Source organism: Dryobates pubescens, chromosome 3 (genome assembly GCF_014839835.1).
Source record: "Dryobates pubescens isolate bDryPub1 chromosome 3, bDryPub1.pri, whole genome shotgun sequence".
Lineage (NCBI taxonomy): Eukaryota > Metazoa > Chordata > Aves > Piciformes > Picidae > Dryobates > Dryobates pubescens.
In genome coordinates this window covers 23,087,773-23,347,346 of record NC_071614.1, presented here as the reverse complement: position 1 = coordinate 23,347,346, position 259,574 = coordinate 23,087,773, and the positions used below count along the sequence as shown (strand labels likewise).

At 51.6% G+C, this 259,574-nt stretch overlaps 9 protein-coding genes across 12 annotated transcripts; 7 read left to right on the top strand and 2 right to left on the bottom strand.

The window, feature by feature from the left end:
- Positions 1–7,614: 7,614 nt before the first annotated feature.
- KIF3C (kinesin family member 3C) lies at positions 7,615–20,209 on the bottom strand. The gene is made up of 8 exons (XM_009905094.2): positions 18,465–20,209; positions 15,270–15,371; positions 15,039–15,161; positions 14,818–14,936; positions 13,706–13,822; positions 13,340–13,448; positions 12,573–12,748; positions 7,615–11,612 (listed from the first exon to the last, which is right to left on the bottom strand). The coding sequence occupies exons 1-8, from the start codon at positions 19,875–19,877 to the stop codon at positions 11,519–11,521; spliced, it is 2,253 nt and encodes a 750-aa protein (XP_009903396.2). The 5' UTR covers positions 19,878–20,209; the 3' UTR covers positions 7,615–11,518.
- Positions 20,210–33,914: 13,705 nt separating this feature from the next.
- On the top strand, positions 33,915–83,709 carry RAB10 (RAB10, member RAS oncogene family). The gene is made up of 6 exons (XM_009905086.2): positions 33,915–34,164; positions 69,743–69,803; positions 73,752–73,890; positions 78,897–78,986; positions 80,310–80,411; positions 83,371–83,709. The coding sequence occupies exons 1-6, from the start codon at positions 34,038–34,040 to the stop codon at positions 83,452–83,454; spliced, it is 603 nt and encodes a 200-aa protein (XP_009903388.2). The 5' UTR covers positions 33,915–34,037; the 3' UTR covers positions 83,455–83,709.
- Positions 83,710–89,184: 5,475 nt separating this feature from the next.
- Positions 89,185–96,299, top strand: GAREM2 (GRB2 associated regulator of MAPK1 subtype 2). Of its 2 annotated transcripts, XM_054178302.1 has the most exons (6): positions 89,185–89,379; positions 90,646–90,786; positions 92,551–92,681; positions 93,336–94,451; positions 95,080–95,243; positions 95,413–96,299. In XM_054178302.1, exons 1-6 carry the CDS (start codon positions 89,268–89,270, stop codon positions 96,284–96,286), a joined length of 2,538 nt encoding a protein of 845 aa, XP_054034277.1. In that variant the 5' UTR covers positions 89,185–89,267; the 3' UTR covers positions 96,287–96,299. The 2 variants fall into 2 exon arrangements, with proteins under 2 accessions (XP_054034277.1, XP_054034284.1); XM_054178309.1 differs by lacking the exon at positions 90,646–90,786.
- A 1,295-nt stretch (positions 96,300–97,594) lies between these two features.
- On the bottom strand, positions 97,595–129,869 carry HADHA (hydroxyacyl-CoA dehydrogenase trifunctional multienzyme complex subunit alpha). Its single transcript, XM_054179788.1, has 20 exons — positions 129,742–129,869; positions 119,984–120,025; positions 119,790–119,860; positions 118,384–118,517; positions 117,051–117,189; positions 115,544–115,663; positions 115,280–115,382; positions 112,376–112,498; positions 110,847–110,965; positions 109,408–109,464; positions 108,054–108,163; positions 107,661–107,795; positions 106,353–106,524; positions 105,624–105,710; positions 102,481–102,621; positions 101,255–101,323; positions 100,703–100,898; positions 99,744–99,858; positions 99,115–99,260; positions 97,595–98,067 (listed from the first exon to the last, which is right to left on the bottom strand). The coding sequence occupies exons 1-20, from the start codon at positions 129,827–129,829 to the stop codon at positions 97,922–97,924; spliced, it is 2,313 nt and encodes a 770-aa protein (XP_054035763.1). The 5' UTR covers positions 129,830–129,869; the 3' UTR covers positions 97,595–97,921.
- A 102-nt stretch (positions 129,870–129,971) lies between these two features.
- On the top strand, positions 129,972–148,570 carry LOC104304357 (hydroxyacyl-CoA dehydrogenase trifunctional multienzyme complex subunit beta). 3 transcript variants are annotated; one of them, XM_054179787.1, is made up of 16 exons: positions 129,972–129,992; positions 131,882–131,964; positions 132,274–132,315; positions 135,225–135,321; positions 135,899–135,943; positions 136,317–136,416; positions 137,249–137,336; positions 138,969–139,156; positions 140,841–141,021; positions 143,403–143,524; positions 144,448–144,527; positions 144,616–144,663; positions 145,006–145,093; positions 146,050–146,124; positions 146,590–146,754; positions 148,100–148,570. In XM_054179787.1, exons 2-16 carry the CDS (start codon positions 131,898–131,900, stop codon positions 148,133–148,135), a joined length of 1,422 nt encoding a protein of 473 aa, XP_054035762.1. In that variant the 5' UTR covers positions 129,972–129,992; positions 131,882–131,897; the 3' UTR covers positions 148,136–148,570. The 3 variants fall into 3 exon arrangements, with proteins under 3 accessions (XP_054035762.1, XP_054035760.1, XP_054035759.1); XM_054179785.1 differs by lacking the exon at positions 129,972–129,992 and adding an exon at positions 130,140–130,196; XM_054179784.1 differs by lacking the exon at positions 129,972–129,992 and adding an exon at positions 130,399–130,528.
- An 18,836-nt stretch (positions 148,571–167,406) lies between these two features.
- Positions 167,407–174,773, top strand: LOC104308157 (interferon-induced very large GTPase 1-like). Its single transcript, XM_009909298.2, has one exon. The coding sequence runs from the start codon at positions 167,407–167,409 to the stop codon at positions 174,697–174,699; it is 7,293 nt and encodes a 2,430-aa protein (XP_009907600.2). The 3' UTR covers positions 174,700–174,773.
- A 2,916-nt stretch (positions 174,774–177,689) lies between these two features.
- Positions 177,690–185,332, top strand: LOC128899908 (trifunctional enzyme subunit beta, mitochondrial-like). Its single transcript, XM_054180160.1, has 8 exons — positions 177,690–177,698; positions 178,499–178,635; positions 178,742–178,800; positions 179,422–179,543; positions 181,799–181,878; positions 182,672–182,843; positions 183,310–183,474; positions 184,820–185,332. Exons 1-8 carry the CDS (start codon positions 177,690–177,692, stop codon positions 184,853–184,855), a joined length of 780 nt encoding a protein of 259 aa, XP_054036135.1. The 3' UTR covers positions 184,856–185,332.
- A 22,966-nt stretch (positions 185,333–208,298) lies between these two features.
- On the top strand, positions 208,299–215,685 carry LOC128899892 (interferon-induced very large GTPase 1-like). Its single transcript, XM_054179783.1, has one exon. It carries the CDS (start codon positions 208,299–208,301, stop codon positions 215,589–215,591), a length of 7,293 nt encoding a protein of 2,430 aa, XP_054035758.1. The 3' UTR covers positions 215,592–215,685.
- Positions 215,686–219,113: 3,428 nt separating this feature from the next.
- SELENOI (selenoprotein I) lies at positions 219,114–252,274 on the top strand. Its single transcript, XM_054179781.1, has 10 exons — positions 219,114–219,239; positions 237,606–237,674; positions 237,983–238,091; positions 240,687–240,761; positions 241,192–241,454; positions 243,919–244,027; positions 246,658–246,706; positions 247,962–248,142; positions 249,155–249,337; positions 252,051–252,274. Exons 1-10 carry the CDS (start codon positions 219,192–219,194, stop codon positions 252,165–252,167), a joined length of 1,203 nt encoding a protein of 400 aa, XP_054035756.1. The 5' UTR covers positions 219,114–219,191; the 3' UTR covers positions 252,168–252,274.
- Positions 252,275–259,574: the final 7,300 nt, after the last annotated feature.

Genomic DNA, 259,574 nt, shown 5'->3' with positions numbered 1-259,574 from the left:
AGTAAACTGCTCCAAATGGTTCCAGGATCTTACTGAAACTATCTGACAACATTTGCCTCTCCCTTTCCCAGTGCCCCAGTAAGGACTTGACACAGCTTCAGAAAGTTGAAACAATCAAACGGTTTAATTTATTAGAATGACAGACACAACAGATGCAGGATTGCCAGGGGTGAATGCACTGACTGCAAGTGATTGACCTCAGGTTAATAAATCCTGGGTAACAACTGACAAAGGTTCACAAACTTTTGCAATAGCTCCAACATGGAAAGGCAGCAGAAGTTAATCCATGTACTGCCTGTGCAGGTGGAGGAAAAGGAGCACAGCCCTGTTGACTCTCTTTCCCTCCCAGCTGTTGCTGCTGCTGGTGGTGCTGGTGCCCCTGCATACTGAGAGGTTCCTCCTGTGGGTTTATGCCTTAGCCCCAGCTGTCCCTACCTTCCAGGTGCTATTTAGCATGATCTGGGTGGAATGATGAGTAACCAAGTCATATATGTTCACCATGCACTCTCGTTTGGCTCAGGCACTCTGGCCTTCAAAATCTGAAGCTGGGTGCCTAGGCTGGCTTATCTGCACAAGGTTCTCTCCCTTAGCTATTTGTCAGGCCCTCTTTGGATCCTCATTTAACACAAACTCCTGCTGATTATAAATGACCTTGGGCTCAAAGCATACTAAATGGAATTGATTTAAATTGAATTACCTGTCCCATGGTAAGCCAGGCAGTTAGCCCACAGTGGGTTAGATGAGTGGGCAGTGAGTTGGGTTGAGAACTGGCTGAAGGACAGAGCTCAGATGTTTGTACTTAGTGGTGCAGAGTATAGTTAGAGGCCCATATCTTGCCGTGCTCCCAGTGGCTCAGGACTGGCTCCAGTCTTGTCCAACATCTTCATCAATGACCTGTATGGGGAGACAGAGTGGACCCTGAGCCAGTTTGCTGATGGTACCAAACTGGGAGGAGTGGCTGACATCCCATCAGGATGTGCTGACATTCAGTGAGGCCTGGACAGGCTGGAGAGTTGGGAGGAGGGGAACCTCATGAAGTTCAACGAGGACAAATATAGGGTCCTGCCCCTAGGGAAGAATAACCTTCTGCACCAGCACAGGTTAGGGGTTGGCCTGCTGGAAAGGAGCTCTTTGGAGAAGGACTTAGGAATGCTGGTGGATGAGCTGCCCATGAGTAAGCAATGCGCCCTTGTGGCCAAGAAGGCAAATGATCTCCTGGGGTGCATTCAGAAGAGTGTGACCAGAGGTCAAGGGAGGTTCTCCTCCCCTTCTACTCTGCCCTAGTGAGGCCACATGTGAAGTATTTGGTCCAGTTCTGGGCTCCCCAGTACACGAGAGACAGGGAAATACTGGAGAGGGTCCAAACCACTCTCAGACTCCCAAACCATCTTACAAGGGCTGGGAGAAGACCAAGCTATTGCTTTCAGAACTAGTATATATATGTTTTTTTAATGGTGATTCTGCAGTTATGACGTTTCTAATAATTCTTGGAGAGAGCTGGCAAAGATTAACCTTCCCTTTCTTGCTGGAGGGAAGTGCACTGGATGTGGGGCATTGGCATTGGAAGGAGGTGCTGGGAAAGATGAGTGATGTTACTGTGGTTTGGAATAATTTTTAATTGCAGAACACCTTGGTACAGGGAAATAGAAATTCAAACAACAGTCAGACTTCAAAATGACACACACTGAACTCAAACAGGAGCTGCTGGGAGTGCTGGGAAGCTGTTGATGCTGCAGGATCCCAGGATAACAGAATCCCAGCCTAGTGGCATTTAGAAGTGATCTCTGGAGATCATCTTTTGCAAGCTCCTTGTTACCTGCTACCTCTCTGTTCAGCCTGAATCAAAAACGTCACTGGAGGGGAATACAGAGAAATAGGGAAGAAGAGCCACTGGGGAGAGAAGAGTTAAATTCTCGGGTCTTCGCACAGCTGAAGTAGTACAGGCAAAAGTCCACAGGGTGTCCTCAGAGCATCAAGGAACAGCAAACCCCCCAAACCCTAACGCAGAAGCCCTTTCTGGAATCAAGGCTTCCTGTACAACTCTTTGTCTTTGGAAGTCCGTGCAATGTATTTATAGTGGCTGCAGGCATCTTCCTGCTGAGGGACTTTTACAAAGGCATGTAGCGACAGGATGAAGTGTAACGGCTTCAAACTGGAAGAAACTAGATTTAGAGTAGATATTAGGAAGAAATTCTTCCTCATCAGGGTTGTGAGGCACTAGAACAGCTTGCCCAGAGGACTTGTGGAGGCTCCAACCCTGGAGGAGTTCTAAGTCAGGTTAGATGGGGCCTTGAGAAACCTGTTCTAGTAGAAGGTGTCCCTGCCCATGGCAGGAGGGTTTGGAACTAGATGATCTTTAAGGTCCCTTCCAATCCAAATAATTCTGTGATTCTATGCTTCTATGATCTAAAGGGTGGGGGTCAAGAGAATAGGTGGTGTGCAGTGATATGACAAGGGGCAATGGGCACAAACTGGAACCCAAGAGGTTCCATCTGAAGAAGAAGTGAAAATTCTTTCTTATGAAGATGCCAGAGCATTGGATCAGGCTGCCCAGAGAGATTGTGGAGTGTCCTTCCCTGGAGAGATTTCAGACCTGCCTGGACATGATCCTGAGCATCCTGCTGTGTATGACCCTGCATTAGGAGGGGGTTGAACTAGATGATTCCAAGAGGTCCCTTCCAACCCCCAACATGCTGGGGTTCTGTGATCTCCAAGGCAATCTGAACGCTGAGACTTGGATCCAGATTTATTTAAGTTAAAAGTAGCTACTCTTCTTCTGTGTGCTCTGATCTTCACCACAACAAACGGTGCACCTATGTACATATAGCATATGTTTGTCTTTGCTACTTCAGATTCTGCCTCTTCCTTTGTACCAAGGATCCTTCACTTTGTACCATGCTTGTGGCTCTTGGGACACTCATTCTTGTACATTTCCACATTGTACCTGGACATGGCAGTCACAGAGGGGCAATGAGCCTCCACCGGTGTTTTTCTCCAAAGCAGGGGGATAGACATGTGACCCTTCTAAAGTTTTCACTTATATTTAACATTGAAAATATTGGCACAAAGAACCTTACAAATCTTAGGAATGTGTTTTAGATTTATGGCAGAAATTGTATTTACCCAGGGAAGACTCCTGGGGGACCTTATGTCTGCCTTTCAATACCTGAAGGGAACCTACAGGAAGGCTGGAGAGGGACTTTTCATAAGGGTGTCTAGTGATAGGACAAGAGGGAATGCTTTTAAGCTGAGGGAGAGTAGGTTTAGAGCAGATCTTAGGAAGAAGCTCTTCAGTACAGAGGTGGAGACACTGGAACAGGCTGCCCAGGGAGGTTGTGGATGCCCCCTCCCTGAAGGTGTTCAAAGCCTTGAGCAACCAAGTCTAGTTGAGAGGCATCCCTGCCTTTGGCAGGGAGGTTGGAGTAGATGATCTCTAAGGTCCCTTCCAACCTGAGCCACTCTGTGATAAAATATGATCAGTTTTTAACTGTCAGCAGATGGGACACAGCTCTTTAAAACCATATTTCTGTAACCTGGTTCAATAGTTTCAGAAACAGCTGCAGGGCTTTGTGTGGTCCTGAGGGCCTGCAGGGATGGTTGTTCCAAGGAAGCTGACAGACCTTGGATCTGAGCAAAGATTTTCCTCACTGCTAAAACCACTGAATGTTGTCATCAAAGAAACTGCAGTGGACCTTTGTAGAAAGACAAACCAACCTCAAAGAACAAGCAAAGAAGTGACAAAACAAAGCCAAGCTGAGTTGGAAAACACAGACACCCTTGGGTATTTTCTGCATTGCAAATGATATGAACTTGCATCATCAATATTCATGAAATGCAGTAGCTGATGGCATCCAAACACTGCATAAACCTTGGGCACACTCTCCAAATGCTTGTGCTTTCTTGCTGTTGCCTCTCTGTGGGACAGGAGAGAGAAACAAGGACAGAGGAAAAGTTCATGTTCCTGAAGCTGAACCAGCAGCTGCTCTCCTGGCTGACTCTCTGACACTGGGGTAGGGAAAATTAAACAGCCTGAGACTCCAACACCATTAACCAGACACTGCAGAATTTCACAGCATCATAGAATCATCTTGGTTGGAAAAGGCCTTTAAGATCATCAGGTCCAACCATTAACCCAGCACTGCCAGGTCACCACTAAACCATGTCCCTCAGCACCACATCCTTATTGCTTTTCAATTTCTTCAGGGATGGGGACTCCAATTTTTCCTCATGTTCAACCCAAACCTCCTGTGGCTCAGCATGAGGCCATTTCCTATTGTCCTATAATGTGTTACTTGAGAAAAGAGACCAACGCCCACCTCAGCCCAACCTCCTTTTGTGGAGTTATAGCGAGTGAAAACGCCTCCCCTGAGCCTCCTTTTCCCCAGGCTGAACAACCCCAGGTCCCTCAGCCACTCCTCACAAGATTTGTGCTCTAGACCTTCCCCAGCTTTGTTGCCCTCCTCTGGACACACTCCAGCACCACAATGTCCTTGGAGTGAGGGGCCCAAAACCAAACCCAGTATTTGAGATGTGGCCTCACCAGTGCTCACTACAGAGGGACGATCTCTGTGCTAGTCCTGCTGGCTACATGATTGCTGATCCACGCCAGGATACCATTTGCCTTCTTGACCACCTTGCAGATTTCCTTCTAATTTGAAAGGAAAGAGGACTGTTGGTGACTGGAGCATTTTTCCTGCCTGGAGTCACTTCCTTTCTCTTGGGACATATCATGTGCATTGCCAAAGCTGACACTTCAGAACACGTTTGGCAGTTACACTTTGGGTGGAAAAATCCTCTGCCCTTGTCTGTGCCTTTCATGGATGATTTCTGAACTCCTTTGGAACAAGAAGAGCTCCTGACTGCATGGTGATGCTTAGCATTTGACATTTCACACCTTTTATTCCCTTTGTATTACCTAGGGACGTTGCTCATTGATCTTCTGCCTCGGGTGGCAGCAAAGAGATACAACGAACATGGCAAATCCCAGCTTTCTCCCTTCCATATCTCATACCCCTCCATTTTTTCCAGCTGTGCCCTGGATTTGTCTGTCTTTCTAGGAGCCCAGACTGTACGTACAGTAATCATAGATCACAGAACCATAGAAAACTGCCCAGGGAGGTGGTTGGGGCCCCATCCCTGGAGATATTCAAAGTGCAGCTTGACAGGGTTTTGGGCTACCTGCTCTAGTTAAGGATGCCCCTGCTGACTGCAGGGGGGGTTGGACTAGATGACCTTTGGAGGCCTTTCAACCCAGACCATTCTGTAATTCTATGAAAACAGTACTGAAAGATATGGTCAGGGGTTATCCTATCAGTCTTTGCCCTCCAGCATGGTTAACTATCTCATAAATGGTTCTTGACAGCTGTCAGACTAATCTGCTCTTAGGATTTCCCAGTGGAAGCAGTTCTACGTAGAATGGTAGAACCATGGAATGCTTTGGGTTGGAAGGGACCTTTAAAGGACATCCAGTACAACCTCTGATGCAGTCAGCAGCTTATCAACAAGATAAGCTGCTCAGAACCCCATCCAACCCGACTTGGAATGGTTGTAAGGATGGCCCACCTACCACCTCTCTGGGCAACCTGCGGCAGTGTCTCACCATCCTCAGTGTGAAAAATTGTTAGTCTTGTCCCTAACTTTGTCCATGTCCTTATCCCTGTGCCCACAGGCACCCACAGGACAAATGTATGGACACACTGGGCAGCAGAAGGAGCCATGATGGCGGCTGTAAGCGATACCCAGCACCAGGTGCCAACTACCAGGACAGGTCAGAGTGCTGAAGAGAGCCTCAAAGCATGGGGATTCAGTGCCTTCACATTGTTTTCCTAGGGGAAGCTTAGGGAATGTATGACAGGAATTTTCCCATCTTCCAATGGCACAGGAAAGTGCAGCAGTACCTGGGAGATGACCAGTCCCTTCCCTTCTCAGTGTTGCTCCCTCTTCACAGTTTCAGCTACCAAGAATCCCATTTGCACTGGTAGTTTTGATTAACTTGAATGTCCATGGGTGCTCCCTTGATCTCTCTGTGGGTTGTTACTGTCCCCACTTCATCTCAATTCTTGCTTTTACTCCCAGGCTTTTTGCTCCTTTTTCTTCACCCTCCCTAAGCAGATGACTACCTGGCCACCCTCCCACCTTGCTTCAGCCTCCCTGTTTGCCATCCTCCTGTGCTCTTCAGACCTTGTTCAATAGGTGTCAATAAACCAGACTGTGCCAGGGCCTGTTCTTGGCATCAGTGTCCCTAAGTTTGCAGGAGAAAAGTGAACATGTAAAATGACATGGCCTCAAAATCAACTCACCCATTCTACAGGGGCCTCTCCATGCTCTTAGAGCTCACACATTATCTTTTCATAGAATTATAGAATCATTTTGGTTGAAAGAGACCCTTAAGATCATCAAGTCCAATTGCTAACCCAGTGCTGCCAGGTCACCACTAAACCATGTCTCTTAGCACCACATCTTTACACTTCTTCAGTCCCTCCAGGGATGGGGATTCCACCACTGCCCTGGGCAGCCTGTTCCAGAATTTGACAACCCTTTTGGGAAAGAAATTGTTCCTTGTGTCCAAACTAAACCTCCTCTGGCTCAGCTTGAGGCCATTTCCTCTTGTCCTGTAACTCCTTACTTGGGAAGAGACTCACACTCACCTCAGTTCAACCTCCTTTCAGGGAGTTGTAAAGACTGAGAAGGTCTCCCCTGAGCCTCCTTTTCTCCAGGCTAAACCCCAGTTTCCTCAGCCACTTCTCACAAGACTTATGCTCTAGACCCTTCACCAGCTTTGTTGCTCTTCTCTGGACCCACTCCAGCATCTCAAAGTCCTCCTTGGAGTGAGTGGCACCAAACTGAACCCAGTATTTGAGCTCATACCTAGCAAAACCAGCTTCTGCTGTTCAGACTTTGTGTCATTGAAGCTTCCTGTATATCACAGTGATTTTAGCACAGATGCTCTATCTTAGACAAAATGGGAGGAATCCATGGTGGTGGGCAGGCATTGGTACCCATTTGTGGGAGCAGCAAGAGCCCAAATCCTAGATCCTTGTCTCTCATCACCCCTAGCCCATGAAGCGCCCCCAGACCTGGCCGCACGATGCAGAGCTGCACTCATCGGCTGCGGCACGGCGGTGCCGTAGGCTCCCAGCTGGCTGTAGCTGAGGATGAAGGAGGCTGCAGACGCCCTTTCCAATGATGCTCATTCCTTTATTGATGTCATTGCCAGTTTTTGAAGGGTGCTGTCGCTTTCTGGTTGCTTCCAGCACTGGGTCAAAGCTACATTACAGCATATTGAAGAGGTGTCCATCCAAAGCCAGAGGGAGGGTGGGATTAATGACCTCTCTCCATACAGTATGTATAATATATATATATTTATAATATGTCCTGTATATTCATATGTATAGAGTGACAAGGATGGGCCACCACACAGTAAACTTTTGATTCCTAAATAGATCACCAGAGCAACAGGCACAAAAATTTGGTCCTAATCGAGGCCCTCATCTTGTCAATTAGCCTGAAAGAGACCCCAACCCCCCTCCACACCAAAAAAAAAAGAGCAGAAGTCCAAACTGTGAACCCCAAAATAACTAAACCACCCACCACCACCACCACAAAAAAAAATCCCCCAGCCCAGCCCTGTATTCCCCCTCCCCCCACCCTGGGATGTGCCCTCTGTACAGTCACTCGGGTGGATGGTCGATAGGTCTCTTGGCTACACGCACACACCCCACGCACGCCGCTGCACACGCTCCCACGTCAATACACACACACTGACACACCAACACCCAATGTCACAAACACAGCAGAGCTTGCTGCAGTGATGCAGGAAGGCTGGGCAAGGGCATGGAAACACAGAATGACTTTGGCTGGAAAAGACCTTTTAAGATCATCAAGTCCAACCACGATCTAGCTCTAGCAGTTCTGGTGCTAAACCACGGCCCTCAGCACCACGTCTTGCTGTCTTTTTAGCACCTCCAGGGATGGTGACTCAACCAGCTTCCTGCAGAGCCTGTTCCAGTGTTTGATAAACCTTTTAGTGAAGAAGTTTCTTCTAATATCCAACCAAACCTCCTCTGGTGCAACTTGAGGCTGCTTCCTCTTGTCCTGGTTACTTGGGAGGAGTCCTACCCTCACAACACTCCAACCTCCTTTTAGGAAGCTGTAGAGAGTGAAAAGGTCTCCCCTGAGCCTCCTTTTCTTCAGGCTATACAACCCCAGCTCCCTCAGCTGCTCCTCATAACAGTTGTGCTCTAGACCCTTCACCAACCTCATTGCCCTTCTCTGGACACAATTCAGGACCTCAACATCTTCCTTGTAGTGAGGGCCACAAAACCAAAGACAGTACTCAAGGTGCGGCCTCACTAGTGCCCAGTACAGGAGGACAATCACTCCCCTGGTCCTGCTGGCCACACCATTGCTCATCCAACCCAGGATGCTGTTGGCCTTCTTTGCCACCTGGGCACACACACTGGCTCATCTTCAGCTGGCTGTCAACCAACACACCCAGGCCTTTCTCTGCCGGGCAGTTTTACTACCGCTCTTCCTCAAGCCTGGAGCACTGCAGGGGGCTGTTGTGACCCAAGTGCAGGACACAGCACTTGGCCTTGTTGAAGCTCACCCCAAAGGCCTTGGGCCATTGATCCAGCCTGGCCAGGTCCCTCTGAAGATCAGCCCTGCCCTCCAGAAGATGAACACTCCCTCCCAAGAAGGACACACCACCACGGACTTGTCTGGTCTCAGCTCACATCACCATCATCTGCTCTTGACCTTCCTCAGGGTTTGTGCTAAGAAGGCTGAGAAGTTGCCACACTCATGGAGAGAGATGGAGATTGTCAGATCCATGCACACTGGAGATGTGATACAAGCAGCACTTGGATGTTGAAAGAGGCTCATCCCCTCCTGCACTGCTTGTTAACTTATCCTGTGCTCTGCTGGAAGGGCTTCCATGTGAAGCCTACCATGACCATGGTTCTGCTGGATCTGGACCTGTCCTTTGCTGTGACACAGGTAAGTACTAATGTGTGCTGTGGGAGGTGGGTGTGCAGCACATCTACCCTTCAACATGATGCTCCATGGCCTGGGACACGCCAGGGTGAATGAGAGGCCACCATCAGCTCATGAGCTTGCTTTCCCATGCTCTGGGTAGAGAACTGAGGTAAAAGAGACTGTCAGTGGTTCATCTTCTTGGAGCTTCATGAGCTGCTGATCCAGCCGAAGGTGAACTTGAGGCACAAGCTGCTGATACAGCTGAAGGTGAACTTGAGGCAATTAGAAGAGAAGGGAGGAAAATAAATTGCTGCAGGCAAGCCTGCAGACAGCTTCTGTCCTTTGAGGTCTGTGCTTCTCGACCCTGACTCCCAGATGCTAGCCTGAAAATGAGATAAAGAACTGCATCTCTCATCCACTGTGTCCCACTGGGACAGAGCCAACTTGCTGCAGGGGATGCTCATGGACAACCTGCTGCTGGTGGTACCTGCAGGTAGAAGCTCACAAGCTGCAGAAGGGACTCACCTCTCATTCCTACAATGTCCTTCCTCCTGCACCCTTCTCCCCAGGCTGAGCACAGACCAGACCTGACTGCTGCTTGATGCAGATGAGCTCAGTTCTGGGAGCAACCTACAGCTTCCAAAATTGCCTACAAGCCAGCTGCTGGGGTAGAGGAGAAGAGGGCAAAGATATCAGAGAGGACGAAGTTGTTATGAGGCACAGGTGGGTATGAGAAGATGGTGACAGAAGGTGATAATCAAGAACACGAGGCAGGATGATGTTACATAGGATAGGGAGATGACACCCTGTGGGACTTGTCAGTGGATTTGTCAGGTGATGGATGGGAAGGTCTGTGGATCCCCCAGCCCACCTACATGGAGCATGCTGACACCCTTGTTGGGTGGGACTTGCACTGCTCTATAGTAGACACACAACCCACGTCTCTGCTCCATGTCTGTTCTTCATTCAGTCTCTGTCCCTCACCCTGGGTCCTGTGTGCAGGAATCATCAGGGTGTGGGGTAGAAGCAATTCTCTTTGTCACCAGAAGACTGTTCCTACCTGCAGTCTTCTCAGATCTGCCTTCCCAGGGACTGGCCTCAGCGTATGTCGCTCTGAAGACCTGAACTCTCCCATGTGAACCTGGGGGTTGCTCCCTCATTTATTAGCATCTTGTCAAACAAAGTGGGATTTCCCTCACCTCCACCCATCTGGAAACCACAGCCATTGGCCTCGCACTGCCAGGGATGGTCTTCAACAAGAACCCATCTTCCCTAAGTCCAGCTACTGAAAGCTGAATCAATCAGGAACACCAAGCAATGTCCTGGCACCTACATGTGCTTCTGCCCAGGACAGGTTTCAGATCACCAGAGTGGCTCATGACTTGTCCCCTCTTACCCGTTTCACATTCATCCCTCCACAACCTATGCAATCACTGGGAAATTTCCCCCAGCTATGTAGTGACCTCCACATGGTATTACCCAGCTTGAAGGAGAGTGATGCTGACATCACTCCTCCAGGCAACACTATCTTCTCCAGCATTTCTTCAGTGCTTTTAGTTGCCAGGATGGTGGACACTCACCTCTGGTTTCACTTAAGTAGCATTGCTCCCCAGACTACGTGTATCTTTGGGAGGGGTGGGTGGAAGGAGATGGAGATTTCCACCTCCCGTTCTTGCTGTAAGGAGCTAAGCACCCACTTAGTCAGGGATGGGAGCAAGCTGAGTGTCAGGCAGTGGAACAGGACAAGGCTAGCCATCTCCAGAGCATGGCACAGGTGAACAAAGTCCTGGGAGCACCAGAACTGACTTGGTTTGGTTGCTCTGTAAGCCCTCTCTGTGGATGGAGCTGGCATTCCTGGAGGTACAGCCATGCCCAGAAGTCAATGAGATGTCATTGCTGCCACCACTGTTGAGGCAGGCTCAAGAGCCGCTCTGAGCCTCTCACAAGCCCAGTGAAAGGTGCTGCCACCATGATGGTCTCCAAATGCGAAGGTGGTCTCTCCATTTGAAGCCTCCAAATCCTTGTAGAAATCACCAAATTCCACAGGATCCACCAAAGAAAACACAGCACCGGAGTCCAGGGCTGCCTCACCTTCTGCTGAAGCCACCAGAGAGGGGCACAAGCCCTCCCCTGCCTGCTCTGTGGAGCACAATGGCAAGCAATAGGCTGGCGGTGCCCTACCACGGGAGCTTAGCATACCCAGGGAGCATCGACGTGGTGCCCGCTTCCAGCCTTGGATGTCCTCCAGTCCAAACGCAGCTCCTGACCCTGCGCATCAACAACTCCATAAATAAATACCTTAAATAAATAAAGTGACAGATCCAGGTTGGGGGGGAGGGGCGGGGGGAAGGCGGGCAGCTCCCCTCATCCCGGGGGCTGTCCGTCCGCGTCTCACAGGAACACAGGCGCACACAGAAGTAGCTGAAGACAAAGACGAACGGGGACTGGTGGAGGTGCTGCCAGCTGGGGCCCCTTCCCAGCCCTTGGCAGGGGCACAGTCCTTGCTGCTGAGTCAGTGAGGGGGATGAGGGGGTGCAGGACGTCACTCCTGAGCTGACATGGTGGCGGTGCGCGGGGAGCTGGCGGCGAGGGACACATGCGTGGTGGAGGAGGGCAGTGACCGCGGCGTCTGGCACCTGCACGGGGAGAAGAACGGAAACAAAAAGGGTTCCTTCTCCTTCCCCTGCCTTCCACTCCCCAAAATCCAGACATCTTCTCAGCCATTTGCTATGGTGGCAGCAGGAAAGGACAGCCAGCACGGGGCAGAACAATACCTCATGTCTTACCATCTGTGATATGTACATCACAGAATGGTTGGGGATGGACAAGACCTCCAAAGTCCATCTAGTCCAAGGCCCCTGCACTCAGCAGGGACATCTTCAGCTACAGCTGGCTACTCAGAGCTCCATCCAAGCTGACCTAGAATGTTCCCGGGGATGGCACATCAACCACTGCTCTGGGCATCCTGGGCCAGGGTCTCACCATGCTCAGCACAGTTTCTTTTTTCTATCCAGTCTGAATCTCCCCTCTTTTAGTTCAAAGCCATCACCCCTTGTCCTGACCCAGCAAGCTCTGCTAAAATGTCACAGAATCATGGAATCATTTTGGTTGGAAGAGATCACCAAGTCCAATTGTTAACCCAGCATTGCCAGCTCAGCATTCAATCATGTCCCTCAGTCTCTCTCAGTCTTTCTCCTCAGTCTCTTTGAGCACTGAAAGGCCACAATAAGGCCTTCTCTTCTCTGGGCTGGACAACCCCAACTCTCTCAGTCTGTCCTCAGAGCAGAGGTGTTCCAGCCCTTTGATCAATGCTGTGGCCTCCTCTGGACCCACTCCAGCAGGTACATGTCCTTCTTGAGTTGAGGACCCCAGAGCTGGACATCATCTTTCCTGTCCTGAGATGTACATGATGACATGACATCATCTCCCTGTTTTTACAGCCGTGCAACAGCTGTTCTCAAAGCTATATCCAAAAACTCATGGCCAGTTTCAGCCCCAAAAGGAACGGAAGGCTTGCAGCTCTGCTATGAGTCCTCCACCTGCCCCAAGTCCATGCCCCAACTCCCAACACGTATCTCCCACCTGCTGGCACTCACCAGGAGCGGGACTTCCTCACCCGGGATGACACTGGCCTCTCCAGGAAGCTGTCCAGGTGCATCAGCCTCTCCAGGTGGAGAGCCCGGGGGTCCTGCTCTGCTGTGTCCTTGCTCCGCTCAAACTCAAAGATGGCTGGAGGGGAGAGGTCCAGCTCCAAGAACATGATGTTCTCAGCCTGCAGAAGGACAGGACAAAGGCAAAATCAACACAAGGAGTCACCATATAGCAAAGCTTCATCAAGACCATGCTACTGAGAGAAGCTGACCACCATGCCAGGGAGCAGGACCCTCCTCTGGCTGCTGCAGCCACAGAGCAAGCTCCAGACTGGACCCCAGGCTTCCTGCTCTGCTCAGGTCTTCTGGTCCTTCCTGGGGCTGAGTCCAACAGAAAGGCTGAGTGGCCCTGTCCTTTGAATGGCAGGAGCTGCCAGAGCCAGTGAGCCAGCAGCTCAAGGATCAGCTAAGAGCATGGCTACTCATCCTACTAAGAATAGAATAGACCAGGTTGGAAGAGACCTTCAAGATCATCGCATCCAACCTATCAACTAATCCAACCCACCTAAGGGGATAAGGTGGGGATAAAACTGGGAGCTTGAAATGATGCATGCCAAATCATCTTGAGTTTGTTTACTCCATCTGCTCTCCCACTGTTCATCAGTCTGTCTGTCCATCCACCCACCCACCCATCCATTCATCCCCCCATCCATCCATCCCCTTTATCCAATGGGTTCTTGTCCTCTCAGCACCCACGGGTGCCCTGTACTTACTCGGTACCGAGGATGGGACCCCATGGCCATGGCCACGCGAGCATACTGGCTGATGGGTCTCTTGTATCCCACTGCAGAGGTAGGCCGCTTCTTCATTTGGCTGCTGCTTCTGAAAGGTAAATTAAGGAAGGACCATGTGCTGGAGAACATGAATACCTACTAAAACCAGTGACAAATGGAGCCTGTCTACAGTGGGCAAAGGGTAGCCTTTCCTCATGGGGCTTGGCTTGGAGAAGATTTCCACCTGCAGGCAGCCGCAAGCATCCCAAGGGCCCTGCCCCAGCCCTGAGGACATCCTTGCCCTGCTTGCTAAGTGAAGCTTTGTACCCACAGGTTGCCAGTGCTGGGTCAGGGTTGGGGACATACCCTCCAGTGGGCACCAATGGCTGGAACTTCCACTGGTCCTCCTCACCGTCGAAGTACAGGCGGTTCATGATTTTGTTCTTCTCTTCCGGTGGGATGAAGTTCTCGATGATCAAGTACCTGAGTGAGTGATGGGCACAGAGAAAGACAGAGTGGGAGCAGTGGGGTGGGAAGGAGATAGAATGGATGGAGTTAATGGGACAAATGACAGAAAACACATCAAAAAGGGAGAGGAAAGAGATGTCAGGAAGAAAGGGAGACCCAAGGAAGTGAGAAAACATCCAGAGGGTGGAAACATGATGGAAATGGGGAGGTTGAAGGAATAGATCCAGTGACAGAAAGGTGAGAGAGGAAGAGGATGGCAGGACACCAGAGAGAAGTGAAGACATTCAGCAGCTCCTCAAGCTTTCCTCCAGGCAGAAGCCCCCCCACCCTTCCTCTCCACCAATCTGCTCTCTCCAGAAGATTCATCTCTTACTGGGAGGCTCCTGGAGGAAACTGCCTCAGCTTGCATCAGGAGAGGTTTAGGTTGGAGATGAGGAACAATTTCTTCCCCAGAAGGATTGCCAAGACCTGGAATAGGTTATCCAGAGCAATGCTGGAGTCACTATCCCTGGAGAGGTTTACAAGCCATGCAGATGTGGTACTGATGGACATGGTTTATTGGTGACCTGGCAGTGCTGGGTTAACAGTTGGACTTGATGATCTTAAAGGTCTTTTCCAACCATAACAATTCCATGATTCTGTAATTCCAGAGGGAAAGCACTGCCCAGCTTTAGCAGGTGCCACCACTGACAGCTCTCATGGGCCTGGGACTCACCCCGTGTTCCCCCAAAGCTGCTGTGGCCAGAGAAGGCTCTCCAGGTGCCCTCAAGGGACACTTACCTCCAGCTCCCCCCACCACGTCACATAATTCAGCCACAGCCCACCCTGCTGTGAGCTGCGCACCACAACTCTGCTCTGCGCACTCCAACTCTGCTCTGCATACCTCAGCTCTGTTCTACACAGCCTTGTTGTTCTCCGTGTACCCCAACTCGGCTCTGAGCACCCCCCTTTTGCTCCAAATTCCCTGTGCAGCCTTGCCCAGGGATGGGGGACACTTGACCACCGCCTACTTCAGCTTCAGCTCCCGTGTCTGCTCGTTCTGTGCCTCCTCCAGGTCCTGCCGCACACGGATGTACTCGTCGTGCTGGTCCTGGATCTCCGCCTTCACAGCCTGCAGCTTGGCGTAGAGCTGGGGAAGAGGAGCAGGCCCTCAGCCCCATGGCTCGGGGGCTGTGGAGAGCCCTGGAGCTCTGGTGGCCAGAGGGACGGTTGTCTCCACCTGCCATCTCACCTTCTTCAGCTTCTTGGTTTTGATCTCCACCTCCTGCTGCAGGGAGGTATAAGTCTCACGCAGCTCCATGGTCTCCTCGTCCCGCAGCAACATCTCCTGCTGCATCTCCCGCTCCCGGCGTTTCTGCAGCGCAGGGAACAAAGCTCAGAGCTGGGAGGGGCAACCCCCCCAGTCCCACCCCGGGACACCTGCATCACCCATCTAAGCCAGGGGAGGCCCCCATGCCATTACCTGCTCAGCTATCTCCTGCCGCTTCAGCTCCAGCATCTTCTGCTGCTCGTTGGTGTGGTCCACGATGGTCCTGCCGCCGATAAGCAGCTTGCTCTCCATTGCCTAGGGGAAGGAAGAGCAGGGTTGGGGGGCGGAGCATGGCTCTGCCACTAACCACCTCTGCGGGGTTCACCCCAGGCCAGCCTCGCAGGGTGGTCGCTCCCATCCCTGATCCCTGCCCTGGGCACCCCATCCTCAGTCCTGCTTTTGCTGGGGTGGAGCTCTCGGTGTGGTACACAAAGAGGCCAGCTAAGGGGGTGGAGAGGAGGTGTGAGTGATGTGCCCCCTCCATGGGGATGTGGCAGAGGGCTGCTGGCACTTAGCCCAGACTGTTTCAGGTCTCGCTTCCTTCCGCACAGCTATGAGCTGCACATCATGCTGCGGATGTGCAGCAGCTGCCAGCAGTGGGGACCTGGACCTGGCCAAGACATGGTGAGCTGTGCCAAGCTGGGCAGGGGGCTTAGCTCCAAGCCCAGAGGGATGTGCCAGGGAGATGATGCAAGAAAACCACCCACAGCAGCACTTTCCATAGCTCAGTTGGACTCTAGGATGATGCATAGGCATCCTGATCCCTTCCTTCAATTCCCCCTCATCCCACCACATCCCATCCCATTTCACAGAATTGCAGAATGGTGGGGGCTGGAAGGGAACTCTGGAATTATCTAGCCCAGCCCCCCCTTATAAAGCAGGGTCACAGACAGCAGGTTGCCCACAATCACAATGCCAGGCAGGTTTGGAATCTGTCCAGAGGAGACTCCACAGCCTCTCTGGGCAGCCTGGTCCTGGGCTCTGGCACCGTCACAGTAAAGAAGTTTCTCCTCATCTTCAGATGGAGAACCTCCTGGGTTCCAGTCCTGCCTGCCCCTTGTCCTGTCACTGGGTGCCACTGGGCTGGTCCCATCCTCTCGTCCCTCATCCTTTAGATATTGATCAGCATTGAGAAGAAACCCCTCTCAGGCTGCTCTTCTCCAAGCTAAACAACCCCAGGTCTCTCAGCCCTTCCCTCTCAGATATGGTCCAGTTCCTTCAGCATCTTTGTTATCCTCTGCTGGACTCTCTCCAATAGTTCCTTGTCTCTCTTGAACTGGGGAGCTCACAATTAGACCCAGAATTCCAGATCTGGTGTCACCAGGGCAGAGCAGAAGTGGGAGGAACCTTCCTTGACCTGCTGGCCACACTCCTCTGAATGCACTTGAGGAGACCATTTGCCTTTGTGGCCATGAGGGCACATTGCTGGCTCATGGGCAACTTGTCCAACAGCACTCCCAGGTCCTTCTCAGCAAAGCTGCTTTCCAGCAGGTCATCCCCTAACCTGTACTGGTGCAGGGGGTTATTGCTCCCCAGGTGCAGGTCCCTAAGCTTGCCTCTGTTGAATTTCATGAGGTTCCGCTCTCCAGCCTGGTCAAGTCTCTACAGGCCCCTCATTCCTCGCATCTTCTCTTCCAAGTGCAGTTCTCAGCTGGTCCCTGTTGCAATCCATGCTGGCCTGTGCCCTCCCTGGTATGTCCTGCTCCAGCAGAGCTGGGAGAGACCAGAGTGGGTCTAGCTGGGTGTTGGGGTGTTGGTCAAGACATGGTACTGCCAGCCCTTCCAGTAGGGTCCAAGGATGAAAGGGTTTATCAGTGATGCTGTGTCACTGCAGCTGCCTTTGGCATGGGCACTATGAGGCTATTAAACACCTGAGCAGGACACAGGGCTCTTTCCACATTGGTGCCTCCTTGGCAGAGCTGCCCATGGGCACCAGAAGACCATCCAGTATACCCCAAAATGTCCTGCATGGCAGTGCCCAGTGTGGTAAGCATCATGGGAGGCTCTGTCCCTCTGTTGCTGGTACATGGTGGGTTTTCTCCCCTGGGGTGATGTCTTTCTTGTGTGACTCTGCCATATTCTCATGCCCAGAGGGTCTTGGTATGGGGAGCAGCTCCAAAGGCCACCAAAAGGGACGTAGCATCACCTTGCCTCTGGCCCTGCCTCATTACTCAGCAGTTACAGGACACGCCATGGCCCTGAGCCAGCCCCACTGCGCCGTGTCAGATGAGGAGACCTCCTGGGATGGCTGCCAGACACAACCTGCACTCCACCAGCTGCAGGGAGCCCACCTCTGTACTGAGCATCATAACTGCCAGGACATCCCCTGTGGGGCACCAGTCACACTAGCTGGTGACCAGAGTCCTGAACGCATCCTGGTGTGAGCCAAGGCAGGCCATGGCCTCTCTGCCAGTATCCAGGTATGGCCATGCACCCCTGGGCACGATCATGCACCCCTGGGTACAGTCACAAGTCCCTGGACACTGCCATGGGTCCTTGGGTACTGACATGCACCTCAGCCCACTGCCATGCACTCCTAGGCACTGCCATGCATCCCTAGGTACAACCAGTCATCCCTGGCTGCAACACACATAGGCCCTGGAGGACGGTATGAGAGCATCCCCCTGCTCAGCTCTGAAACCCCAGGCAGGGACCCACACCCCAGGCATGTCCCTTCCCCGAGGGCTCCATGCTAGGTCTCCAGCCTGGCCACTGTGGTGAGAGAGGGGCTGTGTCAAAGCATGACATGGAGGGTCAGGGTGTCATGGCTCCATCCTCAGCACAGTGACCATCATCCCAGCCCTGCAGCAGCAATGGCAGGGATTAATGAACCCCCAGCCTCACCAGGGATGGAGTGGGGCAGTGGGGCAGCCCCAGACCTCCAACATGGCCACCCAGGGCTGGACTGGGGCTGCCACAGACCCTCTTGTGCTCAGCCCCACATCCCTGAGCACTCTGGAGCATGCCAGAGCTGGCACATTCCCAGGGCCACAAGGGATGAACCTTCATCACTCCCTAACCTTGCCACAAGCTGCTTTGTTGTGTCAAGAGTCACGAGAGCTGAGCACAGCACACTTCTGCCAGCAGAGATCCACTCTCCCATGGCCCTTTCTACCCTGTGCCCCCATAAGCTGCCATACAAGGTCCCAATGCAGGTTCATGTCTGAAAGCAACCTCGACCTAGCACTGCACAGGAGCATGGGGCTGCTCTTGGACACCCCGCTCGGACATCTTGCTCAGGCACATTGCCGGGGCACCTCGCTTGGGACCCATGTGAGCACCCCACTCCAAGATGGAGACAAAGCAGGTCCCCCAGCACGGCTCGCAACGGCACATGGTGACACATACCTTGAATTTGGTGGCCAGCAGCTCTGTGGCCTCCTGTTCCTTCCGCAGATCTTCTATCATCTTCTCCTTCTCCTGCAGCAGCTTTTGCTTCTCCTCGCTCACCAGGTTATGGTCATCCTGGATTGCAGCTTTCTCCTCTTCCAACCTCTCCTTCTGCTCCTTCAAGTAATTCTCCATGTTCTTCTCCAGACCGTCCTCGTTGTCGTCATCCCCTTCGTTCTCTGTGGTGCCTTCTCCATCCACCATCTTCTTCCTCCGGCTGCTCCTTCTCCTCTTCTTCCCCAGCATGCCACGTTTCTCCAGCTGGGCTTTCAGGCGGACAATCTCCTCCTGAAACTCCCGCAGCAAGGTGTCCTTGGGGTCCTCGTTCACCCGGGGCTTGTTCTTGATGTTCTTGGCCCTGTTGGCAAACCTGAGGGTGGAGAGGCTCTCGTCGTAGCTGTGAGAGGCCGGGCCCAAGGTGGCCACCATGATTGTCTTGGCGTTGCCCCCAAGGGAGTCCTGCAGCAGGCGGGTCAGCTTGGAGTCCCGGTAGGGAATGTGTGTGCTCTTGCCATCCACAAGGGCGGAGATTACATTGCCCAAGGCGGAGAGGGAGAGGTTGATCTTGGATGCTTCCTTGGGGCGCTCTCCGTGGGTCCCCATTTTGCTCTGGCGCTCGCTGCCAGCCAGGTCCACCAGGTTGAGCTTGCCCACGCGGATGTGCTCCTCCCCGTCTGGCCCCGTCTCACTGCACTCGATGGTGATGAGGAAGATGGCATGGGAGCGGGAGCTGTGCTCGTTCATGTTGGTGCTGCCCACAGAGCGTGTCTGGCTCCCCAGGTTCATCACATGCTCAATCTCCTTGACGTTCTTGGTCACGAAGGAGGAGAGGTCCTTGATGTACACCCCTGTCTCGGGGTTCTCCTTCAGCTCCAGCTTCTTGCTCTGATCTTTGGCGAGGAGGTCCCTGATTTCCTCCTGGTAGATCTCCAGGTAGGAGGCCCTCACCAGGTACTGCTGGTTCTGTGAGCGGGAGATGTGGGTGAAGATGTGCTCGAAGGACATGGGGATGATGCCCCTCTTCTCCGGCTCCGTCCAAGCCCCCTGCATGGTGTAGGTCTTGCCCGTCCCGGTTTGGCCATAGGCAAAGATGGTCCCGTTGAAGCCCTGCAGCACGCAATCTATCAACGGCCGGACGGTCTCATCGTAGAGATCCGCCTGCTTGGAGCTGGCGTCGTAGACGGCGTCGAAGGTGAAGGTCTTGGGCAGCTCCCCGGGGACGGCGCGGGGGTTCCGGATGCTCACCTGCCCCAGCTTCACGTCCAGCTCCAGGACACGTTCGTAACCCGCCGCCTCCTCCTTCCTGCTCATGGGCCGGCACCGGGCCACCACCTTCAGCGCTTCGCAGCCGCTGCGGGACTTACCGGCCATGGCGGCGGCGGGCGGGGCCGGGCGGCGGCGGGGAGCGGCCCTAGGTAGGGGTTGGGGAGCTCAGCCGCGCCGCACCCGCAGCATCCCCCGGGCCGGGGCTGGGCCGGGGCTGGGCCGGCGGGAGCAGCCGGGCCGGAGGGTAAGCGGAGCAGCGGAGGGGCGGGGAAGGCTCAGCCGCGCCGCCCCCGCAGCATCCCCCGGGCCGGGGCTGGAGCCGGGACCGGGGCCGGGCGGGGCCGCAGCGTGCGGGGGTCCGGGGGTCGGCGGGGGGGCCCCGCCGGGCGCTCGCTCATGGCAGCCCGTGTGCGGGGCCGGGCAGGGCGGGGGCCGGGGCGGCGGGGGGGCCCGAGGGGGCCGGGCAGAGCGGCTGATTCGCTGCTCAGACGCACACGCACGGGCAGGGACACGGGCAGGAGGGTGCGCGGCCGCCCCGGCCCCCCGCCCGCCCCCCGCCCGGCACGCCGGGAGCTGTAGTCCGGCCTTTGTGTGGCGGAGCGGGCAGCGGGAGGGAGCTGGGGTGCGGGGCTGGGGTGCAGGATACAGTACCTAGGATTGGGATGCAGGAGCGGGATGTAGGATATGGAGTGCAGGATTGGGATGCAAGATACAGGGCTGAGAGGTAGGATGCGGGATACGGGCTGAGGGATGCCAATTCAGGATGCAGGATGGAGACTGGGATGCAGGACTGGGATGCAGGATGAAGGATGCAGGATACAGAATGCATGACTGGGATGCAGGCTGGGGTATGGGATGCAGGATACAGAATGAAAAAATGGGATGTGGGATGAAGGATGCAGAACTGAGATGCAGAACAGGATACAGAAACAGGATTGAGATGCAGGGACTGTGATGTGGGATGCAGAGTGTAGGATAGGATGCAGAACTGGGATGTGGAACACAAGGTACATGAGGTGGGATGCAGGGCAGAGGACTGGTATGTGTGATGGAGGCTACAGGATGTGGGTTGCAGGATAAAGGACTGGGACACAGGATGTAGTGTGAAGGTTACAGGATGAAGGATGCTGTGTGCAGGATGGAGAGCCAGGAGAGGGCAGGGTGAGGTGCCCAGCTGCAGCAGTCCAGCAGGGACAAAGGTCCTTCCTTGGGCCTGGCAGCCAGAGCAGGGATATCTTGCCACATCGCATCTCCTGGAGCATCACCCTTGCCAGCCACGCCTACGGTGCTTCAGAGTCACTGGGCTGCCCCAGGCTGTGCGAGCCCCTCTCTACAGCACACTCCAGCCCTGGTCCCCAGTCCTGTCCCTCTGGCAGCCCTGGCATGGCTGGAGCATCCCTGTATGGGCTCGCTTGCAGCCCAACAGGAATAATCTCCAGTGCTTTACAGGGGGAAAAGCAGCCCCAGCTTCAGGAGATTAAACATTCTGGTGGTTAATCAAGTCTCAGCAGCCACCCGTTCCCCGGAACCAGAGATTATCCCATAATTAATTAATTAGGGTATTTTGAGCTGAATTGCACCAGGGCTGCCTGGTGCAATTCAAGGCCTCCATCTCCAGAAGGAGCTTTAAGGGTGGGGGACAGTCCCCTCCCTGAAGGCTCAAGGGGACAGAGGTGACAAAGGAAGGCACGACTGGAGGGGGGATGGAAGGAGGATGCAGCAGGGATGGAGGGGAGATGAGAATGTGCGGGAGGACAATGGAGGAAGGGTGGAGAAGATGATGGGGAGGGTGGAGAGGAAGGAAGCTTCATGGAGAGCATGATGGAGGGGGAGTGGAAGGGGTGATGTGGCAGTGATGGAAGGAGGGTGATGCGGCAGTGATGGAGGGAGGATTGAAGGGGGTTGAAGGGGGATGGGAGAATGCATGGAGGGATGGAGGTCATGGTGGAAACAGGATGGAGATGATGGGGAGGGTGGAGGGATGTAGAGGATGACGGAGTGGGGGGTAGGAGGTATGAAGGAGCAATGCAGAGGATGGGGGGCGATGGAGAGAGGATGGAGAAGGGATGGAGGAGTGGTGGAGAGGGGGATGGAGGGAATGGAGGAGGGATGGAAAGGGCAATGAGGAGATGGAGGGAGTAGAGAACAGAAGGAGAGGATGATGGTGGGTATTATAGAGGGTGTGACTGCTGGAGACTAGGATGCCCTAGGACAAGGACAGGACAATGCAGGACTGGGGCTTATCCCACACCAGCTTTCAGAATGGGGCTGGGAAACACCATATCCCATGGATGTGTCAGAGGGTCCCACCAAGCTGTGATGCCCCTTCTCCCCATGGGTATTCAGGGCAGTTGTGTCCCTGGATCCATGCTCTTCCCAGCCTTGGCCTCTGTCAGTGCCTGGCACTGCTCCATGGGACTGTCACAGCCCCTCTGGATGACGCAGGGCAGGATGATGCAGGGGGCTGCACCAGGGCCGCCTCCCTTCTCCTGCTCTGTCCTAGTGAAGGGTCTGTCCGTGGAGTCCTGCAGATGCCCCACACCATGGACAAGGCTGTCAGATGGGGGTCAGACCCACCACAGGTCTGCCATCCCTTCACATCCTGGTTCCCTCCCCAGATCCCTTTGCCATGGGGCAGGGACTCCAGTGACGCCCAGCTCAGCCTGTGGCACTAGCCCAGCGTCCCCAAGGTGGATGGGGTCAAGGCCACCATAGCCTTGCTTTCCCTTCAGCCCCTCGACACGGTGCCCTTGCCCCAAATCTACCACAGGACTGGGCTGTCGTGACAAGTGGGGGTGACATGTAGAAAGGAGCACACAACATAAGGGCAAGGGGACATGCTCTGGCAGGGCAGCTAGACTCGATCTTTGGAGGTCCCTTCCAACCCCTAACATCCTGTGATCCTGGGACACAGAAGGACAGGGTGACATGGGAGAGGCTGAGAGGCAGGAACAGCGTGATGTGTCAGGATGGGGTGACCTGTAGGGACATGGAGACATAAGGATATGGTGACATGGAGCAACAGAACGACATGGAGGGACACGCAGGGCAGGGTGCCACGCAGGGCAGGGTGACATGTAGAGACGTTCCCTTACCCGCAGGTGTCAGCACTGCACCCGAAAGTGCTGCTGGTGGCCGGTGGCCTCTGACCTGGCCTCGGAGCTGACCTTTAGGGGTGGTGTCACCCCAGGGGTGGGGAGACCAAGGGGGCAGAAAACGCTCCTTTTGTCACTCATGAGCCAGCCCCAGGGTGCGTGGGCAGGGCCACTATGGGGCACCAAGCCACCCACCTCGCAGCTGCCCCCAGAGCAGCCGAGCAGAGATCTGAGCCCCTTGCCACCCCTCACTCTTAATTCTGTGGAGGACACACTGTGAATGAGGGTCACAGCATGGATCCCAGGGACCCCCAGCTTTATCCCCTCCATGTATGGGTAGCTGGGGTGAATGAGGGCACCCCAGGGCATCCCTGGCTGAGTATGGGTCCTGGAGGTGTGGCTGGTGGTGTCCCAGCACAGCCAGTGACATGGGACAGGGTGGAAGGGTGTCTGAGCACCCTCAGGGGTGAATTGCTGGGCCCTGAGTCACAGGGTGGGGTACAGGGTGAGTCCCGGGGAGGAGGGAGCTGCACCATGACTCATGGCCCAGCTGCCCCCCCCCAGCAGCTCCCTGGTCCTGAGCACCAGCCTGCTCTCACCCAGACCCCAGGGTTTGAGGTTCTCTATGCCCCCCCCGGGGATGCTGCCTCATCCCTTCTTGGCTGTGGGTGCAGCACTGGTGTCAGTGCCACGGCTGAGGTGGGGTTGAGCACCTCAGGGGTGACACTGAGACAGGGAACACTATCCAGGTGCCACACAAAAGGTGGGATGACATTTGAGGCCTGACCAGGCACTTGGCTCAGCCCCAAAATATTGCTGCTGTTGCAGTGGGGCTGAGGGTAGGGGGCTCCATCCTCCTGCATCCTCAGCTTCCCTGTTCCTCTGCATCCCATGCCCCATGGACACCCCAGGACAGTGCAGCCATCCCTTGAGCATTGTGACTGCTGTCAGGACAGTGCAAACACTGCTGAGGGGCCATATCCAGCCCTTGGAAATGAGGTTGGCTTTGGGTACCACAGCCACCTCTGGGACACTGTGGCCATTCCTGCGATGCCATGATCCCCTCCAGGACACCAAAGCCATCCCTAAGACATCACAGCCACCTCTGGGACACTGTGGAGAGCGCTGGGACACTACAGCCATCTCTGGGACACCACAGCTATATCTGCCACATCTTGGCATCATTGAGACACTGTGGAGAGACCCAGGACACTCTGCTACCCCTGGCCCTCCCTCATGCTGCCCCATCCTGGCCACTGGTGGTCTCTGTCACCCCCAGAGGTGCTGAGAAAAGGGATGGAGCTATGGCCTTGTGGGCTCCCCCCTGCTCCCATGGAAATGCAGCCAAACTCTGCTCCAGGGAGACGCTCTGCGCTGGGAAGAATGCCGGCAGATGCCGCAGGAGCCAATTCCCAGCCCTCGAGGGCGGCCGGGGGAGCGGAGGGAGGGCTGCGGCTCCGTGCGCCCCCCAGCTGAGGGGACACCTGGCGTCCCCTTCCTGGGGTAGCCCCCGTGGTGAGGCATCACCGTGGGGGTTCAGGGCTGCCCAGACTTGGCAAAGCTGTGAGCCAGAGTCATTAAGGAATTAATGGTGAGGAGGAGGGAAGCCTGGCCAAGCCAGGCAGGTTTCTGGCAGCACTTCTGACCAAGTCACTGAATCCCAGAATCTCGGCATGGTGGGGTAGGAAGGGACCTTTGGCGATCATCTAGTCCAATCCTTCTGCTAAAGCAGGGTGACCCAGAGTAGGTGGCCCAGGATCGTTTCCAGGCAGCTTTGGAATCTCTCCAGAGGAGACTTCACAATGTTCCTGACCAGCCTAGTCCAGGGCCCCAGCAGCCTCACAGGAAAGACTTTTTTCATCATGTTCACATGGAACCTCCTGGGTTGCAGTTTGTGTCCTTTGCCCCTTGTCCTGCACCACTGAAGAGTCTGGCCCATCCTCTTGCTCCCTGCCCTGTAGCTATTGATCAGCATTAAGAAGATTTCCTCTCAGGCTACTCTTCTCCAGGCTAAAGAGCAATACATCTGTCAACCTTTCCTCCTCAGAGAGGTGCTCCTGTCCCCTTGGCATCTTTGTAGCCTCTTCTGGGCTCTCTCCAGTAATTCCCTGTCTCTCTTGATCTGGGGAGCCCATAACAGGCCCCAGGACTCCAGAGGTGTCCTCTCTAAGGCAGAATAGAAGGGAAGGAGAACCTCCCTTAACCTGCTGGCCACATACTTCTGAATTCACCTGAGGAGACCATTTGCCTCACGGGTGACTTACTGTCCCCCAGCACTCCCAGGTCCTTCTCCACAGAGCTGCTTTCCAGCAGTTCAGCCCCTAGTCAGACCTGGTGCAGGGGCAGGACTCTACACTTCCCTTGTTGAACCTCAGGAGGTTTCCCTCTGCCCAGCTCTGCAGCCTCTCCAGGTCTCACTGACTGGCAGCACAGCCTTACAGGGTGTCAGCCACTCCTTCCATTTCTGTGTCACCAGCAACCTTTCAGGTTTTCTGGCTTTTTTGGTTTGTGACCTGAGCGTAAAGCAGCAAAGCCTGCCTGGGCATGGCACAGGAGGGCAGGGCAAGGGGAGGATCCACAGCCAGCTGGGAGGGCAGCAAAGGAATCTCTCTGGTGCAAGATCCACCCCACAGTGAAAGGAGGGGGAGCTGGACGGGCAAGTGCAGCTCATCCTAAGCCTGGATTTAGGATGGATCAGTTTGCCGGCAGCTGACTCCTCTATAATTAGATGGCAGCGGTGGTACCAGAGCCAGTTCTGGGCACAGAGCTCCAACATCTTCCCACCCATGGGCATGCTGTTAAAGGGAACTGCCCCCCTGCTGCCAGATGCTTAACAAAGTGAGATCAGAGACGAGCTGCATCTCCTGACCAGGAGAAATAAAAGCTACTGCAATGTGCTGCCTCTCCTGCAGGCCTTCGGGGCTGTCCTCAAGAAGAAGACTCTCTGATGTGGTCTCAGAGGATGAATCCTGTTGGGATGTGGGGATGGATGGCTGAGTGGTATCTTTTGCCACTTCACTGATCACCAGCCACACTAATGAGGAGTGGGAAGGAGCTGCAGCCCTGCCTGGATTCGGGGCCTTCAGGCTGGGAGCCTCCATGTCTCTCTTGCCCCTTGTCTGTGGACCTTGATGCAGGTCCCAGCTCTGCCCCAGCTCACAGAATCTGGGGATCACCTAATCCAATCCATAGAGCAGGGTCACCCACAGCAGGCTGCCTAAGACTGCCATGTCCAGGCACGTTTGGAATCTCTCTAGAAAAGGAGACACCACAACTGCTCTGGGCAGCCTGGTCCCAGGCTCTGGCACTCTTACAGGAAAGAATTTTCTCCTCAAGTTCAGGTGGAACCTCCTGGGTTCTGTTTTGTGCCCACTGACCCTTGTCCTGTCACTGGGCACCACTGAAAAGATCCTGGCCCCATCATCTTGAGATACTGAATATTGGTAAGCATTGAGAAGATTCCCTCTCAGTCTGTTCTTCTCCAGGCTAAACAGCCACTTCACTGATCACCAGCCATGCTAATGAGGAGTGGGACGGAGTCTTTCAGCCCTTTACAGTGACAGAGATGCTCTAGTCCCCCTGGCATCTATGTAGCCTCTGCAGGACTCTCTCCAGTAGCTCCCTGTCTCTCTTGATCTGAGGAGCCCAGAACTGGAACCAGGACTTCAGACTAGGTCAGAGTAGAGCAGGAAGAGAACTTTCCTCAGCCTGCTGGCCACACTGTCCTGAATGCACCCCAAGAGCCCACTGGCCTTCTTGTCCACAAGGGCATGTTTCTGGCTCGTGGGAAACTTGTCCACCAGCACTCCTAGGTCCTCCTGGGAAAACTCTATGGCTGCTTCCTGAGGTAGTGCTGCCCCAGGCTGTGCAGTCTCTTCTAACCTTATTGATTCTATGATTCTATGATTCCACTCATTACTCTTCCCATCTCTACCATCATCTTACAGGAGCTGAGAGGGGATGGCTGGCAACCACGTGGGAGGCTGCAGGCTTTTATCTGTGCTTTGGGCTTTCAACAGATGTGGTGTGAGCAATGTCTGTAAGGCAACTAGATCAGCATCATCGCTCAGGATTAAAGGATTTAATAATCTGCTGGCAAGATGTAATTGCAAAAGGCAGAGCTCTGCTTGCACAGCACTCAACAAATGCAGCCGGGCCTTCCCGTGCTCCCCCCACCCCCAAGATCCCTCCAAACCCACCCTTAAGCAGTATAAGTCCTTAGGGTGTAGAGGCAGGGCCCTTTTCCACAGCAGCATTCAGTGGTGGTGGTGGTGACAAGCTGGCTGTTGCTGTTGCCAGTCCCTTGTTCTGAGTGCTGCTCTGCTCCCTGGTGAAAACCCCTCGGGAAACAAGGCAGCGACTGGCTCTGCAAAGCACTGACAACAACAATGGGGAGCTTCTTCCCCTGCCCGTGGCAGCCTGGGATCATGATCCAGCATAAGCAAGTGGGGCTTCCACTAAAGGGAAGAAAGTTTTGGCAGCAGACAGAGAGGCTGGAACTCTTGGAGGGGGGTGGACATCCTGCAAGGGGGCAGAGGCATTGGAAGGAAGACCAAGGTGAGGTCCTAGTGAGGACATATCTTCAGTACTGGATCCAGTTCTGGGCTCTCCAGTTCAAGGGAGGCAAGGAACAACTGGAGAGAGTCCAGTAGAGGATACAAAGATTCTGGTGGGACTGGAGCATCTCTCTGAGAGGGAAAGACTGAGAGACCTGGGACTCAGCAGACTCAGAACAGCAGACTGAGAGGGGATCTTCTCAGTGCAGACCAACAAGAGGATGGGAAAGTCTCTTTTCAGTGGTGCCCAGTGACAGAACAAGGCTAACAGGCACAAAGTGGACATCAGGAGGTTCCATCTGAACATGAAGAGAAACTTCTTTCCTGTGAGGGTGCTGGAGTCCTGGAAAAAGCTGCCCAGAGCAGTTGTTGAGTCTCCTTCTCTGCAGAGATTTCAAACTGGCCTGGACATTGTGATCATGGGCAACCTGCTGTGGGGGACCCTGCTTTAGCAGGGAGGTTGGACTGGATGATCCCCAGAGTTCCCTTCCAACCCCCACCATGCTGGGATTCTGGAATTAAACCTGCAAGCACCTGTCAGACATCCACCCCATCAGACTGTGCAGAGCTGGACCGGGCAGTGACAAGGGCAGGAAGGTCCTCAGACATGCCCAAGTGGTCTGTTGCTGGCAGAGCCCCTGTGAGCAGTCCTCTCTGGCACTGCCTTGACAGCAGCTGAGCCGAGGTGACTGTGCAGAAATAAGAGCCATGTCCAGCACTCTGAGCCCTCTGCGTGACCTTTGCATCCTCCTGCACCTGGCAGTGCTGACCAAGTCCTTCTGCTCTTCATGGGGTGGTGTGAGCTGGAACAGAAAATGAGGGAAAGGCTCCTTGTTTCAGGGATGTGGAGCTGTCTTTCTTGAACCTCTTACTCTCTGGCTGTCCACTACAATCCTGCCTGAGAGGTGGGGTAAGAGGCAGGGATGTGTGATCCACTGTGGTGTCATTCTGGGGTGTATTAAAAGGGCTGTGGTTAGTAGGTCGAGAGAAATTCTCCTCCCCTTCTACTCTGCCCTGGTGAGGCTGCATCTGGAATATTGTGTCCAGTTCTGGGCCCCTCAGTTCAAGAAAGACCTCAGGGAACTGCTTGAAAGAGTCCAGTGCAGAGCCACAAAAATTATTAAGAGAATGGAACATCTTCTTTATGAGGAGAGACTGAGGGAGCTGGGGCTCTTTAGTGTGGAGAGGAGGAGACTAAGGATGACCTCATTCATGTTTATAAATATGTGAAGGGTGAGTGCCAAGAGGATGGAGCCAGGCTCTGCTCAGTGATGCCCAATGACAGCACAAGGGGCAATGGGTGGAAGCTGAGGCTTAGGGAGTTCCATGGAAACAGGAGGAGTTTGTTTTTTTCACTCTGGGGGTGATGGAACACTGGAACAGGCTGCCTGGGGAGGTTGTGGACTCTCCCTCTACGGAGATATTCAAGACCTACCTGGGTACGTTCCAGTGTGATCTGGAATAGGTGATCCTGCTCTGCAGGGGGGTTGGACTGGATGATCTCTCAAGGTCACTTCCAGCCCCTAACAGTCTGTGACTGCATGGTTCTGTGATTTTGTGAAAGCCTGATCCTTCCAACATCAGTGATAGGAGCCACTCCAAACATCAGCCTGTGACCTCTTGGAAGCAGCTTGGTCTGGCTGTGCAGGTCAGGAAGCCTGGTGAGACCCAAGCAAGCATCTGCAAAAGAGAAAAGCACCATGTTTACTTCCCTTTCTCAGGAATTCATCTTTCTGACAAAGCTTATTTCATGGATAGGGCTCTCCAGGGGTGTGGTGGGTTGAAGAAATTCACCCAGCCTCTGTGTATAGTTTGGTCTTTTGAGTTTTCCTGCTTCAATGACAACAGCAACATCAAAAACGCATCTGGGTGCTGCATGTGCCTACGTCAGAGGGGTGGCTGAAGTTCAGAGGTGCTGGTCTGGCCCAGGGTGCTCACAGCATGGTGGCAAGCTGTGGTCAATGCTGTGGTCACCACTGCTATGATAAATGGTGTTGTACAGCAGCAAGAGCAACTTCAACCCCCTTTCTTTTCCTCCTCAGACAATGCCTGGGCTATTTGGGCTACTGTCTTTATTCAAGTTTTGGGTTCCAGACATTCATGAAATTGTGAGAACTGCAGGTGACTGAGGGATGGGAGAGTCTATGCTAGAGGGCTCCATGGGAGCTCATCCAAGGTGAGGAACCAGAAATGGTGGAATCAGATCCTTCAAAGAAGGCTTGACCTGTGCCTGTGTCTGAGCAGCAGAGCCCCTTGTCCCTGCCTTGGCTCAGAGAAGAGCTGTAGAAAACAAAGCTGCTTGTTCACCACGGCCATAAGGCTGCTGGTACCTCCTGGGTGGCTGAGATCTGTCTCTTTGCACACCAACAGCTGGGATCTGCTCTGTGAGAAGATCTGAGTAACCAGCAAGCTTGGCATGTTGCTCCTTTCCCCAAGAAAACCTTCCCAAACTTAAATACCATTGCATAACTCCCTTGTGATTCACTTTTCTCCTCCTCATGGTGAGATCTGGAGGGCATGCATCTGTGGTGTGGTGTTGCAACTGTCATTGCTCAGCTGTTCCTGGGCTGTGACAGCTGGGGAGAGGCTGCTGGCTCTCCCCGTCCACCAAATTTGGTGATTATCCCTTGTGACCAGTGCCCTCTTGTTGTCAGGACAGAAGATTGTTGGGAGGATCTGGGCAGGCTGGTTTGATGGGCCAAGGTCAGTTGTATGAGGTTCAACAAGGCCAAGTGCCAGGCCCTGCACTTGAGTCACAACCCCATGCAACACTTGAGGCTTGGGCCAGAGTGGCTGGAAAGCTGCCTGGCAGAAAAGGACCTGGGGGTATTTGTTGACAGCCAAATGAAGATGAGCCAGCATGGGCCCAGGTAGCCAAGAAGGCCAACAGCATCCTGGCTTGGATCAGTAAAAGTGTGGCCACTGGGACCAGAGCAGTGATCATCCCCCTGTACTTGACACTGGTGAGGCTGCACCTTGAATCCTGTGTTCAGTTTTGGGCCCCTCACTCCAAGAAGGGCATTGAGGTGCTGGAGTGTGCAGAGTAGAACAACAAAGCTGGTGAAGGGTCTAGAGCACTAGTCTTGTGAGGAGAGGCTGAGGGAACTGGGGTTGTTTAGCCTGGAGAAAAGGAGGCTGAGGCGAGACCTTCTTACACTCTACAACTCCCTGAAAGGAGGATGGAGTGAGGTAGCTCTTGGTCTCTTCTCCCTAGGATCAAGTGATAGAACAAGAGAAAATAGCCTCAAGTTGTGCCAGAGCAGGTTTAGATTTGATATCATGAGCGAGTTCCTCCCCAAAAGGGAAGGGTGGTCATTCATTGGAACAGGCTGCCTAGGGAGGTGTTGGAGTCGCTGTCCCTGGAGGTGTTAAAAAATATGTAGACACCTCAGGACATGGTTTAATGACCATGGTGGTGATTGGTCAATGGTTGGACTCAATGATCCTAGAGGTCTTTACCAGCCAAAACAATTCTATCATTCTATGTGGTGGGGATAGCTCTGGGAGCTTTTCTAACTCCTCCTCAAAATCTCTGAACTTGTCAGCCCTGCAGTGATGGTCTTCTGACTGGGACTCACTAAGCAACCAAAAGCAAGGGTGTCCTTGTCCCTAGTGGCAATCTCCAGTGGGAACAGTTCCCTCAGGGGGTAACATACAACATCAGGGACAGTTTTAGATGTCAGATAAAAAATCATTGAATCACAGAATGCTTTAGGTTGGAAAAGACCTTTCCTTACCTGGAATGGTTCCAGGGATGGGGCTTCTACCACCTCTCTGGGCAGCCTGGGCTAGGGTCTCAGCACTCTGAGTGTTAACAATTTCTTCCTTCTCTCTAGCCTGAATCTCCCCTTTTGTAGATTAAAACTATCACCCCGTCCTGTCATAACAGGCCCTGATAAAAAGTGTCCCCATCTTTTGTGTTGGACCTCTCAAGTACTGAAAGGCCACAACAAGGTCTCCTTATAGCCTTCCCTTCTCCAGGTTGAACAACTCCAACTCTCTCAGCCTGTCCTCACAGCAGAGGGGCTCCAGACCTCAGATCATAGTTGTGGCCTCCTTTGGACAAGGTCTATGTCTCACCTGTGTTGAGGACTCCAAAGCAAGACACAGCACTGCAGGTGGGGTCTCACCAGAGCAGAGCTGAGGGGCAGAATCCCCTCCCTCAACCTCCTGCCCACACTGCTGGGAATGTATCCCAGGAGACAGTTGGCTTCTGGGCTGTGAGCACACGTTGCCAGCTTTTCACCCACACCACCCCTAAGTCCTTCTCTGCAAGGCTGCTCCCCATCCCTTCAGTCTGGACTGATACTGAGGTGTGTCCCAGTCCAGGACCAGGACTTTACACTTGGCCTTGTTGAAACCCCAGGAGGTTCTCGTGGTCCCACTTCTCCAGTTTGTCCTAGCCCCTCTCAATGGATCCCCTCCCTCAGGTGGGTCATCTCCACCACTCGCTTGGTGTCCTCTGCAAACTTGCTGAGGGTGCACTTGATCATACCGTCTGTGTCTTTGTCTTGTCTGCAGTGGCATATATGAGACTTTGTATTGCTTCCTCTCCAGGATCCTAGAGAAACTTCTTTGAAGCCCACTAACAAACTCTCTAGGACAAAGAATTGTTGTAAACCTTGGTACAGTAATGGCTATGTGCTGATAAACCTTTGGGGCGTGGCTGGAAGCCACTGGTTCCCAGGTCCCCAGTCTGTGCCTGTGGCAGCACCTTCACCACAGAGTCTCCCATGCATGCTTGTGTTTTTCCTCCTTATCTGCTCAGTTGTAGACAGGAAGCATTCCGGATGGTGCCTTTAAACTGATTTAGTGAAGCACTAAAAATAATCCTTCCCTGTGAAGCTGCAAGCTCCTGCCCTGTCTGCTGTGTCAGCTCCTGGAAGGAATCTGCTGCGAGAGGTGGAGGTTTCTGGAGAGTGAGGCTTGAATCCCACTGGCGCTGTGCAAGCAGGAGCTGGGGGTGGGGCCAGGATATCAAAATACAAAGAGAAAAACCTTGTCTGTGTTCAGTGCTAAACTGTACTCTGGGAGGGGCTGGGAGGGAGGAATACAGTACTAAAGCCTTTGAGGTAACTCATTCTGCAAACAGTGGGAAATCACTGATTGCAGAATACCTAATGATGTGAGTAAATTGCAATTGGCGCTGCGGGATGGGTTGAGTTTGAACGTGCGTGAATGCCGGCTTGTTTGGAAAGGGCTGTTCCCCCCCATGCTGAAGCAATGGGTTTCTAGAAGCCCCCTGTGATGAGGCATTTCAAGTGGCTCCAGCTCCACTTCGGCTTTAACAGGAGGGTTTGCTCCCCAGTCTGGTAGGAGAAGAGCTGTGACCGAACCCTCTTGAGCACCCAGGGAGTCACTGTGAATTACCTGCTGCTACCGGTTTCACCCAGCGCCTGCCGTGCAGCTGCCCAGGTCCATCGCATACACACCACGGGCAGCAGGTACCCGCGGTCCCCCTTTCAGCCCATGTTTGTCCGGGTCCCTGCTGGAGGCTGCCTAGGCTGTCCCCTGCACAGCGCCTGGGTCCAGCGGCTCAGAGGAGCTGCTGGGCTGCTGAGCTCAGGGCTCTGCTTCACCCTCGGTCCCCCAGCAGCAGTGCCACCGCAGTGGCCGTCCCCGAACCGGTTTTCAGCAGGCAGTCATCCGCTGTTGCGTTCTGCTTGCTGCTCCTCGCCTTCCCCGGGGGGGATCCAGGACCCAGGCCCTATGTGTCAGGCCTGGTGGCTGCAGTCTGGGGCGTGGGCAGCTCGGTAGAGGCTGCTGCATCCTGGGCCTGGGGAGGCTGCCGGCTGCAGTAGAGAATCTCTGGGGGCACTGGGAACCGCAGTGGGGCTAGCAGGGCCTAGGCAGTCGGGGGGAACACCACAGGAAAAGGAGAAAGCTCAGGGCAGGCGACGAGGACACTAGAGCAGCCGGCTCCCCCTCAACCCCGCCTACCGCCAGGGGGCAGCCTCCCCCCCGCCGTGATGTCACCCCTGTGGGAGATAAGATTGGCAGGTGTGCGCACCCAATGGGAGCCGAGGGAAGCGGGACTTCCGGCCGGCTGGCCCAAAGACGGGAGAGCCACCGCCCCTCCAGGCCTCGCCCCCACTGGCGCGCGGCCGCGCGCGCGGGTGACGTCACCGCGCCGGCGTTCTGCGGTGGGTGCGCGCGCGCGGTGATGTCAGGGCGTGCGCGCCCCCGCCCGGAGGCCTGCGCGGTTTAGCGAGCGGCGCGCGCAGCCTGCTCGGCAGCGCCTGTGAGGAGCCGCCGCCGTCCCGGGCAGCCGAGCCGGGCCGAGCCGGGCCGAGCCAAGCCAAGGGGTTATGAGGCCGGGCGCCGCCGCCTGTCCGTGAGGAGCAGCGGGCCCGTGGCGGCGCGGGGAGCGTGCAAAGCGCCGGGGCCGCCCCACGACAGGAAGCCATTTTGTGGGCCCCCTCCTCCTCCTCCTCCTCTTCCTTCTCTCCTCCTCCTCGTCCTCCTTCGCCGTCGCCCTCCCGAGCGGCGCGGCCGGTGTTAACGGCCGGGGTGGGCGGGCGGACCCGCGGCGGGGGCGCCCGGTGAACGAGGGCGGCGGGGGGGAGGCGAGCAGAGGGGGCCGGAGCGGGCGGCGGTGGCCGCCGCGCCTCCCCATGGCGAAGAAAACCTACGATCTGCTCTTCAAGCTGCTCCTCATCGGGGACTCGGGGGTCGGCAAGACCTGCGTGCTCTTCCGCTTCTCCGACGATGCCTTCAACACCACCTTCATCTCCACCATCGGTCAGTGCCTCCCCCTGTGTGTGTGTCCCCCCTCCCCGCTCCCCCGGGGATCTGGGCCGGCGGGCACACCCTCGCCTGGGCCACCTGAAAGGGGAGCCCCCATCTTCGATGGGATCCTGCAGCCCCCCCATGCCCGCGTGGGCTGCAGCCTTGCTCTCCGCCTCGCGGCTTTTGGTCGTGCTTGCTTGTGTCAGTCCCCGTGGGGTTCGAGTGTCCCCAGGGACCCCTGTCCCCACCCTTTGGCCTCCTTGCTTTCGCTGTGGACGTGAAACCCTGGGAAAGCCGGCCGCCCTGGTCACACCCCACACCTCTGCTGCAGGCAGGAACGGCTTGGTTGCTCTCCGCAGTTGGGTGCAGCAGCTCTCTCCGTGACCCTGAGCGACCCTCTCATTTCCGTTGGCAGCTTGTCCCCCCCACCCTCAGCCAGCTAACAGTGAGAGTCCACCTGGCTCCTTCCATCAGTGGTTCGTCTTCAGCTCCCTGCGCGGCTGAGGGTGGTGGGGTTGCCATCCCTGCACAGTGTTTTCCCCGCTATTGATGTGGCTTAGCAGAAATGATTACAGTCGTGGGTGGGGTCTCTCTTCTCGCCCAGCAAAGCTGTCTTCTCGTTTCTGAGTTAGCCGCCGGGCTTCGGGCAAAGCTGACTTTAGCCCTTCACTGGTGTGGAGCTCCTGACTACGGTAGTTTCTTTGCCATGGTGAAGGAGAGCTGTGTGCTTTCCTATGCTTTCCTCTTAATCTGCGCTGTGAGATAGGCCTTGTGCCTAACCTTCTTTCTCCCTAGGTTTGTCAGAGTTTTGTTTTTCTTCTCCACACCATCTTGGTTTGCAGATGAGGAGTTAGCAAGCTTCTAACCGTGGTAACTGGCAATTTAAGAGCATTCATGCCTGTGCTCTTTCTTACAGCACCCACTGGTGTAACGTGCAGATAGCTACCACACCTCTGGAAAAAAAGAAAGCACTTTTTTTTGTTGTTGTTTGTTGAGGGGTTTGAATAGTTTCTGGCTTTTTGTCCTTGATATAAATCCCTTAAATGCTCAGCTGTTCAGTGAATGTGGTAGAGAATTGAGTGTTGGTGTGAATCTTAATCCTGGATGTAAGTGCACCCCTGCGTACTTCCTCATCAGTGTCAAAACATCACCCTAAAAACTGCAGGGTTTAGAAATGCATGCAAAATGCGCATTTGAAATGTATGTACGTGAAAATACTCTCTGAAGCGAGCCTGGGGTCATTGAAAGTGAGTGAAAATCTGTTTGTCGGACAACCAGGTGTCAACACACCGTGCTTTTTATTGCCTAAAAGCTCTCTGGGCTTCAACTCAGGATTTTCCCTGATTGTTTTGGGGATGTCCGTGCGACAGTCACTTGATTTTTGTCCCTCACCGTTGCATACCTTGACTATTGAAGGCTGTATTTATTTTGCTGCTGTGGCTGTAGCGTAGTTCTGTGCTGCTTGGCACATCCTTCCCTGGATCACATGGTGGTTGGTGCTTTTTGACTTTGCTGGGAAGGTTCATTTCAATTCCCGGAGTTAAAAATAGTCTTAGTTAAGATGTCAGCGGGTATATGGTGGCTCTTGCTCCAGAGAGCTTGTGCTTTTAGTCATCAGCGATTTTTAGTGATTGGTAATTAGTGTTAACTCTTGGTCTAATGGCAGTTTTTGAGTGCTCAAGCAGAGTGTCATCAGGTGTAGGAGCAAGAGTGCATGTGTAGAGCTGGGAAGCGTTTCTGAGCGGTAGGTGTTTTGTTCTGGAGTGGGTCAGTTCTTTGTAGCGTGTGTACTCGAGAAGGCAAGCAAGTTTTCTTTCCTAAACTTGGAATGAAATGCTTCAGTATGGTAGCAGTGAGCTCCTCTTGATGACTGATTAGAGTCACAGAATTGTTTTGGTTGGAAGAGACCTTTGCGTCAAGTCCTGCTCTTAACCCGTCCCTGCCAGATCGCTGCTAAATCATGTGCCTCAGCACCACCTCTCTGCAGTTTTTCAGTCCCTCAAGATATGGGGACTCTACCACTTCTCTGGGCAGCCTCTTCCAGGTCTTGACAACCCTTTTGGAGAGGGAATTGTTCCTTGTGTCCAACCAAAACCACCTCAGGCACAACTTGAGGCTGTTTCCTCTCATCCTATCGCTTATTCTGTGTGGGAGAAGAGACTGACTCCCACCTTGCTCCAACCTCCTTTCAGGCAGTTGTAGAGAGTGAGGAGGTTTCCCTTGAGCCTCCTTTTCTCCAGGCTCAACAACCCCAGTTCCCTCAGCTGCTCCTCAAAAGGCTTGCGCTCTAGACCCTTCACCAACTTCGTTGCCCTTCTCTGGACATGCTCCAGCCCCTCTTGGAGTGAGTGGATTGGCTGATGTATCAGACTATGCTGGATTTGCATCTCCGTAGTGGAATGTAGCAGGTTTTGAGGTACAAACAGGTTTTTCATGTGGTGCTGAATTCTAGGTACTTAACTGCCAAAAGGTGGCTTCAATTTGTTTCCTTCGTTCTGTAACTGGCTGATGAGGGAACATGGTGGGGTAAGTGTCCTGTGCAACCAGTGTCAGCTGAAAGGGACATTCTGTGTTAGCACCTTCCAACAAGCATTCCTTCCATGAAGAAAAGATCCCAGAGTGGGTTAAAATACCTGTTCACATAGTTTTCTCTGTATTATTACAACAAAGCATAGCCTGGAACCCAGGAAGTTCTGTCTGAACAGAAGGGAAAACTTCTTTCCTGTGAGGCTGCTCAGAGAGGCTGTGGAGTCTCCCTTGGATGTATTCCAGACTCGCCTGGATGTGATCCTGGACAGCCTGCTGTGGGTGACCCTGCTTTAGAAGAGAGGTTGGGCTGGATGATCCCAAGAAATCCCGTCCAACCCCCCTCCATGCTGGGATTCTTGGATTCCATGAAAGTGATTGAGTAATTTCTCTGAAGATTCATTATCTCATGTTATCAAGAGGAGTTTAGGCTTTTTCAGATTTTTCCTGTCTGCAGTGATCGTGGCAGCAATGACAACCAGAGGATGTAAGTGAGATCCTGAAAAGGTGCTTTCCCTGGTGGTACCTGCTGTGATAAATCCCCCCAGCAGCAGCTGATTGTGAAGCTGAAAGAGGGGAGTTTCCAGGAAAACCTTAGGAGGAGTCCTTGACCTGCAGCAACAAGGAAACACTATTTCCAAAGCACTTGTGTACACAGTAGATGACATCAAAGGTGACTGGCTCACTGGATGGCTCTTTCTCCTTGTGTTTGTGCTTGGCAGCTTATTAGCTCTGATTCATGCACTTGTGTTTACAGTCCGCTCCACCAAGACCCTGAGATAGTCAAGCATATAGAATATGCAGTAGTACTGGTAGCTGTAGGTAAGAACTGGCTCAGTCTTTATAGGAATAAGATGGATCCCAAAGAATTACAGAATCATGACCTGGTTTGCATAGGAAGGGACTGTTAAAGGTCATCTAGTCAACCACCCTGCAGTTAGCAGTGACATCCTGAAGTAGATCAGGTTGCTTAGAGCTCTGTCCAGCCTCATCTGGAATGGTTCCAGGGATGGACATTTACCAGTGCTGTGGGCAACCCAGGCAAGGGTCTCAGCACTCTGCATGTTAACAGTTTCTTCCTTCTACCTTGTCAGAATCTCCCCTCTTTTAGTTTAAAATCTTCACCCCTTGTCCTGTCACAACAGGCCCTGCTAAGAAGTCTGTCCCTGTCTTACTGGCCTCTAAGTACTGAAAGCCACAGGAAGTTCTCCCCAGAGCCTGTTCCAGGCTGAGCAACTTCAGCTCTCTCAGCCTGTCCTCACAGCAGAGCAGTTTTAGCCCCTTGAACATGTTTGTGGTCTACTCTAGACCTGCTCCTTCAGGACCCCAGAGCTGAAACCAGCACTGCAGGTGGGGTCTGTCCAGTGTGGAGCAGAGGGGCAGAATCCCTTACCTTGACCTGTTGGCCATGCTGCTGGAGACGTATCCCAGGAGGCAGTTGGCTTCTGGGCTGTGAGTGCTCGTTGCCAGCTCAAGTCCACCTTTTCCCTCACCAAAAGAACACCAAACCTAACCTGTTTATGTAAAAGGCAAATAAGAAGAGTGTTAATCCTATAAACCAAAGACTTGTCTGCATACATAAGTAAAGATATTATAAGAACACATTTCTTTTTCACATTAGTAACTTACATTCACTTAGAGAAGACTTAGTCTATCCTACACTGGTTTAATAACTCTTCAGTAATCCTGTAGTGCAAAAATTATTTTTGTGACATCTTTTTTTTGGTGACTTTTCAGATCTGTTCTGCAATTGGGTCAGATCTGTTGGTGGCATCTGCTCCTCTGGGCAGTGGTGTTGCTTTCTGGTGCTCCTAAGCACTGAGTGCTGGAGAGTCCTCTTGAGTGGGCTGCTGCCTGGACTCTCCTCTCTTCAAATACTGCTAATTTCAAATTATTTTTTTTTTCTGCTGTCACTTATGCTACCAGCAGATTTTTCTTTGTTTTTAATGCTACAAATGGTAGTTAAGTAACTTCAGCCAGTGTATACTGGAGACCTTAATTTTCTTTGGTCTTTTGTCCTGACGGAGGACTTCCCCATGAAGAAGCAGCAAACGTGCCCTTGTGACTGAGAAGGCTAATGGTCTCCTAGGGTGGATTCTGAAGAGCTTGGCCAGCAGGTTGAAGGAGGCTTTTCTCATCCTCTCTAGTTTCTCCTAGTCCAGTTCTGGGCTCCCCAGATCAAGAGGGACAGAAAACTACTGGAGAGAGTCCAGAGGAGGCTACAAAGATGCTGAGGGGACAGGAGCATCCCACTGAGGAGAAGCTGAGAGTCCTGGGGCTGTTTAGGCTGGAGAAGAGCAGACTGAGGGGAGATCATCTCAGTCCTGGTCAACAGCTAAAGAGGATGGGGCCAGACTCTTTTCAGTGTAGCTGAGTGACCCAACAAAGGACAGTGGGTGCAAACTGGAACCCGGCAGGTTCCATCTGAAGCTTCTTTGCTGTGAGGGTGCCAGAGCCCTGGACTAGACTGCTCAGAGAGGTTGTGGAGTCTCCTCTGGAGAGATTCCAAACCAGTCTGGACATTGATCCTGGGTAACCTGCTGTGGGTGACCCTGCTTTTTCAGGAGGATTGGACTACATCTCCAGAAGTTGCTTCCAAGCCCCACCATGCTGGGATTCTGTATGTATTTAGTTGTTTTTATTGATGTTCAGACTGTCAAGTTGACAGCTTGAAGCGTTGACAAATGATCTCTGGGAGCACGTTTTGAGGCAGCTTGTCAGTGTCAGCAGTCAAAGCAAGCATTGGCCTTTGCTGCCTGAACATCAGCTGGTAGGGAGGGTCCTCCTCTTAAGGATGTCTGTCTGAAAATGTGAATTGAAGCCAGGTGTCTAATTGCTGCTGTTTGACTAACATGCAAATTGAGTCACAAAAATGTTTTCCCACGAAATCTGACTACTTCTAGTAAGTTTAGAGAACAAAGCCCTTGTAAGTGCTGTGAGACTCCCTCTAAGTGGTTCTGATGTAGGTGGAGCTCTGGTGGACTCTAACCCAACTTGGTTGTGTTCTTCCTTCTGATCATTCCTCACACTATGACTCTACAAGTCCAAAGGGGGAGAGAATAATTTTTGAGGTTTGATCACCCCCTATTTCAAGTGCCAAGTCTTGCACTTGGGTCACAAAAACCTCCTGCAATACTCTAGACTTGGGGAAGAGTGGCTGGAAAGTGCCTGGTGGAAATGGACCCGGGGATGTTGGTCAGAGGCCTGGTGAAGATGAGCTGGCATGTGTCCAGGTGGCCAAGAAGGCCAACAGCTTCCTGGCTTGGATTAGAAGTACTGCGGCCAGCAGGACCAGGGTAGGGATCTTCCCTATCTACTTGGCACTGGAAGGCCACACCTCAAAATACTGGGCAGTGAAGCTGCTGAGGGACTTAGAGCACATGTCTTGTGAGGAGCAGCTGAGAGACCTGAGGTTGTTTAGCCTGGAGAACAGAAGGCTCAGGAGAGACCACCTTGCTCTCTGCAGCTCCCTGAAAAGAGATTGTAGTGAGGTGGGTGTCTGTCTCTTTGCCCAAGGAACAAGCTGGAGGATAAGACGACAGCATAAGAAGAAGGGCCTCAAAGTTGTGCCAGGTAAGGTTTAGGTTGGATGTGAGGAACAATGTCTTCCCTAAAATGGTTTTCAAGCCCTGGAACAGGCTACCCAGTACTTGGAGGTACTTAAAAGCTGTATAGATATGTTGCTGAGGAAGGGGGTTTAGTGGCAGACTTGGCAGTGATGGGTTGGTGGTTGGACCTGATGATCTTAAAGGTCTTTGGCCTAAACAATTCTATGCTTCTATGATTCCTTTGGAATCAGTGCATATTGGTACAGTTAAGCAGTGAAACTTTTTTTAAAGTCCTCAGCAAAAATACTAAATGTAAGAAGCTTCTTCCTGCATCTTCTGAGAATGGAGTTGTTCAGCCTGGAGAAGGGAAAGCTTCGGGAAGATCTTGTTGCAGCTTCTCAGTACTTAAGCCTGTACCCAGCTTTCTGATAGGTCCATTTTTTGGCAGGGTCTATTGTGACAGTACAATGGATGATGGCTTTAAACTAAAAGAGGGGAAATTCAGACAGATAGGGGAAAAAAATTGTGCTGAAGGCGGTGAGACCTTGGCCCAGGTTGCCCAGAGAGGTGGTAGGTGGCCCATCCCTTGCAGCATTACAGCTCAGGTTGGACTGGTCTCTGAGCAACCTCTTCTAGTTGAAGATGTCCATGTGCACTGCAGAGATTTAGTCTCTATGACCTCTAAATGTCCCTTTCCACCCAGACCTTCTTATGATTCTATGACAGCCGAGATGTAAAACTTGCTGTTATAGGAGGTTTTGGAGCAGAAAATATCAACAGATTTAGAATGAAAGGGAAAAGTTGAAGTAGTGCCATTGGTGGCTGTTGGGCATGATGATCTGGATGCAGTTTGGAGCTTGGGAATCTCTCAGCTCTTGGTTGCTGGAGGTTGAGCCAGTATTTTGGTCATGGACTTACTGATGTGTGGTGTGATTGAGGGTGTTTGAGGTGCGTTCTTTAGGACCATGGAAAATGAGCAGCAGTTTTGCTCGTGCTGTGTGGATGAAGAGCTGAAGAACCAAGCTGGCTGGAAAGTTTTTCAACTGGCTATTTTTTTTAGCTGAGCTGGATCAGTTGCCTGATCTGGCTTCTCATGTTACCATATAAATCTGTACTGGCAGAGTGCACAGGGCATCTGAGGACATGGAAACATCAGACTAGGTGGCACCCATAGCCAAAAAGCACTTTTAGGGTTGCAGTTCCATGTTAACAACAACCACCGCTGCCTAGTGTTCTCTCTTCCCTGCCCCCAGTATGAAGCAAACTGTAATACTGGGCTTGCTCCTTTCCCTGCTCTGCTGCTGCCACTGCCTTGGGGCAAAACCAGTTGGTGAAGGATGAGAATGCTTCTGAACTCCTTACTCAGGCACATACCTGTGGGGTGGCAACACAGGACACGTAGGCTTTCTGCTCCTTTTGCTGCCTGTGCTTGCGGTGATGTTGCTATTTATGTTCAGCTGAAACTAATAGGCAGCTGTTACCTGAATGTGCTAAGTATGATGAGAAGATCTGGACATGAAAGGGAAGGAGTGTGTGGAGCTTGGCTGCTCCGGTTAAGCCAGTGTTGTGTCCAGGAGGAGACTGAACTGTCATTTCAGCAGTAAGTGGCAAAGATAAAGGGTGGATGAAGTCACTAATATTTCATAGGGTAAAGTGTGTCAGATTCCGAGTGCAGGCTTGTAGCTTCTTGTGACAAGCTGCCCATATAATCTGTGGTTTGCTCTTGGATTTACAAGACCAGAGGAAATGCCTGTTGAGGTGGGTAGAAAACTTGCTCAGCAACTACTAAGCTGGGATATAATTTTCTTTTTAAGAAACCAAGGACTATTTTTTTTTTTTTTTTAGCACCTTGTCAAATGCTAAACATGACTGAGGGGGGCAGAGAAGTCATTTCCCACTACTTACTGATGTGACAAGTGGTGTCCCTCAGGGGCCCATACTGGGACCGGTGCTGCTTGGTATCTTCATCAATGACATAAACAGTGGGATCAAGTTTGCAGATGACACTGTGCTGAGTGGAGCAGATTGCATACCCAGGGGACAGGATCCATGAAGAGCGACCTGGACAAGCTGGAGAAGTGGGACTGTGGGAAACTCTGAGGTTCAACAAGTTCAAGGTCCTGCACCTTGATTGGGAAAACCTCCAGCATCAATCCAGGCTGGGGGATGAAGGAATGGAGAGCAGAGGAGGACTTGGGGGTGCTGATGGGTGAAAAGCTGGACAGGAGACGGCAGTGTGCTCTCATAGCCCAGCAGCCAGCTGTCTACTGGGCTGCATCCAAAGCCGTGTGGCCAGCAGGTCAAGGGAAGGGATTCTGCCCCTCTGCTCTGGTCAGACCCCACCTGTGGCCAGCTCTTTTTTTTTTCTGCTGTGCTCAGCAGGTGTTGCCAGTGGTGTGGGGTTTTGTCCTGGCAGGCCTTGCTTGCTGTACCTGCCCTTGGCAGCCTCTGGGATCAGGATGTGGGCTGCTTCCACCAACTGGTGGGAACATTTCGCTCTTGTGCTCCTCCTTTCTGGAGCTGTGGAAAGGCAACATGTTCTGGCTTGTTAGCCAGTGGTGGAGGAGCTTCTGCAAGGAACCTTCTGTCGTCTTAGAGTTGAGAAATGCTTGGGAAAGGCATTGGATGGGAGCAGGGATTCTCCTGGAAGCAGCAAGTGGGTGCCTGTTCTGCTCTGTGACCATCTGATGACACATGAAGAAGGGTTTCAGCCCATGTCAATTTTTGTGCAACCCTTCTGGGAGGGTAACAAGGCTGTCAAATGCCCAGTGCTGTGGGAATTCCCTGTTGGGCCCAGGACACACTGGAAAAGGACCAGAGCCGCTGCTGCAAGGCTGCTTAACTGTTGTATTTCAGTACGACTTCACCGTATGGGTTTTTCTTCTCTGCGTGGGTTTAGCTGAAAGCCTTGTGTGGGTTTAACTAGAAGTCTCCACGTGGTTTTGTTCTTTTCTGTAGCTAAAACAACTCTGAGGCTTTCTCTCCTGCTGGGATCAGGGCTGTTTCCAACCTGGAGAAATACCTGGTTAGGTCTCGCATCTCCAAAATCTGACTTAATGCTCCTTGAGGGGTCTGCTTGCTTGATTGCTGTTGAGTATGGAATGCCTGCTCTGACATCCATACCTGTACAGCTTTTTCCTCAAGGATGCTTTCCAAACTGATGTTCTTTCATGTCTGGAGTAGTTCTACAGACACTAGATACACTGAAGCAACTGATGGACTAGGGGGAGTGGTGTGAACGGTCTCTTCCTGATAATGTGCTTTATTTATTGGGAGTTCTTTGGTATCACAATCTGACAGGGCTGTGATCCACATCATCCTTGGTGAAAGACTATCTTGGCCCAAGGTCTGAGCTTCAGAGCCCTTAAAAGATGTGGTTACAAAGATGGGTAGTACTGTGATAATTTCAGGTGTCCTTTGATTCACAAGGCCATCAGAAGGGTCGTCAAAGCTGGTCCTGTCAAGTTGTCTCATCTGTATCTCGTGAGATCAATTTTTTTGAGTCTCTTTCAGAGTAACATGCACTTGGTCCTGAATAAAAAGTTAATCTGCCATCTGAGATGTTTGTCTTAATTCAGTCTTGCTGGAATTTTATTATTCTAGAGGTGATTTTACATTTCACTTCAGTTGTTCACTTAGAAACTTCATGCAATCCACTGAAGGCTGATGTGCCACTTACAATCTCCTCTGCCCTGCTAACCACAGGCAATATTACCTGTACTTCCTCACCACCCACACTCACTGTAGGCTGACTTCACAGAATCCCCACACAGTGGGGGTTGGAAGGGATACCTAGGGATCATCTGGTCCAACACCCCCTGCAAAAGCAGGGTCACCCAGAGCAGGTTACCCAGGATTGTGACCAGATGGAGTTGGCATCTCTAGAGAAGGAGAATGCACAACCTCATGACAGCCTCTTCTGGGTCTCCAGCACCCTCACAGGAAATAATTTTCTCCTCATCCTCAGATGGAACCTCCTGGGTTCCACTTTGTGCCCATTGGCCCTTGTCCTGTCACTGGGCACCACTGGAAAGAGTCAGGCCCCATCTTCTTGCCCCTTCCCCTGCCCTTTAGCTATCGATTGGCATTGAGAAGACCTCTCAGTCTTCTCCAGGCTAAACAACTCCAGGTCCTTGTCTCCAGGTAAACCAGCCTTTCCTTGTCAGAGAGATGCCCCAGTCCCCATAGTATCTGTGGCCTTTGTTGAACTCTCTCCAGTAGTCCCTGTCACCTGCTGTAGGTGATTTTGTGTTATCAGAGGGGGTGGGGGTTGGACTAGATGATCTCCAGAGGTCCTTTCTAACCCCCACCCTTCTGGGATTCTGTGAGTAATAACTGTTTCTTGTGACACCATTTCTTAAATCACATGCTGGTGAATTTGGCTGCCAGTACTCTGCTCTCCAGACTAGGAGTTTATTGAATGGATTAGAATATGAAAGATGTGATGGCAAAGAATTAAATTACCCCTCAAACCTGGAATCCACTGACAGCAGAGATTACTGCTGCATAGGATCAATGCTACAGTGCTGTTTCTTGCTAGAGCTTCATTTCCTTTTCCCCCCCCCCACCTCCTTAGTACCTTCTGAATAAAAACCTTATTGTCTCTTTTTCCCTTGGTATGCATAAAACATCACTGAAATAGTTTCTTTGTTCCTTTTGTTTTGTTTGTGGCAGCTTTGGTTTAGCTGCTGGAATAACAAAATGAGAAAGCTTCTCTTTTCTGAAGAAGTTCCTGGTGGTTTGGAAACTCTGGATGGTCTCAGACCTCAGCAGCAGTGTTGGCCAGGCCAGGCTTCCACTCCAGGAGGCTTTGCTTTTTCTTTTCCCCCCTGTAAATTTGAAGTGTACTTTCACATTGCTTCTGAAACTCCTTCCCTGGAAGGAGCAAGGCAAGAGAGGTCCTGTGGGACCCTCACTGTTGATCTGTTTGCTTTGTGTGACCACCTCAAATCTTTCTGTGCAATGTGATGTCCTGAGTACTGACTCATAGACCTTGCTAGACAAAAGTTATATTAATGCTTGTAAATGAGATGAAGGCAGCTGGGGAGGAGGGGATGAGAAGGTTTCATAGCTGGTTCTGGCCTGAAAAGTGGCTGCTGCTGTCCGTGGCAGCTTATTTGCACCAAAGGGAGCCTCTGAACAAAAGTTCAGAGGCAAGTTGGTTCATCTGTGCAAGTTGGACATCTGCAAATCCATGGGCTCTGATGGGATACAGCCATGAGTGCTGAGGGAGCTGGCTGATGGTATTGCTAAGCCACTCTCCCATCTTGGAAAGGTCATGGAGAACAGGAGAGGTGCCTGAGGACTGGAGGAAAGCCAGTGTCACTTGAGCCTTCCAAAAGGGCAAGGAGGAGGATCCATAAAATCACAAGCCAGTCAGCCTCCCCTCCATCCCTGGAAAGGTGATTGAGCTGCTTATTTTGGAGGTCATCTCTAAGCATATGGAGGAAACAAAGATTACCAGGAGTAGTCAGCATGGATTCAACAAGGGGGAGTCGTGCTTCACCAGTCTGATAGCCTCCTTTTATGGTGTGACGGGCTGGGTAGATGAGGGAAGTGCAGTGTGTGTTGGCTGCCTTGACTTCAGCATGGTTTTTGACACTCTCTTCCATAACATCCTAGGGAAACTTAGGAAGTGTAGGCTGGATGAGTGGACAGTGAGGTGGATTGAGAACTGGCTGAAGGACTGAGATTGGCAGCACAGTCTAGTTGGAGGCCTGTAGCTTGCAGTGTTCCCTAGGGGTCAGGGCTGGGTCCAGTCTTGTTCAACATCTTCATCAGTGACCTAGACGAATGGGCAGGGTGAACTCTCAGCCAGTTTGCTGATGACCCAACACTGGGAGGAGTTGCTGGCACCCTGTCAGGCTGTGCTGCCATTCAGTGAGACATGGACAGGATGAAGAGCTGGGTGGAGGGGGGAATAGAATAGAATAGAATAAACCAGGTTGGAAGAGACCTTCAAGATCATCGTGTCCGACCTATCATCCAACACCACCCAACCAACTAAACCAAGCACCCTGTCAAGTCTCCTCCTGAACACCTCCAGTGATGGTGACTCCACCACCTCCTCCGGCAGCCCTTTCCAATGGGCAATCACTCTGTGTAAAACTTCCTCCTAACCTCCAGCCTAAACCTCCCCTGGTGCAGCCTGAGACTGTGTCCTCTTGTTCTGGTACTGGTTGCCTGGGAGAAGAGACCAACCTCTGCCTGTCTACAACCCCCCTTCAGGTAGTTGTAGAGAGCAATAAGGTCACCCCTGAGTCTCCTCCTCTCCAGGCTAACCAACCCCAGCTCCCTCAGTCTCTCCTCACAGGGCTTGTGTTCCAAGCCCCTCACCAACTTTGTTGCCCTTCTCTGGACACACTCCAGCAAGTCAACATCCTTCTTGACCTCATGAAGGTCAAGAAAGACAGGTGTAGGGTCCTGCCCCTGGGGATGAATAACTCCCTGCACTAGTACAGTTGACCTGCTGGAAAGGTGACCTATGTGACCCTGCTTTAGCCGTAGTTTTGGACTAGATGATCTCTAGAAGCCCCTTCCAACCCCCACCATGCTGAGTTGTGGTGATTGTGTGATTTGTTGTTGTCTGGGATCTCAGCATGAGTCTGCTTGGCGTGAATGTCAGGTAGGCTCACAGCACCCAGAATTAGTGGCAGCTCTGCTTTATGCACATGTGAATTGATGCCCAGGCTAATGTACTATATTCTTAGCTGTTGGAAACAGCTGGCACTTGATGCCCAGAACTTAGTCCCAACATCCATTTTGTTGGGAAATGGTCCTTGTGCTGGTTATCTCCTGAACTTTGCCCAGGCCCTGATATGGTGACTACTAGCCCTCAAATCAAAACTATGAGATCAAAGCCATGCCACGAACACTTAGCCCACTGGCTGGAAGTTCTGGTCCTGGGGATTTCCCTTTCCATCAGGTGACTCGCTGGGGGATGTGGCAATAGTGGCTCAGCATTTCATACCCTAGAGGGTTCACAGGCAGAACTTCAGCAGTTAGAGCTTGCCCCAAGTCCCCTACCCTGTTGGTTTGCCAGGAGGAAAAAACCCAACCCTTACTGTTTTTTTGTACTGCCTCAGCCACCTATGTCAATTTACATCACCAGTGGTACATTTGTTAGTCACCCAAAATTGTGGCCTGAGTTGCTGAGGCATGAATGTGTGTGCTATTGTCACTCCCTTTGAATGTGGAGAACATGATGCCTCTCAAGGATGGGTTACTGGAAAAGGAGTTGTTTTGAGCTCTGGTGGATTAAGCTTTATTTCATTTAGGCACTCTTTATAGTCATAGAATCAGTCAGGATTGGAAGGGACCACAAGGATCATCCAACCCCCCTGCCGTGGGCAGAGACACCCCACACTAGATCAGGCTGGCCAGGGCCTCATCCAGCCTGGGCTTAAACACCTCCAGGGATGGGGCCTCAACCACCTCCCTGGACAGCCCATTCCAGGGCTTCACCACTCTCATGGGGAAGAACTTCTTCCTCACATCCAGTCTGAATCTCCCCACCTCCAGCTTCATTCCATTCCCCCTAGTCCTATCGCTACCTGAGATCCTGAGAAGTCCCTCCCCAGCCTTCTTGTAGGCCCCCTTCAGATACTGGAAGGCCACAATGAGGTCACCTTGGAGCCTTCTCTTCTCCAGACTGAACAGCCCCAACTCCTTCAGTCTTTCCTCATAGCAGAGGTGCTCCAGCCCTATGGTCATCCTCGTGGTCCTTCTCTGGCCACCTTCCAGCACCTCCAGATCCCTCTTGTAATAGGGGCTCCAGAACTGGAGGCAGTACTCCAGGTGGGGTCTCACCAGAACTGAGCAGAGGGGGAGAATCCCCTCCCTTGCCCTGCTGGCCACACTTCTCTTGCTGCAGCCCAGGATCTGATTTGCTTTCCGGGCTGCAAGTGCACACTGAGAGCTCCTGTTGAGCTTCTCCTCCCCCAGCACCCCCAAGGCTCTCTCCTCAGGGCTGCTTTCTAGCCAGTCCCTGCCCAGCCTGGATTTGTGCCTGGGATTGCCTCGACCCAGCTGCAGGACCCTGCACTTGGTCTTGTTGAACCTCATGAGGTTGGCTTGTGCCCACCTCTCCAGCCTTTTCTAGAGCCCTCTGGTCAAGTACTTCTAATTCATGTTTGAAACTGATATATCATAGCTCCTCTCATGGAGGAGCCATTATCTTTGTTTTACAGAAAGGTCTTTGCAAATAAACTTTGCTGTTAGCTTTCCCTTTCTAGGTCAGTGTTGAAATGTGTGCAGTAGATGGAGTAAGGGAGCTGGAACTTGAGAAATATGTAGAATTCTTGTTAAGTCACTGTCTGCGTCATAGAATCCCAGCATGGTGGGGGGCAGAAGGCATTTGTGAAGATCATCTAGTCCAACCACCCTGCTAAAGCATTGTAACCCAGAGCAGGTTGCCCTGGATTGAAATGTTCAGGTGGGTTTGGAATCTCATCAGAGAAGGAGACTCCACAGCCTCACTGGACAACTTCTTCCAGGGCTCTGGCACCCTCACAGGAAAGAATTTTTTTCTTCATCTTCAGAGGGAACCTCCTGGTTCCAGTTTGTGCCCATTTGGCCTTGTTCTGTCACTGGGCACTGCTGAAAAGGAGTATGGTCTCACCCTTTTTAGCTACTGATCAGAATTTGGAAGATCTCCTCTCTCCTCCAGGCTCAGCATTGCCAGGTGTCTCAGCCTCTCCTTGTCAGAGAGATGCTCCAGTCCCTTCATCTTCGTAGCCTTGCAGAGCTCTCTCCAGGATGTCTCTGTCTCTCTTGAACTGGGGAGCCCCAGAACCAGACTTGGTATTCCAGATATGGCCTCCCTAGGGCAGAGTAGAAGGGGAGGAGAATCTCCCTTGACCTGCTGGCTACACTCTTCTGAATGCATCCCTGGAGACCATTGGCCTTCTTGGCCTCAAGGACACATTGCTGTCTTCTGGGGACCTTGTCTACCAGTGCTCCTGTGTCCTTCGTGGAGCTGCTTTCCAGTCTGTCAACCCCAAACCTGTACTAGTACAGGTCCCCAGGGGCAGGATTCTACCTTTGGCCTTCGAACTTCATGAGGTTCCCCTCTGCCCAGCTCTCCAGCCTCTCTAGGTGTCAGTGTTCAATGAGGCAGTGCTGGGATTTTTGGGTTTGCTTTTATTATTTGTTTTAATTCCAGCTATGGAGATGCAGAGCCCTTTGTGTTGTAATCAATCTTATCAAACATCTGAACAATGCTCCTTGAGGAGTAGCAGCCTCATGGAGTTTTTGGTGTATTGATAGTCTTTATTTCCTTACAACCTTCTGTTTTCTGAGACCTAAATTTCTGGTAGCTCTGTTGCCTTTTGGAATGATTCATTCCAGAGTCAACTGGTGTTACCTTGTGATTTTAATATAAACCTCTGAAGAAAACTTGCTGATGAGGTTTCAGGTGAGGCTTGTAGTGAGAGAACATTTTTGGGGTGCTGGAAGACTTTAGCCTTGACCTAGATTTAATATGCCTTCCTGAAAGGAATTGCTGCACAAAAGAAGCTTCTATGTGTATGACTTGTCTGCTGCTTAGAAAGGAAATGGGAACACTTCAAAAAGAATTTCAAGTTAGGAAAGTGTCTTTCACTCTGTTAGCTCTGAATTTTATCATTCTGAACATTGTTGTCCATCTGTGTTGATCTGCTTGAGAGTAGAGAGTCTCTGCAGAGGGATCTGGCTAGGCTGGCTGGCTGGGCTGGGAGGTTCAACAAGACCAAGTGCTGGGTCCTGCACTTGCTTTGTAATAACCCCCTGCAGCACCTCTGGACTTGGGGAAGAGCAGCTGGAAACTGTCTACTGGAAAAGGACCCCCAGGGGCTGGTTGACATCTGGCTGAAGATGAGCCAGTGTGTACCCAGCTGGCCAAGAAAGCCAGCAGCATCCTTCAGCAGTAGTGCAGTCAGCAGGACCAGGGCAAGGATCATCCCCCTGTTCTCAGTACTTCTGAGGGCACACATCAAATCCTCATTTAGGTTTTGGGCTCCTCACTCCAACAAGGTCATTGAGGTGCTGGAGAGTGTCCAGAGAAGGGCAACCAAGCTCGTGAAGGGTCTAGAACACAAGTCTTGTGAGGAGTGGCTGAGGGAACTGGGGTTGTTTAGCCTGGAGAAAAGGAGGCTCAGGGGAGACCTCCTTACTCTCTACAGCTCCCTGAGAGGAGGTTGGAGTGCAAGAATGGAGGTTGGTCTCTTCTCCCAAGGAACAAATGACAGGACAAGAAGAAACAGCCTCAAGTTGCACCAGGGGATGTTTAGGTTGGGCATGAAAAACAATTTTTTCATGGAAAGGGTGGTCAAGTCCAGGAACAGGCTGCCCAGGGTAGTACTAGGTGGGGTCTTCCTTCCTGGAGGTATTTAAAAGCCATGTAGATGTGTACTGAGGGACATGGTTTAGTGGTGGGTTGATGGTTGGACCCTCTTAAAGGTCTCTTCCAGCCTAAAAAAATTCTATCATTCCACGATTCTATGGACAGTTTGATGGCTGATGGTGGAGTCTGAGGCAGGCTGCTTGGAAAGCCCAGGTGACACAGCTGTGGTGTGGCATGAGCATCTCCTCCCTTCTGCAAACAATGAGGATGAATGAATTCCTATGGTGTGGCCTTTCCCAGATAAGAGGTCAGGCTGGATAACAATGGCCTTCTATTATTTGGAGGAGATTAAGCCAGATATCTGGGGGGGTGGGTATAAGGCAGAGGACTGGATTTGTCACCAAAATGAATATTCATCTGAGTCCCCCCTGTGAGTTAGAGCTGATTTGCACAAGTCAGATATCCCCACAATGCTGAGTCTGATTTGTTGGTGACGTGTGACAGCGTTTGAAAGCACAACAAATGCTGGCATCTCGAGTGGAAGAATGTAGGTCACACTGAGAAGCTGCTGTCTCTCAGGATTGTCATCTGCTTTGTTAAGATGAGATTAATTGGTAGGAGACGATCTGGCAGCAGTGATGCTGCTCATGGCCCATGTTCTCCCTTATGTTACCAGCTCTGGAACTGAGCTGTATTGATGAGGTATTGGAGAAATGCAAAGAAAGGCAGATTTATAAAGATACCCTAAAATCATGTGAAAAATTTGAGGGAAGGGCTGTGAAGATTCAGGAGGGGTTGATAGGACTGGGGTTGTTCAGTCAAGAGAATAGAATAGAATTAACCATGTTGGAAGAGACCTTCAAGATCATAGTGTCCAACCTATCATCCAACACTATCTAATCAACTAAAACATGCAACCAAGCACCCTATTAAGTCTCATTCTGAACACCTCCAATGATGGTGACTCCACCACCTCCCCAGGCAGCCCATTCCAATAAGCAATCACTCTTTCTGGGAAGAACTTCTTCCTAACCTCCAGCCTAAACCTCCCCTGGTGCAGCTTGAGACAGTCCTCTTGTTCTGGTACTGGCTGCCTGGGAGAAGAGACCAACATCCACCTCCCTTCAGGTAGTTGTAGAGAGCAATAAGGTCACCCCTGAGCCCTCTCTTCTCCAGGCTTAGCAACCCCAGCTCCCTCAGCCTCGCCTCACAGGGCTGTACTCCAGACCCCTCCCCAGCCTTGTTGCCCTTCTCTGGACATGTTCCAGCAATTGAACATCCTTCCTAAACTGAGGGGCCCAGAACTGGACACAGGACTCAAGGTGTGGCCTAACCAGTGCAGTGTACAGGGGGAGAATGACCTCCCTGCTCCTGCTGGCCACACTGTTCCTGATGCAGGCCAGGATGCCACTGGCCCTCTTGGCCACCTGGGCATACTGCTGGCTCATGTTCAGCCTACTATCAACCAGTACCCCCAGGTCCCTCTCTGCCTGGCTGTTCTCCAGCCACTCTGACCCCAGCCTGTAGCTCTGCATGGGGTTGCTGTGGCCAACGTGCAGAACCCGGCACTAGGATGTGTTGAATCTCATGCCCTTGGACTCTGCCCATCTGTCCAACCTGTTGAGGTCCCTCTGCAAAGCCCCTGTACCCTCCAGCAGATCAACTCCTGCCCCCAGCTTGGTGTTGTCTGCAAATTTACTGATGATCAATAAAGTGTTAAAGAGCATGGGGCCCAGCACTGATCCCTGGGGCACACCACTGGTGACTGGCTGCCAGCTGGATGTGGCACCATTCACCACCACTCTCTGGGCTCGGCCCTCCAGCCAGTTCCTAACCCAGTACAGAAGAGGAGGCTGAGGGAAGACCTCCTTGCTCCCTACAACTACCTGAAGGTAGGTTGAAGCCAGGAGGGGGACAGCCTCTTCTGCTTTATAACAAGCAACAGGACTAGAGGAAATGGTTACAGGCTGCACCAGTGGAGGTTTAGGCTGGATATTAGGAAATACTTATTCACTGAAAGGGATGGTCTTGGAATGGTCTGCCCATGTTGACTGGGCCAAATCATCTTCTTGTCCCTTGCATGATATATGATGTTACTCAAGATGATCTGCTCCATGACTTTGTGTGGTACCTGAGGTCAGGCTGACAAACCTGTAGTTTTCTGAATCCTTCTTCCAGCCCTTCTTTTAAATGGGTGTCATATGTGCTAACCTCCAGGCCACTGGCACCTCAACAGTTAGCCAGCACTGATGGAAAATGATGGAGTGGCGTTGGTGAGCAACCCTTGGGTGGATCCCATCTGCTCCCAGAGATTTGTGTGTCTAAATGGTGTAGCAAGTTGCAAACAATTTTTCCTTGAAGCCTGGATGCCTCATGCCCTTCCCTGTCTGCCAGCTTGTGGCCTGTATACCCAGATAACATCTACTCTTGCTACTGAAGACTGAGGCAAGAACACTAGAATGAAGTTACTGGTTCAGGAGTGCTGGTGGACAGTAAGTTACCCATGATGCAGCAATGTGCCATGCAGAGTGGCCATGCAGGCCAGTGGTCTCCTGGGGTGTGTGCAGATGAGTGTGGCCCAGTAGGTCAAGGAAGTTCTCCTCTCCTTCTACTCTGCCCTAGGGAGGCCATCTCTGGAGTCCTGGGTCCAGTTCTGGGCTCCCCAGTTCAAGAGAGACAGGAAACTACTGCATAGAGTCTGGCAGATTCTGTTCAGGAAAGGCCTGGGTCTGTTTAGCCTGGAGAAGAGCAGCCTGAGAGAGGTTGTTCTCAGTGCCAGCCAACACCTAAGGGTGTAGGTCAAGAGGATGGGGTGCCCAAGGACAGAAGAAAGGGCAGTGGGCACAACTTAGACCCCAGGAGGTTCCATCTGAACATGAGGAGAAAAATCTTTCCTGTGAGGGTGCTGGAGCCCTGGAAGAGGCTGCTCATGGGGGGATTGCGGAATTTCCTCCTCTGGAGAGATTACAAGCTCACCTGGACATTGCAATTGTGGGCACCCTGATGTCGGTGACCCTGCTTTATCAGGAGCATTGGAGTTAGATGATCCCCAGTGGACCCCTCCAGCCTTCATCACACTGTATTCTGGGCTTCTGTGCATTAAGATGCACATACTGCTGGTTAAGGATCTTTAACTTTTAACTCCCCATCCTTACTGTGAAATATTTCTTTCTAATGTCCACCTCCTAATCTGCCCTCCTCAAGCTTCAATCATTTCCCTCTAATCTTACCACTACAAGCTCTTATAAAAAGTCCCTCCCCAGCTTTATTCTAGACCCCCTTCAAGTACTGGAAGGTTGCTGTAAGTTCTTCCCAGAGCTGCCTTTACCGCAGGCTGAACAGCCCCAGCTCTCTCAGCATGTCCCCACAGGGGAGGTGCTCCAACCCTCTGATCATCTTCATGGCCCTCCTCTGGACCCACTCCAGCTATTTGATGTCCTTCTTATGATTCACCCCAGTGCCTGGAAAGAGGATTGGAAAAGAGTCACATTGCTTGCAGGTGGTGGAATTAAAGCAATTGGATCACTTGTTTCTGTTATTGTTGTCCTCACATGCCTCCATCAAAACTGGGCTCTCAAGCAGCACTCTTACCTTCATGGATGTTCTCTTGTGGCACTCTTGCTCTTAATTCTAGCAGTCTATGTCTTAAGGTTTCAGATAAAGTTACTTTGTTCAGAGGCAACTTCAGGTGCTCTGCAAACGCTGAGTTGTCATGACGGGAAACCTTGCAGAGCAGGAAGAGTGAGTTCTTGTAGCTGCTCTAGTTTTGCATGCTGTGTGCTAGGAGAAAGTTATTGCAGAGAATACACCCTTGAATGGGGTTTTGGTTTTACCATCACATGCATCCACATTGTCTGTCTGTACCTTGAGTGCTTTGTCACGCTCTTGGTCATGGAACATCAAGAAAGATGAAAGGTTTGGAAGAGGACAGCAAAGAGGCCATTTCACTGTCACCTCCTCTGATTCTTGGTACTCTCCAGGCTGGTCCTGCAGGGCAGCTAGTTCACAGAGAATCCTGGCATGGTGGGTGTTGAAAGGAACCCCTGGAGATCATCTAGTGAAACTGCCTTGCTAAAGCAGGGTTACCCACAGCAGGTTGCCCAGGATCACAGTGTCCAGGTGTGCTTGGAATCTCTCCAGAGAAGGAGAATCCACCACCTCTCTGGGTAGCCTGGTTCAGGGCTCTGGCACCCTCACAGTAAATAGGCTCTCTTCTCTGGGTGGTGGCTCTGGGAGCCCTGCACTGCCTCCTTCTTTGCTTCAACTGCTGAGACACTGTTTGCCTGTCCTGGCACAGGACTTCTCTGTCTGAACACGTTATGGAGGTGCACCCTAGCCTCCAGTCAGGTAGGAGTCCTGAGTCTTTGAAGACTGTAAGGAAATACTTTCAGGTCATCTTGTATAATGAATGATTGTAGTTGTTTCTGGTGGGAGTTTTTTTTGGGAAGTATTTATCTTGGGTCTGACCAGGGTGGTAGCAGCCTTGAGTTAATGGGAATCTGCAACATGGCCTAACATAACTAATGTGCTGTCTGTCATCTGCACAGTACACAGATTGTACCAGTACAGGTTACAGGTTCATCTGTAGCTTTGTGGAGAAGGACCTGGGAGTGCTGGTAGACAAGCTACCCAGGAGACATAAATGCATACCTGTGGCCAAGAAGGCTAAGAAACCTGAGGCTGTTCAACCTGGAGAAGAGCAGCCTGAGAGGGGATCTTCACAATGCTGATCAATAGTTAAAGAATGAGATCAGGAGGATGGGGCCAGGCTTTCCAGTGGTCCCCAACAACAGTACAAGGGGCAGCAGGCACAAACTGGAACCCAGGAGGTTCCATCTGAACAGAAGGAGAAACTTCTTTTCTTTGAGGGTGCCAGAGCCCTAGGCAAGGCTGCCCAGAGAGGCTGTGGAGTCTCCACCTCTGGGGAGGTTCTAAACCCACCTGGACATTGTGATTCTGAGCAGTCTGCTGTGGTGACCCTGCTTTAGTAGGGAAGTTGGACTGGATGATCTCCAGAGATGCCTTCTGACCCCCACCATGCTGGGATTCTGGAATCTGTGTGCAGTCAGTACCTTACAGTACTTACAACTCCTGTTTTTGCAGCAGCTGGACTGCTACCTTGGACTAACAGCAGTAACCAGATTTCTGGCTCCATGTGTTCAGCTGGCGACAGACCCCCTTTTGTCTCCTCTGCTCTACATCTGGCTGTGGTGTTCTGATGAGCACTGCTGAACTGAAGGTTTTGGAAAGGAACTTCACAACCCTCTTGCTGTGTTAGGATGCACAGCTTGTTTTTGCAGAGGATCTAAAATGTCCATGAGGGCAGAACAGGAACGCAGTCACTAAACTGATGGTTGCTACCTGTCACTGTTGTCTTCTCCAGCCTTTAACCTATGTGTTAACCAGGACAGGCAGGTTCAGAAACTTCATGTTTGGAAAAATAAATAAATTAATTGTTAATTGTTTTTTGTTGATGTTCTTTCATACAGAATCAAGGGACCTTTAAAGGTCAGCTAGAGCTGGTTGCTCAGAGTCCCATCTAACCTGACCTGGAGTAGTTGCAGGGATGAAGCTTCTATCACCTCTCTGGGCAGCCTGGGCTAGTGTCTCACCACCGTCAGCTTAAACAATTTCTTCTCTCTATCCAGTCTGAAGTGCCTTTCTTACAGGCCCTTTTAAATACTGAAAGGTGTTAATAAGGTCTCCCTGGAGCCTTCTCTTCTCCAGGTTGAACAACCCCAACTCTCCCAGTCTGTCCTCACAGCAGAGGGGTTCCAGCCCTTGGATCATTTTTTGTGGACCTCCTTCAAAAAGTTCATGTCTCTTCTGTGTTGAGGACTCCACAGCTGGAGTCTGCACTGCAGGTGAAATCTGACCAGTGTGGAGCAGAGGAGCAGAATCTTCTCCTGTGACCTGCTGCCCCCATAGTGGCCAAGTAGTCCACATTTTTGGATTTTCTTGTTGTCTCCATCTCCCTGGTAATCTCATTCAGACTTGCTTCACTGACTAAGTTTGAGACATTGCTTAGTGACTCCTTTTATTATTTCATTGCAGTTTTCTCTGAGAGAAATAAAGACTTCACAAAGAATCAGCACCCAGAGAGAGCCACCTCATAGAGGAGTTCATGCAAGTAACTGGTGCTGCAAGTTGCATGCTGTAGCTAGTGGAGTCCCCCAGGGATCAGGGCTGGGTCCACTCCTGTTCAACATCTTCATCAGTGACATTGATGAGGGGACAGACAGACAGTGTCTCTTCAGCAAGTTTGCTGGTGATACCAAACTGGGAGGCTTGGCTGATACCCCTCAAGGCTGTTTGGCCATTCAGCAAGACTTGGACAGACTGGAGAGCTGGGCAGGGAGGAACTTAATGAGCTTCAACAAGGATAAGTGCCGAGTCCTGCATCGGGGAAGGAATAATAAACTGCACCAGTAGAGGTTAGGAGGTGATCTGCTGGAGAGCAGCCCCGTGGAGAAGGACCTGGGAGTCCTGGTGGATAACAAGTTATCTATGGGACAGCAATGTGCCCTTGTGGCCAAGAAGGCCAGTGGTATCCTGGGGTGCATTAGGAGGGGTGTGTCTGGCAGAGGGAGGTTCTCCTCCCCCTCTACTCTGCCCTAGTGAGTTCAGTTGCATTTGGTTTTGGGCTTCCCGGTTCAAGAGGGACAGGGATCTACTGGAGAGAATCCAATGGAGTGCTACCAGGATGATTAAGGGACTAGAGCACTGCCCTGTGAGGGGAGACTGGGAGAGCTGGGGCTTTTTAGTCTGGAGAAAACAGAGGGGATTTAATAAATGTTTATAAATACAGGGCTGGGTGTCAAGAGGGAGGGGACAGGCTCTGCTCAATTGCACCCTGTGATAGGACAAGGGGCAGTGGATAGAAACTACAACACAGGAGGTTCCACTTCAACAAGAGGAGAAACTTCTTCACTGCGAGGGTCACAGAGCGCTGGAGCAGGCTCCCCAGAGAGGTTGTGGAGTCTGGAGCCTTTCAAGACCCATATGGTTGCATTCCTGCTCTGGCAGGGAAGTTGGACTCAATGACCTCTGGAGGTCCTGTCTAACCCCTAATATCCTGTGGTCCTGTGAAGTTGTAAGCCAACAGCAATGGGAGAGGGTAATGTGGGTTCTAACCCCTTTTAGAGACTAAATGAGAAGCGTTCTCTCCTGTGTAGCTAAATGACATACTTTTTGCCAAAGGAAGCAAATCTGTGTTTCAGAAATGATTGTCCTGGCTGCAGAGGCTTGTTCCAGCTAGCCTAAAGCTTCATCCTGTTCTTTCCGACGTCAGCTGAATTTTGCTCTCTGATAAAACTTACACTTTCACTCAAGGCTTGCCAAAGGATGAGTCTGTAAATAGTTCGAGTTTCTCTTCCAGAACAGTCTGAAGGGTGATTAGCTTGCAGGCTTACAAAGTACTCCTAAATACTCTTCTTTAGAAGTTGAGAATCTCACAAGGGACACTTTGTGGTGGATGCTTTTTCCTCTTTTCTCTCTCTCTTATGGGCGAGTGAGAGGAGACAGCCTGGGGAGCTGTAGAGAGGCTGCTGCTGCAGGCCTGGCAGCCCCGTGAGAACTTCAGTCCGTGTACAGGGGAGAGGCCCTGCTGCAGGCCTGTGAAAAAGCAGTCCTTGGATTTCCTTTCCAGGAGCTGAGAATTGAAATGATTACCAAACAATTAATGTATAAATTTGTCAGCTCTAAGTGAGCTGCTTTTAAGAAGCCACTGAAGTTTCCAAACAAGGTTTGCTCTGAGTTTTGCAAAGAAAAAAAGCTTGAGTTTTTGGGTTTTGCTGTTTTCTTTTAGTCATTGAATCATGGACTGGTTTGGGTGAGAAGGGACTTTTAAAGGGCATCTAGTCCAAATCCTCTGCAAATGAGCAGGGACACCTGCAACTAGGGCAGGTTGCTCAGAGCCCCGTCCAACCTGACCTGGAAGGTTTCAGGGATGAGGTATATCTACCACCTCTCTGGGAAGCCTGGGCCAATGTCTCACCATCCTCAGTGTAAATTATTTTTCTTCTAGCTAGTCTGAATCCTCTGGATTTGTTCCAACAGTTCCATGTCTCACCTGTGCTGAGAAGCCCAGAGCTGGACACAGCACTTACAGATGGGGTCTCAGCAGAGGGGAGCAGAGCAGCAGAATCCCCTCCCTTAACCTGCTGTTTGATTTGAGATTGCTCTGACCCAGGTGCAGGACCTTGCATCACAGTATCAGTATCACAGAATCACCAAGCTTGGAAGAGACCTCAAAGATCATCAAGTCCAACCTGTCACCACAGACCTCATGACTAGATCATGGCACCACGTGCCACCAGGGATGGTGGCTCCACCACCTCAACCACCTTGCACTTGGCCTTGTCAAACCTCAGGAGATTCACAAGGATTTTCTTCTTCAGCTTCCTCTGGAAGCATCCTGTCCCTCAGACATGTCATCAGCACCACTCAGCTTGATATCATCTGCAAACTTGCTGATGGTGCCCTTGATCCCACTGTGCCACTGATAAAGGTATTAAGCAGCACTGGAAAGCCAAAAAACCTCAAACAAAACACTAAAGCCCTGTGTGGCTCAGGAGTTAATTTTGGAAGGCATCTTCTGCATTTAAGGTGTTAAACTGCAGAATGACTTAAAAGACATTAAATCTGTCTTGAGAATTGTGAGATCTCAGGATGAAATACTTCTGAGTTTAAAAGAGAAAAGAAAGTTTGCCCTACAAAGGTCTGCCTCCAAGTTCATTTTGTTGGTTTGAAAGCTTCCTGGCTTAATTATTGCCTTCCCCTCCCCCACTTCTTTCTTTTTCTTTGTCTTTTTAAAATGAAAAACATTTTAGGGCTGTTTTAAGGGGCCCTGCTGTAAACTCCCAACATTCCTGAAGAACAGGGATTTTTCTCTCTGCTTCTGGGGTGGTGTGCAATCAATTGATGTCTGTGCCATACATCATGATGCTGTATTCCTTCTGACTTGTGAAGTTGGAAGCTGCTCATCCAGAGAGAAACAACAGATAGTTTGCTTTCTACCTGGTCACTCATTCTCTTCATTGTTTATTGGAATTTCTAAGCAGGCCATCAAGATAAGGTTTTTATCCTTCTGGGGCTTTAGTTGTGTGCAGGGGATATTCAGGTGATCCTTCAGAATCTTAGAGTGCTGTACTTGAGGGTGGGGGGGATTCACCCACCCCCCTTCTTTGGGCACCTTCCCTTCATCAGGGCTGTACCATTTTTAGGACCTCATCTTCTCTGGGCTGTATCTTCTGTGGGCCTTCACCTTCTTCAGAATTGCTGCCCAGTGGGAGGGCTGCAGGCAAAAGGGGCCATCCAGAGAACTCCAGTACTGGCTCCTCAGAAAATCTGAATGTGGTCTTGTGTTACTTTGGGTGTTGAAAGCCACAGCTTAACTACGTGGTTAAGAGAAACACTTGCTGTTGCCTGTGCCCGTAGTACAGAGGTGGCAGCTTGAAGACACAAGACTCAGGGATGAATTTGCTTGCCTGAGCTCAAACTGCATGGTGCTGTTACAGGACATTTGCAAAGCTGAATCAGAAAATGCCCTCATTTCCATGCAGCTTGGGGGCTGTGGTTGCTGGTGATGTGATGTGCAGGTTGACCACCAGGCTGGCAGCAGCACCGTGACGTTACTCCTCTCTTGCCCTACATTCTGCTTCCTACCGCTCCGCGTCCTGCCCCGGCTCAATGCTGCCTTTGTTTGGAAAGAATGCAAACAGAATTTGTGCTATCTGAAAAGGGCCAGCTCATCATTTGTAGCTCTGAAATGGACTGGAAAATAACTTTTTCTCCCTCCCTCTTCTGCTGGCGGCATTTTGTCCTTCGCTTTTCAAGAATCGCAGAATAATAGAATCGTTCAGGCTGGAAAAGACCTGTAAGCTCACCCAGTTCTGTTGTTAACCCAGCACTGCCAGCTCACCACTAAGCCAGCTCCCTCAGCACCACAGCTACATGGCTTTTAAGCCCCTCCAAGCATGGGGATTCCACCACTGCCCTGGGCAGCCTGTTCCAGACAACCCTTGACAACCCTTTCCATGCAGAAATTGTTCCTCGTGTTCCAAGCAGCAAGTTCCTTCACTTCCTCCACAAATCACTTGCTGCTTGGAGAAGAGGCTAACCTCCACCTGGCTGCAACCTCTTTTCAGGAAGTTGTAGAGAGTGAGGAGGGCTCCCTTCAGGCTCCTTTTCTCCAAGCTAAACAACCATGAGGCCCTCAGCTGCTTCTCACAAGATTTGTGTTCTAGACACTTTACCATCTTCATTGCTGTTCTTTGGACAGTCTTCAGCACCTCAAAGTCCTCTTGGAGCTGGCCCAAAACTGAGCCCAGGATTTGAGGTGTGGCCTCACCAGTGCCCAGTACCAGGGCATGATCCTTGCCCTGCTCCTGCTGGTCACACTATTTCTGATCCAAGTCAGGGTGGTGTTGACCTTGGCCACCTGGACACATGCTGGCTCATCTTCAGCTGGCTGGCTACCATCATTACCAGTTCCTTTTCTGCCAGGCAGTTTCCAGCCACTCTCCCCCAAGCCTGTAGCATTGCAGGGAGTTGTTGCGACCCAAGTGCAGGACCTGGCACTTGGTCTTGTTGAACCAGGAATGGTTTGTGGCTTTGCATCAGAAGAGTGATCTCTACAAAATCTTGGCAGGGACTTGGGAAGATGTGAAGTGATTAGACTCTTGGGATGCAGTGATTCTGAATTTAAAACATGCTGTTCTGCTGACACAAGTCCTGGGGCTTTATTAATGTCTTGGGTCCAAGAGCAGTGGGAATGCAAAACCATTGAGCAAATATTCTGTGTTCCCCAAGACACTTAGTTGTCTAAACATCCACAAATGCAGCCAGGGTGCTTTGGCAGGACTCTTCCCTAAGGACTGGGTCTAGACTTGCTATACATTTTTACCAACAACCTGCTTCAGTGGAGTGCTGATGGTGCCAAACTGATAGGAGTGCCTGACACGTCGTCAGGCTGTGCTGCCATTCAGCAGGATTTGGCAGGCTGCAGAGTTGGATGGAGGGAAACCTTGTGAAGTTCAACAAGGCCCAAGCGTAGAGTCCTGCTCCTGGAATGCAATAACCTCCTGCACCAAGACAGGTTAGGGGTTGACCTGCTGCAAAGGAACTTGGTGGAGAAGGACCTGGGAGTGCTGCTTGTGGACAAGAAGTTGTCCATGAGGCAGACACATCCCCTTGTGGCAATGAAGGCCAGCAGTATTCTGGGCTGCATTCAGATGAGTGTGGACAGCAGGTCAAAGGACGTTCTTCTCCTCCACTACTCTGACTTAGGGAGGCCACCTTTGGAGTCCTGGGTCTAGTTCTGGTATCCCCAGTTCAAGAGAGACAACTACTAGGCAACTACTGGAGAGTCTCCAGCAGAGGATGTGAAGATGCTGAGAGGACTGGAGCATCTTTCTGGGGGGGAAAGACCTGTGGCTTTTTATCCTGGAGAAGAGCAGTCTGATCAATAGCTAAAGGGTGGGGGTCAAGAGGGTGAGTCCAGATTCCTTTCAGCAGTGCCCAGCAACAGGACAAGGGCACAAACTGCAACTCAGGAGGCTCAGAAGATGAAGAGGATCTTTCCTGTGAGGTTTTCTGGAGTCCTGGAAGAGACTGCCCAAAGAGGTCGTGGAGTCTTTTTCTCTGGGGAGATTCCAAACCTGCCTAGACATTATGTTCCTGGACAGCCTGCTGTGGGTGACCCTGCTTTAGGAGGGGGGCTTGGACTAGATGATCTCCAGAGGCCCTTTCTGACCTCAACACTTGTAGGATTCTGTGGCTCATTGACAATAACTTTTGCTCATTTAGAGATGGAAGTGCTTCACTTCCATGGCCTGATGCACAAGTCTGACCTTCCAGCTTCTGAAACTCCTCTTGGTGTGTGTGTTTACAGTGACAAGGCAGAAGAGACTTCAGTGCTTGCATAAGGATTGATCTTGTTTGTACATTCTATGATACCAACCAACGATGCTTCTTAAGCCTTAATACTCAAAGACCAGCAACCTAAAGAATCCATACACAGCTTCTGTTTAATTTGGAGTCATGAGTTGAGTTCTTGGTTAGACTGGGTCCATACCTTGCTATAAGCAACAAGTAGGAGCCTTGAAATTAGAAGGAAACCCACAAGTGAGCCAGAAACCTGAGATGATCTGCACACAGGGAGACGTCATCCCTGAACTCTGAGCTAAGCAGAAGGGTAACAAACATTCCTACTCTTTCTTTGGAAGTATGGAGTTCTGTGAAGTGTTTTATAGGCTGGCAGTGTACTTCCAGGATTTTCTGTGAATTCCAGTGTGCCTTGCTGCAGCTAATTAATATCTTATCAACACTTAATGAGGGAGTAATTTCATGCTCATCTTTAATTCATTAGCTGTGTTGTTATCCGCCTGTGAAGGCAGTGCATCTGTTCTGCAGGCCATTCAATTTTTATACCCTTTTTACCCTCTTAAAAGCTTTCCTGAACTGAATGTTACTGAAAACTCCTGGTACCTGTAATCTCTTTCCTGAAGCCTTTGTGGGTCTGTCAGTGTGATGTTGATTATGACTTCAAGAGAGACAGGGAACTACTGGAGAGAGTCCAGCAGAGGGTATGAAGATGTTGAAGGGACTGGAGCATCTCTGAGGAGGAAGGGCTGAGACACCTGGGGTTGTTTAGCTTGAAGAAGAGCAGCTTCAGAGGGGATCTTCTCAATGCTGATCAGTAGCTGAAGAGTGAGATCAGGAGGATGGGGCCTTTTCAGTGGTGCCCAGCAGTAGGACAAGGGGCAATGGGCACAAACTGGAACCCCAGGAGATGCCATCTGAAGATGAGGAGAAACTTCTTTCCTGTTGGGTTGCCAGAGCCCTAGAAGAGGCTGCCCAGAGAGTTTGTGGAATCTCCTTCTCTGGAGAGATTCCAAACCTGTCTGCATATTGTGGCTGTGGGTAACCTGCTGTGGGTGACCCTGCTTTGTCAGGGGGTTGGACTGGATGATCCCCAGAGGTCCCTTCCAACCTTCACCACATTGGGAGTTTGGGAGAGTCCTGGAAGTGAGTGGGAATTCCAGCAATGCAGAAGTGCACTTTTCCCAGTCTGCTAACAACACTTTGAAAGTTTTCAGAGGCAAGTAGTTGTTGCTATTTATAACCACCTTTCTGTTATGAAGGCTGACCTAGTAGTATCTTGTAATTGGAATGGAAATTTAGTATAACATGGGATTATGGTTTTTATCCCCAAATCCTGGTTAGCTAAATCCCTCTCAGTGCAGAGAAGAGTTAATTTCTCGGCTGAGTTCATAGTTTGCTTTATCTTAATGCATAAAAAGTGGCTGTCAAACATCCTGCTTGGTCTGGGCAGAGCCTGAAAGCTCTGTGTCACTGTGTAAAATACTTTTATTTATCTTTGGGCAAACACTGTGCTCATTTGTTTGATGGTGCTGCTCTGGAGCATTACATCCTAGCTTAAAGGTTAAAGGCTGCAAAACAGGGCCAGGTGGATTTGGGATAATTCTGTGTATTGGCAATCACTGACATCATGTTCCAAGCCCTGCACAGGTGATGTTAGCTATACTGATTCATAAATTTCACATAGAATCATCACATTGTTAACCCAGCATTGCCAAGTCCACCACTACCACATGTCCCTCAGCAGCACATCTACGTGCTTTGAGCCCCGCTAGGAACAGGGGCTCCAGTGTTTCCCCGAGCAGCCTGTAAACATAGTATCATAGAATCAGTCAGGGTTAGAAGGGACCACAAGGATCATCTAGTTCCAGCCCCTCTGCCATGGGCAGGGACACCCCACACTAGATTAGGCTGGCTAGGGCCTCATCCAGCCTGGTCTTAAACACCTCCAGGGACAGGGCCTCAACCACCTCCCTGGACAACCCATTCCAGGGCTTCACCACTCTCATGGGGAAGAACTTCTTCCTCACATCCAGCCTGAATCTCCCCACCTCCAGCTTCATTCCATTCCCCCTAGTCCTAGCACTACCTGAGATCCTGAGAAGTCCCTCCCCAGCCTTCTTGCAGGCCCCCTTCAGATACTGGAAGGCCACAATTAGGTCACTTTGGAGCCTTCTCTTCTCCAGACTGAACAGCCCCAACTCCTTCAGTCTGTGCTCATAGGAGAGGTGCTCCAGCCCTCTGATCATCCTCATGGCCCTTCTCTGGCCACCTTCCAGCATGTCCATAACCCTTCTGTAATAGGGGCTCCAGAACTGGAGGCAGTACTCCAGGTGGGGTCTCACCAGAGCTGAGCAGAGGGGGAGAATCACCTCCCTTGCCCTGCTGGCCACACTACTCCTGATGCAGCCCAGGATGTGATTGGCTTTCTGGGCTGCAAGTGCACACTGAGAGCTCCTGTTGAGCTTCTCCTCCCCCAGCACCCCCAAGTCTCTCTCCTCAGGGCTGCTTTCCAGCCAGTCCCTGCCCAGCCTGGATTTGTGCCTGGGATTGCCTCGAGCCAGCTGCAGGACCCTGCACTTGGTCTTGTTGAACCTCATGAGGTTGGCTTGTGCTCACCTCTCCAGCCTGTCCAGGTCCCTCTGGATGGCATCCCTTCCCTCCAGCCTGTCTGCTGCACCACACAGCTTGGTGTCATCAGCTAACCTGCTGAGGGTGCACTCAATGCCACTGTCCATGGCACCCACAAAGATGTTGAACAAGACTGGTCCCTGGACTGAGTGATGAAGAGATGTATTGGCTAACTGGAATGAAATGGGGCACTGACCTGAAATGGAAGTAGAAGGTCCCAAGCTGTTGTCCTGGAACTAGTGGACAACCTCAGCCTTTAGTCACTGTACTGCTTTAAATCCTGAGAAGTAAGGAATTTTGCTCTTTTACACTCATTTCATGTTTATGAAATGCTTGGTAAGCCTAGGAGGCTCCATGCTTCCCAGAGAGAGTTGTTAGCCATTGGAATGTGCTGCCCAGGGAGGTGGTGGAGTCACCGCCCCTGGAGGTGTTCAGAAAGGGATTGGATGTGGCACTTGGTGCCATGGTTTAGTAGTCATGAAGTGTTGGGTGACAGGTTGGACTTGATGATCTCTGAGGTCTTTTCCAACCTTACTGATTTTATGATTCATAAGGAGCTGCATTGGGATTGTCTCTTTTGGCTGCCTATGTGGTACATGTCCCTCTACCAAGTGCCATTCTTGTTCCTGCCCCAATATGACACAGGTCTCTGTGTGTGTGTAATCTCCTGATTTGTATGTGAAAACCTTTTACTAATTTTTCAGTGTCAAAATGGTGTGTGCAGTGCAAATCAGAGTGCAAATGGTGTGTATCAAGCTAAGAAGAGTTGGATCTGGTGAGCTTTAAAGGAGACTTCTCATGCAGGTTGACCTGACAGTGCTGGGTTAATGCTTGGAATCAATAATCTTAAAGGTCTCTTCCCACCAACTGTGATCCTGTTCTATGACTTCTTGCATAATGCTGTGTTTCATAAATTTGATTTAATCTTGCTTGGTATAAAATGACCTTCCAGATACAGGAGGCAAGTTTGTGATTGCAGCTGCTGCCTTTTAAAAAGTCTAAATATAACCAGGGTTTCAGAAGGCATGAAACATTCTCCCTGCGTTGCCTCGGAGTTGAACTGAAAGTCAGGATTCTAACATCTATTTTCTGTCAGAGCAGCTTTAGAAAGTGCCCTGTGTTCCTGCTCCTTTGATGGAGCCTGTGCTAGTGGCTCTTGTTGGCAGCTTTGGGAAGAGAAGGTTGGAACAAAACACAGTCCTCAGGCCCTTCCTGCCACAGAGGAGCTGCTGCGGAAGGTTCTCATCCTGGCTTTTCTTGCAGTAGGCTGCTCCCTGGGAACTTCTCTTCTTCAGGCTGAGCAACCCCAACTCTCACAGCCTGCCCTCACAGCAGAAAGAATAGAATAGAATAGAATAGACCAGACCAGACCAGACCAGGTTGGAAGAGACCTTCAAGATCATCGTGTCCAACCTATCATCCAACACCACCTTATCAACTAAACCATGGCACCAAGCGCCCTATCAGGTCTCCTCCTAAACATCTCCAGTGATGGTGACTCCACCACCTCCCTGGGCAGCACATTCCAATGGGCAATCACTCTCTCTGTGTAAAACTTCCTCCTAACCTCCAGCCTAAACCTCCCCGGGTGCAGCCTGAGACTGTGTCCTCTTGTTCTGGTGCTGGTTGCCTGGGAGAAGAGACCAACCTCTGCCTGCCTACAACCTCCCTTAGTGTAGTTGTAGAGAGCAATAAGGTTGCAGCTCTCTTATACCCTCACAGCCTTCTCTAGACAGTTCCATTTTGTGCTGATGACACCCATCCCTAAGTTTTATTCTGTCTTTTCTAAGTGGTAGACTCAGATAGGACAACTTCCTCTATCAGAATTAATAGTGAAAATATTAAATACCAGTTGCAGCATTAATCTTGGCTCTTTTGGTCTGTCTTCATAGTTTCTTCTTTCCTGAGTCTTCTCAGAACAGCTTTCCTTCATAGAGTCACCGAATAACAACATGGTTTGGGTGGGAAGGGACCTTCCAAAGCCGAAGTCCCACATCCCTGCAGTCAGCAGGGACATCTTTGACTCTAGGAGGTTGCTCAGAGCCCCATCAAACCTGACTTTGAATGTTGCAAGTAATGGGGCACCTACCACTTCTCTGGGTGTCCTGGTCCAGTCCACTCTAACAACTTCCCAGACCAGGAATCAAACTCAAGCCTCCCTCAGGCACCTGACATCAGCAGATTCAGCTGGCTGAACCCATGACACTGGGTAACATCTACTCAGTCCTTGCAAATCCTGTAGTTAAGTAACTTCCTTGTGATATCTTTTCAGCTTTGCCACAAACTCACATGTGAATTATTTTGCATTACTTGGTAGTGGGAGTGTAAACCTTACTCATGCTCTGTGCTTGTTCTGAGTTTTGGGAATCGTGGTGATGCTCTTCTGCCAAGTCCTGACTTTACTTGTACTACATCAGAGGCTGGAACAGAGGTGGACCTGAACAAAGAGATGTGATGGTTGGATGCCAGCTTATGCTGATAAATTGTCTTTTATTGCTGGTCAAAAGCTTCATGTTGCTTAAATCCTCCTGCTTACATTATTGAAGCTGGAGGTTGATGGTCCATAAAATGTGTGATTAGCTCAAGAGACAATTTAGGGCTTCTGCTGCTTGTTTACTTGGCACTGCTGAGGCTGTGTCTGAAATACTGGGCTCAGTTTTGGGCCACTCACTCCAAGAAGGACATTGAGGGGCTGGACTGTGTCCAGAAAAGGGCAACAAAAGCTAGAGAACATTTCCTATCATAATTGGCTCAGGGAACTGGGTTTGTTTAGCCTGGAGAAAATAAGGCTGAAGAGACACCTTCTTGCTCTCTACAACTCCCTGAAAGGAGATGGCAGTGAGGTGAGGGTTGGTCTCCTCCCAGGGATGAGAAGAAATGGATTCAAGCTGGGCCAGAGAAGGTTTAGGTTGGACATTAGGAACAATTTCTTCCTGGAAAGGGTTGTCAAGACCTGCAACAGACTGCCAGAGAAGTAGTGGAGTCCCTGGAGGGGTTTAAAAGCTGTGTAGATGTGTTGCTGAGGGAGATGGGTTAGTGGTGACCTGGCAGCGCTGGGTTAACAGTTGGATGCACTCTTAAAAGTCTTTTCCAGCCTGAATGATTCTGTGATTCAAGCAGAGATGACAAATAGTCTGGAGTCCTGTCACAGACTCTGCTGCAGGCTCTCACACAGACCCCTTTGAGATATGTTAAACAGGTAGCAAGTGTTGAGATTGCTTCAGTTAGTGTTCTGGGTAGGTTACTTGAGTGATACTAATAGAAAGGGGAATCCTGGAAGAGGGGAAAAGGCAGATTTTGGAAGAGGCTTCTGAAATGGTGGCGTCACAAGGGTTAGGTGTAAGAGTGAAAGAAAGGGAAAGGTACTTCACAATTCTTCAGGATATGCAAGATATTGTTGTTTAATGTATTAGAAATAGAATCTTACTAAACAAAACCCCAAAACCAAGCAAAAAAAATCCCCCAACATGTCAAAAGATTGATGGTTGAAGATGTTTAAATGTTTGTCTTTTTGGAAGTTCCCCAGTTTTACAATCAGGGTCATCTTAACCTAAACCATGGAACCATAGAATGATTTTAGCTGGGAAAGACCTCTACAATCATTGAGTCCAACCATCAACCTAACACCACCATGGCCATGAAACCATGCCCTGAAGTGCCATGTCAGCATGTTTCTTGAACAACTCCAGGGGTGGTGACTCCACTACAGGGCAGCTTTTCCAGTGCCTGACCACTCTTTACATAAAGAAGTTTTTCCTAATATCCAAACTAAACCTCCCCTGGCACAATTTCTGGCCATTTCCTCTTACCACTGACACTAACCCTCCCTTCAATACAACCTCCTTCCAGGTGTCCATCAGCACATCTACATGGTTTTTCAGTCAAGATATGGGGACTTTTCTTGGTAGCCTGTTCTAGGGCTTGACAACCCTTTTGGGGCAGATATTATTCCTTGTGCCCACCTAAACCTCCTCTGGCACAACTTGAGGCTCTTTTCTCTTGTCCTATTGGTTATCCTTCAGAGATGAGACTGAACCCCACATCATTACCCTTTCAGATGTCACAGCAAGACTTAACTTCAGAAAAAGGAGAACAACACAGAAACATTCTTTGTGACCCAGTTGGTTTTGGGCACTGTGCTCCTCTTCCATTCCAGCTTGCTTGGTTATTTTTGGTTTACCTGATGCTTCCTATGATGAGAGGCTGAAGGAGCTGGGATTGCTTAGCATGGAGAAGAGGAGGCTCAGGGGAGACCTTATTGCTGTCTACAACTACCTGAAGGGTGGTTGTAGCCAGGAGGGGGTTGGTCTCTTCTCCCAGGCAACCAGCACCAGAACAAGAGGACACAGTCTCAAGCTGCACCAGGGGAAGTTTAGACTCGAGGTGAGGAGAAAGTTCTTCACAGAGAGAGTTGTTGGCCATTGGAATGTGCTGCCCAGGGAGGTGGTGGAGTCACCATCACTGGAGGGGTTCAAGAAGGAATTGGATATGGCACTTGGTGCTATGGTTTAGTAGTCATGAGGTGTTGGGTGATAGGTTGGACTTGATGATCTCTGAGGTCTTATCCAACCTTATTGATTCTATGATTCTAAAAGAAGACAAAACCTGCTGTTGTGTGTGCAGCAGTTCAGAGCTATGTGGGTGAATAAATACTAATGACTTATTTCTGTGTTTGTTTTAGGGATAGATTTCAAGATTAAAACTGTTGAACTACAAGGAAAGAAGATCAAGCTGCAGATATGGTGAGTAGCATACCCAAGAAGCTGCAGGTGGAAATTAGTTTTACAGAGAACAGATGAAACCTGCACATTCTAATACAGCTCTACTCCTTTCCCACACAGCAGGAATAGCTGCCTGCCTCTCTTCCTGGATATGGAAAATGAGCAGGTGTGGCAGGATCTCAGTCATGCTGTGACCTCTGAAGTGTATATATAGGAGTAAAGCAAGAATACAAAGGTCAGGCTGAGTTAAACCTTGCCAGAGGTGATAAGCAACTTGATACTTTATAGCTATTAAAAAGGGAGGTTGCTGTTCAGTAAGGATCAAGCTAAAGCCCTTTCATGTTGCTCCACATGTAAGTGTGCTTGTTGCAAAACACTGCTAAAATGGGGAGAGGGGAGGCTGGGACAAGAGGAAGTGGAGAATGGTGGTGCTGGGTAGCAAGTGGGACTATGTGTTCACTGAATCCCAGACCCTCTCCAGAGAAGACTCCACAACTTCTCTGGGCAGCCTCTTCCAGGGCTCTGTCACCCTCACAGGAAAGAAGTTCCTCCTCATCTTCTGATGGAACCTTCTGGGTTACAGTTTGTGCCCGTTGCTGGGAGCCACTGGAAAGAGTCTAGCCCTATCCTCTTGACTCTTGACATTTAGCTGTTGGTCGGAAATGTGAAGATCCCCTCTCAGGCTGCTCTTCTCCAGGCTAAACAGCCCCAGATCTCTCAGCCTTTCCTCCTCAGAGATGTTTCAATCTCCTCAGCATCTTCATAGCCTCTGTCAGACTCTCTCCAGTAGTTCCCTGTCTCTCTTGAACTGGGGAGCCCAGAATTGGATCCAGGACTCCAGGCCAGAGCAGAAAAGAGTAGGGGAGAGAACCTGTTGACCTCATGGCCACACTGTTTTATGCACCCCAAGATACCACCAGCCTTCTTGGCCATGAGCACACGTTTCTAGCTCCTAGAGAGCTTGTCCACCAGCTTCACTTCCACATCCTTCTTCCCAGAGCTATTTTTCAACAGGTCAATTCCTAACCTATCCTGGTGCATGCCTGTTTTGGACTGTTAAATACACAGGTGTCATCACTGGCTCCAGAAATCTTTGAGCTCCACAGAAGTGGAAGCTGGAGAACCTCTGGCTTGACTAGGAGTGGTTCTTTTGTGAGAGCTCAGAGTCAGATCTAGGCTTTTTTCCTCCCAGTGAATCAAAAGCTGAAGGGAATATTAGTGTGATCTGAAAAACACAGAACAGTAGCCAAGGTAGAAGAGGAGTGACCCTGAATTTAAGCTGAAGGAGAGTGGAAATCTAACTGCCAGAAACCCACCAGCAGTAGTGGGAGAACAGGTGAAGGTCTACTTCATTGTAGTAGAAATGAAATAAAGGGGAATATGGAGGCAAAAATACTCAGATACACCAGGTGCTTCAGACTAGAACTTGACACATGAAAAGATCATGCTGTATCCTGTTCTCCTGTCCCAGAATCACTTACCCTAGGAGCCCTCTTTCCATTTATTCAAAGAGTATTCTGCTGGAATTGGTTTCAGATCATCCAACCAGTTTCTGGTCTCTGTCTGGAGAGACAACAGGAACTACAAGAGGTGATCCTAAGTGTGGATTTACAGCATGTTGACATTGGTAGAGGGAATCCAAACCAAGATTATCTCAAACACCTATATGCTGACTCTGGGATGCTGGAAGGATGGAGGAGGGCAGAAAGCCCTTCAAGAAATAACACCAGTAGTTGTTAATACTGTAGGGACTGCAAAAAGTGGGATTCTGTGAGCAGTGATGAGCCTCTTCAAGAGGTCCAGCAGCTTTCCTACAGCCTTGGTTCTCTCAGTATGCAGCTCTTGCCTGTGTGAAAGACCAGCAAGCAGTGTTTTGGAGTGTACCTTTATTGGGAACGCTTGCTTTAAAACACATCACTTTAAGAAGAAACAGGGGGCTAGTAATAAACTTCTTTTGCTAGGGAGTAGCTGGCACATTGTGGCAGACCTTTATTTTGAGCTCTGTGGGCTGAAGGGATCTTCACAGATCATCAGATATAATCTCTTCTTGTTACATCCACATAAATCTTTCATGAACAAATCGTAGGACATTTTAAGGTTTCTTTAGTCTCTGCTAGGTCAACTGGAAAGCTGTCTCAGAAATTCCTTTCACCATTGGTTAAACCTCTAATGTGATATAGCTTATGCATATTTTAATGTTGACAAGAGATTCATTTAAATGGATTTTTCACTTTCCTTGTCCTCTTCCTTACCCTGGTCCTACAGGGCAACCTTCTTTGTCTTCATGTTGCAAACAAACCAAGTCCTCTCGGTTTCCTCCACCAGCAGGGCTTCATTTTCCTTGGCTATCTTAATGCTCCTTGCCTACATAATGTTTTAGCTTGGAGACCTAGCTGACTTGCACAGATCTCTTGTACATCAAGGATGCTTTTGTACAACCACAGATTTGGAGTGTCTGGACAAACCACTGAATGCCGGCGCAGCAAAGACGATGTGCGGTCGCCAGTCATCTTGTGCCATTTGCTCAAGCTGGATTCATCAGTCATAGGCAGTTTGAGAGCCATAACTCATTTCCTCTGTTTGCTTCAGTCAGTTCTCTAATCTCACATCCATTAAGAGTTATCTCTGAATAATGAATGGGGAATCCATTAAGAATAGGAAAGGGCAAATAAGGCACTTAGTAAAAAAAAAAAACAACAAAAAGGCAAGCCCACAACAAACCACCAGGCAGCACTGCAGGCTGTTTGGTTTTCCCTCCCCAGCTTTTCTTCCATCAGCTTGGCTTCAGTTGCCAGAACAAAGCACTGGAGAAATTAACACAGCAGGTTAGTTGTAGGTGTACAGGAAGTGATGAGCAATCCCAGGGTTGCAGCACGGTGGGGATCGGAAGGGACCTCTGGGCATCATCCAGTTCAACCCCCCTACTAAAGCAGGGTCACCCACAGCAGGTTGCCCAGGATCACAAAGTCCAAGCAGGTTTGGAATCTGTGCAGAGAAGGAGACACCACAACTGCTCTGGGCAGCCTGGTCCAGGGCTTCAGAACCCTCACAGGGAAGAATGTTTTTTCTCGCGTTCAGATGGAACTTCTTTGTTCCAGTTTGTGCCCATTGCCCCTTATCCTGTCCCTGGGTCCCGGTAGAGTCTGGCCCCATGCTCTTGCCCCCACCCTTTAGCTATTGATCAGCATTGAGAAGATGTCTGTCTGTTCTTCTCCAGGCTAAACAGCCACGGGTCTCTCAGCCTTTCCACCTCAGAGAGATGCTTCAGTCCCCAGAGTGTCTTCATAGCCTCATTAGACTCTCTCCAGTAGTTCGCTGTCTCTCCTGAACTGGGGAGCCCAGAACTGGATCTGGGATTCCAGAGATGGCCTCACTAGGGCAGCATAGAGGGAGAGGAGAACCTCCCTCGACTAGCAGGGAGCCACATAACTGAGATATGCAGCAGGCACTAAAAATCTCTCCTTTTGGGTGTGAGCTTTACATTGTCCCTAGAAATGCAAGGCTGAACATCTCTACCATGACTTGATCCTGCCTTTTTTTATTGTGGTAAATAACCAGAACACCTACCACAACCTCCCACTTTGGTGCTCAGCAAATGGCTTCATCCTCTGCTACCTCAGTTGTGTAAGCCCAGTTATGCAGCCTGGTGCCTTTTGTCTCCATGTAGCTGACTCTGAAATGTTTGTTGTTTTTTGTTTTTTTTTTAATTAAAAAAAGTTCCCCTTTAAAATCCAAAAAAGGAACTTCAGACCCTAAATTTCTGTACTCTGTTGAGCCTGGCTTACTGAAGCTTGCCCTGTTTGTTCTCTGAGTGTTCAGCTACATCTGGGAGGCAGTGGACCTTTCTTGAAGCTCCTGCTGATGGAGATTGCAGTGTGTCCTGCCACCAGGAGCACTTACCTAATGGATAGGTCATGGTGGTGTCCTTAGAGCTTGCCTCTGATCTGTTCTCTTCTCTGTTTTCTGCAGGGACACAGCTGGGCAGGAACGATTTCACACCATCACCACCTCCTATTACAGAGGTGCCATGGGGATCATGCTAGTATATGACATCACCAATGCCAAGAGCTTTGAAAACATCAGCAAGTGGCTCAGAAACATAGATGAGGTGAGTAATGTTTGTGAGATCCCAAACCTGAGCTGTTTATTGTGACCTGTAGGGCATGTGTCAGATTCTGGCTTGTTGCTTCTACCCTAGCAGAAGGTGGGAGTTAACACAGAGGTTTGGGTGCAGTTCTTCTTCTGTTCCTTGCTCCCTCCTTCAACTCTCCCTTCATCAACAGCATGAAAGATGGCAGTACTACAGAGGAACTAGTGGTGGCCTAAGATGTCACATTCATACATGAGCAAGCATTGTTTCTGTGCTGGAGGACACCTAGAGGTAAGGAGCACGCCTTGTAGGACCTGGGAGTTGCTGTTTCCAGGAGGAGCTGCCACCCCAAGGTGCTGTGTGGAAGAACAGCACTAAGCCATGAGCTGTAGAGTAGTGGTAGAAGGTGTCACTTCTAGTGCTGAGTGTGTAAGTCCTCAAAGGTCGTAGTATCACAGAATGGTTTGGGTTGGAAGGGACCTTTCAAGGTCATCTAGTCCAAGCTCCCTTCTGTTAGCAGAGTTAGAGCTCAGAGCTCCATCCAGCCTTACCTGGAATGGTTCAAGGGATGGGCAGTCTGGGCCAGTGTCTCACCACCCTCAGTGCAAAACAGGTATTTCTTGTATCTAGTCTGAATCTCCTCTCTTCTGTTTTAAACCCTTCACCGCTTCTCCTGTCACAACAGGCCCTGTTAAAAAGTCTGTCCTCAGCTTCGTTTTAGGCCCCTTTAAGTGCTGAAAGGCCACAAGAAAGTCTTCCCAGAGCCTTCTCTTCTCCAGCTGTCTTCAGGCTTCTTTCAGCCTGTCCTCACAGCAGAGGGGTTCTAGCACTTGCATCATTTTTTGTGGCCTCCTCTGGCCCTGCTCCAGCTGGTCCATGTCTCCTGTGCTGAGGACCCCAAAGCTGGACACAGTGCTGCAGGTGGGGTCTTGCTAGAGCAGAGCAGAAGGCGGAATCACCTCTATTGACTTGCTCCCCACAGTGCCTGGAATGTATCCCAGGAGACAGTGTGCATCTGGGCTCTGCATGTTGCCAGCTCCTGTCCCAGCTTTTCATCCACCAGCACCCCCAAGTCCTCCTCTACAGAGCCACTCTCCATCCCCCAGCTTGTGTTGATCACTGCCTCTGCCTCGAAACTGAGGTCATGAAGTATTTGTGAGAGTAGCATTGCAGAGTGCTGTTGAGTGCTGCAGACTACTCAGAGCTGCAGAGATGATTTTTCTCCTTGTTAGAAGACAGCCAGACAAGGAGGCTGGTAACATTTCAAGCAAGTTCAAGTGGAGCAGAAGAAGCTGACGGGGAAATGTTCATTGCTTGAGTTCCCAGGAGGTCATTCTCTGTAAGCTCAGAGATGTTAGAGAGCAGCACAGCTGTTAGGCCTTGCTTGTTATCCTGCTCCTAAATGGAAAACAATACTTGGATTCTCCAGCTTCATTGTTTTCCTAGAAATCTTGAAGATGGCCCTGTAGACCTGAGCATCAGCAGATGGGTGCTGTCAGGCATTCCTTGTTGGAGCATTGGGACTTCTGAAAGGTTATTACAGAGCAAAGATGTGATGATGGAACTTATTTTCTATCTGGGATATGGGAAATTACAGTGTGGATGGCAAAGTACACAGGTTGGTGGCTACAAAGAGAGGGTAGGAGGGGAAGGACAGGAAGAGGGCTGGTCACAGGTTGAATGTAAACCTGATTCTGCAGAAGGTTTGTTTGAAAACTTCACTAGTGTCCAGGAAGCTGAGCAATAGATGTCACTTACACCACGGTGTCTGGGGAGGGATTGGGTTTTGCTGACCTCATGGTTCTAAATCTGTGTCATGCAAAGCTCAGCAGCTGATTTCAGGTGCACTGTGAAGGCTGAATGGTTGCTGCAGTTTCCTGAGGGATGTCTGACACCTTAGGATGCGTTTTTTTGTTACAGGAGAAGCTCACTAACAGAGAGTGTTTGCAGAAACGAGGGGTGAAATCATCCTCTGATATTCCAGATGCAGTGTTGAGGCTTCTTGCTATAATGCATGGCAAGTGCTACCCACTCACGTACAGGATTATTACCAGTGCTGCTTGTGAATGAAATTACTCAGTGCTTTGGGCTGACAAGGAGTTAATGCTGCCAAAGATTCTCTCTTGAGGAGAATTTTTGCTAAGCAAGCTGCTGCTCTGAGGTGCTGCTGTGTGCAAGGTACAGAACCCCAGCACGCTGGCGGTTGGAAGGGACCTCTGGAGATCATCTAGTCCAACATCCCTGCTAAAGCAGCATCACCTGCAACAGGTTGCCCACAACCACAATGTCCAGGTGGGTTTGGAATCTCTCCAGAGAAGGACACTCCACAACCTCTCTGGGCAGCCTCACCCAGTGCTCTGGCAGCCTCACAGGAAAGAAGCTTCTCCTTATCTCTAGGCAGAAACCCTCCTGAGTTCCAGTTTGTGACCATTGTCTCTTGTCCTGTTGCTGGGCACCACTGCAAAGAGTCTGACCCCATCCTTTTGCCTCCTGCCCTTTAGCCTTTGATGAACATTGAGAAGATGCCCTCTGCTCCAGGCTGAACAGCCCCAGGTCTCTCAGCCTTCCCTCATCAGTAATGCTCCAGTGCCCTCAGCACCTTGGTAGCCTCTGCTGGACTCTCCTCAGTCCTCCAGTGCAGAACTGGACTTACTACTCTAGAGGTGGCCTCCTTAGGGCAGAGTAGAGTGGGATGAGAACCCATCTCAACCTGCTAGCCACACTCTTCTGAATGTACCCAGATGCACTCAGTGCTCAATACTTAAAAGTCTTGAGTTAAAAGCAGCCAGGAAACCTGGAGGTTTTGCACCTTTACCCTTGCTAAACACTTAATAATTTAAAACTCACTTGTTCTGCAGAGATGACTGTGCCATGTGCTTGTGCTTTGGACTGGTCAGCCTCATTTGTTGGAGGTGTCCCTGCTTACTGCAGGGGGTCAAGACAAGATGACCTTTGAGGATCCCTTCCACCCAGTGCAATCTGTGAATCTGTAAATCAGTTGAGTTCCTTCAGGTGCACACTTTGGTGTGTTGAGGCTGCTGTGTGAGCATGAAAAATCATCATCTTCAGAGTCTGATTCTACATGGTACCTTTCTCTGACTTTAATGTCTGGTTGCTCTTCCTCCTTGTGACCTGAAGGGAAGACAACCTTGGGGTGATTCTCCTGAAGCATGTGAAACAAGGTTGTTACTGCAAGCAGGAGGACCTCCTGCCTCTCAAGTTCTTTCAGTAATGCTCCTGTAAAGTAGTATTAAGATTCTTAGAGTGAAAGTAAGTTCAGATTAGACTTTCCAAGAAGCTTCTCGTGGCAGGTTTCAAAGCACTTCAGTTATCCACTTAAGTGATGCTTTGTGCTGTGGCTGCTGGAACCTTTTTGCTGGTCCAGTGGATGTCTTTGGCACATTCTTCCCTTGCTGTGATGGATGTTGGTGGTACTTAATAACTGCACAGCCAGACTATTTTTGCCCATCTGGCATTCCTTGAGCGCTGGTATTGCTTTTGCCTCACAAGGATGATTCCCTGTGTATGTGCTCCTGTTTCTTTTTTCAGTCCTGAGCTTTATCATGATGCTCACTTCAGTTTTCCCTCTGTGATGTCCTGGTTTGTGTGTGTTGGTGTGCACTCTGCCTTCCATCTTGCTATGTGGGCTTCTCAAGGCCTGTTCGAAGCCCTTGGTGCTGAAGCACAGAGCTGACATGCTCTTGCTGTGATGATGGTGATATCAGAAAAGCAGCATGCTGCTAAAGAGATTTCCTTTGGTAACTCCTCTTAGAAATAATCGTAAGTGAAAGGGGTTTTTTTACTGATTTCCTGGTTATTGTGGTGCTTGAAGATACTGAGGGGACTGCAGCATCTGCCTAATGAGGAAAGGCAGAGAGACCTGGGGCTGTTTGGCCTGGAGAAGAGCAGACTGAGAGGGAATCTTCTCAATGCTGATCAATATCAGAAGGATGAGGGACAAGAGGATGGGTGCCCAGTAACAGGAGCAGGGGCAATGGGCCCAAACTGGAACCCAGAAGGTTCCATCAGATGGAGAGAAACATCTTTCCCATGAGTGTGTGAGAGCCCTGGAAAAGGCTGCCCAGAGAGAGAGGTTGTGGAGTCTCTTCTAGAGAGATTCTAAACCTGCTTGGACATTTTGATCCTGGGCAACCTGCTGTGGGTGACCCTGGAGAGGGATTGGACCAAATGATCTGCAGGGGTCCCTTTTGACCCCCACTATGCTGCAGTTTAGGATTCTGTGAAGGCATAGTTGTAGATGTTAAGGAGACTTGCAGGTCTAAAATAAGACCATGCAAAGGACCCTTTAAACTCTAACAAAAGTATTAATGCTGATGGAGGCACTCCAGTGCATGAAGCTTGATCACTGGCATCTGTAGACATGAGCTTCTTCCATAAGGTCTGGTAGCATCATTTCTGTAACATGCTTGTCCAGCACATACAGAACTTGACACCTCTGAGTGCTGGACAGGAAGCTGATTCTTTTCCCACCTTGCTAACTGCCAACTAATGAAGATTTGGTTGGGCAGTGTCATTAACTAGAAGTATCAGGGTTGCAGAGCAGCACTTTAGAATAGAATAGAATTAACCAGCTTGGAAGAGACCTTTGAGATCATCGAGTCCAACCTCTCACCCAACACCATCTAATCAACTGAACCATGGCACCAAGCACCCCATCTAGTCTCTTCCTAAACACCTCCAGTGATGGTGACTCCACCACCTCCCTGGGCAGCCCATTCCAATGGCCAGTCACTCCTATGAAGAACTTCTTCCTAACATCCAGCCTGAACCTCCCCTGGCACAGCTTGAGACTGTGTCCTCTTGTTCTGGTGCTGGTTGCCTGGGAGAAGAGACCAACCCCCACCTGGCTACAACCTCCCTTCAGGTTTGTTCCTTTCAGAAAGATATCAGACTGTTAATGTTCAGGGAAATGCTGGGTGGCACAGCCCATAAACATCAGCCTGGACTTCCCTTGAAGCTGGTATTGGAGCACATGGCTCAACCTTTCTCTTGTCTCATTTCAGCATGCCAACGAGGACGTGGAGAGGATGCTGTTAGGAAACAAGTGCGACATGGAAGATAAGAGAGTTGTCCCTAAAGCAAGAGGTGAACAGGTAAGTGTTGGACCAAAGCTTGCTTATCAGTATCAAGGCTTCCCACCATCTCCAGCTGCTTGAGATGCCAGAATGGAATGTGTTGGATTAATGATCAAGGTGACTGGGTTTGGTGATGGTTTGTAAGCTGAGGGAATGCCATGAAAGGAACGAGTTCAGCTGCAGTTTCTGCTCTCTTGAGTAACAGTTTTCAGGCATCCTATGTTAAGTCAACAGATGATAGCAAGTTGGGTGGAAGTCTGCTGGGGGATTGGTGATTACAGAGGGATTTGGTCAGGCTGGATCGATGGGCCAAGGCCAGTGGGATGAGGTTCCACAAGGCCAAGTGCTGAGTCCTGCACCTGGGTCACAGCCACCCCCTGTGGCACTCCAGGCTTGGGGAAGTTTGTCTTGGAACTGCCTGGCAGAAAAAGACCTTGGGGTGTTGGTTGACAGCCAGTTGAAGATGAGCCAGCATGTGCCCAGGTTGCCAAGAAGGCCAATGGCATCCTGGATGAGATCAGCAGTAGTGTGGCCAGCAGGGATAGAGAGGTGGTTGTCTCCCTGTACTGGACACTGGGGAGACCACACCTCAAATCCTTTTGAGCCTCTCACTCCAAAAAGGACACTGAAGTGCTGAAGAGTGCTCTACATCATTCTCTGGATACAAGTGTTGTGAGGAGTGGTAGAGTGAACTGGGATTGTTCACAGCCTGGATAAAAGGAAGCTGAGGGAAGACCTTCCAGTTCTCTGCAACTCTCTGAAAGGAGGAGGGAATGATGTGGGGGTCAGTCTCTTCTTGCAAGGAGCAAGTGAATAGGACAAGAGGAAACAGCCCCAAGTCATAGCAGAGGAGGTTTAAGTTGGATTTGAGGGACAGTTTCTTCCCCAGAAGGGTAGCCAAGCCTTCAAATAGGCTGCCCAGGGCTGTGGTGGAGTCTCCATCCCTGGGAGAGATTACAAAGCTGTGTAGCTGTGGTGCCGAGGGATGTGGTTTAGTGGTGTCTTGGCAGTACTGGGTTAACAATTGCACTCTGATTTCAAAGGTCTTTTCCCACCTAACCATTTCTGTGATTCTAGGTTTCCTACCATGTGCCAGACTCATGGTTACCTGTCACCTTGGGCTCAGACATCAGCCTGTGATCTAATGCACTTTAATTGCTCTTTCTGAACCATGAAGTTCCAAATCTTCTTTCACCACACTGCCTATCTGGCACTTCTGATCCCTGCTGCAGCTGAAGGGATGGTACAGCTTATGAATGTTGCTCACCCTGAAGTTCAGCAGCAAAGCCTGAGCCGCTCTCTGGTGTCACTAACCACCTTCTCTGTCTCTGTTTGCTTTAGATTGCTAGGGAGCACGGAATTAGGTTTTTCGAAACTAGCGCAAAAGCCAATATAAACATCGAGAAGGCATTCCTCACGTTAGCAGAAGACATTCTTCGAAAGGTAGGTGCTTACAGCATGCCTTGGAACAAAACCAGCCCCAAACCTCACCTCCTGCTGCCTTTGATGTTTACCTGAGTCCCTGCAGCGTTTGGCTTTGGCACGCTATAAGACAAGCCAGCCCCCGGAGGAGGAGCGTGGTGCCTCTAAAGCTGTGGAACTTCTAAAGCTCCTTTGATGTTTTACTCTTGTTGGGGTGTTGTGTAGAGGGAGCAGTGGACATCAAAGAGCCAAGCAAGTTAAAGTCATAAAAATCATAGAATCCCAACGTGGTGAGGGTTAGAAGGGATTTCTGGAGACCATCTAATCCAACCCTGGGCGTGTTCTGTTTAATATCGTTATCAGTGGTCTGGACAAAGGGATCGAGGGCACCCTCAGTTTGCAGACAACACTATTCCCACCAAGCTGGGTGGGAGTATTGATCCCTTGGAGGTCTTCAAAGTCTTTGCCAGCCTAAATGAGTCATAAAGCAGCATCACCTAGGGCACATTGCCCAGGAAACTTGTAGTTGTTCGGCCCTTAAACTCCTGGTTGTGTTGTGCCTGTGCGTGGAGTGAATGCATTTCTGTAGGCCTGTAAGAGAACTGTCTTCTCCCTGCCACCATCTCCATCCATGCTAAGCTTCCAAGAGCTGCCACTGTTTGGTTGCAGGGTTGAGCTGAGCTGATTTCAGCTGAGAGCTTGGATGACACAGTAAGCCCTGTGCTGGCACATTCCTCCTGAAGATCAGGTCATGCCTTTCCATCACTGAAACTCAGTGGAGGTCAGAGACTTAGGCTGACCCTACACTATCCAGAGGGACCTGGACAAGGTGGAGAAATGGGTCTGTGTGGACCTCCTGATGCTCAACAAAACTAAATGCAAGGTCCTGACCCTGGGTTGTGGCAACTCCTGAAATCTGTCCATGCTGAGGGATGAAGGCATGGAGAACAGCCCTGTGGAGAAAGACTTAAGGGTGTTTTTGATGGACGGGAGCTAGGAACATGCAGCCTGCAAGCCAAACATTTCCTGGGCTGCATCCAAAGCAGTGTGGCCAGCAGGTCAAGAGAGGGTATTCTGCCCCTCTGCACCTCTCTGCTGAGACCCCCACCTGCAGTGCTGTGTCCAGCTCTGGAGTCTTCAGCACAGGAGAGACATGGGACTGTTGGTGTAGGTCCAGAGGAGGCCACAAAAAGGACCTGAGGCCTGGAACCCCTCTGCTGTGAGGCCAGGCTGAGAGAGTTGGGGGGGATCAGTTCAGAGAAGAGAAGGCTCTGGGGAGACCACCTTGTGGCTTTCAGTACTTAAAGAGGCTGTTAAGAAAGCTGGGGACAGACTTCTTAGCAGGGAGGGCCTGCTGTGACAGGACCAAGGGGTGATGGTTTTAAACTAAACATAGGGAGGTTTAGATTAGATGGAAGACGTTCACCACTTTGAGGGTGATGAGACCCTGGCCCAGTTTGCCCTGAGAGATGGTAGTTGCTTCATCCCTGAAGCCATTCCAGCTGATGCTGGACTGAGCAATGTCTTCCAGTTGCAGATGTCTGCTGACTACAGAGGGGTTGAGCTAGATGATCCTTGAAGGTCTCTTCCCACCTAAACCATTCTGTGATTCTATGATAGGTGGTTTTCTGTGCTTCAAGGCCTGTCCCATGTTGAGGCTGCCTCCATCAATGTCCTCCACTGCTCTCCTGTGTGAATGCCACGGATAATGTGATCTCCTTTAACTGGGTAGAAGTTCAGTGCAGAGTCAGTGCTGAACGGTTTCACCACCCTTCGCAACACATCTCTCAGCAGCATCCAGTTGTCTGTTGTAGTTCTGAGTTGTTCCTGCAGTACTTGTTGACAAGCTTGACAAGGGAGAGATGGGGTGAAAATCCCTGGCCTTCAGTGAACAGGAGGTCAGGCTAGTGAGTCCCAATGACCCTTTTGACCTTTAAAGATGGCTTTGGGGCCTCTGTTTATCTGAAGAATCAGGGGCGGAGGGGAGGGTGTTGCTTTAGCGAGGCTGTGAGGAGGAGAGTTAAGAGAAGGAGTTTGGGCTGAAACATGGATGTTTAGGTTAGCTTTCTAAACAGCTGAAAGTAGCTGTTTGCATCTGATCCAAACCACTGGCCTTTGATTTTTGCTTTGGTCTAACCCAGTTTACACCCCGTGACGCAGAGGAGCCTGTTTTATCCCCTGCCTCGGAAGCTGGTGTCCTGCTTCAACTGGGAGGCTTTTGAACAACCCTTCTTTATCCATAAATGACTCTGTGGTTCTCTGAGGTCATTAGTTCACATAATTTCCCTTCAGTTTGTGTGTGTTGTATGCTGTGATTTACTTACTCCACCAAAGCCCCAGCCAGTTCTTGGAGCAGGGTCTAGAAACAGTTTTAGCTTACTTTGTGGTGGTCCAAGTTCAAAAGTTGGTTCTTTTTTCCCAGCTTTCCAGTTGTTAGTTATTTAAAAGAAAACAAAGCAACCCTAGAATTATTTTGGACTGCTTTTGCTGGAGGGGGGAGGAGGATTCCCTACCCAAGGAGGAGGCTGGGGGAGACCTTGCTCTCTACAACTCCCTAAAAGGAGGCTGGAGCAAAATGGGGTTGGTCTCCTCCAAGGGACGAGCAGCAGGATGAGAGGAAATGGCCTCAAGTTGTGCCAGGGCAGGCTTAAGCTTGGACGTAAGGAACAGTTTCTTCACTGAAGGAACAGGCAGCCCAGGGCAGTGGTGGAGCCACCATCCCTGGAGGGATCGAAAAGCTGTGTAGATGTGATGCTGGAGGGACGTGGTTTAGTGGTGACCTGGCAGTGCTGGGTTGATGGTTGGGCTCGATGATCTTGGAGATCTTTTCCATCACTGACGGCTCTGTGATCTCCACGCAGCTCTTCTCCATAGTTTAATGTTCTTCCTCGATGCCTTTGTAAACCTCTGTCTCCTCAGCTCTGAATATTTGGGAATCTCAGAGGCCTCCTCTAACTGTCTTTACTTGTTTTCCTTGCAGACCCCTGTAAAAGAGCCCAACAGTGAAAATGTAGATATCAGCAGCGGAGGCGGGGTGACGGGCTGGAAGAGCAAGTGTTGCTGAACCTTCTCCTCTCTCACCAATCGCCATCCACCGCCCCCTTTTCTCTCGCTGCAAAAGAAACCACTCTGCCTGTTTTTAACCTGAAAACCAATGTTTTGTTCCTCATCTTAACAAGCTCCTGCCTCCCTCTTGGGTTTCTGTTTAGGACAGCTTGCATACTCTTCTTAATTTTTCTCGACAACATGTATAGGAAAAAAAAAAACATCATCTCCATGACTTCATTTTGGTTTGGTTTTGGTTGGTTTTGGGTTGGGTTTTTTTTTTGTTGTTTTGTTTTGTTTTGTTTTGAGGGGTTTTGTTTGTTTGTTTGTTTGTTTTTAATGTACCTGCTCAACTTACCACTACATTTTGGTTGTATTATAGTCCCGTTCCTCCCCTGGCCATGAAAACCCCACATAGAGCAATCATATTCAACTCTGCCAATTGTATAAGAATAAAAAGTTAGAATTCTAACGATTTCTTTTGTACCACAGTGGAATTTTCTCTCGTGGATAAACTGTGCTCTGAGTCACCATCTTCTCTAGACCAGCCAGGAAAACCCTCGTAACGGTGGTTGCTTGTTTTGACGCTCATACGCTGGTTGGTTGTTTTCCCCTCGCCTTGAGTCTGTGAATGGGGTTTGTTTTGTCCCGTGCCTTATGTGGAAAGGAACTTTTATTTTCACTTTTGTTGTTGTTGTTGTTGTTTTGTTTTGTTTTATTTTTCTTCTGGTGGAAGCATGTGCAGGAGACATCCCATCCACACCCAGCCATTTCGAACCGCCAAACTCTCTCGTGATTTTTTGCTTTCTCGGTACCCGCCGGTGTCGTGCGTCGAGGACGAAGGGTGGTGCAAAAAGAAAACACAACAACAAAAGAAGAAGAAAAAAAAGCAACCAACCTCCTCCATTTAATCTGTTGTTGTCTCCTTTTTGGTGATGGAGCTGTTCAGAACCTGCTGCCCTTTTGGTTTTTCGGTTGTTGTTCTTTTCCTCACCCGCAGCTCTCTTCCTTTTGCCTGCATGCCGCTTTCCTTTGCCTTTCTCCATGGCGTGATGTGTTCGTTCGAAGGATGGCAACGTGGTACATCTGCCAAACAACAAAACAAGACAACTTTTTAACACCAAGCACTGATTTTAGCTTTCAAGGTTAAAAAAAAAAAAGAAAAAAAAAAAAAGATGAAAAAACAAAAAAAAAAAAAGAAAGAAAAGTGGAAGATACTAATTTCCCTCTAGCCGATGTCAGTTCACTTAGTTATATCCTCTCTCTCTTTCTCTCTCTCTCTTTCTCTCTCTCCTCCTGCATAGCCATCGGGTTTATGACATGGAAGAGTTCTTTGCATGCACTAGTTTTCTATGGAGGGTGATGTGGTTGTCTGCTTTGTGTGTGAATATAACATGCAGTTCTCAAACTGACAGCAGTTAACGTGGAATTTGCAGCTCTCTCTTAACCGTTAGCCGCTCCGAGGTGGTCGGTAGCCCAGCAGAAGGTTGAGTGAAACAGGATTTAAGGAGAAAAAAACCCAAACAACAATCCCAAGCAACAAGTTGGCAGTTTTAATTTATTACCTTCCTGGATGCTGTTAAAAGCTGAGTCACTGGTACCTGGGGCCAGTCCTCCTCTTGCTCCTCTGCTCTGGGAGCATGGTGGGTGATCCCAGCTGGGCTGCTGAGCTCCTCTGGGATTAACTTACTATTCCAGCTCTGGTGTCCCTGGCAGCATGGGCTGGCCCCAGTGGCCCTGGCTGTAGTGTCCTTGATGGTGTGGCCCCGTTGTCTTTGAAATCTTGGCCTTGGTGTGTCCCCAGTGGCATAGCTCTGGTGTCCCTGATGGCTCTGTTTCTGGAAGGCTGGGGTTTGAGGACTGAGTCTGACTGTGCTGTCTGCTCCTTCTGAACCGGGTGCTGGATCTGCCAGAGCATCTGTTCCTTCTCTTGCCTTGCATTTGAAGTCCCATGTAGGAGAGCTGCTCCAGCCAAGGACAAAACAATGTTTTAAACAGAGGCTTCTTCCTCCTCATGCCTCCAGTTCTCCTTTGAAGCTGGACGAGCCTGTGCCTCCCTCTTGTCCTCTTGGCTTTTGAAGTGTCTCGGGTGAATCATTTAAGTAGTCGATAACGCTGATTGAATTTTAATGAAATGACGGTGTTTTAACGTTGAGCAAACGGCTTCCCCCACCTAGTAACCCGAGCGAGGTGTCTCCCTGTCCCTCTGTATTTTGGCAGTTTGTCTCCCCCTGTGTGTGTGTGTGTGTCTTTAACCCTTCCCAGTCGAGTGGCCCTTGGGGTCGGGACCGGCGGATGAAATCGGCCCCGTCGCCTTGCTCGCGTCCCGCCGGCCGATGTGTAAATAGAGTCCGGCTGCCTTTGGCTGAACCTGCACTTTCTAACCTCATCAAAAAGGGAAAAGAAAAACAGAGAAAATTAGCATCAAGGTGTTTTGGTTTTGGGTTTTTTTTTTTTGCTTTTTTTTGGTTTTCTTTTTTTTTTTTTTGTATAATCCTCGTTTTAAACCTGAGCTTTTCCTTTGCTTCCGGGGGCTCAGCTCCCTCTGTAACCTCCCTCGGGATCCTTTGTAGACGCTGTGTTCATTGCGAGCCAACAGGCAGAGGACAGGCCGCTCGCTGGTCCTACTCCTGCCACCTCCCTTTCGTATTCTCCTTGCCCAGTTAATAAACTGAACTATTTCTTAGATGGTCTACTTCTGTTCCTATAAAAAAATCCCATCCCTTGGAAGCGTGTGGCTTGGCTTGGGTTTGTGTTGTGGGAGTGCAAGGCCTGGCCCGGGAGGAGTGAACAATGCAAGTCAATGATGAATGCCCCCCCCCCACACACACACACTTGATCTCTGCTGATATTTAAACTTCTTACTAGCTAGCAAACTAACTTGTGAGACCTCTACTTGGAGTGACACCCCCTTCCCCAGCCCTGTGTGTGTGACACAAAGCCCCAAGCCAGCCTACGAAAGGGTGTGAAAGCAGCTTGCCCTGTGCCACTTGTCCCAGCGCTGGTGATGCCACCACAAGGAGGCTGTAGCAGAGGAAAACTTCAGCCCCACCTTTTTTGTTATGGAAAAAAAAAGGTGTGTGTGGGCGAACTTGGTTAACTTGGTCATGATAAACTAAACCCCCAAGTTGAATTTATTCTACCAGTGTGTTAACTGCTTTCTAGCCAGCGCTCTGGGGAGCTGCTGAGATTGGGGGGGGGGGCGGGGGTGGGGGTGGGGGTGTGTGTCAAAGCTTCTTGCTCTCAGACTCAGATGGTAGCAAAACAGCATCAACTTAAGGTCTAAGGATTAATTCCCATGCCTACATTATTATTATTTTTTTTTTACTCAATCTTTTAATATTTTTGCTACTCCACTCTGGCTTTTTATTTAAAATGCATTCTTTTGTACCACTTACTGTATCAAATTGTATAAAAGATCACTGTCCCATTCTTGGTCATAACCAAGAGCCAATAAAAGCTTTTATAAACTTGCACTGGTTAATTCCTGGGCCCCCTGAAAATTCCCTCTCCCCAAACCTCAAGCCCCAGTGCCAGGGTGGGAAGAGAGGGCTGAGCGCCAGCCCTGTTTGCAGCTGCCCCTCGGAGGAGGTGGGTGCCAGGATGCGATTTCCCCCTGAAGCCTTTCATCTGAGCTGTGGTTGCTCACAGACACAGCAGCTTGGACACACTGATAAAACCTGGGCAGCCCAGGCTGCTCAGCACCTCTGGGAGGCTTTAATGGGAGAGAGATGCTGCTTTCTGTCTTTCCTGGAGAAAAGCTTCAGTCTGTTATTTTTCAAGGGCAGGACAAGAGCCAAGTGCAACACTGGGTCTGAGGCTGCTGGAATCTGCCTGATCCCAACGTGGAGCCTCCATGGGTGGGGATATCCCCACTGCTTGGGCCTGTGACTGCAGCCCCTGGGGAATTTCCAGCTCTTTGAGAGGACCTCTGGAAATGCACTTCAGCAAAGCAGCTGTTTCAGCCCTTCCCTCCGCAGGTTCTAGCGTGGATGTGAAATCTGGGGAGGGGTTTCCAGCTCTCCAGGAACGCCTGTGCCATTAGGCAGTTGTGTTTAGAGCCAAGCTGGTGTCCTTCCCCAACCAGCAGAATTCATCTGCCTTTGCCAGTCCCCATTCCACAGCGAGCTGGTGCCCGCCAGAGTCTCCCACAGCCTTTGGGCGCTCCTGGGTCAGAGGCACCGCACCCCTCCCTGTGGAGCGGGGTGGCAGAGGAGGTGATTCTCCTTCCCTCCTGCTGCCATGGTGCTGGTAACCAGGAGAGGGTGTTTTTGTGCTGCTTGCAGTAATAAAGCTGCCACTGAGGCTGCCGGCGTGTGATGGCTGCAGCAGCAGCCCCTGGGCGCCCCTCCCCAGGCCATGGAGAGCAGCCCAGTGATCCCAAACCCTTCCCACCCCTGGGGACTCACCATTGTTGTTGGGGACAAAGAAGTTCATCACTGACGGAGTCATCTTGGCTCAGCTGCTGTAGCCAGGCCCAGGGGATCACAGTGTAGCTGCCACTGCCATTGTGGTTGTGGTTGTGCGAGGAGTTCCCGGCAGGGCTCGGGGACCGAGCAGGGACCTTCCCCAAAGGCACCGATTGGCAGCTCCCGGCGCCGTGACTGTCAGTGTCATCCCTGTCAGCGAGGCTCGAGTCTTGCCCCATCCTCCTTCTGCTGCTGTTACAGTCCCTGCTCTGTCCACCCCTGTCCTTGCTCCATCCGTGTCCCTGCTCCATCCGTGTGCCTGCTCCTTTCCCATCCCTGTCCCTCCTCTATCCCCATTCCTATTCCTCGGCCTTCCCCGTCCCTATTCCTTTCTCAATTCCTGCTCCTTTCCATCCCTAATCCATGCCAATCCCGCCTCCTTTCCTGTCCCTGTCCCGGCTCCATGTCCAGCCCTATTCCTGCTTCTCCTTCCCTGTTCCATCCTTGTCTCTACTCCTTCCCCATTCCTGCTCCTTCCCCCTCCTTGCTCCCTTTCCATCCCTGCTTATTCTATCAAGTTTTGTCTTTGGGCTTTGCCCCGCAGGACTCCGCTGCTGTTTCAAGGGCACCTTTGAGTTCCCCTCATCCGAGTTCCTCCACCCCCCCGCCCTTAACCCACCCCACTCGTGTCCAGTCAGAGCCTCGAGGAGTGGTTGGGGGTCTCTGGCAACCACTCCCAGGCCTGTTGTCCTCAACTTGAGGTAGTTGCGACTCCCCAGGGTGTGGGGGTCCCTGCTCGGTGTTGGCATCCCAGCCAGGGGGTCCGGTGATGCTGGTGTCCATGCCGGGGTGGTCCTTGCAGCCTGTGCCGGTGCCATTCGTGCCTGGAGTCTGTGCAGCAGCGAAGGGTCGGAGGATCCGCACGGGGAACCGGGGTGTAGAGCAGCACCGAGTTCTCCACCTCCCCCAACCCGGATCGTACCTCCCTCGCCCCCACGTCTCTGACCTTCCAGCCCAGGCGTCTGTTTGGGGTGAGGTCGCTCCCTTGCCCTTTAACTTGGCGGCCAAAGGCAGCCGAGCCTCCCGCCCGTACCCCCCGAGAGACCCGGTGCGATGGGGCTGAGCCGCCTCCGTCTCGGGGGTCCCCCGAGGGGTGATGCCTGGCCAAGGCGGGGGGGTGGGGGTGTTCCTCGCCCGCCACCGCTTCCCTCCGCCCCCGGCGCCGAGTAGCGGGGGGGGTCCCCGCCTGCCGGAGCGGGCAGGCAGGAGGGGCCGGGGGCGGGCAGGGGGGCGGCTCCCGGCTGCCCGGCTCCACGCCGCCCCCCGGCCCCGCCGCTGCCCCGGCCCGGTGGCGGGCGGCGATGAAGCCCGGCGCGGCCGCCGCCGCCCCCCGCGGCCCGGGGCCGGTTTGAGGCGCGATGCGATGGAGAAGCTGGCGGCGGGGCTGGCCCGGCTCCGCTGGAGCCCCGCGGCGCTGCCCCTCGATGCCATCGTCAGCCAGTGCCGGCTGCCCACCCTCGTCTGCCTGGGGCAGGGTGAGCGGGGCCGGGGCGAGCGTGGGGGATGAAGTACATAAGGGGACGTGAAGGCTGAAGAGACGAGGAGGAGGAGGAAATGAGGAAGGCTGGAGGGAGGAGGGATGGGCAAGAGGGAGGAAGGCATGAAAGTGAGGAGGAGGAGGGGGGAGGGAGGAAGGCTGGAGGGACGGAGAAGAGCAGGGAGAAAGGATAGAGGGAGCAGGAGGAAGGAGGGAGGGAGGGAGGCTGGAGTGATGAGGAGGAGGGAGGGAGGGAGGAGGAAGGGGTGGAGGGAGGGAGGAAAGCTTGAGAATGAAGGGGAGGAGGAGGGAGGAAGGCTTGAAGGGGGAATGGAGGGTGGAAGGGTGAGGAGGGATATAGGAATCCTGGAAAGGTGAGGAATGAAGTCTGGAGAGGAGGAGAAGGGAGGAAGGCTAGAGGGATGGGGAAGAGGAGGGAGGAAGGCTGGAGAAGGAAGGCTGGGGGAATGGGGGAGGAAGGATGGAGGGATGAAGAGGACAGAGAGTGGAAGACTGAAGGAGTGAGAAGAAGGGAGGAAGGCTGGAGGGAGGAGGAGGAGGAATGAGAAAGACTGGAGGGAGGACCAGGTGGGACATGAGCAAGCTGCGCTCCCAGGTCTGGGGACTCTTCTCCTGTGGCGTCCTGGGGCCTTGGTCGGGGTGGTGGCACCAGGCTGGTGGGGGGGCTCGGAGCTACCGTGTCTCCTCATCACCTTCCCTGGGGAACAGCCTGGCTGGGACCACCCCCGACAGGTTGGGGGGGGATCATGGGTGTGCAAGGGAGTGGGGTGCAGTGGTCAAGCCCCTTCCAGAGCTGGATCCATCCCTGGGGAACTGGATGGGTGCTTGGGGCCATGCCAGGGATGGGTGCAGGGACTGAGCCTGCTTCAGAGCTGGGTCCATCTCTCAGAAGCAGAATCAATCGCTGGGGAGCAGGATGGGTGATCAGGAGCAGGGTGGGTTCGCAGGGCCTTGCCAGGGGTGGGTGCTGGGTGCCTTCCTGGGTTTGGGAGCCTGGGGCCTCGGGGTGCGGCGGCTGTGGGGGCCCCTGCACCGGCCCCATCTCAATAAACTTGTTGTTTGCAGCGGCTGCGGCAGCTTTTCAGGGGGGACAAAGAATTAGTTTCCTGGGCAACTGGTGGCTCTTGGCAGCAGGCACCTGCTCATCCCGCTGGCTGGCTGGCCAGACAGCTCCAGGCCAGGGTGCCCCCAGGGAGGGTGCTGGGGGTCTGCTGGGGATGGTGACAGCCCCGTCCCCCGGCAGGCGAGCGCGTGGAGGGGGTGAGTGCCCAGGACGTGCTGCTGGTCCACTCCTGCCGGCAGTGGACGACGGTGACGGCTCACAGCCTGGAGGAGGGACACTACGTCATCGGCCCCAAAATCGACATACCGCTGCAGTACCCAGGTGCAAAGGACGAGGACAAGGGTGCCAGTGTCCCCTGGGGGCTGGGAATCCCCCGTCTCTGGTGGCTGAACTGAGGCTGCTCCAGTATGGCCCAGTTTAGGGGAGGAGTGCTGGTCTGGGGGGGTGCTCTTGGCCCCTCTGGTCTTGCCAGTGTGTGGCTCAAAACTGAGGGGCTGAGGGGAGGGGGTTGAGGGCTGGCAGGGATGGGGGTGGGATTTTAATCCAGATGTGGTGGGATGTGGGAAGGACAAGGACACAAGTGGAGATGGGATGCAGAGACAGGGCTGGGGACAGGGGAAAGGATGGATCGGAAGTGGGGATGGGAGAGGGGTGCAGATGGGGACAGGGACAGGATTGGGATCAAGTGGGAATGAGGACACAGAGACATGGGGATTGGGACAGGATGGGAAGGGGATGGACTGGGATGGGGATGAGGATAAGAACAGGGACAAGGGTGAGGATGGAGATGGGACAGAGAGGGAAGGGTTAAGGACAGGGAGAGTGTTGCAGTTGGGATTTGCTATGGATGGAGATGAGGATTGGGACAGGGATGGGATGAGGGTGAGGCAGAGATGGGACATGCTGGGGACAGGGCTTGATGAGGACGGGATGTTCTGGAGGTTGCGTGGTGACAAAGTTGGGGAGAGAGACAGGGATAGAATGAGGAAAGAGAGTGATGAGGATGGGATGTTCTGGGAAGGAGATGGGTCTGAGGATGGGACAGGAACGTGGACAGGGCTGGGGCTGGCGAAGCAGATGAAGGTGCTGAGATGCCGGCGGCTGCAGTAGCAGAAGCCTTAATGCCTGCTCTAAGTGCTCACCATGTTGGTAATGAGCCCAGCTAATAAATAAATAATGGGAAATGGAGGGGGGGAGGGGTTAATTACCCATCCCGAGGGGCGAGCAAGGAGGGGAGGGCTGAGCAGTGTGTTAACCAGCATGGGGGGTGGGGGCTTGCCCACACCAAGCTGCCCACCTCAGCGTGTGGGGCTGCCCCAGCTCAGGCGCTGTGTCCCAGGCCAGCGTTCCTGGTGTCACGGTCCCAGCCAGCAGCCTGCCCGGCGAGGGGCAGCCCTGTGCCCAGTGTGGCTTGGCACGGGGCTGGCAGTGGTGGAGCCGCTGGCATGGGCACCCCAGGGGATTAATATTCCATTCAGGTTCGTCCCTGCCGAGCCCATGCCAACGACAGCAGTTTCACTCCCGGCCACAGCCCCCACCACTGTTCCTGCCCTTACTTCCTTCATCCCTGCTGCAAAGCTCCCTGCCCCCAGTGCCCTCCCTCGTGGCTCTCCCGCCTGAGGCACAGGGCTGAAAGGGGGCCCGGGGTGCCAGTGTGGTTGAAGCTGGGTTTTGGTGGGTAGTGAAGCTCCCTGCAATGTAGGCTGCTTTGCAGGCTCTGCTCCAGGCTTCTCCCTCATCCAGGAGGCATTTCTGCAGCCCCCTTGAGGTGGTCACTGCACCTTCAGGGGGTGTCTGGACACCCCATGTACCCAGGGCTTTGTGCTTTGTGCCACCAAAAGCCCCCTCCTTGCTGCTGCATGTGTGGGATACAGGCATGGGGGAAGATATGCTGTTTTCTTTCCTGGCAGCAGTAGGACACATTGGGCGAAGCCCACAGAAGTGCTCCCCCCACCCCACAAAGTGCTGGGTTCCCTAGGCAGTCCTTAAGGGTGGCTGCCCCCCATGCAGGTCATAAAGTGGGCTGCAGCAGGTCCATGGGGCCAAGCACTGGAAATGGGCTCCTCATCACCCTGTCCCACGCAGGGAAGTTCAAGCTTCTGGACCAGGACCGGGACATCCGTGAGCCTGTGCAGTACTTCAACAGTGTGGAGGAGGTGGCCAGCATCTTCCCAGATCGTGTCTTTGTCATGGAAGCCATCACCTTCAGCGTGAAGGTCAGCAGGGTGACAGCAAGGGACAGTGCTAAGGCAGCTGAGGAGAGCACTGGGAGGTCGGCAGGGACAAGTGGTGGGACATTGGGGGTCAGTAGTGAGACAGTAGGAGAGGACAGTGCGCAAGAACAAGGTGGGGTGGTGGAACATTAATCAGGGATTGGTGGTGAGACATCTAGGAGGAGGTGGTGGGACATTGAAGGTAGTGGTGGGGTACAAGGGTATGGTGGCAGGACATCAGGAGAGGAGAGTGAGCCAACAAGGGATGATGGTGGGACGCTGAGGTAGTGGTGGGACTGCACAGTATAGTGATGGGAATGAGGGGGTGGTAGTAAAGTGTGGGTTGTTGTTGGGACATCAGGAGAGGAGAGTGGGACAGCAGGACAGCAAGGAGTGGTGGTAGGAAAGCAGGGGTTAGTGATGGGACATCGAAGGTTGTTGTTGTTGGGGGGGAGGGGGCACCAAGAGAGAATAGTGGGCAGCGGGGGGTGGGGTGGTGCTGCGGGGGGTGGTGTCACATTACAGGATGAGGGTGGGACATCAAGGGCTGGTGACAGGGTGTCAAGCATGGCTGGTGACACACTACTAGACGGCGACGGGACATGAGGGGGAGGGTGCCAGGGCAGCGTGCCCCACGGCGGACCCGTGTCGGGGCAGGTGGTGTCGGGGGAGTTCAGCGAGGACAGCGAGGTGTACAACTTCACGCTGCACGCCGGGGACGAGCTGACGCTGATGGGGCAGGCCGAGATCCTCTGCGCCAAGACGGTGAAGGAGAAGTCTCGCTTCAACACCCTGCTGCGCAAGCTGGGCAAGGCCGGGCCGGCGGCGGGGGCCAGGCAGGTGAAGGGCAAGATGCCTTGCTTGATCTGCATGAACCACCGCACCAACGAGAGCCTCAGCCTGCCCTTCCAGTGCAAGGGCCGCTTCAGCACCCGCAGCCCGCTGGAGCTGCGGCTGCAGGAGGGCGAGCACACCATCCGCAGCATCATCGAGAAGGTGCGGCTGCCCGTCAACGTGGCCGTGCCCAGCCGCCCCGCACGCAACCCCTACGACCTCCACGCCATCCGGGAGGGACACTGCTACAAGCTGGTCAGCATCATCTCCAAGACGGTGGTGCTCTGCTGCATCCTCCGCCGCGACGAGCTGGTCCCTTTCCACTTCCTGCTGCTGACCGACATGCCCCGCTTCCAGCTGCCCGAGGGGCTCCTGGCGGGGGACCCCCAGCTGGAGAAGCTGCTGCGGGACAGTGCCGCCTACTGCCACGACCGCTTCAACCCCGACGAGTACTCGCGGGCCGTGCGGGAGGCCAAACCTGACTTCTTGGAGGAGTGTGCCAGCCCCCGGCGCCTGCGGCTCTGCCTGCCCGCCTGTGCCCGGGAGGAGCTCGCCCAGCCCCTCCAGCGCCTGTCCCTCTGCCCCTGCAGCACCGGGGGCCCCCGAGAACCCACCACCCGCTGCCAGGGACCGCGGGGCGTGGGGGTGGGCACCCCGCACCCCCCGCTGCCCGACTTCCCCGATCCCGACCGGGAATACATGACGCCCGACTGGGCTGAGCCCGAGTTCAGGACTCAAGAGCCGCTGGAGATCCCCTATGAGGAGCTCTGGAGCAATCCCAGCCTGGAGGGGTGCTGTGAGCCGGGCAGCGTCACCGGCCGGCAGGACCTTGTCTGCTTCGGGGTCGGCACCCCGCTGGGCTCCCCACATCGCCCCGGTGTGGCCGGGGATGAGCCCTGTGGGGAGAACCCACCCCCTGTGCCACCCAAGTCGGAGGCGGTAAGAGCCGTGGTCCTGTCTCCAGTGGTGGGGAACAACACCCTTGGGGTGTCACCAGCCACTTCGGCCAGGGTGATGGCATAGCCGAGTGGTGAGCCCTGGCATGGCCCTGCTGGAAGCCTTGTGTCGTGGGCATGGGGTGTAAAACTGAGCTGTCAATCCCATGGCATGGCCAACCCGGCCCCCTCCCCGGGTGCTGCAGAGCTTGCACTCCTGTCCTCTGGATTTGGGGTCCCTCCTCAGCTCTGTTTGGTCACCCAAAACCTCTGGGGCTCCCTGGAACCACAGGGTACCCAGTTCCTTAGGGCTCCCCATTGTCAGGGGGCAAATCCTCAGGACTCCCTTGTGCCACGGGGTCCCCAGCTCCTCAGGGCTCTCTGCACCATGGGGTACCTGAATTTCATGGGCTTCCCAGCACCGTGGGGGTACCCAAATCTTACATCTTGGGCCCTGCATACACCATGGGGTACACAGTCCCCTCAGGCTCCCTGTTGGTTCCCAGAGCTTTGTGGCTTAACTGGGGTTGGCTGCCCCTGAGCAACCCCATCTCCCCCTCCAGCCCTGACCTCCGCAGGGGAGATGCCCTGGTCACCAGGGGCCTGATGGTTCTCCCCTCCCCCCATTCCAGGTGAAGGAGGAGTGCCGGCTGCTGAATGCACCCCCGGTGCCACCCCGGGGCAGTCGCCCCCCAGCACACTGCAGCCCCCCTACGCCCCTGCGCTGCCTGAAGCTAGCGTCCGCTCCCTCGCCTAGCCCCAGCCTCTCCTACTACTCCTCGGGGCTCCATGACAGGTGAGTGGCTCTGGGGACATTGGGGTGCTGTGGTGGGGTGGTGCAGCACAGTTAAGGACCTCAGGATAATGTGTGTGTGGGGTGGGATGTCCCTGCAGCGTGGGGCTGGGGACGGTGAAGGAAACGCAGCCTCGGGGGGATGGTGACAATGACGCCCTTCTTCCGGCAGCTCGGTCCCACGGAGCGGCAGCGGCTCGCCCTCGCCCGACGCCTACTCCCTGTACTGCTACCCATGCACCTGGGGAGACTGCAAAGCCGGGGAGACCCCCGGGCGCCCCCTACCCGCCGCCACGCTGACCCCCGCCACCCAGCCGGCGCCCGCCCCCTGGTCGGACCCCTGGGCATACGCTGAGGCTGGTGCCGGTGTGGGCAGCAGCTGCTCGACCCCGCTGCCGGCATCCGAGCCCCCGCTCAAGCCCTTCCGCAGCTGCCCCCGCCTGAAGCCCCCTCACCCCCAAAAACGCTTTGCCCCCTTTGGGGCACTCAACCCCTTTGCCGGCCCGGCTGAGTGGCCAGAAAACCCAGAGTGGCCCAAGCCACCTTCAGCCCCAACCGCCCCTTCGTCCTCCTCACCAGAGCCTTTCACCCCCGCGGAGGAGCCGGTGCCTCCCCCTCGCCCCCCCAAGGGCTTTGAGGGGGAGGGCATCGTCATCCAGGGGGCGGCCCCGCTGTCACCAGCAGTCCTACGCGGGGCCGAGGGGGGCGTCACCCGCCTCTACCTGGCTCAGGGCATCATCGAGGTGCCACCGGCAGGGCGGGGCGATGGGGGCCCCCCGCCGGCCGCAGCCCCGCGTCCCAGCGGTGACGGTTCGCCCTGGCTGCCCCCTGCCGACCTCTCGGCCCTCTCGCTGGAGGAGGTCTCCAAGTGCCTGCGTTTCATCGGCCTCTCCGAGGACGTGGTCAGCTTCTTTGCCCGGGAGCGCATCGATGGCAGCATCTTCGTCCAGCTCAGCGAGGAGATCCTGGCCGACGACTTCCGCCTCACCAAGCTCCAGGTGAAGAAGATCATGCAGTTCATCAAGGGCTGGCGCCCCAAGATCTAATCTCCTGGAGCGGGGAGGGGGGGGGGGGGGGGGGAGGGGGGCCTCAGTCACATGGACCACAGGTCTGGGCTGTCCTCCCTCCCAGCCCCTGCCTTGCTCTGGCAGTGCCCACTGGCTGCAGGTCTTCCCCCACCCCAGCAGCTCAGCCCCCTTGCCCTTCCCCTTTCCCATTTAACACTGGATGGTAATTTTGGCCCAAAGGGGCTGGAAAATCCTGGAGTTTGTGTTGACTGGTTTAACTTAATCCTTGTGGATTAGTGTAATAAAACACATGGGACAAAAATGAGGCACTGGAGAAGACCCTTGCTGGGGGGGGGGGGGCGGAAAGGAACTGCTGGTGGGGATGGAGGATCCCATCCTCACACACCTTGCCCAGCCATTGGGATGGGATCTGTGCTCTCCTTACAACGGAAAGTGGCACTCTGGGAACTGCTCTGGGTTCCAGGGTGATTTCAGGGCCCTGGGAGGAAGAGCCTGTGCCTGGCAAAGCTGAGCCTGGGAAAGGGAGGTAGAGAACTACCGTCAGGGCTGCATCTGTCACTCGACTCTCCCAAGGACCACTGAGCTCCCCCAACCCTCCTCTGCACCAAGCTCCATAGGGCCACAATCACCAGATCTTCCCAGCTCCTCTGCCATGGAGGAGAAGCAAGACTGCCCCAGATGGGGCTCAGACCCCACAGCACATATCCCCACCCAAGAGACAGGTCCTGGGGGCTGCTGCATGCTCCCCAGGAAGGGCTGAAGGCTAGGCACCAGCTCCCCAGGCAGCAAGAGGGGAGATGATGTCTCAACCCCCTTCTGCCCTGGCAGCTTTCAGAAACAAGCAAAGACTGACATGGGAAGAGCAGCAGCAGCCTGCTCCTGGGCCAAAGCCTGCCAAGGTGCAGGAAGAAGGCAGGAGCAAGGGAGCTGGAGACCAGGCCAGCTCTGAATTCAGTGACAGGTGCCCAGGGAGTTAAAGCCTTTTAGTTTAAGCGGAGCTCTCCCCACGGGGGACCCTTCTGGCCTTTGGCTGCTTGATTGGCAATTACCGGCAGCTCCATCTGCCAGGAGAACCCCGGCGGCAGCACTTCGAGGCCAGACAAAAGAGCCGGAGGCTCCTCACAGCCCCTGCCTGATGGCTGAGGTGACAGAGCCTGCCTTTGTTCTGCGCTGCCGCCACCCGCCTTGCTTTTCCCCACCCTCCGGCAGCCCCGCTCTGGAGCTAGAGGAGCAGGGAGACGATCCCAGAGGCGTGCCCCAAAGGCTTTATTGCCCAGCCTCTGAGGCAGTTCCCTGCTGCCCCAGTGAGATGGGAGGAGAAGCAGGCACGGAGGCCAGACCCAGGAGAGGGGGATTTATTTTGGTGGAGATTGATGGAAAGGCAAAGCCTGGAGGCCAGCTGCACGCTGGACGCTGCCTGCCAGCCCAGCAGCTTGCCGCACGGAGGCGAGCAAAGGAATTCTCCGGCGCCGCCAGGGGACGGAGGTGCCCAACACAGAGCAGTGGAGAAGGCACTTGAAATGGCTACAGAGACTTGAAGGCAACCCTCTGCCCTCCTCCTTCCTTCCCTGCCTCCCCTCGGCAGGGCTTCACAGATGAACCTAGAGAGGATGAGGCGTGGCTGGAGAGCTGTCAGGGCAGCAGAGGCCATGCTCACTGGTGGAACTTCTTGCTGGGGCTGTTGGCGTAGTCCAGGAGGAGCTGGCAGGGCGTGAACTGGCTGCCGTAGACGGCCTCGTACTTGCGCAGCTTCTCCACCAGCTGCTTGGCTCCGTAGGAGTCTGTGTACCTGAAAGGACCTGCAGGGGACAAGGACCACATTACCTTGGTGATCCCCATGTGGGGACAAGGAAGTGACAGGCACCAAGGTGATCTGTAAGGGTGAGAGCACAGGATTCAGCCTGATGCATCCTCCAAGAGTCTTCAAGTCTGTTGGGAGGGTAGTGCAGGATGCTGCTCCTGCCTGCCCACCTGTGCTGAGCAGAGGGACAAGCTGGGGCACAGATGGTGAAGGGTCTAGAGCACAAATCTTGTGAGGAGCAGCTGAGGGAAATGGGGTTGTTCAGCCTGGAGAAAAAGGAGGCTCAGGGGAGACCTCCTCACTCTATACAACTCCCTGAAAGGTGACAGCAAGGCAGTGGTTGGCCTCTTCTCTCAAGGACAGGAGGAAACAGCCTCAATTTGTGCCAGGGGAGGTTTAGGTTGGATAACAAGGAACAATTCCTTCATGGAAAGGGTTGTCAAGCCCTGGAACAGGCTGCCCAGGGCAGAGGTGGAGTCACCATCCCTGGAAGGGTTTACAAGCCATGTAGAGATGGTGCTGAAGGACATGGTTTAGTGGTGACCTGACAGTGCTGGGTAAACCGTTGGACTTCATGATCTTGAAGGTCTCTTCCAACCAAAACAATTCTATGGCTGCTCCCCTAGTCTGAGCTTGCCTCAAGGAGTGTTCAGCTGAAGCACCACCTCGTGCCCAAGAACCATTCATTTGTGAACCAAACCTCAGCCACACTTTCCTCCTGCCCAGGCCATGGCCAGGGCCATTTAGCCAGGTTGCTGAGAGGTCCCGAAGAATTCTGTCCATGCTCCTGGCTAGCACCTTGGCCTGAAAACCACTGTGAACCATGGCTGAGGTGATCAGCTCAGCTTTATCTGGGAATGCTGTCTCAGGCCAGAGGCAGCCTCTGGCTCAATGGGAGAAAGCCACTCAGGCTTGTCAGACTGCAGCTCAAATTTAGCCTTAATAGCTAAGTTACTCCCAGTGGCGAGCCCACTAGACAAGCCCACTGTGAAGCTTTCAAGCTGTGCCATGCAGCCCAACCCAAACCCCAGCTGAACCTACTTACCTCCCAGGCATGGGGGGAAGCCCAAGCCGAACACAGCACCAATATCTCCCTCCACAGGGTTGCTGAGGATCCCTTCCTGCAGGCACATGGCTGCCTCATTCACAAACCTCGTCACCAGGCGCATCTGGATGTCCTCTTCAGTGCAGCTGTGAGGGAACAGTCTGTAAGGGCTGTGCAGGTGACACAGCAAATGGATGTAGGAGCACATCAGCATGAGGGAAAACTCTCCCCTGTGAGGGTGCTGGATCACTGGAACAGGCTGCTCAGAGAGCTAGTGGAGTCTCCTCCTCTGGAGAGATTCCAAACCTGCCTGGACCTTGTGATCCTGGGCAGCCTGCTGTGGGTCACTGCTTTATCAAGGGGGTTGGACTAGACAATCCCCAGAGGCCACTTCCAACCTCACCATGCTGAGATTCTGTGAAGCCAGCACACACTGGTGACAGACTGGGGTAGGGGTAAGAACAGTTTCTCATTGAGGCTGTCCTGATAAGCACAAAGACTAAGTTTTGTGATGTGTCTGGAAGCAGGCATGTGGCAAGGGCTCATTCAGGCCTCAAGCTCAGAGGCAGGAGAAGGAGCTGGGGTGGGAGCCAGCCCACACCACCACTCAAGCACACACAGCTACTTACACCTCAGGGTTGGCTGGCACTTTGAACCGTGCCAAGATCTCATCCATGCCAGAATTCACACTCCTGTTCTTCACCCCCTCCTGGTAAACGTAAAAGCCCTTCCCGGCCTTGCGACCTGTCGGGGACAGAGAGAGACGAGTCACATCCTGCCACACCTCCTGTGGCACCTTTGCCTCTGGTGGTCTTGTGGCTCCTGTTAGCATGAGCAGATCCTCCTAGCTCAGGCAGCATCTCTGCACTTCAGAGTGACCCTGTTTGTTGCCTCACCAAGGACAAAGGGAAGGTGGCCCTCATCCAAGCTTGGTCCTTGGCAAGGCACTGCCACTGTGCCAGGTGCTGATGTCTTCACTAGGTTCCAGAGGACAGTCAAATGCCACAGTTTCCATGGCTACAGCAGTAAAGACATGGTCCTTGTCCACACTTGGGAGGCAGGGACAGAGTTACCTCCTGAGCAATTGACACTGCCAGAGGTCTGGTCACAGCAAAGGCACTGGAGGGCAACAGCTGTCATGGCCCAAAAGCAGGTCCCATCAATGGACACTGCTCCCTCCTGCTGTGCTCAGAGAGGCACACCTGCCTCTGGCACCCAGTGCCACCAGGCACAACTTCTGCCACCAGGCCAGAACCACCATTTTGCTTTGCACAGAGCTTCTAAAGCTCAGCTCAGGGCTTATTTCACTCGAGCACATTTAATTCCAGACACTTGCTACCCATGTCCTGGACCACTTGTGAAGGGATCCGACAGGGGTCTATGAGATCCAACCTGCTGCTCTGGGCAGCATCTTTGCCTTCTGCTGCTGCTTCTGTAAAAGGCAGAACTTTGCCTGCGGCCAAATTCCCAACCCATTCCCACGACTGTTCCTGCAGCTGCCCCGCCCTGATGCAGAGGCTGATGAATCCTGGTGCCTTTCTTCAACCTAAGGGGAAAGGTGCTGGCTTCAAACAGCCTCATGTCTCACCTAGGAAGCCTTTTTCCACCATGAGCTTGAACAACTCGATGCTGCCCCCTCCAAAGCGCTCGCCAAAGGCCTTGCCCAGGTCCTCGGCCACGTGCGTGGCCACGTCCACCCCCACCTCGTCGATCAGCGTGGCGGCACCCACAGGAAAGCCAAAGGCTGTGGAGATGGCATCCACTTTCTTTGGGTCAATACCCTCCTGCAGGAAGGAAGGGGAAGGAATCATCTCTCTGGGTGAGAAAGCCAGCGTGGGGCCCTTGCTCACCTTGGGCCACAGACAGCCACAAGCTCCAGCAGCTGTCTGATTACAGACAGAGGCAGTGGAATGCTGCTTGCACCACTCCTGACTCCCACCTTGGTGCCATGTGAGGAGGAAAGAACCTCATCACTGCCTGGGCCAGGTCTCATCAGCCCTCAGTTCAACCAAAAGCAGGCTGGGGACAACCACAGGCACCAGGGCTGGTTACCTCCCTCCCTCCTTGTCCAGAGCTGGGGTCAAACCCATTGAGGGCAAGAAAGCAGCAGAGTTTACACAACAGCTGGGTGGATACACACCTGGAGAACTCTGACCACTTCTGACAGCATTGGCCCCAGGCACCTGGTGGTGTAGAAGCCAGGCCCATCCTAGAAGTGCAGGAGGAAGGCAGGTGAGTACAAACTGAAGGACATGGCCTCTCCTGGCATCACCACGTTTCACAGCAAAGGTTGCAGTTCAGGCACTGATGTGCAGAGCAGAGGCACTAAACTCCTTTTACTTGCAGGGCTCAGTTTGAAGACTTTCCATGAACTCACTCCTTGGAAGATCCCACTAGTGCTGACACTTAAAATAGTGCCTGGAGGTCCCAGGCAGGCTGTAGAAAGCTCCTTGCTTCACCAAGCCCAGCAGGATGATGGGGGGAAGGGGTACTCAGCACAGGTGAAACTGGTTGTTTCACCTCTGACACTGCTCCCAAATTCAGGAAGCACCTGTCAGCTGCAGGCTGCCATTCAGGGAAGCCTCTGACATGGGGATAAGGATTAGATCAGCAGCACTGTGTCTCCACTAGGCCTCCAGAGATGCCTGGAGCACTTTTAGACAAGCCAGTTTTCCCAGCACCACAGGATTGTGGCAACCTCACACATCAGGGAAAAGGAAAGAAAAACCTACCAAACCCACTCAGACTGCCCCAAGCTTCCCAGCTGAACCTCCCACTCAGCTGAGGCAGCAGCACTGATGCTTTCCACCACAGAGCATGAGCAGCTCCATTTGGAGGGCCATGTCTTCCAACAGTGGTCATCAGCCTACCAAAGCAGCATTGGTCCATGGCTTTTGTGAGGCTCTGCTGCCTCCTCCTCCAGAGCACAGCTGTTGGTTGTCAACTGCTGCCTTGCTGCACTGTGCTCAAGCCTTCTCCCTCTGCTTGGCACCAGATTACTCCTCCCCCACATTTGCACATTTATTTCTTCTTAGCCACAGTTTGAATCCAGGAGGAGACTTAGTGCTGACTGATCCTCTGTCCTTGTCAGAGAGTAGAGGCACTGAGAGTCCTGCCCAGGCTCTGCTCCACCTCAGGTGCCACTACAGGTGTCAGCCTCTTAGAAGCTGTGTGGAGCAGGACTGGCAGCTCCTCATGCTGGCTGATCAGACTGTTTCTGCACCTTCAAGGGACATTTGTTGGATCAGCTGCTGCCTTCTCACCTCCATCCATTTTTACCTCACAGTCACACTTCAGGCTCTCTCAGCACACAAACCTGCCCTCGGATTTGTTACCCAGCTCATCTTTGGCGTGGGGTTCTCTCACCTTCACCACAATGACGACCTTGCCCTGCTTGAGGCCAACAGCAACTGCAGAAGCTGCTGTGTCCTGGGATGTTTTGTCTGTGGTGATGATTTCCAGAAGCTGCATTTTGTCCACAGGGGAGAAGTAGTGCATCCCAATCACCTGGGCAGAAGGAAGAGCTCAGGGTTGGTTTTCCAGTAGGGTAAATCAAGTGGCCAAGTGCAGAGGGAAGCAGGCCAGCACTGGCACAGGGCAGTAGCCATCCAGCCCCACACTCCACTGCATCCAATGGGAGTGCTCTCCAACTCCTTTTCTCCTTGGCTTTCCCAAGGACACAGCACATGCTCCACAGCTCCTGCCTCTGTGAGGGTGTTTGACCTGGATAATCTGGAGAGTTGGGCAGAGGGGAACCTCATGTGTAGGGTCCTGCACCTGGGGAGGAATAACCCCCTGCAACTGGACAGGCTAGGGGCTGACTTGCTGGAAAGCAGCTCTGCTGAGAAAAGACCTGGGAGTGCTGACAGACAACAAGTTGCCCATGAGCCAGCTCTCGTGGTCAAGGAGGCCAATGGCTTCCCACTGTGTCCAGGAGTCAAGGGAGATAAGGCCACATCTGGAGTCCTGGGCCCACTTCTGGGCTCCCCAGTTCAAGAGAGACAGGGATCTACTGGAGAGTGTCCAGAAGGGGCTACAAAGATGCTGAGGGGACTGGAGCATTTCTTTGAGGAGGAAAAGGCTGAGAGACCTGGGGCTGTTTAGCACCCTGAGAAAGGATCTTCTCATTATTGATCAATATCTAAAGGGTGAGGGGCAGAAGGATGGGTCTGACTCCTTTCAGTGACAGGACAAGGGGCAATGGGCACAACCCGGAAGCCAGGAGGTTCTATCTGAAAGGTAAGGAGAAAATCCTTTCCTGTGATGGTGACAGAGCACTGAACAGGCTGTCCAGAGAGGTTGTGGAGTTTCCTCCTCAGCAGATTCCAAACCTACCTGGACATTATGACTATGGGCCACCTGCTGTGGGTGACCCTGCTTTAGCAGAGGATTTGGACTAGATCTCCAGAGGTCCCTTCCAGCCCTTACTAGTGCTGAGATTCTGTACAATGCCTACGGGACCAAAAGTGCTTCTCAGCTCTCTCTGCACTTAATACCCTGGCAGCCAAACCTGGTAGCAACCTTAGCCAAGCTCAGTCCCTGGGTGAGTTAAATGCTGTGTGACCTGCAGGAACCACCTGAGCAGGCCCTGCAGCCACACACCTGGGTGCTGCTCCTCCTGGTCTACAAAACCAGACCAGCAGCCAGGGAGACAGGCGTCTAGCAGAGTCCTTGTGTTCTGCTCCTGAACGTTTGGGTTTGGTGTGGGCTTTTTTGGTGATGAAGTGAATCTAAGGAGAAGGCAGCAGGTTTCCAGAGCCTAATTACAGAGATGAGTGCAGCCTTCCTCTGGGAGCAGCATTTAACTGATTACTTGGCTGTGTGCCTCACTTTAACAGGACCATGTCACCAGCGTGTCACCTTCATGACTCCTGGAAGCTACACTTGGCATGAAGATCACCTTGCAGGGGAGCTGCAGACTGCAAAACTAATTAAAGTACACTAATTAGTGAACTGATTTCCTATTAGTTTCCCCAGAAAGAATCATTACACAGGCAGAAAGAGGGAGTTATTTGCATGTCTGAACAAGTAAGACTCAGTTGGCATTTCCGACGCAACTAAGATCCAAGAGCAAACCGGGAGGAGGCTGACAATGGGCACAGGAACCCCCAGCAGCTGGGACACACTTTGCTACTCCATGGACCTTAGAACAGACTATTTCAGTTGGAAGGCACCCACAATAATCACCTAGTCCACAGAACTCCTGCAGAGAAACCCTGGGCAGACTGAAGCCTCTTGCAGGGGTTTAAGGACCAGCCACTGGTACCTGTGTTTGAGTTTCTGTAGCACTTTCCAACTGAGGGCCAGAACCTCTATCTCCTCCCCACACCAGACTGCCTCTGCCTCCCCATCCCACCTGTTTTGGAGAGGCAGATGGGACTGTCTTGCAGGGGAACTGCTTGCTCTTCCCTGCCTTGGGGATCAGTGTGATGCTGGTTGCATCAACAAGGGCATCACCAGCAGAGACAAGGTCGTGATCCCACTCTGCTCAGCACTGGTCAGGCCACCCCTGGAACACTGGGTTTAGTTTTGGTCCCTGCTGTACAAAAAAAGATGTGGACAGGCTGGAGGGAGTCCAGAGACAATGTGGATAGGCTGGAGAGGGTCCACAGAAGGGACACCAAGATGATCCAAGGACTGGCAAGCTGCCATACAGGGAAAGCCTGAGAGAAATGGGTTTGTTCAGCCTGGAGAAATGAAGGCTCAGGAGAGACCTCCTCACCATGGTCCAGTATTAAAGGGTGGCTACAAAGAAGGTGGAGACTCCCTTTTTATGAGGAGTCACATGGAAAAGATGAGAGGTGATGGGTACAAAGCTCTCTCTCCTGGGGAGACTCTGACTGGACACAAAGGCAAAGTTTGTCACAGCAAGGACAGTTGGCCACTGGAATACTCCTAGGACCATGGAATGGTTTGGGTTGGAAAAGACCTTTCAGACTATCAAGTCCACCTGTTAACTCTGCACTGCCAGGTCACCACTAAACCATGTCCCTCAGCACCACATCTGCACAGCTTTTAAATCCCTCTAGGGGTGGTAACCCCACCACCTCCCTGGGCAGCCTGTTCCATGGCTTGATAACACTTTCAGGAAAGAATTTTTCCCTCATGTTCAACCTAAACCTCCCCTGGCACAACTTGAGGCCTTTTTCTCTTGTCCTAGCACTTGTTAATCTTCCCAGGGCAGTGAAGGAGTCCACAACATTGGACACTTGGCCATTTTCTCTTGTCCTTTCACAGTTTTTCTGCCCTTCTGTATGCATGAATGCTTCCTGAAGGCTCTCACCTCCCTATTGCACCTACCTGCCAACATCAAACTAGGGGCGAGTCCACCTTCATCCCTTTCCTACCTGCCCAAAGATCACAATCTCTCTGTTCAAAGCTTGCAGTGGGGGCAGAGGATGAGCTGTTTCATGTTCTGAGGAAGAAACAGAAGGTCCCAGTGCTTACCTACAGCAAAGGCAGTTTGCCACTAACAGGCAGCTCAGTGCAGAGTGGAACTGGGGACTTACCTTCTCCGGCCTCTTGCTGGCAGCAGCGATTTGGCTGATGGGAAGGGCAGATGTGTTACTGGCAAAGATACAGTGAGGAGGGATCACCTGTGGCAGGCAGTGAAGAGACAGAGTTAACATCTGAGCTCCAGACTCAGATCCAGAGCCCTGAGAGAACAGGGCCAGCAGCTGGAAACCCCTAACAAACCCCATTTTCACTGCTGAGGCAGACAGCATTAGAACTGATTTCAAACCAGGAGCCTGCCTCTCTGCTCCTGAGCTCTCCCCACATCTGCAATGTTGGTCCCAGAGTCCTCCTGTATCTACCAGAACATGACACATGTCCACGTTAGACATGGCAAGGAGCTGCACAGAGCAGTTCCATGACCATGTGATTCTGTCCCGAGTGTGCTCTTGAACAGAAAGGAGCAGTGGCACCAAGTTAGAGACTGCAAAGGACTACAGGCTGTGGAGACAGCAAAGGACAATACAACATGGGAGTGGTTTTGGAGTGGCTCCCAGGAGTCAGGGAATGTCAGAACTGCCCTGTTCAGCTCTGAACTACCAACTCCTTATTGAATATCCTCAGGGAACCAGCAGGCTGCCCAGGACACTCCCCCAGCATCGACACAGCTCGCAACAAGCACCAAATAGCAGCAAAAAGGTGTGACAAACCCAGCTGCACAGGGCAGGCCACTCAGTCTCCACCACACAAGGGCCAAGCACAAGGTGCTCAGAGCTGCTACTCACAGCCTCCACTTCCTTCAGCACTTTGTGCTTGATGTTTATGTCCTCAAAGACAGCCTCGATGACCATGTCTGCCTTCTCAAAGCCCTTGTAGTCCAGCTGGCCTGTCAGGCTGCTGAGGATGGAGTCCCTCTCGAACGACGTCAAACTCTTCTTCTTCACCTTGCCGTTCAGCCTAGGGAAGGACAGTCCAGTCACAGCTCCTGGCCACACCACCAGACTGCTGGAGGTAATCACACCACCAAGAGCACCCCCTCCCTCCTGGAGCTGGGACCCAAAACACCATCTCCTGCACTGCATTCTGCACTTGGGCCACAACAATTTCATGCAACGCTCCAGGCTCGGGGAAGAGGAGCTGGAACCTGCCCAGTGGGAAAGGAGCTGGGGGTGTTGGTCAACAGCCAGCTGAAGATGAGCTAATGTGTGCCAAGGTGGCCCAGAAGGCCGACAGCATCCTGGCTGGGATCAGCAGCAGTGCGGCCAAGCAGGACTAGGGTAGGGATCATTCCCCTGTACTCAACACTGGTGGGGCTGCAGCTCAGATCCTGGGCTCAGTTTTGGACCCCTCATTCCAAGGACATTGAGGTGCTGGAGCATGTCCAAAAAAAAAGGCAAGGAAGCTAAGCCCTGGCACAGGCTGCCCAGGGCAGTGGTGGAGTTCACCGTCCTTGGAGAAGTTTAGAAGCTGTGCAGATGTGGTGCTGAGGGGCATGGTTTAGTGGTGACCTGGCAGTGCAGGGTTAACAGTTGGACTTGATGATTTTAAAGGTCTCTTCCAACCACAATATGATTCTATAATGTCCAGTCCTGCAGGATTGACACTCTACCTCCTGGCACCTCCTTCCCTCAGGAAAAAGGAGAGCCCTGCTCACACCACTCAGCTGGTGCCTCAGCCTGAAGGTCAGTCACTGGCATTCCTGAGGACAGATAGCTGAGCACTGCTGAGCCATCAGGACAGGGGGAAAGAAATCCAGCTTTTGAGAAGTCTGACCCAAAGCCTCCTTTGACACAGGCCTCTGGGCAGCCAGGTGTCTTTCCCTCCCTGCTTAGCTCTACAAGGCATTGCTAAATCTAAAAGCTAAAGCTAGATAGGCTGTCCACCCACCTAAGGAGCTGAGTACACTGGGCCTATTTCATAGCAATATCCCAGGACACTGCATGGGGCCACCTTGAAAGAACACATTTGTGACACCTGAAGGTAGAAGACTCCAAAGGAACAGAGGTGTCAGGTATTCCTGACTGCCTGGAAGTAGTATTTTGTCTAAAGGAAGCTCCAGCCCATCCCAAGCAAACTCCTTTTCATTCACATACCCCTTGAAGATCTGCTGTTGTCCTCTGTCCAAGCCCTTCTGAGCTGTGTCCTTCAGAATGGTCTTAATTCCCTTGTCCACTGAAACCTGTGCGATCCCAGCTCCCATGAGCCCTGCTCCCAGCACTGCCAGGGTCCTGCACAGAAAGCAGGGGACACATTCAAAGCTAGGAACAGCTCGATTTCCACTGCTGCCATCAGCACTGCACAGATCCCCTCCACCCAGGCACGATTTTTGGTGAGGTCACGTAAGGAGATGTCACTTGTGGGTGAGACCTCTGAACTGCAGTGGATCAGCCTTCTGGAGGCTGGAGATCTCTGCCACACAAGCCCCTCTGTCCCAAGAGCAGAGGTCCTCCAAACTGCTCCTCAGGCAATCCCATGCTTGCACTCACTTGACCTCTCGCTGAGGGGCTCCAAACTTGTTCTTCTTGCAGCGCACCTGCCCGTGGTAGAGCCCCACCAGCGCCTTGGACTCGTTGGTCACTGCAAGCTGGCCAAAGCTCTGCAAGAAAGGGAAGAAGGGAGTGGAGACTTTGATATGTAACAGCTGCCTCACTTCCAGCAGGCACACATCAAAAAGATGGCAAGAAGAGGGCATGGTGACCTCTGTAACTGCAGAGTGGTAAGCCGGTTAGCAAAGGACAGGGCAGGTGCACCCTCTCCCCAGAGGCATCTTCTGAGCTAAGCACAGCCCACTTTGCACCATCACCTCCCACATGGGCTGCTGGAAAGCAGTGGGAAGCTGCTTGTTCAGTGTCCTTTCCTCTAATTTAAAGCATCTGAAAGTGTGCACCCAAAATGCTTGTGTCTGGAGTGGGATGGGTCTTGTGTCTGGAGGGGCAGGGGTTCTGCCACTGAACAAGAGCAACCACAGCATTTCCACCTCCATCTCCTTCCTACCCATGGAATGGTTCACAGCTCAGTTCCACCAAGACAGCTTTGAGAGGAGCATTCCCTGGCAGCTCTTTGGTGTGGTGATAGAGCCAGAAGTGACTCAGCCAGCCAGCAGCTGCAGGGTCCTACGAGATCGATGCTTCCCCCAGTGACAGGATCATATTTCATGGTTGTGGGACCCTTTCCCTCCTATCCTGCACCAGCCAGGGACATTGTGGAAGTCCCAGTGGCTTCCAAGTGGAAGGGGCCTGCCCTCAGGCCTTGTGAAAAACTTTAATCACCCCTTGCCCTGTCACAACAGACCCTGCTGAAGAGTCTAGCCCCACCTTTCTCATATGCCCCTTTAAGTATTGACAGGCCACAAGAAGGCTTCTCTGGAGCCTTCTCCAGGCTGAACAACCCCAAAGCCCTTGACCTCTCCTCACAGCAGAGGGGCTCCAGCCCTTTCATCATTTTTGTGGCCTCCCCTGGACCTGCTCCACCCTGATGACTGAGTAAAGAGAACAGAGGTATCACAGAAAGGAAAAAAGGCACAAAGTGTTTTCACAGATGCAGGACCTCAACAAACAGTTCTGTTGTTCAGGACAGACCTTTTTCACAGCCTCACTGCCAGAAGAGTAGGGAGCAAGAGACCACTGTGGCCTGTGGCCAATATTTGTGCCTGGTTAAACATATCTGTGCTTCACTGCTTTGGTTTGCAGAGACCTTTCAAATCATCAAGCCCAAGCCTTAACCCACCATTGCCAGGTCACCACTAAAACATGTCCCTCAGCACCACATTTACATTGCTTTTCCATCCTTCCTCCCAGCTGCACAGCTTGCTTGTAAGCAGGAGGAATCTCACCTCCTTACCTGGGATTCGGTGAGGTATCCAGCGTCACGCCCCTGGTCCAGCCCAGTCTTTACAACCTAGTGAGGAACCACAAAGATAAGCTGCTGTTAGGTCACATCTGGCAACAGCTGGGCTTTGATGAGCTGACTTCTTTAGCTGCACCTCCCTGGGGCAGTGTCTGTAAGTAACACAATGCCTGTGTAAGTCAGGGAGTGAGGCCCTCAAGCGCTGTGTGGTTGGTGCCATGAAATCAGCAGAATCGACCTTCCTGGTTTCAACAGGTTCCATCAGGTCTTTAGAAGAGGACACCTGGAAAAACTGCAGCTCCATGTTTCATGAATAAAGTACTCCAGCTAAGCCTTCCCTCAAATTGGATTCTCATAGAATCACACAGCTGGTCTGGTTTGAAGAGGCTTTTCAAACCAAGTCAGCTGTTAACCCAGCGCTGCCAGGTCACCACTAAACCACATCCCTCAGCACCACTTCCACACAGATTTTAACCCCCTCCAGGATGGTGACTCTACCACTGCCCTGGGCAGCATGTTCCAGGGCTTGACAACCCTTTTAGGGAAGAAATTGTTCCTCATGTCCAAACTAAGCCTCCCCTGGTGAAAACTGAGGCTGTTCCCTCTTGCCCCAGTGCTGTTCTTGATCTATTTCTTACTGGCACTAGTACCACATAAACTTGGTGACCATATCACAGAATCCCAGAACTGTGGGGCTTGGAATCACCTAGTCCAAGCCTCCTGCTAAAGCAGGGTTACCCACAGGTTGCTCAGGATCAAAATGTCTAGGCAGGTTTGGAATCTCTCCAGAGAAGGAGACTCTATAACCGCTCTGGGCAGCATGGTCCAGTGCTCCAGCACTCTCACAAGAAAGAAGTCTCTCCTCATCTTCAGATGAGCCTCCTGGGTTCTAGTTTGTGCCCATTGCCCTGTATCTCATTATTTGGCATCGCTGAAGAGTCTGGCCTTATCCTCTTGCCCCCCACCCTTTAGCTATTGATGAGCATTAGGAAGATCTCCTCTCAGGCTGCTCTTCTCCAGGCTAACCAGCCCCACGTCTCTCAGCCTTTCCTCCTGACAGAGATGCTCCAGACCCATCAGCATCCTTGTAGTCTCCACTGAAGTCTCTCCAGTAGTTCCTTGTCTCTCATACTGGGGAGCCCACAACTGGACTAGGACTCCAGATGGGGCCTCACTTGGGCAGAGTAGAGGGGGACAACCAACTTTGACCTGCTGGTCACACCCTTCTTAATGCCTCCCCATTCTAGGATGTTCCTTTCAATTCTACCTTGCTTGCTTGATATGCCAAAAAGGCAGCCCTCATCAGGACTGATCTTCTGTGAGGATGTATGGCTTGACTCAGAGCAAGGAACCACCTTCCCTCTGGCACTGTGTTATCCCACAGATTCACCTTCACTCTGGTTTCTTGGGCATTACCAATTCTTGGGAATTACCTCAATGATCTTTAGTGGAGCAGGGTAGAGTCCTTTGGTTTGCTTTTGAACTTTGCTCTCCACTGTCTTGTAAACTTGCTGCCTCACAAATGGCAGAGCCATGGCATAATCTGTTATCTCTGCAAGATGGGACAAAAACATGTCTCAGCACAGTGCTTTATGCACCATCAGCCTTTAAATGATTAACCTGAAAGGTAAGAGTATAGATGTGAGGGTTGCAGACCTGCAACAGCAATGTGCACTTGAAACTCAGCCACAGGTGGGGTTCTCAGAAGGGTTTTTATGGCTCTTTAAACAGCAAAGTCCCCTTCAGGGCTGAAGTATCCTCCTAATACAATTTGTGGCAGCAGAACTCATGCAGATGTCATCACTTCTGAGCTCTACCTGTATCACAAACCCACTGAAGAGGGCTAGTAGAGAGCAGACCCACATGCCTCTTCCCACTTGATCACACAAGCTTGGTACAGAACTTGCTACGACAAGTTTGAAGACAGATAAAGTTCTGGAGGTAGCTGATGCCCCCTCCCCAAGGCCTGGTGCCTTTCTAGGACACTTCAGGAGCAACCACCTGCAGCTCTGGCAACATCACTTGAAGATCAGATCTGCAGAGTAACATTTTCTCTACCAGCCCTCCTGGCTCAAGAGATGATTACGACAGGAAGGAATTCCATCTTCCAACCGGAGCTGAACAGGAGCACAGGCATCCCAGAAGCAAAACTGGAGCACAGTCACTACAGTCACAGCATCCCAGCATCTTGGCCTGGGTGGGGTAAGAAGGGATCTCTGAAGATCACCCACTCCAACCCTGCTGCTAAAGCAGGGTCACCCTCACCAGGTTGCCCAGGATTGCAATGACCAAGCAGGTTTGCAACCTCTCCAGAGAAGGAAACTCCACAACCCCTCTGGGTGGCCTGGTCCAATGCTCTGGCACCTTCACAGGAAAGAAGTTTCTCCTTCTGCTTAGGTGGAACCTCCTGGGATCCAGCTTGTGCCTGTTGCTCCTTATCCTGTAACTGGGCACCACTGAAAAGAGTCTGGCCCCATCATCTTGGCCTCTGCCCTTCAGCTACTGATGAGCATTGAGAAGATCCCTTCTCAATCTGCTCTTCGCCACGCTAAACAGCTGCAGGGCTCTCAGCCTTTCCTCCTGACAGAGATGCTACAGTTTCCTCAACATCCTTGTAGCCTCCACTGGACTCTCTCCAAGCAGTTCCTTGTCTCTTTTGAACTGGGGAGCCCACAACTAGATACAATAGTAAGATATGGCCTCCCTAGGGCAGAGTAGAGGGGCAGGAGAACCTCCTCTAACCTGCTGGTCACACTCTTCATATACTCAGGAGACCACTGGCTTTCTAGGTCATAAGGGCACATTACTGGCTCATGGTGATCTTGTGGTCCCCCAGCACTACCAAGTCCTTCTCTGCAGAGCTGCTTTCCAGCAGATCAACCCCTAACCTGTGCTGGTGCAGGGGTTATTCCTCCTCAGGTGCAGAGCCCTTGGGATTTGGCCACTATGACTACAGACTTACTCTGCATTAGCCCTTTGGATCTTTTGGCTGACACAGTCCTGTTGGCCAGACCTCTGGCAAAGTCAATTGCCACCTCTTCCAAGTACTCAATTGTCCGTGCCTCTGGAGTCTTCACACCTGGCCCTGTGAACAAAAGGGGAGGCAGAAGTTACCCTTGGTGGATTATGATACAGAGAAGCATGGATGAGACAGCCCATGATGTTCCTTTGATCTGCTCCTTTGGTTTAGACAGTGCCACTTGCACAACACCTAGAGAGGCTCTGGGTGCTTGGCCATCCATCTTGGGGCCCAGATGTGCTAACCTGAAGTTGTCCCACAAGGAAGCAAGGCACCACAAAACAAGCTTTAGCAATCACAGAGGCACAGAACGTTAGGGGCTGGAAGGGACCTTGAAGGATCATCTAGCCCAATCCCCCTGCCAGAGCAGGATCACCTATACCAGGTCACACAGCACATATCTTCTCCAGGTCCCTCAGCCCATCCTCAGAGAAATGCTCCAGTGCCCTCAGTATCTGCTGCACTCCCTTCAGTAGCTCCCTCTTCTTGAAGCGGGGAGCACACAGCTGACCCCAGTACTCCAGATGTGCCTTCAGTGGAGCAGAGTAGTGTGGAAGAGACCCCCCCCCAACCTTGACCTGCCAGTCAGAGTCTTCTGAATGCACCCCAGGGACCTGCATGTTTTGTTAAGGCATGTGCCGGAGTTAGACCTGGGCACAGGAGTGAAGAGACCAAGTGAGCGTTGTGGAGCTCCCTGCTGAAGAACTGGTGACACCCCATGACACACTGCCTCCTGATTAACACTGTCTCTCCCCTTCAAAGCCTTCCCCAGGCAGCCACCACATCACTCCACTCAAAGCAGCTTTCCCCCAGACGCTGTGAATGAAAATGAGAGGAGCGGCAAAACGCCTTCTGGCGCCGGCTGCTCCCCGAACCGGCAAGCAATGCCTCCAAAGCCTGCACGGCTTTTTGTTCCTCCTACGTGCTTACAAGCTCTGAGCTAGGATTCCAAACAGCTCTTCAGAACATTCAAGTTTCCTTCAAGGCAGGCAGTGGTATAAAAAAACCACATTAGCTGGCTTTGTAAAGCCAATGCACGTTTAAGCAAGTACAAAGCTTATGCAGGCAATTTTAACTCAAGCGTGAGTGTGTGCTTTGTATGTGAGAATCCAACTAAAGACCCCTCTTCCTGGAGGGCTGAGTGGAGGAGAATCTCATGGAGTTCAGCAGGAGCAAGTGGAGGGTCCTGCATCTGGGGAGGAATAACCCCCATGCAGCAGCATAGGTTAAGGGTGGACCTGCCGGAAAGCAGCTCCGTGGAGGAGGACCTGAGAATGCCGGTGGACAGAAGCTCCTCACGAGCCAGCAATGCTCCCTTGTGGCCAAGAAGGCAAATGGTCTCCTGGAGTACATTCAGAAGAGTGTGGCCAGCAGGGAGGGGAGGTTCTCCTCCCATCCTGCCATAGTGAGGATCTTCTGGACTCCTGGGTCCAGTCCTGGGTTCCCTGGTTCAAGAGAGACAAGGAACTGCTGCAGAGAGTGCAGCAGAGGCTACAAAAGTGCTGAGAAGAGTGCAGCATCTCTCTGACAAGGAGAAGCATAAAGACCTGGGGCTGTCTAGCTCAGAGAAAGAACAGACAAGAGCTTCTCTTGCATTTCTCAGGGCAGTCAGCAGCATGAAATTATTCCCTAGCCCACTCAGCACCTGGAAATCTGCAGTTTGCAAGGAGTTTCTTCCTCCCACTGAAAGTCAGCTGGGAATTCAGAGCACCTAAGCTGTGGGGGTTGGCTTCTTCTCAAGATCTTGTCATGAAGATGAACATCTGCAGGCTGCATAAATATAGACACTGGTCATCCATTCTCCTTTCATGATGGCTTGCAACCTGTCCTTCTGAGATGATAAATGAGGAAGGCAGGCTCTTATCTGTACAATTAGCTAGGCAAGAGAGCCAGCAGGCCTGCCCTCCACGCTAACCTTTCCCTACTCACTGGGCTTAAGAGAAACCTGAGATCTCAGGGTGCCTCTGCCCATATTTCTAAGGTGGGAATAGATATTGCACTGCAGAGCATGGGAAGGATGCTGCACTCCAAGTAGCCCAGCATGTTGCCCAGGATTGTGGCCAGGCAGGTTTGGAGTCTCTCTGGAGGAGACATCACAACCCCACTGAAAAGCTTGGGTTAGGTCTCTGGCACCCTCACAGGAAAGCTTTCCCTCATCTTAAGATGGAACCTCCTGGGCTCCAGTTTGTGCCTGTTGCTGGGTTGCCCTTTGTCCTGTTGCTGGGCATCACTAAAATTAGTCTGACCCCTGCCCTTCAGCTATTGATCAGCATTGAGAAGATTCCCTCTCAGACTGCTCTTCTCCAGGCTAAAAAGCCCTGGGTCTTTAAGCTTCTCCTCATCAGTGAGATGCTCCAGGTCCCTCAGCATTTTTGCAACCTCTGCTGGACTCTCTCCAGTGGTTCCTTGTCTCTCTTGAACTGGGGAGACCAGACCTGGACACAATACTCAGATCTGGCCTCACTGTGGCAGAGTAGAGGGGAAGGAGAAACTCCCTTGACTGGCTAGTCACATTCTTCTTAATGTAGCCCAGGAGATCACTTGACTTCTTGTCCACAAGGGCACATTGCTGGCTCATGGTAAGCCTGCTGTCCCCCAGCATTCCCAGATCCTGATCCATGGAGCTGCTTTCCAGCATATCAACCTCTAGCCTTTACTGGTGCACGAGGTTATTACTCCCCAGGTGCAAGACCCTATGTTTGCTCTTGTTGAACTCTATGAGGTTCTCCTCCCAGTCCATATGCTTTACCCTCACTGGGCTGTTGACTGCATCAGTACCTTCTCCACCCAGGTGGAGAGGTTAATTGACAGGCAGTAGATCTAGAACTAAGGAGGATCATGTCTGACCTAGAGGGTCCACCACCTGGTCAACCAGCCCCATCTTCTTTGCTCTGTCAGCACGAATGTTCCTCCCAGTCAGCATCATATCAAAGGCAGCTGGAAGTCCCACCTGGAAGAGTAGAAAGGACATCTGAGAATGGCAGCATGCCATGCAGGAGGATCACAGGAAACATCTGGTTGGAAGAGGCCTCAAAGATCATCCAGACCAACCTTCAACCCATTTCGGGGTCACTAAAGGAAGGATCTATCAAGTGAAGTTCTCTTACTTACTATCTTTGGCAGCCTCTGAGTACCCCCTGCCCCTGGCAGGAGACCCAGCAACACTTCAGGTGTTCCCAAGACTGTTTTTTTGTCCTTTGTTGCTATTCTGTAGTGACAGGCAATGGCAACCTGAAAAAAAAGGTAAGATAAACCAAAAGGTTTCCCTGAGAGTGACCACAGAAAAACTTGCCATCCATCACTAAAGTCTCTTCTACACACTGCCTCAGCTTTCCTTCCAGTGCTTCCCCAGCCCCCCAGTCCAACTGCCCAAATTCCCTCTGTGCTGATGGCTTCTTCCGGCAAGAGCAGCACATGCAGGGAGATGACATCAAGCAGCTACAAAATGAACATGAAACTACCAAACTGAGCCAAGCTATTCACAAATCTCATCTAGACCACCATGGGCTGCATAAATTCATTCACTATCCTGAGAGCATGGTCCCATTAACAGGTCAGCCATGGCATGGCTGATTGCTGCATCACCAAGCCTAGATCTGTCACCACAGTGCTGCTGGAGGGCTCAGTCTGTACCTGAAGGGGCTCCATTCCCACAAAGTTATCCTGGTTTAGGAAACTTTGCTCCAGGTATTACTCAGATTACAAAATCCTGAATGGAGATGATAAAGCAGGCCATAGAATCACAGCATGGTGGGAGTTGGAAAGGACTTCTAGAGATCATCTAGTCCAACCCCTCTGCTAAAGCAGGGTCACCCAGAGCAGGCTGCCCAGGATTGCATCTGGGTAGGGTTTGGAAACTCTCTAGAGAAGGAGCCTCCACAATCTCTCTGGGCAGTCTTTTCCAATGCTCCAGCATCCTCACAGGGAAGAAATTTCTCCTCATCTTCATATGGAACCTTCTGGATTGCAGTTTGTACCTGTTGTCCCTTGTCCTGTCACTCTGCACCACTGTTTTCGAGATGAGTCTGCCCCCCCTGCCTCTTGCCCCTCACCCTTTTAGCTCTTGGTGAGCATTGAGAAGATCCCCTCTGAGTCTGCTCTTCTCCAGGCTAAACAGCCTCAGGTCTTCCAGGCTCTCAACACTGACTCTCACTCTCTGCCTTAAGTGGCAGGTGATGGAGCAGAGTAGGCAGAGCTGGGGTGGAGCCTGGCCATGCTTCCCACACTCATCCCTCTAACTCACAACCACCTTTACAAGTTGCTGGGAGACAACACTTGGTTCATCTGAAAAGCAGCAATTTCCAGTTTGGGCTCTGCCAGAGGCATTTATCCAGATCCAGTGGCTGCTGGAAACAGGCAGTTGTCCCTGGGATGCTCTAACCTAAGTATTGACTTGGCCCCCACAGATTCACATTTGCTTAGCTCTCAACAGAAGCAAATTAGCATGGCAGAGCCCTGAAGCACAGCTAAGCCATTAGCTTGCCACAAACTCATTTGGATGGAATGAAACCATGCCAGGTCCCAAATCCTTCTCAGTCCTGCAGGCATTCAGGGTAGTTTAGAGAACCAGTCCTACTGACTCCCACTCCTGCTCATCAGACATGGAACTGTTCAGTACCTCCAGTCCTCCTCCCAGGCAGGAGCCACTGATGGCAGCTACTATGGGCTTTGGAGACTGCTCAATTTTTTCTAGCATCTTCTGTCCTTCCTGAGAGAGCTGAGTCACTTCCTCAGAGGTCTTGCAGGCTGCAATCATGCTGCAGGGAGGCAGAAAGGCTGGTCAGAATGGGCAAAGCTCTGAGAAAATGGGAGGCAAATGAGAATGCTTCAATGGCTTGTTCCCACAAAGCCCCACTGACTGATGGACAGCAGAGAGCTATTTAGTTACCCACTCCTAGACTAACAGACAACACAAGGAGACTACTAAATTCCATGGGTTAAGTCACTGCATGCTGACACAGGGCTGTGCCTGAAAGCACTGAATGAGTTTCCTTGTATTAGAGTGTTGAAAGCCTTTGGGAGAGAGGAGGAAGGGCCTTAGGAAGCCTCAAAGCACTTGCCAGGAAGGGTGGGGGGGAGAGCCCAGGATCACTTTTTAGAGGAGCAGCTGTTTGCTGCCCTGATGTTGCACTCTGCCAATTAGTGCCTCCCTGTGCTAATTATTCTGACAGAGGGCAGCTGCATCTGCCAGGCAGGCACAATTCAGGAGGCTGGTAGTGTTGAGATCAGCAGATACCTCAAACACAGCCAGGCTTTTTGCTCCACACACCAGCCCTGGCTACTCTCTCCTCATATCAAGCCTCTGCCTCTTGAATAAAGCCAGCCAAAAAACCCAACACCAAACACCAACCCAAAATGTTTTGAAGTGTTTATTTGCAATTTTACTTCTTCTTAGAGCTTTTCTGGCTTTTAATGTTTTGAAACAAATATTCTGCCCTGCCCAGTGTCAGGACAACAGCACACCAACACTCAGAGGGAGCACCCACCCCCTGCAAACCCGCTGCTGGATTGCCTGAGAAGTTGTTGAGATGCTTCAAAGTGGCAGAGCACCAAATCCTGCCTTAATCAAGGGGCCAGGCTGGCAGACTGCCAGGCACTCAAACCCAGCTCAAACCAAGCTCTGCATGTAAATGACCTGCTCCTGTGGTGTCCCAGACCAAAGGACAGTGCTCACCCTGGAGCCAGGATGGGTTTTCCTGGCTGCACCCCAGCATGCAGGAAGGAGTGATCCAGTGCTGCAGCCAAATGGGCTTTAATGACTCACCATGCTCCTCTTTATCACGATCCTAACTTCATTTGAGCACACTAGCACATGGATCTCACTCCCAGCCTCTGCCTGGGGAGATGTCAGTCACAAAATGCTGGGACTTCACAGTGCAGACCATGAGACTTGCATGCTGAGCCTCAGAGAAAGCTCCCTCAGCTCAACTTCAAGCACTCCCAGTACTTACTCAATATCTGCTCCAGCAATGAAAGAGCCTGGCTTGGAGGAGATGAGGACAGCACTTTTGACAGATTCATTGGCCCAGATCTCATTCATTACCTCACTAAACTCTGAGTTGAGTTTTCTGGAGAGAGTGTTTACCTGGAAAGCAGCAGATCAGCATTGTAAAGAGGGAGCTGAGGAGACAACAGAGTTTAACCACTGCATTACTACTGGATTCAGTCATCAGAAAACTTGCACAGAAGCTGGCACAGACAGCAAAAAGCCAAAGCCAGTGCTAGGTCTGACTGGGACAGCTCTACAGCCTTTCAAGATTTGCCTTTTGGGGAAAAAAAAACCAACACAACAAAAACCCAACAGACCATCCAGGACTTCACCCAACAGCCACATCATTGCATGGCAAAACTGTAATGGCTCTGGGATGCTCAAATTGAGCCCAGGTTTGCCAGAGAACTTAGTTCAGTCTGTGTCACAAAACTCAGAGAAATGTGAAGTTCATGGACTCATGGAGCTGTTTAGGTTGGAGGAGACCTTTAAGATCATCAAGTCCAACCATTAATCCACCAATGCCAGATCACCACTAAACCCTGTCCCTCAGCACCACATCTCCACTGCTTTTAAAACCCTCCAGGGATGGGGACTCCACTGGCCTGGACAGCCTCTTCCAGGCCTTGACAACCCTTTTGGGAAAGAAATTGTTCCTCATGTCCAAGCTAACGCTCCCCTGGTCCAACTTGAGGCCATTTCCTTTCATCCTGTCACCTGTTACCTGGAAGAACGGACTGACCCTCAAGTAGCTCCAACCTTGTTTCAGGGAGTTGTGGAGAGTGAGAAGGCCTCCCCTCAGCTGCCTTTTCTCCAGGCTAACCAACTCCAGTTCCCTCAGCTGCTCCTCACAAGACTTGTGCTCTAGACCCTTCACCAGCTTCATGGCCCTTCTCTGGACATACTCCAGCACCTCCTTGTCCTTCTTGGAGTGAGGGGCTCGAGGCTGGTGATGCAACCCTGTAGTAGCTCATCAAGTAATCTGCTGTTAAGAATTCTTGCCTTCATCTCACTGACAGTGAGTTTGTGACCTCAAAACCAGATTTTAAGTGCTTCTAAACTGTTTTTCTGACCCCTATACAACAGAGACTCTCCTTAACTGTGTTGAATCCAACAGCTTAGCAAGATCTAGCAGTACCCTGTGCTAGATCCCTTAACTTGTCCCTGTGCCAGTGAGGGACAAGTTAAGTGAGCAGACACAAAATATTTCCACAGGGCACTTTCAGGCATCTCATTAACTGCCCCAAACACTTGTTTTCCTTATTCTGCTTTGTTCACAACTTTGAAAGGCTGCAGGTTAGGCAAGATCTTAGTCTTCTCCAGATGGCTGCTTCTGCTGCCATTTCCACCTGTAACCTAAGAGAGTACCTTGGAATTTGGCGTGTTGAAGCGGACGACAGCAACATCCCCTTTGACATCGTAGGTAACGTGGGTTCTGTCTGGAAGCAGAGAGAAGTCTGTCAGTGGGTTTTAAGCTTGTGGGCAGTGGATTTTTAAGAACACGAATCACAGAAGGGCTTAGGTTGGAAAGGAACTTGGAGGTGAAGTTGCTTTACACTTACTCTGAAGGGCAGTGGAGGTGGAGATGTTACGGCAAGCATAACCTGAAGGAAAGATGGAACAGATGTTAAAGGGATTCTCTGTAGTGTCATCTTAACTCTCCTTCAGCAACACATCCTCCCATCTTCCCTCATCTGCTGAGTACAGCATTTGGGAACATCCCGAGTATGAGCCAGCTCCTTCTCGTGGCTCGACCTGTGCCACCTCCACAGTTTAGCAGAGCCACACAAATGAATTGCAGAATCATTTAGGTTGGCAAAGACCTTCCAGATCATTGAGCCCAACTGTCAACCCAGCAGTGCCAGCTCACCACTTAAACCATCTCCCTCACCACCATGTCCACACAGCTGCTCAATCCCTCCACCATGGGGACTCCATCACTGCCCTGGGCAGCTTGTTCCAGGCCTTGACAATGCTTTTGGGCACGCAATTGTTCTTCATGTCCAACCTAAATCTCCCCTGGAACAACTTGAGGCCATTTCCTCTTGTCCTGTTTCTTGTTCCTTGGGAGAAGAGACCGACCCCCACCTACCTCTAACCTCCTTTCAGGGAGTTGTAGAGAGCCAGAAGGTCTCCCCTCAGCCTCCTTTTCTCCAAGCTGACAACCCAAGATCCCTCAGCCACTCCTCACAAGAGCTGTGCTCTAGAAGCACAGCTTCTAGATCGACAGCCGCCTAAACATGAGCCAGCAGTGTGCCCAGGTGGCCAGGAGGGCCAATGGCATCCTGGCCTGGATTAGGAATAGTGTGGCCAGCAGGAGCAGGAAGGTCATTGTGCCCCTGGTCTCTGCACTGGTTAGGCCACACCTTGAGTCCTGTGTCCAGTTCTGGGCCCCTCAGTTTAAGAAGGACATTGAGACTCTTGAACGTGTCCAGAGAAGGGCAACGAGGCTGGGGAGAGGCCTTGAGCACAGCCCTGTGAGGAGAGGCTGAGGGAGCTGGGATTGTTTAGCCCGGAGAAGAGGAGGCTCAGGGGTGACCTCATTGCCCTCTACAACTACCTGAAAGGTTGTTGTAGCCAGGAAGGGGTTGGTCTCTTCTCTCAGGCAACCAGCACCAGAACAAGGGGACACAGTCTCAAGCTGTGCCAGGGGAAGTTTAGGCTCGAGGTGAGGAGAAAGTTCTTCACTGAGAGAGTCATTCATCATTGGAATGTGCTGCCCAGGGAGGTGGTGGAGTCACCATCCCTGGAGGTGTTCCAAGAGATTGGATGTGGCACTTGGTGCCATGGTCTAGTCATGGGGTTTGTGGTGTCAGGTTGGACTAGATGATCCTCAAGGTCTCTTCCAACCTTGGTGATACTGTGGTACTGTGAAGTGACTTTCACAGCACACACTCACAGAATCCCAACATGGTGTGTGCTGGAAAGGACCTCTGGAGAGGTCACTCAAAGCAGGTTGCCCAGGATCACAATTTCCAGGCAGACTCCATAACCTCTCTGGACAGCCTGGTCCCTCACATGAAACAAGATTTTGCTCAATGTTCTACTTTGTGCCTGTTGCCCTTTGTCTTGTTGCTGGGCACCACTGGAAAGGATCTGGTGCCATCTTCTAGCCCCTCACCCTTTAGATACTGCTGAGCATTGAGAGGATCACCCCTAGGGCTGCTCTTCTCCAGGCTAAACAGCCCCAGGTCTCTCAGGCTTCCCTTCTCACAGAGATGCTGCAGTGCCATCATCATCTGCATAGCTTGTGCTGGACTCTCATCAGTAGTTCCTTGAACTGGGGAGCCCAGAACTGGATCAAATACTGATTATGTGGCCTCCCTAGAGAAGAGTAGAGAGGGAGGAGCTTCCAATACCAGTGAAACAGAGCGAAGAATCAAGGCCTCCTTCTCTAAGAGCTGACAAGAGATGAAGCAGCAGCTCTAGGCTGTTTTTTCTCCACAACGCAGTGCTTCCTTGTGTGCTACACCGGAGACTGTGCTGCACACTGGAGACTTTTGAGCCTGCAAATTAACTTCTCTGCAAACCCAACATAACCACCCCAAGAACATCACTGCAAAGCCATGCTTTTGGGCCACACCATAGATGGCTTCAGAAATCCCTGGCTGTACATTGGGTGAGCAACAGAAGAGCTCACAAAATGTTTATTCTCATCTCCTCCTATCAAAAACATCCTTGATGTGTCTCTACCAACTGCATCTAGAAACACCTGGACAAACTTGTTTTGTTACAAAGGCCTCATAAAACTCAGACCATGGTGTGAACAAGTTCTGTCCACAAGTGAAAGGAGACTTTTCTGACTCATGAGGAATTACACATGGCCTAATGATCCCTCAGGACATGAATCAATCTCAGCTCCTCTCAAGTGACCCTGATCTTGGCCAAGAGGATCCATATTGGACATCACAGAATCATAGAATCAATAAGGCTGGAAAAAATCTCAGAGATCATCAAGTCCAACCTATCACCCAACACCTCATGACTACTAAACCATGGCTCCAGGTGCCATGTCCAATCCCCTCTTGGACACTTCCAGGGACGGTGACTCCACCACCTCCCTGGGCAGCACATTCCAATGACGAATGACTCACTCAGTGAAGAACTTTCTCACCTTGAGCCTAAACCTCCCCTGGCACAGCTTGAGACTGTGTCCCCTTGTTCTGGTGCTGGTTGCCTGAGAGAAGAGACCAACCCCTTCCTGGCTACAACCACCTTTCAGGTAGTTGTAGAGGGCAATGAGGTCACCTCTGAGCCTCCTCTTCTCCAGGCTAAACAATCCCAGCTCCCTCAGCCTCTCCTCACAGGGCTGTGCTCAAGGCCTCTCCCCAGCCTTGTTGCCCTTCTCTGGACACATTCAAGTGTCTCAGTGTCCTTCCTAAACTGAGGGGCCCAGAACTGGACACAGTACTCAAGGTATGGCCTAACCAATGCAGAGTGCAGGGGCACAATGACCTCCCTGCTCCTGCTGGCCACACCATTCCTAATGCAGGCCAGGATGCCATTGGCCCTCCTGGCCACCTGGGCACACTGCTGGCTCATGTTTAGGCAGCTGTGAATCAGTACCCCCAGGTCCCTCTCTGGCAGCTCTCCAGCCACTCTGACCCCAGCCTGTAGCTCTGCATGGGGTTGCTGTGGCCAAAGTGCAGCACCCGGCACTTGGACTTGTTAAATGCCATCCCATTGGACTCTGCCCATCTGTCCAGTCGGTCGAGGTCCCTCTGCAGAGCCTTTCTACCCTCTGACTAACATCTGTTCCCAACTTGGTGTCATCTGCAAACTTGCTGATGACTGACTCAACCCCCTCATCCATATCATCAATGAAGATGTTAAAGAGGATGGGGCCCAGCACTGATGCCTGGGGATGCCACTGGTGACTGGCTGCCAGCCGGATGTGGCACCATTCACCACCACTCTCTGGGCTCAGCCCTCCAGCCAGTTCCTAACCCAGCACAGAGTGTTGTGGTCCAAACCACGAGCTGACAGCTTAGCCAGCAGTTTACTGTGGGGGACGGTGTCAAAGGCCTTGCTGAAGTCCAGATAGACTACATCCACAGGCCTCCCCATGTCCACCAGACAGACCTGATCATAGAAGGAGATCAGGTTGGAGAGGCAGGACCTGCCCTTCCTAAATCCATGTTGGCCAACCCCCTCCTGGCTACAATCTCCCTTCAAGTAGTTGTAAACAGCAATAAGGTCTCCTCTGAGCCTCCCCTTCTCCAGGCTAAGCAACCCCAGCTCCCTCAGCCTCTCCTCACAGGGCTGTGCTCCAAACCCCTCCCCAGCTTCATTGCCCTTCTCTGGACACCTTCCAGCAACTCAACATCTTTCCTAAACTGAGGGGCCCTGAACTGGACACAGGACTCAAGGTGTGGCCTAACCAGCGCAGTGTACAGGGGCAGAATGACCTCCCTGCTCCTGCTGGCCACACTGTTCCTGATGCAGGCCAGGATGCCATTGGCCTTCTTGGCTGCCTGGGCACACTGCTGGCTCATATTCAGCCTACTATCAAACAGCACCCCCAGGTCCCTTTCTGCCTGGCTGCTCTCCAGCCACTCTGACCCCAGCCTGTAGCTCTGCATGGGGTTGTTGTGGCCAATGTGCAGAACCTGGCACTTGGATGTGTTCAATCTCATGCCCTTGGACTCTGCCCATCTGTCCAGCCTGGCAAGGTCCCTCTGCAGAGCTCTCCTACCCTCTAACAGATCAACTCCTGCCCCCAGCTCAGTGTCACCTGCACATTTACTGATGATGGACTCCATCCCCCTGTCCAGATCACCAGTAAAGACACTGAACAGGATGGGGCCCAGCACTGAACCCAGCCAAAGCCGCACTGAGTCTGAAATCTACTAGAAATGTGACTTCTTCAGCATCATGCCACAGACCGGTTTGGGCAGGAAGAGTCCTTTCAAGGCCATCCAGCTAAACCCCTTGCAGTCAGCAGGGACACCTTCAACTACAGCAGATTGCTCAGACCCTCATCCAACCTGACTTGGAATGATTCCAAGGATGAGGCATCTACCACCTCTCTGGGCAACCTGGATCAGCATCTCATCACCCTCAGTGTGAATAATTTCTTCCTTCTATCTAGTCTGGATCTTATTTAGTTTCAAACCATCACCCCTTGTCCTGTCACAACAGGCCCTGCTAAAAAGTCTGCCCTCATCTTTCTTATTTGCTCCTTTAAGAACTGAAAGGCCACAAGGTCTCCCTAGAGTCTTCTCTTCTCCAGGCTGAACAAACCCAACTACCTCAGCCTGTCCTCACAGCTGAGGGGTTTCAGCCTTCAGAGCATTTTTATGACCTCATCTGGACCCACTCCAACAGGTCCAATATTCTCCTGTGCTGAGGACAGGAAGGACATGGACCTGATGGAAAGGGCCCAGAGGAGGGCCATGAAAATTATCAGGGGGTAGGAGCACCTCTGCTATGAGGACAGGGTGAGGGAGCTGGGGTTGTTCAGCCTGAAGAGGAGGAGGTTCTGGGGAGACCTCATAGCAGCCTTCCAGTACCTGAAGGCGTCCTACAGGAAGGATGGGGAGAGACTGTTTACAAAGGCCTGCAGTGGCAGGACAAGGGGCAATGGCTTCAAACTAGAGAAGGGCAGATTTACATTGGAAATCAGGAAGAAGTTCTTTACTATGAGGGTGGTGGAACACTGGAACTGGTTGCCCAGGGAAGTGGTTGAGGCTCCTTCCCTGGAGATATTCAAGGTGAGGCTTGACAAGGTCCTGGGCAGCCTGACCTAGTTGGGGATGTCCCTGCTGAGTGTGGGGAGGTCAGACTGGATGACCTTCGGAGGTCTCTTCCAACCTGGACCATTCTATGACCCCAGAGCTGGGCAGGACAACAGGAACAGAGCCAGTGATGCCAGGGAGGTTTAACACTCAGTGCTGGTAAAACATTCAGGAGGGAAACATTCCCACTCCCAGCAGAAAGTGCAGGGAGAACAAACTCAAAGCCTCAGCCTGCACCTGACCAACAGGTGCTGCCCCTCACGCTGCCCTGGGACACGGGCTCGGTGCTGTGTGCTGCACTTTGGCCCTCTCTCCACGCTGTCTCTGGCGCTGGAGGGAGGGGCTGACCTTTGTGCTCCATTCCCCGAGCTCAGGACTGCAGTGTGACACTGTGGGGATGGAAATTCAGCGTCAGGCTGGGCTGTCAAGCAGGTTCATATGTGCCTCTGTGTGTGTCATGTGCCCACATCCCCAGCTGGTAAACACATAGTGAACTGTTTCCCACTACTAAGCTACTTTCAAGTAATTTTCTATTAGGACAATACCCAGATTATTGGAGACAAGATTACTTCCCTCAACTTCTTGTGTGCTGAATTCAGGTTGTCCTGAAATGAAGCTCCAGTGTTCATTTCCCAGCGCTGTCTGGCAGTTTCTCCGCTGACAGATGCTCCCCAGCAGAGTAAGCAGCACTTTTGCAGCACTATTTTAACCCAGTAACAGCCCCACAGCTTTAAAAAGAAGGGAAGGACTGAACCATCCTAACAAACTCAGCTGCTTTGATCCTGTTTTGCTGCACATGGCAGGAAGGAGAATGACACCAAACAAATCTCAGCTTCAAGGCAAGTGATAATGTTTTCCTCCCACACTCTCCACCAGGCGTCTGCCATGGCTGGGAGGTGGGAAGGGAAGCAGAACATCACTCCTCAGTGCTTACCCACTATGGAGCAAAAGCTGGCAATACAAACAACCTCCATTAGAAACAAGAAGGGGATGGTTGATGAATTTTTCTTTCTATGGTCAGCCTTGCCTGCCTTTTTCACATCAGTTCCTCCAACAGAACGGGATCACAGAACCCCAGAGAGAAGCAAGGAGCATAGAGGATTAATCCCAGCATGCTGGAGGTTGGAAGGGACCTCTGGGGATGACTTTGTAAGCCCCCCCCCCCCCCGATTAAGCTGGGTCACCCACAGCAGGTTGCCCCACAATCACAGTATCCAGGCAGGTCTGGAATCTCCCTAGAGAAGGAGATTTCCACAACCTCTCTGGGCATCTTAGTCCAGTGCTCTCTCCACAGGAAAGAAGTTCATCCTTATTTTTAGGTGGAGTCTCCTGGGTTTCAGTTTGTGCCTGAAAAGGCACCACTGATAAGGGTTTGGCTCCATCCTTTTTCCCTTCACCCTTTAGCTATTGATAAGCACTGAGAAGATTCCCTCTCAGCCTGCTCTTCACCAGGCTAAACAGCCCCAGGCCTCTCAGCATTCCCTCTTCAGAGAGATGCTCCAGTTCCCTCAAAATCTTTTTAGCCTCTGCGAGACTCTCTCCAGTAGTTCCCTTGAATTCCCTGAAACCTTGAATTCCACTTTGCTTTTCAGTTCGAGCAAAACAAAAGATATCAAGTAGGAACCAAAATACAATCAAGGTCACAAAAAATCTACATTTTACTACAAACTCTTTTGAAACAATTCTGTCACTGAAGTAACTGCTGCTCAATACTGGAGCAAGGCTTCCTTAACCTGGCACATCTCATTTTAGAGCCCAGAATGCTTGTGGAAAACTTATCTAAAAGCACATTTGCTTGGTCACATCTCCTTTAGCTGTTGACTCACTCAGCACTGGGATGGCAACCTGCCAAGATGGGAGCCAGAAAAATCCTCCTTCAGATGCTGAAGGAAGCCAGATGTGAACTTCCACCATTTCACTGACATTCCTTCTGGAATTAAAAGCCTCTGATTATTGATGCCATCCCACCACTTCACTCATTCCAATTAAAAGCCTGTCTAGGGAGGGAACACCAACCCTTCAAGCAGTTACTCTCAGGACTTAGCTGAGAACCTGGAGAATGGGAAACATCCCTTTCACACAGTCCAGCCAGGAGCTGTTTCTTCCTACTTTCTCTTTTCTCTGCTACTTCCTCAGCTGCATCCCTGTCCACCATTTCCCCTTTACTTACCCCGATGTGACTTGCCACTGGGAGTGGGAACAGCCTCCATGGGTGGTTCTGGAGAAAAGCCTTCTTTCAGTGCTGGACCAAGCCAAACACCAGCAGAGTGAACGAGCTGAAGCTCAGGATGACTGCTCAGCCTCTGCCTCTGAGTTGACAGCACAGAGCTTTCCTATCCCCTCTGAGAACCTGCTAGCACATGGCATGTGGCTCAGCAGGCACAACCAGCTCAGGCTCACACTGCCTTCTTCTGCCTGCTTTTGCATGCCCTTCAGCCTGCCCTGGAGAGGTTTGCAACCTCTTTGACAAACTTTGTTAGGGCAGAACAACACTACTAAAATGAGTGACAGTGTCCTCACAGCAGCCCCAAGGTTGTTTGTGATGACTCCCAGAATCTCAGCATGGTGGGGGTTGGAAGGGACCTCTAGTCCACCCCCCAGCTAAAGCAGGGCCACCCACAGCACCTGGCAATGTCCATGCACACTTGAAAACTCTGCTGAGCAGCCCATGGCTCCAGCACCCTCATAGGAAAAAGCTTCTCCTCATGTTCAGATGGAACCTGCTGGGTTCCAGTTTGTGCCCATTGCCCCTTGTACTGTCACTATGAGCCATTGAAGAGTCTGGTCCCATTCTCTCACCCCTGTGCTTTAGCTATTGATGAGCATTGAGAAGATCCCCTCTAAGACTGCTCTTCTCCGGGCTAAACAGCCCCAGGTTTCTCACCTTCTCCTCAGAGAGATGCTCCAATCCCCTTAGCATCTTTGTAGCCTCTGCTGGGCTATCTCGAGTAGTCCCTTGTCACTCTTGAACTGGGGAGCCCAAATCTGGGCTCAGGACTCCAGATGTGACCTCACCAGGGCAGAATAAAGGGGGGGATGAACCTGTTTTGACCTGCTGGCCACAGTCTTCTGAATGCACCCCAGGAGACTACTGGCCTCCTTGGCCACGGCTGGCTCATGGGCAACTTCTTGTCCACCAGCACCCTAGATCCTTCTCTGTACAGCTGTTGTCTAGCAGGTCAACCCCTAATCTGCACTGGTTCAGGAGGTTATTCCTCCCCAGGTGCAGGACCCTTATTGAACATCTTGAGGTTTGCCCCTCCAGATTATCCAGGTCCTGCTGAGTGGCAGCACAGCCTGATACTGGGTCAGCCACTCCTCCCAGTTTGGTATCATCAGAGTATTGCCAGTTATAACCAATGACAGCCTAAGCACTGACTTCAGTGGAGTTACCACAGCTCTACTTGCTCTCAGCTGCAGCACACTGCTCCTGGAGCAGCCAGCTCACGTACAAACTTGCTTCAACACCACAGGTAAGACAGGTTTTAGATTTAAAACGCTGATGGATTTCAGGTCAATGTCAATACCAGATCATGAGGCCCATCAAAGTGTAGCAATAAGAACCAGTTTCCAACACCTCTGAGCCTTCCCAAGGGCACCTGATGATTCCTTGCTTTAGTAGCTCTGCAAGGAGGCATCATAAGCCAGCACTGCCAACAGGCAGGAGGGTGTCAAGGTCCTGCCTGGGTCAGCAGATCACAAGGGAACATCAATCAAGCAAAATAAAGATAGATGGTCAGGCACCTGAAAATGATAACATTCCTGGGGATGTTCTCCCCACCCACGTGAGGGGTGAGGGATGCCCCCTTCCCCTGTGTGTCCTCTGTTAAGACATCCAAGGACATCAGGACATCCCCTGCCAGGCATGGCAAAAGACACTGGGAATAGGCACACGTGTAAGGACGCAAGCACACTCTCTCTCCATGGATGAGCTCAACAGAATCCTGCCAGGAGGGTCTGCCACAGGACCCCCCGTCCCACCCCGAGCCACACACGGACTCCCCAGATGAGTGCAAGGACACAGGGGCCGTGGTCAGACACACGAGCGGCAGCCTGCCTTGGGGACTGGTGTAGGAGCATCTCCCCCGTGGCGCACATACCCCCCTACGCCCCATGGCCCCCGAGAACACGGAGGAACGGACCCCTTGCTAAGGGGCGATGACGGACACGACAGTGCCGCCCCTTGCACCGTTCCCCGGCCGCGGGACATCATCCTGGCGTGGGACACCAGCAGACGGCGCAGGGACCCCTCCGCGCCGGCAGCCCCCGTCCCGCAGCTCCCTCACCCCACAACTCCCTTCGCCTCATAGCTTCCTCCTGATCCCACGGCTCCCCTCCACCCTTTATCATCCCCTCCCCTGTTCCTCAGAGACCCTCCCCCGCAAACGCCCTCTTCTTCTCAGCGCCGACCCCCGAGGGCATATCGCCCGGCCACCTATTTCTCGCTCCCCCAGTGCCACCCTCACTTAGTCACACGGAGACACGCTCACACCAGGATTCGACCCGACCCCACCCCACCCCGAGGTCCGCGTCCGCCCCCTCCCCCGGCGCAGGAGGCAGCGTCCCCCGAGGCGGCGGCTCACCCGCGGGCGGTGGGCGGCGGGACGCGCTGTACTTGGCGGCGGCCGTGAAGCGCCCGAGGCTGCCGATAGCGCGCACCGCGGCCGCCATCTTTGCTGCGCGCGAGGTCGAATGAGGGAGAGGCCACCCGCGGGGGAGGGCTTGGTCGCCTCATCCCCACCGCCCCGCCCCGCCTGCCGCTGCCCGTGGCTCTGCCTGTTCGCTCTACGGTCGCCGGGTCCATCCTTGCTCCCTTTTCTCCGCTCACCGAGAGGTCTCGGATTTTTCTCATCCATACGGAGCGGGATCGGGGAGAGAAGGAGAGCGCGAGTCGGGGCTGCGGGAGGGGTAGTGTTCCTCAGGCGGGCGGTGGGGCTGCCCGGGGGTGGGGTGGGCGCGGGGCCCTGTCTGAGTGGCGGCGCGGCGGGAGGTGGCAGTGGCGGTGGCAGTGCAGGGCGGTGCTGGGCGCAGGGTGGAGGTGCGCGGCTTGTGGAGTGGGTTGGGGGCGCTGCTGAGGGTGAAGGGGGCGGCGGGGAGGCTCGGAGGGCGGCCTTGGCTGGAGAGAAGGGGAGCGGGGAAGAAGTGGAAGTAGATGGGCCGGGTGGAGGGGAAGCAGGTGAAAGGTGAAGGAGGGGGTTAGGTGTGAACGTGAGGGGCGGGGCCTGTTGCTTAATTACGGGGTGGGGGTGTCCTTGCTTGATTTTGGGGCACCTCTTGGGGTGCTTGCGGCCCGATGAGGGGGCACACGCCTGGACCGGGGTTGCCCGTGCGCGGCTGAGCAGTGCGTAGTGGCTCTGGGGACTGTGCCTGGTACGAGGAGCTGGTGTGGGGGGTGAGGGGAACGTCTGGTGGGAGGAGAAGCAAGTGTGAGGGGGCCGTGGCTTGTGTACGCTGTCTATACACGATACCTGTCATTTCAGTGTGTGCAGGAAAGGTGTTGTGGTGTGTACAGGGGTCAGGGTTGTTGGAAGAGGAAGGGGACGAGGGGCGGTTGTGCAAGCAGGGCTGGTGCTGCGGACTCCAAAAAGAGCTTTGGCCAGATCAATTTGTGAGGGTGAAGAACTATCTTGTTGGGGTACCAGGGGAGCCACTGACTATTGAAAATGGAGGAGATAGTTCTTGTCGTGGGGAGTGAGGTGAGTTGGTGTAATGGGAGGAGAGCAGGTGGGCAAGGTGTTGGTCTGGTTTGCAGACACAGAAAGGGACTGTTCTGTCAGTGATTTGGGGAAAAGCCTCAATCAGGGGTGGAGGTGAGACAGAGAGGGATGATCAGGAGATCTGTTTTCTGCACCTTTGCTGGTAGAATCCTTGATTTGGCTTGTGGGATGCCAGCATAGCTGGCTGATGAATGCTGTGTGGCATGTAGGAGTGGAGCCGTGAAGTGTGAGATGTGGAAGTGAGTAGTTGGCAGCTTAATACTATTTAGAGAAGCTGTACAGAACAGCAATAAGGGGATGGGGAGTACTTGAGGCTGTAGGTATTTCCCTAAACCCATAGGAAACGGAAGTGTGTGTATTTGGGAGGGAGAGCACTAAAACTGTGACAGGATGAGGTGAATGCTGTTGTGGTGCAGCCAAAGAATGAGCTGTGAGCACCATTTGTTTTTTTTACTCTGGGCAGTAAAAACTGCAAATGGGGTTTGGTTTGTGGGGAAACCCCATTTTGGAATGAGCTTTGGGAAAGCTGCAGTGGAAGGTTTTGAGGTAGTGGATACCAGTTTGCCTTGCTTCCCCTAGGGACAAGCAGCAGAAGTTACTGAGGTTAGAACTGATGGTTGAAATGAGGGGCAGTGGCATGAAATCATGCCAAGGAGAGAGCGTCCCCTGAGTCGGGCTGGCAAGGAAATTGACTGGGCACTGGGTCAATTTTCCAGTGGGGAAGCAGTGGAACAGTTACTGGGAGGGGAATCAAACCACACTGAGTGCTGGGTTACTGGGGAGGTGAGTATTTATTTACAGGGACATTTGCAGGCCACAGTCATAAGCCAGGCTCCTCGTGAGTTAGGTGCTCTCCCAAAAGTGTGATAGGAAGTAATCGTGTGTGCTGCTGTCCTTGGAGTACCTTCTCTTGCTTGCTTTTTTGGCTTTGTGTGAAGCAGGCAGGTTGTTCACCTTGAAATTGCTCTGAACAGACCAGTTGGGATTAATATCAGACTTTTTCCAGCTCTCTAGATACCAAAATGAGTACCATGCTGAGCCATGCGATCAGAAACTTCCCTGCCTCCTCAGGATGGGCTGCCAGGGTCTGTAAGTATCGTTGCCTTTATTAAAAGCTTGAATTGCTGGGTTAGGAAATTCTAAGTGTTGGGTCTGGGCTGGCTGCTTGTACCTGAATCTCTGTTCTGTTGGCATCTTAACAGAGGAGGAATCTCGTGCTGGGTGCTAGGAACGGCATTGGGTTTTTAGGAGCAAAATGAAAAATACCTCCCAGAGATTAATGTTCAGTCACCTTACTGTGGCATCACCTTATTTCTTCTTTTTAATAATTCTTGCAGGAACCAAACATGTTACATTTCAGGATTGACAAGTCCTGTTTCTCTGTTTCTTCTTTTCCAGTTGCTCGGTCGCTCAGCTGCTCGTTGCAGTTACAAGCTGCAGGTAAAGTGAAAAACACCTGGAATCTTCAGTGGGTTTGTGCTAAAAGAGACTCTTTCTGAAGCTATCTCCTTTTTCCAGTGCTGCCTCCTATGCAAATCTCACATATCCAGGGCACACAGCCTTAGCTCAAGAAAGCTGCACACACGTCGTGTGTTTAGTGTTGTGAACACACACATGCACAAATCTTGCGCCCCTCACTTCAAGAAAGACAGTGAGGTGCTGGAGGGTGTCCAGACAAGGGCAGTGAAAGCAGTGAAGGGTCTAGAGCCACAAGTTTTGTGAGGAGTGGCTGAGGGAGCTGGAGTTGTTTAGTTTGGAGAAAAAGAGGCTCAGGGAAGGCCTTGCTGCCGTACAGCTCCCTGAAAGGATGTCGGAGTGAGATGGTAGTCAGACTCTTCTCCCAAGGAAAAGTGCTAGGATGAGAGGAAATGGCTGCAATGGGAAGTTTAGGTTGGATATGAGAAGATTTTAGGTTAGATATTAGAAAAAATTTCTTCACTGAAAGGGTTATCAAACACTGGAACAAGGCTCCTGAGGGAGATGGTTGAATCACCATTTCTGGAGGTGTTTAAAAGATGCTGAGATGTAATGCAGAGGGGCACGATTTAGCACCAGGCTCGGTAGTATTATGTAATGGTTGGGCTCTATGAGCTTAAAGGTCTTTTCCAACCAAAACAATTTTGTACTTCTAAGTTGTGCCAGGGGAGGCTTAGGTTGGACATGAGGAACAATTTCTCCCCCAAAAGGGTTGTCAAGCCCTGGAACAGGCTGCCCAGGGCAGCGGTGGAGTCCCCATCCCTAGAGGGGTTTTAAAAGCTGTTTAGATGTGTTGCTGAGGGACATGGTTTAGTGGTAAGCGGACAGTGCTGGGTTTGTGGTTAGACATAATGATCTTGAAGGTCTGTTCCAGACAAAACCATTCTGTGAAATAAAACTTCTCCTGGCAGCGGAGTCCTCTCAACCTCGCTCTCAGCAGCTATGCCTCTTTGTCACCTGATACTGCTATTTCTAGAGCCGTAACAGAGAGGCTGAGCTTGGGGTTTATTAACTGTTTAGGCACAAGTAGCTTGCTTTCTCAGAGAGGAAGTGATTGTCCCTCACAAGGAGGAGCTTTGTGAAATTAGCTCTGAAGTCCAGAGAGACCATTAAGAGGTTCAGGTCTCAGTGAAGCTGCTGAATGTGTGCAGTGACACGTGGGGTTTTAGCTGTGGCCCTTAGTGAGTAGTTGGAAGGGTTGCTTAGGTGACTCGTGCTTTGAGCTGCCTGGAGTTTGGAAACTGGCCTGGAGAGCAGCTCCTTATCCCCTCAAAACAGAGAGCCTTGTATAACCCAAGAACAGCATTGGAGTTCCATCCTGGTGCCTATGTTTGGTTCAGTGCAGTCTTTAGCTGGTCTTAATCTGCTTTATGTGTCTGTCCTTTTCTTGCTGGTTAAAGGACCTGCCCCATATGCTAATTAAAATTAGCAAGCCTGACTGCATTATCAAATTCTCACTGAACTCTTTTTCAGTTACTCCAGAAGAGCTCTTGCAGTGGCCTGTTGAATACTTAGTTATCCACAGCAACTATATGCACTCTTACTGCTTCCCTCTGGGAGTGCAAGTTAGTTGACTTGAACTGTTTTGATTTACCTTGAATTATCTCACCTTTACTGTGCAGCAGGAGCACATGCAAGGCAGTTACTCAGTCCTTGCTGCTCCCCAAGTGAGTGATCTTCACAGGATTGGGGCTTGGAAGGGACCTTTGGAGATCATCTAGTCCAGCCCCTCACCTAAACCAGGGGCACACAGAGCAGGTTGCCCAGGATTGTGGTGAGGTGGGGTTGGAATTTCTGCAGAGAAAGAGACTCCACAGCCTCTCTGGGCAGCCTCTTCCAGGGCTCCAGCACCCTCAAAGGAAACAGCTGGCCCCAAGGCTCCAGATGTGGCCTCTGTAAGGCAAAGTAGAGAGGGAGGAGAACCTCCCTAGACTTGCTGGTCACTCTTCTTCCTGAAACCCAGGAGACCGTTGGCCTTCATGGCCATAAGGGCACATTGCTGGCTCATGGGCGGCTTGCCTCCCAGCACTCCCAGGTCCTTCTCCACAGAGCTGCTTTCCATCAGGTCACCCCCTGACCTGTCCTGGTGCAGGGAGTTTTCCCTCCCAGGTGCAGGACCTACACTTGGCCCGGTTGAACTTCTTGAGGTTCCTCTCTGCCAAACACTCTAGATTATCCAGGTCTTGCTGATGTCAGCACAACCTGATGGGATGTCAGCCACTCCTCCCAGCTTTGTATCAGCAAATTGGCTGAGGGATCTCTCTGTCCCTTCATTCAGGTCATTGATGGAGATGTTGAACAAGACTGGACCCAATCCTGACCCTTAGGGAACACTGAGCTGCAGGCCTCTGAGTAGACATTGTCATTAATCTCTGCCTTCTAACCTCTGTCCTTCAGCCAGTCCTCAATCCACCTCACTGTCCACTCATCCAACCCACTCTTCCTGAGTTCCCTTAGGGGGGTGTTCTGGGAGACAATGTCAGAGATCTTAGCTAAGGCTTTGAATGTGTTCTGCCTCATTTGTGTTCTAAGCTGTGCAGCAATTTTAAAGGTGTCTCTTCCTGTACCATTGATGTCAGTGGTAACAGAGAAAAGGAGTTATGGGCCTTTCTCCTTAGCTGGAACATTGTATCACAGTATCACAGTATCACAGTTAGAGGCGAATCTCTGCTGCTGGGGGTGTATTAGGTTGTTAAATCATTTTCCACACGTCACATCATTAACCAGACAGAGACAAGATGCCAGCTCAGGTGTCCTACCAACTCCTGACCTAGGCATCAAAGAAGACAATTTTCCTTGTGTTCCAGAGGCTTTAAGAGAATCTTCCTTCAAGCTTGCTGCTGTCCTTTCTAACATCACTTCTCTCTTAACAGTCCAACCCAAGACTAAGAAGACCTTATCCAAAAGTGGTGTGAAGAATATTGTCGTGGTGGAGGGCGTCCGTACCCCCTTCTTGCAGTCTGGCACCTCGTAAGTGTAACACAAGAAGAAAATACATGCTGAGGTGGTTAACAGTAGGGATCTCTCTGTGAAAAACAGTTGGCTTTTGTTCATTTTGATGTAGTCACACATGAAGAACTGCAGTGACCATGAGTTAGGCTGCACAGTTACTCCAGGTTACCTAATGAACATACCTAGTTAGAATAAGATTGCTTATAATGGAGTCTGAGAGGAAAGAGGAATTGCTGCACATCTGAGGAAGCTGTTGGTGAGTCTACAGCAGATAAAGCAAGAAATTTCACAGAACTACCAGGACAATCTGCAAAGACTCTGCTGTAGACTCTCACTAGAATTCACAGCTGAACTAGGACTAGACCTAGCAGTTCAGATGGATTGGGCATTTCTTTATCCTCTTTGTTCTGCTTTTGAATGTTGTTAGCACAGTGACTGTGTGCTGGCCTGTGCACTGATTGTCTTCACAACCTGGAGGGTGAAGTGGTTTATTACAAACGTGGTGGAGCCTTTCTGGTGGTGTCTTACTGTGAAGTAGACACCTGCATTGCTTCCTGACAGCCCTAAGTTTCTCCCTCTCCTCTTTAACTTCCAGGTATGCCGATCTTATGCCACATGACTTGGCAAGAGCAGCTCTGCAGTAAGTAAATGGAGTACTTGAAGGGCCCAGAAAACACAGTAAACTGCTGGGGGTCCCAATGTTAGAATCATAGAATAGTTTTGATTGGAAGAGACCTTTAAGATCATTGAGTTCAGCTGTTAACCCAGCACTGCCAGGTCACCACTAAACTGTGTTGCTGAGGTATATATCTCCAAGTCTTTTCAACCCCTCCAGGGATGGGGACTCCACTACTTCCCTGGGCAGCCTATTCCAGAGCTTGACAAACCTTTTAGGGACTGAATTATTCCTCATGTTCAACCTAACCCTCCCCTGGCACAACCTGGGGGTGTTTCTTCTTGCTCTGCTATTGTTTGGATGGTGCAGATTCAGTTTGTTGCGCCCTTCTCCGCAGGGGGTTGCTGAACCGCACCAGCGTCCCACGGGATGTTGTGGATTACATTGTGTATGGCACAGTTATCCAGGAGGTGAAAACCAGTAATGTTGCTCGAGAGGTGGGTCATGTGCAAGCATTGCCTGCGCCAGTCTGATTTCTGCAGCCAGTGTGTGTGAAGATTACAAAGACTTGCAAAAAAGTGTCTTGGCTGCCTGCTATTCTCAGGGCCTGTGAGAACGCAGTTCACGCGCTGCACAGGAAGGAGCTGATGCACTGAAGGAATGGACAGAAGCGAGATGTAATTTTCTAACTTGGAGCTAACTCTGGTGTAACCTGGGCTGGAAAGACTCAGGAGGCTCTGAGGCTGCCCAGTTCCATCAGTGGTTTTAGCCTTGGCTATGCAAATGCTTGCTTTGGTCACCTGCCAGTCAGATGAGGCCATGGTGTAATTTTAACTGGGGAACGGCTTGTGAACTTTCAACTACTTGGCCACGTCTCAAGTAGGGAAGGTCACGTTATCCCATGATGGGAGGCTGTGCTTTTGCCTGGGCCAGGGGAGGAGTTGCTTTTTCTGGGCAGGAAATGCCTTCTGTCTGGTGTCCTGAGGAGTCTAAATAATGCCTTTCATGTGCTGCCTTTGCACATAAAGTGAAGTAAAGATGATGTCAAGTAGCTGGAGCCTCTTTGAAATGGTCAAATATGTGATTAATTTCCTTTATTAATGGAAGCCCAGTGACTGTCCACATAATGCAGTTAAGAACCTTGGCAGTTGCCATCTCCTCCTGTCCAGAATCTGGGAGGGGGAAGAGCTGCTGCAGTAATTCCTTAAATGAAAATCAATATGCTCGTTCTCAGCTGAGTCTGTAAAAGTGTGCTGTGGGACAGAAGATAGCTCTGACCCCATGGAGCAAAAGGTGCAGGTTCTAACAGCAGTTCTTTCTTGCTCCTAGGCTGCCTTGGGAGCAGGTTTCTCTGACAGAACTCCAGCCCACACAGTTACTATGGCTTGCATTTCTTCCAACCAGGCTATGACCACAGGTATGTTGGCTGGCTGAGCAAGTTGTGGGTTTGAGACTGAACTTAGCAACTCATCTATGTCCCTCCTCTAACTTGTGCTGCTTCATGAATGTGAATAATCATCTGAAGATTGCTAGATTTGTTTTGGGTGAAAGACACCTTGAAGATCATTGAGTCCAACTATTAGTCCAGCACTACCAGGTCATCACTGAGCCATGTCCCTCAGCACCACATTGACATGGTTTTGACATCCCTTCCATCACTACCCTGAGCAGCTTATTCCAGAGCCTGACAAACCTTTTAGGGAAAAAATTGTTCCTTATGTCCAACCTAAACCTTCCCTGGCAGAACTTGAGGCTGTTTCCTCTTGTCCTCTGACTTGTTCCGTGGGAGAATATCCTAAGATAAATTCTGGGATGAAAGGAAAGTTTTCTTTTTTTAAACCCATAAATTATAGTAGAAATCAAATGTCTGCTGTAGGCCTGCTGGACACCTTTGGCAGTCATCAATAATCTCTGTTCAGTACCTGTGTTAGCTTGTGGGGTAAAGTCTACATCATGATAAGGAAGTTGCTGTCGTTCAGGCTACTTTCGTCTTTGACACAGCCTAATCAGAATCTCAGAATCTAGTTTGACCCTTCTGACTAAAACAGGGTCACCTAGAGCAGGTTGCCCAGGATCACATCCATGTGGGTTTGGAATCTGCAGAGAAGACCACAGCTCTCTGAGCAGACTGGTTCAGTGCTCTGGCACCTTCACAGAAAAGAATTTTCTTCTTCTGCACAGGTGGAACCTTCTGGTTTCCAGATTTTGCCAGTTGCTCCTTGTTTTGTCAGTGGGCACCACTGAAAAGAGTCTGGCCCCACCTAGCACCAGAACAGGAGGACACAGTCTCAAGCTATGCCAGGGGTGGTTTAGGCTGGATGTTAGGAAGATGCCCACGTTGGGCGCCAATAAAGGAGTGTGTTGGTTTGAAAGGAAAGGCTCTGCTTTCCCTCCCCCACTGAGAAAGAGACCACGGCTAAACCCAGTCGGAGAAATGAGAGTGTATTTTACAAGGAAACAGATTATATGTAACACAACAAATACAGGTATTGTACAATATATACAGGAATATACAGCAAATAAACTCAACCAGAAACCAGACCCCCCACAGAGGGGGCTTCCCCCTGTGCCCCCTTCACCCCCCTACCTCCCTTCTCCCCCCAAAGAGGTAGAAGACGAGAAGAAAGGGGAGTTAGTACAGCAGACGGAGGCCTATGCACAGGGAGTTAGTTCTTATCTTTTGGCAAGAAGCCCAGAAGCAGATCCAGCCGAAAGGGACAGCGAAGAAAGGAAGACTGAGAGAAAGTTCCCAGCTCCCCTGGGTCCAATCTCACCTCCCACAATCCTTGGCCAATGAAATTCATTTAGAATACCAAAATATTTTACAAACATTTAGCCAGTGTGCCCCTTTCTTAAAGGCACAGCCTCAAACGGTCACAGTAGAGAAGAGTGATTTGCCATTGGAATGTGCTGCCCAAGGAGGTGGTGGAGATGGTGTTGGGTGATAGGTTGGACTCGATGATCTCAAAGGTCTTTTTCAACCTGGTCCATGCCATTCCATGCCATGCCATTCCATTCCATTCATGGGAGACTCTGCCTTGTTCCACAGGTGTGGGTATGATCGCAGCTGGGCAGTGCGACGTGGTCGTGGCAGGGGGTGTGGAGCTGATGTCAGACGTCCCCATTCGTCACAGCAGGAAGATGAGGAAGACCATGCTGACCCTGAACCGAGCCAAGACCCTGGGCCAAAAGCTCTCCTTGCTTTCCAAAATCCGCCCTGACTACTTTGCTCCTGAGGTAATTTTCAGGCATTAAGGTATTTAGCTGCACTGGTCTGTAACAGGATGGAAAGCAAGGTAATTTTCTGTAGCCTCAGTGAAGAGGAGCTAAGGTGCCTTTGGCTTGCTTTTAGCCTTTTAACCTCTGTCCTTGAGGTTAAAACTGCAGTCAGCGAATGCATCTCGTAGCATTCATGGCCCCATGCTCTGTACTGGGTAGGAGTTACTCCTAGGGAGATTCCAACTGGGCTCCAGGAAGAGCACTTTCCTCCTCACCACCATCAAGCTCCTCATGAGCCAGCAGTGTGCTGAGGTGGCTAAGAAGGCCGATGGCATACTGGCCTGCATCAGGAACAGTGTGGCCAGCAGGAGCAGGGAGGTCATTCTGCCCCTGTACTCGGCACTGGCTAGGCCACACCTTGAGTCCTGTGTCCAGTTATGGGCCCCTCAGTTTAGGAAAGATGTTGAGTTGCTGGAAGGTGTCCAGAGAAGGGCAACGAAGCTGGGGAGGGGTTTGGAGCACAGCCCTGTAAGGAGAGGCTGAGGGAGCTGGGGTTGCTTAGCCTGGAGAAGAGGAGGCTCAGGGGAGACCTCCTTGCTCTCTACAACTACCTAAAAGGATGTTGTAGCCAGGTGGGGGTTGGTCTCTTCTCCCAGGCAACCAGCACCTGAACAGGAGGACACAGTCCCAAGCTGTGCCAGGGGAAGTTTAGACTGGATGTTAGGAAGAAGTTCTTCATAGAAAGAGAGATTGGCCATTGGAATGTGCTGCCCAGGGAGGTGGTGGAGTCCCCATCCCTGGAGGGGTTTAGGAAGAGACTGGCTGGGGTGCTTGGTGCCATGGTTCAGTTGATGAGATGGTGTTGGGTGATAGGTTGGACTCGATGATCTCAAAGGTCTTTTCCAACCTGTTTTATTCTATTCTATTCATGAGGAAGCTGTATGTCTGCCACTGCTCTCTGGCTTGCAGGCTGCCTGTGTAGCAGAGATGAGATCCAAAGTCCAAATAAGAGATGAAAGTGGCAGACTTGAATGTGTGCAAAGGATTTTCCTGTGTGCTGCTGGAAAAATTGAAGTCCAGCTGAGCTCACCTGGTGCCTCGGGTTTTGCTGGAGGAGGTGTTTGACAAGGCCTAAGGATGCATTGTTTCACTGTGACCCAAACAATCAGAGAATCAACCAGGTTGGAAAAGACCTCAGAGATCATCAAGTCCAACCTATTACCTAATACCTAACACCACCTGACAACTAAACCATGGCTCCAAGAGCCACATCCAGTTCTTTTTTGCACACCACCAGGGACAGTGACTCCACCACCTCCCTGGGCAGCACATTCCAATGGCCAGTCACTCTTTCTGTGAAGAACTTTCTCCTCACCTCCAGCCTAAACCAGTCACCCATTGTAGCAGAGTCCTTGTTAAATGACCAAGGCAGCTGCTTTTTGTCTGTATGTGCAAACCCAGGGCAGCTCTTGAACCCAGCAGGCTGGACCTCATTTTCAATCACATTTCCTAAACCCATTGCAAGTTCATCTCATCCTTCTCACCAGCTAGTTTCTGTCGTGTTAATTGCATAGCTCGAGTATTGACTGCTCCACCTAACCCAGGGGGCTGACTCTGCAGGGCTGAGCCAGCTCCTCAGCTCAGTGTAACTGCCCAGGGGGAAGGAATTTTTATCTCCTGACTTGCTTTTTCTGTCTTGTAGCTCCCAGCTGTGGCAGAGTTCTCCACCAGCGAGACGATGGGGCACTCTGCTGACCGTCTGGCCGCTGCCTTCGCCATTTCCCGTTTGGAGCAGGACGAGTACGCCCTCCGCTCACACACCCTGGCCAAGAAAGCCCAGGATGGAGGCTTGCTGCTCGATGTGGTACCCTTCAAAGTGCCAGGTGGGACATGTTTCATTGCTAGCAGGTAGTAGTTTAGAATAGAATAGAATAGAATTAACCAGTTTGGAAAAGACCTCAGAGATCATGGAGTCCAACCTATCACCCAACACCATCTCATCAACTAAACCATGGCACCAAGCACCCCAGCCAGTCTCTTCCTAAACCCCTTCAGTGATGGGGACTCCACCACCTCCCTGGGCAGCACATTCCAATGGCCAATCTCTCTTTCTATGAAGAACTTCTTCCTAACCTCCAGCCTAAACCTCCCCTGGTGCAGCTTGAGACTGTGTCTTCTTGTTCTGGTGCTGCTTGCCTGGGAGAAGAGACCAACTACAATCTCCCTTCAGGTAGCTGTAGAGAGCAATAGGGTCTCCTCTGAGCCTCCTCCAGGCTAAACAACCCCAGCTCCCTCAGCCTCTCCTCACAGGGCTGTGCTCCAAACCCCTCCCCAGCTTTGTTGCCCTTCTCTGGACACCTTCCAGCAGCTCAACATCTTTCCTAAACTGAGGGCCCCAGAACTGTTGTTTGTTTAACAAACAAAGAGTTGATTTAGAGAAGGAGGGGGAAGTCCTGGAGTCAGGTTGATAATCGTCTGTGGATCTAATGTGGATTTAGACTCTTTGGAATGCTCAGTTTGTGCCTTGAAATCTGGTGACATAGGAGCCTGTTTCTAAACATGCTTCTACAAACAGACAGCCATCTCTTTAGGGATCTAAATTTTGTCTTGCCTCCCTTGTATCTGTGGTGAGAGAGCAAAGAACATCAGAGTGGTTGAACCTAGAATCCCCTTGTGCTTTCAGTCAGGCAAGAGACTGTCAGCTTGTCTTCAGCTGTCAACAAGTGGAAGCCTAATAAAATCCTGCTCTGATTAAAGAAGTCACATTTCTCTTGTCTTGGAAGTCCTGAGAGAGATGATAGAAATCCTGGGTGATAGGGCAGGAAGAGCTGAAATGTGTTCTGCCTGGTAGACTCCAGTTCACCAGACTGGCAGTCGTTGCTCAGGTATAGAATCATAGAATGGTTTAGGTTGGAGAAGGTCTTTTAAGATCATTGAGTCTAACTGGTTAATACCCAGCATGGCCAGATCACCCCAGACTGTGTCACTCAGCACCACATCTACAGGGCTTTAAAAATCCTCCAGGCATGGGGACTCCACCACTTCCCTGGGCAGCCTGTTTCCAGGGTTTGACACCCTAACCCTCACCACCCACCAGCCAGTGGTCATGCTTTTGTGTGATACCTCTTCATTTGGGTCACTTTCACTAGTTAGTTCCCTAGGAAAAACCTCAACTTATGTAGAGCCACAGTTACATATGGCAGATGACACCAAGGTGGGGCTGGGTGTTGATCTGTTAGAGGGTGGGAGAGCTCTGCAGAGAGACCTTGCCAGGCTGGACAGATGGGCAGAGTCCAAGGAGATGAGATTTAACACATCTAAGTGCCAGGTGGTACACATTGGCCACAGCAACCCCATGCACTGCTACAGGCTGGGGTCAGAGTGGCTGCAGTGTGCCCAGGCAGCCAGGAGGGCTAATGGCATCCTGGCCTGCATCAAGAACAGTGTGGCCAGCAGGAGCAGGGAGATCATTCTGCCCTGTACTCTGCATTGGTTAGGCCACACCTTGAGTCCTGTGTCCAGTTCAGGGCCCCTCAGTTTAGGGAATATGTTGAGCTGCTGGAAGGTGTCCAGAGAAGGGCAACAAAGCTGGGGAGGGGTTTGGAGCACAGCCCTGTGAGGAGAGGCTGAGGGAGCTGGGGTTGCTTAGCCTGGAGAAGGGGAGGCTCAGAGGAGACCTTATTGCTCTCTACAACTACCTGAAGGGAGGTGGTAGCCAGGTGGGGGTTGGTCTCTTCTGGGTGGCCAGAACCAGAACAAGAGGACACAGTCTCAAGCTGCACCAGGGGAGGATTAGGCTGGAGGTTAGGAAGACGTTCTTCACAGAGAGAGTTTTTAGCCATTGGAATGTGCTGCCCAGGGAGGTGGTGGAGTCCCCATCACTGGAGGTGTTTAGGAAGAGACTGGCTGGGGTGCTTGGTGCCATGGTTCAGTTGATGAGATGGTGTTGGGTGATACGTTGGACTCCATGATCTCAAAGGTCCTTTCCAACCTGGTCTATTCTATTCTATTCTATTCTATTCTATTCTATTCTATTCTATTCTATTCTATTCTATTCTAATATGCACTTGGTCCAGCTGAGGATGCTTTCCCAATGCTCTTGCTTCCTCAAAACGTGGCACACTAACCTGTCCTGATTTAGGCTTCGTAACAGAATTTTTGTTTGACTTGGGGGGTGTTTGTTGTTTCCCCCCTCCCCTTGGAATGCTAGTTTGCAAACTCACTGCTGACTCTTGTGGTACAAATGTGCCTTTGTCATCAACAGGCAAGGATACAGTTACCAAAGACAACGGCATCCGTCCTTCCTCCATGGAGCAGATGGGCAAGCTGAAGCCAGCTTTTGTCAAGCCTTATGGAACTGTCACGGCAGCCAACTCCTCCTTCCTGGTAATGCCATCACTGTGAATAAAGGGCAACCCCAGCTTGATTTTGGGGTGGTATGGGACCTCTGGGGATGATCTAGTCCAACCCTTCTGCTAAAGCAGGGTCATGTATAGCAGGTTGCCCTGGCACCAGGGAGCCCCATCCCTGGAAACATTCCAGGTCAGGCTGGACTGGGCTCTGAGTGACCTGCTCTAGTTGAACATGTACCTGCACACTGCAGGGGGAGGTTGGAGTAGATGACCTTTAGAGGACTCTTCCAACCCAAAACATTCTGTGATTGTTTTAAGGCACCTCCATCCTACCTGAAACCAGGGAAAGTTGTGGGTCTGAACTGTAAGGAAGTGTTTCAGGGATGTGTGGGCTAACACTGTTTGGAGATCCTTCCCCTCTCTCCTTCCTTGCCTCCTGCCTCTCCCTTCCCCTCTCTCTCTTTCCTTGCCTCCTGCCTCTCCCTTCCCCTCTCTCCTTCCTTGCCTCCTGCCTCTCCCTGCCCCTCTCTCTCTTTCCTTGCCTCCTGCCTCTCCCTGCCCCTCTCTCTCTTTCCTTGCCTCCTGCCTCTCCCTTCCCCTCTCTCCTTTCTTGCCTCCTGCCTCTCCCTGCCCCTCTCTCCTTCCTTGCCTCCTGCCTCTCCCTTCCCCTCTCTCTCCTTTCTTGCCTCCTGCCTCTCCCTGCCCCTCTCTCCTTCCTTGCCTCCTGCCTCTCCCTTCCCCTCTCTCCTTTCTTGCCTCCTGCCTCTCCCTGCCCCTCACTTTCCCAGTCTTTCAGACTTGTTCTTTGTCCTGTATGGCAGGGGGATGTCCCTGAAGCTCTGGTTGTATGCAGATCCTCTCTTGCCAGCTGCTCTGCAGGAGGCTGTCAGGCTGGCCTGGTGCTCACTGTGTGCTAGTTCTCCAGGCACTGACCTGGCTTTTCCCTGCCTGTTCCAGACAGACGGCGCTTCAGCGATCCTGCTGATGTCTGAGGAGAAGGCTCTAGCAATGGGCTACAAACCAAAGGCCTACCTAAGGTAAATAGGGACTGCTCTGTGTGGCCTCTGAATGCCACTCTTCCTTCCTTCCCCTCTTCATGTTACTAACAGCATTTCTCCTGTGCAGGGACTTTGTGTATGTGTCTCAGGACCCAAAGGACCAGCTGCTACTGGGGTAGGTGATGATGATCAAAAGCATCCTGTAACAATCCACACTAGCATGGCAGCCTCGACTTGGCATTACATGTCTGTTGTGAAGCATTTCCTGAGATACTGCAACTCTTCAGGCTTGCTGTGACTCAGGAGGGGGAGGTGGCTGATGTGGGAGAGCAGCAGTGTCAGAAGTACCCATCCTGAGCGTCTCGGCATGTTGGGACTAGCAGCAATTCCTTGAGTTCATGTTTGGGTTGGAGTGGGACAGGCAGGAAGCTGCACATCCTACAGAGAAGGATGGGATGGTGTGGGGAAAGGCAATGATGGTCTGAGTCATGCAAGTCTTGTCTTAACTCTTCTTCAGCCCAACGTATGCTACTCCCAAAGTTCTAGAGAAGGCTGGTCTGACCATGGCTGACATCGACGTGTTTGAGTTCCATGAAGCCTTTGCTGTAAGTCCTCTGAACACTCAGGATGTGCCTAACTGTAAAATGCCATTCTTTAGACATCTGCCTTTGTGTTGGTGAAACGTCTTAAGACCATTTCTTTGGAGGTCTTTTCCAGCCTCTCTGGCTCTGTGACCTTTGCTGAGCGTGGCCAGCTGTGACTGCATTTATGTCTTAACTAAAAGTACTGAACATATTTTAAATATCCAACATTTTCCATTGACACAATCCAGGCTGAGGGGAGCTTATGCTGCTGGAAGCCATGAAAGGAATACAGATTCCTCTAAAAGCACACATCAAACCCAATCTTATTTTCCCAAGACCCTTGTATGAAATGATGATAGAACGGTTTTGGTTGGAAGAGATCTTTTAAGATGATCAAGTCCAACTGCTAACCCTGCACTGCCAGGTCACCACTAAATCATGTCCCTCAGCACTACATCTACACAGCTTTTAAACCCCTCTAGGGATGTAGACTCCACCACATCCCTGTCAGTCTGTTCCAGGCCCTTTTGGGGAGGAAACAGGTCCTCATGTTTAGCCTAAACCTCTGGTTGCACAGTTTGAGGCGGTTTCCTCTTGCCCTCTTGGTTGTTCTGTAGGAGGAGACTGACCCCTTCTTCGCTCCAGCCTCCTTCTCTCTCAACCCACCACACCAAGCCAGGATGCTTTTGGCCTTCTTGGCTACCTGGGCACACATTGTCTCTGGCTTGTGCACATCCATCTGTCGTGGGCTGGATCAGGGGTGTGTGTGGTGAGGTGGGTTGTGGACTGGGCAGCATCTTTCTCTAGCTAAGGTTAATTAGCAGGTTGGAGGCTGTAAAATGCTTCTTTTCTGTTGGTTGTGTTAGTTTTGAGGCCGTAGCCAGTCTTGGGATATCTCCAAGCTGGTGGTGCTGTCCATAGGCTTTCCTCAAAGCTCACCACTCTCCTGGTTAATGCTGCCCTCTCTTCCCATTCAGGGGCAGATCTTGGCTAACCTGAAAGCGATGGATTCGGACTGGTTTGCCCAAAACTACATGGGCAGAAAGTCCAAGGTAAGACACAATCAGGACACTTGCAGCTTCAGCTTAGTCTAACTGTGAGGTCGTTTTTGTTCCTCAGTGCAGCAGGGCTTGCCAGTGCTGCAAAGTGCTTTGGTTATGCAATGCTGAGGAGAAACCACGTTTCCCGACCTGCTGGTTAGCAAATCTCACTGCGGGCAGCTTCTCTGGGAGCGATTCCTGTTGTCAGCAGGAGGTGGAGGCCTAGAGCCACGATCTTTATTGTTGGAGAGGAGGAATTAAGGGAAGGGCTCAGCCCTTCAGCATGTTTTATGCCAGCTCAGGATATACCCGTGTGGCTGTGGGTGAAGCAGTAAAGCCTTGGGCACGGCTTGTCTGTGTCCATGATGAGGAACATTTGTATGGCCAACGTGGGCCATAGGTCTGGTGTTGTCTTGAGTAGGTTGAGCAGTCCCCTTCCAGGCAGGTGACTGTGTGTGTCTCTGCATGTTCTTGCAGGTTGGAGCCCCTCCTCTGGAGAAGTTCAATAACTGGGGGGGTTCCCTCTCACTGGGACATCCCTTTGGTGCCACAGGCTGCCGCCTGGTGATCACTGCGGCTCACCGGCTGAAGAAGGAGGGGGGCCAGTATGGGCTGGTTGCTGCCTGTGCTGCAGGAGGGCAGGTAACAATGCTGTGCCTTCTGGAGAGGGGCAGGAATGATGTTTCTGCTCCTGTTGGTCTGATGAATTCCAGAATTCCACATGGCAGGGGTTGGAAGTGACCTCTGGAGCTCATCTAATCCAAAACCCCTGGTAAAGCAGGGTGACCCACGGTGGTTGCCTAGGCTCACAATGTCCAGGTGGGTTTGGAATCTCTCCAGAGATGGAGACTCTCCAACCTCTCTGGGCAGCCTGGTCCAAAGCTTCTGCACCATCACAGGAAAAAAGTTTTTCCTTAAGTTCAGGTGGAACCTGCTGGATTCCATTTTGTGCCATTGCCCCTTGTCCTGCCCAGTTACACCAGATCCTCTCAGAATCATCCCTGGGCAGTGGGGACTGCAGCCCCTATCTGCCTGTGTGGTACAAAAGGGGAAGGAGAGATTTCTGCTCTGTTGTGAGGATTTTGTTTAGTGACACTCCAACACTTCACAAACTGTGGTTTGTGAGCATCATGTTAACCTTGAAAAAGATATTTCCATGAAAACTTAGGCTGAGAGACTTCCTACACCTTCTGAGGCTGCAGACAGGAGCCTGGGGGTGTTGGTTGACAGTTGTCTGAAGATGCTGTTGACCAAGAAAGCCAACAGCATTGTGGCTTAGAATCCTAGAATCAATAAGGTTGGAAGAGACCTCAAAGATCATCAAGTCCAACCTGTCAGCCAGCACCTCATGGCTACTAAACCATGGCACCAAGTGCGACGTCCAGTCCCCTCTTGAACACCTCCAGGGGTGGTGACTCCACCACCTCCCTGGGCAGCCCATTCCAACAGTGTGGCCAGCAGGACTAGAGCAGGGATCATCCTCCTGTGCTCAACACTGGTGAGGCCACACCTCAAATTCAGTTTGAGTTCAGTTTTGGGCCCCTCACTCCAAGAAGCACATTGAGGTGCAGGAGCATGTCCAGAGAAGGGTAATAACACTGGTGAAGGGTTTAGAGCACAAGTCTTATGAGGAGCAGCTGAGGAACTGGGGTCGTTTAGCCTGGAGAAATGGCTCAGGGGAGACCTTCTCACTCTCTAGAGCTCCCTGAAAGGAGGCTGGAGCAAGGTGGAGGTTCATCCGTTCTCCCAAGGAACAAGTGCAACCTTCAGGGTTGATGAAGAGAATGCAGGGTTCCAGCTTTAATCCTGAGATGCTGAGGTCTTGCTGAACAGCCTGGATGTGTTCCTGTGCAACCTGCCCTAGGTGATCCTGCTTTGGCAGGAGGCTTGGACTCAGTGATCTCTGGAGGTCCCTTCCAACCCCTAACATTCTGTGATTCTGTGATGGTGTGTCCTTTGTGTGACATTTCTCTCTGTCTCCTCCCAGGGCCATGCCATGATAGTGGAGCTCTACCCTCAGTAAGAGGACTGCTGAGGGGCTGCTCATCCAGCACGCGCCTGGCGATGCCATTTCAATGCACTAACGAGAACGTAACAATCCTTCTTGGCAAGGAGTTTTGGTGGCCTTTGTAAATGCCTTTTGTCTACTCAGTTGGTAATTTTCAACTAGCAAACATGCTGCAAGAAATAATCCACTTCCAGAGTGAGCAAAAACTTCCTGTGGCTCTTAGTCTCTCCAGGGTCCTTGCCTCCAGAGATCTGATTTCTGCTGTCGCTCTTGAATGAGAAAGATTTCTGTCCCTGAAGAATTAAAATGAGAGTGAGCTTCAGAGATGAGGAGACTGTAAAGTGCTGGAGGTTGGTGAGGATGAGCTAAGGTGGCCTTATGGGGAGCAAGCTCTTGTCTCAGAAGGATTCAAACAGAGTTGTCTGACGTGGTTTTGTAGAGAGGGAGTCGCCTGCGCTGTGCACAAACAGCACTGGACTTGGCAAATGGGTTTTGATACAGACCTGCTGCTGATGTCAACGACAATAAACTGGTGAAAAACCCCACATGGTCTGGATGTTTTCTTTCCCTCCCCTTGCCTGAAGTATCTTTGGGCTGGGTTTTATGGTGTTTGCTGTATGGTCTGAGGTGGCAGCTGCCCACAGCTCACCTTGAGCTCCAGAACCTCCATGAATCACCAAAATCTCTGTCTTGGGGGGGATTTTTGTGGTAGCTCCTGCATCACTGTGGCACCTGGATTGCACCCTTTGAATGCTGGGCAGTTTTCAAAGGGCAAAAAATTGACCTGCTGGAAAGCAGCTCTGCCTAGAGGGACCTGGGAGTGCTGGGGGACAGGAAGTTCCCCATGAGCCAGCATTGTGCCCTTGGCCAGCAGGTCCAGGGACCTTCTCTTCCCTTTCTACCCTGCCCTAGTGAGGCCACTTCTGGAGTCCTGGGCCCAGTCCTAGGCTGCCCAGTCAAGAGTGACAAGGGACTAACGGAGATAGCCCAGCAGAGGCTACAAAGATGCTGAGGGGCCTGGAGCACCTCTGTGATGAGGAAAGGCTGAGAGACCTGGGGCTGTTTAGCCTGGAGAAGAGCAGACTGAGAGGGAATGTCAATGCTGATCAGCATCTAAAGAGTGAGGGGCATGGGGATGAAGCCAAACTGTTTTCAGTGGTGCTTGGTGGTAGGACAAAGGGCAACTGTCACAGCCTGGAAGCCAGGAGGTTCTCCATGAGAAGAAACTTCTTTCCTGTGAGGGTGCTGGAGCACTGGACCATGCTGCCCAGACAGGTTCTGGAGTCTTCTCTGGAGGGATTCCAAACTGGCCTGGACATTTCAATCCTGGGCAATCTGCTGTGTGACCTTACTTTTTCAAGGGGGTTGGACTAGATCTCCAGAGGTGCCTTTTAACCCCTACCCTGCTGTGGTTCTGTGCAATTTCAGTGTAATTCTAATGCTGAATTGAGTTGCTGACAGCCTTGTGGTCCTTCTCCCATGATTTTGGGAAGATGGCACAGCTGTTCTTTTGGTTAACTTCCTGGGTTAGTTTCCTTGCTCATCTCTGGTTTCATTAGCTGTGACTGGTTGGTGTTACATGCCAGGAGTCCCAGCTCTCCTTCCCATCCCACCAGACAGTGGGGAGCAGCTGGCTGGTGCTTAGCTGCCAACAGGGCTTGGACCACAACACAGAGAATCTTCTAAAACAACCTACACAATCCTCTCTGTGAAGGAAATGGCTTCTGCAACCATCAGCTGTGTCCCAACCCTGCAGTTCAGAGCCACACCTGAGATAAGGGACAGGGGTGGCAGTGGGTGGCTCTTGGTTACTCCTGGTTGGAAATCCTGTGCAGTGCTGCTGTAATTGATTTAAACTAAAAGAGGGGATATAAAGAAGAAATTGTTTGTGGTGAGGGTGGTGAGGCACTGGCCCAGGCTGCACAGAGAAGTAGGAGTGCCCCATCCCTGCCAACATTCCAGGCCAGGCTGGCCAGGGCTACGAGCAGCCTGCTCTGGTTGAATTACAGAATTAACCAGGCTGGAAAAGACCTTGGAGATCAGCAAGTCCAACCTATCACCCAGCACCATCTGATCAACTAAGCCATGGCACCAAGTGCCTCATCCAGTCTTATTTTAAACACTTCCAGGGATGGTGACTCCACCACCTCCCTGGGCAGCCCCTCCCAATGGCCAATCTCTCTGTGAAGAATTTCTTCCTAACATCCAGCCTAAGCCTCCCCTGGCACAGCTTGAGACTGTGTCCTCTTGTTCTGGTGCTGGTTGCCTGGGAGAAGAGACCAACCCCCACCCCTGCTGACTTCAAGGGGGGTTGGACTAGGTGGCTTTTAAAGGTCCTTTCCCACCCAAAACAAGGTATGATTTATGCAAGTGTGTTGCTGGGGTCCTTGGCCAGCCCTGGCAGCTCTGACCTGACCTACCTTTTCCATGGTGGATCATTTTTACTGTGGTCTGAGGTCTTTAACCCCCTTTCAGGATCTTGAGGTGGGGGCAGGCCAGCTCTGTGGGCAGGTGGTGGCTGAGTTCCTGCATGTTCTGTGGGCAGGTCCTTCAGGATGTGACTCACCCTTGAGGTTCATCCTACTTCTCCTGCTTGCTCTGCTGGTGTCTCTCCTGTGTCCTCTCCACATGCTTCAACCCTCTCCACCATCATCATCGTAGGTGAAGCTGCTTTGGTGTGTCTTGTGGCCCTCTGTGTGGGGAGGATGCCTGGGGCGAACACGGTGAGCTGGCTGCAGTGAACTGGGGGGGAAGGTGGAGAAGCCTTTGTAGAGCTTCTTTACCAGCTCTGGGCATGGGTGGAACCTGCCTTTGCTCTTCTGTGACTATGACAGTGTTGGTGGAAAGGGGGTCCTGCACAGGCTGGCAGTGTTTGCTGGGTGAAAGCAGACTGGCATTGGCTCACACGTGGGGCTGTGCCTGCAGAGGCAGGGCTGGGGCAAAGGTTTCTTTCACTCTCTGGGTGTTTGGCACTGATCCGGGCTGGAGGTGTGAGGTGAAGGGTGGTGAGGAGGAGGAGGTCAGGCTGTGGAAGGGGTCCTAGCTGGGTTGGGGGAGCTGTGCAGTGCTGGTGTCCCCACTCTGGGGCTCACAGAGGTGGTGAGCACGGGCAAGCCAGGGCCGATCTCACCCCTCCTGGGTGTGTCAGGCTCTGCACACCCACGTAGTGAGAGAGGCAATGGGGCCTGGCCATGGACTCTGGCCTGGCACCCTGGTGAGCAGCCCCATCCCGCCTGGCAGCAAGGGAACACAGCCCAAGTGGCACTGAGGGTGGCCACCCACATCCCCTCAGGGAGGTGGCAGTAGGCAAGGAGTGCTTTGCCACGGTGAGGGGCAGGGTGGGTTTAGCTGGTGGGCAGGAGCTGGTCTGGGGCAAGCTACAGGAGCCCCATCTGATGAAAGCCCATCTGCAGGGAAGCTGAGCTGCCCCTGCTTGCTGCTCCAGATGGACCCTCAGGTGGAGGATGGGGCCACGGCACCGCTGGAGGGATGCACAACAGCCACGGTGAGTCTGGGCAGGTGATGGGGGGCTGGAGACACTCCCCAGGTAACTGCGACTGGGCCACAAGTGCTGGGGGACGGCCACAAGTGTTGGGGGACACCCACAGGTGGAGGACAGGAGCAAGAAAGCCGGTTCTCCTGGGCTGCATCCAAAGCAGCGCGGCCAGAAGATCAAGGGAGGGGATTCTGCCTCTCTGCTCTGTTCTGGTGAGACCTCCCCTCCACAGTGCTGAGTCTGGCCCTGGGGTCTTCAGCACAGGAGAGACGCAGACCTGTTGGAGTGGGTCCAGACTTTTTAGCAGGGTCTGTTGGGACAGGACATGGGGTGATGGTTTTAAACTGACATAGGAGAGGTTCAGACTAGGTAGAAGGAAGAAATTGCTCACACTGAGAGTGGTGAGACACTGGCCCAGGTTGGCCATAAAGGTGGAAGATGCCTCATCCCTGGAAACATTCCAGGTGAGGCTGGACAGGGCTCATAGCAACCTGCTCTAGCCCAGGACATCCCTGTTGACTGGATGACCTTGGCAAGTGCCTTCCATCACAAAGCATTCTCTGAGTCCCTGAGGGTGCAGACACCAGCATGAGCATGGGGATGGGACCGAGGGTCCCATTCAGGCCAAGAAGGGGAGCTTTGGCATGCAGGAGCCAGCTTGAGTCTATGGCTTCTGCTTCTATGAGGCTGGAGGGCCAGGCTGGGGGACAAGGGGACCACCCAGCTCACCATTCTCCTCCCGGTGCAGGTGTTGGAGGGTGGCCGGTGGGAGCAGCAACCGGCAGGGCAGTGGCCGGTGGCCGAGGTGGGAGCGTGGCTGGCTGCCCGGAGCGGGGCGGAGGAGCTGGCGGAGCTGGCCCATGAGCACCAGGTGTCAGGCCGGGTCCTGCTGCGGCTGACCGACAGGACCCTGCGGCGGATGGGGGTGGTCCCACGGAGCCGGCGCCGGGAGCTGCTGCGGGAGCTGCTGCAGCTGCGGCTGCAGCAGGAGCTGAAGGAGCTGCTGAGCACCGTTGGGGTGAGCATCCCTCGCTCTGTGGGCTGAGGGTGGTCACCAACTCTGACGATGCTGGGGGGTGCGAGGGGCTCGACCGCCTGGCTAGACTGCGATTGCCATCACCTCTCGCCCCAGAATGAAGATGTCTCTGTGAAAGTCCTGAAGCCTGCAGGAGGAGAGATGACGCCAGGGGGAGGGCAAAGCAGCAGCTGGAACTGATCACCTGAGGCAAGAGGGGTGCTGAAGGGAGCCCCGAAGTCACCATGTCCCCCTGGAGAAGCCCATACCTGGCCAGTGGTGCCAGGAGAGACACCAAGAGGTGGCCAGCAGGCTCTGGCTGTCACAAGTTGAAGGTGGTTGCTCCTCACAGCCTTGCTGACTTCCCTGGAATGCCACAAGCTCTAGCAAGCTGGGGTGAGCCATACCAGTCCTACAGCCCCAGAGGATTCTGCTGCAAGCATGCCCCAGAAGTGACCCTCCAGCAATGGGACACAGTGGTCTGTCTGTGGGGAAGAGGGGCTGGTGTGGGGAGGGGACAAGTCCCTGAGTTGCTGCTGACAGTGTAAAACTTGGTTGTATAAGGAAACCACCTGAGACTCCAGCTTCAAACTTTAGCAGGCACAGGTTTACAGATTGCATCGGGTTGGAAGGGACCCTGAAGGTCATTTTGTCCAGCCCCACTGCACTGAGCAGGGACAGTTCCAACAGATCAGGCTGCCTGGGGCCACATCGAGACTGATCTTGAATGTCTCCAGGGACAGGGCCTCACCCCCATCCCTCAGCAGCCTGTTTCAGTATTTTACCACTCATTTTAAGGAACTTCCTCCTGAGGTCCAACCTAAATCTCCCCTGCTCCAGTTTCAAACTACTGCCCCTTGTCCTATTGCTCCAAGCCCTTCTAAACAGTCCTTCCCCAGCCCCCCTATCGCTCCCCTTCAGATACTGAAATGTAGCTACAAGGTCTCCCGGAGGTCTTCTCTTCTCCAGGCTGAACTGCCCCAATTCTTTCAGTCTGTCTCCACAGGAGAGGTGCTCCAGCCAAAGATGATCTGAGGAGCCCCTGCTCCCAAATTTCAATCAAGGCTGGTCCAAGAGGTGTTCAAGAGGGGGCTGGACGTGGCACTTGGTGCCATGGTGTAGTCATGAGGTCTGTGGTGACAGGTTGGACTTGATGATCTTCGAGGTCTCTTCCAACCTTGGTGATACTGTGATGCTGTGAAAGGGTGATACACACCTGCAGAAAGGCTTCAAGAACCTCCTTGTGATGTTAATGACCCACTTCCCTATTAGTTACTGATGAGGAAGAATCCAGTCTGCAGCCATGACCTTGGACACAGGCAGAGAGTGGTTTGCGTTTGCCCTCTGCTGCTCCTTGCACTGGTGTCTGGGTAGATTCAAAGGTCATTTTGGTATTTCCTCCTGCATGACACGTTCTCAGGACGCCACTTTGTTTCTCAGAAATCAGAGCCTTCCTGGAAACAGCTCCAGCAGCCCATGGAGCAGAAACTGCTGCTCCAGCCCATGTGCTTTCCAGGCACAGAGCTTCATTCCTCCTGAGGCTGGAGGATGCCAAGGAGGGTAGGGCTCTTTGCATGACTGAGCCAGCTGGGTGCTTCCAGTGCTCCCACAGCCCCTGGGATCAGTGTCTGCAAGGCTGGTACCGCTCCTCTGGTCTGGGGAAGGTGAATGTAGTCATAGACCCCTTATAACGAGGTGCCATTGGGTGACGAATGAGGCTACAAGGCTCAGCAGCCTGGTAGCTTGCCTGCTAGGAGAGGTTCTTTTAGCTGCAACGTCCTCAGCAGCTCTTGTTGCTTCTTTGGGCCGAGCAAGGCAGAACAAGGCAAGCTGCTCACCATCATGGCCACTATAAATACAGACCCAAAGACAAAGAATGCCCAGTGGTAACAGAGATAGGAATCTGATAATTCAATCTATAGAATTAGATTTATGCAAACATGGCCAGACACAGCCAGAGCTCATAGCTGTGCCACAAGGCTCAGGTTGCCCATGCCTCATGTGCCCCACATACTGACGTGGACCTCAGGTCATTGGTGGGGTGGGGGGAAGTTGGACAGTAGCCAGCAATGTGTGCTGACAGCCCAGAAGCAAATAACCTCCTGGGCTGCATCCAAAGGAGCAGGGCCATCAGATGGAAGGAAGGGATTCTGTCCCTCCACTCCACTCTCCGGAGACTCCACTGCAGTGCTGTGTCCAGCTCTGGAGTCCTCGAGAGGCCCAGAGGAAGGCACAAAACTGATCTGAGGGCTGGAACCCTTCTGTTGTGAGGCCAGGCTGAGAGAGCTGGGGTTGTTCAGCCTGGAGAAGAGAAGGCTCCAGGGAGCAATAGAGCAGCCTTCCACTTCTTAAAAGGGTGATGATAAAGGTGGAGACCGACTTTTTAACAGGGCTACAAAGCCCCTGCTGCCCTTGTCCCTGAGTGCAGGCAGCAGCTGGATCGGGGCACCGGCCAGCCTTGTGCAGAGTCCAGGATATGATTGGAGAGCTGGACGGGCATGCCTGGGGCTTCTGCTGCCTCCTGACCTGCCTGTCCCAGCAAAACTGCAGGCAGCAGCTCACAGTTTCACTTTCGCACTGGGTTGCAGAGCTCTGATTTCCAGGAAAGCACAAGCATTCCCCACCATCTCCAGGAAGAAGAGACAAAGAGCAACGTAAGAGCCCGGGGGCTACATAAACAGAGAGCCTGGGCTGGGCTGAGGGAAGCCTGGGAGCTGGTGAGCACGCACGACAGAGAAGGTAGGACCTTGCTGCTGGGCTCCGGGGCTGGAGACTGGGGATCAGCACAGATCAGGGATTTTGTTTGTCTTCTGCTTCGTATTTGCTGTATTTTGTCATTGCTTGAAAGAGGCCAGGGAAGGCAGGCAGGGATTGTGGGGCAGCAGTGAGTGGTCCCTGTTCTGAGGTGGGGTGGAGGAAGCAGCCCGTGCTTGTCAGGCTGTTGCAGGACGCTTGTGTGTTGCATGGGTTGAAGTGGGAGAGGGGGAAGGAAGCAGTGGGAGCAGGTGGGGAAAGAGGTGGCATCTGTGGGGGTATGTTCAGGGCCACATTGATGACTGCTGGGGTGCAAAGCCAAGCTTAAAGAGGTGTGAGGAGGAATGTCTAGGGAAGGACTGAGAGTCTGCAAGGGACAGACCCCTTGCAGAGCCCCTTCCTGGGCTGGGAAATGCTCCTCCAAGCAGGGCCGATCGTGCCTGTCCTGGGCATGACCCAGCCCCGTGGTGGCTCAGGATGGGTAAGCTTGCCCAAGGCCCAGCTGTGCCAGGAGCTGGTGTGGCTGTGGAGCTGTGCAGCTAGCTGCACCTTGTTGCCATTTAGTGTCCTTCTCTGGGGACAGGGGACCAGGCTGGGACGTGTCAGAGGGAAGGTGCAGGTGGGAAGACAGGGGTCTTGGAAGCTGAAATGGCTAATTGATCATAGAACCCTGGAAGGGTTTGGGTGGGAAGGGAGCTTTTGAGATCACGCAGTCCAACCCCCCTGCAGCTGACAGGAGCATCTTCAACTAGAGCAGGCTGCTGAGGGCCCCGCTGCTCTGGTGCAGCCCCTCCAAGGCACAAGCACTTCTGGAGCTGTGTTCCCCTGGGGAAAACACCCTCGAGAGGACTGTTCCTGTGATAGAATGGGATGTACATCCTGATTGGTTTTGTCCATCTGATTAGTTTTGTCCATAAAACCTTACTCTGTGTGTATGGGCGTGCCTGGGCACGCCCACGGGGCGGGACCGGGGCTGTCATCTGAGGAGCGGCTGGAGGGGGACTGCCGATCTTCGTCGCTGCGACCAGCGGGAGGCAGGGGAGACCGGGAAGAGACTGGGTGCACATGCGCAGAGTAGAGCCACGAAGTTTCGAGAAGGAGGGCGTCAATCAAAGGAGGAAAATTATAAAAGGGGACGGGAACTCGTGTTAAGCGCGGCAGTTGGCGGAGCGGAGACTCCCCTGTCGCTCAGCGCTGTGTTTGCTCCTGCCTTGTTACTTAATAAATTGCCAAAATTTTCTATTCGGTGATGTATTGTGTTTAATAAAACTCTATAACAAATTTGGTGCCGTGACTCGGATACAACTTAAGTGGTTGGGCTTGTGACCATTCCAAGGGGGCGCCCCACTTGATTTTTTAGTGGCCTTGGTGGTCCAATCTCACCCTGGTTGTACTGACGAACCTAAATTCAAGGTACAGGAGCGAAGGGAAGCCGGCAGACCCTATAAACTTTGTGCACAAAGGTCCGGACGAAGACGCGGGATGCGTGAGTAATTGCGGGAACCGTTCGGTCTGGGTCAGGGATCCTGGAGTTGCAGTGACTGTGTATGAGTGTGAGACGGGAACCGGCAGCTTGGATTCCGCAAGCGAGTGTGGACCCTCAGTAATGCGTTTCTCATTGCTCACGAGAGCCTGAGCCACGAAACAGGGGAAGCGAGTGAACATCGATTGATTGAGGGGTACTCCAGAAGATGGGACAGGGGAGGAGCAAGTCCTTAACCCTTATAGAACTTCCCCCGATACCCGGGGACAGTCCGTTAGGATTCATGTTGGAAAATTGGGAACATTATCCGAATATTAAAAACAAGACAAAGGAAAAAATGGTTCACTACTGTGCAATTATTTGGGGAGAGAGAGAAATCTTCCCAAATGTTTTCTGGCCAATATTTGGGTCCTCGGAAGACTGGGTGAGACAGAAACTTAATCTGTGGGTGAAAGATAAAACTCCTGTAAACCAGGAGGAGAGAGATTATGCAGGTATTTGGGCAACACAACCAGCAGTTGGCGCTTCATTGTACCCATTAAAAGAGAAAGGGAAACATAGAAAGGAGGAGGAGGAGTCATTACCACCATATATTCCTCCTCCCCCAAATAATCCCCTCCCCAATAGACCTCCAGCAGAAGCCCATCCAAGTGCTCCTCTGGAGGGCTGTAACCCCTTCCTCAATAGACCTCCAGCAGAAGCCCATCCAAGTGCTCCTCTGGAGGGCTGTAACCCCTTCCTCAATAGACCTCCAGCAGAAGCCCATAACTTGGTCCCAATTGCTTCTCTGGAGGGCTATGGCTTGTCTCCTAAGGGGATTAACCCCTTCCCCACTAGACCTCCAGCAGAAGCCCATCCAAGTGCTTCTCTGGAGGGCTATGGCTTGTCTCCTAAGGGGATTAACCCCTTCCCCACTAGACCTCCAGCAGAAGCCCATCCAAGTGCTTCTCTGGAGGGCTATGGCTTGTCTCCTAAGGGGATTCCTCCTCCCCCAAATAACCCCTTCCCCAATAGACCTCCAGCAGAAGCCTATAATTTGATCCCAAGTGCTCCTCTGGAGGGCTATGACTTGCCTCCTAAGGGGATACCTTTAGTGGAAACTTATAATCCAGGTAGCAGTTCTGAAGAGACACCGGAGGGACCTATAACTCGGAGACGGGCACAACGATACCAAAACCTGTATCCACTCCGGGAAATGCCTATTGGAGGTCAGGGCCCGAACCCAATAATAGGGTTCATATCGATTCCCTTGAATTCCGGGGACGTCAGGGACTTTAAGAAAGAAATGGGAAAATTGTTAGAAGATCCTTTAGGGGTCTTGGAGAAGTTGGATCAATTCCTAGGACCTAGCATTTATACTTGGGAAGAATTGCAATCCATCCTTAGTATTCTATTCACGGCAGAAGAACGAAACATGATTAGAAGAGCGGGTATGCGAATTTGGGATGCTCAGCATGCCCAGGGGCCACTGGCGGATGCCAAATGGCCCTTACAAAATCCAAACTGGAATCATCAACAATTAGAACACCGAATCCACATGCAAGACCTTAGGACAATAATAATACAGGGAGTTCGGGAGTCGGTACCTAGGGGACAAAATATTAACAAAGCATTCAAAGATAGTCAAAAGAAGGATGAATCACCTACAGAGAGGCTGGAACGTCTCAGGAAAAACCTGCAGATGTACTCAGGTTTGGACCCCGAGACCCAATTGGGACAAGCCCTCTTAAAAACACAGTTCGTAGCTAAATCATGGGAAGATATTCGTAAGAAATTGGAAAAGATGGACAATTGGCAGGACAGAGGTTTGGATGAGTTACTGCGAGAAGCACAGAAGGTATACGTAAGACGGGACGAGGAGAGTCAGCGCAGGCAGGCTAGGATTATGGTAGTGGTGGTGAAGGAGGCTGAGAAGGCTGGAGCTTCTTACAGGACAAGATCAGGTGGGGGACAAAGGTGGGAAAAGGAAATGTCGGCAGAAAGGAGAGAAGTTTTTGTGTGTTATTACTGTGGGAAAAAAGGGCATTTTAAGAGGGAGTGCAGGAAAAGATTAAAGGATGAAAAAGAGTTTCAGGAAGATTAGAGGGGTCAGGGGCTCTATTTGCTGGGGACCCAGAGACATCAGGAGCCCTTGATAAAATTGAAGATTGGTCCCCAGCAACAGGAGGTTGAGTTCTTAGTGAACACTGGAGCTGAAAGATCAACTGTGCAAAAATTACCAAAAGGTTGTAGTTTATCTAAGGAAATGGCTCAAGTAGTGGGAGCTAAGGGCGAACCCTTTACGGTCTCAGTAATAAAGGATGTGTTAATAGAGACGGACTCAAGGATACGAGTAGGAAACTTTTTGCTAGTTCCAGAAGCGGATTTTAATCTGCTAGGTAGAGATTTAATTATTGAGTTAGGTATTAACATAGAGGTAGTGAATAAGGAAATAAAGATTAGACTTTGCCCCTTAAGGGTGGAGGATGAGGCGAGGATTAACCCAGAGGTCTGGTACACCCCTGAAAGTGTTGGAAAATTGAATATAACCCTTTTTTCAGTTATTATTAAGGATCCAGAAGTTCCTGTGCGTATAAAGCAATACCCCATTTCCCCTGAGGGAAAGGCAGGATTGCAACCGGAGATAGAGAGACCTTTGGACAAGGGTCTTTTAGAACCCTGTATGTCCCCTTTCAGTACCCCCATCTTGCCTGTGAAGAAGGTGGATGGGTCATACAGATTAGTGCATGATGTAAGGGAAATCAATAAAAGAACCGTTGCTCGTTTTCCAGTGGTAGCTAATCCATATACTTTGTTGAGTAGACTGGGTCCAGAAAAACAATATTATAGTGTCATAGACTTGAAAGATGCCTTTTGGGCATGTCCCCTAGATGAAAGAAGTAGGGATTATTTTGCCTTTGAATGGGAAGACCCTATCTCACATCGAAGGCAGCAGTTGAGGTGGACGGTGCTTCCCCAGGGGTTTACAGAATCCCCAAATTTGTTTGGACAAGCTTTGGAGCAAATCTTACAGGAATACCAGACCAGGGAAGGGGTGGTTCTTATCCAGTATGTACATGATTTACTCCTTGCCGGTGACACAGAAGAAGAAGTCCGGGAGGAAAGTATTCAGTTATTGAATTTTTTGAGTGTAAAGGGATTAAAGGTGTCAAAGGCCAAATTACAGTTTGTTGAGGAAGAGGTGAAGTATCTAGGGCATTATCTTAGAAAGGGGGAGAAGAAGATAGACCCCGAAAGGGTAAAAGGAATTTTAGAGATGCCAGCTCCCAGAAATAAAAGGCAGGTGAGGCAATTATTAGGGCTTGTTGGATACTGCCGACAATGGATTGCAAATTATAGTGCAAAAGTAAAGTTTCTGTATAACAAAATAAGTCAGGAAGGATTATTGAAATGGAGTAAAGAAGATGAAAACAGTTTGGATGAATTGAAGCAGGATTTGGTCAATGCACCGGTATTGAGCTTACCGGATACAAAGAGACCCTTTTACTTGTTTGTAAATATAGAAGATGGAACTGCGTATGGGGTACTAACCCAGGATTGGGTGGGGAGAAAGAAACCTGTGGGGTACCTATCTAAATTATTGGATCCAGTGAGTCGAGGATGGCCTACTTGTTTACAGGCCATAGTGGCATGTGCGTTACTTGTTGAAGAGGCTAATAAGATTACCTTGAATGGAGAGTTGAGAGTACTATCCCCTCACAATAGCCGAGGGATATTGCGGCAAAAGGCAGAAAAATGGATTACGGACTCCCGCCTTCTAAAATATGAAGGAATACTGCTTGACTCCCCCAGATTATCTTTGGAGGTCACCGCCCTACAGAACCTAGCTCAATTTTTGTATGGGACACCCGGAGAAGGGAACCTAACACATGAGTGCTTGTCAGTTATAGAAGAACAGACAAAAATCTGCCCAGACTTGGAGGAGGAAGAATTAGGGGAAGGGGAAAAACTATTTGTTGATGGATCATCTCGAGTGGTGGATGGAAAGCGGGTGTCAGGATACGCTATAATTGAAGGGAAAGAGTTAACCGTGATAGAGTCAGGACCACTAAATAAGTCTTGGTCAGCACAGGCGTGTGAATTGTATGCTGTGCTACGAGCATTACAGATGCTGTCTGATAAAGAGGGTACCATCTATACTGATTCCAAATATGCCTATGGGGTAGTACATACATTTGGAAAGATTTGGGAGGAAAGAGGACTGATAAATTCACAAGGAAAGGGCTTAATACATCGGGAATTGATACAGGCAGTATTGAAGGCTCTGAGAGAACCTAAGAGAACTGCTGTAGTTCATGTAAGAGGGCATCAGAGAGGAATGGATCCTAAAAGCAGAGGAAATAACATAGCTGATCAGGAAGCAAAAAGAGCGGCTCTTCTAACTCTACACGTACAGCAGGGAATAAAGTGTGGGGACTGTGGGAGAATTTATTTGAAGAAGCTTTGTTATATTCATAAGAGAGGAGACAGGATGTATGTTGTAGGCTGTGTATGCAAGGATCCAGGATATGAGGGTTGGCCCCTGGAGACAGAAGAACCTCCTCCATGGAAATTATACAGTTTTACCACACAAGAAAAAGAGAAGATGCATAAAATGGGTTTACAAGAAAACCTAAAAGGGGAATGGAAGCTTCCAGGTAGTGACAGGATAGTTTTACCCAAACCAGTTGCTATGGATATTATGAGGAAGATACACAGCAAAACTCATTGGGGGTCGCAGGCACTTGTTGCTCAATTTACTATAAAATATATGTGTTTTGGGGCGGATGATTTGGCAAAACAAATAGTATGGGGATGTATCACCTGTCTGAAGGTTAATAAGGCTGGCCTTAGACAACCCCTGAAGGGAGGGCGGCCAGCAGCAAAAAGACCCTGTGCAAATATACAGGTAGATTTCACTGAACTACCAAAGAGTGGGCGATACAAGTACTTGCTGGTGTTAGTAGATCACCTTACTAACTATGTGGAGGCATTTCCTACAGTAAAAGCCACTGCCCAGGCGGTCATAAAAATTCTTTTAGAACAAATCATTCCCCGGTATGGTGTGGTGGAATCTATTGATTCAGACAGAGGTCCGCATTTTGTGTCCAAAATCATTACGGAAACTATGGCTGCTTTGGGAATTCGATGGTATCACCATACCCCATGGCACCCACAGAGTTCGGGACGAGTAGAGAGAATGAATGGGGAAATAAAGAAACAATTGACAAAATTAATGATGGAAACCAAATTGTCATGGCTAAAGTGTCTGCCTCTGGCCCTGTTGAATATTAGAACACAGCCTAGAACTGATATGGGACTTTCCCCCTTTGAAATGCTGTATGGAATGCCCTATAATATTGAGAGACCTCTGGATCATCCAGTACTAAAAGAACAAGACTTAAACATTTATATAACAAATTTGATGAGGTATAGAGAACAATTGTGGAAGAAAGGGGCTTTGGCACAAAGGGCCCCATTGGACCTAAAACTGCACTGCATCCAACCAGGAGATTGGATACTGATTAAGACTTGGAAAGAAACTAACCCTAGCTCCATGATGGGAGGGACCTTACCTTGTGCTGTTAACCACAGAAACCGCAGTTCGGACAGTGGAAAAGGGATGGACACATGCTAGCAGAATTAAAGGACCAGTGCGGGGACCAGACCAAAAGGAAGCCTTTGATTCAGGACCAGAGTGGCAAGTCACCCGAGGACCAGGGGACTTGCGGCTTACTATACATAAGAAAAAGAACTGACCTGAGTCAAATCCCATCTGTATTTGCTAAAACATTGAAATCTAATATTTTGTAAAGGGCAAAGGGTGAGATAACCAGAAAATCCCTCCATAATCCTCAAACCTCTGTAACAAATAACAGAGACAGTTATTCTGGGGACTCCTGAAGAATACTCTTGCTGCCGAGAAGATGACACCCCTCGTGGCTCGAGGCACCCGAGTCGACGAGTGAGGCAGAGGAGTAGAAAATAGTGGAGATCAAGAACCCCTAATAATCATTTAAAGCAGGACCATGGAGTGGATTTTTGATGTTGTAGACCCTTATAGTCCTTACAAGTGGTTTTGGTTATCAACTGTTTTATGACTAATACTGACCATTGTAATCAGATGTTAAACCCGACGGGATTTTATATGTGCCCTGGTTTGAAGGGTGCTGGTTATGTTATTATATTAGGCCACCATTTTATGAGGCCATTGGAGTTACCTGATGAGGAAGAATTTGAAGATATAATGGACAAAACAAATCAGGATGAAGACAGAGGGGGAATTGTGATAGAATGGGATGTACATCCTGATTGGTTTTGTCCATCTGATTAGTTTTGTCCATAAAACCTTACTCTGTGTGTATGGGCGTGCCTGGGCACGCCCACGGGGCGGGACCGGGGCTGTCATCTGAGGAGCGGCTGGAGGGGGACTGCCGATCTTCGTCGCTGCGACCAGCGGGAGGCAGGGAAGACCTGGAAGAGACTGGGTGCACATGCGCAGAGTAGAGCCACGAAGTTTCGAGAAGGAGGGCGTCAATCAAAGGAGGAAAATTATAAAAGGGGACGGGAACTCGTGTTAAGCGCGGCAGTTGGCGGAGCGGAGACTCCCCTGTCGCCCAGCGCTGTGTTTGCTCCTGCCTTGTTACTTAATAAATTGCCAAAATTTTCTATTCGGTGATGTATTGTGTTTAATAAAACTCTATAACATTCCCATGAGACATGGTGCAGGCAGTCCCATGGCAGGTCATGCTGTCACACTCACTGCTTCCCTTGTGGACTTCCAAGGAAGAAAGTGATCCCAAGTTATTCCATAAGCTACAGCCAGCAGTGAAACCGGCAACACGGCTGCAGTGCATGTACACTAATGCACGAAGCATGGGTAACAAACAAGAGGAGCTGGAAGCCTTGCTGCAGCAGGAAAGTTATGATGTTGTCATCACAGAGACGTGGTGGGACGACTCACATGACTGGAGCACTGCACTTGACGGCTACAGGCTCTTCGGGAGAGACAGGCAAGGAAGAAGGGGTGGAGGGGTGGCCCTGTACATCAGGGAGGCACTAGATGCCATTGAGCTGGAGATCAGGGACCATCAGGTTGAGTGGCTGTGGGTGAGAATTAGAGGGAAGGCCAACAGGGCTGACATCCTTGTTGGAGTCTGTTATAGACCACCCAACCAGGATGAAGATGTTGATGATGCATTCTATAGGCAGCTTAAGGCTGTCTCAAGATCTCTGGACCTTGTTCTCATGGGTGACTTCAACCTGCCTGACATCTGCTGGGATCTCAACACAGCAGAGAGGAGACAGTCTAGGAGGTTCTTAGAGTGCATGGAGGACAGCTTCTTATCCCAGGTGCTGCGTGATCCTACCAGGGGTAAGGCTATGCTTGACCTCCTCTTCACCAACAGGGAAGGGCTGGTGGGTGATGTGGTGGTCAGAGGCTGTTTAGGGGCCAGCGACCACGAGATAATTGAATTTTCAGTATTTGGTCAAGCTAAGAGGGGCAGCAAGAAGACCTCCACTCTGGACTGCCGGAGGGCAGACTTCAGGTTACTCAAGGAACTAATTCAGAAGGTTCCTTGGGAAACAGCCCTTAAAAACAAAGGGGTCCAGGAGGAACTAATTTAGAAGGTTCCTTGGGAAACAGCCCTTAAAAACAAAGGGGTCCAGGAGAGCTGGGCCTGCTTCAAGGAAGAACTCTTGAAGGCGCAGGAACAGGCTGTGCCAATGCGCTGGAAGATGAGCCGCCGGGGCAGACGGCCAGCCTGGATGGGTGATGAGCTTCTAAAAGAACTAAGGGCAAAAAAGAGGGTGTATCATCTTTGGAAGAAAGGTGAGGCAACCCATGAAAAGTTTAAGGGTGTTGCTAGGTCTTGTAGGAAGAAAATTAGCGTGGCAAAAGCACATTTGGAGCTTAGACTGGCCTCTGCTGTGAAGGACAACAAAAAGTCCTTCTATAAATACATGAATAGCAAGAGGAAGGGCAGGGACAACCTCCACTCCTTGGCTGACACGGAGGGGAACGTTGTAACAAAGGATGAGGAAAAGGCAGAGTTCCTTAACAGCTTCTTTGCCTCAATTTTTACTAGCAGGACAGAATGTCTTCCAGACAGCTGGCCTGCAGAGCTGGCAGAAGGAGCCAGGGAGCTGCATAGTTTCCCTCTGTTCCAGAATGGGGCAATTGGAGATCTCCTCAACCGCTTGGATCCCCACAAGTCCCTGGAACCAGATGGGATCCATGCCAGGGTGCTGAGAGAGCTGGCAGATGAGCTGGCCAAGCCACTCTTCATCATTTTTCATCAGTCCTGGCTCACTGGAGAGGTCCCAGAGGACGGGAATCTGCCAACGTGGTGCCCATCCGCAAGAAGGGCCGGTTGGATGAGCCAGGGAATTATAGGCCTGTCAGCCTGACCTCAGTGCCAGGCAAGATTATGAAACAGGTCATTTTGAGTGCAATCACACAGCACTTACAGGATGGCCAAGGGATCAGGCCCAGCCAGAATGGGTTTAGGAAGGGGAGGTCCTGCCTGACCAACCTGATCTCCTTCTATGATCAGGTGACTGCCAGGTGCATGTGGGGAGGCCTGTGGATGAGGTCTACCTGGACTTCAGCAAGGCCTTTGACACTGTCCCCCATAGCAAACTCCTGGCCAAGCTGTCAGCCCATGGCTTGGATGGGAGCACACTGCATTGGGTTAGGAACTGGCTGGAGGGCCGAGCCCAGAGAGTGGTGGTGAATGGTGCCACATCCAGCTGGCAGCCAGTCACCAGTGGTGTGCCCCAGGGATCAGTGCTGGGCCCCATGCTCTTTAACATCTTTATTGATGATCTGGATGAGGACATTGAGTCCATCATCAGTCAATTTGCTGACGACACCAAGCTGGGGGCAGGAGTTGATCTGCTGGAGGGTAGAGAGGCTCTGCAGAGGGACCTCGACAGGCTGGGCAGATGGGCAGAGTCCAAGGGCATGAGATTGAACACATCCAAGTGCCAGGTTCTGCACATTGGCCACAACAACCCCATGCAGAGCCACAGGCTGGGGTCAGAGTGGCTGGAGAGTGGCCAGGTAGAAAGGGACCTGGGGGTGCTGGTTGATGGTAGGCTGAACATGAGCCTGCAGTGTGCCCAGGCAGCGAAAGCGCCAATGGCATCCTGGCCTGCATCAGGAACAGTGTGGCCAGCAGGAGCAGGGAGGTCATTCTGACCCTGTACACAGCACTGGTTAGGCTGCACCTTGAGTACTGTGTTCAGTTCTGGGCCCCTCAGTTTAGGAAAGATGTTGAGTTGCTGCAACGGTTCCAGAGAAGGGCAACAAAGTTGGTGAGGGGTTTGGAACACAAACCCTATGAGTAGAGGCTGAGGAAGCTGGGGGTGCTTAGCCTGGAGAGGAGGAGGCTCAGGGGAGACCTTATTGCTCTCTACAACTACCTGAAGGGAGGTTGTAGACAGGCAGATGTTGGTCTCTTTTCCCAGGCAGCCAGTACCAAAACAAGAGGACACAGTCTCAGGCTGTGCCAGGGGAGAATTAGGCTGGAGGTTAGGAAGAAGTTGTATACAGAGAGAGTGATTGCCCATTGGAATGGGCTGCCCGGGGAGGTGGTGGAGTCACCACCATTGGAGGTGTTCAGGAGGAGATTTGATGGGGTTCTTGGTGCCATGGTTTAGTTGTTTAGGTGGGTTGGATTGGTTGATGGGTTGGACACAATGATCTCTTCCAACCTGGTCTATTCTATTCTATTTTATTCTATTCTAGTGAAGCCCTGGAATGGGCTGTCCAGGGAGGTGGTTGGGGCCCCATCCCTGGAGATGTTTAAAACCAGGCTGGATGAGGCTCTGGCCAGCCTGATCTAGTGTGAGGTGTCCCTGCCCATGGCAGTGGGGTTGGAACTAGATGATGCTTGTGGTCCCTTCCAACCCTCACTGATTCTATGATTCTATTATTCTATGACACAAATTGACCTCCAGGGATGAACCTGCAAATGGGAAGCAGCAGGCATATCCATTGTCCCAGGGTGGAGACCTCCAGGTTTTGGAGCACCCCAGGCTGGGCTCCAGCAGCTGGGTAGCAGGAATCTCCAGGAGCTGCTGAGGAGTGGCTGAGTCAACTGGGGTTGTTGACCCTGGAGAAGAGAAAGCTTAGAATAGACCTTCTCACTCTCCACAACTCCCTGAGAGGTGGTTGGAGTGAGGTGGGGTCAGTCTCTTCTCCCAAGAAACAAGCAATAGGATGAGAGGAAATGGCCTAAGATTGCACCAGAGAAGGTTTAGGTTGAACACAAGGAACATAAAGGTTGTCAAGCCTGGAATGGGCTGCTCAGGCTAGTGGTGGAGTTGCCATCCCTGGAGGGGTGTAAGAGCTGTGCAGATGTGGTGCTGAGGGACATGGTCTAGTGGTGACTGGGCTGAGTGCTGGGTTAATGGTTGGAGTTGATGATCTTAAGTTTCTCTTCCAAAGAAAACAGGTCTGTGGTTCTAGAATTCTCTGAGACTCCTCTGAGAAGAGGCTGAGGCCTTTTACAAGGTAATTTAAAAAATGTCTGTTTTCTTCTTCTGCAGCCATGGATTCCCAGGAGGACAAACTAGGGGATGATGAAAAAGCACATCTTGCTAAAAAACGACTGGCAGAAGCATGTGAGAAAGAAGGACTGGATGATAGACACTGGCTCCCCAAACTGTCAGAGATACTGGGAGTCAAGACCAGAGAAGCCCTGAAACATACGCAGTATGAAGACTACCTGAAGCTGGAGTGTGAAGTACGGTACCCCTGGGAAGCCAAAGCCCTCCAAAAGCTCCTAGGACTCCCAGACAGCAAAGCAACTGTTGAGGAGCTGCAGGAGAAGCACTTGAAGATGACAAAGCAGAGACAAGAAGCGGCCAAGCAAGCCCTGAAGGAGCTGAAAGAATTTCATGAGAGCCACAGCCACAGTGAGGATGTTATAAAAGAGAAAGGGAGAGCTCTGTGCCAAGCCTTGGAGATTCCCGAAGAGCACTGGAAACTACCTGAGAAGTCATCGCTGGATGTGCTGGAGCGCATCCAGAAGCAACTGGAGCAGCAGGAGTCATTAGTGGTCAGGGAGGAGAATGTCTCGGCCACAGAGGTCCTGGGGCAGGCATCAGGGGGACTGGCCCTGCAGGGCATCTACAGAACCAGCAGCCTTGCCGATGCGCTGGCAAAGCGAGACCAGCTGATCAGGGTTCCTGATGGATTCAAGCTTGCTGGTCCAGAGCATGGATCACTGCTTGAGAGGAAGGAGTTCTCCTCCTCTGCAGAAGAAGCCAATTTCACCAAGTCCATGGAGCAGCTGGGATTCAGCATCAGTGTTTCAGCCAAAGGCGGGTACTGGGGGTTTAGTTTTGAATCTGATGTAGATCACAGTAGGTCCTCACAAACAGAGAGCACGCAGCAGAGCCACTCTGAGCAGAGCTACATTTGCAGCACCAAGTACCAGTACATGCCTCTGGCCTCCTGCTACTTCCAAAAGCATCAGCTTCACCTTTCAGATGTGGCTGTGAAGGAGCTGCAAGAACTTGAGCATCTTTTGAGCATCACTCCAGAAGGAGACAGACCCAACATGCTGAAGAGCAGGTGTGCAAGCTTCTTCAGAAGGTTTGGGTCCCATGTGAACCAGGGTCCCCTCCATTTTGGGGGGATATTCTGGTGGAAGGCAACTACAGAAGGGTTCAGGGCTGAGCAACGGGAGGAGATGAAGCGACAAGTCTCTGAAGCACTCAATAGCTATGTTGGGGCCAGCTACAGCAACTTAGTTGCCAGTGTGGCAGGAAATGTGGATGTTTCAAAGTCCAGCTCCCAAGCTTCTTTCCAGGGAAGAGATGGAAGGAGTGCCTACACAGCAGTCCAGCTCTATGTGACCACAACAGGGGGCCCACCAGGGGCAGATTCACTTCCTCAATGGAAATTTGGGCTTGTAACTAATAACACAACCTGGTGCGTCATCGACCGAGGTTTTCAGCTGATCCCAGTGTGGGATATAATCGTCTCCAATCACACCAATGATTTTAAGTCCATCTATCAACTGGCCAGCAGCCTCAGGGCTGCCTATGAAGCCCTGACAAAATACAGCGTCGGCACCATGTCTGGAGAGGAACAGCACAGCGCAGAGCTAGAGGCCAGAGATTTTGTGGAGCACATGAAGGCCTGGGATATGAGAGTGGATGAAGGGAAGCTCCTAACATTGATAGATTTCAAGCAGAATCTGAATGAGAAAACCAAAAACCATAGTGTGTGGATCAACATATGCCTGTCGGATAAAGCACTGCAGGAGTTCTTGCTGAATACCGTTCTGTTTTGCAAGAGGTCACCTCCAGAAAACATCATCTACGTCAAGGACCTGATGAGGTGCCTCCTGGATCCTCATGTCTATTCTGTCCAGGACTTCCCCAACTCTTCCTTCATTATGGAATGGATCTTTGATACCGAGCACACATTTCCAGAAACTCCCGATGTTTCTGAGCTCGAAGACCTCATCACGACACTGCTGCAAATGAAGAATTACATCCAGCAAGTTACCTACGCACCAGAAACCTCTGCGTCTGCCATTCATGAAGCCAGGATAAAAGCTACCCAGACTGTAAGCCTAGCTATTTATTCCTTACTTCAGTGTCTCCAGGAAAGGGCCCAGAAAGATATAGAGGTATTGGTGCTCTTAATTACGACCAGCGTGGGATACCAGGCGGAAAGGAGCACTTTTCGGTACCTCCTTGGATATCCAGAAATTCACTTCATGATGAAGGAATTGGAAATGGGGTATAAGGACTACCTGAGTCTGAAGGACCAAGATGTTTACAGAGCCCAGGCCTTCCTGTTGCTGACAGGTCTGACTGTAACAGCTGAACACAAAACAGTGTCCCCTGAAGGGAAGAATGAGCGTTTTGTTTTGATGGAAGATCACATGAAAACATTGTGGTCCGCTGAGATAAAAACGCTCCTTGAAAAGCACAAAGGATTTAAAGACTGGGAGATGCTGGAGAGTGACTTGAATTCTTTCATCGAGGGACATGTGGATGATACATGTGATGAGCTGAAGACAACCAGTATAATCCAAGACATGGAAGACACTTTTCAAAGGGTAGAGCCTTCCAGTCAATCCACATCCAAAGCAGAAGGCAGTGAATCCCAAGCAAACCAACCCATTGCAAACCCAGAGTTTCTCCACTTGCTTCAGCGCCTTGGACTAGAAAGTCACTATCCAAGGAAAATGGGGACAGAAGATGTCCATGTCATCTACAAGACACCTTTACATGACAGCCAGCCCAGCAAGGACAGTGAGCTACCATTTTACTTCTTGCAAAAGCTTTTAACTGTGGATTATAGAGTGAGGTACCTGACTTGCAAGAATGAGAGCAACCCAGAAGCAGCAGTGCCCAAACCCGTAGAGGGAGAGTGCGAAGCTTCAGATTCCTTTGATGATTTTTTCACTGATTCAGAGGAACAAGCATCTGAACCTGCACCCAGGGACAGTCACGTGCACCCCATGGACCTCCAGATGGCAATTTTCCATTGTGCCGATGACTTCATGAGGCAATACATCTCAACAAAACTTGCTTTCTGCCAGTTTGCGCTACCTCTCCTGGTGCCCAACCCCTGCACTTCACAGATAGAGTTCCCTCTCTGGTCCCTCAGCCAAATCAAGAAGAGCTGGAAAGGGGCTGAGAAGCTGGGAGAGCAAGCAGGGATTAACCGTTACAAAAGCAAGCTCATTTCCCAGGCAGAGACGCCCATCGTGTCCTTCATCCGGATCGGCAGCTCTCCCTCCTCTTCCAAGTCTCAGATCCTGAACGCCCTGCTGGGCAAACACAACACTTTTTTTAACCGCCATTGCAAAGGCAGCACCAAAGACTGTTTGCTGATGAAAGGTGTTGTGGAGATCTCCTGGTACTGCCCGCGGGGCAGCGATGATGACAGCTTTGACTGCTGCGTGGCTTTCTGTAACCTGCGCGGGGACGCGAGGGATCACGAAGAGCAGCTGCATTTCCTGCAGGAGATATCTGCTGTGAACGTGGCTCTCGTATGTGAGTCTGATCAGAGTGACAAGAAAGTGAGGACGATTTTACGCCAGCTGTGGGAGTCACAGAGGCCTTTGGTTTGTCTTTTCACTGAAAAAGAGAAAGTTGCAGCTGGACGATCTAGCCACAATGTAAGGATAGGTATCAAGAACAGAAATGAAGCAGAACTGGTGGGTGAGCTGACAAAGACAATCAAAGACCTCCTGGAAGGGTCCAACACACTTTTCAGCCTTGATGCCTGCTTGGACAAAGCTCGCAAGCATGGCTTCTTAGTTGATGAAGATGCAGAAGCGTGTGTGTCAGCCAAAGAAGAGGCAAAGGCGCTGGTGAAGCTTCTGAAGAAGGAGAAGTTGTTTGAGATCAAATCCCAGCTGCTGCCTCTTCAAGGGCAACTATGGTACATGTGGTGCAAGAAGGACAAAGAACTCACTTGCCTGCAGGAAAAGGGGAATGAGAGCATAGAGCATCACCGGAGCAAAATTGAATCAGAGAAGGCCCAAATAAGGAAAAAGCAATGCAACAAAGCATTCCCCCTCAATGAGCTGATGAAGTCATTCCTTGTCTTTCTCCAGTCACAGCCAGCAGATACCAAGAAATACTTCTTGGAGTGGATGAAGGTCTTTATGGATGACTTGTCTGCCGATCGCCTGGATGAACTCAGGAGAGATTATCACAAGTTATGGTTTGAAATCCTGGCCGTGAAGAAAAGCGATGAGAAAAATGGTCTGCTGAGAAAATTAGACGCCCTCTCCAATGAAATCAGCAATTCCTCTATTGGCCTTGAGCACATTTTAAGAGAGGTAGGGCAGATTTACGAAGCTCTGGAACTGGTGAACTCAAAGGATAAAAATTTTGCTGAACTACCTGACATTGCAGTTGATCTGATGGTTTCAGGATATCCCATTGAGCTGATGGATGGTGATGCATCTTATGTCCCATTACGGTGGATTGGAGCAATCTTTGATAGGCTAATTGAGAAGGTGGGAGACAAACGAGTGTTTGTTCTCTCAGTGCTTGGCATCCAGAGCACAGGGAAGTCAACCCTGCTGAATGCCATGTTTGGTCTCCAGTTTAACGTCAGCGCGGGGAGATGCACGCGGGGAGCGTTCATGCAGCTAATTAAAGTGGACGTGAAGCTGCAAGAAGATGTTGGCTTTGATTACATGCTAGTTGTTGACACAGAGGGACTTCGTGCTACAGAGATGGCCAACAAACAGTCCCTTAATCATGACAATGAGCTGGCCACCTTTGTCATTGGCATTGGCAACGTGACTCTGATAAATATCTTTGGAGAAAACCCTTCAGAAATGCAAGATGTCCTTCAGATCGCCGTGCAGGCTTTTCTGAGGATGAAGCAGGTGAAGCTTTCCCCGAGCTGCCTGTTCGTGCACCAAAATGTGGGAGAGATAACTGCCAAGGAGCAGAACATGGAAGGCCAAAGACGTCTGCAGGAAAAGTTGGATGAAATGACAGTGATAGCTGCCCAGCAGGAATGCTGTGATGTCTCCTGTTTCAGCGAAGTCATCCGCTTTGATGTGAACACTCACATCCTCTACTTTGCCCACCTGTGGGAAGGAAACCCCCCAATGGCACCACCCAACCCTACCTACAGCCAGAACGTCCAGGAATTAAAAACCAAAATTCTCCAAGCTGCCAAGAAGGAGTCACAGGCCAGTGTTTTGAGGCTCTCAGGCTTGAAGGTTCGTATTAGTGACCTCTGGAATGCTTTGCTGAGTGAGAACTTTGTCTTCAGCTTCAAGAACTCAGTGGAGATTGCTGCGTACAAGAAACTGGAAACCACATTTAGCGAGTGGACCTGGCAGCTGAGGAGTCACATCTTGGACTTGCAGGTAAAACTGGACAATAAAATTCGTAATGGGGACTTGCAGAAGGTCACCACGCAATACCTTGAAACATTAGTGCAAGAGACAAGTGATGCCGTTATCAAAAGCATGGAGAAATATTTCAGTGAAGACAGAGACAGTGAGATCCTGGTCCAGTGGAAGAGCAGCACAGAACTGAAGCTGAAAGAACTAAAAGATTCTCTTCTGCTTGAAACAAAGAAGAAATGTGAGAATCTCATTGAGCTAAAGAAGAGCCAGTGTAAACTGGAGGAGTGGAAGTCAGAATATGAAAGTATGCTCCTTGAAAGGAGTAGGCAGTTGGCTCTGTCTCTGAAGGGACAGAAGCTCAGTGAAAAGCAACTGCATGACAACTTTATTTCTCTCTGGGCTAAATGGATTGCTGAGGTCTCCTCCAATACTCCGCCTCCAGAAGAAGTTGATATTGACGTGGAAATAGAAAATGTCCTTCTAGATCACTTCAAGGAGCCCAAATTACATGAACGAATCAGGACAGTTCCCAAATCTTGGCATTTTTGTGCTGATTTGGAGAAACACATAGTGAAGAAAAGAAGCTGGGACCCGTGGCGCGCGAGTCTCGATGATGCCGACGTGAACAGCATAAACCGCATCACAGAGAACATCATAGCGTGTGTGAAGGCAAACATCGCCGAGAAGGAGAAGGAGAAAAGGGATTACAGCCGAAGTTTTATTCATGAAATACTAAACGAGGTACAGAGAGGCATAAGCTCTGTCCCTAGCAATGCAAAATACAGTTTTAATAAAGATTACAGAATAGATCTATCGATCTGGCTGTGCAGGATGGCAGCGGAGAGGTTTAAAGCTATGCGCAGGGCATTCATGGTAGCAAATGATCCACGCCGGTACCTGGAGAGCAAGCGAGAAGATTTCTTCAAGTGCTTCCAGATTTCCTGCCAAGGAGCCACTTCCATCACGACATTTGTTGGTGTTCTGTGTGACAAGATCTCTCCAGCTCTTCGCCATGCGGTTTACGAGAAGACAGCCCTTGCCATAGCTCGAGACATGAAGGGTAAAATCCCAGATTTCAGTGGCAACAGGTACTCCCTGGAGGTTTGCCTCCTGAGATACCTGGCACAGGAAGAGGATTTTGAGAAATACAGGCAGTACCTGACCTGTCCAAAAGATGCTTTGGAGAGTTACATCGAGACACGTGTTAGGACGTACTGTTTAGACCAGAACAGGAGGCTGGAGAAGTTTTTAGATGAGTCCCTTACTCTCCTGTATGAATGCATCCAGTCAGCAGTTTTTGCTTCAACCAAAGTTGTCAAAGACAGAAAACAAAGGAATAACAAAATCTCCCTTTGGCTGGATGAATTTTGCAAGACACTTGGAGAGGTGCTGAACCTGCCCAGGGCAGACCTGAAGGGCATTGAACATCAGGAGATAGGAGACATAGAGTTCCTGAATAATGCCGTGACAGAAGCACTGCTTTCCCTGAAGAATCAACTCAAGACCGAGCTTGCTGATGCTGATATGAGCTCGTTTGAACGGCAGCCTCACACAATCCTGGCTGAGCAGTTTTCAGGGTGCTGGGAGCAGTGTCCCTTTTGTAGGGCTGTTTGCACAAACACCATACCAAACCACGATGGAAAACATCAGGTCATCTTCCATCGTCCAGAAGCTTTAATGGGATACAAGTGGCATTACACAGACCACCTGGTCATCAATATTTGTTCTAGCAGTGTTTCAAGTGAGCTTTCATTCCGTCTTGATGATGGCACATGGATCCCCTACAAGAGATACTGGGATGCAGGACCTCCTTATTCCAGTTGGAACATTCCCCCTGATCCATCCATGCAAGCATACTGGAAATGGTTTGTTTCTCGTTTCAGCAAAGAGTTGGAGGAGGTCCACAACGGGAGATTCGAGGGCAAAGGAAAAATCCCTGAGTCGTGGCAGAAAATTACAAAGCAGGAGGCACTTGCTGAACTGGAGAAGCATTAAGGCCTGGTTGATATGAAGGAAAAGACACAATTGCTTTGCATTTTAGAAGGAAATGCTGCAAATCTATCCACAAAAGGTTGTTATGATTACAACAGCATAGCATAGCATAGCATAGCATAGCATAGCATAGCATAGCATAGCATAGCATAGCATAGCATAGCATAGCATAGCATAGCATAGCATAGCATAGCATAGCATAGCATAGCATAGCATAGCAGAGGAGAGGAGAGGAGAGGAGAGGAGAGGAGAGGAGAGGAGAGGAGAGGAGAGGAGAGGAGAGGAGAGGAGAGGAGAGGAGAGGAGAGGAGAGGAGAGGAGAGGAGAGGAGAGGAGAGGAGAGGAGAGGAGAGGAGAGGAGAGGAGAGGAGAGGAGAGGAGAGGAGAGGAGAGGAGAGGAGAGGAGAGGAGAGGAGAGGAGAGGAGAGGAGAGGAGAGGAGAGGAGAGGAGAGGAGAGGAGAGGAGAGGAGAGGAGAGGAGAGGAGAGGAGAGGAGAGGAGAGGAGAGGAGAGGAGAGGAGAGGAGAGGAGAGGAGAGGAGAGGAGAGGAGAGGAGAGGAGAGGAGAGGAGAGGAGAGGAGAGGAGAGGAGAGGAGAGGAGAGGAGAGGAGAGGAGAGGAGAGGAGAGGAGAGGAGAGGAGAGGAGAGGAGAGGAGAGGAGAGGAGAGGAGAGGAGAGGAGAGGAGAGGAGAGGAGAGGAGAGGAGAGGAGAGGAGAGGAGAGGAGAGGAGAGGAGAGGAGAGGAGAGGAGAGGAGAGGAGAGGAGAGGAGAGGAGAGGAGAGGAGAGGAGAGGAGAGGAGAGGAGAGGAGAGGAGAGGAGAGGAGAGGAGAGGAGAGGAGAGGAGAGGAGAGGAGAGGAGAGGAGAGGAGAGGAGAGGAGAGGAGAGGAGAGGAGAGGAGAGGAGAGGAGAGGAGAGGAGAGGAGAGGAGAGGAGAGGAGAGGAGAGGAGAGGAGAGGAGAGGAGAGGAGAGGAGAGGAGAGGAGAGGAGAGGAGAGGAGAGGAGAGGAGAGGAGAGGAGAGGAGAGGAGAGGAGAGGAGAGGAGAGGAGAGGAGAGGAGAGGAGAGGAGAGGAGAGGAGAGGAGAGGAGAGGAGAGGAGAGGAGAGGAGAGGAGAGGAGAGGAGAGGAGAGGAGAGGAGAGGAGAGGAGAGGAGAGGAGAGGAGAGGAGAGGAGAGGAGAGGAGAGGAGAGGAGAGGAGAGGAGAGGAGAGGAGAGGAGAGGAGAGGAGAGGAGAGGAGAGGAGAGGAGAGGAGAGGAGAGGAGAGGAGAGGAGAGGAGAGGAGAGGAGAGGAGAGGAGAGGAGAGGAGAGGAGAGGAGAGGAGAGGAGAGGAGAGGAGAGGAGAGGAGAGGAGAGGAGAGGAGAGGAGAGGAGAGGAGAGGAGAGGAGAGGAGAGGAGAGGAGAGGAGAGGAGAGGAGAGGAGAGGAGAGGAGAGGAGAGGAGAGGAGAGGAGAGGAGAGGAGAGGAGAGGAGAGGAGAGGAGAGGAGAGGAGAGGAGAGGAGAGGAGAGGAGAGGAGAGGAGAGGAGAGGAGAGGAGAGGAGAGGAGAGGAGAGGAGAGGAGAGGAGAGGAGAGGAGAGGAGAGGAGAGGAGAGGAGAGGAGAGGAGAGGAGAGGAGAGGAGAGGAGAGGAGAGGAGAGGAGAGGAGAGGAGAGGAGAGGAGAGGAGAGGAGAGGAGAGGAGAGGAGAGGAGAGGAGAGGAGAGGAGAGGAGAGGAGAGGAGAGGAGAGGAGAGGAGAGGAGAGGAGAGGAGAGGAGAGGAGAGGAGAGGAGAGGAGAGGAGAGGAGAGGAGAGGAGAGGAGAGGAGAGGAGAGGAGAGGAGAGGAGAGGAGAGGAGAGGAGAGGAGAGGAGAGGAGAGGAGAGGAGAGGAGAGGAGAGGAGAGGAGAGGAGAGGAGAGGAGAGGAGAGGAGAGGAGAGGAGAGGAGAGGAGAGGAGAGGAGAGGAGAGGAGAGGAGAGGAGAGGAGAGGAGAGGAGAGGAGAGGAGAGGAGAGGAGAGGAGAGGAGAGGAGAGGAGAGGAGAGGAGAGGAGAGGAGAGGAGAGGAGAGGAGAGGAGAGGAGAGGAGAGGAGAGGAGAGGAGAGGAGAGGAGAGGAGAGGAGAGGAGAGGAGAGGAGAGGAGAGGAGAGGAGAGGAGAGGAGAGGAGAGGAGAGGAGAGAATAAACCAGGTTGGAAGTGACCTTCGAGATCATCGTGTCCAACCTATCATCCAACACCATCTAATCAACTAAACCATGACCCCAAGCAACCCCATCAAGTCTCCTAAACACCTCCAGTGATGGTGACTCCACCACTTCCCTGGGCAGCCCATTCCAGTGGCCAATCACTCTCTCTCTGAAGACTTTGTTCCTAAACATCCAGCCTAAACCTCCCCTGGCACAGCTTCAGACTGTGTCCTACTTGTCATGGGTTGAGTTGGATTTGCTGCTGTTATTCATACCACGCTGCAGCCATGCCAGCTTTGAAACTGTAAGTGCTAACTGGAGCAAAGTATTATGTGGCTTGAAATTCAGACTGCAACACAAGAGGCTTCCTGTTCCAGTTGCTGCTTTTGGGTTCCAGGGGCTTGGGTGTTGTCTCTTTTCTGCAGGCAGGGCAGTGATATGGGTGGGAGTTGGGTAGCTGCTGTTTTTGCTTTTCTGTTTTATGCTGGTTTTGTTTTCCTGTATTTCACTCACTTCTGCAAACAGGCTAAGCTATGGCAATCATGCATTGTATTATTAGACTAATTAGATTACTAGCTCAGGTAATTATGCATTACGATATCTTGCATTGTATTAAAGTCTTTCTCCATTTCAACCCTGAGTTTTGTGTGTTCCTTTTCCCCTGCCCCTGTTGGGGGAGCAGGCAGGTTAGCCTTTGCATTAACCCCTGACATTACTATGGCCTCAAGCCAGCTGAAGTAACCAGCCATAGCTCAGAAATGCACAGAATCACAGGTTGGTCGGGGTTGGAAGGGACTTCTGGAGATCATCTAGTCTAGCCTCCATGTTAAAAGTGGGTCACCCACAGCAGGTTGCCCAGGATTGTGTCTGGGCAAATTTAGAATGTCTCTAAAGAAGGAGACTCCACAACCTCTCTGGGTAGCCTCTGCTAGGGCTGCAGCACCCTCACAAGAAAGTTTTTCCTCATGGTCAGGTGGACTGTCTGGGTTCTAGCCTGTGCCCATTGCCTGTTGTTCTGTTATTGGGCACCACTGAAAAGGGTCTGGCTGCATCCTCTTGCCCTCTGACCTTTAGCTATTGCTAAGCATTGAGAAGATCCCCTTATGTTGTTGTTCTTGTGGTGAAGAGGTTATTAATTTTATGAATATGAAATATGAATTATGAAAATAGTATTTTTATTAATTATAAAATTATTAAGAACCGATGAATCACCAACTTATGTACATGTTCTAGTGCACGTTCGTGAAATACATTCCATAAGTGGCTTAGTGTTATGATTAGAACTTAATTGAACTATCTATAGACCATTTCTATATTTATATAACGAAGGGTGCAGTTCTGCCGCTTGGCCACTAGATGGCAACTCGACAGGACGCGGGCGGCTCCTGCCCATACCCAGCAATATTATAATCTCTCTATACGTGCTAGTGGATGGAAAGCACGTGGAAGATACTCTGTAGCTGTGGTTTGTAGCAAGGTGGAAGTCCGGCAGACTATTGTCGCTGGACTGGTTCCTCGTCGAGTTGGACGGCGGCATTGGGTTACTGTCTCCACAGCAGCGAAGAGGGAATAATGGAACCTGGGCTTAGCTCGGAAGCAGGTTCCCTTCAGGACTCGGTCGATTCCCTCCAGACAACAGGGATCGGTCCTGGTCGGGAGTCGGCTCGCACGACAGGGCGGGGAGACGGTTACCGGCAGGCGGGCTCGGAAGACAAGGCAGCAGGCAAAGCTACGGGGTCGGCCCAGCTACGGCGATTCTCGGGGCTGATGTAAACAGCCTCGGAGAGAGAATGCGGCTGCCTTAGGCGGCGGATTCTCCTTTACTGAGCTTAAAGGAATAGCGGGACGTTTGGAGCGGTCCCGGGTTCCGTGCAGTATAGGAACGAACAACGCTTTGGCCTTCCCCGAGGTTTACAGGGCTCAGAGCGGCACATGTGGCGGCTCCTCTCCCGCTACGGCGGGGATAGGCATACGTGGACTCACTCTGAAGGGAGGTTGTAGCCGGGTGGGGGTTGGTCTCTTCTGGGTGGCCAGCACCAGAACAAGAGGACACAGTCTCAAGCTGTGCCAAGGGAGGTTTAGGCTGGGTGTGAGGAAGAAGTTCTTCACAGAGAGAGCTTTTAGTCATTGGAAGGTGCTGCCCAGGGAGGTGGTGGAGTCCCCATCACTGGAGGGGTTTAGGAAGAGACTTGATGGGGTGCTTGGTGCCATGGTTCAGTTGATGACATGGTGTTGGATGATACGTTGGACTTGATGATCTCCAAGGTCTTTTCCTACCAGATTAATTCAATTCAATTCAATTCAATTCAATTCAATTCAATTCTATTCTATTCTATTCTATTCTATTCTAATATGCACTTGGTCCAGCTGAGGATGCTTTCCCAATGCTCTTGCTTCCTCAAAACGTGGCACACTAACCTGTCCTGATTTAGGCTTCGTAACAGAATTGTTGTTTGACTTGGGGGGTGTTTGTTGTTTCCCCCCGCCCCTTGGAATGCTAGTTTGCAAACTCACTGCTGACTCTTGTGGTACAAATGTGCCTTTGTCATCAACAGGCAAGGATACAGTTACCAAAGACAACGGCATCCGTCCTTCCTCCATGGAGCAGATGGGCAAGCTGAAGCCAGCTTTTGTCAAGCCTTATGGAACCGTCACGGCAGCCAACTCCTCCTTCCTGGTAATGCCATCACTGTGAATAAAGGGCAACCCCAGCTTGATTTTGGGGTGGTATGGGACCTCTGGGGATGATCTAGTCCAACCCTTCTGCTAAAGCAGGGTCATGTATAGCAGGTTGCCCTGGCACCAGGGAGCCCCATCCCTGGAAACATTCCAGGTCAGGCTGGACTGGGCTCTGAGTGACCTGCTCTAGTTGAACATGTACCTGCACACTGCAGGGGGAGGTTGGAGTAGATGACCTTTAGAGGACTCTTCCAACCCAAAACATTCTGTGATTGTTTTAAGGCACCTCCATCCTACCTGAAACCAGGGAAAGTTGTGGGTCACACACAGTATCACACAGTATCACAGTATCACAGTAACTAAGGTTGGAAGAGACCCCAAGGATCATCAAGTCCAACCTGTTCCAACAGACCTCACGACTAGACCATGGCACCAAGTGTCACGTCCAATCTCCCCTTGAACACCTCCAGGGACGGCGACTCCACCACCTCCCTGGGCAGCACATTCCAATGATGAATGACTCGCTCAGTGAAGAACTTTTTCCTCACCTCGAGTCTAAACCTCCCCTGGCATAGCTTGAGACTGTGTCCCCTTGTTCTGGTGCTGGTTGCCTGGGAGAAGAGACCAACCCCTTCCTGGCTACAACCAACTTTCAGGTAGTTGTAGAGGGCAATGAGGTCACCTCTGATCCTTCTCTTCTCCAGGCTAAACAATCCCAGCTCCCTCAGCCTCTCCTCATAGGGCTTGTGCTCAAGGCCTCTCCCCAGCCTTGTTGCCCTTCTCTGGACACGTTCAAGTGTCTCAATGTCCTTCTTAAACTGAGGGGCCCAGAACTGGACACAGTACTCAAGGTGTGGCCTAACCAATGCCGAGTCCAGGGGCACAATGACCTCCCTGCTCCTGCTGGCCACACTATTCCTAATACAGGCCAGGATGCCATTGGCCCTCTTGGCCACCTGGGCACACTGCTGGCTCATGTTTAGGCAGGTGTCAATCAGCACCCCCAGGTCCCTCTCTGTTTGGGAGCTCTCCAGCCACTCTGACCCCAGCCTGTAGCTCTGCATGGGGTTGCTGTGGCCAAAGTGCAGCACCTGGCACTTGGACTTGTTGAATACCATCCCATTGGACTCTGCCCATCTGTCAGTGTCAGTATTTGTAGGCATAGAATAGAATACATAGAATACATAGAATACATAGAATAAACCAGGTTGGAAGAGACCTTCAAGATCATCGCGTCCAACCCATCAACCAATCCAACACCGCCCAAACAACTAACCCACGGCACCAAGCACCCCGTCAAGTCTTCTCCTAAAAACCTCCTATGATGGCGACTCCACCACCTCCCCAGGCAGCCCATTCCAATGTGCAATCACTCTTTCTGTATAGAACTTTTTTCTAACATCCAGCCTGAACCTCCCTTGGCGCAGCCTGAGACTGTGTCCTCTTGTTCTGGTACTGCTTGCCTGGGAGAAGAGACCAACATCCGTCTGTCTACAACCTCCCTTCAGGTAGTTGTAGAGAGTAATAAGGTCACCCCTCGGTCTCCTCTTCTCCAGGCTAAGCAACCCCAACTCCCTCAGCCTCTCCTCGTAGGGCTTATGTCCAGTCGGTCAAGGTCCCTCTGCAGAGCCTTTCTACCCTCTAACTGACTAACATCCGTTCCCAACTTGGTGTCATCTGCAAACTTGCTGATGACTGACTCAACCCCCTCATCCATATCATCAATGAAGATGTTAAAGAGGATGGGGCCCAGCACTGATCCCTGGGGGACGCCACTGGTGACCGGCCGCCAGCTGGATGGACTGTAAGGAAGTGTTTCAGGGATGTGTGGGCTAACACTGTTTGGAGATCCTTCCCCTCTCTCCTTCCTTGCCTCCTGCCTCTCCCTTCCCCTCTCTCTCTTTCCTTGCCTCCTGCCTCTCCCTTCCCCTCTCTCCTTCCTTGCCTCCTGCCTCTCCCTTCCCCTCTCTCTCCTTTCTTGCCTCCTGCCTCTCCCTTCCCCTCTCTCCTTCCTTGCCTCCTGCCTCTCCCTTCCCCTCTTTCCTTCCTTGCCTCCTGCCTCTCCCTGCCCCTCACTTTCCCAGTCTTTCAGACTTGTTCTTTGTCCTGTATGGCAGGGGGATGTCCCTGAAGCTCTGGTTGTATGCAGATCCTCTCTTGCCAGCTGCTCTGCAGGAGGCTGTCAGGCTGGCCTGGTGCTCACTGTGTGCTAGTTCTCCAGGCACTGACCTGGCTTTTCCCTGCCTGTTCCAGACAGACGGCGCTTCAGCGATCCTGCTGATGTCTGAGGAGAAGGCTCTAGCAATGGGCTACAAACCAAAGGCCTACCTAAGGTAAATAGGGACTGCTCTGTGTGGCCTCTGAATGCCACTCTTCCTTCCTTCCCCGCTCTGTGACCTTTGCTGAGTGTGGCCAGCTGTGACTGCATTTATGTCTTAACTAAAAGTACTGAACATATTTTAAATATCCAACATTTTCCATTGACACAATCCAGGCTGAGGGGAGCTTATGCTGCTGGAAGCCATGAAAGGAATACAGATTCCTCTAAAAGCACACATCAAACCCAATCTTATTTTCCTAAGACCCTTGTATGAAATGATGATAGAACGGTTTTGGTTGGAAGAGGTCTTTTAAGATGATCAAGTCCAACTGCTAACCCTGCACTGCCAGGTCACCACTAAATCATGTCCCTCAGCACTACATCTACACAGCTTTTAAACCCCTCTAGGGATGTAGACTCCACCACATCCCTGTCAGTCTGTTCCAGGCCCTTTTGGGGAGGAAACAGGTCCTCATGTTTAGCCTAAACCTCTGGTTGCACAGTTTGAGGCGGTTTCCTCTTGTCCTCTTGGTTGTTCTGTAGGAGGAGACTGACCCCTTCTTCGCTCCAGCCTCCTTCTCTCTCAACCCACCACACCAAGCCAGGATGCTTTTGGCCTTCTTGGCCACCTGGGCGCACATTGTCTCTGGCTTGTGCACATCCATCTGTCGTGGGCTGGATCAGGGGTGTGTGTGGTGAGGTGGGTTGTGGACTGGGCAGCATCTTTCTCTAGCTAAGGTTAATTAGCAGGTTGGAGGCTGTAAAATGCTTCTTTTCTGTTGGTTGTGTTAGTTTTGAGGCCGTAGCCAGTCTTGGGATATCTCCAAGCTGGTGGTGCTGTCCATAGGCTTTCCTCAAAGCTCACCACTCTCCTGGTTAATGCTGCCCTCTCTTCCCATTCAGGGGCAGATCTTGGCTAACCTGAAAGCGATGGATTCGGACTGGTTTGCCCAAAACTACATGGGCAGAAAGTCCAAGGTAAGACACAATCAGGACACTTGCAGCTTCAGCTTAGTCTAACTGTGAGGTCGTTTTTGTTCCTCAGTGCAGCAGGGCTTGCCAGTGCTGCAAAGTGCTTTGGTTATGCAATGCTGAGGAGAAACCACGTTTCCCGACCTGCTGGTTAGCAAATCTCACTGCGGGCAGCTTCTCTGGGAGCGATTCCTGTTGTCAGCAGGAGGTGGAGGCCTAGAGCCACGATCTTCATTGTTGGAGAGGAGGGAATTAAGGGAAGGGCTCAGCCCTTCAGCATGTTTTATGCCAGCTCAGGATATACCCGTGTGGCTGTGGGTGAAGCAGTAAAGCCTTGGGCACGGCTTGTCTGTGTCCATGATGAGGAACATTTGTATGGCCAACGTGGGCCATAGGTCTGGTGTTGTCTTGAGTAGGTTGAGCAATCCCCTTCCAGGCAGGTGACTGTGTGTGTCTCTGCATGTTCTTGCAGGTTGGAGCCCCTCCTCTGGAGAAGTTCAATAACTGGGGGGGTTCCCTCTCACTGGGACATCCCTTTGGTGCCACAGGCTGCCGCCTGGTGATCACTGCGGCTCACCGGCTGAAGAAGGAGGGGGGCCAGTATGGGCTGGTTGCTGCCTGTGCTGCAGGAGGGCAGGTAACAATGCTGTGCCTTCTGGAGAGGGGCAGGAATGATGTTTCTGCTCCTGTTGGTCTGATGAATTCCAGAATTCCACATGGCAGGGGTTGGAAGTGACCTCTGGAGCTCATCTAATCCAAAACCCCTGGTAAAGCAGGGTGACCCACGGTGGTTGCCTAGGCTCACAATGTCCAGGTGGGTTTGGAATCTCTCCAGAGATGGAGACTCTCCAACCTCTCTGGGCAGCCTGGTCCAAAGCTTCTGCACCATCACAGGAAAAAAGTTTTTCCTTAAGTTCAGGTGGAACCTGCTGGATTCCATTTTGTGCCATTGCCCCTTGTCCTGCCCAGTTACACCAGATCCTCTCAGAATCATCCCTGGGCAGTGGGGACTGCAGCCCCTATCTGCCTGTGTGGTACAAAAGGGGAAGGAGAGATTTCTGCTCTGTTGTGAGGATTTTGTTTAGTGACACTCCAACACTTCACAAACTGTGGTTTGTGAGCATCATGTTAACCTTGAAAAAGATATTTCCATGAAAACTTAGGCTGAGAGACTTCCTACACCTTCTGAGGCTGCAGACAGGAGCCTGGGGGTGTTGGTTGACAGTTGTCTGAAGATGCTGTTGACCAAGAAAGCCAACAGCATTGTGGCTTAGAATCCTAGAATCAATAAGGTTGGAAGAGACCTCAAAGATCATCAAGTCCAACCTGTCAGCCAGCACCTCATGGCTACTAAACCATGGCACCAAGTGCGACGTCCAGTCCCCTCTTGAACACCTCCAGGGGTGGTGACTCCACCACCTCCCTGGGCAGCCCATTCCAACAGTGTGGCCAGCAGGACTAGAGCAGGGATCATCCTCCTGTGCTCAACACTGGTGAGGCCACACCTCAAATTCAGTTTGAGTTCAGTTTTGGGCCCCTCACTCCAAGAAGCACATTGAGGTGCAGGAGCATGTCCAGAGAAGGGTAATAACACTGGTGAAGGGTTTAGAGCACAAGTCTTATGAGGAGCAGCTGAGGAACTGGGGTCGTTTAGCCTGGAGAAATGGCTCAGGGGAGACCTTCTCACTCTCTAGAGCTCCCTGAAAGGAGGCTGGAGCAAGGTGGAGGTTCATCCGTTCTCCCAAGGAACAAGTGCAACCTTCAGGGTTGATGAAGAGAATGCAGGGTTCCAGCTTTAATCCTGAGATGCTGAGGTCTTGCTGAACAGCCTGGATGTGTTCCTGTGCAACCTGCCCTAGGTGATCCTGCTTTGGCAGGAGGCTTGGACTCAGTGATCTCTGGAGGTCCCTTCCAACCCCTAACATTCTGTGATTCTGTGATGGTGTGTCCTTTGTGTGACATTTCTCTCTGTCTCCTCCCAGGGCCATGCCATGATAGTGGAGCTCTACCCTCAGTAAGAGGACTGCTGAGGGGCTGCTCATCCAGCACGCGCCTGGCGATGCCATTTCAATGCACTAACGAGAACGTAACAATCCTTCTTGGCAAGGAGTTTTGGTGGCCTTTGTAAATGCCTTTTGTCTACTCAGTTGGTAATTTTCAACTAGCAAACATGCTGCAAGAAATAATCCACTTCCAGAGTGAGCAAAAACTTCCTGTGGCTCTTAGTCTCTCCAGGGTCCTTGCCTCCAGAGATCTGATTTCTGCTGTCGCTCTTGAATGAGAAAGATTTCTGTCCCTGAAGAATTAAAATGAGAGTGAGCTTCAGAGATGAGGAGACTGTAAAGTGCTGGAGGTTGGTGAGGATGAGCTAAGGTGGCCTTATGGGGAGCAAGCTCTTGTCTCAGAAGGATTCAAACAGAGTTGTCTGACGTGGTTTTGTAGAGAGGGAGTCGCCTGCGCCGTGCACAAACAGCACTGGACTTGGCAAATGGGTTTTGATACAGACCTGCTGCTGATGTCAACGACAATAAACTGGTGAAAAACCCCACATGGTCTGGATGTTTTCTTTCCCTCCCCTTGCCTGAAGTATCTTTGGGCTGGGTTTTATGCTGTTTGCTGTATGGTCTGAGGTGGAGGATTGGCTGGTTACTAGCAGGATATAGTAGCAGTTCAACGGCAGCCACAGGACCCTCTTTATGGTGTTACTTTAGACGGGTCTTGATCGGTTTCAGCGCCCCGAGGACCAAGCGCCTTTGGGGCCACAAAAATTACAAGTCACTATGACAGCAGCTAAAGAAGCATTGAGCAAAATAAAGGGCCCAGGGGGAATTCCATCTTATATGGGCATTAAGCAGGGCTGACAGGAATATTTTGGAGATTTTATAGACAAGATAGCGCAAGCAATAGAGGTAGCTGGGGTGCCAGAGTATATGAGGGGAGCCTTATTGAAGCAGTGCGTGCTTCAGAATTGTAATGAAGTGACAAGGAATATTTTAGCCAGTATGCCATCTACCTGGACAATTCCAGATGCTATAGAAAAAATGGCAAATGTGCCCACAGGACCGAATGCTATGTTAATAGAAGCAGTCAATAAGTTAGGGGAAGGTTTGAAAGAGCAGTCCCAAGCTGCACAAAATCAGGTATTAGCCACTCTTGCCCCACTCCAAGCCTCTGTCAGCCGTTTGCCTAGTCGAAACTTTGGAGCGGGTCGGCCGAAATGCCGTCGATGTGGAAATGCAAGACACATGTGCTGAGAGTGTCGGGCAGAAGGTATATGGTGTCGGCAGTGTAAGACGGATAACACACTGTGGGACTGGGTCACTACCAAGCTGCGAAAGCCGTGGCAAGAATGCATAAACTGTATTAAAAACTATGAGCTTGAACAGCGGATGGCTGCTGGAGTTACAGCTAACTTGTCAGGACAAGATGCAGCCCCAGTTGTATCTGAATTGCAACCAAACGATGTGTTTGAGAAGTATCGACTGATCAACCGGGGCCGCCCCCGATACATTTTGCGGCGGCCACATCGTGTTTTACCAGCCACCATCACTACCGTTTGCACCCAGCAAGGAAAAAGCTGAAAAAAGACAGCTCAGCATGTTGGATCCCGTTTACCAACACCTTCCTCTGAGATCGCCAGCGAGGGCTTGGATTCGGAAGACGACAACACCGGTAGCGAGGAATTCAAACAGCGCCGACTTTGCTTTATGGCCCCTCTTAATAAAAATGGAGCGCTTGGAGGCTCGCAGTTACGGCTTTCTTACCACTGCACTCCTCCCGTGAGCCCTGCCGGCCCTCACGGATACCGACGGCTCCAACAGAGGCGGTACCGGCTGACGCACCACTGACACCGTCAGCACCGACAGTAGCAGCGGCTAAGCAGCGGCCACGGCTGTGCTACACCCTCCCTTCCTCTCCCCCCACAGTGGCTTTAGCTGTGTTATACCCCCCCACTATTTTCCTTCCCCTTTTTGGTGTGACTCTGTTTTGATTTAAAGCAATAGTACCAACTGTATTATTATTGATTGCAATGTGTTTTATAGACTTGATATTTTGATGTTAAGTTTTATCAGTCAGCATAATAAATAGTAAGTATTTAGTAATTATAAGCATTTAGCAATTATAGTAAAGTATAGGTATTAAGTAGTAAGTTTAAATTTTAAGTCTTTTTTTTGGGTTTGAACCTTTTTGCTTTTGGTTTTTTTTTTTTGTGTCTGCCTAGGCATTTTAAAGGAGCTCCATGTAATATAGTTAGTTAAGGATTGTAGTAAGCAGGTTTTAATTTTAGAAAGAGTTTTTTAGTTATTGTTTTATTTTTATTTTATTTTAGTTTTAATTTAATTTAATTTAATTTAATTTTTTATTTTTTAGACATTTAATTGAAGGATTAATTTTAACATAGTTTTTTAAGTTGGATGTTAGGTTAGAATGATATAGTTTTGTTGTTTTTTGGTCTTATTTGTTATAGAGTTAAATTTTGTAGGAAAACATAAACTTTATTATGACAGGTGTCAACAATTAACGATCACTAGTAGTTAACAGGAACCGTGGAAACAACTTATTTACAACAATTATTGAAATAACAAAGTATGACAGTAACAAAAATAAGAATAACAGCACAGATTGAGACACTGAACAATGAATAAACTAACAGTTTAAGTTGCCTTCGACCAACCACCTCAACATCTGGATGCAGCGTGGTGCGATAGGTGGGGCCAGCTCTCCTTCTAAGAAAAAAAAAATATATCAATCATAAAAAGGGGAATATCTTTGATTTTTTTTTTAATTAACCAAAGCCTTAACTGAACTAACCTTTTTGGTGGTTGTGGAGGCCAAAAAACTACTCGTCTGGGCCTCTTCTCCCTGGTGGGTGACAGTGGCCTAGTAGCCTAATGGTGAGAAAACATTGTAGCGTTATAGCCAAGTTGGGAAATATTTTGGGGGGGGGTTATTAAAATATTGTAGAGAAACATTACCATTGGTGGACTGGCTGGCATCTCAGAAAGCTCTGAAAATGGATCCGGGGTGGTCTCATCCTCTTTGGTGGTGGCCATCTCTTCCAGCTCGAGTGGTAACACCTCGTGATTTGGGTGTGAGAATGCGCAGCTCTAACCCCGCGCATGTGCCATAACCCTCTATGGCTCAGCCACGATGCTGTGATGTATGTTGAAGTCAAGGCCATAATTAGCTAAAGGGTTTATGTTTTTGTTGTGTTGTATGACTTTGTTAGATCATTTAATTTTAATATATAAGCATATTTGTGAACTAAAATAGTAATATATTTATAAATTGATATTAAAGGTTAGCCTAAAAGGTTGTTTAAAACTTAGGGTTGTATATTATCATTGTTTAATGATTGTATGATTAGAGAAAATGTTTATATGAATTTTTATGTTATTTTATTGGTTTTATATCATTTTTTTTTTTTAGGAAAAAATATATTGAAATTTATTATAACACAACATGTATTTTTATTTTAAGTTGAAAACAACAAAAAGGGGAGAAGGCAGAATATTTTATAGTAAGAAGGAAGTTTTAATGGTATCAATTAAAGATTAGTATTATTAGGATGAGCAAAAAGAAAACTGTTATTATATGTGAGTTTATATTGGGCAAAGCAATGAAGCTCTTTTGCTCTTGCTGTTTGCCTGCAAGTTTTCTGTCTGTAAAGCTAGAGCCTGGCCAGATCTACCTTTACAGATCAAAGAAATCTTGCTGTTATTAAACAATTTATGATTTTTGACCATTTTAGAGGAAATCAAAATGTAACATATATTTAAAGCAAATTGTAAAAGACAGTGTTAAGGATTGTATTTGTGTTTTAATTTTTGTGTGTAAGGTGTTTAGGTATAAGTAAGTTTTTTTTCTGAATGAGTGAAATGTGAAGATTGGAACTATTAAGATCTAAGTTTTTTTAAATGTTTGTTACATGTATTATGTCAATGTTGTCAGAATGTTTTAACTAATTTAACTTAAGCGTCGTGCCTTGTATGGGTAACATGGGCCAACATAACATGTAATAATGGATTTTGTTGGAGTTTATTGTAGCATTGGAGTAAAGTGGCAAATTACAGGTTGGCAATGTGTTAAGGAGCTGGACTCGAATGTGTATTGTGTTTGGAGGTATGTTTAAAGGGCAGTAAGGTTTTAAGCAAGTGTTAAAAAGTTAGAGGAAAGTGCCGGTTGAGATACAAAGCAGCTCACAAGGATGGACTGTTGTTTGTCCCAAGAGACTATCATTTAGCTTTTAAAGATAACGGGGGAGAAGGAGGATACCATTGTATCAGAGAAGGGCAACAAGGCTGGTGAGAGGCCTTGAGCACAAGCCCTATGAGGAGAGGCTGAGGGAGCTGGGATTGTTTAGCCTGGAGAAGAGAAGGATCAGAGGCGACCTCATTGCCCTCTACAACTACCTGAAAGGTGGTTGTAGACAGGAGGGGGTTGGTCTCTTCTCCCAGGCAACCAGCACCAGAACAAGGGGACACAGTCTCAAGTTGTGCCAGGGGAGGTTTAGACTCGAGGTGAGGAAAAAGTTCTTCACTGAGCGAGTCATTCGTCATTGGAATGGGCTGCCCAGGGAGGTGGTGGAGTCGCCGTCCCTGGAGGTGTTCAAGGGGAGATTGGACGTGGCACTTGCTGACATGATCTAGTTGTGAGGTCTGTTGGAACAGGTTGGACTTGATGATCCTTGGGGTCTCTTCCAACCTTAGTTACTGTGATACTGTGATACTGTATTGGAATGGATCTTCCCCTCCCTGCAACCAAATGTAACCAAAAATAATAATATAACAAAAAATGGAAACTTTGGAAGGAATGTGTTGTTTTAACTTGTTGGATAATAGTGGTTTTATACACAAGAAGATTTAATGGTTGGAGGAACATAACAAGGAAATTGTGGTTTGGGTGTTTGTTTATTTGGTTAATGTCAATTGTAAAGAAGGGTTGTGATTGTTGGGAATTGTTTTATTGATATTGTTAGTTGTGAGAATTGTTTATGTTTGTATTGTTGTTCAGGTAAAGAAGATGACAGTTTTAGCCTTGCTTGTTAAAGAAAACGGGGGAATTGTGGAGGATTGGCTGGTTACTAAAGGACATAAGAATGAGCTGACTGAGAATGATTTAGCAAAGCATAGGACATAGCTGGTTTAGCAGACAGAGCATGATTTGGCAAAGCATGGGGTTTAGTTTCATGAAGAACTTAGGTCGCAGAAAGAGGAACTTGTGGTTAGCTTAGCAGGCAGTAAAAACTGCAGGGGGTAGGCTTGACATTTAACATGTAACCAATAGTATGACAAGGATTTGAATACATGAATGAGCTATCCTATATAACCTGTGTGATTTTGAATAAAGTTTGAAGCTTGCTTATCATTCATATTGATTGTATTGTCAAGTCTTCCCGCACTGCAACAGTCTGAGGTGGCAGCTGCCCACAGCTCACCTTGAGCTCCAGAACCTCCATGAATCACCAAAATCTCTTTCTTGGGGGGCGGTTTTCTGGTAGCTCCTGCATCACTGTGGCACCTGGATTGCACCCTTTGAATGCTGGGCAGTTTTCAAAGGGCAAGAAACTGACCTGCTGGAAAGCAGCTCTGCCTAGAAGGACCTGGGAGTGCTGGGGGACAGGAAGTTCCCCATGAGCCAGCAATGTGCCCTTGGCCAGCAGGTCCAGGGACCAACTCTTCCCTTTCTACCCTGCCCTAGTGAGGCCACTTCTGGAGTCCTGGGCCCAGTCCTAGGCTCCCCAGCTCAAGAGTGACAAGGGACTAACAGAGATAGCCCAGCAGAGGCTACAAAGATGCTGAGGGGCCTGGAGCACCTCTGTGATGAGGAAAGGCTGAGAGACCTGGGGCTGTTTAGCCTGGAGAAGAGCAGACTGAGAGGGAATCTCAATGCTGATCAGCATCTAAAGAGTGAGGGGCATGGGGATGAAGCCAAACTGTTTTCAGTGGTGCTTGGTGGTAGGACAAAGGGCAACTGTCACAGCCTGGAAGCCAGGAGGTTTTCCATGAGAAGAAACTTCTTTCCTGTGAGGGTGCTGGAGCACTGGACCATGCTGCCCAGACAGGTTCTGGAGTCTTTGAATTGAATTAGTTCAAAAAATAAGGCTACTAACGCTTGATAAGCGGGATAATCAATTAACAGAAGGGATCGATTTATTAATAACAATTTTTCCGCGCCAAACGTTAATAAACTTATATACAATTTGTTTAGGTTCGGGTATCCGGTGGGGAATAACTTACACAAAATGTTGGTAATTCTAATGCTGTGAACACTTTAGTTGGACCTAGAGTAACTACACTCCTGATATCAAACTCACAATCGAAGGGAGAGCGAGGAGCCGCAATTCTTAATCCAGTAACAAACTTGGTCTCCTTTGCTCCCTGGTGGAGCAAGGCAGAGGGCAGGAGGGAAATTAATGTCCAATATGCTTTAGGAATTCAATAATCAATATCACTTACGAAGCGATATTCAGTCCGGAGATTCCGAACCAGTCCAAGATGTGATGTTGAGAGCAGCGGTTAGAGAAGTTTGTAATCCAGAACTCTGTTCTCGGGATAATTTTGTAAAGCCAAGGAAAAATAAAGAGAAAAAATAGGATCCAAGCACAATTGCCCAACACTGAAAGCGAAACTGGAGTACACGTGGTGGATGCTGGTGGAGGGGGATGGGCGAGCAGCACCCACCTCGCCGGCAGGAGACAAGCCAGGGCCAAAGGAAGTAAAAAAAAGGGGGCTGGGTTACTGAAGAACCCCTCTGTTTAACTGCTGTTTTGAAACAAAACTGACCACTGGCACCTTCTGGGCATCAGCACAGTGGTGAGTGGTCAGGATACTGGCCAAACAGGTTTGGCTGGCCTTTTATTGGTACATGTTTTCCTTTGTCTATCTCCCCCAGCTCCTAGTCATGTCCAACCAGGACAGTCTTCTCTGGAGGGATTCCAAACTGGCCTGGACATTTCAATCCTGGGCAATCTGCTGTGTGTGACCTTGCTTTATCAAGGGGGTTGGACTAGATCTCCAGAGGTGCCTTTTAACCCCTACCCTGCTGTGGTTCTGTGCAATTTCAGTGTAATTCAGTATAATTCTAATGCTGAATTGAGTTGCTGACAGCCTTGTGGTCCTTCTCCCATGATTTTGGGAAGATGGCACAGCTGTTCTTTTGGTTAACTTCCTGGGTTAGTTTCCTTGCTCATCTCTGGTTTCATTAGCTGTGGCTGGTTGGTGTTACATGCCAGGAGTCCCAGCTCTCCTTCCTATCCCACCAGACAGTGGGGAGCAGCTGGCTGGTGCTTAGCTGCCGACAGGGCTTGGACCATGTGGTGGTTTGAAAGGAAAGGCTCTGCTTTCCCTCCCCCACTGAGAAAGAAACTGTGGCTAAAACTCAGTCGGCGAAATGAGTATATTTTACCAGGAAACAGATTATATGTAACACAACAAATACAGGTATTTTACAATATATACAGGAATATACAGCAAATAAACACAGTCAGAGACCAGACCCCCAACAGAGGGGGCTTCCCCCTGTGCTCCCTTCACCCCCCTACCTCCCTTCTCCCCCAAAGAGGTAGAAGAAGAGAAAAAAGGGGAGTCAGTACAGCAGGCAGAGGCCTATGCACAGGAAGTAGTTAGTTCTTATCTCTTGGCAAGAAGCCCAGAAGCAGATCCAGCCGAAAGGGACAGCAAAGAAAGGAAGACTGAGAGAAAGTCCCGGCTGCGCCGGGCCCAACCTCACCTCCCACCTTAACTTGGCCAATGAAATTGGTTTAGAATACCAAAATATTTTATAAACATTTAGCCAGTGTGCCCCTTCCTTAAAGGCACAGCCTCAAACAGTCACAGACCACCACACAGAGAATCTTCTAAAACAACCTACACAATCCTCTCTGTGAAGGAAATGGCTTCTGCAACCCATCAGCTGTGTCCCAACCCTGCAGTTCAGAGCCACACCTGAGATAAGGGACAGGGGTGGCAGTGGGTGGCTCTTGGTTATTCCTGGTTGGAAATCCTGTGCAGTGCTGCTGTAATTGATTTAAACTAAAAGAGGGGATATAAAGAAGAAATTGTTTGTGGTGAGGGTGGTGAGGCACTGGCCCAGGCTGCACAGAGAAGTAGGAGTGCCCCATCCCTGCCAACATTCCAGGCCAGGCTGGCCAGGGCTACGAGCAGCCTGCTCTGGTTGAATTACAGAATTAACCAGGCTGGAAAAGACCTTGGAGATCAGCAAGTCCAACCTATCACCCAGCACCATCTGATCAACTAAGCCATGGCACCAAGTGCCTCATCCAGTCTTATTTTAAACACTTCCAGGGATGGTGACTCCACCACCTCCCTGGGCAGCCCATCCCAATGGCCAATCTCTCTGTGAAGAATTTCTTCCTAACATCCAGCCTAAGCCTCCCCTGACACAGCTTGAGACTGTGTCCTCCTGTTCTGGTGCTGGTTACCTGGGAGAAGAGACCAACCCCCACCCCTGCTGACTTCAAGGGGGGTTGGACTAGGTGGCTTTTAAAGGTCCTTTCCCACCCAAAACAAGGTATGATTTATGCAAGTGTGTTGCTGGGTTCCTTGGGCAGCCCTGGCAGCTCTGACCTGACCTACCTTTTCCATGGTGGATCATTTTTACTGTGGTCTGAGGTCTTTAACCCCCTTTCAGGATCTTGAGGTGGGGGCAGGCCAGCTCTGTGGGCAGGTGGTGGCTGAGTCCCTGCATGTTCTGTGGGCAGGTCCTTCAGGATGTGACTCACCCTTGAGGTTCATCCTACTTCTCCTGCTTGCTCTGCTGGTGTCTCTCCTGTGTCCTCTCCACATGCTTCAACCCTCTCCACCATCATCATCGTAGGTGAAGCTGCTTTGGTGTGTCTTGTGGCCCTCTGTGTGGGGAGGATGCCTGGGGCGAACACGGTGAGCTGGCTGCAGTGAACTGGGGGGGAAGGTGGAGAAGCCTTTGTAGAGCTTCTTTACCAGCTCTGGGCATGGGTGGAACCTGCCTTTGCTCTTCTGTGACTATGACAGTGTTGGTGGAAAGGGGGTCCTGCACAGGCTGGCAGTGTTTGCTGGGTGAAAGCAGACTGGCATTGGCTCACACGTGGGGCTGTGCCTGCAGAGGCAGGGCTGGGGCAAAGGTTTCTTTCACTCTCTGGGTGTCTGGCACTGATCCAGTCTGGAGGTGTGAGGTGAAGGGTGGTGAGGAGGAGGAGGTCAGGCTGTGGAAGGGGTCCTAGCTGGGTTGGGGGAGCTGTGTAGTGCTGGTGTCCCCACTCTGGGGCTCACAGAGGTGGTGAGCACGGGCAAGCCAGGGCCGATCTCACCCCTCCTGGGTGTGTCAGGCTCTGCACACCCACGTAGTGAGAGAGGCAATGGGGCCTGGCCATGGACTCTGGCCTGGCACCCTGGTGAGCAGCCCCCTCCCGCCTGGCAGCAAGGGAACACAGCCCAAGTGGCACTGAGGGTGGCCACCCACATCCCCTCAGGGAGGTGGCAGTAGGCAAGGAGTGCTTTGCCACGGTGAGGGGCAGGATGGGTTTAGCTGGTGGGCAGGAGCTGGTCTGGGGCAAGCTACAGGAGCCCCATCTGATGAAAGCCCATCTGCAGGGAAGCTGAGCTGCCCCTGCTTGCTGCTCCAGATGGACCCTCAGGTGGAGGATGGGGCCAAGGCACCGCTGGAGGGATGCACAACAGCCACGGTGAGTCTGGGCAGGTGATGGGGGGCTGGAGACACTCCCCAGGTAACTGTGACTGGGCCACAAGTGCTGGGGGACGGCCACAAGTGTTGGGGGACACCCACAGGTGGAGGACAGGAGCAAGAAAGCCGGTTCTCCTGGGCTGCATCCAAAGCAGCGCGGCCAGAAGATCAAGGGAGGGGATTCTGCCTCTCTGCTCTGTTCTGGTGAGACCTCCCCTCCACAGTGCTGAGTCTGGCCCTGGGGTCTTCAGCACAGGAGAGACACAGACCTGTTGGAGTGGGTCCAGACTTTTTAGCAGGGTCTGTTGGGACAGGACATGGGGTGATGGTTTTAAACTGACATAGGAGAGGTTCAGACTAGGTAGAAGGAAGAAATTGCTCACACTGAGAGTGGTGAGACACTGGCCCAGGTTGGCCATAAAGGTGGAAGATGCCTCATCCCTGGAAACATTCCAGGTGAGGCTGGACAGGGCTCATAGCAACCTGCTCTAGCCCAGGACATCCCTGTTGACTGGATGACCTTGGCAAGTGCCTTCCGTCACAAAGCATTCTCTGAGTCCCTGAGGGTGCAGACACCAGCATGAGCATGGGGATGGGACCGAGGGTCCCATTCAGGCCAAGAAGGGGAGCTTTGGCATGCAGGAGCCAGCTTGAGTCTATGGCTTCTGCTTCTATGAGGCTGGAGGGCCAGGCTGGGGGACAAGGGGACCACCCAGCTCACCATTCTCCTCCCGGTGCAGGTGTTGGAGGGTGGCCGGTGGGAGCAGCAACCGGCAGGGCAGTGGCCGGTGGCCGAGGTGGGAGCGTGGCTGGCTGCCCGGAGCGGGGCGGAGGAGCTGGCGGAGCTGGCCCATGAGCACCAGGTGTCAGGCCGGGTCCTGCTGCGGCTGACCGACAGGACCCTGCGGCGGATGGGGGTGGTCCCACGGAGCCGGCGCCGGGAGCTGCTGCGGGAGCTGCTGCAGCTGCGGCTGCAGCAGGAGCTGAAGGAGCTGCTGAGCACCGTTGGGGTGAGCATCCCTCGCTCTGTGGGCTGAGGGTGGTCACCAACTCTGACGATGCTGGGGGGTGCGAGGGGCTCGACCGCCTGGCTAGACTGCGATTGCCATCACCTCTCTCCCCAGAATGAAGATGTCTCTGTGAAAGTCCTGAAGCCTGCAGGAGGAGAGATGACGCCAGGGGGAGGGCAAAGCAGCAGCTGGAACTGATCACCTGAGGCAAGAGGGGTGCTGAAGGGAGCCCCGAAGTCACCATGTCCCCCTGGAGAAGCCCATACCTGGCCAGTGGTGCCAGGAGAGACACCAAGAGGTGGCCAGCAGGCTCTGGCTGTCACAAGTTGAAGGTGGTTGCTCCTCACAGCCTTGCTGACTTCCCTGGAATGCCACAAGCTCTAGCAAGCTGGGGTGAGCCATACCAGTCCTACAGCCCCAGAGGATTCTGCTGCAAGCATGCCCCAGAAGTGACCCTCCAGCAATGGGACACAGTGGTCTGTCTGTGGGGAAGAGGGGCTGGTGTGGGGAGGGGACAAGTCCCTGAGTTGCTGCTGACAGTGTAAAACTTGGTTGTATAAGGAAACCACCTGAGACTCCAGCTTCAAACTTTAGCAGGCACAGGTTTACAGATTGCATCGGGTTGGAAGGGACCCTGAAGGTCATTTTGTCCAGCCCCACTGCACTGAGCAGGGACAGTTCCAACAGATCAGGCTGCCTGGGGCCACATCGAGACTGATCTTGAATGTCTCCAGGGACAGGGCCTCACCCCCATCCCTCAGCAGCCTGTTTCAGTATTTTACCACTCATTTTAAGGAACTTCCTCCTGAGGTCCAACCTAAATCTCCCCTGCTCCAGTTTCAAACTACTGCCCCTTGTCCTATTGCTCCAAGCCCTTCTAAACTGTCCTTCCCCAGCCCCCCTATCGCTCCCCTTCAGATACTGAAATGTAGCTACAAGGTCTCCCGGAGGTCTTCTCTTCTCCAGGCTGAACTGCCCCAATTCTTTCAGTCTGTCTCCACAGGAGAGGTGCTCCAGCCAAAGATGATCTGAGGAGCCCCTGCTCCCAAATTTCAATCAAGGCTGGTCCAAGAGGTGTTCAAGAGGGGACTGGACGTGGCACTTGGTGCCATGGTGTAGTCATGAGGTCTGTGGTGACAGGTTGGACTTGATGATCTTCGAGGTCTCTTCCAACCTTGGTGATACTGTGATGCTGTGAAAGGGTGATACACACCTGCAGAAAGGCTTCAAGAACCTCCTTGTGATGTTAATGACCCACTTCCCTATTAGTTACTGATGAGGAAGAATCCAGTCTGCAGCCATGACCTTGGACACAGGCAGAGAGTGGTTTGAGTTTGCCCTCTGCTGCTCCTTGCACTGGTGTCTGGGTAGATTCAAAGGTCATTTTGGTATTTCCTCCTGCATGACACGTTCTCAGGACGCCACTTTGTTTCTCAGAAATCAGAGCCTTCCTGGAAACAGCTCCAGCAGCCCATGGAGCAGAAACTGCTGCTCCAGCCCATGTGCTTTCCAGGCACAGAGCTTCATTCCTCCTGAGGCTGGAGGATGCCAAGGAGGGTAGGGCTCTTTGCATGACTGAGCCAGCTAGGTGCTTCCAGTGCTCCCACAGCCCCTGGGATCAGTGTCTGCAAGGCTGGTACCGCTCCTCTGGTCTGGGGAAGGTGAATGTAGTCATAGACCCCTTATAACGAGGTGCCATTAGGTGACGAATGAGGCTACAAGGCTCAGCAGCCTGGTAGCTTGCCTGCTAGGAGAGGTTCTTTTAGCTGCAACGTCCTCAGCAGCTCTTGTTGCTTCTTTGGGCCGAGCAAGGCAGAACAAGGCAAGCTGCTCACCATCATGGCCACTATAAATACAGACCCAAAGACAAAGAATGCCCAGTGGTAACAGAGATAGGAATCTGATAATTCAATCTATAGAATTAGATTTATGCAAACATGGCCAGACACAGCCAGAGCTCATAGCTGTGCCACAAGGCTCAGGTTGCCCATGCCTCATGTGCCCCACATACTGACGTGGACCTCAGGTCATTGGTGGGGTGGGGGGAAGTTGGACAGTAGCCAGCAATGTGTGCTGACAGCCCAGAAGCAAATAACCTCCTGGGCTGCATCCAAAGGAGCAGGGCCATCAGATGGAAGGAAGGGATTCTGTCCCTCCACTCCACTCTCCGGAGACTCCACTGCAGTGCTGTGTCCAGCTCTGGAGTCCTCGAGAGGCCCAGAGGAAGGCACAAAACTGATCTGAGGGCTGGAACCCTTCTGTTGTGAGGCCAGGCTGAGAGAGCTGGGGTTGTTCAGCCTGGAGAAGAGAAGGCTCCAGGGAGCAATAGAGCAGCCTTCCACTTCTTAAAAGGGTGATGATAAAGGTGGAGACCGACTTTTTAACAGGGCTACAAAGCCCCTGCTGCCCTTGTCCCTGAGTGCAGGCAGCAGCTGGATCGGGGCACCGGCCAGCCTTGTGCAGAGTCCAGGATATGATTGGAGAGCTGGACGGGCATGCCTGGGGCTTCTGCTGCCTCCTGACCTGCCTGTCCCAGCAAAACTGCAGGCAGCAGCTCACAGTTTCACTTTCGCACTGGGTTGCAGAGCTCTGATTTCCAGGAAAGCACAAGCATTCCCCACCATCTCCAGGAAGAAGAGACAAAGAGCAACGTAAGAGCCCGGGGGCTACATAAACAGAGAGCCTGGGCTGGGCTGAGGGAAGCCTGGGAGCTGGTGAGCACGCACGACAGAGAAGGTAGGACCTTGCTGCTGGGCTCCGGGGCTGGAGACTGGGGATCAGCACAGATCAGGGATTTTGTTTGTCTTCTGCTTCGTATTTGCTGTATTTTGTCATTGCTTGAAAGAGGCCAGGGAAGGCTGGCAGGGATTGTGGGTCAGCAGTGAGTGGTCCCTGTTCTGAGGTGGGGTGGAGGAAGCAGCCCGTGCTTGTCAGGCTGTTGCAGGACGCTTGTGTGTTGCATGGGTTGAAGTGGGAGAGGGGGAAGGAAGCAGTGGGAGCAGGTGGGGAGAGAGGTGGCATCTGTGGGGGGATGTTCAGGGCCACATTGATGACTGCTGGGGTGCAAAGCCAAGCTTAAAGAGGTGTGAGGAGGAATGTCTAGGGAAGGACTGAGAGTCTGCAAGGGACAGACCCCTTGCAGAGCCCCTTCCTGGGCTGGGAAATGCTCCTCCAAGCAGGGCCGATCGTGCCTGTCCTGGGCATGACCCAGCCCCGTGGTGGCTCAGGATGGGTAAGCTTGCCCAAGGCCCAGCTGTGCCAGGAGCTGGTGTGGCTGTGGAGCTGTGCAGCTAGCTGCACCTTGTTGCCATTTAGTGTCCTTCTCTGGGGACAGGGGACCAGGCTGGGACGTGTCAGAGGGAAGGTGCAGGTGGGAAGACAGGGGTCTTGGAAGCTGAAATGGCTAATTGATCATAGAACCCTGGAAAGGTTTGGGTGGGAAGGGAGCTTTTGAGATCACGCAGTCCAACCCCCCTGCAGCTGACAGGAGCATCTTCAACTAGAGCAGGCTGCTGAGGGCCCCGCTGCTCTGGTGCAGCCCCTCCAAGGCACAAGCACTTCTGGAGCTGTGTTCCCCTGGGGAAAACACCCTCGAGAGGACTGTTCCCATGAGACATGGTGCAGGCAGTCCCATGGCAGGTCATGCTGCCACACTCACTGCTTCCCTTGTGCACTTCCAAGGAAGAAAGTGATCCCAAGTTATTCCATAATCCTGTGGCCAGCCAGAACAGGAGGGCAGTGTGCATCCCCCTGTCCTGGCTACTGCTGAGGCTGTGTCTCAAATCCTGGGTTCATTTGTTTGAGCCCTCGCTTCAAGAAGGACATGGAGATGCTGGAGCATGTCTAGATAAGGGCAGTGATGCTGGTGAAGGGTGTAGAGCACAAGTGTTGTGAGGAGCACTTGAAGGAACTGTGGTTGTTTCATCTGGAACAAAGGGGCTGAGGAGGGAACTGTCCCTGGGCTAATGTGCAGCATGGGTCTGTGCATTTAGGTCCCAGGTGAAAGCACCCCTTTTTTGGCTCTGAGGAGCCTTAGGTGGCTGTGCAGTCATCACTGGTGGAGAAAGGATGGCCAGGCTTGGCACCGGAGTGAATCCTCTGTGTTAATGTGTTGCCATGTCCTGGGTGTGTGGCTTTCTGCTTTAGAATTTTGGGCCTTTTCTTCCTGCTGTTTTTCCTCCTGAATTCCTGAGGTGGTCTCCACAGGTGGGGGGACTGTGGAGCTGTGCAGCAGAGGGAGGGTCACCAGGTTTGTGTGACAGTGTTAAAGCAGATGTGAAGGCGTGTGGGCAGTGAGAAGATCAGTTCTGTTGAGGTTAGCAGTCAAGGACGTTTTTAGTGTATATGGGATATAAAGTGAAGTGGGACCAATAAAGCAAACCACATGGGGATTCAAATGGCACAGGGTGGTGTCAGAGATAATGCCAAAGCCTCAAATTCTCCAGATACTAATGATCATAGAATCACAGAATAGTTTTGGTTGGAAGAGACCTTTAAGATCCCCAACTGCAACCATTAACCCAGCACTGCCAGATCACCACTAAAATATGTCCCTCAGCACCCAATCCACACGTCTGGTAAATCCCTCCAGGGATGGGGGACTCCATCGTTGCCCTAGGCAGCCTGTTCAAAGCCTTGACAACTGTGCTGTGTTAAGCCCAGCCTAGGAGGGGTGGGCTGGAAAAACCTAGCCTCAGGTGGGCAAAGAAACCTGACCCAGGTGGGCAGAGAAACCTGGCCCCCTCCCAGGGGGATGTGTCCCTGGGTCAAAATTTGTTCCACTCCCCCTTCCTGTTCACAACCCTATTTAAGAGAGGTGATTTCCTGTCTTGCTGGCTCTCCTGCCCTTGGCTCTCTGGCATCCTGCTGCTTTGAGCTGCTGTCGACCCTGTGCTTGGGCCTGTTCCTTGCAGTCCCAGACACTTAAGGGGACTTGCATCCAAAGAGACTTCATCCTAGATGCAGAGAATCTTTTGCCAGCTGCCTCTGGTTTTGTATATGTTTTTCTTTATCCCTTTTCCTTGTACCCTTGTAATCTTCCTTTTACTTAAATACCCTTTTTTGTTGTTGTTGTTAAACTTACCTTTTTACTTCCAGATGGATGCAAGACTGTTCTTTTGTTGTTTTACTTCTCTCTTATCTTCCTGCCTAATTTTCTTACCCTACTGGGAAAAGGGGAGAGGGACACAACCTAAATGTGTTCCATTGGGCTTTTGGGCTCTGGGAAAAGCTTACACCACAACAACCATCCTTTCCATGAAGAAACTGTTCCTTATGTCCAACCTAAACCTCCCCTGGCACAACTTGAGGCTGTTTACTCTTGTCCTATTGTTTGTTGCTTGGGAAATTAGACCAGCCCCCACCTGGCTTCAGGCTCCTTTCAAAGACTTGTAGTGAGTGAGAAGATCTCCTTTGAGCCTTCTTTTCTCTAGAGTGAACACCCCCAGTTCCCATCAGCTGCTCCTCACAAGACATGCTCTTGGTTGCCCTTCTCTGGACACTCTCCAGGACCTCAATATCCTTCTTGGAGTGAGGGGCCCAAAATTGCACCCAGGATGTGAGGTGCAGAGTCACCAGTACCCAGTACAGGGGGAGGACCCCTGGCCCTCCTAGTCTTGCTGATTCCACTGTTGCTGAAACAAGCCAGGCTGCTCCTGGTCTTCTTGGCCATCAGGGCACCTGCTGACTCATCTTCAGCTAATTGTTGACCAACAGCCCCAGATCCTTTTCTGATGGGCAGTTTCCAGCCACTTCTCCCCATGCCTGGTGCATTCATGGTGTTGTGACCCAAGTGCAGGATCCAGCACTTGGCCTTGTTGAACCTCATCCCATTGGCTTCATCCTGTTGATCCAGTTGATCCTGTACTACTGAGAGCCCTGAGTCAACTGAGAGTCCCTGTTTCCATTTCTTTGCTTTGTCTGCGAAGAGACAAGCTGTTTTCTGTTTTCTTGTTTCCTGATTCCTGTTTTCTTGGGCTTCTGAATCATCTACACTTGAGGACAGCTGGGATGGACTGTGAACTTTACTTAGGAACTGTAGATACTGTTTTAGATTAGATGGACCATATGAACAGCCAATGGAATTGTTTAGAAGGGGTGGATTGTGACAGGTTTGGCTGTGCCTTTAAGAAATGATAGCTGCAGAATTCTCTAGCTGAATGTTTGGGGGTAAAATCGAAAACAAAAGGAAGAAACAGGAACAGGAAGAATCAGGAACAGTGTGGCCAGCAGGATCAGGGAGGTCATTCTGCCCCTGGACTCAGCACTGGTTAGGCCACACCTTGAGTCCTGTGTCCAGTTCTGGGCCCCGCAGTGTTGAGTTGCTGGAAGGTGTCCAGAGAAGGAGAACAAAGCTGGGGAGGGGTTTGGAGCACAAGCCCTGTGAGGAGAGGCTGAGGGAGCTGGGGTTGCTTAGCCTGGAGAGGAGGAGGCTCAGGGGAGACCTTCTTGCTCTCTACAACTACCTGAAATGAGGTTGTAGCCAGGTGGGGGTTGGTCTCTTCTCCCAGGCAACCAGCACCAGAACAAGAGGACACAGTCTCAAACTGTGCCAGGGGAAGTTTAGGCTTGTGGTGAGGAGAAAGTTCTTCACAGAGAGAGCTGTTAGCCATTGGAATGTGCTGCCCATGGAGGTGGTGGAGTCGCCATCCCTGGAGGTGCTCAAGAGGGGACTGGATGTGGCACTTGGTGCCATGGCCTAGTTGTCATGAGGTGTTGGGTGACAGGTTGGACTTGATGATCTTTGAGGTTTTTTTCAACCTTATTGATTCTATGATTCTATGATTGAGTCTGTCTTTTGTTTCTTGGCCAGACTGCATGCTGCTGACCCTGGGCTGAAACAGATAAGAGAAGCATACTAGTTTTTCTCTAACAAAGCTTTGAACTAACAATTTCCCTTAATATCCTGTTCTCTCTTTTCCTCCTTTTTGGTCTAATTAACTGGACAGGAAGGGAAGGGGGAGAGAGGCTGGGGGGAACCCGAGGTGAAGCCCTCCTCGGGAGGGTTTTTCTGTGTTACGTTCTTCCCTGGAAATTTTTGTATGATATTGTAAATCCTGTGTATTTTGTATATATTCATTGCATTTCATTATTGCTTGTAAAACACAGCCTTCATTCGCTTCTCCGACTGGGTTAGCTGTGCTTTATGTTGGTGCGGGTGTATTAAACCATCACACACTACATGCCCTCATCCAAATCACTGGTAAATATATTAAAGAGAACTGGCCCCAGTAGTGAGCCCTAGGATCTCCAGTGAAAACAGGACACTCCATACACAGCTTTGGACAGGGACAACCTGTTTTTTTCCCCCATCCACTGAGGTGGGAATGGTGGGTGTCCCAAGAAGCAGCTCCTAAGAGGAACAGGCATGAGTGAGGGGCTCTGTGTTGGTAGCTGGAGTGGCACTACAGGCCACACAAGCCATGTGTCTGGTGCCAGGTTTTTGGTGTGAGTGTGGAGTGTCTATGTTTGCCAGGGCCACGAGAATGATCAGAGGGCTGGAGCACCTCTCTTATGAGGACAGACTGAAGGAGTTGGGGCTGTTCAGTCTGGAGAAAAGAAGGCTCCGAGGTGACCTTATTGTGGCCTCCCAGTATCTGAAGGGGGCTCTCAAGAAGGCTGAGGAGAGACTTCTTAGGTTATCAGGTAGTGATAGGACTAGGGGGAATTGAATGAAGATGGAGGTGGGGAGATTCAGACTGGATGTGAGGAAGAAGTTCTTCCCCGTGAGAGTGGTGAAGCCCTGGAATGGGTTGTCCAGGGAGGTGGTTGAGGCCCCATCCCCGGAGGTGTTTGAGGCCAGGCTGGCTGATGCTCTGGCCAGACTGATCTAGTGTGGGGTGTCCCTGCCCATGGCAGGGGGGTTGGAACTAGATGATCCTTGTGGTCCCTTCCAACCCTCACTGATTCTATGATACAAACTGAGCTTCAGGGTTGAACCTGCAAATGGGAAGCAGCAGGCATATCCATTGTCCCAGGGTGGAGACCTCCAAGTTTTGGGGCACCCCAGGCTGGGCTCCAGCAGCTGGGTAGCAGGAATCTCCAGGAGCTGCTGAGGAGTGGCTGAGTCAACTGGGGTTGTTGACCCTGGAGAAGAGAAAGCTTAGAATAGACCTTCTCACTCTCCACAACTCCCTGAGAGGTAGTTGGAGTGAGGTGGGGTCAATCTCTTCTCCCAAGAAACAAGCAATAGGATGAGAGGAAATGACCTAAGATTGCACCAGGGAAGGTTTAGGTTGACGACAAGACACATAGGTGCTCAAATAATTTTTTCCTCAATACCCTTAGTTGCAGGAGGGAATACCACAAGGAACAGGACAGCAGCCATAATCAACAAGTGGCTTAGAGGCTGGTGCAGACAAAAGAATTTTGGGTTTTTTGATCTTGGTAAAATTTCTACTGCACCAGGCCACCTGGCAACAGATGGAGTACATCTGTCCCAAAGAAGGGGAAAGGTCACAGTATATGAGAATGGCCTGTCCCCCAAAGGTAAAAAGATTCTGGGGAGGGAACTGGCAGCTCTCATCGACAGGGCTTTAAACTAGTTTCGAAGGGGGGAGGGGCTGAAACTAGTCCCCTCAGGCAAGAGTCTGGGGGCAGTAAGCTAGGGTCAGAGGCCAAACCAGCAGCCCAGCTGAGGTGCATGTACACTAATGCACAAAGCATGGGAAACAAACAAGAGGAGCTGGAAGCCTTGTTGCAGCAGGAAAGTTATGACATAGTTGCCATCAGAGAGACGTGGTGGGATAGCTCACATGACTGGAGTGCTGCAATTGATGGCTACAGGCTTTTCAGGAGAGATAGACAAGGAAGAAGGGGTGGAGGGGTGGCCCTGTACATCAGGGAGGCACTAGATGCCATTGAGCTAGAGATTAGGGACAATCAGGTTGAATGCTTGTGGGCAAGAATTAGAGGGAAGACCGGTAGGGCAGACATCCTGGTTGGAGTCTGTTATAGACCACCCAACCAGGAGGATGATGTCGACGAAGCATTCTATAGACAGCTTAAGGCTGTCTCAAGATCTCCTGACCTTGTCCTTATGGGCGACTTCAACCTGCCTGACATCTGCTGGGATCTCAACACAGCAGAGAGGAGGCAGTCTAGGAGGTTCTTAGACTGCATGGAGGACAGCTTCTTATCCCAGGTGCTGCGTGAGCCTACCAGGGGCAAGGCTATGCTTGACCTCCTCTTCACCAGCAGGGAAGGGCTGGTGGGTGATGTGGTGGTCGGAGGCTGTTTAGGGGCCAGTGACCATGAAATAATTGAATTTTCAGTATTTGGTCAAACTAAGAGGGGCAGCAAGAAGACCTCCACTCTGGACTTCCGGAGGGCGGACTTCAGGTTGCTCAAGGAAATAATTCAGAGGGTTCCTTGGGAGAAAGCCCTTAAAAAAAAAAGGGGCCCAGGAGGGCTGGACCTGCTTCAAGAAAGAACTGATGAAGGCTCAGGAGCAGGCTGTGCCAGTGTGCCGGAAGAGGAGCCGCCGGGGCAGACGGCCAGCCTGGCTGTGTAATGAACTTTTAATAGAACTAAGGGAAAAAAAGAGGGTGTATAATCTTTGGAAGAAAGGTGAGGCAACCCATGGAATGTTTAAAGAGGTTGCTAGGGCATGTAGGAGGAAAATTAGGGAGGCAAAAGCACATTTGGAACTTAAACTGGCCTCTGATGTGAAGGACAACAAAAAGTCCTTCTATAAATATATTAATAGCAAGAGGAAGGGCAGGGACAACCTCCACTCCTTGGTTGACATGGAGGGAAATGTTGTAACACAGGATGAGGAAAAGGCAGAGGTACTTAACACCTTCTTTACCTCAATTTTTACTAGCTGGAAAGAACATCTACCAGACAGCTGGCCTGCAGAGCTGGCAGAAGGAGCCAGGGAGCTGCATAGTTTCCCTGTGTTCCATGAGCAAGTGATAGGAGCTCTCCTCAGCAGCTTAGACCCCCACAAGTCCATGGGACCAGATGGGATCCATCCTAGGGTGCTGAGAGAGCTGGCAGATGAGCTGGCCAAGCCACTCTCCATTATTTTTTATCAGTCCTGGCTCACTGGAGAGATCCCAGATGACTGGAAGCTGGCCAACGTGGTACCCATCCACAAGAAGGGCCGGTTGGATGAGCCAGGGAATTACAGGCCTGTCAGCCTGACCTCAGTGCCCAGAAAGATTATGGAACAGGTCATCCTGAGTGCAATCACACAACACTTAGAGGATGGCCAAGGGATCAGGCCCAGCCAGCATGGGTTTAGGAAGGGCAGGTCCTGCCTGACCAACCTGATCTCCTTCTATGATCAGGTGACCCGCCTGGTGGATGTGGGGAGGCCTGTGGATGTAGTCTACCTGGACCTCAGCAAGGCCTTTGACACCGTTTCCCATAGCAAACTCCTGGCCAAGCTGTCAGCCCATGGCTTGGATGGGAGCACACTGCGATGGATTAGGAACTGGCTGGAGGGCCGAGCCCAGAGAGTGGTGGTGAATGGTGCCACATCCAGCTGGCAGCCAGTCACCAGTGGTGTGCCCCAGGGATCAGTACTGGGCCCCTTGCTCTTTAACATCTTTATTGATGATCTGGACGAGGGCATCGAGTCCATCATCAGTAAATTTGCTGACGACACCAAGCTGGGGGCAGGAGTTGATCTGCTGGAGGGTAGAGAGGCTCTGCAGAGGGACCTTGACAGGCTGGGCAGATGGGCAGAGTCCAAGGGCATGAGATTTAACACATCCAAGTGCCGGGTTCTGCACATTGGCCACAGCAACCCCATGCAGAGCTACAGACTGGGGTCAGAGTGGCTGGAGAGCAGTCAGGCTGAGAGGGACCTGGGGGTGCTGGTCGACGGTAGACTGAACATGAGCCTGCAGTGTGCCCAGGCAGCTAAGAGGGCCAATGGCATCCTGGCCTGCATCAGGAACAGTGTGGCCAGCAGGAGCAGGGAGGTCATTCTGCCCCTGTACACTGCACTGGTTAGGCCGCACCTTGAGTACTGTGTCCAGTTCTGGGCCCCTCAGTTTAGGAAGGATGTTGACTTGCTGGAACGAGTCCAGAGAAGAGCAACAAAGTTGGTGAGGGGTTTGGAACATAAGCCCTACGAGGAGAGGCTGAGGGAGCTGGGGTTGCTTAGCCTGGAGAAGAGGAGACTCAGGGGTGACCTTATTACTCTCTACAACTACCTGAAGGGAGGTTGTAGACAGACGGATGTTGGTCTCTTCTCCCAGGCAAGCAGTACCAGAACAAGAGGACACAGTCTCAGGCTGCGCCAGGGGAGGTTCAGGCTGGATGTTAGAAAAAAGTTCTATACAGAAAGAGTGATTGCACATTGGAATGGGCTGCCTGGGGAGGTGGTGGAGTCGCCATCACTGGAGGTTTTTAGGAGAAGACTTGACGGGGTGCTTGGTGCCGTGGGTTAGTTGTTTGGGCGGTGTTGGATTGGTTGATGGGTTGGACGCGATGATCTTGAAGGTCTCTTCCAACCTGGTTTATTCTATGTATTCTATGTATTCTATGTATAAAGGTTGTCAAGCCTGGAATGGGCTGCTCAGGCTAGTGGTGGAGTCGCCATCCGTGGAGGGGTGTGTTGTGAATATGCCCTCAGAAATGAGCGGCAAATATACCAACGAAAATATATGTTAAATTCATTTTATATATATATATATATATATAAACTCTGTAACGGGGTATTTACAGTCACCCTTCACAGGTATCAATATCCAGTTAGTGAAACTGTCTTTACAGAATGTTTATGTATGGGCAATTGAATCAAACAATTCACAGAACTTAGAATCGAAACTAATTCAGAAAGCGGCGGGGGGAGGGGTTGGTTGGTGACCGGCAACCCTCCACTCGGAGAAATCCAAACGCTACCTTAACTGGAAACTCTATAAAGAAAGGCTTGGCTTACAAGCTGAGAACTTCGCGAGGTCTCCCCTTAATAATATTTATAGTCCAGAAACGTGGCACGGATGTGCCGTAAGACGGAGACAGGAAATGGTGCTGGCCGCGTGGCTGCACCGCGTGGCTGCTGCTTCTCCCAGGACACAAAGGTCTCCCGCTCAAGGCAGGGGCTGTGGCAGGTCAGCGACGCTGGTTCGCATGGGCTACTGGCGTTCCTCCTGCAGCAAGGGATCGCGTCGTGGTTGATCCCACGGGATACTGTCCACGGCACCGCACGCAGCTTGGTGATGGTGGCAAAGGAGCGTGAGGTCTCTTGGGGCTTGAGTCTTGGGCAAGGTGGACCACGGCAGCACTGGCACAGACACACTCACATGCTCCAACACGATGTGGGGGGGCTCATTTACCAAACGACCCCTATTTACCATTTGCCCCAGTGAATACTGGCCCAATGAGCATTCTGTTGCTAACGCAAGATTAACCAATGGACTAACACCTACCAAATATGGTGTAAGTATATGCTATACTCAGGCTGTTTACCTGGACTCAGTGGCGCCAGGATCCCCCTTGCTGCCCCCAGAAAGGAGGGGGAAACAAAGGAGGGTCAACACTCAGAAGAGTATGTTCCAGGAATGTTTGGGGCACAATCCTGACCATAAGCATCCTTCACTACAGGGAGTAAGAGCCGTGCAGATGTGGTGCTGAGGGACACGGTCTAGTGGTGACTGGGCTGAGTGCTGGGTTAATGGTTGGAGTTGATGATCTTAAGTTTCTCTTCCAAAGAAAACAGGTCTGTGGTTCTAGAATTCTCTGAGACTCCTCTGAGAAGAGGCTGAGGCCTTTTACAAGGTAATTTAAAAAATGTCTGTTTTCTTCTTCTGCAGCCATGGATTCCCAGGAGGACAAACTAGGGGATGATGAAAAGGCACATCTTGCTAAAAAACGACTGGCAGAAGCATGTGAGAAAGAAGGACTGGATGATAGACACTGGCTCCCCAAACTGTCAGAGATACTGGGAGTCAAGACCAGAGAAGCCCTGAAACATATGCAGTATGAAGACTACCTGAAGCTGGAGTGTGAAGTACGGTACCCCTGGGAAGCCAAAGCCCTCCAAAAGCTCCTAGGACTCCCAGACAGCAAAGCAACTGTTGAGGAGCTGCAGGAGAAGCACTTGAAGATGACAAAGCAGAGACAAGAAGCGGCCAAGCAAGCTCTGAAGGAGCTGAAAGAATTTCACGAGAACCACAGCCATAGTGAGGATGTTATAAAAGAGAAAGGGAGAGCTCTGTGCCAAGCCTTGGAGATTCCCGAAGAGCACTGGAAACTACCTGAGAAGTCATCGCTGGATGTGCTGGAGCGCATCCAGAAGCAACTGGAGCAGCAGGAGTCATTAGTGGTCAGGGAGGAGAATGTCTCGGCCACAGAGGTCCTGAGGCGGGCATCAGGGGGACTGGCCCTGCAGGGCATCTACAGAACCAGCAGCCTTGCCGATGCGCTGGCAAAGCGAGACCAGCTGATCAGGGTTCCTGATGGATTCAAGCTTGCTGGTCCAGAGCATGGATCACTGCTTGAGAGGAAGGAGTTCTCCTCCTCTGCAGAAGAAGCCAATTTCACCAAGTCCATGGAGCAGCTGGGATTCAGCGTCAGTGTTTCAGCCAAAGGCGGGTACTGGGGGTTTAGTTTTGAATCTGATGTAGATCACAGTAGGTCCTCACAAACAGAGAGCACGCAGCAGAGCCACTCTGAGCAGAGCTACATTTGCAGCACCAAGTACCAGTACATGCCTCTGGCCTCCTGCTACTTCCAAAAGCATCAGCTTCACCTATCAGATGCGGCTGTGAAGGAGCTGCAAGAACTTGAGCATCTTTTGAGCATCACTCCAGAAGGAGACCGATCTAACATGCTGAAGAGCAGGTGTGCAAGCTTCTTCAGAAGGTTTGGATCCCATGTGAACCAGGGTCCCCTCCATTTTGGGGGGATATTCTGGTGGAAGGCAACTACAGAAGGGTTCAGGGCTGAGCAACGGGAGGAGATGAAGCGACAAGTCTCTGAAGCACTCAATAGCTATGTTGGGGCCAGCTACAGCAACTTAGTTGCCAGTGTGGCAGGAAATGTGGATGTTTCAAAGTCCAGCTCCCAAGCTTCTTTCCAGGGAAGAGATGGAAGGAGTGCCTACACAGCAGTCCAGCTCTATGTGACCACAACAGGGGGCCCACCAGGGGCAGATTCACTTCCTCAATGGAAATTTGGGCTTGTAACTAATAACACAACCTGGTGCGTTATCGACCGAGGTTTTCAGCTGATCCCAGTGTGGGATATAATCGTCTCCAATCACACCAATGATTTTAAGTCCATCTATCAACTGGCCAGCAGCCTCAGGGCTGCCTATGAAGCCCTGACAAAATACAGCGTCGGCACCATGTTTGGAGAGGAACTGCTCAGTGCAGTGCTAGAGGCCAGAGATTTTGTGCAGCACATGAAGGCCTGGGATATGAGAGTGGATGAAGGGAAGCTCCTAACATTGATAGATTTCAAGCAGAATCTGAATGAGAAAACCAAAAACCATAGTGTGTGGATCAACATATGCCTGTCGGATAAAGCACTGCAGGAGTTCTTGCTGAATACCGTTCTGTTTTGCAAGAGGTCACCTCCAGAAAACATCACCTACGTCAAGGACCTGATGAGGTGCCTCCTGGATCCTCATGTCTATTCTGTCAAGGACTTCCCCAGGTCTTCCTTCATTATGGAATGGATCTTTGATACCGAGCACACACTTCCAGAAACTCCTGATGTTTCTGAGCTCGAAGACCTCACCAAGACTCTGCTGCAAATGAAGAATTACATCCAGCAAGTTACCTACGCACCAGAAACCTCTGGGTCTGCCATTCATGAAGCCAAGATAAAAGCTACCCAGACTGTTAGCCTAGCTATTTATTCCTTACTTCAGTGTCTCCAGGAAAGGGCCCAGCAAGATATAGAGGTATTGGTGCTCTTAATTACGACCAGCGTGGGATACCAGGCGGAAAGGAGCACTTTTCGGTACCTCCTTGGATATCCAGAAATTCACTTCATGATGAAGGAATTGGAAATGGGGTATAAGGACTACCTGAGTCTGAAGGAACAAGATGTTTACAGAGCCCAGGCCTTCCTGTTGCTGACAGGTCTGACTGTAACAGCTGAACACAAAACAGTGTCCCCTGAAGGGAAGAATGAGCGTTTTGTTTTGATGGAAGATCACATGAAAACGTTGTGGTCCGCTGAGATAAAAACGCTCCTTGAAAAGCACAAAGGATTTAAAGACTGGGAGATGCTGGAGAGTGACTTGAATTCTTTCATCGAGGGACATGTGGATGACACATGTGATGAGCTGAAGACAACCAGTATAATCCAAGACATGGAAGACACTTTTCAAAGGGTAGAGCCTTCCAGTCAATCCACATCCAAAGCAGAAGGCAGTGAATCCCAAGCAAACCAACCCATTGCAAACCCAGAGTTTCTCCACTTGCTTCAGCGCCTTGGACTAGAAAGTCACTACCCAAGGAAAATGGGGACAGAAGATGTCCATGTCATCTACAAGACACCTTTACATGACAGCCAGCCCAGCAAGGACAGTGAGCTACCATTTTACTTCTTGCAAAAGCTTTTAACTGTGGATTATAGAGTGAGGTACCTGACTTGCAAGAAGGAGAGCAACCCAGAAGCAGCTGTGCCCAAACCCGTAGAGGAAGAGTGTGAAGCTTCAGATTCCTTTGATGATTTTCTCACTGATTTGGAGGAACAAGCATCTGAACCTGCACCCAGGGACAGTCACGTGCACCCCATGGACCTCCAGATGGCAATTTTCCATTGTGCCGATGACTTCATGAGGCAATACATCTCAACAAAACTTGCTTTCTGCCAGTTTGCGCTACCTCTTCTGGTGCCCAATCCCTGCACTTCACAGATAGAGTTCCCTCTCTGGTCCCTCAGCCAAATCAAGAAGAGCTGGAAAGGGGCTGAGAAGCTGGGAGAGCAAGCAGGGATTAACCGTTACAAAAGCAAGCTCATTTCCCAGGCAGAGACGCCCATCGTGTCCTTCATCCGGATCGGCAGCTCTCCCTCCTCTTCCAAGTCTCAGATCCTGAACGCCCTGCTGGGCAAACACAACACTTTTTTTAACCGCCATTGCAAAGGCAGCACCAAAGACTGTTTGCTGATGAAAGGTGTTGTGGAGATCTCCTGGTACTGCCCGCGGGGCAGCGATGATGACAGCTTTGACTGCTGCGTGGCTTTCTGTAACCTGCGCGGGGACGCGAGGGATCACGAAGAGCAGCTGCATTTCCTGCAGGAGATATCTGCTGTGAACGTGGCTCTCGTATGCGAGTCTGATCAGAGTGACAAGAAAGGGAGGACGATTTTACGCCAGCTGTGGGAGTCACAGAGGCCTTTGGTTTGTCTTTTCACTGAAAAAGAGAAAGTTGCAGCTGGACGATCTAGCCACAATGTAAGGATAGGTATCAAGAACAGAAATGAAGCAGAACTGGTGGGTGAGCTGACAAAGACAATCAAAGACCTCCTGGAAGGGTCCAACACACTTTTCAGCCTTGATGCCTGCTTGGACAAAGCTCGCAAGCATGGCTTCTTAGTTGATGAAGATGCAGAAGCGTGTGTGTCAGCCAAAGAAGAGGCAAAGGCGCTGGTGAAGCTTCTGAAGAAGGAGAAGTTGTTTGAGATCAAATCCCAGCTGCTGCCTCTTCAAGGGCAACTATGGTACATGTGGTGCAAGAAGGACAAAGAACTCACTCGCCTGCAGGAAAAGAGGAACGAGAGCGTAGAGCATCACCGGAGCAAAATTGAATCAGAGAAGGCACGGATAAGGAAAAAGCAATGCAACAAAGCATTCCCCCTCAATGAGCTGATGAAGTCATTCCTTGTCTTTCTCCAGTCACAGCCAGCAGATACCAAGAAATACTTCTTGGAGTGGATGAAGGTCTTTATGGATGACTTGTCTGCCGATCGCCTGGATGAACTCAGGAGAGATTATCACAAGTTATGGTCTGAAATCCTGGCCGTGAAGAAAAGCGATGAGAAAAATGGCCTGCTGAGAAAACTAGACGCCCTCTCCAATGAAATCAGCAATTCCTCTATTGGCCTTGAGCACATTTTAAGAGAGGTAGGGCAGATTTACGAAGCTCTGGAACTGGTGAACTCAAAGGATAAAAATTTTGCTGAACTACCTGACATTGCAGTTGATCTGATGGTTTCAGGATATCCCATTGAGCTGATGGATGGTGATGCATCTTATGTCCCATTACGGTGGATTGGAGCAATCTTTGATAGGCTAATTGAGAAGGTGGGAGACAAACGAGTGTTTGTTCTCTCAGTGCTTGGCATCCAGAGCACAGGGAAGTCAACCCTGCTGAATGCCATGTTTGGTCTCCAGTTTAACGTCAGCGCGGGGAGATGCACGCGGGGAGCGTTCATGCAGCTAATTAAAGTGGATGTGAAGCTGCAAGAAGATGTTGGCTTTGATTACATGCTAGTTGTTGACACAGAGGGACTTCGTGCTACAGAGATGGCCAATAAGCAGGCCCTTAATCATGACAATGAGCTCGCCACCTTTGTCATTGGCATTGGCAACGTGACTCTGATAAATATCTTTGGAGAAAACCCTTCAGAAATGCAAGATGTCCTTCAGATCGCCGTGCAGGCTTTTCTGAGGATGAAGCAGGTGAAGCTTTCCCCGAGCTGCCTGTTCGTGCACCAAAATGTGGGAGAGATAACTGCCAAGGAGCAGAACATGGAAGGCCAAAGACGTCTGCAGGAAAAGTTGGATGAAATGACAGTGATAGCTGCCCAGCAGGAATGCTGTGATGTCTCCTGTTTCAGCGAAGTCATCCGCTTTGATGTGAACACTCACATCCTCTACTTTGCCCACCTGTGGGAAGGAAACCCCCCAATGGCACCACCCAACCCTACCTACAGCCAGAACGTCCAGGAATTAAAAACCAAAATTCTCCAAGCTGCCAAGAAGGAGTCACAGGCCAGTGTTTTGAGGCTCTCAGGCTTGAAGGTTCGTATTAGTGACCTCTGGAATGCTTTGCTGAATGAGAACTTTGTCTTCAGCTTCAAGAACTCAGTGGAGATTGCTGCGTACAAGAAACTGGAAACCACGTTTAGCGAGTGGACCTGGCAGCTGAGGAGTCACATCTTGGACTTGCAGTTAAAACTGGACAATAAAATTCGTAATGGGGACTTGAAGAAGGTCACCACGCAATACCTTGAAACATTAGTGCAAGAGACAAGTGATGCCATCATGAAAAGCATGGAGAAGTATTTCAGTGAAGACGGAGACAGTGAGATCCTGGTCCAGTGGAAGAGCAGCACAGAACTGAAGCTGAAAGAACTAAAAGATTCTCTTCTGCTTGAAACAAAGAAGAAATGTGAGAATCTCATTGAGCTAAAGAAGAGCCAGTGTAAACTGGAGGAGAGGAAGTCAGAATATGAAAGTATGCTCCTTGAAAAGAGTAGGCAGTTGGCTCTGTCTCTGAAGGGACAGAAGCTCAGTGAAAAGCAACTGCATGACAACTTTATTTCTCTCTGGGCTCAATTGATTGCTGAGGTCTCCTCCAATACTCCGCCTCCAGAAGAAGTTGATATTGACGTGGAAATAGAAAATGTCCTTCTAGATCACTTCAAGGAGCCCAAATTACATGAACGAATCAGGACAGTTCCCAAATCTTGGCATTTTTGTGCTGCTTTGGAGAAACACATAGTGAAGAAAAGAAGCTGGTACCCGTGGCGCGCGAGTCTCGATGATGCCGACGTGAACAGCATAAACCGCATCACGGAGAACATCATAGCGTGTGTGAAGGCAAACATCGCCGAGAAGGAGAAGGAGAAAAGGGATTACAGCCGAAGTTTTATTCATGAAATACTAAACGAGGTACAGAGAGGCATAAGCTCTGTCCCTAGCAATGCAAAATACAGTTTTAATAAAGATTACAGAATAGATCTATCGATCTGGCTGTGCAGGATGGCGGCGGAGAGGTTTAAAGCTATGCGCAGGGCGTTCATGGTAGCGAATGATCCACGCCGGTACCTGGAGAGCAAGCGAGAAGATTTCTTCAAGTGCTTCCAGATTTCCTGCCAAGGAGCCACTTCCATCACGACATTTGTTGTTTTTCTGTGTGACAAGATCTCTCCAGCTCTTTGCCATGCAGTTTACGAGAAGACAGCCCTTGCCATAGCTCGAGACATGAAGGGTAAAATCCCAGATTTCAGTGGCAACAGGTACTCCCTGGAGGTTTGCCTCCTGAGATACCTGGCACAGGAAGAGGATTTTGAGAAATACAGGCAGTACCTGACCTGTCCAAAAGATGCTTTGGAGAGTTACATCGAGACGCGTGTTAGGACGTACTGTTTAGACCAGAACAGGAGGCTGGAGAAGTTTTTAGATGAGTCCCTTACTCTCCTCTATGAAAGCATCCAGTCAGCAGTTTTTGCTTCAACCAAAGTTGTCAAAGACAGAAAACAAAGGAATAACAAAATCTCCCTTTGGCTGGATGAATTTTGCAAGACACTTGGAGAGGTGCTGAACCTGCCCAGGGCAGACCTGAAGGGCATTGAACATCAGGAGATAGGAGACATAGAGTTCCTGAATAATGCCATGACAGAAGCACTGCTTTCCCTGAAGAATCAACTCAAGACCGAGTTTGCTGATGCTGATATGAGCTCGTTTGAACGGCAGCCTCACACAATCCTGGCTGAGCAGTTTTCAGGGTGCTGGGAGCAGTGTCCCTTTTGTGGGGCTGTTTGCACAAACACCATACCAAACCACGATGGAAAACATCAGGTCATCTTCCATCGTCCAGAAGCTTTAATGGGATACAAGTGGCGTTACACAGACCACCTGGTCATCGATATTTGTTCTAGCTGCGTTTCAAGCGAGATTTCATTCTGTCTTGGTGACAGCACATGGATCCCCTTCAAGAGATACTGGGATGCAGGACCTCCTTATTCCAGTTGGAACATTCCCCCTGATCCATCCATGCAAGCATACTGGAAATGGTTTGTGTCTCATTTCAGCAAAGAGTTGGAGGAGCTCTACAAAGGGAGATTCGAGGGCAAAGGAAAAATCCCTGAGTCGTGGCGGAAAATTACAAAGCAGGAGGCACTTGCTGAACTGGAGAAGCATTAAGGCCTGGTTGATATGAAGGAAAAGACACAATTGCTTTGCATTTTAGAAGGAAATGCTGCAAATCTATCCACAAAAGGTTGTTATGATTACAATAGCATAGCAGAGCATAGCATAGCAGAGATTATAATAGCATAGCATAGCATAGCATAGCATAGCATAGCATGGAATGGAATGGAATGGAATGGAATAGAATAGAATAGAATAGAATAGAATAGAATAGAATAGAATAGAATAGAATAGACCAGGTTGGAAGTGACCTTTGAGATCATCGTGACCAACAAATTACCCAACACTATCTAATCAACTAAACCATGACCCCAAGCACCCCATCAAGTCTCCTAAACACCTCCAGTGATGGTGACTCCACCACTTCCCTGGGCAGCCCATTCCAGTGGCCAATCACTCTCTCTCTGAAGACTTTCTTCCTAACATCCAGCCTAAACCTCCCCTGGCACAGCTTCAGACTGTGTCCTACTTATCATGGGTTGAGTTGGATCTGCTGCTGTTATTCATACCACGCTGCAGCCATGCCAGCTTTGAAACTGAAAGTGCTAACTGGAGCAAAGTATTATGGGGCTTGAAATTCAGACTGCAACACAAGAGGCTTCCTGTTCCAGTTGCTGCTTTTGGGTTCCAGGGGCTTGGGTGTTGTCTCTTTTCTGCAGGCAGGGCAGTGATATGGGTGGGAGTTGGGTAGCTGCTGGTTTTGCTTTTCTGTTTTATGCTGGTTTTGTTTTCCTGTATTTCACTCACTTCTGCAAACAGGCTAAGCTATGGCAATCATGCATTGTATTATTAGACTAATTAGATTACTAGCTCAGGTAATTATGCATTACGATATCTTGCATTGTATTAAAGTCTTTCTCCATTTCAACCCTGAGTTTTGTGTGTTCCTTTTCCCCTGCCCCTGTTGGGGGAGCAGGCAGGTTAGCCTTTGCATTAACCCCTGACATTAACATGGCCTCAAGCCAGCTGAAGTAACCAGCCATAGCTCAGAAATGCACAGAATCACAGGTTGGTCGGGGTTGGAAGGGACTTCTGGAGATCATCTAGTCCAGCCTCCATGTTAAAAGTGGGTCATCCACAGCAGGTTGCCCAGGATTGTGTCTGGGCAAATTTAGAATGTCTCTAAAGAAGGAGACTCCACAACCTCTCTGGGTAGCCTCTGCTAGGGCTGCAGCACCCTCACAAGAAAGTTTTTCCTCATGGTCAGGTGGACTGTCTGGGTTCTAGCCTGTGCCCATTGCCTGTTGTTCTGTTATTGGGCACCACTGAAAAGGGTCTGGCTGCATCCTCTTGCCCTCTGACCTTTAGCTATTGCTAAGCATTGAGAAGATCCCCTTAGGTGGTTGTTCTCCAGGCTAAACAGCCTTAGGGCTCTCAGCCTTTGCTCATCAGAGAAATACTTCATTCCCCTCAGCAGTTTGATAGCCTCTGCTGGACTCTCTCCAGTACTTCTTGAAGTAGGGAGTCCATAACTAGCCCCAGTACTCCAGATGTGTCCTCCCTAGGGCAGGGGGTAGAAAAGTACCAATTTTATCAGCTGATATGGAAAAATATGTGACATTGGCAAAAAGAAGTTGTTTTCCAGGATGAAAAGCTTGTGACACTTGAAGAAGGGGCTGCGGAAACCGAAAGCAGCTTGACCCTGGCTGCAGGCTGTGCTGGTTTGTGTCTGGGGATTCTCATTCCATTATTGATACCTTATTGATAAGATGAGCTGGTAGATCAGTAGCTATTCTGTCATTAAAACAGTTCACAGAACAGCCCTGAACTGGACACAGTACTGAACGTGTGGGGAACATGCGTTCAAGTTACACAAGGGATGCAGTAGCTCAGCCTGCCTGTAACTACAGTTCTCGGTGACACTGACCCACTCAAGACAAGTCATCAGGGAAGGGCGAAGACCTGCTCATGGTGGGATGTGAATCTAAAGCTCACTAGTGACTACCTGGTAGAAGCGTGTCTGATGAAGAATGGGAAAGATGGGGGCTGGAGAAGGCGGGTAAAGGGGCTGTGGAGGCTAGGGTGGTGCTGGAAGTGGAGGTGGGGAGACAGAGTGTACCAGCTTTGCTTTCACTTTCTCTTCTCCCCTTCCTTGCTTTATCTTAGAATTGCAGAATCATTTTAGTTGGAAGAGACCTTTAAAATCATCACGTTCAATCCCTTATCCAGCACTGCCAGGTCACCACTAAACCATGTTTTGCAGCAACACATCAACACAGCTTTTAAACCCCTCCAGGGATAGCCTATTTCAGGCATTGATATCCCCTATGGGGAAGAAATTGTTCCTCATGTTCAGCTGAAACCTCCCCTAGTGCAACTTGAGGCTATTTCCTCTTGTCCAATCACTTGTTCTTTGGAGGAAGAGACCAACTCCTACCTCACTACAGTCTCCTTTCAGGGAGTTGTAGAGAGTGAGAAGGTCTCCCCTCAGCCTCCAGGCTAAAAGCTCCCAGTTCCCTCAGCTGCTCCTCACAAGACCTGTGCTCTAGACTCCTCACAAGGACGATGCTTTTCTTTCAGGCTGTGGCTAGGGAGCATCTCAAGATGACCTCCCTTGGGTAGTGTGCAGAGAAGGGCAACAAAGCTGGGGAGGGGTTTAGAGCACAGCCCTGTGAGGAGAGGCTGAGGGAGCTGGGGTTGCTTAGCCTGGAGAAGAGGAGGCTCAGGGGAGACCTTCTTGCTCTCTACAACTACCTGAAGGGAGGTTGTAGCCAGGTGGGGATTGGTCTCTTCTCCCAGGCAACCAGCACCAGGACACAGTCTCAAGCTGTGCCAGGGCAGGTTTAAGCTGGATGTTAGGAAGAAATTCTTCATAGAGTGATTGCCCATTGGAATGTGCTGCCCAGGGAGGCGTTGGAGTCACCATCACTGGAGGCGTTTAGGAGACTGGCTGGGGTGCTTGGTGGCATGGTTTAGTTGATTAGATGGTGGTGGATGGTACGTCGGACTTGATAATCTTGAAGGTCCTTTCCAACCTGGTTATTCTATTCTGAATCAGTAGTAGCAGTTTGTAGGGTCTCAGGGTAGCTAAGGTGGGCTCCATACATCTTCCCAGTCACCACTGCCCAGCAAATGCCAGCCTGGGATGCAAGAGGGGTCCCATGTGCCTTCAACAAGTGATAGGACAGGAGGCACTGGCATCATGTGGTACCCGGGGAAGGTTAGGGTGGACATCAGAGACAATTTCTTCCCCAAAAGTGTTTGTCAAGCCCTGGCACAGGGCATCCGTGGAGGAGTGTAAAAACCCTTTAAATGTGGTGCTGGGTTAAGGGCTGGACTCAATGATGTTAAAAGTCTCTTCCAACCAAAACAATTCCGTGACGCCGTGCTCTCTGCCAGCAGCGAACACACGACCGCGGCGACCGGCGCGTCCGCTCCGAGCGCAGTGCCCTCCCTCCCGGCAGGCGGCGCCCTCCCACAGCCAGGCCCTTCGCCTCTCCTTGCCCGCGCGGCGGGCGGGGCTCCGTGACGTCACGGCCACGCCGGGTGGGCCGATGCGGCGGCTAGAGGCGGGCTACGGCGGCCGGCGGGGGTCAAGGCGGGCGCGGAGCGGAGCGGTGGCACCGGCAGTGGGATCGGTCATCGTTGGCTACCATGGAGTACGTGACCGCCGAGCAGCTGGCCGGCTTCAGCAAGTACAAGGTAGTGGCGCGCCGTAGGCGTGGGAGGCGCAGGCCGTGGGGGCTTGCATGTGGGGCTCGGAAGTCGCGGAGCGCCTCGAGGCCTGGCGCCGTGAGGGGGATGTCTGAGGGGTCGCTCTTTGGAAGGGAGGTCTGTGGCGGGGGGGAAGCTGCAGTGATGCAGGAAGACCCAGAGTTTGCCTGTGTGGCTGTCTGTGGTGGGGTCCAGTGTTTCGGGGTGGCTGCAGTGGGGGCCGGTGCCACAGAGGAGCTTCTGGCGGGCGGGTGGGGTGTGGGGTACCGTCGGACGCGTGAGGTGCTGTGGGAGCCAGGGTTTGGAACGGGAGCTGTAGTGGGTCCCGCGTTTGGGGGAGCTGAGATAGGAGCTGGAGTTCGGAGGTTGTGGAGCTGAGGTGAGGCTTGGGATTTGCAGGGGGAGGGAAAGCTGCAGCGGAGCTCTGTGCCACAGGGGTGGAAGGCAGGGGCTGCCGTAGGTTTAACCCCGTGGAGGGGGAGCCGTGGGGCCCTGTTACGTGGGGGTCAGCTGCAGTGGAAGAGTGGTTGCATGAAGTGTGTGACACTCTCACCCACCCCCCACAACTGCCTCACCACGGGTGGGGGGAGGTCGTGGGCAGTGTGGTTGGGGCTGGGCTCTGTGCAGTTCAGTTCCCAGGGTGGGATGTGCCGTGGGGGCCGGTGCAATCCCACTAATGAAACGTTTTTCCCCGCTCTCCTTGCCTTCCCGGCTGTTTCTCAGTGGGGGTTGCTGAGTGCAGTGAAGACCAGTGGGGTGAAGGTGTAGTGGTGTCAAATGTGGGCCCCCCCCCTCCTTAAAGGAGAGAACAGGGACACCGTCGTGTGCCACCTTGCCAATGGGTTTTCACTTGCAAACTGCGTCCCCCCAGCCTGTTTCCCAGCATGAGGTGCTGTGGGGTACAATGCCCAGTGCAACACCCCTGGGCTGTTTTCCCCACTGCAGGACAGGCTGGGTACCGTGCAGTGGGTTCTGGCATGGGGACAGCAGAGCATGGAGCGGTGGCAGTATGATCACACCCCAGCTATGCTCTCCAAGCCGTGCTGCTGGGGTGGGGACACACCTTCAGGTCCTCCAATACAACGTTTGTGAGTGGGATGTGACCACATTTGATGCGTGTCCCCCTCACGCTGTCTCAGGTAGTGGGAAACATTGCTGCGTGCCACGTGGGTGGAACTTGGAGCAGCACTTTGGCTGCTTGCCTGTCCCCTCCACAAGATGTGCTCGAGAAAGGTGACTGGCATATTACCACATGCAGTGAGGATGGTACCTTGCCAAAGTTGTGCTGTGGCCACCCCTGCTATGATGGGGCCATGGAGAAGGGAGTTCTGGGTGCACTATGGTGGGAGCATGGCCAGCCCAGGAGGTCACCCCACCTTAGCTCAGGACTGTATTTCTCCAACCCCGTGGCTGCTCTCTGCACAGTCAGACCCACAGAAATGTGCCAGAGATCATTCCCTCTCCTTGTGTGAGTGCAGCCACATCTGTGTCTTGTTCAAAGCTCTGGAAACCTTTGAAGGAAGCTGCTCTAAGTGCTGACAGGCTCTGCCATGGCAGTTTAAATCCCTGAGGGCCAGAAGTTTTGGTATCCTTAACACAGGAGAACACAGAGTTGTGTGTTTATGTGGAGGGTGTTTGCTGTGTTTTTCCTTCTGCATCAGCAGTGAAGTTAAAAGGTTCCACCTCACCTTCTCCTTTGCTTTGCTTTTGCTCTTGGATACACCACATCCTTCCAGTTTGGTTCATGGGGTGTCACTTGAGTTTGCAGCACAGTCAGGACAAGCCTGGTGTCCTGTATAGCTGGGTGAGGCTGTCTGTGTGGGTCTGATCCCCTGCTGCAGCAGTCTGTGGTGGCAGGAGTGGTCAGGGCTTACTCTTGCTCTCTTTTTGCACACTGAGATCTGATGAAATGGAGATAAATTCACTTGACAGATCTAGTTTGACCAATGTGACAGGTTGCATGAGGTTCCCTGTGGAGACTGTCATGTGTTCAGCCTGTTCAGGAGTGCCTGGAGGGGTTTGAGATGTTGCTGTCTTCCTTTTCATTGTCCATGCAGTGAGAAGAGGATCTCCACCCTCTGTAAGTGGTGTTGGTAGTTGAACTTGGGAAGGTCCAGATGACTGCAGTCACCTTCTTGCTTCTGTCCACTAAAGACTTACTCCTAGGTCATGGGCTTTCTGGAGATGCTTCATGGGAATGACATTGCAGTTAAATATGTGAACAGAACCCTGAATGCAGATCAGGGTGAGGAGGTAGCATGGTGTTAGCTGTCACCACTTTCACACTGGTGTGTCTCCTGCTCTTGGTTTTGGATGGCAGAGGGCTGAAATGTGTCAGCAGGTCTCTGATGAAGATGATGGAAGTATCACTCCTGGGCTGGCATGGCTGAACTGACAAGCAGAGGCCAATAAAGCTGAGGATGCCCCAAGGCCAGGAGTGTGGTCTGGCTGGCAGAAGTAGCTTTGCTTGGAGAGATTGTGGTTTTACTGAGTCAATAGAGACTTTCATAAGAATGGGTGGGTTCATGCTTAGCTCAGGGAGCATCCTTTCTGCCCTGCACTGATGCACAGCTCTGCAGGAAGCACCAGCAGTGGAAGCAACTGCAGGGGAAGATCCTAGTAAACTGTTGTAATGGGTTGGGGCAAACCCCCTCCCCACCACGCGCAGAAATGATGACTCGGACAAACTGATTGCAAAAGTAGTGGAGAGTTTAAATAGAGAACAGTGAGTGTGCACAAAAGGAAACATGGTGACAAGGAAGAAACCAAAGTAAACCCAGAAAGACCCCAAACCCCACCTGAGGGTGCATCCAAAACCCCCAGGGCTCCTCCTTCCCCCCCCTACTATTAGGCTGGTCTCAGCTGGCCAGATCTGAGACTGCCCATCCCCCTGTGGCCTTGGGCCCAGTCAGGCCCATGGCCGGGAGATCTCTCCCCCAGTTACCAAGCCTCGGAGAGGGAAGGAAAGAGGAAGTGCCAGACCCCACCGCAAACTTTATAGTGGTGCAAGGGATTATGGTAGAAATACCTAATTTCCTGAGTCCACCCACTGGGCTGGACTTCTGGACACAGGAAACACCCCTGTAGCAGAGGGCACCCAGCCCAAACTACGACAGCTGTATTGAGAAGAACCATCAGTGCTGACATGGGGCAAAGCCATAGGGGGAATGAAGCCCCACTTGATCTCTCTGCAGTGCTCCTTTCCTTTTTATGTTGTTTGCTTGGGGAGCTCTTCTGGGGCTCTGTTAGCCTGGGAGATCCAGGCACAAATTTCTGGTACCAGGTCATACATTCCAGCCTTGCTTTAGGCATTGAGGCTTGTCTTGCTCTCCCCTTGCCCTGAAGATGTGACTCCAGATCCATACCGCTCTGTTGATGAAAAGCCAGTTGACCTTTTGGGTGCAACTAGCTGTTCATGCAGTCCTCTATTCTGTCCTAGCGAGGTCAAAGGAAGCTCTCTTCCACTTCTACTCCGCCATAGTGTGGCCATATCTGGAGTCTTGGGTTCAGGTCTGGGCCCCCCAGTTCAAGAGGGACAGGGAACTGTTGGAGAGAGTGCAGCAGAGGCTAGAAAGATAAGGGGACTGGAGCATCTCTCTGAGGAGGAAGGGTTGGGGGATAGCAGAGAACAGCAGACTGAGAGGGGATCTTCTCCATGCTGATCAATAGCTAAGTGGTAGTCAAGAGAATAGAGCCAGACTCTTTTCAGTGGTGCCTGGCAACAGGACAAGGGGCAATGGGCACAAACTTGAATCAGTTCCATCTAAACTTGAAGAGAAACTTCTTTCCTCTGAGGCTGCTGAAGCCCTGGGCCAGGCTGCCCAGAGTGGTTGTGGAGTCTCCTGGAGAGATTCCAAACTCACCTGAACATTTCAATTTGGGGCAATCTGCTGTTGGTTACCCTGCTTTAGCAGTGGGGTTGGAGTAGATGATCCCCACAGGTGCCTTCCAGCACCCACCATGCTGGGATTCTGTGTTCTTGCCCAGGAAACTTCTGCAACAGCATCAACTGCTCTGTCCAAATAGGCAGAGCAAGGCAGGAGTATGATGAGGTGTGTGTGGATGGCAGCATGAAATTACCAAGGAGCAAGTGAGCTGTTGGCTGAGCTGCTTTCTCTGCCTCATCCCCAAGGTGGGCCTGTGTGTTTCACCTGAGTGGCAGAGGTCAGTGTGTGGTCACCTGAGAAGGAGGCTCCTGTTGTGTAACTTGAATATGTACCTGAAGCTGGTGTAGCTGGAAGACAGATGGAATGAGCTACTGCTCTTCAGTGGGCCCAGCCCAAAAGGTGATTGATGGTTGGAACCAGACCTTCTGCAGGAGGACCCCTCCAGCTCCTTACTGCAAATGGCTCTGCAGCCTGGGGCTCTGCCTCAGCCTTTGAGCTGTGCCTGGCAGGAGCTCTCTAGCCTGCACACCACAGAGCTGGAAAAAGAGCAAGCAGATCTGGGGGTGCTGGGAGGAAGCAACATGTGTCCAAGGGAAGTCTTTGGAGAGGAGCTAGTGTCCCTGGAGCTGATACAGAGGAGCAGAAGAGCTTCATGCAAGATGATCCCCAGCTTTCTCCAGCCCTGGCTGGTTTACTCTTGCTGCTGCCAGCAGCGCAGATGGGAAGCAGCGAGTCAGGACTCCAGATGGTTGTAGCTTTGCAGCATGCACATTTCTGCTGGCTGGGGGAGAGGTAGGTGTCTGCTCCTTCTGTTGCAGGCTGGCTCAGTGCCATGGGTGGTAGGGGTGTAGAGGGAGCTGTCCTTGAGACACTGAATGGCTCCTTGGCCCGAGGAAGCTGTGCAGCAAAACGTGCAGTGTTACTGGGGAGTTTTTATTGTGCCTCTGACATTCCTTCAGCAGGAGACTGTGTGGGGTGGAGCCCTTTTGGTTGGAAGAGACTTTCATGATCATTGAGTCCAGCTGCTAACCCAGCACTGCCAGGTCACCACTAAGCCATGTCCCTCAGCTCCATATATCTGCAGGTCTTTCAAGCCCCTCCAGGGATGGTGACTTCACCACTGCCCTGGGTACCCTGTTTCAGGCTTTGATAACCTTTTCAGAGAAGAAATTGTTCCCCATGTCCAACCTAAACCTGCCCTGGTGCAATGAGAGGCCATTCCCTCTCATCATAGTATCGGTCAGGGTTGGAAGGGACCACAAGGATCATCTAGTTCCAATCCCCCTATTGCTTGTTTCTTGGGTGAAGAAACCAACCCCCACCTGGCTCCACCCTCCTTTCAGGGAGCTGTAGCAAATGAGAAGGTCTCCCCTGAGCCTCCATTTCTCCAGGCTGAGCAGCCCCAGTTCTCTCACAGAACTTGTGCTCTAGACCTCTCACAAGGGTGATGCTATACTTCCATGCTGTGGCCAGGGAGCAGATAGAGGGAACCTCACTTGGCTCATCAGTGGTTCCAGGGTGGGCAGCCTGTTTAAGGACTATGAAAATCCTTTCAGGGAAGGAATTGTTCAAAATGTCCAACTTAAACCTCTCCAGGTGCAACCTGAGGCCTTTTCCTTGGGTCCTATTGCTTGCTCCTTGGGAGCAGATCCCAGTGTGGCTTATGTCCCTAAAATGGGAAGGAAGGGCTTTCTGTGCCCAGATGCTCTGTTACTGTTAAGTGTTGTATGTCCTCTGCCAAGGAGGATGCAGCCAGGAGCTGTGTTTCTGAGTGCAGACCTTGCAGCTGGATGCCACAGGTCATGGTCTTCTTCAAAACTTCTCTGCCAGTCACTTTCTGGCAGGCTTCTGAGCAGCCTCCTACAGGGGGGAGGTGGAAATGGACCATCTAGAACATTCATAGAGGTGTCTGCTCCTACTTGGCTTTCTCTGGGAGAAAGACCTACTTCTTTCTTCCCTCCAGACTGCCTCCAAGTCCTGCTTTCACAGAGCAACCCAAGCAGCTCTCCCTTCTGCAAGCTGTCTGAACCTTTCCCAGGTGTGGTGAGCGTGCCTGAACCTCACCAGCCTGGTGGTGTCTGGAGCTGGGGGCAGTGTGTGAGCTGGAGCCTCGCCAGCAGGGTCAGGAGGGGAAGGGTGGCTTTTGTGTGGCATGCAGCACTCTTAATAGTATCATAGAATCAGTCAGGGTTGGAAGGGACCACAAGGATCATCTAGTTCCAACCCCCCTGCCATGGGCAGGGACACCCCACACTAGATCAGGCTGGCCAGAGCCTCATCCAGCCTGGTCTTAAACACCTCCAGGGATGGCACCCCAACCACCTCCCTGGACAGCCCATTCCAGGGCTTCACCACTCTCATGGGGAAGAACTTCCTCCTCACATCCAGCCTGAATCTCCCCACCTCCAGCTTCATTCCATTCCCCCTAGTCCTATCACTACCTGAGATCCTGAGCAGTCCCTCCCCAGCCTTCTTGTAGGCCTCCTTCAGATACTGGAAGGCCACAATTAGGTCACCTCTGAGCCTTCTCTTCTCCAGACTGAACAGCCCCAACTCCTTCAGTCTGTCCTCACAGGAGAGGTGCTCCAGGCCTCTGCTCATCCTTGTGGCCCTTCTCTGGACACCTTCCAGCACCTCCAGATCCCTCTTGTAATAGGGGCTCCAGAACTGGAGGCAGTACTCCAGGTGGGGTCTCACCAGAGCTGAGCAGAGGGGGAGAATCACCTCCCTTGCCCTGCTGGCCACACTTCTCTTGCTGCAGCCCAGGATGTGATTGGCTTTCTAGGCTGCAAGTGCACACTGAGAGCTCCTGTTGAGCTTCTCCTCCCCCAGCACCCCCAAGGCTCTCTCCTCAGGGCTGCTTTCCAGCCAGTCCCTGCCCAGCCTGGATTTGTGCCTGGGGTTGCCTCAAGCCAGCTGCAGGACCCTGCACTTGGTCTTGTTGAACCTCATGAGGTTGGCTTGTGCCCACCTCTCCAGCCTGTCCAGGTCCCTCTGGATGGCATCCCTTCCCTCCAGCCTGTCTGCTGCACCACACAGCTTGGTGTCATTCTTCTGCTCATGCCTCCCCATGAGCTGCAGGTTGCTTATGTGACACTGTGACTCCTGTGGCTCATTTCAGTGGGTTGGGGAGGCTGCACTCGCAGCTGCTGCAGTGCCCAAAGGAGCTGAGGGAGGTGAGACTTGGCTGCAGGTGAGGGCAGAGTGGTGCAGCTTCCTGTGGCCTCTTGGTTACAGACAGCTTCAGTGGTTTGTCACTGCCTTTTTGTATGCCTGTCACGCTTCCTGTAGCCTTCCCTTGCCTGGTGTTGTCTGGGCTGCTTGTGATTCTGCTTCATTCAGCTCTACCCTGGGGTGGTACACTCTCCTGGTGTCTTCTAGTGTGATGGAGTTGCTGATGACTCTTCTTGAGGCACATCTTACAGCTAGATGTGTTGTGGCTATGTGACTCTCATCCAGCTCATGTAGGAGCCCAGAAATTACTCCAAGTGATGAGTGGTGTGTGTGAGGCTCTGGCCAGGTGTCTGAGTGGTCTTTTTATCTTCCTCACTGTGTGTGCTGGGTGCAGGTTTGAGACTCTCATGATGCTGTCTGGACCCTGGGTTTCACTGAAGGCTGCTTGTTCTCCTCAGGAGGACTGGTTTGGGGGGAAATGCTGGTGAAGGAGCAGGTGAGAGTGCTGCTCCTTGGGTGTGGCATGGGAGGGATGTTAGAGGGAAGGCAGTGACACATTTGAGTCCAAAGGTGGGACAGGCTGGTGTCCCACCCTAGAAGCTTTAGAAACAAGTAGGAGTCCAGTAAGAGGAAGTTGAACTGGGGCTTGGGAAGGGCCTTCTGTAGCAAAACCTAAGGAGAAGTCATCTTGTGCTGAGCATAGCCATGTGATTGTGAGCATGCAGCCTGGTGGTGGCTTCATACTTAGCAGAGGTTTTACACCAGGAGGTCCTGGTCTGTTATCCCAATCAAATGCTCAGACTGTGCCAGGTGCTGGGCAAAGTGCTGTTTAGAGCACACAGATTAGGTAATCTCACATTCCTTTAGATGGTGGGAGCCCAGGTGGTGTAGTGTGGAGTGGGCCTCTGATCCATGCTGGGTGTACCCTGTCCACAGAAGCTCTTTCTGACACTTCACAAGTCTCAGAATCCCAGCATGGTGGGGGTTGGCAGGGAGCTCTGGGGTTCCTCCAGCCCACCCCTGGGCTAAAGCAGGGTCACCCACAGCAGATTGCCTAGGACTGCAATGTCCAGGCAGCTTTGGAATCTCTGCAGAGAGAGAGACTCCACAACCTCTCTGGGCAGCCTCATGCAGTGCTCTGGTACCCTCACAGGAAAGAATTTTCCCCTCCTGTTCAGGTAGAACCTCCTGGGTTCCAGTTTGTGCCATCTACCCCTTGTCCTCTGCTGGGCACCACTCAAAAGAGGCTGGCCCCATGCTCTTGCACCCTACCCTTTAGCTGCTAATCAGCACTGGGGAGATCCTCTCTCAGTCAGCTCTTCTTCAGGCTAAGCAGCCCCAGGTCTCTCAGCCTTTCCTCATCAGAGAGATGCTTCAGTCCCTTCAGCACCTTTGTAGCCTCCTTGTATCTCTTGAAGTGGGGAATCCATAACTAGCCCCAAAACTCCAGATGTGTCCTTCCTAGGGCAGAGCAGAGAGGAAGGGGAACCTCCCTTGACCTGCTGGCCATGCTTTTAACACACCAGCTGATTTTCATCACTTGAAAAATTGTGAGATCATTTTTACAAGAAAACAACTCAATTCCTCATTTCCAGTGCCAGATGTAGAGGATGTTCTTTTTGGATGGCTTGAAATGGAATCAGAGCTTCTTGCAGCTCTCCTAGATAAGGGCAAGGACATGCAGCTGGCCCAGGCACTGATACCAAGTGGGAGCTGCCTGCAGGCTCCTCTGCTGCTGAGAGCTGGCTGAGTTTATCTGTGCAGCACAGCACAGACCTCAGGCCGACTGCAGTGGTGGTCACTAACCCCTTTGTGTGCAGTGGTCTCCTGGTCAGGGTCACTACAGGGTTTGCAGTGGCATAGCAAATACAGCTGTCTTGCAGTGTCAGATGAGACCTTAGCCTGGGAGACCTGGTGTGCTGCATCTAGCTTAAAGGGTTTCTTTTTATGGTGGAAAACACTCTCCTCGTCAATCCTCTTCTCCCTTTTCTGCACCCTCCTTCCAGGTGGGAGTCCCTGATCTCCTGGGCTGTCACCAGCCCAAGCCAGCATCAGACCTGCCAGGCATTGCAGATCCATGTGTGTCATGCTTTGGCTACTGCTTGAGCAGTTCCTGTAGGTCCCTTAAGCTGTTCTTAGATGGTGTCCTCTCTGAGCTGAAGAAGAGCATGCTCTTCCCCTCAGCCAGCTTCAAGAAGCCCTCTTGCCTTCAGATTTCCAGTGCCATGGGGAGCAGGTTGCTCTGCTGCCTGCAGAACAACAGAAGTGGTAGTGGGAGCAGCAGAGAATAAAATTGGAGATGGTGTTGGGTGATAGGTTGGACTTGATGATCCCAGAGGTCTTTTCCAACCTGGTTAATTCTATTCTATAAAGACTTCTGATGCTAGGGAGGAGGATGTGAGGCTTGAGGCCATGGGGATTAAAAGGCTGTTCTTCCTTACCCTCAAGCAACCAACTTGCCTTCTCCTGCAAGGTCCCTTAGCAGGAAGGGTGTGAAGGAGAGGAAGCCTTTGAAACCCTTTCTTGAATCATTTAACTCATTCCCAAAGGCCTCTTTTGAGTGCTCTGAGCCTCTGGCTGGTTGTGTCTGCTTTTAAATAGTGCACAGCTTCCTAAGGTGCTGCTCAGATGCACTCTGTTGTGGAGGATGCTGGAAGGAAGTTCAAAAGTTGAAGAATGATGGAATTGTTTATGTTGGAAGAGACTTTCAAGATCAGCAAGTCCAACCATTAACCCAGCACTGCCAGGTCACCACTAAACCATGTACTCAGCACCACATCTACACATCTGGTAAACCCTCCAGGGTTGGGGACTCCACCACTGGCCTGGGCAGCCTGTTCCAGGCCTTGGCAGCCCTTCTGGGTAAGAAATTGTTCCTCATTTCTGACATGAGCCATTGTTCAGCCTGGAGAAGGGAAGAGTCCTGGAAGACCTTACTGTGGTCTTTCAGTACTTAAAGAGGTCTATCAGAAAGCAGGGGACAGACCTTTTAGCAGGGCCTGCTGTGACAGGACAAGTAGTGATGGTTTTAAACTAAAAGAGGGGAGATTCTGACTTCATCATCCCACACATAGTGAGTCCCAGTGTGGACCCCTGAGGGACAAACAGAAAGGGACCTGGGGGTGCTGATTGACACCCGCCTAAACATGAGCCAGCAGTGTGCCCAGGTGAAGGCCAATGGCATCCTGGCCTGCATCAGGAACAGTGTGGCCAGCAGGAGCAGGGAGGTCATTCTGCCCCTAGACTCTGCACTGGTTAGGCCACACCTTGAGTCCTGTGTCCAGTTCTGGGCCCCTCAGATTAAGAAGGACATTGAGACTCTTGAACATGTCCAGAGATGGGCAATGAGGCTGGGGAGAGGCCTTGAGCACAGCCCTGTGAGGAGAGGCTGAGGGAGCTGGGGTTGCTTAGCCTGGAGAAGAGGAGGCTCAGGGGAGACCTTCTTGCTGTCTACAAATGCCTGAAGGGGGATTGTAGCCAGGAGGGGGTTGGTCTCTTCTCCCAGGCAAGCAGCACCAGAACAAGAGGACACAGTCTCAAGCTGTGCCAGGGGAAGTTTAGGCTGGAGGTGAGGAGAAAGTTCTTCACAGAGAGAGTTGTTAGCCATTGGAATGTGCTGCCCAGGGAGGTGGTGGAGTCCCCATCCCTGGAGGTGTTCAAGAGGGGATTGGACATGGCACTTGGTGCCATGGTCTAGTCATGAGGTCTGTGGTGCCAGGTTGGACTTGATGATCTTTGAGGTCTCTTCCAACCTTGGTGATGCTGTGACACCATTTGTCCCCATATGGACATCGAGCTGTCAGAGATGCAGGCATGATGGTGGCACGTGGAGGAGAGCTGGGTAGCAGCTCTGCTTTGAGTGCTTACCCAGTGATGCAAGATGTACAAAGCAGTCACTTAAAATCAGCGTGGGCTGCTTGTCAGAGACCCATCTTGGGTCTCTTTAATTGCACTGAAAGTTTCCTGCAGTGTTTGTTGGTGCCTGCTGAATCTTGGCCACGCTGAGCTCTGTCCCAGAAGTCACTCTTTGCTAATTAGCAGCAAGTATTTGGCTGCTGGGGCTGTTTGGAAGAGAGCTGGAGCCCACTGTGGAAATCCAAAGTATCACTTCCCCCAGCTGGCTCAGAAAATGGGCACCTCACTGGGGCCTGTGTAATTGTCCTGACTTGCTGTGCCTTGAATCTTGCTCAGAGCAGTGTCAGGGCTGATGAAGTGATGCAGCTCTTGGCTGTTGTGGAGAGGCAGAGAGAGGTGTGGAGGGTGATGTGCTTTGGAAAAAGAATGTTTTACTTGGGCCCTTCACATAGGCTTTGCCCAAACTTGAAGAGATTCTTCTGCCTCGCAGGGGCCTCAGGGGATCATCTAATCCAACCCTGCTGCTAAAGCAGGGTCACCCACAGCAGCTGCCCAGGATCATGGCCAGATGGGTTTGGAATCTCTCCAGAGAAGAAGACTCCACAACCACTCTGGGCAGTCTGGTCTGGTGCTGTGGCACCCTCACAGGAAAGAAGTTTCTTCTGTTCAGGCAGAACCTCCTGTGTTCCAGTTGGTGCCCATTCATGGTATCATAGTATCAGTCAGGGTTGGGAGGCACCACAAGGATCATCTAGTTCCAGCCCCCCTGCCTTGGGCAGGGACACCCCACACTAGATCAGGCCGGCCAGAGCCTTATCCAGCCTGGGCTTAAACACCTCCAGGGACAGGGACTCAACCACCTCCCTGGACAGCCCATTCCAGGGCTTCACCACTCTCATGGGGAAGAACTTTCTCCCCACCTCCAGCTTCATTCCATTCCCCCTAGTCCTGTCACTACCTGATATCCTGAGAAGTCCCCCCCCAGCCTTCTTGTAGGCTCCCTTCAGATACTGGAAGGCCACAATTAGGTCACCTCTTTCCCCTTGTCCTGTTGCTGGGCACCATTGGAAAGAGTCTGGCCCCATCCTCTTGCCCCTTTCCCTTTAGCTCACTTACTGAAATGTGTTTTGGGATGGTCTGCTGCAACAATGCCCTTGCCAGAGCACAGGGTGGATGTTTAAGTGTGCCTAGGGATGGAGAGCAGCCACTGCTTCCTGCCCTGCTCACACTGGTGCCATGTCCACCTTGGTTCCTCCTGTTCTTCTTGGGCCCCAGGAGCAGGCTTGAAAAGCTGCTCTGCTCCCCTTGGCAGATACTTCAGCTCTCTTTTTCCCAAATCCAAACCAACTCTTGCAGTGGTAGGGAAGGCTTTTGGTTCTTGCACTCTCCTCTTCATGTATTTTTGCTTCTGACTTTTCTTCCTCCCCACGTTTTCACTCCCCACAGTCACTGCTCTGATTTCTTGATTCCCATTCCAGAGGTTCTTCACTGACTGATCCTCCTCTGAGCTGCATCCCTGAAGGTTCCTTTTCCCCACTCCTGTGCTCACCATCTGTGCATCCTTCCTGCAGCACTGGTGACCCATATTCCTGGATGTTTAATGCTCCTAAACAGAGACAGCTCCTGGACGCAGTGGAAATTGGAAGGCAGCTCTCTGAAGCCTCCCATCAACATCAGATGTTGCTCCATGTTATGTATCCACAGGAAAATGATTTCCCCTCCCCAGCATGGGGATGGGATGGGACTGGGACTCAGCAGTAAGGTGGTGGGGCTGGCTGCCTGCTCCTTCCTCTCACAGGGTCTCCCTGGTGCTGACACAGAGCTGCAGCCCTCTGGATATGGTAGCTGGAGCTCACATAGCCGAGGATTAACTCAAGTATGGGCTCCCATTTGGGTGGGTCTTTGTAAGGTGAGTTCCTCCTGAGCTGCCATGCTGGAGAGTGAGTGATGCCCATGGAGGGGCTGGGTGGTGCTGTGCTGTGTGTCACCTCTGCTTGGGCTGCTTGCTGATGCTTTGCCTTGAAGTGTGCTTGGAGTGGGCAGAGGATGCTCCTCTGCTTGGAGGTTTAACTGAGGGATGTCCAAAACTGCCATGGGTAAGAAGAGACAGGAGGAGGGAAGCGATGCTGGCATTGAGGCTTGTGCCATTGGCTGCTCAGGTAGTCCCTGCCTAGAATCATTTTGGTTGGAAGATACCTTAATAATAGAGTTCAACCACTCACCCAGCACTGCCAGGTCACCACTAAACCATGTCCCTCAGCACCATGTATCCCTGTCTCCTCAATCTCTCCAGGGATGGTGACTCCCCCAGCCTCTGCTGGACCCTGGGCAGCCTGTTCCAGGCCTTGACAACCCTTTTGGGGAAGAATTGTCCCTCCTGTCTAACCTTAATCTCTCCTGGCACATCTTAAGGCTGTTTCCTCTTGGCTTATCACTCCATTTTTATGCCAGCTGATAAATGACCTTAGAAAAGAGAAACAGAGCTTGAGTTAATCAGTACCGTTAAAGTACAATGTGACTTCTCATACATGACTGGAGTGGGGGCATAGTGCAAGTGTGACATGTTTACACTGGCAGGGATCTGCTCAGTTATGGTCTGTGGGGATTGTCAAGTTCACTGCCTCCTGGCTTATCTAAAGCCTGAGGGGAGAAGGTTCTTAGCCTTGCACCCTCTTTGTACTTAAGGAGATTTATAGGCAGCAGCCTTACAGACTTGCTGGATTTGCTCTGCCAAGGCTCAGAGAATCCCAGGATCCCAGCATGGTGGGGGTTGGAAGGGCCCTCTGGGGATCGCCCAGTCCAACTCCCCTGCTAAAGTAGTGACACCCACAGCAGGTTGCCCAGGATTGCAATGCACAGGTGGGTTTGGAATCTCTCCAGAGGAGGAGACTCCATAACTTCTCTGAGGGGCCTGGTCAGGGCTCCATCACCCTCACAGGAAAGGTTTTCCTTATGTTCAGGTGGAACTTTCCCTGTTCCAGTTTGTGCCATTTGCCCCTTGTCCTGGTGCAGCACTGGAAAGAGTCTGGCTCCATCCTCTTGTCCCCAGACCTTCAGACTGCTAAGCATTGAGAAGATCCCCTCTCAGTCTGTTGTTCTCCAGGCTAAACAGCCCCAGGTCTCCCAGAAATGCTCCAGTCCCCTCAACATCTTTATAGCCTCTAGTGGACTCTCTCCAGTAGTTCTCTGTCTCTCTTGAACTGGAGGGCCCATAACTGGACCCAGGACCTCCATAGGGCAGAGGGGAAGGAAAACCTCCCTTGACCTTTTGGCCATGCTCTTCTGAATGTACCCCAGGAGATCATTTGCCTTCTGGCCATGAGGGCACATTTCTGGCTCTTGGGCAACTTGTTGCCCACCAGCACTCCCAGGTCCTTCTTGGCAGATCTGCTATCCAGCAAGTGAGCCCCTAACCTGTCCTGTTGCAGGTGTCAGATCCTACCCTTGCCTTTACTGAACTTCATGAGGTTCCCCTCTGCCCAGCTGTCCACCTGACCAGGTCTTGCTGAATGTCAGTACAGCCTGACAGGGTGTCAGCCACTTCCCCCAGGTTGGTGTCGTCAACTGTGATCTCCTCCAGTGTACCCTGGATCCACTTTGGTCTCTGACAGTGGTGTGCCCAGGGCAGTGTGTGATGATGTTTGCTCTGCCATTGGCTCCAGGTAACTAGTTAGAAGCTTGATTGTTTTCCTGGGCAGGAAGGGACTTAGCAGGATCTGGGCTATAAATCTGAATTTTTATCTCCTTGGACACAGAATTAGATCTTCTAGAAGCATCCTGCTTGCATGATTAATGTTGTTTTTAAGCTGTATGAGCCATTTGTGTCTCTGAGTCCTGTAATGATGCCAGTCAGCTCATGATGAGCCCAAGATAGCTCTGTGACAGCTAGGACTGGCTGTTGGGGTGCCCTGTGGCACCCTGGAAGGTGGCTGAATGGAGCAAGTGGGAGGATCAAGCGATCCTGTGGCCATCCTGGCACGGACAGGGCGCAGGAGAAGCTGCCACTGATGGTGTGAGAGATGAGATTGTTGTCTCTGCTCTTCAGAAGTTTAAGACTGAATCCCAGGGGGGCTGGCTGGGCTGGCTGGCTCCTCCTTGCCATTTCCAGAAGCGTTGTCTCTGTGCAGGATGCTATTTTAGAGCAAGGCCTGTGACAAATGTCTGTCTGCTTTGAGAAGGAGGCACTTGGGGCATATGAAATTCCCTTTCCTTTGACCTTCTCTCCCAGAAACCGAGGGAGAAATCTGAGTCCTCGGAGTTGGCAGAGCCCTAACTGTGACAGAAAAATGACTTGGAGCAGGCAAAGCCACACTTGTGAGCCACCAGGCCGATGTGCACGGGGAAAGGTGATGCTGATTTGCTCAGATCTGGGTTTGAGAGCGAAGCATGGGAATGGCAGAGCTGGTCCTATGTGTCGTGAGCTAAAACATAGTTGTGTTTGTACCCTGGAAACTGTTTCATCACCAGCTGAGTGGGAGATGAGCTCTCTTCGGAGAAGGGCTTGGGGGTGGTGGGAGTGAAAAGCTGGGCATGAGTTGGCAGTGTGCACTCACAGCCCAGAAGCCACTCTGGTGAAACTCCACCTGCAGCTCTGGGGTGCTGGGCACAGGAGAGGCACAGACCCCTTGGCACGGCCACTGAAGCACTCTGCGGGGACTGCTGTGCTGTCAGGACAGGTTGAGGGAGGTGGAGTTGTTCTGCCTGGAGAAGGAAAGGCTCCAGGGAGACCTTGTTGTGGGCTTTCAGTACTTAAAGGGGTTTAGGAGAAAGGTGGAGACAGACTTTGTGCAGGGCCTGTTGTGTCAGGACAAGGGGTGATGGTTTTACACTAAAAGAGATTCAGACTGGATAGAAGGAAGAAATTATTCCTGCTGAGGGTGGTGAGACCCTGGCCCAGGCTGCCCAGAGGGGTGGTAGATTCTCCCTTCCCTGGAACCATTACAAGTGAAGTTGGACAGGGCCCTGAGCAACCTGCTCTGGTTGCAGATGTCCCTGATGACTGCAGAGGGTTGAACTTTCAAAGGTCTCAGTCCCATCCAAACCATTCTATGGTGCTGTGAGCCCCAGGAGGGCCTGGCTGCCTCAGGGTCTGTCAGGTGCCGTCCTCAGCTTTGTGTCAGGGCACAAGCTTTAATGAACAGCCAGACTGAGACAGGTATCTTGAGCCCAGAGGGAATATTGGTCTCCAGGAGGGCTGATGCAGGGACAACGAGCCTGGCTGAGGGCTTCCTTCAAGGACAGGCTGCCACCTCCGCCATCAGTATGGCACGATCCGCTGTCTCGCCATGGTGTGGGCTGGAAGGTGAGTGGGAGGAGAAGCGAGCTGCAAGTGAAATGGCTGCCCTGGACAGGCATTTCCAAGCTTGTCCTGGATAGGCAGCATTGTCCTGGCTTGCTTGGAGCTCTCTCCCTTTGGGTGACTAGCAGCCTGGCTCCAGAGCAAGCCCCAGCTCTGCTCCTTTGATCTGCTGATGCTCTCTGAGCACCTACCTGCCTTGCTCAGCAGGCAACAGAAGTGTCCCTCCAGGAGACCAGTTGGAGCTGGAGTGGTTGTATCAGTGAACCTCTGCAGAATAGCTTTCCTCTCCTCTAGGAAGATGTCCTTCCAGAACTCTGAGTTGTAAACAAAGTGTGAACATGTGTAACCATGGGGAAAATCTGCCTTTTGGTTATTATCCCCAGTCCCCAAATGTGGAGGGATAAGGAAAAGCTTCCCAGGACACTGGCCTGGGAAAACATCCCTGAGGAACCTTACAAACACCAGCACAGACACTCTGGAGTGGTTCCCCTGCCTTGCTCCAGGCCTTGCATCTGTTTTCTTGTTCCTGTGTTAATGAGATTGAATCAGTCTCCAGATCTCCTCCTCCCTTCCTCACCAGTGTTTCAAATCCTATTACCTTGTAAAGCATTTGGAATTCTGTCCTCTGAAACTGCATTAAGCTGGGATGGAAATTCCTCGGGGCTTTAAACCTCGCCTCCGTGTGGCACCGAGTGTGGGGAGCTGTTGCTGCTTGCTTTGCAACTCCCACGGGCTTGCTGGTGTGGGGCTGGGGCTGAAGGCCAATGGCATGGACCAATCTGTCACAGGGAGGGCCAGGAAGAGCTGGGGAGGGTGCAGGAATGATTCCCAAGGAGGAGAGTGTTGGGGCGGATCCAGGGGAGGCCGCAAAGATAATCTGAGGGCTGGAACCCCTCTGCCGTGAGGCCAGGCTGAGAGAGGTGGGGCTGTTCAGCCTAGAGAAGCTTTCAGTGAGGCCTTTGTGTGGCCTTTCAGTACTTCAGGGGGCCTGTAAGAAAGCTGGGGATGAACTGGTTAGCAGGGCCTGTTGTGACAGGACAGGGGGTGATGGTTTTAAACTAGAAGAGGGGAGATCCAGACTAGGTGCGGTCTAATCCTGGGGTGGTGTGGGTTGGAAGGAGCCTCTAGAGATGATCTAGTCCCACTGCCCTTCTAAAGCAGGCTCACCCACTGCAGATTTCCCAGAATTGTGTCCAGGTGGGTTTGAAAACCCTGCAGAGAAGGAGACTCCCCAGCTTCTCTGGGCAGCCTGCTCCAGGGCTCTGGCACCCTCATAGGAAAGAAGCTTTTCCATATGTTCAGGTGGAGCTTCCTGGGTTCCAGTTTGTGCCATCTGCCCCTTGTCCTACTGCTGGGCACCACTGAAAAGAATCTGGTCTCATCCTCTTCCTGCCCCCTCCTCCTCCTCTCCCCCTCCCACCATCCTCTCACCTGTCCCCCCCCACCCCCCTTCTCTAATGTCCTAAAAGTGTCCTACCTGCAAGCACTGAAACCTATTGCCTGCTCTGCTACCATCACTTTGCTGCTCCTAATCTCTGTCCCCACCACTTGCTGTGGTGCTGGGAGCCCTATGTCCTGTGGTGCCCAGGTCACCTACCTGGCTTCACTGGGAAGTTCTGCTCATCCTGTAGAGTCCTGCCCCACAGGGTTGCTTGAGCAAGACCACACCAGGCTGCCTTTGGTGGGTTGATCCCACACTGTGGGTTCCTGGGGCCATGGGACCGTCACTGCTTCTTGAGCTTGTGAGGAGTGCCATGAGGCCTGTGGTGTGGCCTTTGGTGGGAGTGTTGACTGCAAGAGGTGTGGTGTGTCTTTGACTCTCTCCCTACCTCCCAAAATCTGCCATCATGGGCATGCTGCCCACACTTCTCATGGGGCTGCTCCCCATGGAGAGGAGCTGTTGGTGTGGAAGCATGACTTATGCCCCAGAGTCCTGCTTCTGTGGGTCTTCAGCATGGCTGGAGCCTGTGGGGGTGTCCTGGGTTGTTTTGCACCATCCCTGGTGAGGCTCCATCTGTGATCAAAGTGTTCTTCAAGACTTGGGTAGCAGATGACCTCATGGACATCTCAATATCGAGGACCTGTGGCTTGTTGCAGGGTTGGTGGAGCTCTAACTCTTTCCCCCTTGTTTTCTTGCAGTACAGTGCCGTGGACAGCAACCCCCTGTCCCTGTACGTCATGCATCCCTTCTGGAACACCATAGTGAAGGTGAGACATGTCCTGCTCCATGTGGGACAGCCCAGCTCCAGCCACCTCAAAGCCTCCTCTCCAAAGCTGCCATCTGAAAAGCCCTGCTTGGTTTGTGGCACAACTACTTACAACGGGTGCTGCCTTCCAGCCTGCCCCGAGCTCACTGCATCGCAGCTTAAAGCTTCCTGCTGCCCCGTGATCCCACTAAGCAGTGCTGTGTACGGCCCAGATGACTGCAACTAGGCCTCTGCTGTGTCTGGGAGCAGATCCTGGTCCTTATTACATGTTTTAATGAGGTCATGTCTTCTTTTGCTGCTTTCCCATAGATCTTCCCTACCTGGCTGGCCCCAAATTTGATAACGTTCTCTGGCTTCCTGCTGCTTGTCTTCAACTTCTTCCTCATGGCATACTTCGACCCTGACTTTTATGCTTCTGGTAAGGCTGCCTGTTCTTAGTTGGATGTGAAGGATGAGAGTGGTGAAGTCTGTATCACCTCTTCTGCCATGATTTCTGGTGTTCATTGGTATCTTTATTGATGCTCTGCATGAGGGGATCGAAGGCACCCTCAGTAAGTTTGCAGATGACACCAAGTTGAGTGGGAGTATTGATCTGTTGAAAGGTCAGGAGGCTTCACAGAAGATCTGGCCAAGCTGGGGCCTCAGTGGGCTGAGGCCAGTGGTATGAGGTTCAACAAGGCCAAGTGCCACGTCCTGCACTTGGGTCACAACAACCCCGTGCAATACTCCAGGCTTGGGAAAGTGTCTGGAAATCTGCCCAGCAGAAAATGACCTGGGGGTGGTGGTTGACAGCTGGCTGAAGGTGAGCCAGCAGTGTGGCCAGCAAGGCCAACAGCATCCTGGCTTGGATCAGCAATTGAATTGTCTCTCTGTGCTAGGCACTGGTGTCCAAGAAGGAGGTTGAGGTGCTGGAGCATGTCCAGAGAAGGGCAATGAAGCTGATGAAGTGTCTAGAGCACAAGTCTTGTGAGGAGTGGCTGAGGAACTGGGGTTCTTTAGCCTGGAGAAAAAGAGGCTGAGGGAGTACCTTCTCACTTGTATTTACAACTTCCTGCAAAGAGGTTGGAGTGAGGTGGGAGTCAGTCTCTTCTCCCCAGGAACAAGTGCTAGGACAAGAGGAAATGGCCTCAGGCTCACCAGGGGAGGTTTAGGTTGGATATTAGAAGAAACTTTTGAACTCAAAGTGCTACAGAACACTGGAACAGGCTCCTCAGGGAGGTGGTTGAATTCCCGACCCTGGAGATGTATAAAAGCTGCAGAGATGTGGTGCTGAGTGACATGGTTTGGCACCAAACTTGGCAGAGTTAGACTTGATCTGAAAGGTCTTTTTTAAACCATAAGAATACTGTGATCCTGTGATTCCAAACCAGGCCAGTCAGCAAAGCACAGTTATGTGGGGAAAACACTGGCTTCTCAGGGTGGCCTTTATTGGTAGCCAGACAAGTGCTGTCTAGGTGGGCCAGGCTTCCAAAAGCTTGGGTCCCATCATTGGCTGTTGGCTGAAATTCAGCCTAATTGATCCCTATGCCATGGGAAGAAAAGGTGACAGTAGCTCAGGGAAGGAAGCTCCATGTGAGAATCCCCAGGACATCAGACAGAATGGAATGGAATAGAATAGACCAGGTTGGAAGAGACCTTTGAGATCATGGAGTCCAACCTATCACCCAACACCATCTAATGGCACCAAGCACCCCAGCCAGTCTCTTCCTAAACACCTCCAGGGATGGTGACTCCACCACCTCCCTGGGCAGCACATCCCAATGGCCAATCATTCTATGAAGAACTTCTTCCTAACATCCAGCCTAAACTTCCCCTGGTGCAGCTTGAGACTGTGTCCTCTTGTTCTGGTGCTGCTTGCCTGGGAGAAGAGACCAACCCCCACCTGGCTACAACCTCCCTTCAGGTAGTTGTAGACAGCAATAAGGTCTCCCCTGAGCCTCCTCTTCTCCAGGCTAAGCAACCCCAGCTCCCTCAGCCTCTCCTCACAGGGCTGTGCTCCAGACCCCTCCCCAGCTTTGTTGCCCTTCTCTGGACACCTTCCAGCAACTCAACATCTTTCCTAAACTGAGAGGCCCAGAACTGGCCACAGGACTCAAGGTGTGGCCTAACCAGTGCTGAGTCCAGGGGCAGAATGAGCTCCCTGCCCCTGCTGGCCACACTGTTCCTGATGCCGGCCAGGATGATGTCCATGTGCAAGGCTGCTACTGTTGCAACTTGACAAGGGGTGAGGGCATTAAACTAAAAGAGGGGAGATTTAGGCTCAGTCTAAAGAAGAATTGTGGTGGTGAGACACTGGCCCAGGCTGCCCAGAGAGATGGTGGAAGCCTCATCCTCAGCAGCACTCCAGGTGAGGTTGGATGGAGCTCTGAGCAACCCAGTTTAGCCACAGACATCCCTGCTGACTGTGTGGTGGTTGGCCAAGAGGAGCTGTGAAGGCCTCTTCTCACCCAACCCATTCCCTGGTGCAGTGACTCTCGGCAGCCGTGCCTCCTCCTGCTTTGTCCTAAGGAACTTCTGGGCTCTTGGCAGTTGCAGCCCAGAGCTGGCTGTCTGCCCAGACAACCTTGCAGGAGGTGGAGATGTTTCTAGGGAGGAGCTGTGCCTCCATTGGCAGGGTGCAGGCTGGAGACTGGGCGGGGAATGCTCTGACATGCTTCTGCAGAGCGTCATCATGTCCTGGGGAGGCTCTGCTCCTGCTCTGGAAGCAGCAGACCGAGCGTGGCCCACGCGCGCTGGCGCGTCCTGCGTTTGGGCCACAGCTGCCGCCTGCCATCGCCAGTTCTTGCACCCTGTGACCTTTGGGCAGCTGGGGACACAGGACAAGGATGTCCTGGGAAAGCAAAGTCTTTGGTGACCTGCTTTCACATGCTGTTGTGGAACAGCTCTGCCACCGTGTCCTGGAAAGCTACCATCTCCGTTTCCCTGCCGGAGTTGTGTAGGTCCGGCTGCCAAAATAAACCCTCTGTGAGTACCCCCTGAGCTGTCCTGACTTGACTCTCTCTGATCTTGGCAGCTCCTGACCACCAGCACGTTCCCAGCGGAGTGTGGGTCGTTGTGGGCCTCCTCAACTTCGTTGCCTACACCTTAGGTAAGGTGTGTCTGAAGCTGATGGCAGGGGGCTGTGGCTGTCATCTCTTCCAGGGCTCTCATCTTATCTCCCAGGCCATTGAGAAACTCTTGGCTCTGGGATTCTGCCACAGGCTAATCCACCTGCTGCTTGGGCTGCTAGAGCAGGTTTTGGGAGCTGCTTTGTGAAGTGGATGCAAGGAGGCTGTCCCAGAGCAGCTGATGGAAAAAGAGGATGCTGGAACCGACTTGGTGGCAAACTGGGAAATTGTCTTTGGTCTGCTTTAAGTAAACAGCATCTTGTCAGACCCTTGCATTTTTCAGTCTCATACAGAGCGGGGTGGGAGGGTGGGAAGCAGGATCCTCGAGAAAGGATGGAGGTGGTGAAAGCCACTGCCCCACCCCTTGGTGTGGGGAAGCCTGGCAACACTCCCTGCTTCTCCTCTTCCCAGATGGTGTGGATGGGAAGCAGGCTCGCCGGACCAACTCCAGCACCCCGCTGGGAGAGCTCTTTGACCACGGCCTGGACAGCTGGGCCTGTGTCTACTTTGTGGTGACAGTCTACTCCACCTTCGGGCGCGGCTCCACCGGCGTCAGCGTCTTCGTCCTCTACCTCCTCTTGTGGGTGGTCTTGTTTTCATTCATCCTCTCCCACTGGGAGAAGTATAACACAGGGATCCTCTTCCTGCCCTGGGGATATGACATCAGCCAGGTGGTAAGTACATGGCTGCTGCTGCTGGACTTCAGCAGAAGCTCAGTAAAGTGCTGGTGGGTCAGGGGCGCACCAGTGCCTGCTGAGATGTGTGAGGGGTGTGTGCAGCTCTGCTGTGTGTCACAGAGTCATGGAACTGGTTTAGTTGGAAGAGATCTTTAAGATCATCAAGTACAACCCTTAACCCAGCACTGCCAGGTCACCACTAAACCATGTCCCTCAGCACCACATCTACCTGACTTTTAAACCCCACCAGGGATGAGGACTCCACCACTGCCCTGGGCAGCCTGTTCCAAGCCTTGACAACAAAAGAATTGTTCTTTGTGTGCAAGCAAAATCTCCCCAGGAACAACTTGAGGCCATTTCCTATTGGTTGTTCCTTGGGAGAAGAGGTTGACCTGCACCTGTCTCCAGCCTCCTTTAAAGGAGTGGGAGAGAGAAAGTCTCTCCTGGGCCTCCTTTATCCCAGGCTAAACAATCCCAGTTCCCTCAGCCCTTCCTTGCAAGCCTTGTGCTTTAGACCCTTCACCAGCTTCATGGCCCTTCTTTGGTCACACTGCAGCACCTCAATGTCCTTGAAGTGATAGGTGCAAAACTGAACCCAGGATTTGAGGTGTGGCCTTGCCAGTGCCCCCTACAGGGGGATGATCCCTGCCCTACTCCTGCAAAGCCTTGTAAATCAATACTTTCTGGAGGTGGGTGTCTTCAGCCTGCCCCCAGGCATGGTGGAGGAGGAGAGTTTTCCAAGACTGCTTGCATGGCTTTAAGCTTTAATTGCTTTAATGAGATGGGGTCATGTGGCTCTGGAGTTGTACTGCTCAAACCCATTACATCCCAGCATGGTGGGGAGTTGGAAGGGACCTCTGGGGATCATCTAGTCCAACCTCCCTCATAAAGCAGGGTCACCCACAGCAATTGCCCAGGATCATGTCCAGGCAGGTGGAATCTCTATCACACCACTGTGGGTACTTTCAAGTCTAGAAGTGTGGTGGTGCCTTTTGGCACTAGCAGGATGTGTCCCAAATTGTAGCAGAGTAAGTAACTGGCATGTTATACACTGTGCCTGGAGCAAAGGTTCCAGGAAGGTGCCCCTCAGTAGCATGAAAGTGGGCAGTCAGTTTTGGGACTGATGATGGTTATGGACCCTTTGGTCCATTGTCAAATCCATCTCTTCTTCTGGAGGATGCTCTTTTTGAACAGCCCAGCAGAACTGGGAGCACAGAATCACAGAATCAACCAAGTTGGAAGAGACCTCCAAGATCATCAGGTCCAACCCTGTCTAATCAGCTAAATCATGGCACTAAGTGCTTCATCCAGGCTTTTCTTAAACACCTCCAAGGAGCAAACTCTGGATGGTAAAATTCACCTTTATTGCCTGCTGCTGTCCCCCCTAGCCAGAGCCCAGTCTCACTACACAGCACACAGTTCTCCTTTATCACAGAACCATAGACTCACAGAACGGTTTGGTCGGAAGGGACCTTTCAAGGTCATCTAGTCCAACCCTCTGCAGTGAACAGGGACATCTGTAATTGGAGCAGGTTGCTCAGAGTCCCATCCAAGCTCAGCTGGAATAGTTCCAGGGATGAGGGTAGCTACCACCTTTTGGGGCAATCTGTGCCAGTCTCTCACCCCTCAGTGGGAACAATTTCTCCTCTCTAGTCTGAATCTCCCCTCTTTTAGTTTAAAACTATCACCCCTTCTTCTGTCACAACAAGCCCTGGTAAAAAGTCTGTCCCCAGCTTTCTTCTTGGCCCCTTTAAATCGTGAAAGGCTGCAGTAATGTCTCCCTGGAGCCTTCTCCTCTCTAGGCTGAGCAACCCCAACTCAGCCTGTCCTTACAGCAGAAGGGTTCCAGCCCTCACACCATGTTTGTGGCCTCCTCTGGACCTGTTCCAACACATCTATGTCTCTCTTGTTCTGAGGACCCCAGAGCTGGACACAGCACTGCAGGTGGGGTCTCAGCCCAGCAGAGGGGCAGAATCCCTTCCCTCAACCTGCTGGCCAGGCTGCTTTGAATGCAGCCCAGGATATGGTTGGCTTCAGGGCTGTGAGCACACATTGCTGGCTCTTGTCCATCTCTCCACCCACCAGCACCCCCAAGTCCTTCCCTGCAGGGCTGCTCTCCCTCCCTTCATCCCCCAACCTGGACTGATACCAGAGGTTGCCCCGACTCAGGTTTAGGACTTTGCACTTGGCTTTGTTGAACATCATGAAGTTCACACAGGCATCTTTGCTCCTGCTTTGAGGAGCAGCTCCTTGTTGTATCCTCAACAGCTCAGCTACTGCACTTGTTAGACCAGGTCTCAAAAGATGGGGTGTTTGTGGAATTTCTTGTTTGTCTCCTTCTCCAGGGAGAAGAGCTGAACATGATGTAGCTTAAAGCACCCTTCTCAAGCTGTCTGGTTTGGGTGCTGCCAGTGTGGCCTTTCTTCTTGCTCACACCTGCTTGTCCTCTGCTCTCTTTCAGACCATTTCAATTGTCTACATAGTGACATCCATTGTGGGAGTTGAGGCCTGGTATGCACCTTTCCTGTTTAATTTCTTATATAGAGACCTATTCACTGCAATGATTATTGGTAAGAAACTCCATGTTGAAGCCTGTCTTTTAAACTCCACCTTTTTAACAACCCCAAATGTCTTAATAATATGATAACACTGTTCTGTTTGCTCTGATGAAAGCTCCTGTGGGCTGGTAATGAAGTGGCTTAATTGAGGGTGTTCTTGCAGCCTGCCCTTTCCCAGGGTTTTAAAGCATTGTTGCCTTTTGCATAGTTACTGTGGAGAAGTTAACTCCAATGTGCCTGACTCTGAGCTGACCTCAAAACCAAGGAACTGGAGCCCTGTGCTCCTGCCTCAGACACATTCTTGTGCCGGTCTGAGGGTACAGGCACATGCTGCTGCTTGGGGGATCAGCCCCAGGGCTGCTTACCTAAGGGTGTGTGTTGACAGATAAAAAATGTTTCCTGGCCTGGGGCAGCAGCTGAGAGTGGCTGAGGGTTGTGGCTGGTGCTCAGGGATGGGTGTGCCAGGGTGCTGGGAGGCAGCTGCAGCCCAGCACCAGCCCCTGGATGCTAAATGGATGACTTCATCCTGCCTGGGACCTGTGAAAGTATGTCCACTCCAAATAAACTGTGTTACCTGAGTGCTGAGGCTTGTGTTGCCCTGGGAAAGGACAAGTTTGGTTTTAGCAAGAGCTGTGGAGGTTTTAATGTAAAAAACCAGCCTGGTGTGCTGGGAACTGGTGGGTCCACCTAGCACTTGGGCTTTGTCTCACGCTGCAGCACAGGCAGGGCAGGACCCAAAGCCCCAGTGCTGTGTGGGACCTAGGGTCTGTTTTAAGAGGCAGGTTGCAGCCACACAGGTTTGGAAAAGCACTCTGCTGTTTGGAGACCCTGTCCTCCATCCACCCATCTGAAAATGAAATAAAGCTCCATGAAATGAAATGAAACCCCAGCCTTTCTCTCCAGTGGTCACTCAGAACAAGCCACTGCAGAGGGGACAGGGATGCAGGTGAAGCTTTGATGGGGAGAGCTGGCTTCACTGAACCTGCTGGCCCCACTCTGCTTAATGCACCCCAGGAGACCATTGGCTTTCTTGGTCACAAGGGCACTTTGCTGGCTCATGGGGAGCTTGTTGTCCACCAGCACTCCCAGATCCTTCTCTGCAGAGCTGCTTTCCAGCAGGTGAACCCTTAACCTGTCCTGGTGCAGGGGGTTATTCCTCCCCAGGGGCAGGACCCTCCACTTGCCCTTGCTGAACTTCATGAGGCTCCCCTCCAGCCTGTCCAGGTCTCACTGAATGACAGCACAGCCTGATGGGATGGCAGCCACTCCTCCCAGCTTTGTACCTTCATAAACTTGCTGAGGGTCCACTCTGTCCCTTCATCCAGGTTGTTGATGAAGATGTTGAACAAGACTGGACTCAGTCCTGACCTGTGGGGACACCACGAGGTACAGGCCTGTAACTAGACTCTGTGCTGATCATCACAACCCTCTGAGCTCTGTCTTTCAGCCAGTTCTCAATCCACCTCACTGTCCACTCATCTAACCCACACTTCCTAAGCTTCCCTAGTAGGATGTTCCAGGAAACAAGTGTACAAAGCCTTGCTGAAGTCGAGACAGGCACCATAAACTACTTTTCCCTCACCTACCCAGCTGGTTACACTATCAGAGAGAGCTATCACATTGGTCAGGCATGATTTCCCTTTGGTGAATCCATGCTGGCTACTCCTCATAACCTTCTTTTCCTCCACATGCTCAGAGATCACTTCCAAGATGAGCTGTTCCATCACCTTTCCAGGGATGGAGGTGAGGCTGACTGGCCTGTAATTTTCTGGGTCCTCCTGGAGTGACATTGGCTTAATGAATGTCTTTGCTGAATGAAGTTTGGCCTGGTCAGAAGTTCTTGCTCAGTTTATTTCTCTGTGTCCCTTTCTTTAGGCATTAATTGTAGCTACTTAATGTCCTGAGTTGTTTTAAGTCTAACGCTTGCACTTCTCTTAACCAGGTGGATCTTCTGAGCTTGCCCTTGGCAACCATATCACTTAACATGTGACTAATAAATGCACTTTTCCTCCATGAAAAATAGAGCAGAATGCCAGGATTGGGGCACTTGGATAGGAGATGGGTTATCCAGGGCAGGAATAAAATGCTCACTGCTGGGTGACCATGGAAGGAGGTGTTCTAGGCTCTGAGGGGTCTGAGTGTGGTGGATGATGTGCCCCGTTTAGGTCTGGAATGTCAGAGTTATTTAGACACTGGTCATTTGACTTAACTAGTGGTACAAGAACTCTTTTTTTGGGGGGGGGGGGGGGGGGCAGTGGGAATTCAAAATGTGTGCTCACAGAAGGAGAAACAGCAAATAAATTCTGCTGAATGATGAAGACTAAAGAAAAACCTCTCTCACATGGAGCCTGAGCTCTCCTCCTGTCTCATTAGAGACAGTATTGTACTGAAACTTCATTTGAAGCATGATGTGGGGCTCATTAAGGCACTGAAACGTGTTTTAATTTATAGCAGGCCTTGTAATTACAGCTCTTGGACCAGGGCTGAGCACCTTTTAAAGGTCCTGAGCTATTCTGAGTGCACCTCGGAGCTATTTTTGTTGTGGGCACCTGAGATGAGATGACAACGGCCTGCCCATCGGTGAAGGGCACGTGATGCTCTCCTCCTGTGCTGGGGCAGTAACATGTCTCTTTCTCTTCCAGTTTGTGCACTCACTGTAACGCTGCCAATGAGCCTCTACAACTTCTACAAGTAAGTTTCTCCACCAGCTCTCCCTGCCTGCACTGAAGAGCTCCAAAAGCCTCTTAGAACTTGGGTTCCTTCCTAGTTCTCAGGTGACTCTCTTCGTCGTGGCAAAGTGGCCACTGGGACTTTTCATCCACTGGGACTGAAGGTTTCAAGTTTGCAGGGTTGGGAGGAATTGGTTGGCAGCTTGCTCAGCAGCAGGGTCTTGCAGGAGGGACCCCAGCTTTTGGAGGCTTGGCCTGTTGGTAATGCCTGTGAGGGCAAGGCAGTTGGCTGCCTCTGTAACGCAGAAGTGTTTCGGGTTAATATCTTCACCATTAAACCCCAGCATGGCAGGGACTCTAGGGATCATCTAGCCCACCGCCCCTGCTAAAGCAGGGTCACTGAGAGTAGGTTTGGAATCTCTGCAGAGAAGAGACTCCACAACCTCCACAACAGGGCAGTCTGGTCTAGAGCTCCAGCACCCTCACAGGAGAGGATTTTCTCCTCAGTTTCGGATGTAATAATCCAGTTTGTGCTCACTGCCCCTTGTGCAGTTGCTGGGCACCACTGGAAAGGGTCTGGCCTCACCCTCTTGACCCCCACCCTTTAAATATTGATGAGCATTAAGAAGATCCCCTCTCAGTCTGCTCTTCCCCAGGCTAAACACTCCCAGGTGTCTCAGCCTTTCCTCTTCAGAAAGATGCTGCAGTCCCCTCAGTATCTTTGTAGCCTTCCTTGAGCTCTCCAGTAGTTCCCTGTTTCTCTTGAGCTGGGGAGACCATAACTGGACCCAGGCCTCCAGAGGTGGCCTCCCTAGGGTGGAATAGAGGGGGAAGAGAACCTCCCTTGACCTGCTGGCCACACATTTCAGAACACCCCCCTGAAAACTATTTGTCTTCTTGGCCATGACATCACATTGCTGGCTCATGAGGAGCTTGTTGTCCACCAGCACTCTCAGCTCCCTTTCTTCACAGCTGCTTTCCAGCAGGTCAGCCTCTAACCTGTCCTGGTGCAGGGGTTTATTCCTCCCCAGGGGCAGGGCTCTTCATGTCATGAGGTCCCCTTCACCCAACTCCCCAGCCTGTCCAGCTCTGACTGAATGTCAGCACAGCCTGATGGGGTGTCAGCCACTCCTCCTGTGACCCTTGTGATTACTGCTGTCAGCAGCTTTGGGTGGTTGAAAGGCCAGTGATGTTCTGCCAGCCCTCTCCTGGTTGCAGGGGCCAGGTATTGCTCAGCTGCAGTTTGAGGCATTCTCCTGTCTGTCCTTCCCTTTCAGGGCCCATAAAAACAACACCTTGAAGCACCACTCTGTGTATGAAATCATGTTGCCGCTGGTATCCCCAGTGCTGCTCTTCCTGCTCTGCACCACGTGGATCTTCGTGTCCCCGACAGACATCCTGGAGGTGCACCCCAGGCTCTTCTATTTCATGGTCGGAACAGCCTTCGCTAACATTTCTGTAAGTAGGTTTCTGCTTTACTCTCCCCTTGATCCCTTGGGAAGTGTGAAGCCTGCCTGAGTGCTTGGGATGCAGGAAGAATGTTACCATGAATGGAATGGAATAGAATAGAATAAACCAGGTTGGAAGAGACCTTTGAGATCACCGAGTCCAACCTATCACCCAACACCATCTCATCAACTAACCCATGGTACCAAGCACCCCAGCCAGTCTCTTCCTAGACACCTCCAGGGATGGTGACTCCACCACCTCCCTGGGCAGCACATCCCAATGGCCAATCTCTCTTTCTATGAAGAACTTCTTCTTAACATCCAGCCTGAACCTCCTCAGGTGCAGCTTGAGACTGTGTCCTCTTGTTCTGGTGCTGGTTGCCTGGGAGAAGAGACCACCTGGTTACAAGCTCCCAGTGACAGGACAATTGGCAGCTGGTCCAAACTGGATCCCAGTAGATTCCACCAGAACATTCTTTCCTGTGAGGGTGCTGGAGCCCTGGACCAGGCTGCCCAGAGAGGCTGTGGACTCTCCTCCTTTGGTGAGGTTCCACAACTCTTTGGATGCTGTGATCCTGGGCAACCTGCTTTTAGCTGGGACTTGATCTGGACTAGAGGGACTGGAACAAGAATAGAAATGGGTAGGTTCAGATTGGATGCTAGGAAGAAATTCTTCCCCATGAGGGTGGAACAGATTGCCAGGGAGGTGGTGGAAGCTCCAGCCCTGGAGGTTTTTAAGGCCAGGCTGGATGTGGCTCTAAGCCACCTTCTCTAGCATGAGGTGTCCCTGCCCTTGGCAGGGGGGTTGGAGCTGGATGATCCTTGGGGTCCCTTCCAACCCTAACAATTCTGTGATCTCCAGAGGTCCCTTCCACCCCCTCCCTGTGCTAGGGTTCTGGGATGGTGGTTGTTTAGCGCAGATGGCTCGTACGTGTGTGACCATCCTGTCTGCTCTGGGGATGGCCCTGGGCTTGCAGGGGTGGCACTGGCTGGCAAGCTCTGAGAGCTCTCTGTTCCCTCAGTGCCAGCTGATCGTCTGCCAGATGAGCAGCACCCGCTGCCAGCCGCTCAACTGGATGCTGCTACCCATCGCGGCTGTGCTCTTGCTGGTGTTGTCCGGCCTCCTGCCCGGCAGCGAGACCCTGCTCCTCTACCTGTTGACTGCTTTCCTCACCCTGGCACACATCCACTACGGAGTGGTGGTGGTAGGTGAATCCAGCACCCAGCCTTTGGGCTTGGCTGGGCTGTTCTGCTCTCAGCATTGATGGTCTGGACAAGGGGATCAAGGGCGCGCTCGATCAATTCGTGTATGACACCGAGGGTGTTGATCTGCTGGGGGGTCAGGCAGCTCTGCAGATGACCTGGCTGAGCTGGGGCCGTGATGGGCCAAGGCCAGTGGGATGAGGTTCAACAAGGCCAAGTGCCAGGTCCTGCACTGGGGTCACAACAACCCCATCAACTCTCCAGGCTCAGGAAACAGCACTGGGAACTGCCTGTCAGAAAAGGCTCTGGGGGTGCTGATTGACAAGTGGCTGAAGATGAGCCAGTAGTGTGCTCAGGTGGCCACGAAGGCCAACAGCATCCTGGCTTGGATCAGCAGTAGTGCCCCCGGGCAGGGGGAGGGGTCTTACTAAGGTCTCTTTGGAGCTTTCTCTTCTCCAGGGTGAGCAACCTCAACTCTCTCAGCCTGTCTTCATAGCAGAGGGCTTCCAGCCCTCAGATCATTTTTGTGGCCTCCTCTGGACCTGCTCCAACAGTTTCCTGACTCTCCTGTGCTAGCACTGCAAGTGGGGTCTGAGCAGAGGGGCAGAATCCCCTGCCAGGTCAGGCAGCAGTGTTTGATTTGGAAGTCAGTGCAAAAAGTTAAATGGCTGGTGGTGTTACTTGTGTTGATGAGTTCAATCTGCAGCCTCACTGTTAGGCCCTGTGCTGCAGTCACTGGGATAGCCAGGACAGAGCGGGGGCATCCCTGCCAGGGACAGTGGTGACCCTGCAGCTGCAGTACCTTCTCCCCTGCTGCCAAGCATGTGTGGAAATTCAGGGACCTACATGCTGCCCTTTCTGTGTGCCAGCTCTGCCTGCCTCCCTCACTTTTGATTAAGAGAGAAAACAAACTTGGAGGAGACTAAATGCCAGTAGGACTCCTTCAGGAAGCTGCTGTAGAATGAGGGCAAGGGACTCAGTGTCCCCTATGGAGCTGGCCACTGCCATGTGAGTAAAACCTACTTAGGAAACCCTGTCCCCTGAGAAGTCTGGCTTAAATGTGGAGCCCCCAGAGTCAAGTCTGAGCTGTAATTACAGCAAAGACCTAATAGTCAGGTCATCTTGTCTTTCCAATTAGTGTAATGAGGCTTCTGTGCAAGCAGGATTTGAATAGCTAAAGCAGCTTAAATAAACTTGGTCTTGAATCATAGCTAGAGATGGGGACTGGTGTAATCCTCCTTCTGCTCAGGGATCTTCTCAGTGCTCCTCTCCCTTGAACTTGTGGTCCCCTTGTTTACCACCCACTCCATCTTTCCAAGGGCCCATTTGTGCAGTCTCCTCTTCCAGGAGAAAAAACCCTTTTGATCTGATGAGCCCTTTAAAGCTCTGAGACTGGGATGTAATCCCAGACTGCTCAGAATCCTTACCCCCAGTTGAATTCCAAATGGATTTAGAGAGTGATGAATTTTTTTTTTCATGTAGGTACTTGAGATGATCAAATTAAGTTGAGCAAAGTAATCAAAGAATCATTTAGGTTGGAAAAGAACTTCAAGATCACTAAGTCCAACTGTTAACAACACAAATATTGCTGGAAGATGCAGAGAGGGAGCAGTACCTTGGGGTAAAATCCTCCTTGCCTGGGCTCAGGGCAAGCATTTCTGACTCCTTGTCTCTGAGGAGGGTAGGAATGGAATGGAAGCAAGGCTGCACCTTGTGCGGCCACATATCCACCCAGCTTCAGTGTCATGCTGGAAGGGCAAGGGCTTGAATCCTGGGCCTGGCAACCTCTCTGGCCCCATGGCACAAGAGAGAGGCTGTGGCCCAGACCTGCTGTACCTGTGGGGGGCAGGTAGTGTGGGAAACAGAAGGAAAAATGGTCCAGGCTTGGGGAAGAATACCTGGAAAGCAGCCTGGCAGAAAAGGACCTTTGGATGTTGGTCAACAGCCAGTGGTGTGGCCAAGGCAGCCAGCAATATCTTGCCTTGGATCAGCATAGTGTGGCACCACACACTGCTCCACCCACTGCTGGAATCCCCATTCCTGGAGTGGTTCAACAGCTGTGTAGATGTGGTGCTGAGGGTCATGGTTTAGAGATGACCTGGCAGTGCTGGGTTAAGGATTGAACCTGGTGATGGTCCAGAGGAGAACCATGGGGATGATCAGAGGACTGGAGCACCTCCCTATGGGGACAGGCTGAGAGAGCTGGGGCTGTTCAGCCTGGAGAAGAGGAGGCTCTGGGGAGACCTTAAAGTGGCCTTCCAGTACCTGAAGGGGGCCTACAAGAAAACTGGAGAGGGACTTTTTACAAGGACTTGTAGTGATAGGAAGGGAGGGAATGGACTGAAGCTCGAGGAGGGCAGATTCAGACTGGATATTGGGAAGAAATTCTTTACAGTGGGGGTGGGGAGACCCTGGAACAGGTTGCCCAGAAGGTCATGGATGCCTCCTCCCTGGAAGTGTTTAAGGCCAGGTTGATGAAGCCTTGAGCAGCCTGATCAAGTGGAAAGTGTGGTTGGAAATAGATGATCTTCAAGGTCGCTTCCAACCCAAACCATTCTCTGAATCTCAAAGGTCTCCCAGCCAAGACTCCTCTGTGATCCTGAGGGGGCAGGGCTTTTGTGGGCTGTGCAGGGAACCAGCGTGGTGCTCTGCCCGCTTTCCTGCCGGTCCCCGTGAGCCTGGCTAACTGTGTGCTGTGGTCTGCCCTGCCCCCAGGTGAGCCAGCTGAGCAGGCACTTCCACATCCGTCCCTTCTCCCTGCGGAAGCCCACGCCGGATTGACTAGGCGAGGAGGAGGAGCAGGTCGGCCTGCGGTCTGCCGAAGAACTGTAAATAACTGCTGCAAACCCCTGTAAATACTTCAGCCATCACCACGGACCCAAACCCATCCTCTGGACAGACAGCAGGGCAGAGCAGGCGCGGGAGCTGCCGCAGCCGGGGCAGGGCCGGCACGAGGCGGCCCCCGCTGACCTTTCGGGTGGAACTGGACAAAGGGAGTAGCCTCTTGGGTCACCATTACTGTACATTAGACCAGCTGAATGTTCCCAGCGAAGCCTCAGCCTCCAGCTCTTGCTCAGGTAAAGCTGGTTGAGGGATGCACGTGGCTTTACCTGAGCAAAACATCTTGACCCGTCACCAAACCCAACATAGCAGCTGATTCCTACAGGGCCTGGGGAGCGCTGTGGCCGTCAGGGGAGTTCCTGTCTGCCCCTCGTCCTGATGGACAGCGCCTGTGTTCTCCCACATGCTGTCCTGCCTTCACCTGTTTGGGCAAAACCTGCACCTTCTTTTTAGGGGCAAAGACAGACCGACACACAAAGCTTCTGGTAATGTTCTACTTGCAGGGGGAGCCTTAGAAATGAAGGCTCACCCTCCTGTCAAAGGCAGAAGGTGGCTTCTGCCTCCCCCGCACAAGCTGTGGCCGCCTGGAACCATGACTTGACCGCGTTCCTCTTGCTCCACGTGCATTTTCCACCTGGGAGTGGGATCTGGGCTCTGATCAGCAGCAGAAGGTGGCTTACAGCAGCCTAACTCCCCCCTTTTTCTACCAGAACCAACGTGCTGTTGCAGGTGGGCTCTGCAGGACCGTCCCACGCTGCCTGAGCCTCCTCTCTTGCAGCAGCGCATCCAGGCCCGTTGCCTGCCCTTTCCACCAGACCATCCAGGGCAGCAAAGCCACCGCTCAAAGCAGCACCTTAATCAGTGTTATGTGGGTCGTGTGTGTGCTTTCAGAAGGCTCACCAGGTGTGTGTCGTGTGTGTCTTGGGCAGGAGGGGTTCCTTTCCACGCACCACATCGTCCCCAGCTGCTGCATGCCTCACCCAGGGCCGTGTCTGTTCACTGTCCGTTTGTCAGAGACATTGTTCTCATTGGTTGATTTTTTTTTTTTTTTAATGTTATTTTTTTAACTTGGTTTTGTCACTGAGTCAGAGTGGGGTGGTGAAGACTTGAATGCTGATTTTTTTTTTTGTTCTTTTCCTTTCTCTTCACTTGATTTAATGAAGATCTGTGCTTGAATGAAGAGTGTAGCTCAAAGCCAGGCTCTGGAAAGGCTGCATCCGGAAGCGAACAAGCACAGCAGGTTGTCCATATGTAACCCTACCCTGGGATCAAAGTTGCTTACCCACTGATTGTCCTGCACTGTGGTTCATAGAAGCTTGATCACAGAGTTTTCCTTCTGCAGGTGAAGCCTCCTGCTTTAGGAAACCTCCAGGCAGTAACTACTATTTAATGCTTTTCCTCCTGTAAAATCATTGTCTGTGAGGCTTGAAATCCCGAGGCAAGCTCGCGGGCTGGGGGGGTTGGATGTGACTTCAGGGTAATAAAGCCAGGAGCGGGGGAAAATGCTTCCCAGAGTTGACCTAATAAAGTAGTTTATTCATATATATTTTACTGACAGGAAAAACCCCAAGCCAACCCAGGTGTACACATCACAGAATCGTTTTGGTTGCAGAAGGCTTTCACCACAGAGTCCTAACCATTAACCCAGCACTGCCAGGTCACCACTAAACCATGTCCCTCAGCACCACATCTACATGGCTTTAAAACCCTTCCAGGGGTGGGGACTCCACCACTTCCTTGGGGGTTCTAGGGCTTGACAACCATTTCTTCATGGAAATAGTTCCATCCAAACCTCCCCTGGCACAACTTGAAGACGTTTCCTCTTCTGCTGTTGCTTCTTCTTTGGGAGAAGAGACCGACCCTGGAGAGGACAATGTTGTGTTTGAGGTTTTGACTCCTGTTCTTTAATGGAGTAGAATAATTATGAAGGGAGGTGAAATCAAGTTGTACTCACACAAGAGTTATGGGGAAGCTCAAACTGGGACATGACAACATCCATGGGACACTTTCAGGTACCAAATTGGGCTGGCAGCACTGACAAAGCAGAGGTTGGATGATTTACTTTCTAGAGGTAGACTCATCAACCCACAGAATGGTTTGGGTGGGAAGGGACCTTCAAAGATCATGTAGTCCAACCTCCCCCTGCAGTGAGCTGAGACATCTTCGGCTCCATCAGGTTATTGATGTGTTGGAAGGACAAGGGAATACCTGAGCTGTTCTTCAGGCTTTCAGCTGAGCTCTGGGGTCCTCTCCCATCTCTTCCCACCAGCATTGCTGGGCCCTGAGGACTGGGTCACCACTGATGCTGTGAGAAGTTGTCTGATCTTCCATCTTAGGCTGTCACTTTGTCTCCATAATATGCCATTTGTCTGTTGTCTGACCCAGCTGGGAGCTGACATGCTTCTGCAGCACCTAATATACCCTCAAACCCCTCTTTGTGGAGTGACAGACATGGAAGCAGGGCTCCTGCTCTTAAAGTCCTGTCCAGATGTTTGTGCTGTAGGAGAAACATCCTCTCTTTCAAACTGGAACTGCTTCCTGTCTGCACAGGCTGTATCTCTGGAGAGTCCTGGATTTTTCTGGTGCCTTAATTTATTGCACCTTGATGAAGTTAGAAAATAATCTCCTTAAATCAGAGCTGGAAAACAGCTTGGGGCAGAGCAAGGAGAGAGCAGACCTGCTCTCAGCACACAGGTGGCTCTGCTCCTGACTCCTGCTGCTGTGAAGCTGTATGGGGGGGGGTGTCTGTTTGGGCAGTTATAAAGTGATTTCTGCTCTTACCTTCTGGGAGGGGGGATGGAAACAAACAGCCCAAAGCATCTTGCCTTGGTGGGGTATGACATGCTGAGAAACAAATCATATAATAATGGATTTAAGTCTTAAGAATAAATGTGTTCTTCTTGGCTGGCAGCATCTGAGGGTGGTTGTGTTGTGGTGTAGTTGCTTGCTGTGCTGGTTGGACTCTGAAGGAGCAGTGGGATGTGCTCCTGAGGATGGGAGAGGGTTGGGTGGCCAAGAAGGCCAGAGGCCAGCTGGGGGGTGGGTGTGTGTGTGTGTTAAGATCAGTGTGACCAGCAGGTCAAGGGCATTTCTTCTCCTCCTCTTCTACTCTGCCCCCGTGAGGCCACATCTAGAGTACTGGGTCTGGTTCTCAAGAGAGACAAGGAACTACTGAAGAGAGTCCAGTGGAGGCTGCAAAGATGCTAAGGGGACTGGAGCCTCTCTCTGAGGAGGAAAGGCTGAGAGACCTAGAGCTGTTTAACCTGGAGAAAGAGAGACCAGGCTGTGCAGAGAGGCTGTGGAGTCTCCTCTGGATAGATTCCAAACCCACCTGGATGCAGTCCTGACCAACCTGCTCTGGGTTGTCCCTGCTTTATGAAGGGGGTTTGGATAAGATGATTCCCAGAGGTCCCTCTCAACCCCTGCAGTGATGGGGTTCTGTGGGTACAGGCTGAGTAGGATGTGCACTTACTCCTCAGCTCCTGCCCTGTGGTTGAGAGCTGAGCTGTGATGTTTCTTTTCCAGGGATAGTGTTGATCATACTTCCCTAATTCCTGGTGGTCCTGCTGAGCTGATTACAGGAACTGTCTCATGCTTTCTTAAATCCACTTTGCACATTTTATATCAGTAGAGAGGATTGCCAGGGGAAAAAAAACCTGTTCAGGGATGGGTGCAGTTCTTCAAGACCTACTGGGACCTCAGTCTCCTGGTTGTGGGCTGCAGGAAGCTGCTTACTCTGCGAGAAGAGGTGACTGATGCTGCCAGACCAGCTGCCCAAGGTCCTTGCCATGCTGTGGCTCATCAGCCTGCACTCTAAGGCAGCTTTTTGGGGGAATTTGGGACATACTAACCTGTCAGCACAAGACCCTGGGTAGATGAGGTGGAGAAGCAGCTTTGCTTGCTTGTGGTTCGTATCTGGAGGTCCAGGCTCCTAGTGCAGGATCTTGGGAGCAGAGGTGAGGCCAAAGTGCAGATTCTGGGGCGTGCTGGGGTTTGGGTGGAAGTGGCTGTTGCACTAACAGCAGCGTTTTACAGGTACAAGCACTGCAGCTGACCTGTGAGGGCAGGAGCACAAAGCCAACCAAGCACCTGCTTGCTGTGCTTTTGGCTCATTCCTCCCCCCAGTGCCACAGTGAACCCCTCTGAGGTCAGTCACTGTGTGGGCTTGGCAGCAGTGTCTCCTTGTAAACATCAGCCACCTGATTCAGATGACTTTGCCAGAGCTTGAGGAGCAGCATGGTGGACACCTGGGCTTCTAAAGCCCTGGAAACATACATTTAAGCTCCTTAAATAGAGCTGGCCTGATGTTACCTCCTGGGTGAGCTGAGTACCTACAGTTTTGAGAGCTGTTTTGATCTCAGTCAGCTCAGTTCTAGCCAGGCCCTTGAACTCTGAAGGCATCTTGTGATAGACCTGGAAGGGCTCCTGTGGTTGTAAACTGGATCTCCTGCCCATCTATTCCACCTTCCTGTCCTGTGCAGAAGCAGTGGCTGAGGAGATGTGGAAGCTGCTTTAGGTAGGTAATGATGGGTGCTATGCTGCCTGCTTCTGCAGGTCACTGATGTTTGTAGAAGACCCTTTGGTCCATCTAAGTGTGGCTTAAGAGGTCTCTAGGCTGCTCTCAGGGAGGTGCTGCTCCAGGAATGGAGGTTCTTGGTGAAAGGTGGCAATCATCCCAGCCAGTGGCATCTGTGGTGGCCTTTTAGTGGGAGCTGGTGCTGTGATTCAAGATGGAGACCTTGCTGATCAACATCTTCCACTCTGCTGCCCTCGGTGGTGTCTCAGGCTGACACTCAAGTCTTCAGCTGAAGCAGATGCTGGGTTTGGTGGTGGCCCATGTTGTGTTTGATGCCAGCCCCCGTGGAAGAGGAGGCTGGTGACTGCCAGGCCAGTTTTGACCCTGATCTTCTGCGTGAGTGCTGAATCTCTTCTCCAGCTGTAACCTGCACCTGAAGGCAAAGCAGGGCAGAGCATCAAGCCCAACCCACAGAGGTAGGGTGAAGTGGGGCGTTTTATACTCAGCTTTGACATCTGAGTGGTTTTGCAAAGTCCCTGCTCTTAGGGCTCCTACCAGTGGGAGCACAGGGAACTTCTCAATAACTCTTCAGAACCTCTTTGAAGGCCTGTGTCTGTCTGGCTGCTTAGCTCTTCTGGGCAGGTGGGAAAGGAGTTGGTGACACTGCCATCATCCTGGAAACAAGCTTGGAGGCACTAACTGGAGTCTGCAGCCCAGTCTTCTGCCACCGACCTCCTGAGCAGTGGTGCTGCAGAGCCAACCAACACTCTCTGCTGGGCCTAGGGCTGTGGGGGGTATGAAATGATGCAAGGAAAGACACATTTGGTGCTTGTGGGGAATGGAATGGAATGGAATAAACAAAGTTGGAAAAGACCTTTGAGATCATCGAGTCCAACCTATCATCCAACACCATGTAATGGCACCAAGCACCCCAGCCAGTCTCTTCCTAAACACCTCCAGGGATGGTGACTCCACCACCTCCCTGGGCAGCACATCCCAATGGCCAATCTCTCTTTCTGAGAAGAACTTCCTAACATCTAGCCTAAACCTCCCCTGGCACAGCTTGAGACTGTGTCCTCTTGTTCTGGTGCTGTGTGCCTGGGAGAAGAGACCAACCCCCCCTGGCTACAACCTCCCTTCAGGGAGTTGTAGACAGCAAGAAGGTCTCCCCTGAGCCTCTTCTTCTGCAGGCTAAGCAACCCCAGCTCCCTCAGCCTCTCCTCACAGGGCTGTGCTCCAAACCCCTCCCCAGCTTTGTTGCCCTTCTCTGGACACCTTCCAGCAGCTCAACATCTTTCCTAAACTGAGGGGCCCAGAACTGGCCACAGGACTCAAGGTGTGGCCTAACCAGTGCTGAGTCCATGGGCAGAATGACCTCCCTGCTCCTGTTGGCCACACTATTCCTGATAGAGGCCAGGATGCCCTTGGCCTTTTTGGCCATCTGGGAAGTTGGTTCTGTTCCTATGCCTTTTTGAGGAGCCTGACTCTCTTGGGGTTCAGGGTGCTCTGCTGGGCTCCCCCACTGGAGCTGAGTGAGCTTAGACCCTCTGCACAAAGTTGCCCCTAACAAGGATCAGATGAAGCAGCTTGGCTGTGAGCAGCTGTCCCAGCACTGCCAGGATCCCAGGGATCACTTCCCCAGAGCCCTGCAGCTGGGAGTTTCGGTGCTGCACTGGGTATGAGTTCCAGGTTGATGGATGCCTGAAAGTGGGGGGTGGGTGGTTTTTTGGTGGCTTTTTGTTTTTTGAGGGTTTCTTGTGTGTGTGTGTGTGTGTGTGTGTGTGTTTTGAAACCAAACTATTAAAGTTCAGTGACGAATAAATTTTTCCAAGCCTTCTTATGGTGTTTGTCTTGGGTTTTGCCCTCCTGCAGAGCTGAGAGCCCAGTGTCAGGATCCAGGTTGGGGCAGTGGTGGCACACGTGGTGGTGAAGAAGCAGCTACCCTGAAAGCAGGGCAGTGTGCAGTGAGGTGGTTTCTTCCTTGCTGGCTGTTCCTTGGCAGGGAGGTGGGTGGGAAGGGCCAGCAGCAGTACTGGGAGGCTGTGGGTTACAGCTGTGGGGTGGCTAAGTGTGGCAGCAATCGTGTGGCTAGCAGGGCTAGGGCAGGGATCAGCCCCTTGTACTCACCACTGGAGAGGCTGCACCTCGAACCCTGGGTTCAGTTTTGGGCACCTCACTCCATCAAGCACATTGAAGTGCTGGAGCATGCCCAGAGAAGGGCAACAAAGCTGGTGAAGGGTCTAGAGCACAAGTCTTGTGAGGAGCAGCTGAGACACCTGGGGTTGTTGAGTCTGGGGAAAAGGAAGCTCAGAGGAGACCTTCTTGCTCTTTACAACTCACTGAAAGAAGGTGGGTGTCAGTCTGTTCTCCCAGGGAGCAAGCAATGGGACAAGAGGAAATGGCCTCAAGTTCTGCCAGGTGAGGTTTAAGCTGCATGGGAAGAACAATTTCTTACCCAAAAGGTTTGTCATAAGGCCTGGAAGAGGCTGCCCAGGGCAGTGGTGGAGTCCCCATCCCTGGAGGGACTCAAAAGCTGTGTAGATGTGGTGCTGAAGGACATGGTTTAGTCATGAGCTGGCAGTGCTGGGTTAAGGCTTGGACTTGATGACCCTAAAGGTTTTTTCCAACCTAAACCATTCCATGATTGTAAATAAAGGTGTGGGATGGATGGTGCTGCTGGTACAGGAGCCTTGCTCTCCCCACTGTGAAACTGGGGGTGTGAAACAGCCTCAGGAGCCAGTTCGCTCCCCAGGGGAAGAGATTGCTCTGCCTCCCACAGCTCTGTGGGACTGCAGACCTGCCTGAGCTGCTGCAGGGCATCTGAAACCCTCAGACTGTGCCCCTGACCCAGCCCTCTCCAAATTTGTGGCAGCTTGGCTTTG

Bases quoted from the DNA above. Each gene is read 5' to 3' on its own strand.
- HADHA (XM_054179788.1), bottom strand. From the start codon at position 129,829: ATGGCGGCCGCGGTGCGCGCTATCGGCAGCCTCGGGCGCTTCACGGCC. The intron at 105,711-106,352 runs GTGAGTAGCAGC...TGCCTGCCACAG, and splicing joins TGCTGAAGGAAGTGGAGGCT to GTGATCCCTCCTCACTGTAT. The intron at 98,068-99,114 runs GTAAGTAGGTTC...TGTCCCCTGCAG, and splicing joins CTTCCCCCCATGCCTGGGAG to GTCCTTTCAGGTACACAGAC.
- LOC128899908 (XM_054180160.1), top strand. The intron at 178,801-179,421 runs GTGGCGGCTCCT...TGTCATCAACAG, and splicing joins CAGGGCTCAGAGCGGCACAT to GCAAGGATACAGTTACCAAA. The intron at 183,475-184,819 runs GTAACAATGCTG...GTCTCCTCCCAG, and splicing joins CCTGTGCTGCAGGAGGGCAG to GGCCATGCCATGATAGTGGA.
- LOC104308157 (XM_009909298.2), top strand. From the start codon at position 167,407: ATGGATTCCCAGGAGGACAAACTAGGGGATGATGAAAAAGCACATCTT.
- RAB10 (XM_009905086.2), top strand. From the start codon at position 34,038: ATGGCGAAGAAAACCTACGATCTGCTCTTCAAGCTGCTCCTCATCGGG. The intron at 34,165-69,742 runs GTCAGTGCCTCC...TGTTTGTTTTAG, and splicing joins CACCTTCATCTCCACCATCG to GGATAGATTTCAAGATTAAA. The intron at 69,804-73,751 runs GTGAGTAGCATA...TGTTTTCTGCAG, and splicing joins AAGATCAAGCTGCAGATATG to GGACACAGCTGGGCAGGAAC.
- GAREM2 (XM_054178302.1), top strand. From the start codon at position 89,268: ATGGAGAAGCTGGCGGCGGGGCTGGCCCGGCTCCGCTGGAGCCCCGCG. The intron at 90,787-92,550 runs GTGCAAAGGACG...TGTCCCACGCAG, and splicing joins CATACCGCTGCAGTACCCAG to GGAAGTTCAAGCTTCTGGAC. The intron at 92,682-93,335 runs GTCAGCAGGGTG...GTGTCGGGGCAG, and splicing joins CCATCACCTTCAGCGTGAAG to GTGGTGTCGGGGGAGTTCAG.
- LOC104304357 (XM_054179787.1), top strand. From the start codon at position 131,898: ATGAGTACCATGCTGAGCCATGCGATCAGAAACTTCCCTGCCTCCTCA. The intron at 135,944-136,316 runs GTAAGTAAATGG...CCTTCTCCGCAG, and splicing joins TTGGCAAGAGCAGCTCTGCA to GGGGTTGCTGAACCGCACCA. The intron at 137,337-138,968 runs GTATGTTGGCTG...CTTGTTCCACAG, and splicing joins CAACCAGGCTATGACCACAG to GTGTGGGTATGATCGCAGCT.
- LOC128899892 (XM_054179783.1), top strand. From the start codon at position 208,299: ATGGATTCCCAGGAGGACAAACTAGGGGATGATGAAAAGGCACATCTT.
- KIF3C (XM_009905094.2), bottom strand. From the start codon at position 19,877: ATGGCCGGTAAGTCCCGCAGCGGCTGCGAAGCGCTGAAGGTGGTGGCC. The intron at 15,162-15,269 runs GTAATGGCATGG...CCTGCGCTGCAG, and splicing joins GGCAGGAGATAGCTGAGCAG to AAACGCCGGGAGCGGGAGAT. The intron at 11,613-12,572 runs GTGAGTGCCAGC...CTCCCCGTGCAG, and splicing joins GTGAGGAAGTCCCGCTCCTG to GTGCCAGACGCCGCGGTCAC.